The 213,983-nt window shown below is 52.4% G+C and overlaps 17 protein-coding genes and 1 long non-coding RNA gene across 40 annotated transcripts; 10 read left to right on the top strand and 8 right to left on the bottom strand.

Annotated features, from left to right (window-relative positions):
- Nucleotides 1–11,658: 11,658 nt before the first annotated feature.
- On the top strand, nt 11,659–14,159 carry TMEM218 (transmembrane protein 218). Its single transcript, XM_085081836.1, has 3 exons — nt 11,659–11,796; nt 11,910–12,012; nt 13,627–14,159. The coding sequence occupies exons 1-3, from the start codon at nt 11,693–11,695 to the stop codon at nt 13,759–13,761; spliced, it is 342 nt and encodes a 113-aa protein (XP_084937962.1). The 5' UTR covers nt 11,659–11,692; the 3' UTR covers nt 13,762–14,159.
- Nucleotides 14,160–19,443: 5,284 nt separating this feature from the next.
- SLC37A2 (solute carrier family 37 member 2) lies at nt 19,444–29,090 on the bottom strand. 4 transcript variants are annotated; one of them, XM_085081709.1, is made up of 20 exons: nt 28,966–29,090; nt 26,910–26,991; nt 26,713–26,800; nt 26,269–26,347; nt 25,942–26,077; nt 25,455–25,531; nt 25,194–25,360; nt 24,778–24,815; nt 24,390–24,569; nt 24,153–24,243; nt 24,008–24,070; nt 23,436–23,521; nt 22,560–22,608; nt 22,201–22,274; nt 21,627–21,705; nt 21,447–21,544; nt 21,070–21,134; nt 20,744–20,792; nt 20,143–20,175; nt 19,444–19,696 (listed from the first exon to the last, which is right to left on the bottom strand). In XM_085081709.1, the coding sequence occupies exons 1-18, from the start codon at nt 29,022–29,024 to the stop codon at nt 20,750–20,752; spliced, it is 1,554 nt and encodes a 517-aa protein (XP_084937835.1). In that variant the 5' UTR covers nt 29,025–29,090; the 3' UTR covers nt 19,444–19,696; nt 20,143–20,175; nt 20,744–20,749. The 4 variants fall into 4 exon arrangements, with proteins under 4 accessions (XP_084937835.1, XP_084937837.1, XP_084937836.1 ...); XM_085081711.1 differs by lacking the exon at nt 20,744–20,792; XM_085081710.1 differs by lacking the exons at nt 20,143–20,175; nt 20,744–20,792.
- Nucleotides 29,091–30,451: 1,361 nt separating this feature from the next.
- CCDC15 (coiled-coil domain containing 15) lies at nt 30,452–44,594 on the bottom strand. Of its 5 annotated transcripts, none has more exons than XM_085081582.1 (12): nt 44,501–44,594; nt 43,768–43,965; nt 41,993–42,142; nt 41,021–41,185; nt 40,145–40,216; nt 36,805–36,966; nt 35,629–35,748; nt 34,295–34,345; nt 33,867–33,970; nt 31,726–31,896; nt 31,506–31,654; nt 30,452–30,819 (listed from the first exon to the last, which is right to left on the bottom strand). In XM_085081582.1, exons 2-12 carry the CDS (start codon nt 43,939–43,941, stop codon nt 30,713–30,715), a joined length of 1,425 nt encoding a protein of 474 aa, XP_084937708.1. In that variant the 5' UTR covers nt 43,942–43,965; nt 44,501–44,594; the 3' UTR covers nt 30,452–30,712. The 5 variants fall into 5 exon arrangements, with proteins under 5 accessions (XP_084937708.1, XP_084937709.1, XP_084937707.1 ...); XM_085081583.1 differs by having other exon boundaries at nt 44,497–44,516; XM_085081581.1 differs by lacking the exon at nt 44,501–44,594 and adding an exon at nt 44,412–44,488.
- A 1,170-nt stretch (nt 44,595–45,764) lies between these two features.
- HEPACAM (hepatic and glial cell adhesion molecule) lies at nt 45,765–51,359 on the top strand. Its single transcript, XM_085082044.1, has 7 exons — nt 45,765–46,229; nt 48,465–48,806; nt 49,025–49,306; nt 49,414–49,507; nt 49,880–49,953; nt 50,028–50,098; nt 50,191–51,359. Exons 1-7 carry the CDS (start codon nt 46,145–46,147, stop codon nt 50,476–50,478), a joined length of 1,236 nt encoding a protein of 411 aa, XP_084938170.1. The 5' UTR covers nt 45,765–46,144; the 3' UTR covers nt 50,479–51,359.
- Nucleotides 51,360–52,417: 1,058 nt separating this feature from the next.
- On the top strand, nt 52,418–60,521 carry ROBO4 (roundabout guidance receptor 4). Of its 7 annotated transcripts, XM_085082040.1 has the most exons (20): nt 52,418–52,542; nt 52,662–52,706; nt 52,795–53,073; nt 53,151–53,289; nt 53,364–53,491; nt 54,227–54,339; nt 54,434–54,653; nt 54,742–54,863; nt 55,394–55,565; nt 55,645–55,795; nt 55,878–56,047; nt 56,525–56,701; nt 56,784–57,066; nt 57,151–57,735; nt 57,823–57,975; nt 58,063–58,215; nt 58,303–58,422; nt 58,503–58,846; nt 58,961–59,098; nt 59,194–60,521. In XM_085082040.1, the coding sequence occupies exons 1-20, from the start codon at nt 52,479–52,481 to the stop codon at nt 59,337–59,339; spliced, it is 3,702 nt and encodes a 1,233-aa protein (XP_084938166.1). In that variant the 5' UTR covers nt 52,418–52,478; the 3' UTR covers nt 59,340–60,521. The 7 variants fall into 7 exon arrangements, with proteins under 7 accessions (XP_084938166.1, XP_084938167.1, XP_084938165.1 ...); XM_085082041.1 differs by having other exon boundaries at nt 55,878–56,008; nt 57,826–57,975; nt 58,063–58,422; XM_085082039.1 differs by having other exon boundaries at nt 55,878–56,008; nt 58,066–58,422.
- Nucleotides 59,316–72,475, bottom strand: ROBO3 (roundabout guidance receptor 3). Its single transcript, XM_085082043.1, has 27 exons — nt 72,074–72,475; nt 69,586–69,912; nt 68,680–68,837; nt 67,960–68,080; nt 67,747–67,885; nt 67,149–67,276; nt 66,945–67,069; nt 66,521–66,692; nt 66,219–66,430; nt 65,904–65,985; nt 65,651–65,819; nt 65,398–65,564; nt 64,923–65,047; nt 64,623–64,842; nt 64,430–64,542; nt 64,143–64,314; nt 63,836–64,021; nt 63,733–63,756; nt 63,630–63,663; nt 63,447–63,550; nt 63,160–63,369; nt 62,927–63,071; nt 62,691–62,858; nt 61,208–61,314; nt 61,049–61,126; nt 60,870–60,977; nt 59,316–60,789 (listed from the first exon to the last, which is right to left on the bottom strand). Exons 1-27 carry the CDS (start codon nt 72,219–72,221, stop codon nt 60,575–60,577), a joined length of 3,957 nt encoding a protein of 1,318 aa, XP_084938169.1. The 5' UTR covers nt 72,222–72,475; the 3' UTR covers nt 59,316–60,574.
- Nucleotides 72,476–80,084: 7,609 nt separating this feature from the next.
- On the top strand, nt 80,085–103,300 carry MSANTD2 (Myb/SANT DNA binding domain containing 2). The gene is made up of 4 exons (XM_085081590.1): nt 80,085–80,575; nt 92,493–92,751; nt 94,441–94,501; nt 101,225–103,300. Exons 1-4 carry the CDS (start codon nt 80,096–80,098, stop codon nt 102,075–102,077), a joined length of 1,653 nt encoding a protein of 550 aa, XP_084937716.1. The 5' UTR covers nt 80,085–80,095; the 3' UTR covers nt 102,078–103,300.
- Nucleotides 103,301–104,319: 1,019 nt separating this feature from the next.
- On the top strand, nt 104,320–113,223 carry LOC146427450 (endothelial cell-selective adhesion molecule-like). Of its 2 annotated transcripts, none has more exons than XM_085081596.1 (7): nt 104,320–104,466; nt 109,765–109,919; nt 111,203–111,419; nt 111,496–111,651; nt 111,797–111,919; nt 112,010–112,148; nt 112,495–113,223. In XM_085081596.1, the coding sequence occupies exons 1-7, from the start codon at nt 104,421–104,423 to the stop codon at nt 112,844–112,846; spliced, it is 1,188 nt and encodes a 395-aa protein (XP_084937722.1). In that variant the 5' UTR covers nt 104,320–104,420; the 3' UTR covers nt 112,847–113,223. The 2 variants fall into 2 exon arrangements, with proteins under 2 accessions (XP_084937722.1, XP_084937723.1); XM_085081597.1 differs by lacking the exon at nt 104,320–104,466 and adding an exon at nt 106,513–107,614.
- A 700-nt stretch (nt 113,224–113,923) lies between these two features.
- LOC146427449 (neurogranin) lies at nt 113,924–123,003 on the bottom strand. 3 transcript variants are annotated; one of them, XM_085081601.1, is made up of 4 exons: nt 122,705–123,003; nt 122,230–122,300; nt 116,088–116,294; nt 113,924–114,129 (listed from the first exon to the last, which is right to left on the bottom strand). In XM_085081601.1, exons 1-3 carry the CDS (start codon nt 122,856–122,858, stop codon nt 116,088–116,090), a joined length of 432 nt encoding a protein of 143 aa, XP_084937727.1. In that variant the 5' UTR covers nt 122,859–123,003; the 3' UTR covers nt 113,924–114,129. The 3 variants fall into 3 exon arrangements, with proteins under 3 accessions (XP_084937727.1, XP_084937728.1, XP_084937729.1); XM_085081602.1 differs by lacking the exons at nt 122,230–122,300; nt 122,705–123,003 and adding an exon at nt 118,623–118,806; XM_085081603.1 differs by lacking the exons at nt 113,924–114,129; nt 116,088–116,294 and adding an exon at nt 120,310–121,108 and having other exon boundaries at nt 122,705–122,879.
- A 62-nt stretch (nt 123,004–123,065) lies between these two features.
- SIAE (sialic acid acetylesterase) lies at nt 123,066–130,345 on the top strand. 2 transcript variants are annotated; one of them, XM_085081592.1, is made up of 10 exons: nt 123,066–123,434; nt 124,937–125,101; nt 126,146–126,309; nt 126,393–126,531; nt 126,617–126,800; nt 127,090–127,199; nt 127,283–127,416; nt 127,638–127,792; nt 127,872–128,067; nt 130,215–130,345. In XM_085081592.1, the coding sequence occupies exons 1-10, from the start codon at nt 123,377–123,379 to the stop codon at nt 130,233–130,235; spliced, it is 1,326 nt and encodes a 441-aa protein (XP_084937718.1). In that variant the 5' UTR covers nt 123,066–123,376; the 3' UTR covers nt 130,236–130,345. The 2 variants fall into 2 exon arrangements, with proteins under 2 accessions (XP_084937718.1, XP_084937717.1); XM_085081591.1 differs by lacking the exon at nt 130,215–130,345 and adding an exon at nt 128,143–128,902 and having other exon boundaries at nt 123,239–123,434.
- On the bottom strand, nt 129,037–133,393 carry PANX3 (pannexin 3). The gene is made up of 6 exons (XM_085081593.1): nt 133,226–133,393; nt 132,011–132,305; nt 131,191–131,333; nt 130,876–131,090; nt 130,077–130,741; nt 129,037–129,269 (listed from the first exon to the last, which is right to left on the bottom strand). The coding sequence occupies exons 1-6, from the start codon at nt 133,391–133,393 to the stop codon at nt 129,208–129,210; spliced, it is 1,548 nt and encodes a 515-aa protein (XP_084937719.1). The 3' UTR covers nt 129,037–129,207.
- Nucleotides 133,383–136,519, bottom strand: RPUSD4 (RNA pseudouridine synthase D4). The gene is made up of 7 exons (XM_085081599.1): nt 136,361–136,519; nt 135,189–135,354; nt 134,779–134,980; nt 134,466–134,559; nt 134,222–134,372; nt 133,858–133,955; nt 133,383–133,718 (listed from the first exon to the last, which is right to left on the bottom strand). Exons 1-7 carry the CDS (start codon nt 136,517–136,519, stop codon nt 133,533–133,535), a joined length of 1,056 nt encoding a protein of 351 aa, XP_084937725.1. The 3' UTR covers nt 133,383–133,532.
- HYLS1 (HYLS1 centriolar and ciliogenesis associated) lies at nt 136,290–142,032 on the top strand. Its single transcript, XM_085081600.1, has 2 exons — nt 136,290–136,727; nt 141,070–142,032. Exons 1-2 carry the CDS (start codon nt 136,596–136,598, stop codon nt 141,841–141,843), a joined length of 906 nt encoding a protein of 301 aa, XP_084937726.1. The 5' UTR covers nt 136,290–136,595; the 3' UTR covers nt 141,844–142,032.
- On the bottom strand, nt 136,856–143,238 carry PUS3 (pseudouridine synthase 3). Of its 2 annotated transcripts, none has more exons than XM_085081594.1 (5): nt 143,196–143,238; nt 139,740–140,171; nt 138,109–138,659; nt 137,622–137,812; nt 136,856–137,262 (listed from the first exon to the last, which is right to left on the bottom strand). In XM_085081594.1, exons 2-5 carry the CDS (start codon nt 140,124–140,126, stop codon nt 136,973–136,975), a joined length of 1,419 nt encoding a protein of 472 aa, XP_084937720.1. In that variant the 5' UTR covers nt 140,127–140,171; nt 143,196–143,238; the 3' UTR covers nt 136,856–136,972. The 2 variants fall into 2 exon arrangements, with proteins under 2 accessions (XP_084937720.1, XP_084937721.1); XM_085081595.1 differs by lacking the exon at nt 143,196–143,238 and adding an exon at nt 143,078–143,148.
- A 10-nt stretch (nt 143,239–143,248) lies between these two features.
- Nucleotides 143,249–148,953, top strand: DDX25 (DEAD-box helicase 25). Of its 3 annotated transcripts, XR_014856360.1 has the most exons (11): nt 143,249–143,516; nt 143,927–144,062; nt 144,144–144,236; nt 144,350–144,452; nt 145,067–145,181; nt 145,536–145,713; nt 146,344–146,581; nt 146,802–146,964; nt 147,093–147,281; nt 147,837–148,139; nt 148,468–148,953. XR_014856360.1 is itself a non-coding variant. In XM_085081587.1 (10 exons), the coding sequence occupies exons 1-10, from the start codon at nt 143,279–143,281 to the stop codon at nt 147,674–147,676; spliced, it is 1,575 nt and encodes a 524-aa protein (XP_084937713.1). In that variant the 5' UTR covers nt 143,249–143,278; the 3' UTR covers nt 147,677–147,826. The 3 variants fall into 3 exon arrangements, 2 of the variants coding, with proteins under 2 accessions (XP_084937713.1, XP_084937714.1); XM_085081587.1 differs by lacking the exons at nt 147,837–148,139; nt 148,468–148,953 and adding an exon at nt 147,555–147,826; XM_085081588.1 differs by lacking the exon at nt 147,837–148,139 and having other exon boundaries at nt 143,250–143,516.
- An 841-nt stretch (nt 148,954–149,794) lies between these two features.
- Nucleotides 149,795–155,371, top strand: VSIG10L2 (V-set and immunoglobulin domain containing 10 like 2). Its single transcript, XM_085081924.1, has 12 exons — nt 149,795–149,955; nt 150,032–150,385; nt 151,118–151,402; nt 151,897–152,172; nt 152,321–152,602; nt 152,885–153,145; nt 153,234–153,527; nt 153,618–153,920; nt 154,121–154,243; nt 154,327–154,351; nt 154,424–154,593; nt 154,699–155,371. The coding sequence occupies exons 1-12, from the start codon at nt 149,880–149,882 to the stop codon at nt 154,761–154,763; spliced, it is 2,514 nt and encodes an 837-aa protein (XP_084938050.1). The 5' UTR covers nt 149,795–149,879; the 3' UTR covers nt 154,764–155,371.
- Nucleotides 155,372–157,245: 1,874 nt separating this feature from the next.
- CDON (cell adhesion associated, oncogene regulated) lies at nt 157,246–210,957 on the bottom strand. 3 transcript variants are annotated; one of them, XM_085081920.1, is made up of 20 exons: nt 210,754–210,957; nt 191,683–191,819; nt 189,379–189,651; nt 187,700–187,846; nt 187,261–187,404; nt 186,226–186,507; nt 185,132–185,401; nt 183,894–184,238; nt 179,379–179,671; nt 177,402–177,576; nt 175,094–175,222; nt 173,575–173,781; nt 172,768–172,949; nt 171,533–171,638; nt 168,212–168,334; nt 166,573–166,800; nt 165,246–165,520; nt 162,816–162,895; nt 158,136–158,392; nt 157,246–157,593 (listed from the first exon to the last, which is right to left on the bottom strand). In XM_085081920.1, the coding sequence occupies exons 2-20, from the start codon at nt 191,756–191,758 to the stop codon at nt 157,427–157,429; spliced, it is 3,759 nt and encodes a 1,252-aa protein (XP_084938046.1). In that variant the 5' UTR covers nt 191,759–191,819; nt 210,754–210,957; the 3' UTR covers nt 157,246–157,426. The 3 variants fall into 3 exon arrangements, with proteins under 3 accessions (XP_084938046.1, XP_084938047.1, XP_084938048.1); XM_085081921.1 differs by lacking the exon at nt 210,754–210,957 and adding an exon at nt 201,150–201,317; XM_085081922.1 differs by lacking the exon at nt 210,754–210,957 and adding an exon at nt 193,789–193,808.
- LOC146427441 (uncharacterized) lies at nt 204,474–208,179 on the top strand. Its single transcript, XR_014856413.1, has 3 exons — nt 204,474–204,634; nt 205,690–205,743; nt 207,784–208,179. It is a non-coding gene; the product is annotated as an uncharacterized LOC146427441 (long non-coding RNA).
- Nucleotides 210,958–213,983: the final 3,026 nt, after the last annotated feature.

Here is a 213,983-nt window from a genome sequence, read left to right as displayed (position 1 = left end):
TTGGGCTCCCCTGACCCCAACCCCGGGCTCCCTCCATCAACACACCCATCTACCCCCCAGCACAGCCTTGATATTTAGGGTAACCCATGAAATCCCACCCCAAACCCTTCCTGTGGTACTATCCCCTAGCAAAACCCTCTTATTTTGGAAGTATCTATTAATTATTGTTAATTTGGGGGAGGGGGCTTCTGGCCGAGCTCCCCCTACCCAAATTTTGGTCCACTTGAGACATCCACTGCCCTTCCCTCTCCCATAGATCTGAGGATGAGGTTTTCCTGGAATCACTTTCATTGGGAACAATGGGTCCTATAGCCAAAATTTCCCACATTTTATTGCAAAAGCCACAGGGATGGATTTTTCTGGATCAGTCTGGCCACAGTTTTTTCTCCCAATTTTCCAACCCCTTCCCTAATGAAAAATGCCATCAGGAATGGATTTAATGAGAAATGCTGAATTTCTGCCCATTTTCTAAGGATATTCATGGGGGATGGAGTCACTAATAGCAGCCCCAAAATTCCTTTGGAATAGATTAAGGTTAATAGGTTAAGGAATAGGATGAAATTGGCTCTGAAGTGTTACAGGGGGATGATGAGCCAATGGCACTGAACAGGAGGTAAGGGATGGGCATAGGGTCAGGGATACAATGGGAAAGGTGGAAAAACAAACTTCAATTTAAGGCTGGGAACTCGAAACACTTTAATTTTTCATCTTCAGTTTTCCAGGACAAATGGCCACTTGCAAATCAACATTCCTAAATCCCTCCTTCTGGCTTATCCCAAAAATAAGTCCTAACAGAAAATATTTGCTCCAACATTTGCCCTTCCTACTTGGGAGAAGTCTCTACCATCCACGGATGTCCTTTGGGTTGGCCAATGAGGAACGACAGAAAACAGATTGATCCCACTTGGAATCCATCAATAAAATAACAGAGAGATGCTGTGGGTGGTTGGGATGCACCCACCCCTCCAAAAAAAAAAAGAAATGACTGCACAGCATCACTGGGAAAACCAGCAGGAACTCAGAGCATCCCCCCAGTCCTTCGGAGATGTTGGAATGATTTATAGGAATTTCTTGCCTTGTAAATCAGCCGACGGGACGTTTTCCCCTCCCTTATTACTATTCCACAGAAGCGAGCAGAGATGAGGAGCCATAAAGCTGTCGCCGGTTGTTTCAACCAGCTGGGGATGCCAGACAGAAAATATTTCGGGTTTTGCAGAAGCTGGAGGATTGGAAAGGAAGAGAGCAGGGGAGGCAGATGGAAACCCCATCAGGATGATATCAAAGGACCACTGGATCATCCGCATTTGGCATCTCATCTTTCTCGCATCTCATCTTGGGAAAAAAAGGGGATGTAAAAGAGCAGGCACATGTGGGGCATATTTTAGGCCACATCTTTGCCAAAAATATCCAAGTGCTCCAAATTTTAGGATTCTCATGGTGCAGGGATAGTTCTTCTGAAGCCAGCAGCAGCAAGCTCCTCACACTCACTCCTCAAGCATCCCAAGTTCATTCCTCAAGCATCCCACATTCGCTCCTGGAGCATCCCTCATTTATCTTCCCCAATTTCTGTTACCACTCGCCAAAGCAATTCCTCCACTGGTTTTGGAATCTCACATTTAAACTCCAGGAAAAGTACCCAGGCCCAGATTTTTCCTTCACAAAGGCAAGAGCTGCTTCTTCCCCAGAGAGTTTTTTCCAGAGGTTAATTATCATCCCTGGTTAAAAAAGTAACAGTGCCTGATTTCCCACTTGGATTGGCCACTTCATCATCCAGCCATGGGAGCTTGTTGGAATATTTTCTGTGAGAAATTAAAATTCTCCTGCACTCAATCTCGTAGTTCTTCTCCCCAGAAAAAAAGCATCTTTCTGCTGCAACAGGTCATTACTGAATTTTTTTTTTTTTCCAGATCTCATCCCACAAGCCCTGAGCCTCCAGATCTCCAGGACCAGGAGTGTTCAGCAGCATCCTTACTGAGAATGATTTGGGTACCAACTCACCTCTTCCCACCCTGGACCACCCTATGGTGACTGCAGCAGGGAAAACCCCAAACCCCAAAACCAGGAAATCCTCCTTCAGATTCCTTATCCCACCCCATCCCAATCCAGACTGCTGGAAAACCTCCCTGAAATTAAACCACCTCCACTTAAAATTCCCCAGGATTCTGGGGGTCGTGCCATTTCCATGCCCCAGACTGGAGGAAGGTTTTTTTGCCCACGTGAAGTCAGGGTTGTAAATATATAATTGCCACAAACTCATTAGCACTTATTCCAGAGGACGTGGATGGGTCCTTTCCAAAAGAGACAAGTACTCAGAGCAGGTTTGATAAAATATTAAACATTTGGCAAGAGCAGCGACATATCTAACCAGCAATATTTACATTTTTACATAACAGGCTTCAGGAGAAAACAAATTACATAAAATATAGAGGTTTAGTCTCCGTCATTTGACTGCTCCTCCATCAATAATTCAATTCTCTTTCCAAGATTGCATTATTGCTCGTGTCGGATTTCTCTAAGAAAACTGTGACGGGATTCTCTGCAAGACGCATAAGAGCAAAACTGAGTAAATTATTCAGTGAGAGATGTTAAAAACAAGGCAGGGTTGGGGATGTGGCCTTGCTGCTGAGCCTGGTGAAGCACTGCAGCAGGTCAGAGGGATATGGTGTCCCTTCCAAACTGCTTACAGGAGGGTGTCCAACCCCCTCAGGAGTTAAGAGATGCTAAAAAGGAATCTCTAAAGATAATTTAGGACTTGTTTCAGGTCGGGTGTTTCTCCAACCAGTGGTACCAACCAGCCCTTCGTCCCTCTGGTTCAGGCACAACTCTTGGATCTGGTGATGATACAGAAAACAAATCACTCATTAAAATTTGGATTTTTAGGAGATATTTCAGACCTGGATATTTTCCTGCACCTTTCCAAACCCTCTCCAGTAATGAGTTTCAAGAAGTTAGAAGAAAATTCAGCATCAACCAACGCAGCCTTAAAAGCACCACGGGGACAGTTGTCTGTACAAACCCAACAATGCTTGTAGCAAATGTGGGATGAAATTAAAGGATTCCCCAGATTTTAACTTTTTAGCTCACGGAAAATTTCTCTACAACTTGATTTCCCTCTGGTTTTGGTGCTCCACATGCTCACAGGACAACTCCTCTTTTTACCTGTGCACATGATTTTCGGGAATAAAAAGAGAGTCAACCCCAAAAGATTTACAACACTGAGACAACAATGTTATTTTTGAAGCCACCGTGCATTTTAAATAATCTCAGACACACATATGAGCATGTAACACTATGCCAATTTCACAAGAGCTGATAGATAAATACATGGGAGAATATAATTAAAGGGTTTATCGATAATCCATAGGGACAAGGAGGATATATTAAGACTAAGTGGTCAATGCCAGGATGATTCTATATTCCCAGAAGTTTTTCCATGCAAGATTAAATAAGATTAGGTTTATTTCTTGTGTGAAATTGATGGATTGATGATAAAGAAAGCCAAAGCCGAAATAAAGGATTTTTCCCTGTTGATGCCTCCACCAAGCAGCTGGGATTGTGTGGGAAAACATCTAAAAAAATGGGATTTCTCCCCTCCCTACACAAGCTGAGCAGGGGTTAATGATGGCTTGTTGAGCCAGGCAAGCATTTTGGGGTCCTTCCAGAGGGCAAATGCTGGATAAATGGCAGGTTATATGTATTTTGATTAGAAAATCCCTGCTGCCAACTTACTCCTCTTAAATGTTTAATTTCAAGGCATAATAAGTCTGCGGCTGGTTTTTGCTGCTCCTTCAGGCTCTCCTGTGCAAAGTTACTGAAAGCATCTGACTGACTGATCCTTTCCCAAGCATTTCCAGGGATAAATTAAAAAAATTAAAAAAAAAAAAGAGAAAGCTCTGGATGTTTAAAGTGACTTACCTCCAGCACTTGGACAAGCTTTGGAGTCTATTTTCCAGAAGCAATATCAGCAGATTGAGACAGGAATAGGCTGGAGGGACACCCATGGGGGAAACAAAAATTATAAATAATTGTAAAGCCACGCCTTGTATAAATACTGTAAAAACAAAAGCAGTGCTGGTTAAGGGGCTGAGCCTCCCTCCAGTTTATCCCCTCAGATATCTGCAGTGGTTGGGTACCAGACAGTCAGCAAACACAACATGGAGATGCTGAATCCTCCCCTTTTTTAAATTTTGACTCCACCTGAGATGTTTCCTCACCTTGGCTGGGCTTCAGCATGCATTCCCCATCCTCTGTGCAGCTCAGCCCATGGTGGGAGCTCAACCTTCACCTGCACATCTCTGCACCCAGCTATGCCAGTGCCAGCCTGGCTGCCGAGGAGCCAGCCAAGGGAGAAGCAGAGAGATGGTCACAACTCTTTAAAGATGCAAATTGAGAAGCAGCCATCATAACAAGAGAGCTCTGCTAATTCTCTTACGAGTATGCAGATTTCAGCGCTGACTTTTCCGAGGCTTATTTGTTTTACTTAGCAATAAATTTAATACCAGCTCCCTGAAGCAAAGAGACAGATGGACTATAAACTTTGAATTTTGAGTAGTTTTACTTTCTTAGGTTCGTGTCATCTTTGATGTCTTCTGAAATTACATCCTGGAAAGTTTGCAGGGATTGAATTCTGCCTTTTTTACAGCCCTCAAAGCCATTTGATTAGCCGCCTTTTAATTTTTTTTTTTTTTTGTACAGGTTACCTGAAGGATCTTAAATACCGTCTGAGTGATTCATACCCTTGGCTGCCAGAGCTGTCTCAGGGAGTTGCTGGTGGACCTGAGAAAACCAAAGCACTACATAATATCTTCTCTGCAGGCAGAGGAAAGGAAAATAACTTTTATGCATCCTTTGGGATGGAAATCTCCTGAGATCTGAGACCAAAACCCCTGGGTTGAAATAAAATGGTGCCCTTGCAGAGCACAGGGCAACTGGTGGGGTTTGGGAAGGACCACAAAGTTATAAGGCAGCAGGAAGGATTCATATTTTTTCTTTTTTTTTTTTCTTTTATTTTGCCATTAATTTTGCCAGCAATTAAAAAATCAGGTTGAATATTAGGAGAAACACCTGAGGGGGTGGTGCAGGCCAGGGAAGCCCCTGAATGCAGGGTGTTCTCCATCCTTCAGCTGTCCACAGGCAGTAGGATGAAGCCATGAGCTGATTGATGGTTGGATACACAAGAACATCCTTTTTACCAACAACCCTGAGGTGTGTGAAAATCCAAAATTTAATTTGGAGATACAAAATACAAATCCCACGTGCTCAGGAGTCAGGGAGAGGTGAGTTTAAGGGTAACACTGTGACTTTTGAAGTAAACTCCCAGGAGCCACACAGTGCTTTGACTCAGCAGATTTAGGCCCAACCGGTTCCCATCATGATTAATTTCCCCACTGTCACACACAAGTAGGGAAGGAAATTAATTTTCAAAAAACCCAAACAAACAACAACAACAAAACCAAAAACAACTGCATCATTCCAAGCTGCTGCCCAGGGAACAGAGGGGAAAAAATCAATATATGTCAAATGAAAAAGGGCGAGAACAAAGGTGCTGCAAGGAGCCAAGAATAAAACCCAAATAAAAACTGCAAACAGGCTTGACTGCCAAAAAACCCACCTGCCTGAAAATCCTGGGGATCTCAGCAATTAATTTGGGCCATTCCAGTCACCCAACATCCCACCATGGGCAGACATTGCCATTGCTCAGCCCTTTCCAGTAAGGAGACATTACTGACAGCTCAATTGCGATGGAATTACGACAGATGAACATCTTATGGGCACATTAAAGCCTAATGAGTGGCCGCTGATTAATGCCATTATGGAGAATACCAAGAGAACTAATGATGATGAGTCATTTAAAGTGAAGCACTGTGGGTTTCATTCTCAATGGCTCCTTGGTTTCCCACCTGAGAGCTCCTGGGTTGGAAGGAAGAGGAGGTTGACACAGGTAAAGGTGTAAAATTTCCAAGTGATGATGCAAGGAGGACCCATAGAGATACTTGTTTAAAGGTCAGATTGGTGGGAAATAGCATTTTTTGGGGAAATGTATGAGAAATAGAAGTTTCTTGGAAAAACATTTGACTGTGGGCTTTAGAGACTTTGGGAATGCGATTATGAAAGCACATTTTAATTTTTACCATTTCCCCAGACCTTGTTCTTGTCTTTCTTTTTTCCCCTCAATCTCCTTATACTCATTTTCCATGGATTCTTTACCTCTTTCCTTTAGCTTTGCCTCTTCTCCATCCCTTGCAGCACTTATGGAGGTCTCCACAGCCAAATTTAAGTCTCTCAGGTAGTTTCTCTCCTCCTTCCTCTCCTTGGTTGGAGCACATTTTGCCACAATAACAACTCATGTTGACTCTATGGGGACACATCATCCCATGTGGGCATGATGACATTAAAACATCCCCAGGAGACAACTGTAGGAACTTTCTTTTTGTAGGGTTTTTAGGGAAATCACTGCAGTTGCTTGAACTTTGGAGAGCCAAGTATCAAAAACCTTATTTGCACCGATCTGTAAATTTACCAGAATGAACTAAAGTTGCACTTACTATAACAAGTCACCACAACCAAAAAAGTACCAACTTCCTCCCACTTGGGAGTGATATGAACCAATAGAGGAACCATAAGATGTGATGTCAGAGACACTCTATCTTCCTCTCTGTCTTCCTCCATCCACCTTCTCCAAGTGATTTTCAGTTCAGGTCAGTCTTGTCCCACAGTAGGAAATGTTTTCTCTCCTCCTACCAACCAGGGCCTTTGGGGGCTTTTAGAGGCATTTCCATTTGCTGGGATGGGATTTTTTTTTTTCCATTTAAAAAGTGACTTTATATTCCATTTTATTATTTTTTGAATGTTGCAGGATTTATTCCGTTTGAAGTCTTACATCCTCATTTCCTGTCAGGATGATTAAAATTGATTTCCGCCACCAGCTAGAAAAAGATAATCTGAAGTGAGAGAGAGAGCTCTATCCCCACTGGAGCCATTACTAACCCTCTCCTATTATTTTAACTTTCTTTTTTTGGGGGGGGATGTCTCTTTGCAAAAGGACAACTCAGTGCTTCTCAGCCATTATGTGTCCTCCAAGTAAGTTAGGAAGAACTATTTCACCTCCTATTTTCCCATCGCAGAAAGTGGACTGAGTGATTTAAATAGCTCTTGTTTACCACTGCCACCCTCCTGGCAGTATTTTTAGAGAAGTAATTGGATCCTCTTGACGCCTTCGCTTTGCTTTCTGGAGCTCCACATCCTCTGAGCCCACACCTGCACCTGTCCCAGTTTGTATCTGGGGAAGCTGAAGCAGGATGGGTTTTGCCCCAGCGTTAATTTGGGTGGTTTCCTGTGCACTCAGAGACTTTGCAGAAGGAGGAGGGAGGGATTTGGGCTGGAAAACCATTGGCAAGCTGTAAAACATCTGGCTGGCAAAGAAAACAAGGGAAAAATGGGTGCAGAGGGCAAGTGGCACTCAGTCGTTCCAACCTTTATCCATCTCTTAAATCAACTAAACCTGGAATATTCTGAATAAAAAATCAATTTAAATTTTTTTGTTTTGGTAAATCAATTCAGTATATTTTTATAATTGATTAAATAAATTTTAAAATTAACAAAATCAACCAAATGCTGGCTATCCTGAATAATCTCCAAAATATGCCAAAAATATCCCTAAAATATAAATAACATCTTTGCAGGCTGAAGGATCTTGGGGCCTCATGACCACACTGGTTGGCAGCAAACCCCCATATGCAAATTTATGCAAATGAGGGGGACTGGCATTTCCTATAGCACCAAGGATGAAAATTATATGTTTCTAGTGACGCTCTTTCCCCCAACCACCATCTCCAGACTCCCAACCCTCGAAGAATCCCCCAAAAAAGGGGTCCCCAGCTAGGTCCCCACCATCCAACAGATCCCCATCACGAGGCTTAAACACCCTCACAAGACAGTAATTTAACGCCATTCCCAGCTTAAGCTCCATATCTACCGGGCGTGAAATTAGTTCCAGCAAGCTGCAAATTTGCCACTAATAAAAATATTTAGCAATTCGCTAGTCTTTAAATCGGGAGCAGAATATTTTCTTTCTTGCATCAACGCCTGTTTCTTTTTAATTCTAATACTGGAGCACCGGGGAGCTCCAGCCGTAAAAGTGGAAGTCTTACGGCTGCGCGAACAGTTTTAAATCAGTTCTCTCAGCACTTCCAACTCTGCTACCAGGGGTTTGATCGTTTATTCTCGTTTGATGCTGGACCATGTTGGTTGTTTCGGCCACCAGGATGAGCTGGACAGGATGGATTTGGATTTTTAACCCAAAAGAGATCATCTTGACCCAAACCCACCCTGTTTTCCTTGAGCAAAAAAGAGCTTTGATCCATATGATCCTATCTTGAAGGCCTTGAAGGAAGAAGGTGACCTCTCCATCCTCCTGTGCCAAGCATTTAATTAGCCTCAGCACTAATTGCATCTCTCTGCCAAGACCATTTCGTCCAATGCCAGCCTCAGGATCTTTGTCATGCCTTTGCCAAGAAATGCCACAATTCCCTGATCTCTTCCTTGGGAAAAAATCTCTGCAGTGATGAAGCATCCTTCAAATCATTCCTTGGCAGGACAGCATCTCCCATCCATTGGAGAACACTGAACTTTTTGTGCCCAAATAAATCCTTTGAATGGGGTTTTCTGGCCATGAGCATCCAACAGCATCTGTATGACTCCACTTCTCCTTATTTAAAGCAGGTTATTGCTTGAGAGCCTTGCCAGGAAAGGCTTTATGATACCTATATTATGGATATCAAACCCAGTGGAGCTGGAATTAATCATTACCACTCCATTTGGAATCATTTCGATGTGTCCTGTCCCCAGCTCAAGGGTTTGGATGCAAATGCCACATGGTGCAAATCAAAAATCTTGGGAAAACCTGAATCTGTGACACCAGCAAACGTCCCTACATCAACAGTTATCCTCGAAAAAACCACCACAAATATGAACCTTCTCCCAGAGTCATGCAAACAACACAAAATTCCTCAATATTTGCTGCTCTCCCATGTTTTTAAATTCACCTTTTATACCCAACATTGCCTCTCTCCCACTTTCTGTTAACTTCTTTTTTGTTGCAATGCAACTCTGGCACAAGCAGTTAACGGGACCAAATCCCAGCAGGCAAGAGCTGGAAGGAGAAGTCATTTTAGGGCAGCAATAAATGATTCTTTGGCAATAAAATCAGATCTTTGCATTCTGCTGATGAGCTGACAGAGCAGTCTGTAAGGCAAATCCCCAGCAAGGCACTTCTGATGCTAGGAGGAGGCTGAGATGCAGAAGAGGATGTGAGATGATGAGATGATGATGAGATTTTTTGCAGATGAGTTGAAGAAATCTCTAGTGAAGGCTGGGATTGGAAATATCACACCAATGAGGTTGGTTTTCCCAGGTATCTTCTTCCTGTTCCAGTTAACTATGGATCCACAGCTAACTGTGGATTTACCATTTGCCTTCATTGTGCTCAAAGAAACCTGGAGCCTTGCTGTGATACCATGTGTTCTGTGCAAATAAATATTATAGGGACATATATTATTAAATATCAAATACATTAAATATTAAAGGGATAAATATATAAGTGATTTGGAGGGTGTTGGGCTGCTGAGTATCGTTTTAACTCCAAACCTTGTGCTTGAATTCCCATCAGCCTTACTGTGATGGTGGGATGGAAACCAACAAGCAGCATGGCTCAAACCTTGCCTTTGGATGTGCTTGCTGGGGTGTATATTGCATTTATTCTTCAGCTTCTGGCCAAATATCTGGGATGTGGCATGGGCCACCAGCAGGATCAATAGCTGGATGATTCAGCTCTCTGCTGCAATCTCTTGAAATGGTTTAACTTTGCTGTTGCTGGCATCAAGAAACCACCAGGCAGCACCAAGAGGTGGAGATAAGAAATAAAGGAAGAAATATGGGAAGGGGTTAAAGAGGCCATTGGAAAAGCTGTGGATAAGAGGAACAAGAGAAAAACAAGTCAAGAAAAAGCCCTATTGGCTGATGAACAAAATTTAGCACTTCTAGATGAAAAGCCAAAGGAGGCAAGAGGAATGGCAGAAGAAAGCTCCAGCTGAAAACAGGGTTATGAAGAAGAAATTTGGGGTTTTGGAAATTATTGGGTTTCAAAAATGCAAAGAAATGGGAAAATAAAGAAAAGCAAAGGGAAATTCCCAAACAACAGGAGCAAATTTGTAATTTCTGCTTGCCAGCAGGAGCAGGAAGCACAGGGAATAACACAAGAGAAGGATTGGGCAAAGCAGGGCAGAGATGGACATCAACGAGGCAGGGATTGCAGAGGGGAAAAACCCAGCCTGGTGGGATAAACGACACGAGGCAGAGCAGGAAGGAGTTTGCTATCAAACATACGCTTTTAATATGTTGGCAGCAGGCTGCTGCTCGGTGCCAAGTCAAGGCAGGTGTCAGAGACAGTCTGTGTTCTGCTCACTGAAGCAGTTGTGTCACGCTGGCGACTCTGATTTCATCGCAGGGAAAGGCAGGTTGATGCTGCACTGAATAATTAACCGCTGGTTTATTCCTCCCCTTGAGAGAAGTGACAGAAAACACCACCCAGGTGACATTTTATGCAGCCAAAGTATTGCAGAATTCAAGCAGTTGAGAGGGAAAGTATCAATGTTTAGTTTTTTTCAGGTTAGCTGGTGGTTGAGCCTGCAGTGCCTGGGGTTGGAACAAGATTGCCTTTAAAGTCCTTTCCAACCCAAACCATCATGGGATTTTGGGATTCTATGATAAAGTCACTCATCAAACCACACTGGCCTGGGTCTGATGGGCAAGATGTGACGGTGAAGAGACAGGATTTATAAAAAGGCTGAGATATTTATTTTAAATGGAAAGTCATCGTGTCTTGGTGTTAAAAGATGCTTATGGCATTGGCAAACCTGTGTAGTTTGGCTTGGCTGCCCCAGCCCCCAGCATGGCTGCTCCAAAACCCTGCCGTAGTCCCGTGTCAGCGTTACTGTATTAACCAAATCTGCCTGATTTTGGCCCTCAATACCTTTGAGAGCGTGGACAGCTCGATTTTAGGGTTTTGTGGGGAAAGCGAGTTCAGAGGCGCTCCCTGCAGCGGGGTGGGCAGGAGCTGGCTGGCGCGGCTAACGGGGGATACTGAAGCACCCATGTGTCTGCACCGGGAGCAGGGAGGGGAGGGAAACTCCCGTTCCACCGGGAGCAGCTGCGAGCTCTGGGACGGGGAGCGGCTGAAGCGGGATCCTGGGGATTCAGTGACCCCAGGAGGGTCAGGATTCAATAGGGAGCGGCTCAGCAGGGCCGGGTTTAAACAGGACTGGGGCTGAGATCGCGATCGGGATAGAGATGGGATCGGGATCGGGATAGATGGGATAGGGATAGGGATAGGGATAGGGATAGGGATAGGGATAGGGACAGGGACAGGGACAGGGACAGGGACAGGGACAGGGACAGGGATAGGGATAGGGATCGGGACAGCGCACGCGGCCCCGCCTCCGGCTGCGCGCGAAAAGCCCCGCCCCTCCCTTCAGCCAATGGGAAGCGCCGAGCGAGCGTAAGGCGGGGAAGGAAAAGCGGCAGCCCCGCCCCGATCTCCGCCCCTCAGCCAATAGGCAGCCCGAGGCGCGCTGGGGGCGGCGCTGATTGGCCGGGGCGGCGCGGTTGCTAGGCAGAAGCGGCGGCGCGGGGCGGCATGGCGGGCGCGCTGGGCGTGGGGCCGGGAGTGCTGGTGCTGCTGCTGCTCTGGGCCATGGCGCTGCTGGCAGTGCTGGCGCTGAGCCGCGCCGGCCGCGCCCGGTGAGCCGCGGGGACAGGGCGGGACGGGACCGGTGAGCCGCGGGGAGCGGGGATGCGCGGGGGGCCGGGCGCGCCGGTGCTGAGCTCTCCTCTCCTCCCCGCTCTCGCCGCAGGGTCGCCGCGGTGCCGGTGGTGCTCGGAGCCGCCGCGCTCACGGCCGCGCTGCTGCTGTTCCCCCGGGAGGGCGAGACTCCGGCCCCGCCCGGCGCTGAGGAGGTGAGCCCGGGCGGGAGGGGCTGTGCGGCGGGCGTGCCCCGGGATGGCCCCGGGATGGCCCGGCAGAGGCCCCGGGATGGCCCGGGAGAGGCCCCAGCTCCTGCCCCGAAGCCCCGGGGATGTGCCTTTACCTTGGGAATGGCCCCAGCTGGTCTGTGACCAGGGATGGTCCCCAAGGGCTGGGCTGAAGCCCTGGGAATGGTTCTTTACCCGCAAGGATGCCCCGAGGCCCCGGGCATGGGTTTTTACCTGGGAGATAGCCCCAGCAGCATCCCGAGGCGCAGGGGATTGCCCTGTGCTGCCTTTTTGCTCTGCTGCGGCTCCTCCTCCAGCCCAGCCTCCCGCTGGCTCAGCCTGTGTCGCTGTGTAGCCGTACCTATTAATTTCTCTGACTAAATCGCTGATTTACACACTGTTCCACCTGACCCGGGGGGTTTGGCTCTCCTCCTCACATCCCCAGGGGCTCTTTGCAGGGATTGCACTCCTGCTTTGGTCCCTCCCAGCTCCAGCAGCCTCTGCTCCCTCTCTGCCATTCCCTTCCCTTATCGTTTTCCTTCCAATTCTGCATTTCCTTTCACCTTTCCCGCAGCTCTGTTTCCTGTTTAAAGCTCAATGACAGCTCTTTAGCTCTCTTGTAGGTTATTGCCATGCTCAAGCATGAAGCCATCTGCATTGTCAGGCACAGGGATCTCCCCCAGTTTTTGGATCAGGCTGGCTGAGCTGCCACCTCGAGCTCTCCCAGAGCTCTTTGGGCTTTGAATACACAAAGTTTTGTGGCCTTTAAGGTGCCATTTCCTCTGTTCTATTATTAAGGCACGTTAATTATTGCTCTTCTGGTTCTTGTTCTGTGTAAATCCCTGTTAAAAGACACTTGTAAAGTTCTTTTCTTCTCTCCATGTCACAAGTGACCTGCTTGTGGGAAGGTTAGGAGTGAGATGAAGGGCAGCCCAGCTCCTGTTTGTTGCCTGGAAGGCAAATGGAATTGGAAAGCTTATTTTTTCACAGATCTTCAATTGGACTGGACCTGCCCTGCCTATCAATAATACATGACCTGGGCTTTCTGCACCAAAACTCTGCTAATTGGCTAATTAAAAAGTGAAACGTGCAGAAGGAGCCAGTGCTGTGCTCACCAGAGACTCTCTGCAGCAGCACCAGGGCTGAGCTAATGCGATGGATAAAGCTGAGCTGGGCTGAGCAGAGCTCTGGGGGTCTTGGCAGCAGAGAGGGGATTTGGTAAACAGCCTCCTCGCCCTGGGCTTCTCTTTGTGTCTTGCCTAGCTACCACAGCTTTTTTTTTTAATTTTTTTTTCCTCACTATCTCCCTTCTAAAAGGGAATCAGGGCTGGAGGTTTGTGACTGGAGAGAGCTGCTTCAGGGCTTGACTCATGTCTCTTCCCTGCACTCAGTACTGAGCTGCTCCACATTAACATTCCCAGTAGCTTTTTGCAGGGATTTTTGTACTCATTTGTCACACACTGTGCATCCCACAGAGAGTGCCCGTACTGGGGATGAAAAGCAAGGAGAGAAATCTGGGGGAGCCCCAGAGGTTCTCTTTTTCCTGGAGCAGACTGGGACTGTGACATGCTGGGATCTTTGTGTTTCTGTTCCCTGCAGATTGTGGACACCTTCCTCATTGGCCGCTTCATCCTCCTGGCTGTGATGAGCCTGGTCTTCCTTGGGTGCCTTTTCCTGTTCCTGATTTACCACCTCATGGAGCCTGTGTATGCCAAGCCACTCCCCAGCAGGTAGAGACAGCAATCTCTGCGAGGAGGAAATCCTGATTTCATGGGAATAAACCAGGAGGAGAGACCAGGAGACTGTTCTGGAGGTGACCACGATGTTTTTTCTGAGCTCAGAAAGAGCCAGTGAAGCAAGTTGCTTGCATCCAGCACTGCATCTTCTTAAAAAGCAAAGTTTGGTCTGAGCATGAGCCTCTTCCTCCTCAGGAGTTCAAACCTCTGCACCTGCAAAGGTGTGCAAACCTCTGAATCCTGTTGTTGTTTACAGCAGAGCTGCGATCCAGACACTTGGTGCTGCTCCTAATTCAGGGAGTCTAACTGAACCAAGGTGGTTTGTTATTGTTACCCACACGAGATGATTTTTTACTGCTTCTTTTTCACTGTGGTTTAATAAAACTCTTTGAGAAATCCCTGACTCAGGCTTTATTCATTCTACAGGAGTGTCACTTTTGGCCACCCTGTGGTGCCAGTGCCTCTGAGAAGTGCCTTTTTCTGGGGCAGACATGGGGCTTTGAGAAAAAAACAAACAACCAGACATCAGTGTGTGATTGTGGATTGTTTGGGATGATCCCTTGGACTGGAAATCAGGGGCTTTGGAGTGGGGAGTGAATAATGTGCAAAATAATGCCAAAACAGCAAATGGAGAGCTGCCTTCTCCAGGAGTGAGGGAAAAGATGTGAATCACTTCCCAGTGCTGCACAGTCCTGCCAGCCATGGAAAACTGATACCTGAGTGTTCCCTGCCTGGGAAGGACCCCGAGGTGTCACCCTGGATGCCACCAAGGCTCACAGTTGCTGCTACCCTAAAACTTCAAACCATTGCTCAGCTCTAGCACAGATCCTGCTGCAGCTGCTGGTCAACTCCAACACCTTCCCTGTCCCTCTTTTCCCCTTGGGGGAGAAACTACAGGTTTTGCAGGAGCAGCAATGGGGGTGAATCCCATTTTTCTCTGTGTTTTTCAAGGGAAGCCAGGGGAACATCCTGCAGAAGCAGAGCTGAGCCATCAGCCTGTGCTGAGCTGAGCCTGGCACAGGCTGTCTGCACAGCCATGGCTGCTCTGTGCCCTCAGGGGCAGCAGCTCGTTCTCTTGCCTGAAATCTCAAAAGGCTTTTAAATTGCAGGAGAAAAGCATTTTGATGGCCTGGAGCATGCTGTTACTGTTTCAGAGCAGGGAGGAAGCCTTTACCCTCCCTACTGCACTGCAGAGAGGTTCCCACAGGTGCCCAGGTCATTGGGTGAGGTGGATTCTGTTATGGCTCATGTTTTTAGCCCCACAGGGATGGAGCTGCTCAGCCTTGCACGGTTGAGCAGGCAGCAAGTATTGCAGTGAGGTCAAAGCCAGTGAGACAGCAATGGCCAGGCTCAATACAGCTAAAAACTTGAGGGCAGAATCTTAGATTTTTAATTTTTTTCCCATTTTAGAGATTTTTTTTTTGTTCATTTTGAACTGAAGACAGTAAATTAAAGAACCAACTGGCTTCTTCCAGCCCTGTCCTGACAGCTGTCAGTCACCAAGCAGGGCTTTCAGGACATGAAAGATTGATAAGGCAGAGCCAGCAGGCACGGAGGTGATGCTTCCCGGCAGAAAATGCCCCAGCACCCCAGAGCACTGACTCAGTCAGCTAAAAAATGTAAGCACATTCCCAAAAAAAGAGCAGAGAAGAGGCATCTCTGCTTTCCAAACCACAGAAACTCTCAATCCCTTCCTGTCCCACTGCCTATGTCCAAGGGAGCTGAACGATCGTGTTGAGGAACATGCTGAGCATTTATGCAACACAAGCACATTGGGGTCTCTTGGTGATTCTGATGTTATGCCTGAAACAAAATTCATATTTAATTCATCATCTTAATAACATTTATGAACACGGAGTTGGGCTGGCAGCTCCAGCTCTGTGCCTGCAGTGTCGTTCTCCCCGTGTTTGGGGGATGATTTGGGGAGCCTCAGTGAGGCCATGGCAGTGTTTTGCCAGGGATTCAGTCCAACAGATGGGAGGGAAGCCACAGCAAAAGCAGCTGGGGTGCTAAAAACCCAACCCTAAAAGCAAAAATATGAGACTTCTCCCCATTTTGCATTGTAATGAAATCCAAATAGGGGCTTCTTCTGTCCCCTTAAACTGTTTGTGGCTAAAATGAGTCAAAGGCTGCTAGTGCAGGAGTTATTTTGGGGAGAGGAGAAAGTCATGCTGCAAGAGAGACAGGGTATCTCCTGCTCTAGGAGGCCATTTCAGCATTTTCCAATAAATCCCATTAACTGGGGAAAGAGCCTCATGTGCTCTCCCCCCCATCAAGACATTCTGAGTTTCATCCTCATCCTTCACAACCCTTGGCAGTGAGGAACAACCAGCTGGATGAACTCAACCCCAGCTCTCTATTTATTTATTCTGGACAATCCTGCTCCTCCCCACACAGGGGCTTTCCAAAGAGTTCCTGTTTATTTTTGGAAAAGGAAAGACCACGTCAAGGAATTGGTATGAGCCAGAGCTGCTTCCCAACCAGCCCCAAATGGTGATTTTTTTGCTTCCATCCCAGACCTTCAGCTCCTGGAGGATAACCTCTTGCTAGCACATCTGTCCCTGTCTAGCAGCCTAATCTGTGGTGTTCTTTAAGGGCACACAGGATGTCCACGATGGTATGGCAAAGACACTTTATTGCAAAAATCCAGGGTTCTTAAGCTGTTAGCTTGTTATGAGTTTCCATACTTGTGAGGCACAACAAATGTGCTTAACCAACCACCACAGACCATGATAGGAACAGTATCAGGTGTAACCAACCACAGCCCCACTGTGGGCACTTATTGATTCTAATAATTGTTTTACAACTTTGTAACTTGTTTTTCACCTCTAGTTTAGCTGAGTCATTCCCAGGATGCTTTTCTTGTTAGCCAAAGTAACAGAAGTGAGCAAGGATTTTACAAGGGAGACACAACCCTCGCTTTGCAAGGCCTCTCTGCTCTGCAACACTAATCCTTTCTTTTGGAATTAATGTGCCACAGGAGGGCAGATTAGTCTTAAACCCCAACCTCTGAGTGGCTGGTGAGGGTGTAGGGACCTGGGAAGATGTGATAGCCAAGGAGCCCCAAATGACCCAGCCCTGCTCTCCCAGGATGAGAGAACCACATCTGCCATGTCCAGAGGTGCAAACACCATGCAGGCAAAAAATGGGGCTGAATCTGAGCGAAAGAAACCTGATGTGCTAAAAGATACTGTGTGACAGGAGGAGTGGCTGCTTTCAGGTCAGGGCAAACCAGCCCTTTTTCCCCCTAAATTCGCTGCTAGGAGTGAGCAGGGATGCTCTGGCACCAGGATGGCAGTGCCAGGCTCAGCCCTGAGGGCAGCTGCTCCCTCCTGCCTGAGGCTGGGCAGGGAGCAGAGCCAAGGCAGAGATGTGAGTGTCTGCAGGGGAAACTCGGAAACTCCTCTCCTTGATTTAAGGGCCTTGAATGACGGCAATTCCTCATGTCTCACACTGCTCTCTGCCGGCACTTAATTACCCTCGCTGGAAAAACTGCCCTCAGATTTCCACCTTGACTTTGCTGACTTCAGCTTCCCTGCTGCTGCATCCTGATTTGCCTTTGGCTGCTAATTAAAAAGCCCTTCAGCCTTTGCCAGCTGCTCCTTGCATAGGTAATTACAGACCGTGCCCCAACCACCTCTGCACCTCCCCAGCAGAGCAGCAGAATTCCTCCAAAAGCTGGGCAGCCTCTTCCCAATCTGCCTCCTGAATGGGATTGCTGAATGGTGAATGGATTGCTGCCCTGGGGCACTTGTGGGGTCACTTATAGAAAAACCCAAGTGCTGCATTTACCAAACCTAAAGAGCCAACTTCAGGTGGGAAAAGAGGAAAAGCAGTGAACCCTTATCCAGCAGGGGAGGAACAAGCCAAGTTGCCTTCCAGACTCCTCCCAGAGGAGCTCAGCTCCATTTAAACAGTTTTTTGGCTAAGGCAAACCCAGGGGATCCCCTGTCTGCCTTCCTGCTCACCCCTCAATTCCAAACTCGGTGAGATCTGGAGTTTTCTTTGGCATTTGGCTTTTTTTATTTTAAGTTTAAGATTGCCCTGGGCTGTGTGCCCTTTCTCCTCACTCCTGGCAGCACAGCCAAGGCTGTTCAGACTTTCCAAACATGAGTGGGACACGGCCCAGGCCTAAATTTGTCCCGGGAAAATGGTGAGCAGCTGAAAGAACAGGCAGGAGCAGGGGGAAGGCAAAAAAAAAAAAAAAAAAGGGTAAAGAAAAATCCCCAGAGCAACTTGCTGTTGCAGTAAGGCCTCACATGTGCCACAATTTATGGGATTTTTTGCTTGAAAATGTATTTCAAGGCTCCCCTCCACAAGAGAATGGTCATTAGCAATGTGAAACTCCATCACACCTGCACTGAAAGGGCCATGCTCAGCCCAGCATGTGGCATCTCGGCTGGCAGCGAAGGTCCCTGTGCCCTCAGAGGCCACAAGTGCCACCAGCCAGTGGCCTGGGGACACTGCAGAGTCAGCCCTTCGGCTCTGCTGAGGACAGATCCTGTCATGACATCTCTCCCTATGGCTCCATCAGGGTTTAGCCCAGCGGAATTGACTTTTTCCTGGGAAAAAGCAGTTGCGGATTTTGTTTTTCTCTGACTTCTCCATCATTTTTCCTGCTTTTTTTCCCAGCTAACTAGCAAATTTCCAAGGCCCATGGAACATCACTGGTCAGAGGGGAGGGGATTGAAGGCCATCACTGTTTGGCCACCTCAAACCTGCAGCTGCCACTCTCCAAGCTGCCTGTTCCCCTCTGCTGCTCCACCACCGTCAGAGGTTTACAGGGAGCTGATCCAACTGGCTAGCAAGTTTCCTCCTTTTTCTCCCCCCATTTTTTTCCCCTTTGCTGATGAAATCAGCACTTAATAAAATCACATCAGGCCCAGATGTTTTCTCCTCGGGTCAAGATCCAAGGAGGTGAAGTCAATTAGAGTTCCAATTTATCCCAGCCATACACACAGCCCCTGGCACCAGGGGAGAGAGCCAGAGCTTGCCCTGGCGCAATCCTGGGATGGTGAGCAGACTGGAAACATCCCATGGCTCCCAAACACCCTGTGCACACTGACTCTGTGCACATCAAAGCTGGGAACCCTCCCCAGAGCACACAGCTGGCTGCACAGCTGGCCCTGGCTTCAGTCAGGTGACACTGGGGGTCTCTGAGCCCCATCCCTGCCTGGGGAGCCTGCAGGGCTGGCAGCCAGCAGCACCTTGACCTCCTGGGGCCTCTCCTAATTAGGAAGTGTCTAACGAAGATCATCAGCTGCCCGCACTGGACTGAGCAGCCACAGAGTGTGAACAGCTCACCGTGGTGGGGGGGTTGATGCATGTTCTTCTTTTCGAGATAAATTGTATGATTTTGGAATATTAATAACCAGGAAGAACATCAGGTTTGGTCTTTCTTTGCAATGGGATGAGTCAAGGAGCAAACCCAGCTTAATTCGGGCTGAGCCCAAGGAGGTTCTGTGTGTAGAATAAGCAGCATTTTGGGGGTGAGGCAGTACCTAAAGTGATTTGACATCATCCTCCTGATCCAGATCCGGGAATCCCAAGCATCTGGTTGGGGCAGGCTCACCAACAGAGACTGCACGTGGAGAAAAGCAAGAAGAGAGGTGTGATCACTGCCCCCAAGTACACACAGACTTGGCTGAGCCCTGTCAGGACACGGCATGGAGTGACCACACAGGTTTTGCACATTTTTATTAATAAAACGGCCGATGGTGAAGGATGGACCCAGAAAGCCGTTTGGCTTTCCCTTTGACTGCTCCTCGCCCTGCCTCTGCTGGAAGCAATCCTGTGGTGGCAGTGAGCCCACGGGGCTGTGCCCGAGGCTGGGCTGTGGCTCTGCCGAGATGCCCGTGCTCCCGGTGTGCCCAGCCTGTGTCCTCCCTCTGGGCTTGGGCAGCTCGCAGGGACACTGTCAAATCTCCTTATACCTGTGGGGAGAGAAAAGAGCAGCTGAGCTTGGAGAGCAGCATTCTGCATCATCAATGGTGGACACTGCGATGCTGCCAGAAAGGTGGAAAACATCTCTGCCTCTGGGAAAGCCCAGCCCCATCTGCACCACGAGGAGGAGAAGCAGGCATGAGGAGGAGATCCAGCCACTGTTTTGTCTCCGGCCAAAGCTGAAATGTCCCCAAAAATCGTACAGCAATTGTGCCTCTTGTCTGCAAGCTGCTCCCCAAAGCCCTCAAGACATTGCAGTGTTTCCACAAACTGAGCCAGCTGCTTCCCCCAGCAGAAACCAGCCGGAATTTGGCACAAACAGGGATGCTCTCAACCCCTCCAGGACAGTCCTCACCCTAACCAGCCCCGGCAGGAGAGAGCAGAGCCTCACAGCCCTCCACCAGCGGCCGGAGAAGGAGATTTGGGCCTCACTTACCACAGCACGAGGCCCAGACTATTGGTCTTTCACCTGCAAACACAAGACATAAGGGACGAAATGTTTGCAGGGTTTGGGGTCTGGCAGCCCCACTGCTGGGACTGGCTGTGGTCCCTTCCTCTAGATGTCCCATGGGGATGTTGGTGGCAATCAGAGCCAGGCCAGTGCTGATTTGGAGATTATTTATACACTCACTGCAGTGATTCAGCTTTAGATTTGATTAGCGAGCCCTGGCTGTGTGTAATCAAGCTCAGTAGCACAGGTGGGCAAAGCCTATAAATTCAGTTGTTTCAAGTGCATTAATCAATCCCAATCGATTGGGCATCTGGGTCAACACCTCCTAAGCCAGGAGGAGACAAGGATGCACTGCCCAGCCACATCCCCTCTCCCCATCTCTTCACCCCAACCCCACCACCCACACACACACACTCCTCCCTGGCCATTGTAATTTGATCTTTTGATTCCCAAATCTTGGTCTCTGGCCCTAAGTGATTGGGGGAGTAGCTATATCTAGGCTGAGGCTGCAAAGTGAAATTCAGAATCAGAACGAATCAAGCTTGTGTTTGCATTTAATCCTCAGGGCTCAAGTGGAGGTACTTACACCGAGCTACTTCCCATCCATCACTGACTCTGTTAGCTGCACACTAGAGCTACAAAGACACAAGGATGGTGTGTTTAGCACCCCAAGCGGTTTTTTGAGGTGCAGATGGCTAAAATCCCCTAAGTGCTGCCTTGGCTCAAGGTGGAATCATCTCTGTGGCCACAGCAGCAAGACATCAGGCAGATGGCCTTGCCAAGCCCACTGTGATGCCCACATGGAGATGCAGCAGTGACAGCAAGGGATAGCAAACATCTTTCTTGAGTGACAATGACACCATGTGTTGGCATTGTGGGGCCACAGGCTGCCCCGGGGTGGTGACTACTTACCCTCTCTGCCTCGCCATGGGGCCACACCAGCCACGGGCCTCCTTGACCACCACACGAGCAAGGAGCTGCAAGAGGAAGGGTGGAGGATCACTGTAAGGCTGGTGGCCCTGCAGCCTCCAGCCTTGGAATGAGTATTTCCATCACCAGAAGATCAGTTCTATGGCTCTTCTGAGCAAAGATCATATGAATGAAATCTGTGCGAGGAGGTTGTTGGGAAAAGCCAAGTGAAAGCAGAGGTTTGGAGCTGATTTGCAGTTTGCCCTGTGCCTGGATGTCTTCTGAGAACCATCTGTGTCCCCCACCAGTGAGCAGGCAGCTAAAAGGGAGTCCACAAAACCCCAGGGTAGAGAAAGGAGTCCTACCAAGGAGAGACCTACCAGACAAGCCAGGACGTCAGCTGCTATCAACATGTAAAAGACGTTATTCCAGCCCGTGGGGGAGATGAGCCCAGCTAGCAGTGGCCCCAGAGCAGCACCTGTGAGGGGACATGAGCCCCATGAGCCCCTGTTCACATATGAGAGGGGACAGGGACACCCAGCAACCCCAGCCATACACACCGACAGATCCTGTGCCGTCAATGATGGCAGTGACAGTCGAAAGGGCTTTGGCATTTCCTTTGAGAGATTCATGGGTTCCCTGTAAGGATGGAGGAATAAAACATGAGGAGCAAAAGCAGCTTTGGGGTGCATAGCCAGCAATTCCCAGAGTGAAGCTGATGTCCCAGGCAGCAATTTCCATGTGTCAGACCCAGCCATGGACAGGAAGAGCAAACTCAAATGCTGCCTGCATCCAAACCACGGCAAAACCTGGATTGCCAACAGCAGGCAGAAACTCCCAGGTGATTTGCCACCAAATATTTCCACTCTGCTTGTGCCCAGAGGGAGATGCAGCAAAGCTGAAACACAGTCATGTGGCCAAGGTGAAAAAGCAACAGGAAAAAACCCTGCAGTTAAGGGAGAGTGTGGAGAGCAGCACCGGGTGTGACAGCTCTGCCCTTATCCACTGGGCTTCGGAGACATTGGAAAACAAAGGTAAAATGCAAAAATCCCAGCAAAACATGCCTCTGGGAAAGAGGGAACAGCCTCTGGGTGTGCAAGGGCAGCGTGGTGGGGTCTGAGGTGCACCTCTTACCAAGTCTGCTGACACCGCTGTTGTGATGAGCGCGTAGGGCCCATTGACCAGAGCACCACAGATGATCAGCATCGCTGCAAGGTACCCGGGAAGAGATCAAATCTTTAGGTGCAGGGAGCAGCAGGACATTGGATCCATCATCCCCAGCCCATGTGCAGACATTGCTGTCCCACTCATCCATCTCCTGTGCATCTCCATTTTGCCATGGAGATCCCACCCAGCAGGCAGTGAACACTCATCCAAGCCCACCCTCCCCAAATTCAGCCTGGCTCATGAGGAAGAATAAAGGCAGGTGAACCCAGAGTGTCTTCCATCACCACTTCAGTGACAGGAGCTGGCTGCACTATGGCGCTCCTTACCTATGGATATGCCAATGCCATTCTGACCCACATGGTTATAAAGGAACAGCTGGAAAAGAGACACAAGGTGAACCAGTTATGGCTATTCCAGCTGTTTTACCAAGCACTTTCCTTTCAGCAGTACCCTGGGGATGGGATGGAGCATGTGGGGACCTCAATTATTGCTGGTGCCAAGCGCCAGCTGGGATGGGAGGCTGAGTGCACCCCTGACCTCTGCATCCCACCGGCTGCCTGCCAGATGAAATACCTGGCAGCTGGCAAACAGAGGTGCTGCCACAATTAATGGCCAGCAAGGCTCCACAGCCTCCCCCCAGCTGCAGCCAGATGCTAATTTGCCCCAATGGTGCCATCAGGGCCATGGATGTGACGTGACCCCTTTGCTTCCCAGCATGATGCAGCTCCTTCACGAGAGGCTCCCATCCCAGAGCCAGCCAGGATTGGATTACAGCTAATTAGCCATGTTGTGGAAGCAAAGCCAAATGAGCTCCTTGCAGGTGCTTGGGAAGGACGTCCAGGCCAAGCTCCAGCAGAGCATGAGGCTGTTGGCATGGGGGCTTTTGGGATGAAAACCAAAGAGACAAAAGCTGGACTGGCTCGGTGGGACCCCCAAGGCTTTGAGCAGAGTTATGGGAGGATGGAAAAAAAAGCTACAGGGTTTTTTAGTTGTCAAGGTCTCTGCAATCCCCTTCCAGCCCCTAGAGCTGGACATCCTTCCCAGGAACATCTGGGCACATGAATCAATCCCAGCTCCCATCCCAGCCGAGCACATGACCAGCTTATCCCGGGTGCTTGGGAAGAGGAAGGCAGCTGTGACTCAAAGGAGCCGGAGGAGAGGAAACCCTCGTGACAGGGTTTGGAGCCCTTGTGACAGCTCACCATCGGGGCAGCGAGCACCAGCATCACGCAGCACGTGGTGGCTCTGCCGCCCGTGTAGTCAGAGATGAGGCCAGCGAAGATCCCCCCTACAAGGAAGAGTCACAGGTGTCAGCCACACCACCCCAAAGGCAGAGCTGTGCCCTGGCTTAGCCCAAAATCCCACATGATGCTCTTTCATCCCACCATCTTCTGTCCCAAGGTTAAATATAATAATATCAGAGTGAAGAGCTTTGATTGATCCCTTCTACTTTCTCCCTGCAGATGGTTTCTCAGCACTTCCATGCAGCTCTGGTCTCTTCCATGCTTGCAAAGTGTATTATTTATCTAAGGAAAAGGAGTGCCTGAGCAAGCGAGACCTGAGGAAAGAGGCTGTCATGGTCACCAAAACAAATGGATGCCAAAATATAATTGAGGAGTATTTGCTGCCTGTTGAGCGCTGTGAACACTGAATTAACCTCTCCAGGGAAAGAGATGGTGTTGCCTGTGGTGAGGACCAGCCAAGGCTGGTCAAGGCCAGGATTGTCCCTAAATCATCCCTGATCCACCCCCTCCACCCCGATACACTGACGAACCTAAAATACCCCCGACATCAAAGAGGGTCGACAGGTCCCCAGCTTCCTTGGCACCAAAATGAGCTGCAAGGGAGAGGTGAGGAGAAAGGTGAGGAGATGCTTCCCTTGCAAGGCTCACTCCCACCTCACTGTCCCCAAAACTCACCAACGTTGACAATGTAGAGGGGCAGCCAGTAGAGGAAGGTGTAGCTCACCAGCTTGGCAAAGAGCAGGCACAGGGAGAACTCCACCACACCCTGGGATGAGAGAAGGAGATATCAGAGGAGTCTCTTTCTCCCAGCCTCCTCTGGATGGTGAGTTTTTCCCATTTTCTGCCCTGGTGACACCCTGTTGATGGTCTGAGCTGCTCTGGCTTTGCTCTTTCCTCCATCCCACCACTCACAGGTATCCGAAGTGCCCCAAGGAAGCTGATGGCTTCAGGCTCCTCAGCTGGCTCTTTGGGGCTGCTGGAGTGATCCACACTGCTCTGGCCTGAGAGGCTGAGTGGGCCCTCGTTGGAGGTGACTGCTTCAGGATCCTTCTCACTGGTGGTCACTCCTCCAGGATCGTCATCAGCGGCCATCTAAAGGCAGGCCAAAAGCAGGAGATGTGACTCTCATGGCTGGAAGAGGCTGAAACATTGGATCTGCTGGTGTGGCATGACCCAGAAGATGCTCACAGTGGAAGAGCAAAAACCATCCCCTGAGACAAGTGCACATTGCTCTAATTCCTGCCATGACAACCTGATGACCCAGCCCAGGACCAGCCCGTTGGGAATCGATGTGACTCACGTGATGCTGAGGTGGACTGCAGTCAACGTCCTCAGGATCTGCAGGGAGAAAGAATACCCTGTGAGAGCCTGGACCAGCACCACTTCACCTGCTCTCCCTCCTGAATCTCACAGGGGCTGAGAACCCCCAGATCTGGGCTGCATCTCTGGGTACCCTCTTCCCCTGTAAAATCCTAAAGGACTTCCCAGATACTTCCTACAAAGACAGGCTCAGAGGAGCACCTGGTACAGGGGATGAGCCTGCTTGGATGACCCCAAAGGATGCTGAGCATCCCTGTGGCATTCAGATCCACATGCCTGCCAGCCACAGGTTGCAAGTAAGTATTAGGGATTGCCAAAAATGCTTGGAGATGGGCAAGGTGGAAAACTGTATGTATTACACTGGTTGTCTGCTGTGCCCCAGACCTCAACACTCACACTCCACGAGGAAGAAGAAGCAGATGATTCCCACAGCAGCAATGATGATGCCAGGAACAACGAAGGACAAACCCCAGGCAGAGGAAACCCAGGCACCGGCTATGAGTGACCCTAAGATGTTGCCAACGGAGGTGTGCGAGTTCCAGATGCCCATGATCAAACCTCTCCTGGTGGGGACACAGCCGGGTCAGTGTCACTGGGATGCCCACCAGGGTCAGCAGGGACCAGGACTGGCATGGGACACGTAGAAAAAAGACTTACTTTCCCTTCCCAAACCAGTTTCCAACGCATGCCACAACAGCAGGCCAGCCGGTCGTCTGCACCAGCCCATTGCAGACCTGGCAAGAGATGGGGAGCATCACTCAGCAACCACTGACTACAGCCACGGAGCCCCTGCACTGCTTTGGGCAACTGGGCTCAAAAATAGCCACCCCTATCCCAAAGCTGTCAAGAAAACATTTTATTTGTTTGGTATTTTCCCTACTGTGGCAATCCCAGAGCTGTCTGCATCGTTCCCGTGGCTAAACCGGGAGTGGCTGGTGTTGCCAAACAAGCTGCCCGCACTGCTCGGAGCCAGGCACACCCGGCGGTTTCGACGCCCACGCCACGCACAGCCAGGTTTTGCGGGGAGTGGAAATGCTCAGCGCTGCCCTGCTCAGAAACTGGGCCACCCCAGTCCCTCAAGGCCACTGAAAAACTGGGATGAGGCCACAGTGACAAAGCCTGGGCAGCCTCCAGCACAACACACCTGCACAACGATGAAGTACCAGAGGACGTGGATGTTCCAGAAGTAGCCGAGGCCAAAGAGGGAGGTGAAGAGCCCACTCAGCACCATTCCCCCCGACAGGTAGTAGCGCAGGGGGAGGCGCTCCCCAAAAATGCCACTACGGAGAGAGGGAAGAGCAAAACACAAGCTGTCACGGGTGATGCCACCAATAGGCGTTGTCACAGAGCCAGTACCCGAATCCTGAGAGGATCCCTGGCTGCTTTCCTGTTAGCATGACCCCATCCCAATGGAAACCAGTTCCCAGCAGACTGGTGCAAACTGGCGTGTGGAGGGAAAGGCCCTGGGTACCTGATAAACATCCCGATGGCGTAGGCCACCAGGAAGGCATTATCCAGCGCCCCAAAAAGCTCCTTGTAGTTGTCCCCATCTGGAAAACAAATATTAGGGCCACCTCAGCCTGGCCCCCATCTTGTGTCCCCTTCCCATGGCTGCTGGCTCGGTCTTGTCCTCCATTCTCAAAAGCCTCATCACCACAGGGGTTTCTGGGAGCATGGCTGGGTGCCATCAGCACTGGGACCTGGTCCTGTCCTGTCCTGGATTTCATCACCCACTGCTGCCCTTTGGCCCGGGGGCATGGGACAGAAGCTCACTACTTAATTACCTCCGGGTACTTAATGAGCATTAATTTGGCCTCCTGCCAAACCCCGGCCATGACCTTGCTTAGGGAGCAGGGGGAGCCCAGCTTGGCTGCCACAAGCCTGTGTTTCAGCGTGCCTCGGGGTTCAGCCTTACCAAAGGGGGCCCAGCTGCACCATGTGCTGCTGTTGGAGTCATTGTGGGGGTTCGGGCCCAAGGCTGAGCAGTTGGGGTGCAGCTGGCTCTGCAGGGAGAGAGAGAAGGGGTGAAATCGAGGTGCTGTCAGCTCCCCCCTCCCCATGTCCCCTCTCCAGGCTCCCTGTCCCCACAGTTGTGGTGAGGCTGGAGCTCACCTTGACGATGCTGATGGGTTTTCGGGAGAGGTGGTAGCTGGTGTAGGAGAGGAAGGTCAGCACCAGTGTCAGCCCCCGATAGCTGTGGGAGGAAGCAAGTGGAGAGGTCAGGGTTTGTGGCACAGGGATGGGTGGCCTCAGCACCCAGTGGGACTCTTCTACTGGACTGGTGACCTGAACCAGCTCAGCTGAGCTGGTCAGGAAATGAATAGTCCCCCCAAAAAAAGGCCCAGGATGCGGCTTAAAAAGATCAGCTGAGTTTTGTGGTGAGCATCAAGCAGAGTTTCCACCTCCTGGAGCAGTTACATGGCACCGAAACACAGGGTGAGCAAGTGCCTTCCTGGTATCACGAGTGGAAACTGTGCTGATTCATCATCACTCCCAGGGTTAATTAAAGATAAGCTGGAAAAACAAAGCAGGGGGGCAGGATGCCCTAGGCAATACCAGCTCCCCTTCCTCCACCAAACAGCCACTTCATCATTTTTGCTTGGATGAAATGCAGAGAATTGGGGTAACAGGAGTCTGGGCTCAGGAAATGGGGATGCTGCTCCAATCAGAGCTGATAGACAAAGCCTGGAGAATCCCCAGCAGGATCTAGCACTCTCTGGAGCAATATGAGCATCTCTGAGTGAACTATCCTGCCTTCAGGAAGGGTTTTATGGCAGCACAGAGGATGCAAGTTGTCTGGAACAGCTACAGCACACAGACATGTCACGGGGTTGCTCCAAGCTCAGAAAAAAAAGCCTTTTGTGGTTTGGGCCCATCCTGCTCCTCCTTGCAGTTTCACTTCTCCCTGGAGCTGCAGCAATGACAGTACCCTGCAAATCCAGGTTAGCTCCCTGGGTTGGGGTGCCAGCTCCAGGGCTGCAACGTGGCTGACAAACTGCTGCTTCCTTCCCACCCCAAAAATAAATAAACCACCCCAAATCACTGCTAGTGACTGTGGAGCTGATCCAAGTGGAGCACAGAGGCCACGGTAGGAAGGGGAAGGGAAACTTCACGTGCAGTGTTTGGCTGGGCCAGACACTTGGGTGTTGTTTTTTTTCTTTTTACCCCACGTGTTCTGGCAGGGAAAAATCCAGCTGATGAAAAAGCAGGGAGAGTGTTTGGCAATAGATGTCAAAAAAATCCAAATATTAATTGAAATTAAATGGACAGCGGGCCCATCACCTCATCAAAAGAGAAGGCAGCCGGCAAGGTCTCTGCACTGGCCACATCTCACTGAACATTGAGTGTGAGGGCCTGACACCTCTGGACACTGGTGGGTGCTGCTGCCCATCTTGGGGTTCCACCACCCCTGTCCTGGGCAGTGTCCAAAGCCCTGGGCTGCAGCCAGTGTGGGCTGATCCCATCTCACAGGGGGTCCAGAGCCTGAGAGCAATGCTGGGCCCTGGGTGAGACACCCCCAATCCAGTGCAGGTCCCCAGCCCAGGTCTCGTCCCCACCCTGGTGCCACAAAAAGTGATCTGCCAATCCAAATCTGCTCCCTGTCCCAGCGTCAGTCCCCAGACAAGCTATCTCCAGTCTGGCGTTGGTCCCAGTGCTGGTCCCCATGCTGGTGCCAGTCTGCTGGTCCAGGGTCAGTCTCCATCCCAGTGCCAGTCCCTGTGCCCGGGCCAGGCTCTTTCCCTGTTCCACTTCCAGTGGTCCCCTGTCCCCCCTCCTCCGTAACGCAGGGCTGATCTCTGTGCCGGGTCTGTCCCCATCCTGGTGTCATCTCCTGCGCCCAGGGCCACTCTCTGTTCCAGTGCTGATGCACAGAGTGAGCCTTGTCCCAGAGACGGTCCCTAGCCCGGTGCCGGTACCCTGCCCCGTGTCAGTCCCTATCCCGGTGCCATCTCAAGTCCCGGTGGCAGTCCCTTTGTCCTGAGCCGGTCCCAATTCCACGCTGCCGGTCCCTATGTCCAGGACCAGTCCCAGTCCCTTTGTCTTGTGCCGCTCCCGATCCCGGCGCCAGTCCCTATGGCCAGAGCCCGTCCCGATCCCGGTCCCTATGTCCCGTGCCGGTCCCGATCCCGGTTCCGTCCCCCCCATCCCGCTCCCCGATCCCGCTCACCGGCTTTCCCGGGGGAGGGCGCGGAGCAGGCGAACCCCGGGGGCGAGCGCTGCCCTCATGGCGGGCGGCAGCGGCGGCACTCGGGCACCCCCGGCTCCTTTTCACCGCCCCCGGGGCCACCGCTCCCGCCCCGCCGGCCCCGGTCCCGCCCCGGCCCTGCCCGGACACAGCCCCGGCTCGCCCGACCCCGAGGGGCGAACCAGGCTGTCCTCGCTACCCCCAAAACAAAAATCCACTTCAAATCCGGCTGGAATTAAAGAACAGCTGCGCTGGGAGAGGGGCAAAGCCCTGAAGGAACCGACCAGCCCCGGGTCATATCGCCCCGGGGCTCTGTGAGCTTCCCAACATGCTGTTTTTTTCAGCAGAAAAAGCTGCATTTAACTTTCCCACTTCCTTTCCCAGCGACCCCCGAACAGGCTTTGCTGTCCTAATGTTGACTGAGCTACCCCAGCCATGCTTTGGGGTTATTTCCAGGGATTTGGGGAATCCTCCAACCCCCCCATCTTCAAAGTATCCCATTTATCCTGCTAGGGGCAGATCAAGGATGAGGAGCAACAACAGCTTTATTTGATCATCACTCCTTCCTTTAACTAAGCCCCAAATCAGCCCACAGCCCTTTGGGGAGCCCTCCAGAGAGGTAGGAACAGGGGTACAGGGGTCCCCAGGTCCTGAGCACGGCCTTGGGGACCTGCCAAGGAACTGCCTGTCCTCAGCTGCCCGAGAGTTGAAATCAGTTACAAAAAACCCAGTTGCAGCTTTAGCCCTTTGCTTCCCTGCCCTCTCACAGGGCAGATCCTGCCCTTTCCAAACCCACTCCAGGACCCTGAATTAGGGCTGCAGCACCTTCCCCTGACGCAAGCAGCTGTTAATAAACAGCATCAGCCACCATGGATCCCTCAGTGAATGATTCCCCACGGGGAACAGAGGAACAGTCCCTGGCTCTGTGCCTCTGTGCCACCTCTGGACTGGGGTCGTGGGTTTGCTTTGTGCCTAGTGGTTCTGGGAACAGGGAAAAGAAATGATCCGGCACGCTCGGCCACCCATCCTTCCTGTCGTGGTTAATATTGGAGAGGGCGGCCAGCAAGGAGAAAATATTAATGACAGGGTATGGAGTAACCTCCTCCCAGGACCACGTTACCACGCCACAAGCAGCTTGGGGAAAACCCATCTGGCTCCAGTCACCCCTGCGAAGGGCTGCAGATTTTTTCACTAGGAAAATGCTACTTTCCAGAGCAAAGTAGAGGCTGTGGGGGCATCAGTCAGGTATAAAGCTGTGTGGGTGTTAGTGGAAGAGAGGTCCTCACATAGAAAAGGAAGGAACAGGAAGGAACCTGGCTCTGGAAGGTGATCCAAGTGGCAGGGGCTGGCAGAAGCCCTCGGAAAAGGGAGAGAAGGGAGCAGGGAAAGGTTAGAAATCCTCCCCTAAGAGAAACTGACCCCTGGCACCTCGTTTCTCCTTCTTTCACACTTCAGATGAGATAAACAATCCTTGAAAACGGTTTATTCCACTGGAGTCAAACGCTGGAATGCAAGTGCCTGCCATAAACCAACCCCACAGAGCAATCGTCTCCTTCACCCCGACCATCGCCCCGGCCAGCTGCACACCTGGAGCACAGTGGGAGAGGCACAGCACAAACTGGAGAGCAAAGGTGACACCTTCGTGGCAGCTGGCGTGGAGGGACAGTCAGGACACGGCACAGCCCCGCTGCCTACCCACAGCAGTCGCTGGGATACGGAGCTGCCTTGGTCACAGACGCTTCCCGGAGCGAGTGCAGAGAGCAGCCAAGTCCTGGAGTGGCCGTGTGGCCGCATGGGCATAGGAGGAGATCACCGAGTGCAGCACCTGGCTGTAGGCTGAGCGGGACAGGGACACAGAAACAGTGTCAGGGCACCAGAGTTGCACTTATGGCCCAGAACTGGGCTTGGCTCTAGCCTTTCACCGCAGAGCAGAGAGACAACAATTGGGGTTTAAGGTAAATCGACGTGCCTGCAGTTTTCCACACACCTGTTTGCACACTTTGCACACTCCTGAATACAAAGCACTACACAAGCTGAAGATTATTTTATGAACCCCAATTTCTCTATCTTCCCTCCCATACGACTTCCATTTGCCCATGTACTTTCCCAACCTGTGCTCAAGGTCAGAGCACTCCATCACTTAAGAAAGGTCCTTTCCTCACCGTTGTGCATCCTCCCAGCAGAAGATTCAGCATTTAAGGCAAAGGGCTCTGTGCCCCTAACAAGATGCTTTGCAGCATTTTCCTCATTGTTGTGTCCCTAGCCACACGTGACCATGTCAGAGCTGCACTGTTTAACACATTGTAGGAGCTGGTGCTTTGCTGAGGATGCACTACCCTCCCTAAGGGACAGACATTGGGTCAAGCAGCAAAGCCCCTACTTGCCCTCTCCAGAGCATATTTGGAGCAGCATCTCTGCACAGCAGCCCAGGAGCATGGAAACACCTATCCTGGATGGATTTCTCCCTGTATAATCAGGGATCCAGGCTCAGACGCCTCCTCTCTGGAAGCAGGAGCTCCTACCTTTGTGGTTTTTGTAGAAGATGCAGTTATTGGCGCAGGTATCTGGGTGAGAATCCCAGAAATCGGATCCGCAGGAACACAGTGGGGGCAAATCGATGTTACAGGCTTTGATCTTCTCCCTCATCTGGGCTCTCAGAGCATCAACATACCTGCAAGGGATCAAACATTCACCTCTGCCAGTGACAGCCAGCTGTGCACAAGGAGCATGGACTGGCTGTACCTCATGTGCTCCTTATCCCTCTGCTGTCTGTCCTTCACCCTCCTCTCCTCCAGCTGAAGATGGGCCAGAGCTTCCCAGGTTCCCTCTCCTGGGGAGGAATCTCGATCTTCAGTCATGTCTCTCATCTTCTGCTCCTCTGCCCGGCGCTGATTCTCCTTCTCCCTCTTAATCCTGCAGGAACACACATGCTTAGAGAAGGAGCTTCCCCATCCCAGCCTCCATTCCCAGCTGGTCCTGTGCCCTCTCACAGGAATCTGGGTGATTCTGCTGCTTTCAAAGGCAAAAGTATCTCTGCACTAATCACAGCATTGAATATAAATAAATATAAATAAATATAAATTAATATATAAAAATAAATATATTTGCTTTAAACATAAAATGGTCAAAAATGCTTCCTGACCCTCCATTCTTCCCCCCATATGGCAACACCAGCCTGTGAATGCTCTCCTGCCCTCAAATGCTTCCTCCCTGCCTGTTTTCTCACCATCATGGACTTCCTCTTCCAGTTCTTTCGTGCACCACATCCACACGTGCTCCTGCCACACACAGCTCCCCAGAGCTGTGCTTCTGTCCTTAAACCAAGCACATAGGCTGGGCTCTTTAACACCCACCAGAAGGACTAACACCTCAGCTTCCTGGCTTCCTCACTTGCCATTGCCTGATTATGAGGCAGCTTGGATCCTTCCATAAGCAGCTTCCAGGACAGGGAAGCCTAACAGGGCTGGCTACAGCAGACACACCCCAAGGATCCCCCCTTTACTTCAAAACAGGCTTTAAGATGCACTTTTAACCACGTTTTCCTCTATTTCCTCAATCTCCCTTGCACCTACACAGCCCTCCAGCCCTTCAGTGGGACCTGAGTTGTGTAATTCCCACCAAACACAACACACGTTCCCTGACACGCAGCAATTGCGAAGCACAAAGACTTCACACCAAAGTATCTGACATTTTATTCCCCAAGGCAACAATGTGTCCCAGGCCACTCCTTGCCAGGAGGTATTAAAAACAAAATCAAGGCTGGGAAGAAGCCAAGGGAAGGCAGTGCCATCAGACAAGACATTTTGGATCTTACTTCATGCAGGGGGTCAAATCTTTACATCCAGAAGGAAAGTGCTGAAGTCAAACTTCTCTGGTTGCGTTATAAACTCAGAAATGGTTTTAAATTAAATATAGAACTTTAAATACAGCACCATAAATCTGCTCCAGAAACTGAGGCCAAGGCCAACTCGGGGCTTTACACCCCGTAATTACAAACCCAGCTCTTCTCTGCACACACTTCATGGGAAAAATACTAATAAAAAGGTATCACACTACCTAGGAAGTCCCTGGGGCTTTGCCAGCATTCACAGGGTAGGACAAGCTCTCTGAAGCTCCCAAGTGCCATTGGAATGTCAGGGATGTGGCTGGAGGAGCACTACTTTAGACTGACAGTTATTCCCCCCAAAAAAGGCCCATGAAAATCCTGCCCTGTGGTGCCTGTCCCACTCCCACAAACCCTGATCACAGAAGAGCCAGAATGGACAGAGTTAGGTCAGTTCATTCAAAGGAAAGCCAGGGAAGAAACAAAAATTAGAGGACTTTCCTATTTTGCTGTGAATTTGCAGAGTTCCTCCTTAATGAACCCCTCCAAATGAGAAGCTGAGAAACCCCCACCACAAGTGACACTTTTACACAGAAACCGAATGTTCAACTCTGGGACCAATGCCTTGAAATCATTTTATTACATTGTATAATTTTTTATGGCTGTGAGGGTGAAGGGTCTGTTACTAAAAATGTCACAGCTTAACCACAATGACGTGACCTCACCCCAAAGTTTCTAAACACAGGTTTGGGTTCCCAGAGTCACAGTTTGGGAAGCTGCATCTCTCCAGCAACTGGGAAGCTGCAACCTCCCCAGCCTCATGTTTTGGCTCCCAGCTCCTAAACAAGCTGCACAGGGACTTGAAAATGAGATAGAGAAGTGCTAAAGGACTCAACACAGCCCAAGGGTCACTCTTGGGGGGTTGGTTGTGTGAATCCCACCCCAGAGGGGTTCCAGAGCAGTGCCTGGCTTACACCAGACAACCTCACAAGACTTTTCCAACCTTCCAAAGGACCCTGTCCTGATGGAGGAGGTGACTCCACCACCTGCACAGACTCACTGGGCAACTCTCTGCTGTCTCTCTCGCTGCCGCTGCTGTTCCCTCACTCGGTCTCTCTCCATGGCCATAAAGAGGCGCCGGCACCGCAGGAATTCGCTCTGCCGCTTCGGAGAAGAAGAGAAGGACATTTGGGAAGGATGTCTGGGGTAAATATTGAGCGATATCAGTGCTCAGCTTAATTTCTGGAGGGTGGAACCTCACTCTTTCCCCAAGAGACCCTCAGACATCTGCAAGTGCACATGACCCAGGATGGGGAACTGGAGAGATGGTGCTGAGGTAGGAAAGAGCAAGTCACCTCGAAGCATTGAAGAGCTTTGTACCAGTATCCCTCCACTGAAGCTTCCTATGGATAGAAGCTCTGCCACCTAGCAGATTTGTAAACTCTCACTTTGCTGAGTGCAAGAGAACCAATTCGGACTTCAACCCACTTGAATTTGGAGACTGGTGTTCCCCTGTAGCTCACTGGAATCTTGTATCTCCTGCAAAGGTTGAACATACAACACCCAGCTGGATTCTCTACATGCAGGAGAACCACAGAGGTAGCAAAACCACTGCTGAGACAAACCCAGGAGCCCTGCAGGGAACAACTCCCTTATGGATAGTGAGGGTTTAGTGTCTGGGCTTTGGCTGATCCCACTGATGCATCAAGGGCAGGGAAACCTCCTGGCTAAAGCTCACATCAAAAGCCCTCCTGCCATGGGGTACAGAGATAGTTTGAGCTCCATGACTCCCAAAAGTTTAAGGAATAGATTTCTCCTCATGAATGCCAAAACCTTTAGGCTGAGTTGGTCAACCTCATCTAGTGGAGAGAGCCCAGCACAGCTGGAGATAAAGGAGGAGGAGGAGAGATCATCAGGCTGCCAATGAAGAAAACTGGATGGAAAAAACCCAGGCAGAGGAGAGTGCTGCAAAACCAGTTATCTTGGATGGATCAGAGCCAAGGAGATAAAAAGCAAGGGGAGGGGGAATGGCAGAGTTAGGAGGAGCAGCCTGAGAAGCCCCAGCTGTTGTCACACTGGCGAGAAACCACAGCCATATTTGGGATCAGCTGGTTGGAAAACACTTGTAAGGAACAAAAAACATGCAAATTGTTCAGTTTTACGCTACAAGCTGCAAGAAAGGTGACAGAAGGAGAGGGAAATGTTCCTCTTCATGGCAGGAGGAAGCAGGAAAATAAAAGTCACTGGCTTTAGGCATCCAAGACAAACATCATTACTCTAACACCCAAATCAGCATGAGCCAAACTGCCCAGGATGCAGGCTGTAAGCTCTCTGTGAAATCATCCACTCGGCCTCAGTCTGCAGGCTGGGCTTGAGACTATCCCCAAAATCAGAGAAACCTTTTTATTCCAGGCTTGTGTCTAAACAAGATAAAGATGGCTTTGTTCTTTCTTTCTTCTCTTTTTTTTTCCTTTTTTAAGCATTTTTGGCAGCTCCTTGGGCTCCCTGCAACTAGAGCAAGCATCCCTCAGTTTTGCCAGGCAGAAAGAATGGAGCCTGTTTCTCCTCCAAACTTTTGGGGTAATTCAGATTCCAGATTTGGCAGGAGGAGTACAAACAGTTGCACTTAGTCACAACAGATCTTAAAAAACAACCTGGTAGCTTTGCCCAAGACCTGAGACACCATCAAAGCTGACAAACTAAACCAAGTAGGGAATTCATATATCAAAGCTCCTCTGAGGCTTCTTATCTAAGCCAGCAGCATTCCCGACACCCAATCCCTTTCAAACAAAACCACGAGGGCTTGGCTCCCCTGGACAAACCTGCTTCCTGGTTTCCTCTTGGTCAACACCAGCCCAGAGTATGAGGGGAGGTTGGTATTCAGTGTGTGGCCTCCCAGGAGGCTCAGGCAGGCTCGAGTCTTTTGCCAACCCATCACAGACCTGAGAGACAACAGAAAGGAGCAGCATCAGCATCACCACAGTTAAGTTTCTCATCTTCCCCCAGCAAAATGCTCTTCACTGGAGGCAAATCCTCTGTGTGATCCCTACAGACCTCAATGAGATGACCCACCTGTGAAATGGGCTTTATCTGGGGTACAGGCTGGCCATGAACAGGAGAGATGTGCCACATCTTGACACAGGCGTCTGAGCACCAAAGCTTTATCAAAACACCTCTAAAGATATCCTCAGATGTGTTCTGGTTTAGTTTACATATGGATGCACATCTCCCCATCTCAAACTCCTATTATGAACTCCATGAAGTGTGAAACAAAATAACTAAGGGGAATTCCACAGCCAACATCTCCCAAAACCTCAATGCAAACATCAGCATAAACTTCCGCTGTCTCCCTGCTCGCTATTTGCCCAGCCAGTATTTCTGCTCCAGGCTGGGCTCATCCCCAGCCAAGGCTGGGTACACACTGCCACAGCCACAAAGCCTTTGCCAACCACCTCAGGTAATCGGGACAAACCATTTTCACCCCCCAGATGCTCAAAAAAAGCTGCCTGAAAACAAAAGAGGAACGATAAGTACATCAACATCTCCTAGGGCAGCGCCTGCCACCCCCAGGCACCGGGATTGCCACAGCCACCTCCTTCATCTGATACAAAGCTTTTTTTTTTTTCCCCCCCTTTTCTAGGAGGTTTCTGACTGATTTGATCTCTTCCACCCTTGCGGCGTGGTCTGAGCATGGCTCTGGGTATGATGTGACTGCACTGCCCTTGGTTTCAGCTTTCGTCTGGGCTGCTGCCAACCAGCACCACAAACAGGCAGGAATCAAACTCCTTCGAGGCCACAGTGGTACATGAAAGCAGGGAATGGCAGTGCTGATCTCACTGAGCTCCAATATTGCTCCCGAGCCCACTTTGAGGGCTGGAGGCTTAACAGTTAAGCAGCCCTGAGGGAACAACTGCTCTACTCCAAGAGCAGCCTCTTCCAGACACCAAAATAAATCCAATGATCCAAACCTCTTAAGACCAACTTTGTGCGAGTCTTACTTTTTTAAATTCAATTTTGATGCAGACATCACCATCCTGCCCAGTGCCTTTTGCAGCTGTGCCCTGCTCCAGCAGCTCAGCAGGCAGATCGTGGTGTCCTGCCAGCAGCAGCTCCTCTCTCCTGTCCATGGGCACCGTGGCTGCCAGGCAAAGCTCTGGTTTCTGGAGAAGGGAGGACATGGGTGTAAACAGGGAATTGAAATCTGGCTGCTTTGGTGCCAAAGGAAAACTGAACACCCTCGGAGCAGCTTTAAGACGAGGGTGTGTGTGCTGTCACTTGTGATCTGGCAGCGCCATGTGTTCAGCAGCACCATGGGGCACCAGGGCCGGGAAACAGGAATGTGGCAGGATGACTGGGACTGCACTCTCCCCAACTGCAGAAGCAGTGGGACAGACGTGTGTGGGGTGAAGGCAAGGCAAGGCAAAAACCTCTCCAGGCACTATTTCACAGTGGCAAGGAGCTGGGATCTCTGAGTGACACCCGAGTACAGAGCATCCTCCTTCAGATGGGAAGTGGGCAGGCGCCCCAGTGGCAATCCACAATATTTTGAGAGGCAGCAGATTGTTTCCTACAAACTAAAGAATCAAAATGCCAGAAGCAAGCTTGGAGCCAGGATAAATTTTATCCCTTGCTTTTTTTTTTTTTTTCCTTCAGCATGGCAGGAAGGGAAGAGCAGGACTGCTGATAGGGAAAGGATGGACCAGTAGGAGAACAGGTTATGCCAAGAATTCCTTGATCTGCTGGTGTTTGGGAAGGACAGAGAATAGCCTGGAGTCAGTTTGAACATGGAATTATTGGCTAGGCACAGGAATTACTCCATCAACCCCATTATGACAGAAACATGACAGAATAGCTGCTTCAGTGAGGACAAGGGGAAGGGTTACTGCTTTGGAAGGTTGCTCTGGAGCACTGAAGGTACAAAAACAGGAAACTGTGGAGAAAACCCACCAACTTTGCAGAATGAGACATTGGGGAAAAGAATTAGGGTGCTGCCATGGTGGGGAGCTACAGCAGGCCACCAAACCCTGAAGGCAAAGACTCGGTGAGCAGGATGACCATGGAACACTGGACAGGTCATTTCCAGGCAATTACCATTTCAGTATCTGCTTGGGAAAACAGGGAATTAACTCTCTGGATGCTTTTGACCTGAAAAGAAATCTTGTGGGGAGAGAAAGAGCAACAATTTTAGGAACATGGATTATTGATCACAGGGAATGCAACACCTTACAGGGAAAAAGGAAGAAGAAAAATGCGGAAAACAGAACTGAAGGAGAAAAAGACATTTCAGCCAAAGGCTTGCTTTGAGCTAGCAGCAGCAGGGAGAAAAATGCTGGGACTATTATTGGGAAGAAAAAGTCAGATTATTCCTAGAAGCTGAGGTTTTCAAGGAGGAAGGACCTGCCCTGGGCTGCTGCCGGGGTGCAAACAGCTCCCTGAAATCTGTGGGGGTCCAGATTATCAGAAAACGGTGCAAGGAGTGTCTCTATTTAAAGGAGAGAGAAAGGAAAAACCAAATAGAAGATTTTAGCCTCAGGAGTTTAAGTGTGACTTTTGAAAAAACAAGAGGAAATCACCTTGCAAACTGCCTGTAAGCCACGAGAAAACAAGATAAGCAGCAACCAGCATAAATGTGTCAAAAGCAAGTCAGGTCAGGCTGAGCTGAATGTCTCCTGCAATAGAAGCAAGAGGCCTCAGGCAAAGAGCAGCAGAAGACTCTGGGGTTCAGCTGAGCTCGTGACATGGCCTAATTCAACACTGGGGTAAAGCAAAACCTGTTAGATGGAAGTCTGACATGGGATGCACAAAAGTGATTAAAAACATGGCCCAGATTTGGTCTCAGGAGCTCACTGCACAGAAATAGGGTAAGAACTAGGTGGGCTCTGCTCCTTGATTTCATTATCATGGAGGAAGAAAGAAGCATCTTGATTAAGCCACTGACCCCACTTGCATTGTAGAGATATTGGGTGAAAAACCCTTGGGTTTAAACCACAGAAATGGGCTGGAATACACAGCACAAGGAAATCCAGGGAGGGCAAAAGCAGAGGCAGAACTACCAAGGGGGTTAAATCCATGGCTACATCTGTGGCAGCCTTTTGCACCTCAAGAGAAGGGAGCATGCTGCTGTCCTGCCACGCTGGGAACATGCCAAACCTTCATACAGGGAGAGACATTCAGATTAGTATTAGAGCTTTTTTCTCCTCATATATCATGGAATAATAAAACAGAGCAATGCAATAAATCAATATATTCCTCCCAGAATAAATCATCCAGGGAAGCTGTTAAGTCTCCTTATGTAGATTAACTGTAGCTGCAGAGCGGCTGGGGTGGGAGGATGGGCCCAAACCCCTCCCAGTGTTTCTCACTGCTGTGGATGACTTGCCCAGGACTCCCACAGATCTCCTGTAACCCTCTGGCTCACCTGGGCAGTGGCTCTATTATTTATGTGAGGTCATGAATCAACCCATCTCACTGAATGCTCAAGCCAGACGGATGTTTGCTGTTGGAAGCAGGTAATGAGGTTTTTGAGCCCATGATTATTGTGTTGTTTGCAGAGATGACTTCCTTCATCAGAAATCTAAGAGTACACAGAAGAGGAAGAGCCAGACCAGCCCTTCTATAAAGGGTATTTTCTAGATAATCAGCCAAGATCTACTTCACCTTTGGTGAACCTGAGAAAAGAGAAGGGAATGAAGATTTACAGGATGGGCAGGAAACTGGCTTCAGAGGCAATAAGACAAAACACCAGGCTGGGTTGCTGCTCCAAAGTATGTCAGTTTAAGAAAGGCCTTGGCACAGAGACTGTGATAATAGCTATGACACAGAGGTGTTCTTGAGAACTGGAGGGGCAAAGGCAGGATGAAATCCAGCAGCATAAAAGGTGGGACTGACCTCCTTCCATGCACTGCTTCGAGGAAAGCAGCTGCATGCCAACTGTTCTCCAGCAGAAGCCAGCCCCAGGTGAGGAAAACCCTCCAGATCTTTGCCACCCACACGAAACAAGGGATTGATGTAATGGAAAGAGCTGTTGAGGTTTGGAGAAATAAAGGCACCTGAAGGGAGGGTTGGTCGTTGCATTCCTCCCAGATACCCAGATCACAATCTCAACCTTTAAAAGTTTTTTTTTGCATTCTTGAGTTCATCTCAGAGATGTTTTCACACACTTTATTCTGCTGCCTTCTCTGAAACGGCTTACCACAGGGTGGGTCAAGGAAAACACAATTTATTTCATTCCTGCTGGAGAAACTTCCCAAATTATTAGCTTTGGATTTGCTAATTAGAGCCAAACCTTCAACAGTTTGCAGGGTGATTTCTCTGCCCCCCCAGGCAGCCCTTGCTCACCTCCCTCCTCCAGGGGGACCTGGTCCTGCGGGACGCCAGCCTGTGCCGCACCTGCTTCACAGCTTTGCTGAGCTGCAGCCAGAGGGAAGGCAAAGAAAAGAAAAGACAGGACAAGTTCAGCTGCACGGAGAGATCTCCCAGTCAGTCTGCCACAGCCAAGGAGCACGATCAAGGCAGCACAACCCAACACACCAGTTGTGTCTTTCAGAGTCAGAGAGTCTTTCAGAGGTGCCCCAAGGTACTGAAATCCTGATCCAGGCAACTCATCTGCTCCCAAAATATGTTGCTGAGATGCCAGAACCCCAATTTTCCTGCTTGGTATCCAGCCAGAAGTGATTTTCCACCCCAAGTTATTTTAAGCAGGACACATCCCATGGTGCTTCAACTGGAATAAATCCAGCTCCTAGGTGAGCATACAGGCTTTCTAAAGCACCAAATGCACCATAAACATCACTATTTAAAAAAAATTTAAAGAAAAAAAAAAGCTTAAACAGTCCTGAAGGCGTGTTTTCCCAGATTTTGAGCTGCACGAGACAAGCTGCAATGAGCTGGCACCACCTAGTGCCACATCTGCGCCAGGACACGGCTGGGAAAACACTGTGTCTGCGAGCAGCCAGACCAGTTCAGCCACAGCATCCTCACCGAGCCACCCAGCTGCGTGCTCCGAGGAGCGCAGGGGAAGAGCACAACGCTCAGGGTGGCAACGCGAGCTAACATTTCATTCAATACCTAAACCCAAATATTAGATATGTGCTGTGAAAGAAAAAAAGAAATATTGCCTGCTCTCCATTTCAGACACTGAAGATCCAAAATGCCAAAGCAGTGATGGAAACATAGGAGGGGCAGCGATGGAAACGCAGGAGGGGCAGCACTCACCTCAGCATTTTGCTGCTGGAATGGCTCACCATGCTTCTCTTCCAGCCGGGCTGGGCCGGAGGCAGCACCAGGCCCACAGATTACATGAGTGGGGACACTCTGGAGCAGGCATGTGTTCTTCCAGGGGGTCGAGTAGTGCACAGCAACACAGCTCTCCCTCTCTACCTGCCAGGAAAAAGCCATGTGGGATCTCCACCCGTGACCCGGCAAGATGTCAACTGTGGGGACATTTTACCACCCTTGAGTGAAATTTCTTGGGATGGAGGTTTTGGCTCTCCACACTGAGAGTACAAAGAACTGTGAGGCTCTTTGGAGCTGAGGGCATTTGCAGGCTTCCCGCTTGGAGCTGGCAGAGTTACATGAGGACATCCCAGTCAGCCATGGAAACAGCCCAAACACCCCAAGGGTGGCCAAAGCTGGTGACATCTCAGTGCATTCTCTTTTCTGCCACAGTCAGATCCTGGCAAGTCTCCCCAGCACTTGTTTGAGAGTAGAAAGGATTAAATATATTTACAGGGTAATCCAAAACAAGCCCATGGGGGAAAAGGGAATGTGGAGACAGAGGGAAAGTATTGCTTGAAAACCACTTGGCAGCTCTGGAAAAGGGATCAGAAAAGAGACAGCAGAAAAACTGCTTTGCTTCAAATGTAGCCAGGAGACATCCACATCATTCCCAACTCCTGCCTGGCTGTTTTTTAACTCCAAGCAATTCTGCAGAGAGCACCAGGACTCTGTTCTGCTGTTGCCTGAGGGAACCAGCAACCTTTCCCTGGGGAGGCTTCAAGCACCTCCAGCACCAGCCAAAGTGTCATGCTGACCCAGCCTGCCTGAGCATTGTTTGCCACCACAGGGTTTCAAACATCAGATTTTCTCATTTTTTCTCATTAACACCTTGACTTCAGCTCCAGTGTTTGGATTTTTCCCAATTTATGTTGGGTTTGGAAGAGTTTCTCCCAACAGAGCCCCACTTACTGCTTCATAGCACTTCTGCAGCTCCTGCCTCCGGCGCATCCTGACCTGCCGGTTCACCCGCTGCTTCACCTCGCCCTGGAATCTCCTCAGGCTGGCTGCCTTCTTCCTCTGCTGCTCCTCCAGCTCCTGCTCCACCTGGAATGCCGAAGCCTGGGAGAGGTGCAAGAAGATTTCACCAGGGTTTTGCTACATAGTAGCATCAGAGCAGTTTGTATCCCTGTATCCCCTTTTCCCCCACCTGGAGTGACCAGGCAGACAAGCAGCACCCAGAGCAAGCTTCATGTTTTGTTTCAAAATCTGCAGAATAACAGCTTGCACAATATCTGCTGGGTTATTATGGGCTGGATTGAGTCTGACTAGAGAGAGGGAGCATGCACACCTCCGCCTTTGCCTCTTCGCAACACACAGGGAAGGGAAGAGAAAGGAGACTCATGGAGCAGCTCCTGGCTGCTGGTCCCACGAAAAGATGCTCAAATACCCAAAGCCTGGATCCATAAGGAACAGGCCAGCCCCTCATCCTGATAACACTCTGCAAGGCTGGAAGTGCATCAGGGAAGCAGTTCACAGAGCACAGCACTGCTCCGGAAACTCTTTACCATTTGAAGTGAAAGATTAAGAGCAAATTACCTGAAAAACCCAAAAATTTGATTTTATTCTCCTCGCAATTCTGCCAAGCAACTCTGCACCACCACCATGGCTTCAATTATAACAGCACTGCTCTCCTGGCTGCCTCCACAGCAAGAGAAACCAGAGACTGAAGGGATGGAGGAAAGGGGTGAAGCAGAAGATGAACTTGGAACAGCAGGGTCAGCAGAGCCCAACAAAACTCCAAGATGGGAAGAAATAGACACTGTTACAGATGAAACCAAGGCAGTGCTCCAGGGAACAGCCCAGGGCCAGATCACCCAATACCCAGCCCAGCAGCAACTCTGATGCCCGAGGTATTACTATGTATTAATTAAGTGTATTAAATAAGCTCAGATAACCCTGGGCAGCTTCATTCACCCCTGAATCCTCACATGGGGGGGTCTCAGGAGCATCCAGGTCCCCTGAAGCTGTCAGGAAAAGTTCAGCTTCCCCAGAAGTTTCATATTGCCAAGATGGAAGTTCTGTGGAATATGGAGATGATTGATTTCCATATATTATCTCAACCTTTCAGGATTTAAATTACAATATAGAAATAAATCATCTCAGAAGGGCAGGAGCTTCAGTAATGTTCAGACATTAATTACAGGGGACTGAACTCATCATCCAATACTAAATGCACTTTTAGTCCTCTTAGAATAACCCTCAAAGCAGAAATCCCTGAGATAAGCATCCATGAAGATTTCCTTAAGTGTTTCTAATGAGGTACAGTGAAAATTGGCTCAAGACCCTGAAACAATGTAATTTTTTTTTTTAAATCAGCAACACAGAATAAAATCTCGACTCCCTGACATCCTTTAGGGATGAGTGGGAAAGCAAGGAGCAGCACTGGTTGGGTTCCCCACCTGACTGTTTAAAATTGATGCATTTCTCCTCAAAAAACACAGCTTATTGGAGGGGGATCAACTTGGAGAGATGGTGTGGGCTTGTGGGCAAAGGGGAGGCCAGACTGCATGGACATCACAGTGGCTAAATCACATGAAAACAAATTATTATTTTTAGGAGCCATGTTCCTGTCTGCCTTCAGGCTGGGAAAAAGCTCACTTTAGGCTCTGATCCCCTCTGGGGGTTTTACCGGCACGCTGAGGGGTTAGAAATGCCCCAGCAGCTGGTGCCCTCGGTGCACTCACAAAGGCGGGGCTTTGCTCCGGCTGCCCCATCGCACTCTCCACCCAAACAACCACGGGGATCGTGCTGTCGTTCCTCTCGGCCACCATCCGCCAGCTGCACCGCGTGGGTCTCGCCTGGTGCCTCCTCGGGGGCTGCCCAGCGCCCCAGCACTGCTCCTTCGAGGAGGGCATCATCCCGGCACTGCCGTGGGCGCGGGCCTGGGGACGGGGAGCAGAGGTGAGGGTGTCTCCCGGGCACTGCAACCTGCACCCTGCCCCATCCCCTGCTCCCCTCAGCCACGGGGCAGCCCAGCGCCCTCCCAGCTCGCCAGCCCACCCACAGCTCCCCACACTGCCTGGGGACCCCCAGCCCTTGGTGGCTAAGTGCCACCTACACCCCTGTGCCTCCCCATCACTGCCCCTCTCTCCCCAGTTATCCAACTCCCCAATTATCCAACCCCACCTTCAGCTCCCCCCTCCCCAGAGGGCTTCCAGCCCTTCGTGGTCAAATCTCCCTGTACTCCCCACTCTACTGGTCCCCCCAAGCCCTCCGCACACCTCCTGTGCCCCACATCCCCATCCTGGGCACCCCTCACACCCGACCCTGCACGGCCTCGGGCCCATCCTCCCGTCTCCCCCCACAGCCGCCTCCGCAGGCCGAGCACCTTCATCCCCGTAACCCCCTCTGGGCCCTTCTCGCGCCCCGCCCGCCCGAGCTCCCCAAGCCCCTCCGGGCCCCTCAGGCTGCACCAACCGCCGCTTCCGCCTCCGCCGCCGCTTTGAATCCCGGCGCGGCTTCCGCCGGCACGGACACACCCCCGTGAGGCCATCCTGGCACCGCCCCAGGCCCCGCCCCAGGCCCCGCCCCGCCCTGTGCGCTATAGCCAACCACAGCCCGCCCTAAGCCCCGCCCTGGGCTCTGTAGCCAACCACAGCCCACCCCAAACCCCGCCCCGTGCTCTATAACCAACCACAGCCCGCCTCAAGCCCCGCCCCTTGTATATAGTCAACCACAGCCCGCCCCCAAGCCCCGCCCGGTGCGCTATAGCCAACCACAGCCCGCCCCAGACCCCGCCCCGTCCCCCATAGCCAACCACAGCCCGCCCCAAACCCCGCCCCGTGCTCTATAACCAACCACAGCCCGCCTCAAGCCCCGCCCGGTGCGCTATAGCCAACCACAGCCCGCCTCAAGCCCCGCCCCTTCTATATACCCACCCACAGCCCGCCCCAGACCCCGCCCCGTCCCCTATAGCCAACCACAGCCGGCCCCTGGCCCTGCCCAGTCCGGCCCCTCACGGTTCTGAGGTTGGCGGTTCGAGTCCCGCCCCCGGTGCAAAGGGAGGTGTTGGCCCGCTGTCTGCGTCAGAGCATCCCCGAAACTGCCCTGTGAGCATCCCTGGAACACCCCGCATAGAGCATCCCCTGCAAGGCGCTCCCAAATATCCTTATAGCGTCCCCCACAGCATCCCTGTCCCCTCCGAGTATCCCCTTACACCTCCACACAGCATCCCCCCAAAGGCTCCTCAAAGCATCTCTATAGAGTGACCCCAAAGCATCGTCTGACCCCTTAATGTCTCAAAACACCCTCAAAGCCTCTTTCTGTAGCATCCCCCGAATGCCTGCAGCATCTCTCCACGGTGTGCTCCCCAAACCCCTCTCCTCCCCATCTCCCCACACCGTGTCTCCCCAAAGCATCTCCTCCTTCGGGCACAGGGCGCTCGAAGGCACCGACCCCTTTTGGGGCCGGGGATGCTGCGGGGTGGGCGGTGTCTGCCCGGGGCGAGGAGCTTGGCAGGTCTGGGCGGTGGGAATGGCTCCGGGCACGCTGCCTCACATCCCGCTGCCCTATTCAGCCATGCCGGGGAACCAGCGCTAATTGGCAGAGAGTTGGAATGAAGCCTGGATGCCATCGGGCTTCGTTCTAGAGCCTGGGAAGAGGGAAGAAATAAGGGGGGTGGGGGGAGATCTTTGGGGTGGGGGGTCAGCTTTGCAAAATACCCCTCAAAAAGAAAACCCCAGTTTAATGGGATGTCCAGAGCCCGAAATCCCATTGGGTTGACCACTGAGCGGATGGCAAACTTTAGTTGGGCTCGATGGGGTGATGCCCCCGACCCCAAGTGTGTCCCCGGGGCTGGGAAAACATGGAACTGGGGGTCCGTAAGCGGGGAAAAACTGCAAATCCGAGTGTTTTTTCCTCAAAGAAATGTCAGCTCGAGGCCGCTGGGGAGGCGAAAGCCGCCAGGACACAGGGCTCTATTGAGAAACGAAAGAACAAAAAAAAAAAAAAAAAAAAAAAGGGAAAAAAATAAATTAGCCGGGCGAAACGCCAAGCCGGGAGCTCCGAGGGACGTGCCCAGAGTGGGGAAGCGGAGCGATTCGGGGGGCGAGCCTGCCCGAGATGTGGGGAGCGCCGGCCGCCCCGCGGGGCCACCCCGCTCCCCCCTGCCTGCTGCCGCTGACCTGGCTGCTGGCGCTGCACGCAGGTAGGGACTTTTCCCACTTTTTTCCGCGGTTTTCCCATTTTTCCCTGGGTCTCGGGGCTATCCGGATGGAGGGTGAGGGCCGGGGGGGTGATGAGGGTGGTGATACCCTATGGGGGGGTTGGAGGGAGGGCTGTTGTGCTGTCGAGCGTACCCTCTGCTTGGGAGTTGGGGAAAAGGGGGTAAATTTGGAACAAAAACTGGGGAAAACACTTTTTTTGGAGCCAAGCAGGTCCTGATGTGGGGGAGGATTTGGCACCGCCCCCACCCTGAGCTTCTCCCCGGTTTTTTTCTTCCCTAAACCCCCTTTTTTCCGAGTTTTTTAACATCTCCAAATCTTTTCTCTTACCCCTCCTCCAGCTTTCCTTAAATACTCATTTTTCACCCCATTTCTAGGCTTGCCTCATCCCACTGCAACCCTGTTTTTCTCCATCATTTATTCCGTAAATTCTCACATTTTGGAGTTCAATGAGTCCCTAACCACCTCATCCCAGGTCTGGCAACACAGAAAATAACCTGCAACAATTTTGTTCCATTTTACCAAAGTTTGCACCCCAAAGCGGCCCTGGGGAGGCCCCATTTCCCTTCAGATGAGGAGGATGGACGCAAAACAAAACCAGCTGGGTTCTTTGCTGGCTTGGATTTAGACCCTAAAAACCAGCCAGGGTTGCAGCCAAGGCACCCCAAAAATGTTGCAGGGCTTTTTATTAAAAAAAAATAGGGATTTATGCCACAAGTTATTGTGAAAATGAGGATTTTGGGTGGGTTTTTTCAACAAAAGCCATTGAAAATGGCTGGGAGATCTCCATCCCCAAGCCAAGGATGCTGCAGGAAAAGGGAACATTCCCTGATTTATTAACGACGTCCCAAATTTTTTACCCAGGGCAGAGAAAAAACTAGGAATCGTGTTAAAAAAAGGGAAGAAACAGTTAAAGAGCAGTGATCTGACGATGCACGGGGAGGGGGCAAGGATGTATTGAAGGCCACATCCCCATCCCATGCCTTGGTCTCCCCGGTGGGGAGTCCCCTAAATTTGGCGAGTCGGGGCATGCTTGTGGGGCCGAGCGCGGCGCTGCCGGGCAGGACGGACGGACGGACGCTGCATACCAATAGGTCCCATGACTTTTCGGGCTTGTTTAAGGCCTTTCTTGCTCCTGCTTCACTCTGCCCAGCTGGTTTTCCCACTCTCCCCTCCTCTTCAATATGGGGTTTGTTCGCTGTCGGATGACGGTATCCGTATGGGGGGCTCACGGATGGGACCTCTGGGGTGTCAAGAGGGGGATGCTGAGGTATTTTGGGGAGAGAGAATGTTTTGGGGAGTCCCCTCCCCCCAAAAAATCATGTTTTTACACTTTTTCCCTGCCTTTTTTGGCTTAAAACCAGTGATGAGGAGCGATGCACGTGCACCGACTCCCGTGATGCAGTTTTGCATCTGAGGGGGCTTTGTCTGGACAGGAGCATCCAATGGGGGATGGGGGTGGGATACAAAATCCTTCCCCCACCATTTTTGGGGGAATTAAGGTATTTTTGCCAAGTGTTGCATTGATCTTAGCACTGGTGTCTCTCGCCCCCCAGGCAGCTTTTGCAGGGCAATGATGAATCTTTGCCAAGGGTTGCCTTGACCTGCCTCCCACCCCCTGCATTTTTGGAAGTGATGTGTGCATTTTTGCAAATGGTTGCATCGACCTGGCTGCAGGAACACTGCCCCTGCATTTTTGGGGGTGATAGATGAATTTCTGCAAAGGCTTGCATCGACGCAGCTGCAGCTCCTGCCCAAGCCCTGCACATTTTGGGGTGCAGCACATGCTTTTTTGCAGAGCATTGCATTAACCCAGCTACAAGAGGTCTCCCACCCACACTCCCTCCTTGCATTTTTGGGGTGATGCATGCATTTTTGCAAAGGGTTGGTTACACTGACCTGACTGCAGGAGCACTCCCACCCCCAAAGCAGCTTTGGGGGGTGATAATGCATCTTTTCAGCAATCATGCATCTTTGCATTGACTCACCTCCCATGCCCAAAGCAATTTTGGGGGTGATTCTTTGATTTTTACAACGTGTTGCATTGATCTGGGTGCAGTAGGCCTCCTACTCATCAAGCATATTTGGGGTCACGCGTTCATCTTTGCAAAGGTTATGGAACCAAGCTGGGCTCTCTGTGGGTGCTCAGCACAGCTCCAGGTTGGGGTTTCCCTGTTTTTCTCCATGCTCGGCACCCCACTGTCTCTCCCCACCCCAAGGTCTGCTGGCAGGGGTGAACATCACCAGCCCCACGCCGCTAGTCCGTGGCACAGCGGGCAAAGCAGCACTGCTGTCAGTGCGCTACGCCAGCACCAGCGCCGACAAGCCGGTGGTCAAGTGGCAGTTGAAGAGGGACAAACCTGTCACCGTCGTCCAGTCCATCGGCACCGAGATCATCGGCAACCTACGGCCTGACTACCGCGACCGCATCCGGGTGCTGGAGAACGGCTCGCTGCTCATCAGCCCCTTGCAGCTGGCTGATGAAGGAGCTTACGAGGTGGAGGTGTCCATCACCGATGACACTTTCACCGGCGAGAAGACCATCAACCTCACCGTGGACAGTAAGGGCAAGAGGGACATCCAGTGGAGGCTGGGTTATCCATGGGATGTCTTCCTTGACCACTTTTTGGGAGGGCTTTCCCCAACTGGGAGGTGGTTTTGGGGGTTTCAATCACCCTATGCAGCCAAGCTGGTGGGCTGTGATGTCTCTCGTCCTGTCCCCTGGGCCCATCTGTACCTGGAGACATGGCTTCACCATGGTTCCCTTACTTGCCCACAGTTCCAATCTCAAAGCCACAAGTGCTGGTGGCCTCCTCAACGGTGCTGGAGCTCAGTGAGTTCTTCACCCTCAACTGCTCACATGAGAATGGCACCAAACCCACCTACACCTGGCTGAAGGACGGGCGGCCGCTGAGCAACGACTCCCGCCTGCTCCTCTCCCCTGACCAGAAGATCCTCACCATCACCCGTGTTCTCATGGCTGATGATGATGTCTACAGTTGCCTGGTGGAAAACCCCATCAGCCATGGCCGCAGTGTCCCTGTGAAGCTCACTGTTTACCGTAAGCCACTCCTTCTCCCCTCCTGCACTCCCAGGGTTGGACATCCCTTGCAGATGCTTTCAGCTAAAATTTTTGGGGGGTTGTCCCCCCTCATTCCTCTCCTCCAGGCCGGAGCTCTCTCTACATCATCCTGTCTACGGGTGGCATCTTCCTTCTTGTCACTCTGGTGACAGTTTGTGCCTGCTGGAAACCCTCCAAGAAGTACGGGTGGGGATAACATGGGAGACAAAGGGAGTTGTCCCATCTTGTCCCATCCTGTCTTGTCCCATTCCGTTTTGTCCCATTTCATCTCTTCCCATCCTATCTTGTTGTGTCCCATACCATCCTATCTCATCTTGACACATCCTACCCCATACCATGCCATGCCATCCCGCCTTGATCCATCTCTCCTGTCCTATTCTATTCTATTCTATTCTAATCATGTAATCTCATTCCATCCCATCTTGTCCCATCCCGTCCCCTCCCATCCCACCTCCCCGTCCCTGTAGTACTGTGCCCTGGATGAGCCACAGGCAGTGCCCCTATTACCTCTAATACGATGCCAGTGCTGCCCCATCCCCTATCCCTTTCCAGGGAGAAGCGACAAGCAGAGACACAACCAGCCTCTGACTATGCTGAGCAGGACGAGGAGCGCCTGAAGCACGAGGGTGAGTGCTGGCCTCAGCGTGGCGGTGGTGGGCTGGGGGAGCACCAGTGCTGAGCAGCACTTTATTCCATGCAGCCGAAGGCATCCCGCGGAGCGGCGAGCACGAGCGCAAGAACCCAGTGGCCTTGTACATCCTAAAAGATAAGGTGAGAGCCAGCAGCACCGGTAGCACACCAGCAGCATCCCAGCACAGCGTCTCACACATGTCCCACGTTTTTCTACTTTCGGCTTTTGGCAGGACTCGCCGGAGGCGGAGGAGGATTCGCTCCCTGAGCCCCGCGGCACAGTCGAACCAGGTTACACCAGCTCGCCAGTACCAGCAGCCGGTCGCTCGCCAGGACCAGTGGGGCGTTCGACTCGTCGTTACCATCGCTCGCCAGCTCGCTCACCCGCCTCGACGCGGACCCACAGGTCACCACCGGGCTCGCCGGCGCGTTCCCGCGGCGCTCCGAGGCTGCTGCGGACTGCCGGCGTGCACGTCATTCGGGAGCAGGAGGAGGCCAACGCCGTGGAGATCAGTGCCTGAGCAAGGGGGACTGTGCGCGCTTTGGTGGCGGCGTGCAAGCGAGCAGGGACACCAGCACGGCCACACTTCCGCCACCGAGCAAGCGGGGACACCGGCACAGCCCTGCCCCCACCACTGGGCATCATCCGCTCGGCGTAAAGTCACTAATTTCCTATTGATCCCACCCAGAGCTCCCCTCTTCCGTCCCCCATCTTCCTGGGGCATCGCTTTAATGGCTTTCTCGCCGGGACGAGTGTGCAGGGAGCGTGCAGGAAGCACACGCGTGTGCACAGAGAACACGCAAGCAGTGCACGGAGAGAGTGTGCCAGAGGGCGTGCAGGGAGCGTGAAGGGAGGGCGTGCAAGCACTGCACAGGGAAGGCATGCATGGAGCGTGCAGCGGGGCACATGGAGTGTGCACACAGGGTGCGTGGGGCAGGCACAGGGTGTGCAGCAAGTGTGCACACAGTGTGCGAAGAGAGGGTGCACAGAGCACGCAAGAGAACATGTGGAGCCCATGGGGAGAACACACACAGAGCGTGCAGCTGAGACTGCACAGAGTGTGCACAGAGCGTGTGCAGAGTGTGCAGTGTCCTCTGAACCTGGATGGTCTTTGTGAGCATGCCAGCACCGGGTGTGCTGCAAGCCTGCACAGAGTGTGCAGAGGAGTGTCTGTGCAGAGTGTGCACGGAGCATGCGGAGCGAGTGTGCACACAGGATTTGCATGGGACATGCATGCAGCATGTGGCGAGTGTGCAAAGAGTGTGAGCAGAGAGGGTGTGTGCAGTGCTTGCACGAAGCACACACTGAGCCTGTGTGGTGTGTGTGGAAAGACTGGCACAAAGCGAGTAGCTGTGTGTGCTCAGAGTGAACCTGCAGTGTTGGCACACTGTTGGCACACTGTTGGCACAGTGTTGGCACACTGTTGGCATGGAGCCTGCAGTGAGTGTGCAAAGAATGCGTGTGCAGGGCTTGCACAGAGTGTGTGTGGTGCATGTGGAAAGAACATGAGCAAAGCAGCTGAGCACGCTCAGAGTGTGCACACACACACACACACAGGGAGCACACACGCTGCATGCCCAGCGGCCATACATGCACACGCGTGTGCAAGAGCACTGTGCCCACCTGCCGTGGCACACCCCACGTGCGTGGAGCAGGACACGTGCTGGCACACAAGCTCGCCCAAGGGCACACATGCATCAGGCGGTCTAAACAGGGGGCTCCCTCTGGCCCCCCAGCTCCCCAGCTGCAATGTCCCCTAAATGTGGGCTGGAAGCCCTGGCCCAAGCGTTGCCCCTTCGCCACGGTAGGATTTTCTGTGAAAATCCCCCGGTTTTGGGGCGCACGACGCTGTCTCTCCCCCAGGCCTTTCATGGGAAATAGGTTTAGGATGAAAAGCAGAGAGCGGCCGGCCAAGTGAGCCGGGCCCTGGGGCACCCAGGGTGGGTGCCGGGGCACCCCGGAGTGCTCGGGGTGCACTACTAACCAATAAACTAAACGTACTACCCATCTGGTGGTGGCACCCTTGGGTGTCTTTGTGGGACAGGGGCCTCCCAGGGTGGGGGGGACACGTGAGAGGGGACTGACAGCTAAGACCACGCAAACCTGATGCACTTGGCTGGCACTCAAACTGGAACTTGAAGTGCTTGGGGGACCTTGGACTGTTCCCTCTGGTACCTACTGATGGTGTCCTCAGCTGAGAGCCCATTTCTTCTTAATTTGTCTTCCTCTGAACATGGCGAAGGAAGAGGGGAACTTATTCTGACTAATTAAATTCATTAACTGCTGGTGTCCCCCACTCCACTGTCTCCAGGTGCCACCAATGCCGCTGTGGCTGGGCACTCCCACTGCCACAGGATGACTGAGCTGTTTGTGCTCACTGTCACCTTCCCCCCCCTTCGGCATTTCCCGGCCCCCGCATCCGGCTATTGTACCCCCCCATCCGGAGCCGGATCCAGCCCCGGTGCTGGCAGGGAGGAACCGGGATTTCGGGAGGAAACGGGAAGGCTGGCCTGGGCCAGCATGGCGGGCGGCTGGGAGACAGCACTGGGCCTGGGGCTCTGCCTCGCCGCCCTGCACCGCGGAGGTGAGTGCAGCCCACGGGGGCCAAAATCCACTTAACTCTGACCCTGCCCCACCCCGGAACTGAGACCATGCCCAGCTGGGGTACCCATTGGCATCCCCCTGCTCCTTGTCACCCCACAGGCTGCCGCCTCCCCAGCGTGGCCACAGCACCCCAAACTCCAGCTGGTAAGGACACCTGGTGGGAGGTGATGCAGGTGGGGAGAGAAAAGAAAATCCTGTTCCCCCCACCCACAATGTGCCCTCCCCACCACAGTGCTGCGGGACAATTTCCGCCTGCAGCCAGGTGATTTGGTGACCACAGCGGGGCAAGTATTGGAGCTGGATTGTGTCCCCCCCTTGGGGTACCCCGAACCCTACGTTACCTGGAAGAAGGACGGGGTGACCTTAGACTTGGTAGGCGGCAGGTACGTTGTCACCAAAGGGAAGTTGCAGGTGGCATCGGCACAACGGAGCGACTCCGGTCTCTACATTTGTGTGGCAGCCAATGCGGCGGGCAAGAGGGAGAGCCGGGGCGCCCGCGTCTCTGTCCTGGGTAAGCCAAGGGTCTCCCACGGGTGGTGGGTATGTCACACCCAACCATGGTGCCATGTCCTTTATGTCCCCCTGCAGAGAAGCCAGCCATCGTGCGGCACCCGAGCGACGCCGTGGCGGTGGCTGGCAGCACCGTGGAGCTGGGTTGCAGCACCCGAGGTGACCCAGCGCCACAGGTGCAGTGGCACAAGGAGCGTGGAGACCTGCCCTGGGGCAGGTAGGTGGTGGCAGGGGGGAGGTGTCTCATCCCTGGCGTGGGGATGAGGCTGATGGAGAGCTGGTGACCCACAGGCACGAAGTGGACCGGGAACACACTTTGCGCCTCTACGCCGTGACGTCCGCCGATGCCGGCGCATACGTGTGTACAGCACAGAGCCAGCTGGGCACCGCCGCTGCCACCACCTTCCTCCATGTGGAGGGTCAGTCACAGGACCATCACAGGCACCCAGGGCCATCTCGGGGTTCACGCAAGGGGATCCATCTACCAGGGTCCATCTGATGGGGGTCATCCAAGGGGGCATCTAAGGGGAGTCTGTCCATGGTCCATCCCAGGGTATCCATCATCCTTCAAATAAAGGTCCATCCAGCAGATGGACCAGTCATTTAAGGGGATCCATCAAAGGGGGCACTTCCAAAGGTAGGTCCATCTAACAGGATTTGTCCAAGGGTTCCATCCAAGCAGGTCCATGTAAGGCGATCCATGTAAGGAAATGCAAGGAGGTGGGAGTCCATGCAAGGGGATTCATACAAGACTGCCCATCTAAATGGGATCCGACCAACCTGGTTCCTCCAGTAGGATCCATTTAAGGGGGTCTGTGCAAGGTGGAAATACATTAAAAGGGGTTGGAACAAGAGATATCCATCCAAAGGGTCCATCTAAGAGGGACATATCGCAGTGATGTATCATGGAGCCCCACCCCATGTCCCCAGGGGCAGCACATAAAAGGGGGCCCATCCAAGAGGGGTCCATATGAGAGGTGTCCATCCAAGACAGACACATCAAAGGGTGTCTGTCCAAAAGAGTCCATTTGAATAGGTTCATCCAGGTAGACAACAAGATCTCCATGTACAGGTATCTGAGGTGGGTGTCTGGGCAGGTGCCAGGGGACCTTGGTCCTGCCTGATGCTGCCATTAGCCTTCTTCTGCCTCACAGACCGGCTGGCAACGGGCCAGCAGGACACTGCACCGCGGGACCTGCTGGCTGTGCGGCTGCACCTGGACAATGGCACTGCTCTGCCCACCGCTGCTGTCCAGCTCCGCTGGCAGGTTGGTGTGATGCTCAGCTGTCCCCAATGGAGGGGTGGGATGGGACACATCTCCACATCCCACCTTAACTTGGAATGCTTCCCGTCCCCTTCAGATGCTGATGCCGGTGCCAGTGCCTGTGGGGTACATGGTGCTGTACCGCAGCCTGTTCCCAGTCACCACCTCCTGGGTCCAGCATGATGCAGGCAGGGAGCTCAGTGCCATCATCCCTGCGCTCCGCCGGGGCTACAAGTACGAGTTCAAGGTCCGACCCTACACTGGAGGGAGCCAGGGCTCGGACAGCAACACCAGGCACCTCTGGATACCTGAGGAAGGTGCGTTGTGTGTCCCCAGGGATGGCTGGGTGGAGGATGGGGAGGTTGTTTGGGGGTCCCGGGGGTCTCAGCATCCCTGTCCCGGCAGTGCCTAGTGCGGCGCCCCAGCGTGTCACCGTGAGCCAGGCTGAGACAGGGAACGGCACCGTGGTTGTGAGCTGGGAGCCACCTCCTCCTGAAGCCCACAATGGCGTCATCAGGGGCTACCAGGTTTGGGTAATGGGGTGAGGGGACAGGGCTGGGGTCTTCCGGCCAAGGAGGGTCCATCCAAGGGGATCCATCCAAAAAGGGAGTGTATCAAAGGTGGGGGTCTATCCAAGGGGGGAACCATCCAAGGAGTCTATCCAGGAGGGATTTCTACATGGGGGTTCATCCAAAAGGGCCAGCCAAGGTCAAGATCCACCCCAGAGCACCCAAGGGAGGTCATCCAAAGGAGTCCAGCCTAGGGGATTCATTCAAGGGGGTCCATCCAAAGGGGAATCCATCAACAGAGGTCCATCCAAGGGGTGTTCACCCAGGGAGGCCCATCCTAGGGGCATGCAAGAGAGCCCATCCAAAGGTGTCCTTCCAAGGGGAGTCCATCAAGGGCATTCATCTAAGGGGACCCATCCAAGTGAATCTGTCCAAGGGGGATCCATCAGTGGGAGTCTATCAAGGGATGTTCATCTGAAGGGGTCCATCCACAGGGGGTCCATCAAAGGGGGACCATCAGGGCTAATCATCCTCTTGGTGCCTGCCAGGTCTGGTCAATGGGTGAGGGCTGGCAGCGCCACACCAACAGGACAGTGGACGGAGCCACTCGCCACCTGGAAACTCTCCTCCCACACCCTGGGGCCGAATTCTGTGTCCAAGTGGCAGCTTTCAACAGCGCAGGGCTGGGGGTTCCCAGCAATGCCACCTGCAGTGTCCTGGGTAGGTCATGGAGGGCAAGATGGGGTGTGGGTGGGGATCAAGGTGACGACATGAAGTGACACTTATGGCACCCTTGTAGGGCTGACAGCAGCGAGCAGCAGGGTTGTCCAGGCACTGCGGCAGCCTGCTGTCATCGCAGCTGCTGGCTCCATGCTCTGGTTGGCCTTACTCGCCCTCCTCCTCCTCCTCTGCCAACGCCGTGCCAGCCAAGATGCTGCAGCTCGCCACAGGTGAGAGGCCGTGGGGTGGGGGACACGGCAGATCCCTGGTGTGGTGGGGATTGAAGCACTGACAGCACCTCTTGCCCTGCAGGCTGGTGGCTGGTGACTCGCCATGGCTTGGTGGTCCCTGGAAACCCAGCTGTGCCCCCCGAAACCTCAGCAGCAGCAGCAGCCTCAGCAGCCGACTCCTGGGCAGTGACGGCAGGGACCCCCATCCCTCCAGTGAGCCCCACCCTCTGCCATGGGACCCCCATCCCTCCAGTGAGCCCCACCCACTGCCAGGGGACCCCCATCTCTCCAGTGAGCCCCACCTACTGCCAGGGGACCTCCACCCCTCCCATGAACTCTAGGGTTGGGACCCCCACCTAGTGCCTTGGAGCCCCCACTCTCTGCCATGGACCCCCCAGAGGGTGTTCTGGGCCCCCCACCAGCACTATGGGACCCCCATCCATCCCATGTGATGCCATTGGATCCCCACCCAGTTCCATGGGACCCTGACCTGCTGCAACAGCACCTCCAGTCCAGGCCTAGGACCCTCACAGAGTGCTATGGGACCAGCAAAGTGTACCCAAGACCCCCACCCTATGCCTGGGACCTCCAGTGCTCTGGGACCCCCACCTTGGTGCCCCCATTGCCTGTCTGCAGGCAGCAAGGACTTGAGGACACACAGAGCCAAGGACAGAGGGGACAGGGGACACATGGCCCCATGGGTGCCCTGACCTCTCTTTACTCTTCCAGCCCTGTCCTTGGAGCCGGCCAGCCTTGGCCCCCCCACGCCCCCCAACCACTGCAGCCTCCGTGGGGGACACCCACCGCCCCTCAGGGACATGGGGTGCTGCGGTGGGGGACACCCCGGGGTGCACACCTCTCCCAGCACCCCAAACCCAGCACCCTGGGAGCGCATTCGCAAGAGAGGTGGGTGTTAAGGACACATGGGGGGACACGGGGGACACCAGGGTAATGGCCAATGGCTCTGTGTCCCCCATTCCCCACGCAGAGCTGCATCAAGTGCACAGCACCCCAGTGCTCATAGCTGGCGCCAGCCACGTCCCTGTCACTGGAAGCAGAGGCGAGTGGGGCACAGATTTTGGGCTGGCAGCCAGGCAGCCTCAGACGAGGGGACATGAGGGTGACGCCATGATGGACAGCAGGGACCTGCAGCTACCAGTCTTCAGCTCTCCAAAACCGCGTCGGGGCAGCATTTCACTGGCCTCTGGTGTAAGCAGGTCACCGGTGACACCCCCAAGGCCACCCCATGCCTGGCACCCACCAGTGACACGGTGAGTCTGAGTGTCCCCATCTGGATGGGTGCCCTGCAACCCAGCCCTTTGCTGCAAAACCCAACATGTCCCTTGCACCTGCAGGTCCCCAGCCTCTGCGTGCCTCAGGGACACATCTCTGGTCACCAGGCATCCCAAGGACATGTCCCCAGTCACTGGGATGCCCAGGGACATGTCCCCAGTCATGCGATGCCCCAGGGACACATCCCCAGGCACTGAGAGCCCCAGGGGTGTGTCACTGGCTACCAGGAACCCTAGGGACATGTCCCTGGTGACTGAGCACCCCAAGGACATGTTCCTGGCCAGTAGGCATCCTAAGGATGTGTCCTCAGTCCCCGGTACCCCTAGGGACATGTCACCAGCCACCAGGCACCACAAGGACCCATCACCAGCAACCAAGCACCGGAGGGACACAGTCTCACCCACCAGGCACCCTGAGGACACTTCCATGGTCACCAGGTGCCCCAGAGATCCATTACCAGTGACCAAGTGCCAGAGGGACATGTCAGTGTCCACCAGGCACCCCAAGGACATGTCTCCAGCCAGCAGGCACCCAGAGGACACATCCCCAGGCCTGAGGCTCCCCCAGGAGATGTCCCCAGGAACAAGGCTCCCTAAGGAGATGTCCCCAGCCACTAGGCACTGCAGGGACAAGTTCCTGGCCTCCAGGTATGCCAAGGACATGTCCCCAACCAACAAGCACCCCAGGGAGCCATCGCTGGTGGCCACACACCCAAGGCACATTTTCCTGTGCAGCAGGTACCCTGAAAACCTGTCACCAACATTGAGGTATCCCAATGACACATTGCCAGCCACTGGGCACCCCAGGGACACATCTCCAGCCACCAGGCACCCTGAGGAGATGTCACCAGTCTCTGAGCACCACAGAGACAAGTTCTTGGGCACCAGGTACTCCATGGACATGTATCAGGCCACCAGGAACCCCAGGGACCCCTCACTGGTGGCCATGCCCACAAGTGACATATCCTTGTGCAGCAGGTACCCTGAAAACATGTCACCAGCAATAAGGCATCCCAAGGACACATCTCCAGCCACCAGGCACCCCAGGGACACATCCCCTGTCACCAGGCATCCCAGAGAGGTGTCCCCAGCCACTGATCACAAGGAGGACATGTTCTTGGGCACCAGGTACCCCAAGGACATGTCCCCAGCCACCAACCAAACCAAGATGTCACTGGAGACCAGGCACCCAAGGGACGTATTTCTGGCTACCAGGTACCCCAAGGACACATCTCCGGCCACTGGACGCCTCTCACCAGCATTCAGTGACGGGGTCCTCACACAACAGCAGGTGGCTGAGGTCCTGGAGATGGACCAGGACACTCCCTGCTGCAGGTACTCCCCATCCCCCTGGGACACTCCCGTGATGGCAGCATCCTCTGGTGCCAGCGGTGTCCCCACTGTGTCCCCCACAGACCCCTGGCACCACCCACACCACGGTCCTTCTCACCACTGCACACCTACGGCTATATCTATGGGCCACCAGCCTCTGAGCTAGGGGAGGAGGAGGAGGAGGAGGAAGAAGAGGAGGAGGAAGAAGAGGAGGAGGAGGAGCGCACAGCAACGAGGGGCTCGCCGGGAGGGTCACTGCTGAATGGCTGGGGGTCTGTCTCAGAGGACAACTTTGCCAGTGCCCGCTGCAGCTTGGTGAGCTCCTGCGATGGCTCCTTCCTCCTGGACGCCAGCTTTGCCCGGGCACTGGCCGTGGCTGTCGATGGCCTCTGCTGCAGCCTTGAGGACACTGATGGGACCTATGGGGGTGAGTGAAGCATCCCTGGACCCCCTCTGACTCTGAGCATTGTCACCTCCTCGAGGAAGGTGGCTCATCGTGACACCATGGTGATGGCACCATCTCTTGCCTTCTCTCCTGCAGGTCCCTCGCCACCACCATCACCCTTGGAGCATGTCTTCCCACCCGGGGTCCCCACCAGTAGCTGGGACTGGTGGACAGCGCTGGAGGGCACACAAAGAATCGGGACAGAGGTGGCTGTGAACAGGAGCTCACAGAACGGTGTGTAGTGCCCCAATGCCAGGGTGGTGGCACTGGGGGTGGTGAGGACTGCCATCTGTTTCAGGGTATTGGAAAATGTTTCCTTTTCTTTCCAGGTGGCCAGGGGTCAGGGACTGGCAGCCCCTGGGCCAGGGAAGGTGGTGAGCTGGGGGCAGGAGGGACAGGAGCATGGCAGTCCCCAGGGCACAGGACACAGCAAGGCCAGAATCCCCTTGGCTCAGCTAAAATCCAGCTTTATTAGGCAGTTCCCAAACAGGGGCTCTTTACTAGGAAAAGAGTGGGTGGGTGTCCCTCCTTATTCAGCATTCTTGTCCTTCCCAAGTGTCTTCCTTCTTCCATCCCTCTTCAGTGTCCCCATCCCTTCCCAAATTCCTCATTCCTCCCCAACATCATCATCCTCCCCAAGAGTCTGCATCTCCTCTGTCTTTGTCCTTCCGCAGAGCACTCCTCCTTCCCCAGCATCCTCACCCCCCTAACTATCCTTGTCCAGCCCAAGCACTGTCGTCCACCCCAAATGTCCTTGTCTTTCCCTAGGGTTGTTGACCCCCTGACCATCCCCATCCCTTCCAACTGTCCTTGTGCTTTCTGATAGTTCATGTCCTTCTTCAGCATCCTTGTCCCACCCTGACCATCCTTGTCTCTCCCAAGTGTTCTCATCCTTCCCGAGCCACCTGAGTGGCCTTGTGCTCCCTCCAAGTCTCCTTGTCCCTCCTAACCATCCTCATTCCCAGGGTTCTCAGCCCTCCAGAGTGTCCTCATCCTTCATCAATTGTTTTGTCCCCCATGCCAAGTGTCCTTGTCCTTCTCCACTGTCCTCATCCCCCTGCAACCATCCTCCTTGTCCCTTACTACTGTCCTTGTCCTTCCTAAGCAATCTTGTTTTTCCCAAATGTCCTCTTCCCCCCAGCAATCCTCAACCCCTGGAAATCCTTGTCCTTTCTCCATGTCCTCTTCCCTCCAGGCATCTTTGTCCTGCAGCCTTCCTTTTCCCTCACTAGCACCCTCATCCATCTGCAGTGTCCTTGTCCCTCCTGTAATCTTGTCACCCCAACTGTCCCCATCCCTTTCAAACACCTCATCTCTCCCAGACATCCTTGTCCTTTTCCAGCATCCTTGTTCCTACCAACTGTCCTTGTCTCGAGTATCCTTGCCCCACTTAGGCATCCTCCTCATCCCTCTCCAGCATCCTCATCCCTCCTCAGCATTCTCATCTCTCCCAACTGTTTCTGCCTCCAGGGCCCTTGTCCTTCCCTGAACATCTTCCTTGTCCCCCCCCAGGGTCCTCTGTCCTCCTCCCTCGTGACTGCCCTTGCCCCACCCCAAGAGTCCCTGTCCCCCCTCAGGCTGATGCCCACTGGCCGCGAGCTCTGTGCGACCCTATTTCCATCGAGCCACTCAGAAATTAAAGAACATCCCTCCATGACCCCTGTGTTCCCATCCCCGTGTCCCCAACTCTGTCACCGACTCGCCCTCCCTTTATCGCTTCTCCTGCGACGGGCAGGGAAACGGAGCCCCCGGGCGGCGGCAGTGGCCTGTCCCTTCGCCGCGGTCCCCCGGCGTCCGGCTGCGCCCCGAGCCGTGCCCGCGGGAGCTGGTGGAGCCGCGGGACGAGACGCTGCCTGTGGTGGAGCAGCTGCCGGACACCTGCCCGCGGGGCAGGCAGGAGGGTCTGCTGTAGGGCATGACCTCATCTGCAGCGGAGGGGACAAGGTTGGGGGTCTCCAGTGACACCCCCAACCCCTTTGTCGCACGGTCGGTGGCTCTGGCTTACCGCCGCGGGGCGGGCGATGGGTGACCCTGCGCTCAGCCCCGCTGGGCTCCAGCTCCGGAGAGGGGCCGGGGGTCTCGCCTGGCGGTGGCACCGGCGGCGGCGGCAGCTCTGCGGCAGAGAGGGAGGAGAGTGCTGAGCTCCCCTGAGCCCCCTGAGCTCCCTTTTTTCCTCCCACTCACCTCCCGTCTGCTTTTCCCGGCGGTAGCGGCTGCATTTGGGCTTCAGGCGACTTTTGGAGGTCACCGCGCGGGGTTTCCCTGGGTGGGGGGATGGCAGCGTCAGCCGCCGCAATACCCAGTGAGGCCCCCACCCACCCAAACTGCCCCCTCAGGGCTCACCTGTGCCAGGAGGGCAGCGGGCTCGGGGTGGGTGGCACTCGCTGGCATCCGGGGTCACCGAGGGACTGGGTGCCTGTGGGGGGGTGCTGACGCCGTGGGGGGGTCTCCTGGCAAAGAGGGGGTGCAGTGAAACCAAAGGGTGCAGGGAGAGGGGCTCGGTGGCCACCACAGTGCTGGCACAAGCCCTCTACAGCTGTGCCAGAGCCAGGAGAAGCTATGTGGTGTTGTCACAGCTGGATGGCAGTGGTGTAGGTGGGCTGAAGCATCACAGCTGGATAGAAGTGCCACAGCTGGATCACAGCCACACAGCTGGATCACAGCCACACAGCTGGGCAGGCAAAGGGGAGCCGGATGAGAGCAGTGGCACAGCTAGGGTGGAGGACCAGCGCCTGGCAAGGTTGTGATAGCATGGCTTGCCTGCAGTGGCACATCTGGAGCACAACTGGATAGCGGCTGCTCAGCTGCATCACAACCACACAGCTGGATCACAACCACACAGCGGGATCACAGCACAGCTGGATCACCACACATCTGGATTGCAAGCACACTGGTGGATTGCAGCTGCACAGCTAAATTGTGACACAGCTAGATCATAGAATAACTGAAACACAACCATGCAGCTCAGTTGCAGCTGCACAGCTGGATCATAGCACAGCTGTATTGCAACCAGACAGATGGATTGCAGGTGCACAGCTGGTGTGCAGTGACATGCCAGCATTGTGATGGCACAGATGGATCACAGCAGAGCTGGGTCACAGCGGCACAGCTGGATGATGGTGATGGCCCACCGGGCTCATGATGATGCAGCTGTATTGCAATGCCCCAGTCAGCCCACAATGTCATGGATGTGTCATGACAGCATGGCCAAAGCACAGCTGGAGAGCAGGGGTAGATGGGGACATCATGTATGGATCACAAAGAGACACCTAGACCATGGTAGGACATCCAGACTACATTGGGGCATCCGGACCCCAATGACCAGACCATGATGGCACAGCAGAACTAGATCATGACCTGGCTGGATTGTGATGGGACACCTAGACTGTGGTGGGACATCCAGACCCTGATCCAGAGTCCAGTGGCAAGGCCAGACTATGGTGGAACAGCAGAACTGTATCATGAAACATGACTGGCTGTGACATGCAGACCTCAATGGGACACCTGGACCCAGATGACACATCTGGACCTCATTGGCATAGCTGGGCCATGACAGCACAGCAGAGCCAAATGGTGACAAAATGGCTGGGTTGTGATGGAACATCTGGACCATTGTGGTGCATCTTGACCCCAGCAGGACATCTGGACCCCAATGAGACACCTGGACCCTAAAGACACGCTTGGACCATGATGGCATGGCAGGGCTGGGTAGTGACAACATGGCTGAATCTCCATGGAACACCCAGGCCGTGGTGGGACATCTGGACCCCGATGGGACATCCAGACCCCAATGGCACAGCCACAGCAAGCAAGGCCCATCTCCTACCGGGGCAGGCGGGAGCTATCGAAGTCGCGGAGGCGAGGGATGTCCTCCGTGGTGCGAGGTGAGGGTGTCAGCGTGGCGGTGGAACGGCAGCCAGAGGAGGTGGTGGGTGAGGATGCAGCAGTGGCACAGGGGGTGTCCTCACCAGGGTACCACACCTCCATCCCCAACCTGCAGGGTGAGCACCACTGGGTAGGTGCTGGGGGCAGCATGCCCAGCCCCAAGGGCCCCACACTCACCCTCCAGCTGCCTCTTCCTCTTCCTCCTCCTTCTCCTCCTCCTGGGCACACTGGCTGAGCTCACTGGCTGAGGGTGGTGGGGGCAGCAGCTCTGCCCAGCTCACTGCCGGTGGTTTCACTGCTTGCCCCAGCTTTGCTTTGGCCCCTGTGCCAAGGAGGGATGCTGGGGGGGCTGTGGGAGGGCACCACACCTCGAGCACCCATGTGTGCCCTCACCCATCCCACCACCCTACCGTGCTCAGCCCGGCCGCGGGGCACCTGGGAGGCTGCAGCATCCATTGGCTGGGAACTGCCCCCAGGATAGGAGGTGCCATACTGTGAGAAGGGACGGGGGAAGGTGCAGAGCTCCTCACTGTCAACCTCGATGGTGCTGTAAACTGGCCCCTCGCCAGCCCCTGCTCCAAACTGCTCCGTCTGGGCGATGTAACGGGTGATGCCAGCATCTGCAGAGGGTGACCAGCAGATCAGGGCTGATCGTGATCCCCTAAGTCAGAGCCACCCAGCCATGCTGACCCCTCACCGTTGTAGTATCTCTCAGTGGTCCCCAAGCAACCGGCAGCACTGGCTGTGCCACCACCACGCCACGCATCCACCAGCCACGGGTAACCACTGCCGGCAGCTGCCCTGCAAGGGGATGGGGTGAAGGAATGCTGGTGGTCAGCCCAGGGGCTCCGAGGGAGGGCAGGGGATACCGGGGGGTTACCTGGGGCTGCTGCGCACTGGAGCTGGGAAGCTGACTGTGGAAAGAGATGGAAGTGAGGGCAGCGAGAGGCCATACCGGGACCCCGCAGCACCTATGGGCTTACCGGTGGGCGTGTAGGCAAAGGATGCTGTAAAGAGAGGGACGGTGGGTGACGGATGGGTGACGGGTGAGGGGTGAGGGGTCCCAGGGGTAGCACCCCCCTGTACCGGTGAAGTGGCTGAGCTCCTTCTTCCGCCGGCGGCGGCTGTAGAGCCAAGCAGCGAAGGCAGCGAGAACGACCCAGCAAGCACCACCAACACCGGCAATGAAGGCTGGCTGCCTGGCTACCTCCGCGAAATGCTCAGTTAAGCTACTCCCACCTGCTGGCCCTGCGTCTCTCTCCACCAGGGGGGCTGCAAGTGACACGGGAAAGAGGGACACACCGGCAGGGTGCCGAGGAGCCCTCCCCAGCACCACAGTCGGTGACCCCATCATGCCCACCCGTGGGTGTGGTTGTGACAATGAGGGACTCACCAATGTGGATGGGGACAGGGGCGCTGCGGGCACCCACACCAGCGCTGGTGGCAGCGGCAACTTCGGCACGGTAAGGGACCCCGGGGACTAGTCCCCGCAGCACTGTCGCCAGCACCGTCCCCTCCACGCTCTGGTTGATGTGGAAGCGGCTCTCGTTGCCCAAGCACCAAATCTGGTGGGGGGCAGAGGGAAAAGATGGGGACATAAGGACCCATAAGGACACCATGACACGGCGTCATGAGTGGACAGAGGGGACGGGCCACACCCCTACTGCTGCCCACCCTTACCCGGTAATCACGAATGACACCATTCTGCTCTGCCGGCGGTGGTGGCTGCCACGAGATGCGGACACTGGTACCATTCCCAGCCACGCTGACAGCTCGTGGAGGGGCACTGGGGGCTGCCAGTGGGGGACACACAGTGTATCACCTCCAGCTTGTCCCCAGGGATCCCCTCCATCCCCTCCATCCCCACACTCACCCGCTTCAGGGGTGCGCAGAGCCTGCACAGCGCTGTCGGGACCGTGGAGGTGATGAAAATAGGGTCGGACCTTGACCTCATAGTCCTGGCCCCGGCGCAGCTCGGTGAGCAGGGCTCCCCGCTCCCCTGGTGCCCACACCATCCGCGCCTCCTCCCAGCGCCCGCCGCGCCGCCGGTACAGCACCCGGTAGCCCTGAAGGAAGGGCGCTTGGCGCTCCACCTGAGGGCCAAAGGGAAGGGTGGGATGAGGGGATGCTCAGCGCTGGGAGCCCTGTGCCAGTAGTGAGGCTCAGCACTCACCGTCCAGGAGAGGTGGACATTGCCCAGGGGCAGCACCACAGGTTCCTGCAGGTGCACAGCCATCTGTGCCAGCTCCTGCTGCACCTGCTCTGGATCCAGCCCTTGCTGCAGGGGATTGGTGTCTGCTGGAAACATGAGAGGGTGGAGGGTCCATGGATATCTCCACCGGTGTCACCAAGTGAAGAAGCCATGATGACACCCCATTCCCCTGGGGGGTCCATGGGAAACTCTATTGCCATCACTGGGCAAGGATGAACCCAAAAACTTTGGGTGCACAAGCACCTCTATTGGTGTCACCACGTGGAGATGGACCCAAGGGTGGTGGGTTCCTGGACACCTCCATTGGTGTCACCACGTGGAGATGGACCCAAGGGTGGGGAGTTCATGGACACCTCCATTGGTGTCACCATGTGGAGATGGACCCAAGGGTGGGGAGTTCATGGACACCTCCACCAATGTCGCCGCTGGCTCTCACCTCGGGTGCGCACAGGCTCCGAGATGCCGCTGGGGTCACTGAGCCCATAGGCATTGACTGCCCGCACCAAGAACAAGTAGACAGTGTCGGGGACGAGGCCACTCACTGTGTGGGTCTCACTCTCCACATCGGCTGCCACTGTCTGCCACGAGCCACCCGCCGCCTGGCTGCCGGGGGACAGGGGTGACTCGTGACAGGGTGGTATCGGGCCACCACATCATCCCTGCAGCCAGAGAAGAGGCTTGTGTGATACCTGAAAGCCTCCACTATGTAAGAGGTGACATCGGTGGCACCGCTGTCCTCGTTCCCTTTCCAGCTCAGGGTGACACTGCTTTTGGTAACGTTGGTGACCACAGGGGTGGAGGGTGGCCCAGGGAGGAGACCGGGTGCAGGGGAAGGCAGGGAGAGGTCGGATTCATCACCTGCAGGGAGATGCATGGAGGTCTGGGGTGGCTTTGCTCCCGGTGCCACGGAGTCCCCGCTGCAGTGACATCTCCATGACCCACCTTGTACCTCCAGGGAACTGCCCCAGCGTGTCTCGCCCGCCGGGCTGGTGGCCACACACTCGTAGAGCCCGGAGTCTCTCACCTGCAGGGGGAAGAGCTCCTGCCCCATCACCCTGAGCACCCATCACCTTGGCACCCACCACCCTGAGCACCCACCACCCTTTGTGCCCACCACCCTGAGCCCCCGCACTGCTTGTACTCACCACCATGAGCATCCATCTCCCTTTGCTCCACTCCTCACACCCACTGCCCCCCTCCCTCCCTCCCTCCCTCCCTGCAGTACCCCCAGGGGTGCCCCTGCCGGGGCCGGCTCACCCGGAGGCCGGTGATCTGCAGGGTGCCGTTCTCCAGCAGGCTGGCACGGGGCTGGACACCTACCAGGGCACTGCCATCCTTCAGCCAGCCCACCCTGCCCAGGGGGTCGTGGGCCCCCACTCCGCAAGGCAGCCGCACTGTGGCCCCCACCGGCAGCACTGTCCGGTTAGTGGGAAGCAGGCTGATCACCGGTGGGTGGAGTTCAGTGGGTGCTACAGGGAGAAAATTGGGAATTGCTGGGCGGTGGGGTGGGTGTCACCCATGCACCAAATATGCCAGTTCTCCACTGGCAATGGACTTACCCCCTGTCACCTCCAGGCCTGCCCTGGCCAGGACACTGCCAGCCACACTGATGGCCTGGCACAGGTAGTGGCCAGCATCACCGGGCTGGACATTGATGATGGTCAAAGCACCACTGGGGCTCACCGAATAACGGCCAGAAGGGATTGGGGGCTGGCCTGGGAACAGTAGGGTCTGGGGAGAGAGTGGGATTAGGGGGGGGATGAGAGAGGGAGAGGATGGGATAGGATGGGGACAGTGTTAGGGGTGGGAATGGGAATGAGACTGGGGACAGCAATGCAGATGGGGATGGGGATGAGGATGGGGATGGGGATGGGGATGGGGATGGGGATGGAACGGGGACATGGACAGTGTGGGGGGACTGGAGTAAGGATGGGGCCATGATTGGGTCTGCGGTCAAGGACGAGGACAGGGAAGGAGACAAACCTGACTCCCCTCCTTCTGCCAAAACACAGCGGGTGGTGGGTTGCCCTTGCTCTGGCACTGGAATGTCACGCTTTGGCCAGAGGTGACAGCTTGGTCGTGGGGCCCGGTGACAAGCTGGGGGGGCACTGCAGCAGTGTGGGGAGAGACAAGGGCTTGTCTGGGCACTCCACCAGCACCCAAGGGTGCTCCCCAGGGCCCTCTTACCGTGCACTGTGAGGGTCCCTGACGCCTCCGACCTGCCCACGCTGTTATCAGCCACACAGGTGTAGGTGCCCTCATCCTCCACCTGCAGCCGGCTGATCCGCAGGGTGTTGTCTGGCAGCACCTCCCACCTGGGGGGACCCCGCCTGGCTGTGGCACCAGCAGAACTCCAGGGCACCAGGAGGGCGTGAGATGCCATGCAGTTGGGATGGAGTGAGGATGCAGGATGTGATGATGTGGAATGTGGGATGTGATGGGTACGATGGAAATCTGGGATGCAAGGAAAATGGGAGAAGCAATGGGGATGTGAAACATGGTGGAGGTGTGGAATGTGATGGGGATGTGGATGCAACAGGTGTGTGGGATGTGGCGAGGATGGGATTGGGATTTGTGATGCGATAAGATTGTGGAATGCAATAGGGATGCAGGACGTGCTGAGGATGGAGGATGCACCAGGATTATGGGATGCAATTACTTGACACCACAAGGATGCCAGGTGCTCCAAGCACACCAGGCTGGCACAAACTGATGCCACCCGACTGCACCACAGAACCCCAGCTGGCCTTGGTGCCCCTCAGACACCCCCTCACCCCCTACTCACCTTCCCAGTGGCATTTCACCCTCCTCCTTGCGCCAGCGTGCCGCTGGCTGGGGATCCCCCACTGCCTCGCAGGAAAACTCCACTGTCCCCTCCACCAGCACCACCTGGTTGTGGGGCCTCTTGCCAAACGCTGGACGCTCTGCAGAGTGGCCATCAGTCCCACCAAGGTAGCACTCACCTCCCTGACACCCCAAAAATTAAATCCCCACGCACCAAAGACGACCAGCTCAGCTGGCTCGCTGTCCCTCTCTCCTACCACGTTGGTGGCCACGCAGACATAGACACCAGCATCGCTCTTGAGAGTACTGGCCACCATCAGCTTCCCACCACGGATCTGCAGGAAGTACAGCTCGTCCCACATCCCTATCTCATCCTGCTTCCCCAACACATCCCAGATCCCCAACATATCCCACATCTGCATCGCATCCCATGTCCCCAGTGCATCCTACACCCCATTGATTCCCATATCCCCATTGCGTACACCCACACATCACATCTCCCATCCACATCAAATTCTGCATCCCCATTGCACCTCATATCCCCACTGCATCCCAAATCCTTGTTGCATCGCTCATCCTGGCTGCATTCTGCACCCCCATCACCTCCTGTATCCTCATGGCATCTCCCATTCCCATTGCACCCACACTCTCATCACATCCCATGTTTCCATTGCATCCCAAATCTCTGATGCATCCCATATCCCTGTCCCACCCTACATCCCCATCTCATCCTGCATCCACCACATCACACATCCAACTCCCTGCTGCATCCCACATCCCCACCGCATCCCCATCACATTCCAGATCCCCACTGCATCCTCACCGCACCCACAGCAGCATCACATCCCACATCCCCACTGCATCCTGCATCCCTGCAATATTCCCCACCTCCACTGCATCACCCTCCCCCCAGTTCTGGCCCCGCACTCCTCACCGTCAGGCGCTCGTCCTTGTCGCTGACCCGGACTCCGTTCTTCTTCCAAGAGACGCTGGGCTCGGGATGGCCGCGGGGAGGGACACACTCCAGCACGGCTGGCTCTCCCGCCGCCACCACCACGTCCCCAGGAGGCTGCCGGAAATCGTCCCGCAGCACTGGGGACACACACCGGCCTCAGCTCCCCAGCCCTGCAGCCCCGGGGGCATCATCTGCTTTGGCTTGAATTGGCTTTAACAGATTTTCATTTATCTTCATTGATTTTACCCGGTTTTCAAATCTTTTCGTTTGTTCTCATTTATTTTCATGTATTTCCAATTATATTCACCTATTTTAATTTCTTTTACCATGCTTTCGTTTATATTCACTCCTTTCCATTAATTTTCACTTATTTTCATTTATTTCCAATTATTTTCATTTTTTTCATTATTTTAATTTCTCTTCACTAATTTGCACTTTTTAAACTTTTTCGTTCATTTTCACTTTCGGTTATTTTCACTTTATTTAATTTCTCTTTTTCCCATGTTTTAATATCTTCTCTGTTATTTCCATTCATTTTTACTTACTTCCTTCCTCTTATTTTCATTTGCTTTTACTTATTTTATTCTTTCATTATTTTTCACTTAGTTTCATTAGTTTTCACTTACTTTCCTTTGTTTTCACTTAGTTTCATTTGCTTTCACTTAGTTTCATTTATTTCCAATATTTCTCATTTCTTTGAATTTATTTTCTTCTCTTTTCACTTAATTTGTTTCCAGCTATTTGCCCTTATTTTCCCCTCTTTTCCCTCGGCAGCATCAGCCCAGGGATGTGAGAACGCCTTGTCCCACAGCCCCTGCAGCAGGTTGGATTCAGGGGTGATAGCAGAACCCCAAATTCCATCCCCCAAATCCCCGCAGGACTCACCAGCCACCTCCAGGGAAGCATTCCGGCTAGTTGCCTCCCCCAGGTAATTCCTGGCCACGCACACATAGACCCCCTCGTCGGGCTTTCCCCGCCGGCCGTGCAGGATTCGGAGGAAGAAGAGGGAGCCGCCCGGGAGGAGGGTGCGGTGGGAGCGCGGATCGTCCCGGTCCGTCTCCACCCGCTCGCCGTCCTTGTACCACTCCACCGCCGGCGCCGGGCGCCCCTCGGCCTTGCAGCTCAGCGTGGCCGGTTCGCCCTTGGACACCAGCAGGTCCGTGGGGTGCTCCACGATGCGGGGAGCCGTGTCCTCCAGCTGAGTGTGGGATCCTGCGGGAAAGACAGGGAGCGGGGTCTGCGGGGCTGAGCAGCCTTGGCTTGTGCGGCTCCAGACCTGCTCTGCTTGGGAGGCAGGAGGTGAGGGAAGCGCGGCCAGGTGTGAGCCCAGAGCACCCCACTGTCCCCCATCCGGGGTGGGTGCTGATGGGGAGAGAGCAGGATCGGAACGGTGTCAGGCGAGGCGAGTGGGACAAAGCAGCTTCTCTCCCAATAATGGCTTTTCCACCCAGTTTCGAACTGGGCATCCCTGAGGAAATGGGGCTGGGGGCTAAATTCTCCCCAAAAAGGGATTTTTTTCCATCACCAGCAAGTGCTGAGTTTGTGTAGCAGAGCTGGTCATTCTGAGCTGCAGGAAACTCTTAATTTTAAGTTTTAAAAAAGCCCCATATTTGGGCTGTTCTGGAAAAATCCCCCTGCTGGGACATGGCAATTAATGGATGGTCATAAATGCCAGCATAATTAATGCTCATTAATGCTGGGGCCGGCTGGGCTGAACACGCACAGGCACTCGCAGGTATCTGTGCACATGCAGGTGCACACGTGCATTATACACACGTGTGATGTTACAAGCTGTGTTACAACACAGGTGTGTGTGCACACATGCATTGCACACATATGTGTGTGTACACGTGTGGGCAGTCACGCGGGGGTGTGCACACACATACACCTGCAGGCACACACATGTGCTTGCACTTATACACACACATGCACACATGTCCATTCAGTGCATGCCCTGACATGCACAGCTGCATTCACATGTGTGTGTATTCATGCATGGTGTGCACACATGCGTGCATTCAGGTGGGGGTGTCCTTGCACATGCACATGTGTGTTCAGGCGTGCAGAGGTGCAGGCACACAGATATTCACACAGGGGTGTGCATGCACACACAGACTGCACATGCACAGCAGCACACACAGCGACATGCACATCCATGCACACAAGCACATGCAGGCACACACATACACACACATGCACACACATGCACACGTGCCCACATGTGTCCCCCACTTGCACACGCCCTTCTGTTTCCCCCCATCCTGGGGCAGGATGCGGGCATCAGGGGGCTGCAATTTGGGGTGCCCACGGGGTTGCCATGGGGATGAGATGTGGCTGCCATGGGGACGGAAGCAATGCTGCAGGGTACTGGGTACCCCCGGGGGGCACAGCAGGGACCGAAGGGGCCGCAGCTGGGTCCAGCGACTAATTGGGACAAGCAGGGGGTCAGAGCAGACCCCTTCCTGTGCTCGGCTGGCTGTGCAGGGGCAGGGGGTCCCATGGGCTATGGGAACACCCCCTCCCCTCACCAGCCACCCAGGGCCAGCTGGAGGGGGACGCTCAGACCAAAACAGAGGGGAGAAGCTCAAAATAGAGTCAAAATTCAGGCAGACACCCTCACTCGTCCTCCACCCCTGCTCCGTCCCAGCTAGGGGACATGAGGCTGGTTTAGGGACATGGGGAAGATTAGGGCACAGGGAGCTGGTTGAAGGACACTGAAATGGTTTAGGAATGTGGAGATAGTTTGGGAACACGGAGCTAGTTCCAGTTTGCAGTCTGGGGATTGGCCTGGGGACATGGGATTGCTTTGGAGACATGGAGTCTCCCCTAGTTGTGTCTCCGAGCTGGTTTGGGCACACAGGGAGAGTTTTGGAACACTGGGTTCCCTCTGGTTTGGGGTCTGGGGGGTGGTCTGAGGACATGGGGACAATTTGAGGATGCCATGTCTGCCCCAGCTCATGGTCTGACAGTTGATATAGGAACACGGGACAGTTTGGGAACAGGGGGCTGCCTGTGGTTCAGAATTTGGGACTGGTTTGGGAACACCGGGACAGTCCTGACTTGGGGACAGTGGGCTGGTCTCGGTTTGGGGTCGTGGAGATCATGTAGGGACACCGCATCACTCCTGGGAGTTGGTCTGGGGACAGGGAGCTGGTCCCAAATGGGGACACAGGGCTGGTGTGGGGACACTGGGTCAGTTCTGGAGTTGGGACGTGGGGCAGACCCCGGTTTGGGGACACAGGGACAGGCTGGGAATGCAGCGCTGGCGGGGTCTCATCTGGGGCTGGGGGGCTGCGGGCTACTTCCAGCACCCCGGCTGGACCAGGAGCAGGAACCCCGGGAGAGTGGGACAGAAAGACCGGGAACCACGTACCGTTACCGGGGGTGAGATCGGGCAGGTGGAGCGCGGCGATGGAGCGATTGATGCCGAGCAGGAGCGAGGAGGAGTTAGAGCCTTCGGCTCCCAGCGAGTCGGCGAACAGGTTCATCTGCAGCAGCGTCTTCAGCAGGTACCGCAGCATCCTGCCCCGGCTCGGCTCTGCTTGGCTCTGGTCGGCTCTGCACGACACGCCCCGGCACGGCTAAGACTGGCTCAGCTCAGCCCAGCTCAGCCCCGTCCGGCTCGGCTTAGTTCGGCTCTGCTCGGCTGGGCTCGGCTCAGCTCAGCCCAGTCCGGTTCAGTTCAGCTCAGTTGGGCTCTGCTGGGCTGGGTTCGGCTCAGTTCAACCCAGTCCGGCTCAGTTCAGCCCAGTCCGGCTCGGTTCAGCCCAGTCCGACTCAGCTCCGCTCGGCTCGGCTCAGCTCAGCCTGCGGCACCGCCCCCCGGGTGGGGGACGGGCCGGGGCGGTGCTGGGGCGGGGTGATGGGGGTGTCCCTGTGTCCCCTCCCCGTCCCCGAGAAGCGGGATGGGGACGAAGGCGGGGGTGTCCCGTACGGGGTAGGGGCTTCGTGGTGGAGGGGAACTGGGATGGCTTTTGAGGGGACAGAGGAAAAGGAGGGTCCTGGAGAGAGGAGAAGGAAGAGTCGCAGCAGCTCCCTGGGTTCACCCCAAATTACGTGACACCCCCTGGGGCTGCTGTCACCCCCACCCGGTACCCCACTTGAGTGACCCCTGAAAGGCAGCATCACCCCGAACCCCACGGGAAAACGCGGCTGCTCCAGTGAGTGACACACCCCAACACCGAGGTGTGCTGGCAGGGCTAGGGACACTTTGGGGGTGCTGGGACCACCAGTGGCCTTGAATTGGCAGCGGCGGGGGGGAGGGAAACACGAAGGAATCAGCACATGGTGCCGTTGAATCCGTAAGTAGCAATTGGCCACTTAATTAATGTGTTAGGACTGATGTGGAAAGCAATGAGTCTCCTCCAGCGAGCCCCCTGTAGGGGCGGGGGGGAGTTCGGGGGGTCGTTAGGGAGGTTCGTTATACGGGGGGCTGTTGGAGAGGCTTGTTATGGGATTTTGTTATGGCGGCACTTGGAATAGGGGAAATGTGGGGGAAATGGGAATTCGGGAGTGTGGGGAACATGGAGGGGGTTCAGGGAAAAATAGGAGGAGAAGGGGCGATGGGGGAGAAGCAGGGGGCATACATCTGGATGTGCACATCTGGGATATTGGGAGGGAGAAGGAGCGCCACATCTGCATGCACAGCAGCAGATGAAACGTGCCCACACCTTTGCACATCTGGGTCCCCGAGAGCGCTCACATCTGGAGGACTTTGGGCACAGCTGGGGAGGGGGGAGGCTTTTCCATGTACATCTGGGGCACCGAGGATCTCCAGGATGTTCACATCTGGCAGGGTTGGGGAGGTCTGGGGGATGCAGCTGCATTCAAACAGCTGGACAGGTCCCTGGGGTCACAGCTGGGCACACAGCCGAAGGCACAGGGATGCTCAAGCACATCTGGAGAGCCAGGTGGTTTCCATTTGTGCACATCTGGAGGCACAAGTAGGAAGTAGGTGGGTGCACATCTGGAGAACTTGCCCAGGTTTGCTTTTCCACACCCAGAGCTGCGCTGAGGCTGCAGGCAGGTGCACATCTGGACTCCTCAGCCTCACCAGCATCCTCTGGGCTCTCCATAGCCCATCGAATCTGCCAGGTGTCTGGTGGGCAATACATTATTCATCTGTCCCTTGGAGCCAGGCATGGAGAAAGTAAATAAATATTAATTTAGTAGGAGCACAAAGCTTTTCCGCTTCTCCTGCTGGCAATGTGCAACACAGGGATTTCTTAGAGGGATCAAAACCAAAAAAATTATCCATGGAATAACAGATTTATCCACCGATTACCTGAATAATTCTCTGGGATGGGAATTGATAGCAATGCTGGAATATTTAAAGTTGCTATGTTTCCCCTGCTTCTCCTTTTGGGTGCCTTTGAAAACCTGACCTGAGGAATGGGACATCTTCAACGTGGAACTACAAGATGGAAAATGATGTTAATCCCTGGAAAGCCTTTGGGCTGCTTTGCTTGGAGTTCTTGGAAAATGGGAGAATTTTTAATGGGAATCCTGGAGGTTTTGGGAGCCTCAGGGATTAAAGCACCTCTGTATTAATCCCACTATGAGTCCTGAGGCTGCAGCGATGTGCTCCCGGGGGTGACACACGCGCATCCACCACCTCCTCTGAGAGAGCTTGTGATGGGGAATGAGACAAAGGAGCTGCCTCATCCCGATGGATAATCCCCCTCAGATTCATCCCCGTTAATCAGCTGGGCAAACAGCGAGTGCGGGGGCATCGCCTCCTTGTTAGCAGATTTATTCTCACCGCCGCGGCATTTAATTGCTGCTTGATTTGGCGATTAGCGGCTGTTTGCCCAGGCTTTGCCCAAATCACCCCCCTCAAAGTTTTTGAGGGGGGGAGGCTTCCTCCGTACTTTGTTATCCTCATTATTCTGCCTTATTTTTGCTGTTTCCTTATTCCTCCCGGTTTTTCCCAGCCCTCCTTGGGCAGCATCGGGTGGGGAAACTGAGGCACGAAAACCACGGCCATAATGAGGAGCGACAAGATATTTGTCTGGGCAAATGAGCGGCTGGGTCCCCCCTCCCCGCTGCCAGGGGGGAATCCCTGGCAGCCCCGTTATTAACATTCCCCCCGGGAGCCCCCCACCCCAAGCCAGGCGCTTGGCCGGAAAACGCGGCTTTTTGAATATTTATAGAGGTTGTGGCAGCGCATGGGGTGGGGAGGAGGGAAAGGGGAGCACGGGGGCTGCTGGAGGGAGTGAAGAAAAGCAATGTTGATGACTGGGGGTAGTGGGGAGGGAGGGGATGGAGCTGGAATCCTTTAGGGATGACACCAGGATGGTGTAGGGAATGGCACTGTGCTCCTTTAGGGAATGATACTGGTATGGTGTAGCTGATGACACTGGGATGCGTTAAGGGATGACATTGGGATGCTGTCAGGAATTGTTCTGGGATACTATAGGGGATGATGCTGGCATGCTTGAAAGGACAGTGCTGGGATGCTTTAAGGAATGATGCTAGGATGTTTTAGGGGAACATAGCGGATGTCCTACGGGATGAAAGTAGGATCCTTTAGGAGATGATGATGGATACTTCAGGGAGTGACAATACTGGGATTCTTCGAGGGATAACAGCGCGATGCTTTAAGGAAAGATGCTGAGATGTTTTAGGGGAGCATATGGGAATGACTCTGGGATGTTTAGGGAATGATCCTGTGATGATTTAGAGGATGATGCTTGGGTGCTTTAACGAATAATGCTAGGATGTTTTAGGGCATGGAGCTGGAGTGTTTTGGGGAGCATACTGTGAGGGTGTAGGGAATGATACTGGGATGATGTAGGGAATGACACTGGGGTGTGGGGAATGATGCTGGGATGCTGTATGGGATGATGCCAGGATGCACTCAGGGATAATGCTGTTTTAGGGGAGCACCCTGGGATGCTTTAGCAGATGATGCTGACATGCTTTAAGGAACGATACTGGGATTTTTTCAGAGAACGTACTGGAATGCTCTAGGGGATGATGGTGGGATGAAGTAAGGAGAGATGCTGGCATATTTAGGGGACTTTGTGGGGACGTTAGGGTGTGATGCTGGGATGCTGTAGGGGGGCAAACTAGCGTGCTTCGGAAAATATCACTGGGATGCTTTAGGGGATGAGTCTGGGATGCACGGAGGGATGCCAGGATATATTAGGGGACGATAGTGAGACGCTGTATTGTAGTACACTGAGATGCTGCAAGGAATAATGCTGGAATGTTGTAGGGAATGGCGCTGGGATGCTTTAGGGGAATGATCCTGGGAAGCTTTAGGGAAGCACTTTGGAATGCTTTAGAGGACAGTGAGATGCTTTAGAGGACAATGCCAGGGTGTGTGGAGGAATAACGTTGGGATGTTTCAGAGCAGCATGCTGGCATGATCTAGGGGATGACACAGGGATGCTGTAGGGGTTGATGCCAGGATGGTGCTAGAATTTTTTAGGGGATGATGTTGGGATGCTCTAGGAGAGCTTAGTGAGATGCTTTAGGGGATAACGCTGAGAAGATTTAAGGAAGCACACTGAAGTGCTTTAGGGGGTGATGCCAAGGTGTGCTAAAGGATAAAGCTGGGATGTTCCAGGAAAGCACGCTGGCATGCTTTAGGGGATGCTGCTGGGATGCTTTCAGTGAGCAGATTGAGATGCTTTAGGGGATGACCCACGGAGCCTCTGTGGAACGGTGTGGGGATGCCTCAGAGGACGGGTGTCAGGCTGTCTGTCCTCCACACCTGGCAGGCGCAGGAGGCTGGTGGGTCGAGATCTCCTCGCGGGCATCCCAGCCCGCCTCATTACCAGCATCTTTGGGAAGCCGGAGCCCATGTGTTCTCGAGACGAGCGGCTTGGGGTATATTAACATCCCATTTCCACCTCTTTAATATAGAGTTTGTCGAGATCATTTATCAGCCGAGCCTCCCTTCAGGGCCAGGGGAAGCCGGGCAGAGCTCGGCAGCTGGGTCATGGCGAGAGGCGAGGGATGCTCGTCCCCGAAGGAAGCCGACGCCGGGTTTAACAGGTAGTGGCTCATGTGCGAATCGCTAGTTTGGGACCGCCACATCATTGGGAAAGGCTCTATCAAAGCTGGGCTTAATTGGGTGGAAGGCTTGTTTGCATGGCCGCTAATGGGGGATCAGAGGGCCGGGGACCCAGCGCTGACGGCCTCACAAAGGCAAGCAATTACTTGCTTGTCTGCATTATGTATTAACCCATCTGGGGTCGGGATATTGGCTATGAAAGGGAGACAAAGAGGGAGGCGTGCCGGTTGCCCCCGCGCCGAATTAGCCCGCCTGGGTCCCCTTTGTGCAGCGGGCAGGGCAGCTGGATCGGGATGCAGGCGCTCAGGATGCTGATGGGTACCGGCGCGCGGCAGCAGGGCGCTGACTCGCTCGGCATCCCCGCGTCCTTCCAAATATGGCATTGAGTGTCTTTTCTCTCCTTTCATCAGTTTCCTGCCCGCGGCCACATCTCGGGATAATTACAGCTTTGGCTTTAATTAGCCACCGTCGCCACTAATAAGTTTATACTTCTTTTCAGCAGCGTATTTTGGCGGCAGGAGGTTAATTACAAGCAGGTCAGTAAATTGCAGAACACACTGCTCTGGGTCTAATGACTCGTCCGCTCGGCTTTTTGGCGGACTTTTAATTATCACTGTTGAATTGGAAGGTTGGCTGGAAGGAGGCAGCGAGGGAGTGCTGGGGATCAGAGGGTGTTTCCCCACTGCTTCCCCAAGCTGCTTGTCCTGCACATCCCCAGAAGCTGAGAATGGTCACAACTCATTGCATGGGTGAGTCCTGACTGAGAACGGCCACAGTTCATTTCGCGGGTGACCCCCGGCTGAAGAACGGCCACAACTCATTGCACAGGTGAGTCTCGGCTGAAGAACAGCCACAACTCATTGCACAGGTGAGTCTCGGCTGAAAACAGACACGATTCGTTGCATGGATAAGCCTCGTCTGCGAACAGCCACAAGTCGTTGCAGAGGTGAGTCTCAGCTGAGAAGGGCCACAACTCGTTGCAGGGATGATCCTGGCTGAGAACATCCACAGTTCATTTCCCAGGTGAGCCCAGCTGAGAACACCCACAACTCATGGCATGGGGATATCCTGACTGAGACCTGCCCCAACTCATCGCACGGGTGAGGCTGGGCTGAGCGCTGTCCCAGGGCTGGGCTGAGCGCTGTCCCAGGGCTGAGCGCGGCCCTGCTCTTCCCAGGGATGGCTGCGAGGTGCTGTGGGTGACATGGGCTTGGGGGGCCCCCCATGCTCCCTGCCCGCCCCTCGCCCCCCACCCCCTGTCATTAGCGAGCGGTCAAATGGCGCTGCCGGGACTCGAGGCTGCATCGCAATCAGCTGCTCTCGGCCGTAATGAGTGTTCAGGCCCTAATTAACCGCCACCCTCATTTGCATCCGGCCCGCCTCCCCCTACCTTCCCCGAGCCTCTAATTGTGGTCTGGCCTGCTCCGGGGGGCTTGGGAATGGGGGGTCTGCAGCTGCGGGGACGCGGGCAGCTGGTATGGCAATCTGAGGACACACCAGCAGTGGGGACAGCCCTCTGGAAACCCTGCTTTGGGGACACACGGCATGGCTGGCAGTGGGTGCAGCCCGCTGGGGACACACAGCAGGGCTGGCTGTGGAGACATCCCTTTGGGGACATGCCACAGGAGTGGCAGTGGAGACACATCAGTGGTGGCAACCCGTTGAGGACACTCCAGGGAAGTGGCTGCATACCTTTGGGGACATGGTGACAGCAGAGACAACCCCTTGGGGCCACACCAGCAATGGGGACATCCTTTCTGGGACATGGTGGTGGCAGACACATCATTTCGGGGACATGATGTGGGGCTGACATTGGGGACATCTTTTTGGAGACATGCTGGCAGTGAGAACATCCCTCTGGGAACACACCAGCTGGGGGTGTGCCCGTTTGAGGGCATGTCACAGTGGTGACAGTGGGTGGACACGTTGGCAGGAGGGACAACACCTTGGCGATGTGGTGGCACCAGGGACATCCCTTTGAGGACATGCCGAGGGCAGATGCATCCCTCTGGGGACATGCCACAGGACTGACACTGGGACATCCTTTTGGGGGCACGCTGGCTCAGCACACCCTCAGGGATGTGGTGGCAGCAGGGACATCCCTTTGGGGACACACCAGCGGTGGGGACATCCCTTTGAGAGCATGCTGGCATTGGGGACATCTCTTGTGGGCACTCCCTGGGGACAGCAGCCGGTGACAAAGAGCCGGTCGGGGTGGGGGGTGCAGTGTGGGGTTAATGCTCCCCCACCCCCCATCATCCGCAGGCTCGCGCCGCCGCTAGATCCTAATCCCGCTAATTAGAGGAGTATAATTACACTGCTGATCGCTTCGCGCCGTGCTGCGGGCAGGGACGGCAGGGACAGCGACAGACAGAGGCAGGGGGATGTCCCCTTCCATCCTTCCCACCCCCCCCCACCATTTGTTTAACCAACACGGCCCTAATTAAAGCGTTTAATTAAGCAGCCCGGGCGGGGGTCCCACAAGACCTCTCTAGCCACCCGCTTGGATGGGGGGAGCTGTTGAGGGGTCTGGGGAGGTGGAATCTCCCCGCTGCTCGTTAGTGTTGGTTTAACGAAGAGTTGGGGCGCAGCTGGGGTGTCCCCCACCCCCCGCGAGCTGCGCCCTGCCTCATCAATCACGGCAGCCGTTAATTGGGGTCCCGGGGCTCCGGAGGCACCGGGGACAGCAAGCGACGGGAAAAGCGGGGTCCCTGCCTTCCCGAGCTCAGCCCCAGCTCCCGGGGAATGCTCAATAAGGACGTGCAAAGCCAGACTTCAGGGGTGCTCAGCGCCAGGGACAGGGGTGCTGGAAGTCAGCTCCAGTACCGTACCATTCCAGATGGGAACGCTCAGCCCCAGGCTGGGGTGCCGCGCCTCCCGTTTGGGGTGTTCGGGCCCACGTTTGGGGGGCTCAGCCCAGGGCAAAGCCCGGGGATGGGAGGGCAGGGAGGAGCGCTGCCCCCGGAGCTCTGTGCGGACCGTGCTCGGGTGGGGACAGCGCCCACCAGGGAGACACGCCCACCAGGGCCACGCCCACAGCCACACCCATTGCTATGGACACGCCCAGCTCATAACCACGCCCACTGCGCGCCCCACCCTGAGCGCCAGGCCACGCCTCCTGTCAGCCACGCCCCTGGTCACGCCCCTCCCGGCGGAGCCACGCCCCCGGTAGAGTCACGCCCCCCGATAGAGCCACGCCCCCAGCCCGTCCCCACACTCGCCCCATTCCATGGCCTCAGCCTCTCTAGCCACGCCCACACGCCATGGCCCCGCCCCTAGCCACACCCCCGCTCTGCGCCCCGCCCCCGCGCTGCCGGAAGTTCCACCCCGGAGCGGCGCGTCACTTCCGCCCGCTCGGTGCGCACCCCCATCATGGCGGCGCCCTGCGGCTCCTCGCAGCTCCCGCCGGCCGAGCCGCCGCTCCGCGTCCCCAAGATGGAGGTGCTGTCGCCGGGCTCGCCGGGCGCGCTCAGCGACGGCAACCCCAGCCTGTCCGACCCCTCCACGCCCAGCGGCGCCTCCCCGCTAGGTGCGGGGCCGGCGGCCGGCGGGGCCGCGCTGGGCGCCCGCGGCGGGGCCTCGCCCTCCGTCTCCTTCTCGCCCGGCGGCGCCGCCGCCGCTGCCGCGGCCGCCGCCTGCCGCGGGATGTCCTGGACGCCGGCGGAGACCAACGCGCTGATCGCCGTGTGGGGCAACGAGCGGCTGGTGGAGGCGCGGTACCAGCAGCTGGAGGGTGCGGGCACCGTGTTCGGCAGCAAGGCGCCCGGGCCCGCCATGTACGAGCGCGTCTCCCGCGCCCTGGCCGAGCTGGGCTACGAGCGCACCCCGTCCCAGTGCCGGGAGCGCATCAAGGTACCCCGGGCGGGCGGCGGCGCGGCCCGGGGCGGGAGGGAGGGCCGAGGGTCCCCGTGCTCGGCCGCCCGCCTGCGGCTGGGTGAGCTCCGGGGGTGCGCTGTGGTCAGTCCCCCGGAGAGGTGTTCTCCGGAGCATTCTTTGGTTCTGGTGTGGGGCACCGTGTGCCAGGAGTTCAGTCCCTTCAGCATCTGTCCTGAGCGTCCTTTGGCGCTTGCTGTGGGCATCCTCCCGGCTCAGCCTGTGCCAAACCCCTGGGTTTGGGGGCACCGTGTCCCCAGGGCTTGGCCTTTCGGGGTCTCCATGCTGCGGTTTTCTGGAGCACTCTTTGGTGCGGTTGTCGCCAGGACTGAGCCCAGCCCTTGCCCTGGCTGCAGTGTATTCGTCCCATTCCCTGGCTCAGCAGCCTGGCTCCCTGTGGGTCCGTTGGCCTCTCCTGGGTGCCATGTCCTCTGGGTTCCTCTTTGCACCCGTAGCCTCCAGCAGCACCTTTGGGACACGGGCACTGTGTCCCATGGGTTCAGTTCCTCTGGTGTGGGTGAGCTGTGGCAGCATCCTGTGGCTCTGAGTGGGCAGGGACACAGCATCCCAGTTGTTTGTGTCCTCTCACGGGGACAGCCCCAGCAGGATCCTTGCCCTGGGTTTTTGGGGCACCACATCCCTTGGGTTTTCTCCTTTGGCCCCAGACGCTGTGGGCATCATGGTTGGCTCTGTCCCCTCACATGTACTCCAGCGTTCTCTGTCCATGAGGGGCTGGCACTGGCACTCCTGGGGCCCCCTTGGGAAAATGGGGCTCCCAATTTCCCCAGAAACAAGGGGTGGCTCTGGTTGCTCTTGCACTCCTGGCTCTGTCCTTTGCTGTTGAGTTGTTTTGTAGATTGCTTCCATGGCTCAACAGGAAGGTGCTGCAGCTTCACAGACCTCTTGAGTAATTGATAATCAACTCTATGGGCTGTATTTTTCAGAGGGGTCTTTCCATTTCCATCGTTCCCTGGGAAAAAAGGGCTGGGTTTGGTGCCCAGTTTGGGAGCAGTTGCTCCTTGTGTCCTGCTTTTGCAGAGAGGAGATATTTGGATGGTGTGGAAATCGCTGTGGGGTTTGAGTATATAAATGTGGATGATGTTTGGGAGGGTGAATTCCATGCTCTGATCTCTCTCTGGCACTGATTTCCCCTTTGCTGACCCACTGGGCTCCTGCAGCCACTTCAAGTGCTGTTGGATTGAAAAATGAACGTGTTGTTATTGCTGGAGCTCAGTGAGCTGGTTGTTTCTCCTTTTCTCTTCCCTTAAATACACCTGTGCTAGCCCAGCTGGGCTGGGGCTGTCCAGGTGTGTACACCTGGGCTGCCTTTGATTTGCAAAATACATGGAATAAGGGATGCTGCAGCATCAGGAATGCCTGTGAGTGAGAGATTTCAACTTCGATCCCTGTCGATTAGAACAGCCTGTCCCCGAAATAGATACTCAAAACAAACCCACTTTCTATAGAAGTTTTGGGTTCTCAATGTATTTTCCCCATGTCTGTGTATTTGCTGCTCAGGGATCTTTTTCTCATGAACACATCCAAGTATTCTTGGAGAGGAACATTGCTGCAGTGTGAACTTTATTGGAGTCCCTCGTTTTCCTGGTAGTTTTCAAGGTGCTTGTTGCTTGAATCAGCTCTTCTGCAAAGCTGTGTGCTTTGCCAGAGGCAGATGCATGATGGAAGAGCTCCTTGAGGTGGTTTGGCTTTGGGTTTTGGGGTGTGAAAGGAGTCAATGCAGTGACTCTTCAGGCCCCCAGACCCAGCTTTGGCTGCAGCTCTGGGCAATACTGGCAGGCTGTGAGGAGTCATCTCGCTGTTGGAACAGCCCAGAACTGTTTGTTTGGGTTTCAGCAGTGCTGTTGGATGGACCTGATTGCAGGAGCATTTTGGTGACTCCCAGCACTTTGAGCTCCTTGCAGCTGAGGACTGTCGCACTTTCCCTTCAGGAGTGAGGCTTGAACATGTCTTTGCCACTGAAATGTTCAAGCTTGGAAGAAACCACTCCTCAAGCAGCAGTAAAAGAGCTCAAGGCTAATATTTATCACAAAGGGTAGCTCCTGACAGACTTGTTAGATGTTTCTAGATTGGAGTACATCTGGGTGGGCTCTCCTTCAACACTGCAATGCCTAGTTGGAAGGGAGTTATCCATGTTTCATCCATTTGCAGTCCTGTGCACAGGTTGGTCCCTCCCCAGGCTGTCTGCAGGAGAGGAATGGCCAGTTGAAAGCCCTTGTGTCTGGTACCCTACACACGAGCTTTTGCATACCCTGGATCCCCACAGTGAGGGTCTTCCTCAACACAGTCATCTGGAGGGGCAAAAAATGTGGCTTTTCTGAAGCATTTGGGCTCTCAGTGGGTTTTTGCCTGGAACTGCTGGGAAATGAGTGCTTGTTGAAAGCTGGAAGTCCTCCTGGGTGCCAGGAATTTACCTTGTTACAGGGATAGTTGTGGTAGGTGTTGCCAACCCTAAAATTCCAGTTTTTGTAGGATTCCAGGCAGGATTGGCTGCTTGACTCTTTGATGCTCCACCACAAACAAAAGTCACTTCTGGATGTGGAGGGGTCATGCATGGATCCCTCTGAGAGACAGAGCAGGAGGGTTGTCGTGTGCTGTGGGAACAAGAGGAGGACATGGACACTTCATAATCCTCCACACTGAAAACAGAACTGGGGAGATGGTAATGAAGGAGCACATGGCTGCATTGTTCTATTTATTACCCAGAATGTTCTGTGCTTCCATGATTTTGGAGGATACTTAATGCCCATCAGGAGACAGTAACATGAGGCTTTACTGCTGGATAATAAATGGCGCTTCAAGCATTCCAGGTTCAATTGGTTTTATAAATGCATTTTAGATAAGGACACAGTACTGCTTTCCTTTGGAACACCTGCCTTCCCTGGACACAGCCAAATCTTGAGTCTCAACAGCCAGTTGAGCTGGAAAGGGGCAAGTCAGCTTGTAAGCAGAGGGTTTTGCAGTTGTGTGGCATGGATGCATTCTCTCTTAATTCAAACAGGGTGCGCAGAAAGGTCCCACTGCAGATCTTTGCCCATCTCTCACCATCTGCATGTGCTTTTCTGCACATCAGCAGCTGGAATGAAGCTGCTGTCAGGTTGGAGCTGCTCTGGAAGGGTCTGTTTCAAATTTAGGGATTCACATGTAACCGTTCCAGCAGCTTTTCCTTTGGAAAGAGACCTTGAGTCCGACTTGGTGGCTCTGAGGTAGGCGGCTTGGGGAGTTTCACAGCTGGGAGCTACAGGAAGAATGGAACATCTTGATTTCTTCGTGTTGCATTCCCAGAAAAACTCCTGTGCACCGTAGTGTCCTCATCCTGAGAAGTCATGTTGTATCCTTAATCCTTGCTTGTTCAGTGACACTCTCTGTCCTTCTCATCCAGCCCTTTCCTATTCCCTATGTTTTTGAGCAAGGTTTTAGCCTGGTTTGTCTATCCTGAAACTCATCACCTTCCCACAGCTGCATATGGAGAGCTTTTTAGCTTTCAGGTTTGACCTTAGGGACAGGGTTTTAAGGCAGGTGATGGATTATGTGGCCAAACCCTTTCCAGCCTTGCTGGGATCCTATGCCCTGCACCAGGCAATGCTGTTTTCACCAGGCAGCAGGAGGCTTGCTGGGTATACAAGCATGGGAAAATGAGCCCTTGCCTTATGCTGTGAAGCTTTTGTGTGAAGGCCATACAGTTGGAGATCACATTCCATAGGGTGCAAGGAGCATATTCCATAGGTAGGCTGGAACATCTTCATTTCATCCTCTTCCAGCCTTCCCAGGTGGCTGCAGTGACAGGAGATGCTCTGGGAAAACACAGGTGAACTCAGGTGTTGCAGTTGGAGCTGTGCGAGTCAAGGGGCATTTTCAGGCAATAAAGGCTTGTTTTGTTTTAAAGGAATGTTTTTGAAATAATGGGCTCCAATTGTTTCTTCAATACCAGATTTTAGGGGGGGGTTTTAAACCCATGGGAAAATTTCTGCTTCTGTTGCTTTCATCTGCATGGAAGGTGGAATCAAAGACTCATCCTGCTGATGGCACATTGCTCAGCTGGGCTGAGAATGTTTCAGGGCTGGAAATCCTCTGGCTGTGGGTGCAGCTGGAGAGCCTTTCCCCAGCACAGACAAATCCCTTCTTAGAAGTTGCTGTTAAAACTAATTTGGGGGCATTTTTAATATTTCATTTCTTCAGCTACTGCAGAAGTGTGAGTTCTGCTTTTACTTTGCCTTTCCCAGAGTCAATGCCAACCCATTGATTCAAAGAGAAGCAGCTCCAACATCTTAACTCCTGACTGCAGGAATTCCCGAGTATCACTGCCAATCCAGTTCTGCTGTTGTTTTTTTCTGTTCCTAGCGACCACCTCCTCTCCCCAGATGGATTACTGGAGCTTTTGGCTGTGTTGTGGTTATCCACAAAAGTAATTTATTTTTCAAAGGCAAAATAAATACCTTGAAGATGCTGGTTCAGTGTTTGGAAAGAACATAGGCAAAAAGAGTAGATGGGAGTGCCACAAACCCACATGAAATGGGAAGGGATGGAAAATTACACCTATCAGCTGTTGGTATTTCTTGCTTTAAGCAACACTAACGTAATGATGGCAGGGTTTGTTTGTAAGGGAACTGTGGTTTTAGCTGCTTTGTGATGTAAACAATCTGTTTGTAAATCTTGCATGGAGTTGTTTTTCAAGGCAGGAAAAGCTGCTCCAACAAAGCTGTCTGGGGAGCAATGCTTGCTGTGATCTAGTGTGACCTGCTGGACGTTACAGGATTTCAACCAGAATTCCATCCTTGGGTCCAATACCATGGAGTGGAGTGGCTGTATTTGTAATTCAGAGATCTCAAAGGATGGAGCATTGGTGCATTTCATAGCAACCAGCCAACCATCCACCTTCAAAGCAACTTTGCCTTTGATTTGAGCTGACAAGAAAGATGGAGAGGGACTTCTTACAAGGGCCTGGAGTGGCAGAGTAAGTGGGAATGTCTTCCCAGTGACAGGGCAGGGCTAGCTTGGATATTAGGAAATGTTCTTCACTGTGAGGGTGTTGAAGCCCTCTCACAGGTTGCCCAGAGAAGCTGTGGCTGCCCCATCCCTGGAAGTGTCCAAGGTCAGCTGGACAGGGCTTGGAGCAGGCTGGAATAGTGGAAGGTGTCCCTGTGCATGGCAGGAGGGTTGGAACGCGATGATCTTTAAGGTCGCTTCCAACCCAATTCCATGATTCTGGGTTTCTATTTCTTTTGAATGTGATTTATCTTTATCTTGAGTTTATCTCAGTCCCAGTTCCCCATCCCAGTAACTCCCTGGGCTGTGATGTGTGCAGGTGTTCAAGTTACCTCTCATTCTTCCCTTGGCTTAAATAGATTCAGATGTGCTGGGTTTTCCAGGCTGGGCTGGTTTTTGCCATTCCTTGAATCCTTCCCAGCAGCCCAGCTTCTCACTGGAGAATCTCATGTGCACTAGTAGGTGGGAGCATCTTTCTGCTTACATTCATAGCTGGGAAAAATAAGTTCTTCCGTGACAAAAGCAGATTTATTAGTTTCAATCCTTTGTGGGGCTGCGGCAGAGGAGCATTTCTGGGACATGAGTGTCATGTGGAATGAACCCTCTTGCATTTGCTCTCAGCCAGGGTATTTGCAGAGCACTGTTGTGCCAAAAGAATCTGGCTTGACTTGCACATGCATGACAAGTGTCTTTACAATCCAGTGGCTTCTGCAGCCATGTTGTGTGTCTATGATATCTGATCTGATCATTCTGGTGTCCCTGGGCCATCATCCACTGCTCGTTCCATGGGTGCAGAACGATTCCCAGAGGGAGCTGAGAGTGAGCTGGTAGGTTGTCTTGTTGAGACAGAAACAGTCGATGGTCAGGAACTCGTTGCAGGAGGACAGAGTTGCTAAACTTGAGCATTAAATGTCATTTAGGGAGATTTGTGAACATTAAATCCCAGATTGGGCACACAAAATTTTTTCCTGTAGTACTCTCTGACTATGGAGGACTTGGGAAGATATTAAAAATCCTCCTGATTCTTGCACTCTGCTTCAAGTGCTGTCACAGATTCCTGGTTACCTCCCTCTTGCTGAGTGTATAAATTTGGGGGCCAAGCAGACAATGCTTTCTGGACTGCTGTTGGGGTTCTGAGCTAAGCAAAACCACCACACTGCTGTGTTACCAAACCTTTAGTGGTGAAAACTGAGGTTCAAGCCACTTTTGGTATTTCAATTCCTGCTTTTCCCATGGATTTAGAGATTGATCTCCCCGGTAATGTTTCCTTGGCACAGCTGAAGTGGTGTGGACCTTCCTCTAGAAACCACAGAATCACACAGTGCTGGGACAGTGTTGGATGTCAAGTTTTGTAGTGTTCTGAACTAAGCAAGCCATGTCCCTTGTGGTGCTGCCCATGTTGATGCTTTCTGCTGCTTCACTGAAGCTCATTTTGGAGAGGACTGTTTTCCCTCCCACCTATGGAATGGAAGCTGCTCTTCCACTGCTGGATAGGCTTGTGGTCTCACTCCATTCAAGAGTGAGGTCCAGCAGGGATTTGAGTCTGTGATCTCTTGAGGCTTGCACAGACGTGACTTCTTGAGTACATCTTGGACCTCTTTTCATCCAGGCTGATGCAGTTTGGATTTTCCTTAAAAGTCTGGTTTTGTGAGTGGTGTAATGATGTTTGTCCTGATCACAGTAGATGCAAGACACTTCAAGTTTGATTATTGGAATGAGCTTGTTTCTGCAGGCAAGATAACCTTCTCAGGTGTGGCCTTCAGTGCTCCAAAGTAAGAAACGTTTGAACAGCTCGTGCCAGGAGCAGGTTGAACCTTACTCAGGCATCTCATCCATTCAGGCTGGATATCAGAAGGTTCTTCCCCCAGAGGGTAGTTGGGTACTGACACAGGCTCTGCAGGGAATGGTCATGGCCCTGACCCAGCCAGAGCTCCAGGAGCATTTGGGCAACACCCTCAGACACAGGGTGGGATTGTTAAAGTGTCTGTGCAGAGCAGGAGTTGGACTGGATGATCCTTGTAGGTCTCTTCCAACTTGGGATATTCTGTGATTCTATGATCTCTGCAAGCTGAGCTCTGTCTGGAGGACCATCAACCCCATCTAAACTCTACAAAGTCATTGACTTGGTGGGTCTGGAGGAAGGTTTTACTTCTCTGCCTTCTCAAGCTCTAACAAGTTCCTAGTCTTTTCATCCAGTGCTGGTTCAAGAAAACCAGCAGCTCAGAGCGTCAAGAAGTAGAGGTGCCTAGCCGCCAGCCTTTCTGTGGGCTGTGCTGGAGTCTCCTCTCTGGGGTCTGGCTCAATTAGCAACAAATCCCTGAGAAGGGTCTGAGTATTCTCAGCATTCTGATAGCAGCAGCCAGTGGAGCATCTTCCCAGGTAGCTGTTTTGAGCCTGCAGCACTGTGGGGTCTGTTGTCGCAGCACCACATGTCACTGGTTTCCTTACCCTGGTGGTACACAGCCAGTTAAACCCCAGCTTTGTTCCCTCTAGGCTGATGGCAAAGTGCTCTCTCATGGGGACTGACCTCTGCAATTGGCTGTGGCACTTCTGTAAATAATTCCTGTCCAGGCAAGAGCTATTATATTTAATTGTGATTTAGAAGTTGGCAGCGGTGACTGTGAGGTTATGTTCAGTTCCAGCTCTCACTAACAAAAACCTGTGTCTGCCCTGCCTCGACTGACATCCCTACCTGTGTCTGCCAGGGTGCTTTGTTTCTTCATTGTCCAGAGAGAGCTCTGGTGGTTCTTATCTCAATCAAGACAATCAGCTTGTCTCTATTTACCTCCCCACCCTTCTCCCCTCAGGGCATTCCCATCACTTTTCTTCTGTGCTGGAGCCAAACCCCTCAGGAAATCCTTTTGTGTTCAGGTATGTTGGGATACAGCTAAGGCCCTGCTCTTTGGTGTAGAGAGTAATTCACTGTGACAACTGGTGTGTCCCCAGTGCAGTGCTCGGGCAGATGTGCAGCCAGCTGTGGGGCTGGAGCCTTTGCAGGCTGGGCTGCATCAGCTGCTGGGACCCACACTGAGCTCTCAGGGGCCTGTGTGAGTGCAGGGCTCTCGTGTTCTGCAGAGGGGCATTCTGATTTGGTTCCTCATGCTGGAGACACGTTGATGTCATCAGCTGCCTTCCTGCAGTGGTGTGTGGCTCTCCCAAGAGTTTGAGGTGCTGCTCTTCTTTTGTTTTGGATAAACTACAGAAATGGGGCTTGTTGAGGCAATACACTGTGTAACTCTCGTGTTCTCCTGCCTTGCCTTTTAGCTTTTAACCTAAAAGTTTGTGAGCTGGTGCTATTGCACAGATTTGTTTCCTTCTGCTCTCAGGAACCTGAGAATGGATTCAAGACCTTTCACTGTCCCCTACAACCACTCCAGGCTTCAAAAGCTGTTTCTTTTGTCCCAGTGTAGTTTCATCTTGTGTTGCCTGTAGGTATCCTGGCGTGATGAAGGAGGGTGCTGTTTGACACTGCTGTTCTTAATTCAAGATATAAAGCTGAGTGCTCCCCTCCATTAACTAAAAGAGTGTCTTTGAAGCTGAGTGTTGTGCTAAGTGGTGCTCTGGGATGTCAGGACCCCTTTAGGCTGCTAGCAATTAATCAGCTTAAATAGATGAATGTGGACACAGCCATAGGCCACCAAACTGCTCTGCAGAGCCCGTAGCTTCTCCCTGAGTAAGAGCATGTCTCAGAGCAGGGATCTGGAATTCCCTGTGTTGAACCACCTCAGGTTATATATAAAAAGCTTGCTGTGGTCTGGTTCTCCCTCATCTTATTTTTTTGCTGGAAGGAGGACCATGTCTACAGCCTTCCTAAAGTTGTTCCCTAAGGTTTTTCTCATCCTCATCCTGCAGTTCCTGCAGAGCTCCAGGTTCTTCGGTGGCTTCACTTGTAGAGATGAGGACTCATGAGTTAGAAATGGTGAGAAAATCCACATTGAGCTTTGTGACTGTCTCCTCCTTTGGTTTTCCTAATTATAAATTAAGCGGGGATAATATGTGTTCGTGTTGCAGGCAGTGTTGCAGAGCAATAAGCAAAAGCCTCGGTCTCTTCCAGTCTGAGCAGTCACTGGGCAGTGATCAGGTCTGTTTTCAGTTCCTTGTCCTAAATTTCCTGCTTTCTGTATGTGTATCAATATGTGTATGTGCACTTTAGGAACCACGGAGCAGGAGTTGAGCTGGACACCGGGAGGAGTAGAGGAGGTGCGTAAGAAAAAAGCAGATCTTAGATCTTGGAGATCAGAATCACCTGGTGAGAGAAAGGTTAAGGATTATAAAATGTCCAGGTTTGCTGAGGTCAGAGCAATTATTTAGGTCTTGCCAGGCTCTTTGAAGAAGAGATGCCTGTGGGCTTTCATGAAACGGGGCTGACTCATGGTACTTGGAGGGAGCATCACAAAAAGTTGCAGGGACTGCACATTGGAGACACTGGGTAGAGCCTCCAAGAAAGAAGAGCTAGCAGGAATCTTAGTTCTCCAGCACACAAGACTAAGGAGCCACCAGCTTCTTGCCCACAGGCCTTTTGGTGCTTTGGAAAGCCCTCAATTTGATATTATCTCCCTCAAATTTAAGGTTAACTGGTTCCAGATGTGGAGGTAGCACAGCCAGGTGAGCGGGGATAATATGTGTTCGTGTTGCAGGCAGTACCCCTAAAAGTATCTTGACGTTTAAGAATAATGAGCTCTATTAATGAACACTGTTGCTCATTTATTTTCATCCACCTTCCTGTGTTGCTCCCTTTAGTTTTTCTGCTAGTCTGCATTGACTTGCTACTAAATTATAGTAAAATAAACTGGATTGCATCCTGACTGAAATAATTAATTACTACAAGGCTACAACCCAGTGTGGGATCCTCCATGACCCCTTTGGTGGGGAGAGGTGTTTGAAGCACATGCTGAAAATAGAGTGTGAAAATAAAGTGGTTGTGGGTGTCGGGCATTCCCAGAGGCCTTGGCCAAGAGTAGGGATGCTTTGGAAACAGTTTGTTTCACTTGAAGGCTGCTAATAAATTCAGCTGGAGGCTCTAAATCCAGGTTTAGCTTTGATGGATAAGCTGGGGCAGATACAAGAACTGGGATTTGGGAAATATATTTTTTAAAAATCTAACTTGGGTGGATTTTAGAAAGAGTTTGGGAGTGAAAAGACTTTGCCCTTATCATTCAGTGAGATTTGAGCTAAAAGGAGAGAAATTGCGCTGAGAAAACTGAATTCTGACCACCAAATCTGTACCCCAGCTGAGGGAACCCTCTTTGCACCAGCGAATACCAACAGGTCTCTAGGCTGGGTTTTGGTTCTAGGTTGCCATAGCAGGTTGTTTTCCACCCTGCTCACAGACAGAAACTTAAAATGTGCTGATGTCCATGTTTATCTTGAGGTAGTTGTGGCAAAAGTGGGAAGGGTTCCACCTTAAGCTGTGGAATAACTGGTGCCTGTTGCTGCCTCTGTGTTTATATGGGTTATTTTTTTATTTTGTGTTATATTCGTGTGTTTTTGTTTAAAACAGCGGGGTAATACTGACTTGCTGCTTAGCGGTTTTGCTTCTGCCCCCAGGGCTCTGAATCTCAGGAGGAAACTGGTTAGAAATGTATCCCTTTGCTGCTGATGCTGTTAAACCAGTGTGTGAGGAGCATTAGGTAGGTTCCAGCTGTCTGGAGTTTTAAAAGTTCCTTTCTTTGGGGGGAAAAAACAGGTAATTTTTGTAATGATATGTCCATTACAGTCCTCCTGCAGAAAGCAAGGTAACAGGATTCGCTCTTCCCAAATCAATGCCTCTCTTGCCTTCCAGAGGCAGCTTTGCCATTCAAATTAGAACCTCAGCAATCTGATAAATTAAATTTTTTAAAATTAATGTTTTCTAGCACTTTACCAGTCTGAAAAAAAAAGTAAAGTCCAGCAAACCTGGGGTGCATCATCTTTCAAAATTAGAGCAGTGGTAGAATTAAAACCACACTGAGGGTTGTGTAGAAAGCTTTAGTTTTTTTACCCCCAAACAGTTGTCTTTTGCTCCAGATTAGGGGGAAAACATGGATTGAGCTGTAGGCTTTTAGAGCAGCAATGAAGTGGCTTAGCCATTGGTGTGGGATGTCAAAGGGATCACCAAAAGTGGGTGAGGCTTTGGCACCTGTGGGGGAGGTTTTGCCCCAGCTCTGTGTGAGAGGCTGCTCAGACCAAGCCACCTCAGTGCTGTTACTTACTTGATGCTTGATGTCAAAGTCTGGGAACTGGGAGTATTATTGATTTGACCTCTTTTAAATTTCAGCAGCTTCACAAGAGACAGAGTGAGTTAGTAAGGAATGCAAAAATATGTAAGTAATATATATTTTCCTAGCTGAATAGCTTAGGCATATCCATTTTGTACCTTGTGTCTTCTTACCAGAGTAAGGAAGGTTGGACTGTCTTTGCTTTGGGGGAAAACTTTCTCTTTTCCTTTCTCTCTCCTCCCTGCTTCCCCCTCTCCAAGCTGTGGGCACAACATCAGCTCTGCTTTCTCCTTCTCGTAGTAGGTGTGCATTTTCCTGGCTGATTGGTGTCTCTGACTGGGGGGCTCTTGGTATTTTTATTTTATTTTTTTCCCTGTATCCATAGCAGATCCAGGAATTATTAATTATTTTTAAGTGGGAAAGAGAATAAATCACCTAAGTTAAATCTGAGGACTCTGTAGGTGCTACACAACTTGTCCTGTGTCATAGATGTTAACGCTAAGCGAGAATGTTGGATATATATGATGCTTCCTGGTGGGTGTAGATTAATTTGCGAGCATTGCTCATGAGTGTGGGGCAAATATGACCAGCACAAATAACTCCCAAAACCCTAAACTCTGTGTGTGTGACTGTGTGTGAGTGCCTGTGTGCTCATCCAGCCCCACACCCCCGACTGACCTGCTTTTCTCTCTCAGACCCTCCGCAGGTGCTACAGCCGCGTGAAGGAGCACGGCGTGGGGAAGAGGAAAAGCAGCTACACGTTTGAACAGCTGGAGCAGGTGTTTGGGCAGGGAGGATGGGATTCCCAGCCCTGCCAGCCCGTCCTCATCAACAGCAGTGGCTTGTACCAGGAGCTGGAGTCGGACGGCAGCACCATGGAGGAATACTCTCAGGAGGACTGGGGAAACCACAGTCAGGATCTTCACTGCTACCAGACCGGCGAGCAGGAATTGGGTAAGAAATCCCATCTTGGCACTTCTCCATCCTTGGATTTGACCTGTGCTCGTAGCTGTCTCACACATACATATCTCAGTACCAACTTCCATCACCCGGACAGAATGTGCTCACAATGCTAAACACATCCTTGGGGAGAAGAAGGACAGAAATTCCTCAATTAATCAAAAGCAAACCATGGCTCTTGAAGTACTTTAGGATCAGGACTGGAGTTTGAAGAGCTCGGCAGGAGGAGAGCAGGGTTGTGTGGCCAGAAACAGTGGAGGTGACACCTTCACTGTCTCTCCTACCACTCTGTTTTGCTTTCCCTCATGGGGTCTGAGAGATTTTCCTCTTTCAGCGGTACCTGGGTGTTACCATTCAAACACCATTTGCTGAAATCGTGAACAAGACTTCAACCTGCTGCTGGCAACACTGACAACTGTAAAAAATGTTGCTCTTTGTATATACTGTGATATATTGGTATTAAACATATCCATATGTTTATATCCAGAGATGTGGCCTTTCTTAAATGTAAAAACAGCAAGCAAGCTCACACTTGAGGTTTGAGACCTAAACCAAACACCTCCACATGCTTTTCTTGCCTGAATTACTGCTGTCTCTGCCTAAAAGTCAATATTTTAATTAATTTGGAGGTTTAATTGTTGCTTGTGGCTTTTTGAAATTTGTTAAGTGGATCAAGGTATCACATTTTTGATAGCAAACACATTTCAGTTTCAGCAGTTCTGGGAAGAAGTGGGTTTCTTCAGGCATGTTTCTCTCAAGTTCTTCTGCTAAGGGTGTGTGTTCCTCCCTTGCCTGGGCAGGGCTTTTTCACAGCAGAAGCTTTAAGTTGATCAGATCCAATGAAGACACAGGTGAAGAAGGTGAATGGGATAAAGGCTTTTTTCCCCCCATTTGTAGGATGAAGGAGGGAGAGGAGGTGCAGTTGGGTATCTGTACACATCTGTGTTTGGGGGACTGGTGAGTCAGGATGCTTTGAAAGAGCCTTAGATCGCAGTTTAATGTTAAAATTTGCAAGTTGGCTGTTAACCGCGTTCCAGTTCCTCAGACTTCTTCCCTGGGGGATTTAAAAGTCAGAAATATGTGGGAGAGAAACAGTGGGGAGAAGAAAACGTTACAAAACGTATGTAAATGATGGCTAATTCTGTCTGGTATGGCTCGTTCTGGTGAGTCAAGCTGGGATCTCCTGGTTTGTCACCAGTTTCGGGGACGTTTGCGTGCGCTTGGGCTGACGATGCCCTTCACGCTCAGAAGTTGTGAGCAAAGCACTTGGCACACAACCTCTGAATTGAACACAGATGCAGCTCTGCTGCTGCTTCCTCCTGAAATGTGCCATTGGAAGCAGAATTGCTTTTTCTTATTTTTTTTTTTTCTCTTGAAACAATGTAGTTAGCGATTCAGGCGATGTGTGGTTTAATAGCAGGGATTGGAGCCTTGTCCGTGAAAGGTTTTGCACTTGCAGAGAGATTGAGATCTTAGCTGACCACATCTCTTCCAAGTTAAAGAAAAACCCAGTCAATTACAGAGGGTGTGGGAGCTGGAGCTGTCTCGTGCAGAGCTCCAGCAGACTGCCTGGCTTAGGAAGCAATTCAGATTTAATTTTTATTTAATTTCAGCCTCTTAAAAAAAAAAAGCCCAAAGAACATCATTTAAAATATAATTATGTGTTGGAATTTTACCTTTCAGATGAAATGCCTACCACGAAAAGAACATTAAAGATAAAACAGGAATCTTCAGAAGACACGCAGTAAGTAATTTATGAATGTTTTACCCTGGAATGTATTTCCCTGGGGATGTTGTGCAGGAGGGGAGGATATTTGAAACTTCTGTTTATAATTATAAATACATTGTGCAAGACTATTCATACAGTTGAATCTGCTTTATGCATTATTCCCATTACCTCAGAACAGCTGAAAAGCTTCACAACTCTGTTTCTCCTTGGCTTTGCCATTCAGCAAGCGAAATGAGACTTACTACGTGGATGTAAGGACTTAAACCATGGATAAAATCCACAAGAAAAGCTCCTTTCCTTGGTGGGAAGGCATGCCAAAGCTTGGAAGTTTCTTATTTTAATTTTTATAACTCTCCAGACCTTACTTGTAACCTTTTGGCCGGGTTTAATCTAACAAACACTGGAGCCTTTTGAATGCTTTGAGCATGCGAATCTCCCTTGCCTTTCCAACAATAACACAGAGCATTCCCAAAAATGAAAGAAATTGTGCTGTATTTACACCATCCAGGGCTGCTTTCTGCCAGCCTTTAGGGGGGGTTGTGGATCTGTCTGCAGTGGAATTTTGCCACAGCATCCAGACCCTTCGGGGTGATTCCACACAGGAGCTCCCACACCAGTGGGTTGTAGTGTCCTGGGGTTTTCCATGGTGGAAAATGAGCTGCTGTAGGGTAGGAGGTCACCAGCACTGGGAACAGCATCAGAACATCCCTGATGAGTCATATAACAGAGGCTTTGTACTGTAACTCAATGAAAAAAAGGCCTCTAAAAATTTTAATAAGTAAAAATAGAAATAATTTTAAAATAAAATAACTTAGGAAAAATAAAAATAAAAATAATTATGAAATAAAAATATTTAACAAGAAGCTTCCATGGCAGTGGTGTAGCTTTGTCAGACTTCTCACTTCAGGTGAATTTGGCTATTCACATAGCCAAATATCTCTTTTCTTCACATGGAGTAAATTCAGTTTAACAACTCAGGGAGAACCTGGAGAAAAATAACTTTTTTCAGTATAAACATTCTTACTGCCTCTTTGAACAGTTTCTTGGTGCTGTTCTGGGGTAATTTTACCTTTAAGGAGTTGCAAGGCAAATAATCCTGAATTTTCTGAGGTGGAGACTTGGACCACCTGAATCCTCTCTTCTGAGTTTTGATGTGCACATGAACAGCTGAATTAGATTTTGGTAAATGAGACCTTTCAGAGTTTTATGTTCATTTTTTACCCCCAAATTCCCTCTAAAATGCACTGGAGTCTCTGAACTCTGGGGCATTCTTTGAAGTGTGCCAGCGATAAACTCATCCTACGTGCAGAGTGGAAGCACAGATCATTTTCCAACACACAGATTTGCTGAAAGCTGCTTTTCCCCTTGTCTCTGAGGAGAAGGAACTCAGAAACTCTGACTCAGTAGGTTAAAAACAGTCAGAAGAAGCATGGCTGATACAAAGATAAGCTGGGTATTTATTTATTATCTTGAAAAAAAATTTAATCTAAAAGCCACAGTAGATAAATAGTTGCCAAACTCTTTCACCTCTTTGCACAGCATTTAAAAATGCAGATAGCCTAGTTCAAAGTCGGGTTCATCTGCCTTCTTGGTCAAGATTTTCAGCAGAAATTATCTCCAGAAATTGTTCAAATTCTGGTGCAACTTGGGGTGTGCTTCTGGACATAGAGACCCAGAATTCTAGTATGGTTTGAGTTGGAAGGGACTTTAAAAGCTCATCTCATTCCCTGCCCTGCCATGGGCAGGGACACCTTCCACTATCCCATGTTGCTCTAAGGCCTGTCCAGCCTGGACTTGGGCACTTCCAGGGATCCAGGGACAGCCACAGCTTCCCTGGGCACCTGGTGCCAGGGCCTGCCCACCCTCCCAGGGTGTGGAGGGCCCTGGCACTTCCTAATATCCCATCTATCCCTACCCTCTGGCAGTGGGAAGCCATTCCCCCTTATCCTGTCCCTCCAACCCTTGTCTGCAGTCCCTCTCCATCTCTCCGGAGCCCCTTTGGGCACTGGCAGAGGCTCTAAGCTCTCCCCAGAGCCTTTTCTTCTCCAGATGAACACCCCCAGCTCTCCCAGCCTGGATCCAGAGCAGAGGAGCTCCAGCCCTTGGAGCATCTCCATGGCCTCCTCTGGACTCTCTCCAGCAGCTCCAGGTCCTTCCTGTGCTGGGAGCCTCAAGCTGGAGGCAGCTGTGCAGGTGGGATCTCCCCTGAGCAGGGCAGAGGGGCAGAATCCTCCCCTCCCCTGCTGCCCAGGCTGGGGGATCAGCCCAGCACAGGGAGGGTTCTGGGCCAGGGCATGTCCAGCTCTCACCCAGCAGCACCCCAAGGGCTTCTCCCAGGGCTGCTCTCCATCCCTTCATCCCCTTCATGGATTGATCCTGGGGGTTGCCCTGACCACGTGCAGCACCTGTCTTTGAGAGTAGGTTGAACCTCATGAGGTTCCTCAAGGCCACTGCTTGAGCTTCTCCAAGTCCTTCTAGATTCCATTCCATCCAGAAATCGGGGTGTGGCAGTGCTGGTCTCTAAGCAGGTGGATATACCACAACACGTGGATCTTCAAAGCACTATACAAACACCAGCTGGTGCCTCACCCTGCAGAGCCACAGCAATGCTGGAGTAATACTTGTGCTATTTAGTTGTTCTCATAACAACTAAAGGCAGATTTTTGCTATTAGCTCATGTAGCCAAGTGCTAGGGGAAGAGGAATGGATATGAGCAAAGGAGAAAGCAAGGGATAGGGAATGTCTGGACCAGGTTCCCCAAGTACCAATTAATAAATGTGGTTGGGTGAAGGAGGGCTGGGTGAGGATAAGGTGTAACAGAGCCCCAGAACACTGAAAGGGCTGGGGAGAAGTGAGTTATAAATCTGGGTGGAAAAAAGGCCAATTGCTAATGGTCCTGCAGGGATTTAGTGGACATCCTGTGGACAGCTTTTAGTTACAGCATGTGTGTGACCTGTTTGGGTGTCAGAGGGCAGATATCCCATCTCCTCTGAACTTCCCAGCAATGTGAGACAGCACAGCTGCCCCCCACTGAGGCAGCATGTCTCCAAGTGACATGGAGAGAGCCATGGGCTCCTCTGGTAGGGCATGGTAAAGGTGCTCCAAAGGCCAGAGCTCCTCTGCTCTGGAGCCAGGCTGGGAGAGCTGGGGCTGTTCACCTGGAGAAGAAAAGGTTCCAGGGAGACCTTAGAGCCTCCTCCAGTGCCTAAAGGGGCTTCAGGAGAGATGGAGAGGAACTGGGTACAAGGGATGGAGGGACAGGACACAGGGAATGGCTTCCCACTGCCAAAGGGCAGTGATAGATGGGATATTACAAAGTGCCAGGGCTTTCCACACCCTGTGAGGATGGGGAGGCCCTGGCACAGGGTGCCCAGAGAAGCTGTGGCTGCCCCTGGATCCCCAGAAGTGTCCAAGGCCAGGTTGGACAGGGCTTGGAGCAACGTGGGATAGTGGAAGGTATCCCTGCCCATGGCAGGGGTGGGAATGAAATGAGCTTTTAAGGTCCCTTCCAGGCCAAAATATCCTGTGACATACAAGGACTTCCCACCTTTATTTTTGACAATATAAGAAGCAAAGGGCAATAGATAACCTGTGTCCATATCTTGTCCTTCATCAGCATCCTCCTTCCCCATGTTGGCTCTGCTGCTGCCTGCCCTTGGCTGCTGTCTCCAAATAAAATGTTATAAAAATTGAAATACTACCTAGAGACTTTGAGAAGTGATTTGGTTCACTGTCGGTGTTGGGAGGATGAACTAGAGAAAGCTTGTGAATCTTCACTGAAAGCAGCTGTTCTCTGGGCCCTTTGAAGTCTGCTTGGTTTGGAAACAGCGCCTTAGAACAAATTTGCGCCTACTCTTGTCTCAAGTCTTTCCTCATTTGAATTGCAAAAGCTTCCAAGGAGGAAGAAATGCAGATCCCAGACTCCAGCAGGGAGGTGATGGTTTGAGTATGGAGGAAAATCCAGCTCTAGGGCACCTTCTGCAGCTGAAAAGTGAGATTGTCCTGAGACACATGACAGGTTAAACCCCCTGCTCAGCTCCCATTTTCCTCTTGAGAAATGAGTCATATTAACAATATAAGTAAAGCAAATACATAAGTGTATATTTCATAAATCATTTTATATAGTTAAATGAATGAAAATTAAATTTGAAATTTATAAACAATTAAATAATACAGATTTTTTCTGCTTATGATACCTCTGCTTGGCCAAGTCCTGGGTAGAGTCTGGGAAGGCAAAGCTCAGCCAAGTCATTGTGTCCTGCCACAGGCAAGAAGATGCTAAACCTGAAAAGCAAAACTCCTTAAAATTGTCTTTCCCTATTTTCCTCTGTGCTGGAAGTGGTGGGTTCCCTGTGGAAAGCCCTTCTCTGTCTGCTGCCGAAGCTCTCCTCTCATGCAATGATTCCCATTCCCTGCAGGAGCAGTCGGAGTGACTAATGCAGCCAAGCTTCGGCTCTGGATTGCGCCGAGCTAAACCAAGCACAGTATTTATAGTGCAGTTAATAAAGGTGGGGGCTTTGCTTTCAGTTCCTCACTCTGTTCCTCAGCTGTTGAATGAAAACCTGCCCACGCCATGCTCTCCTGTCTTTCCTTGGGAAGGGAATAACCGGAGCTCAGCTGCCGTCAGGAGTCGAGCATGTGTGGCAGTGCTGAGCCACCGTGCTGTGCTACAACACTGCCCTGTCCCCTTGTCTGTCCTACCCCCTTGTGCCTGGAAGGTAAACTTGCACTTCCAAAAGCCTCAGAACAACATTTTCCAAGCATGGCAAAGCATCAGGGAAGCTTTGAATCGGTATTGCCACAGTGTTTACGTGTCAGTAGAAATGGATTTGGGGTAAACATGCATTCTTCTTGCCCTGGAATTCTCTCTGTTGCTGCTGGACAGTGGAACTGACTCCTCAGGAATGACTTGCAGTAAGAAACAGGACTTTGGTGCTGATGGAACTAGTGTTTTTAAGAACCCCTGGCACACATAGGGCTCTGCTTGTCCAGCCAGTCCCTCCTCGGCACTCTAGAAACTCAGTTACACTCCAGTCGTGGTAGAAATGCACTTCCCAAAATGTTTTTTAAGGGCTTTTCAGGGAACTTCTGGCATGGCTGGTGCTGCAAGACAGGTGAGATAGATGAGGTGGTGATGGATGTGGTCCCACAGTCGCTGTGAGGAGGGAGCTCTCCCAACCTGGATGCTCAGAAACCCTTGGGGGGGTTTGGACACCGCAGGTGAGATTTGCAGGTGGTGTGCACCAACCATCACACATCAAACCAGAGCTCTGTGTCCTGAGCCCAGTGCCCTCAGCCTGCTCCAGAGGTGCTCCATCACCTGCAGGACAGCCAGCAGCTGGAGAACCTTCCCAGAATCATGTGCGTTGTAGTTAGACCTGTAAAGGGAGCTTTTTTGGGATGAAAGGCTCTGAGATGGGGCCTCTCCAGCACCACAGGAAGGCTCTGCAGCTCCCAGTCCAGTTTTCTTTGAACCCCTAGATACGTTATGATGAAAAAAGGACCTGCTCCCCACAGGGATTTATTGGGCAGGAATGCATCTGTTGGAGGCAGCCTTGGCTGTGAGGTGTCACACCAGCTCTGACTTGGAGGTCTTTGTGTGTCCCTCACCAGTCTGATGCTGAGCTCCATGGGGAAGCTGTTAGGAAAGGCTGGTTTTACAGAGTTTAAGTGATCCTGAGGAACCTGCAGGAGGAGGGAAGTTTGCATGTGCCCTGCAGAAGAAAAAGTGTCACCTGGTACAACATGTCCTCCCAGTGGGGTGTGGAAGGAGAAAAAATCCTCTTGGAAGTGCAGTGACCTTCACAGTTCAGCTTTCCAGATGTGACACAGTGGATAAAAGGAAGGAGAGCTGCATGGAAAGACCTTTTACATCCCATTTGTTGGACCAAGAGAGATTTCTTTGTTAGCAAACGAGTTGCACTATCTTCCTACAGCTTTGATTATAGGACAATAACTTCCCAAATTAGGAGTTCTTCCTACCAGCTAATTACACCCTAACAGTCTCATTTATCCTGGAGGAAGCTGTTCCAGCTCACTGCAGGTGCACGCGGATGCTCTCGCCTGATGTAAACCCTTCTCTGAAACCTCGCTGCTGGGAGTGAAAACAATTCTCTGGGAGCGTGGGGATTTCTTTATTGGCTATCCAGAGGGATTCCTGCTGTCCATTCTGCAGCATCCAGGATGTGTCTGGGAGCATCTTCTGCTCCAGGGGGTTGGGCACTTGAGCTGTGTTTCTACCCCAGCGCTGGGACAGAGCCCGTCAGTGTGACTTCATACACTCATTGGGGTTTTTACAATTACAGTCTTGTTTGCTGGTATTAATTTTGGGATAACAGTGAGGCCAGAAGTGTTGTGAGTGGTAGTTGTGAGTTCAGGATGCAGCACGTGGACCACATGCCGATGGAAGGCCAGGGTTGTAAAGGATGACCCAGTAGTTATTTGTGTATTTATATGTGTATTTATTTAGCAGTGCTGGATACGTGCTTCCTTAGAGTTGCTTTGATATCAGGAGGAGTTTGGGTTGGGTTTGTTTGGTTTTGCCAAGATTAATTTAAAAAAGTCCTCATCAGGGGATTGTTATAACCCATAAACTGCCCCTGCAATGTATATAATAGTAAGAAAAATCAGCCAAGAAAACTGATTTGGATTAACTTTTTCTGAAGGTTGGTGCATTCGCTGGGCAAGTTTTTCAGCTGTGATGCCTTTATCCTTCTCTCCCTGTTTCTTAATTTCCAGGAAGCGCGACGTCATGCAGAACATTATGCAAATCTTGGAGTCGGTCCAGTTGAAGTGGGAGCTGTTTCAGAGCTGGACGGACTTCTCCAGGCTCCACCTTTCTAACAAACTGGCCATTTTCGGCATCGGGTACAACACCCGCTGGAAGGAGGATATCCGTTACCACTACGCAGAGATCAGCTCCCAGGTGCCCCTCGGCAAGCGGCTCCGAGAATATTTCAACTCGGAAAAACCGGAGGGCAGGGTGATCATGACCCGAGTACAGAAAATGAACTGGAAAAACGTTTATTACAAATTTCTGGAGATCACCATCAGCGAAGCCAGATGCTTGGAGCTGCACATGGAGATCGACTGGATTCCCATCGCTCACTCCAAACCCACCGGAGGGAACGTGGTGCAGTATTTATTACCAGGAGGGATCCCAAAAAGCCCTGGTCTGTACGCTATTGGATATGAGGAGTGCCACGAGAAGCTCCCCTCGCCGCTGGCCGAGCACCGGGCACCCGACCCCAGCAATGAGACTCCAGGGGAGCTCGAGGTCCCCTCGCCACAGGCCTCCCTTCGGGTGGATATGGAATCTGCCCGGATTATCTACTGTTACCTTGGCATCGCCGAGGTTCGGACTCTCCAGCAGTGCCTGTTTTTACACTTCCAGGCAAACACCAAAACCTTCAGCAAAGATTGGGTCGGGATCAATGCCTTTTTATCTCAGAACTGCGTCGTAGAGCCCGGTGTCTCACCCAAATCCATCTACATCAAATTTGTGGAAGTGGAGAGGGATTTTCTGTCTGCCGGCTCTTTGGTAGAGTGCCTGGAAAAAGCCATCGGGTACCCCTTAAAATTTAACAACTGAGTCTCGTCCTTCATAAGGATCAGGGCTTTCCGCCCCATTTTCCATCTCACTCGGATCCTGTCCGTTCACATCCGGGCACGTTGGACTTTGCCGCCTGGAAGCGCGTTTGGGGTGCGCAGAGGCTCGCGGGGCGCTTCCCCCACGCCGCGCCCGGCTCTGGCCGGACCGGCCGGTTCCCCAGCGGAGCGGCGTGGCGAGGAGCGGCGCCCGGCCACTGAGACGACTGTCGGTACATTCCACATGGGACAAGCTCGTATACACGGTGTTTTCATACAGAAACTGAGGGTTTGGTCTTTCCTTTATTCCACGGTGTCTCATTTGGATGCATCCGTCTCTAAGTGTTACTATGGATCTGACTCAATAAGCAATAGATAACGGCGAGGGAAACCCCGACTCCCGGCCCGGGGACTGTTTTTCAAAGCCACCCTTAGATATCTTGTATATAATTTAGAACTTCACTTTTTTCACCATTGAGTGTTCTCCTCTCTCCAAACAGTGTTGCCTGCAAAGACTTTGGGTTCCGTGACGTATTCCACATCCTTAGTAGCGTTGCCATATCTGCTTTTATTTTATTTTATTTTTTTAACATTAAAATAATTCCTGGCCTTTTTATTTTTACTTTATTTTTTCTTTTTAATTTCCCCCTATTTTTCTCTTTTTTGGTCTTTTTTTATAATTATTTTTCTCTTATTTCTTTCATTTTTCTTTTATTTTTCTTTATTCCTCTTTTTTTTATCTTATTTTTAATCTTTCCTTTTCTGTTTTTTTAATTTATCATTTTCTTTCCGTTTTTTCCTTTTCCTCCTTTTAATTTTATTTTTCTTATTATTTTTATTTTCACTTTTTACCCTTTTTATTGTCTATTCTTTTTTCTCCTTTAGTTTTCTTTTTCTTTTCTTTTTTTTTTTTTTTTTCTTAAATCTACTTCCAAAACTCTCTGTGAGAATAACCTGGCAGCTGGGAAAACCGATGATTGTTTTTACTTGTTTTCTTGTCGACCCATTGCTTATGGATACAATCAAAGCTGTGAGAAGGGGAAGGTGGGGAGGGGGAGGGAGGGGGAGGGGGGTGGGGGAGGACAAAAGCATTTATGCCTTTGCAGCGTGTTCTGGTCCACCCGGAGCCACCAGGGCTGGTGGGTTTTATTTCCTGGAGCTCATCCATCGGTGACGTTGTGACATACGATGAATGTGTCTGTCCCAATAAAATCAGACAAACACGTACAGGCTTTACACACATCCTTCTCCTTCTCTGCGGGAATTTGGGGAGGGGCTCAGCTTTTCCCCGTGGATATTCCCATCAGGGATTCGTTCCTGGAGTTGCTTGCTTTTTTTGTGTGGGGTGAGCACCGCCAGAGTCAGTTGCATTCCCTGCAGAAGCGCTCAGAGTCCTTGGAGAAGTGAGGATCACTGCCCATCTGGGAGTTGGCATCGCCTTTGGATGTAGTTGAGCCTGAGATGGAGTGAGGAAGGGGAGGAGGTCACCTGTGGGTCACCAACCCACCCTCCCCCGACTCCCTTTGAAATAGAGGGAATGGCCCCAAAGCAAGGTGAGTTGCCCCTAAGAGCTGCTGCCAAGCTGGAGGTATCAGATATAGCAGAGGGTGAGAGTGCTGTCAGGGAGAGGTGGAATCCTGGTGGGATCAAGCCAGGTCGATCCCCCAAAGCCTCCTTGCTCCCGGGATCCTGCAATCCTGGCGGCCAGGCTGGATTTACGGGGGGTGGCGAGGGCGAGAAGGGATTAATTCTGCCCCCACCGCCGCCTCCTCCTCCTCCACCAGTGTCTAATCTCTGCTGGGGCTTCGAGGTCTGACCCTGCTCTCGATCCAGGACCGGGATAACCCTGGCTGAGCCGGAGAGGATCCACCCGGGGCTCCTGAAAACCAGGTAGTCAGAATTGTCCCTTTTTGGAGATTATGTTCATTTTTCAGGATCGATGCGTTTCTCTGAAGGGCGGTGGTGGGATGAGGGTGAGGGATGCAGGACGGGATGTTCCCCCCTGCTAGCGTGGGAGAGATGAGGATGGGGAGGGTTTGGGGGTCCCTGTGCCGCCCCGGAGAGGGTGACATTTGCCATTGGATGTGCCACGCTGAGCCCTTCCTTAACCCTAATATAAGTAATAATAACCCATATAATTAATTAATAATCGCACGCTGCGAAGGGGAGGCTGGAGAGGGGCTGGACCCCGGGGGGGAGGGTTGGCCTGGACCCCGGGGGGAGGGTCACGGCCGGGGATGGGACACCCACTCGGGGTGTGGTGGGATCGGCACCGCCCCCACCTGCGGGGCTCCTCCCCCGCTGCCCCCCGGCCCCCCCGGCACCTGCTGCGGCGGCGGCTCCGGCCATGGGCGCGCTGCGACCGGCGGCGCTGGCGCTGGCGGCGCTGCTGGGTGAGCCCCGTGGGACCCGGGGGGACAGGGGGGACAGCGCGGACACCGGCGGGGGGCACCGGGCGGGACCCGGCGGTACCGGGAGGGCACCCGGCGGGACGCGGGAGAAGCGGGGGACACCAGGCGGGACGCGGGAGAGATTTCGGGGTGCGCCCGGCGGGACCCGGCGGTGGTGGCGGCTGCGCCCGGCAAGACGCGGGGGGATCGGGGGAGCTGCTCCGGGCGCGGGGAAGCTCGGCGGGTATGGGGCAGGACGCGGTGGTACTGGGGGACACCCGGCAGGACTCGGGAAAAGCGGGATGCACCGGGCAGGACGAGGGAGAGCTTTCGGGAGGGCATCGGGCAGGAGCCGGAGATACCGAGGGGCTCACCGGACAGGGTGTGGGAGCGGCCGGAGGCACCCGGCGAGACACAGGAGAGCCTGGCACCACCAGGCAGCACCCTGGGAAGCTTTAGGGTGGCACCGGCAGGGAGCTGGGGGTACTGAGGGCGGGGATGGCAGCCCTAACCTGTCCCTGTGTCCCCTGTCCCCAACCCCAGCAGGCAGGTTGGCAGGTGGGGACAGCCAGTCCACCCCCCTCCCCTTTTAGGAGCAGAGAAAACCTGAGTCCCCCTGGGAAAAGCTGTTTGTACCTTGGAGCTGCCAAACGGCTGCTTCTAGCACCCCAAACCCAAAGCACCCCCATATGGGGACATGCCAGGGGCTGGGATGTGTGAGTGCCCATAATCCACCTTCCTGCGTGGCATTGGGCAGGGAAAAAATCCATTTGTTTTCCCTTGTTTACTGGCGCTCTGCAGCCATCCCAGCTGGTTTGGAGGTCTCAACCTTTCTCTATCCATGGGTTTTTCCCTTCTTCGCCCCCCTAATTTCCCTCCTTATTTGAGTTTTTTTGGAACTGCCACAGTTGCTCCAAAAGGAAACATCTTTTGGCGTTCCCAGCGAAGGAGAGGCCTTTGGAAAAAGGAAATGGCCCCAAAAACAATGGCAGCGGCGTTTCCTTCCAGCAGAACACTGGGTGGGGGTCCTGGAGCCGCCACTTGTCCCTCCTTGGAGGTTTTCTTCCCTGATAAAAGTTAACTAGAGGATGTTGGTATGAGACGCGGGGGTCACTTAGTCCTTAAATCCCACCAGGGCACTCCTTAGCCGCATCCCGATGGCATTTTTTGCATGGAGTCGTGATGGATTCCCAAAAGAAAAGTCATGCTTGAGCCCTGGGATGTGACATCAGGGACACTCACAGCCCAAAAATGCAGCACTTTTGAACTCCAAATGTGTGTTTTTCCTTTAATTTTGCTTTCAAGCAATCCTTCCTCGTCCTGTGGAATCCTCATGGGATCATGATGGAGAAAAGCAAAATGAGGGATTTGGCACCCCTGTCCTCTTCCCAGTCCCTATCCCATCCCATTCCCAATCCCAACCCCAACCCCTTCCTCAATCCCATTCCAATCTCATTCCCAGCCCATCCCATCCCCGTCCCATCCCATCTCCGCCTCTCTCTCCCAGACCAGGGGTGAAGCACGTTTCCATCTATAGCAAAGTCACATATGATTATTGCATTATTTAATTTTTTTTCCCCAAATTTGGTCTCTCTGGAGGATACGGCACTTTCTGCCCCCCCCGCCCCCGGGGTCGTGAGAAATGCCTCTGTGGATTTTCCCAAGGGACACTGCTCCACAGCCCGGCATCTCCTATCTGCCCGTTTATAAATAGTCGAAGTTAAGGGAAGAAAAGGAAAAAAATCCCCAAAAATCATTTTAAAAAAGGCGACTGGCTGCGTTGCAGTGCCGAGATGCTCCTTGACCTTTTTCCAAGCTTTTTTAAGGGTCCCTTTTCCGGCCAGATTCCCGCTGTGTATTTTAAATCTCAAGCTTGGTCTTTTGGGATTTAATTTGGGTCTGGGTTTCACATGACTCCAGCGCCTTAATCCTATCAACCGGGGTCATCAAACCCCAACCGCCTCCGGGATTTAATTCCCCGTTCAGTTAATGGTTTAGAGACCTGGGGAGGGGGCTGGAGGGGGAATTTGCTTTTTTGGGGGTTCAGGCAGTGCCAGAGCCAGGAAACAGCTTTTTTGGGGTGAAATGATCCAATTTTAGATGAGAATGGGGCGTTTGATATCGGCACAGGGATTAATGTTGAGATTGCAGGGATTTAAAGGTGATTTTTTTGTATAAGGAAAAAATTCAAAGGGAAATTTAAAGCAGGTTTTTTATTTGTCATGGGAAAATTTAAGATATTTTGAAGTGTTGAATTGAAAGATATTTATTCCATAGGGAAAAAATTATAGATTTTTGTTTTTGAAAGGTAAATTTAAGTTGATTCTGTTTCTCCATATGTAAAAAAAAAATCCCAGCAGATGGGCTGGGGCAGAGGGACAACAGCCGGGCAGGTGTTTAGCTCAGGGCAGCTGGATAAAAATCCAGGTTTTGAGCCCAAAGAGCAGGCGGGAGGTGCCGAGGGCCCCAAGCCCCCCCGGACGTGTATGAGCACCGCGAGCGGCTTAATTTTTTCGATCTGGTTAAAGCATTAGAGGATTTGGAGCGGCGAGGTGGCCAAAGCCAGGGCTGTGCCAGAGGGTTCGGTGCTGTGCCTGCAGCTCCAGAGCTCCACCAGCTTTTTCTGGGCTCACATCAGCCTGGGAGGAGGAATTGGGGTGAATTCTGCAGGAAAAATGGGGTTTGGGGGAGCGAGGAGCCTTCAGATCTGGATCCATCTCCCTCTCCCCGATGCGCTGGAGGGGAGGTGGTGGAGCTGGGATCTCCTGCTGCCACAGGAGTTCAGGGATGACAGAGCAAAGCTGCAGCCCCAGAGCACAACGAACGTGGTCAGCATTAGGTTTCAGAGCTAACACACCCCGAGGAGAGCACAGGGAGGGAGCTTTGCAGCTTTGAGGCACTCGGGGCTGTTTTAATGCCTCGGTGCGACAGGAAACCTCTGGCTGCTGCCAGAGCATCTTTGTCCTCTCTGGAGCCTGGATTTCCCAGGAATCCCCAGCACCCATTTGGCTGAGCACCTTTTTTGTGCCCAAAAATTCATGCTGATGGAGGAGGTGGGTGAAAAACCTGGATTTTCCCAGCTGTTGGGGATGCACAGAGGTCTAGGAGCTGTGAAATCATTTACTGATGCCACCTGCATCATTAATGAACGGTATTATTAACGATTTTTTTTATAATTATCACTATCATAATTTTAGTTATTGTCACTCTTTTATTGCCGTTATTCTCATTATAATCACTATTATAATTGTTATTGTAATTATTATAACTATTATAGTTGTTTTTATTAAATTACAATTATAATTATTCTACAAGGTCTATTACCTATTATCTCTAGTATTTCTAATAGAAATTACAATATAATTATTGAATATAGTCTGTTTTCTTCTAGATTATCACAATTTAACACAATTTTATAATAATGGAGGAGCTGGGCTGAAAACACCTGGATTTTCCCAGCTGTTGGGAATGCAGGGAGGGTTAGGGGCTGTGCCATCTACATAATTAATGAACCATACCATTTTGATCACAATTATTAATATTATTATCAGTATTATGACTGTTATAATTATTGTATTTTAATCATTGTTATAATTATTATAATAACTATTTCCATTATTATTATCATTATTAATAGCACTTTTATAATTATTCCCACTTTTATAATTATTCTCACTTTGATCATTACTCTCATTATTCTGAGCACCATTATCAGTATCACATCCCCACTACTATCCCTATTCTTACAAAAATATACCTATATTTATAACTATTATAAATTATATGTTCTCGATGATCTATTTCATTCTGGAAATTCCAGTTTAATGAGTCGCCACCCCATATTTCTTTCTGCGCTCTCTAAATTTAATACAATTATCTGTATAATTACATAAAAACTACATTATAATTACCATTATTTTTCCATACTGGCTATTTGATCTGATACCACAGCTTTATATAATTAATAAATAATATTATCAATTGTTTGGGATCTGCAGGCGCCTCCAGCATTCCCCCCCCTCTCCAGGATTTAAAGGTTTATGTTCTTAGCCTGGGTGAGCTATTTTTATGCATCCTCACCAGACCGGGCCTGATTTCTCCCAGTTTTTCACCAGAGAAAGGAAATTTAATTATTTTTTTTAATTCCTGAGAAGACTTATCAGCCGGAGCAGAGTTTCCTGCCTGGAGCTGGAAGGCTCCGTCCGGAAATGGCACCAATGCCTTGCCAGGAAGGGGGATGAACGGATGCAGGAGGAGACTAAAAATACCCCCCAGCGCCTTGTTTTCCTCTTCCCACCCTGGAAAAATCCAATTACAACTTCTGAGCTCTTAGGAAAAAGTGCGAGGCCATCGAAAGCTCCCGAAATCCTTCAAACCCGGGGGGTTTTCCCCCTAAATTGGGGATTTGGGATGAGGGGGTAGCATCATCGTTTCCCCCCTGCATCCCCACCCGAAGCATCCCTGGGGCGCTGGCAGGAGCAGGGCCAGCTGGGGACATGGATCGATGGGCGGGATGCAGGGATGCAGGGATGCAGGGATGGAGCCGCCGGGATGCAGGGCCTCGGTGATGTTCCCCCGGGAAAAACAAACCAGCCCCAGCACACACCCAGCCTGGCCTGAGCCGATTAATTTTCTGGCTGAGCCTTACGGGCAAAGCCAGGGAATGATCTTCCCCCAGGAGCTGAGCATCCCTTTCTGGTTTGTGGTACCCATTCTTACCCCATCACCTCCTCCCAGGGGGGCTTGGGGGATGCTGGGATGTAGGGGACATGGTGATGGGGGTTTGGGATGGGATATTTGGGGCTGAATGAGATGGGGCAGCAGAAGAGGCCACTGATGGATTATCCCAATTTAGTGCTGGCAGCGAGAAGCAGGGGATGCTGGGATGCTGGGGAAGGCTTGTGGGGTGCATATGGGGAACCCCTCCAGATAAATCCCATGGGATCTGGTGCAGCATCATGGGGGGCTGGGAGTACCCCAGTGCTGAGCTAAGGGGGTGTCTGCCTGCTGGAGGTGGCTGGGAAGGGGGACTTGGTCCTTAGGCTTTCCCCAGCCGGGTGTGGGGCGGAAGCAGGGATGGGAGGGAACAGCAATGTCCTGCATCCTCCAGAGCAGACGGAAAGACTTCCTGTGGCAGGGAAGGAGGCACAATGTTCTCCTGGCCCAGCTTCCTAGAGATAACCCGGGATTATTGTTTTTTGTCTTGGGAATGGGGTTTTTTCTCACAGTCAGTGAGGTTTTGTGGAGAACTGGCACCTGGAGTTGAGTCACATCCTGGTTTCTTCCCTCTCTCACGGGCAGGTGTCTCCTCGGCCGTGCTGGAGGTGCATGTGGGAACAGACTCAGTGTACTCTGTGGAGGGGCAGCAGGCAGTGCTGCCTGCCTGGTACACCAGCCACTCCAAGAAGAATCCCTATGTCACCTGGATGCTGAAAAAGAATGATGTTCCCTTCCAGGTGAGAAGAGGGCAGGGGCTGCAGGACAGGAGATGGAGGGGGACAAGCTGGGAGGTGACCATGGAGGGGGTGCTGGTGGTGCCCATGGAGGGGGAAAGATTATGTTGCTCACCGTGGGGTAGTGGTCACAGTGCCCATGGTGGAAGGATACCCATGATAGGGAGGTGCCCATGATGGAGGGAAGCTCATGGTGCCCACCATGGGATGCTCATGATGGGATGAGGTTCATGGTGCCCATGTGGGGAAGATGCCCACAACGGGTAAGTGCCCATGATGAGGGGAACCTCATGGTGGCCCACAATGGATAAGTGTCCATGGTAAGGACATGGCTCCCTTGATGAGGAGATGCCCACAGTGGGGAGCTGTTCATGGGGGGGACATGCCCATGGGGATGTGTGGTTCCCACAGTGGGGACATGTGGTGCCCTGGTGGAGAGTTACCCCATGATGGGGTGAAGCTCATGGCGCCCACTGTGGGGAGGTGACCACCATGGGGGAGATGCTCATGGTGCCCATGATGGGGACATAGCCATGGTGCCTGCACTGAGGAGCTGCTTGTAGCACCCATGGATGGGGTGGTGTCCATGATGGGGGGAAGCTCGTGGTGCCCACCATGGGGGGTGTCCTTGGTGGGGGTGCTCATAGTGACGTGTAGATGGCCACAATGAGGTCATGCCCACAGTGCCTGCAGCAGGGAGGTGCTTGTGGTGCCCACAGCAGGGAGAGACACAGGATGGGGAGAGATCCAAAATGGGGAGATGCTCATACAGGGAGGTGCTTGTGGTGTCCATGGTGAGAAATGCTTACAGTGCATTTCTGTAATAATAATAATAATAATAATAATTACAGTGCATTACAGGGGAGATGATTGTGGTCCTCATGATCTGGGGGTACCCCACAGTGGGGAGGTTCATTGTGTCCATGGGGGAGATGCCCACACTGGGGGCATGCCTGCAATAGGGAGGTGCTTGTCGTGCTCACAATGGGGAGATGCCCATGATGAGTAGATGTCCTTGGAAGGTGCTCATGGCACCCACAATGGGAAAATGCCCTCCCTGATGGGGAGATGGGGTGGTGGGACAGTTGCTCATGGTGCCCATGCCAGGGGTACTTGTGCCTGTGGTGGGGAGTTGCCTGCAGTTCCCATGTCCAGGATGTTCAGAGCAGGTGAGGCTGGAGGGCGCTTATGCAGCAACCGCTGCTCTACAAAATTTGGGGTTTGGGAGGCTTTTCTCTCCAGCACAGCATCCAGAAGTGAAAGCATGTGTTATTTTCCTTGTGCAGATCCTGGCATTCGTGGACGGGGTGGTGAAGGTGGGGGAGACGGACCTGAAGCCCCGCATGGGGTTTCTGTACCCCATCCTCACCCACAACATCTCGCTGTTCATCAACGCCACCCGGGAGCACGACTCGGGTCAGTACATGTGCACCGTCAACGTGGCGGATGATGACACCGTCAGGTCGAACAACAACGTGGGCATCATCAACCTCACCGTCCTGGGTAAGGCTCTGCCAGTCACCCCAGCTCCCCTGAACCTCCCCGCGGTGCCCCTCAGGACTAACATCAGTGCCCACAGTGCCGCCAGCCACCCCCACCTGCCAGCTGCACGGCAGTGCCGTCGTGGGGGCCAACGTGACCTTGAGCTGCTCCTCCAAGAAGGGGAAGCCCTCGCCCATATACCAGTGGCAGCGCGAGCCCCCCACCCTGCAGGTCTTCTTTCCTCCTGCCCAGGGTAAGCTGGCACCAGTGTGGGGCTGGGGAGTGGGGTGGATTCAGCTGGGAGAATCCTTGGCTTCATCCCCTTACCCACTTCCTGCACGAGGAGGTGGAGGGTGCAGGGGTGGCTGTGAGGCAGCACCCAAATTTCTCGCCTGCAGACCGGGCCAGGGGCACCCTCAAGCTGACCAACCTCTCCCTGGAAATGTCGGGGGTCTACGTCTGCAGGGCTGAAAACCAAGCAGGTTCTAAGAACTGCAGCATCGTCCTGGAGGTACACTCAAGTGAGTACGTGTCCACAGGGTCGGGGAGGAGGGACACCGTCCCCATGAGCTCCCTGCAGGAATAAGGGAATCTCTGTCTCTCTCTGTCAGCGAGCACCAAAGCAGTCATTGCCGGCGCCGTGCTGGGCTCCCTGGGTGCCCTTGCCACCATCATCTTCTTTGCCCAGAAGGTTGTCGGCTACAGGAGGAAAAAACGTGACAGCCAGGAGGAGGGAGCCAACGAGATCAAGTGAGGAGCTCTTCCTGTGGAGGGGGTTCAAATAATCAGGTTTCAGGGTTATTGGGTGAGGAGGGTGTTTCCACCTCTGGCCTGTCATTTCTCAGGTTCAGAGTTAATAGTGGGGAAGAGTTTTTGATCCCTGGCCAGTCACCACTAGGCTCCAGAGGTAACAATCGGGAGTCATGAGGTTTCAGAGTTAATGAGGGCATTTTCCACCTGTTTTCCCCTTTCCCTTTTGTCCCTCTGTTTGAGGGTCCAGGAGGTCTGCACACCCTTGTTGCTCAAGGACGGTGCACTGGGGCAGGGAATGGAAGGGTTCCCAGAGCTGATCTCTGATGCTCTCCCCTCTTGGCAGGGAGGATGCCCTGGCACCCAAAACCCCGTCGTGGGCAAGGAGCCCAGCTTCAGACACCATGTCCAAAACCAGCACGCTGTCCTCCATCGCCGGCACCCGGGAGAAAGCCTACGGAGCCAGACCCCCATCCGACACCACCTCCATCCTCACCGCCACCGGCAGCTACCGGGGACCCCCGCCCCGGGCAGGAGGGCGGCCCCCCAACCTCTCACCCCCCGCCGTTAACGGGACCTCCCGGCGCCGCCAGGACCCAGCTGCCCCCCTGGGGTCATTGCCCCCCTCCAGCCTGGCACGGGCAGGTGCTGTCCCTGTCATGGTGCCGGCACAGAGCCGAGCTGGCTCCTTGGTGTGAGCACCTCCCCCCAGAAAACAGGGGTGCCCATAGCCAGCCCACCCCACTCCCCGTTTTCTGGGGTGGTTTTGTCCCTTTTTGGGTTTCGTTTCCTTTTTAACAGATGCCTCGAGCAGCTGGACTCATCGTGGGCGCGTTTAATGGATGCAGGGGCTCTCTGGGTTTGGGGGGACCGAGTCTCCCCATAAATATCACCCCCCAACCAGCCCCAGCCCTGCCTGAGGGGGAGTCCCCTTATTATTATTTTTTTCTATATCTATATATCAGGTGAAATGAGGGATTTTTCATAAAAGAGCATTAAAAGTGGGAGGTGGGGTGACGGGGACACACACTTTTTTTAGGGGTTTTCTGATTAAAAGCTGCTGCACTGCCCAGCACCAGCGCTTTGGGTGAGTTTGTGCAGATTTTGAGGGGGGAGGGATGTCCCACGACCTTCTGGGTGATGTCACTGGGTGGGATGATGTCACAGTGCACCGGCCAAGGTCCTCAGGGTGAGGTGACATCATGATGCACGTGTTGTCACACCCCATGACTGTGATGTCACACCGTGTGTCAGGCGGTATGATGTCACAACGAGTGTGTGACATCACAGCATCTGGCTGATGCCTGTATGATGCCATACAGACATGTCATGTGTCCATCAGGGTGTCATGTGTGCCTATGTGATGTCACACCATCACACAGCAGCGGTGACATGACACATGCCTGTATGATGTCACACCCACAATCATGCCTAGTAGTGACATCACACACAGTGGTATGATGTCACTCCCGCCATCACACACACCTGTATGATGTCACAGCAGCCGTCACATGTCCAGTAGTGACATCACCACCTGTCTCATGGCGGGAGCACCTCACAAGTCATCTCCCACCCACGAGTGATGTCACACCACACCCTGTGCACCAGCATGATGTCACGCCAGCTGTCACACGCTTGGCAGTGATGTCACACGTGCCTGTACAATGTCACGTGGGACATCACTGCTGGGCACCACCTGCCCCACACCCCTCCCACCTCTGCCCCGCTGTGACCTCACCACTCTGCCGGTGACATCAAAAGGCACCAAGGACAGGTCGGGGCTCTGGCAGGGGTGTTTATTGGGGCGGGGGCTCTCTGGGGAGGTGGGGGGCAGCCAGGGACAGGGGCAGGGCCTGGCTGTGGGGGGGCCCCGGGGGATGCATGCGGGGGGCAGGGGGTGAAGCGGGAGCTCCTGGGCCTCGGCGGGCGGCGGCGGGGCTGGGTCAGTGGCGAGGGGGTTCCGGGGAGCAGCTGGTGGCCCCTGCAAGCAAGGAGAGAGTGAGTGGTCAGCCTGGGCCTGGACCTGCCTGTAACCTGTACCCTGTGCCCTGTGCCCTGTACCCTGTGCACTGTACCCTGTGCCCTGCCTGTACCCTGTACCCTGAGCCTTGCCTGCACCCTGAGCCCTGCCTGCACCTTCAGTCTTCATGCACCCTGTGCCCTGCCTGCACCCTGTGCCGTCTGCTCCCTGTGCCCTGCACCTGCCCACTGCCTGCCCACTGCCTGCACCCTGCCTGCACCCTGCTCATGCGCTGCTCCTGCAGCCTGCACCCTCTCCCTGCCCTCCCCCTGCCCACACCCTGCCTGTGCCCTACTTGCAGCCCGCCCACAGCCTGCCTGCACCCTGGTCCTGCCTCCACTGCTGCCCACACTCTGCCCTCACCCAGCTCAGGAACATGCAACCCCCTAGGCAGAAGGAGGAGAACCTGGCTGCTCTGCTGCCAACCTGCTCAGCCCCCCGAACGAGGCATTCTGAAGGAACCTCCAGGCCCTAAGAAGCTCCACAGCACCTGCACTTGGCAGCTGCCTCCCCACTGCAGCCCTATGACATCCTCACTGCAGCCCCAGTGCATCCTCACTGCAGCCCCATTGAATCCCCACTGCTTCCCTACTGCATCTCCAGTTCGTTCCAATTGCATCCTCACTGAATCTCCATTGCTTCCCCACTGCATCCCCAGTTCATCCTGACCACATCCCCACTGCATCCCCTTTGCATCTCCACTGCATCCTCACTGTGTTTCCACATTGTCCCCACTGGATCTTCACTAAATCCCCAACTGCATCCTCAGTTCATTCTCATCCTAGCCCCACTGAATTCCCTCTCCATCATCAGTGCATCCCCACTGCATTTTCACTGAATCTTCACTGCATTCTCACTGCATCCCCATTGCTTCCCCACTGCATCTCAGTTCTGTTCCCAGTGCATTCTCACTTCATCCCCATTGCTTCCCCACTACATCTCAGTTCTGTTCCCAGTGCATCCTCACTTCATCCCCACTGTGTCCCAGCTGAGTTCCAGTTCCATCCCCACTACACCCTCAGTTCATTCCCACTGCAGCCTTGTTGAATCCCCGCTGCATCCTCACTGCATCCTTCCCTTCATCCCCTCCGCATTCCCACTGCATCTCCAGCTCATCCCCGCTGTATCTTCACTAAATCCCCACTGCATTCCCACTCCATCCTCACTGCATCCCAGTTCCGTCCCAGCTGCATCCCAGTTCCATCCCAGCCGCATCTCCAGCAGCCCCGCCACACTCACGTGGCTGAGCAGGCAGCACGCCCTCCCCGCCGCTAACCCCAGAGCAGCCTTGCCGGTAGCCGAGGCCATCCCGCGCTCCCGGCACCGGCGGGGCACAGGGCACGGCCCGGGCACGGCGCAGCCACCACCCCGGGCTCCAATGCCACGCGGCCTCGGCACCGTGGGCGCTTTTTAAATTTACCTTTTCCTGCCAGGAGACTGTGACACAGGCTTTTAAAAATAGCATGTGCTGAGGCGAGGCGCTCGGGGTGGTGTTGCTAAGGGAGAGATTCAATCCAAATCTAGGGCTGCGCCTTCCCATCCTACTTCCCATCCTTCCCAACTACTACGGCGCGCACCCAAAATTAGGGCAAGGAAGGGGCTGCCTGCCTGTGTGCTTCCATCTCCTGGGAGGAAAAACCCCTTCTCCATCCCAAATCAGTGTGGGGCACGATGCTCCATCCCAAATCTGCGCAGAGAAGAATGGTCCATCCCAAATCTCTGCAGGGAAGGGTGCTCCATCCCAAATCAGCTTGGGGAAGGATCCTCCATCCCAAGTCTCTGCAGGGAGGGATGCTCCATCTCAAATCAGCTTGGGGAAGGATGCTCCATCCCAAACCAACACAGCAAAGGATGCTCAGAGCAGCATCCTCATAGAAGTGACCCAATTCTGGGGGGAAGAAGCGGGATTTGGGATGTACCTAGTCGCCGTTGCGGAGGTCGCCGCCGCGGGTGCTGTTGGCGCACTCGGCGTCCTTGGTTTTCCGATCAATCTCACCCCCTTTGATCTTCTTGCGGGTCATATGGCCACGGAAACTAGCCTGGATCTTGGCAGCTGCCGCGTTGGCATCAGGGTCGTCCAAAGGGATGTCCAGGATGTCCTCATCCAGCTTTGTGCAGGCTCCCTCCTGGTGGTGGCAACGGCAGGGTTACAGCTGGTAGGACCTCAAACAGGGCATCTCCCTCCCCAAATGAATCCGTTCACGAAGGTCCTAAATTAGCCCCTGTTCTAAAAATTAGCGGGGAGAGGTGCTAAAAATTAGGCTTGCTTGTTAAAAATTAGGGTCCTTTGCTAATATTGAGGAATTTTGCTAAAAATCAGGGTCCCTTGCAGGTGTCTTGGCGAAGTTGCAACCAAAGCTGCAGGTAGGAGAAGATGCTTCACCTCCTGCTCATGCCTAAATTCCACCCTGGGCTGCAGGAAGCCAGATTCCAGCCAGGGTTATCATGCAGGGAGAGGAGATTCCATGGGAGCAGAGGATGGGTTCTGAGGGGTATTTTTGGTACTGGGCTGGAGGCCGCACTGCACAAATTGAGTTGGTCATGCCTCAGTTTCCCCTTCCCTTGCAGCCTGTTGCATCCTCCTGCATCCCTCCACGGGGCTTTGGTTGAAAACACCAGGAAATTCAGGAAAGGAGTGATGCCGGAAGGGAGGAAAAGCCCCGCCAAGGACAAATCACTGCAGTCCATTCCCCTCCCGCCACATCCCACCAGAGCAGTTGGACTCAACACCAAATTCAACAGCGAAAAAAGCATGGAAAAATGAAATGAGGTGGAAATGAGCTGGCACTGGATGATCCAGTGCCAGCAGCTGTGGGGGTGAAGTCTTCATGATGCCCTACCAGCACTTGCAAGGACTTAAAGGAGTTTTTGGGGGCTTATTTGGAAGCTGTAGGTTTGGGGGGGGAGGAAGCTCATCCCATTGGAGTGTGCCATGGCTCCACGAAGTTGCTCGAGTTGTTTTACCATTGTGAAAGGTGAGGACGGGTCCAAGGTGGCAATGATATGTCCAAGGTGGAAATGATATGTCCAAGGTGGAAATTTTATAGCCAGGGCTCGAAATCCTATAGCCAGGGGAGAAATCCTATAGCCAGGGGAAGGAAATCCTATATCTAGGAAAGAAAGCCTATATTCAGGAGAGAAATCCTATATGTGCAAAGGTGGGGGGAAACAATCCATATTCAGGAGAGAAATCCTATATACAGTGTGAAAAACCTATATCCAGGGGAGAAATAGTATATCTGGTGGAAGGAATCCTATAGTCAGGGGAGAAAACCCATACATGGAGGGGCATATCCTATATCCAGGTGAGAAATTCTATATCCAAGAGAGAAATCCTATATTAAGAGAGAGGAAATCCTATATCCAGGGGAGAAATACCATATACAGGTGGAGGAAATCTCTATATGCGGGGGCATTTCCTACATCCAGGGGAGAAATCCTATATTCAGGGAAGAAATTCTACATACAGGTGGCAGAAACCTATATCCAAGTTGAGAAATCCTGTATATAGGTGGGAAAAACATATATTCAAGAGAAAAAATCCTGTATCAAGGGGAGACATCCTATATTCACGGGAGAAAACCCATATACGGGGGCCATATCCTATATCGACAGGAGAAATCCTATATGCAGCGGAAAAACACCATATCCATGGGGTGAGAACCTCTATGCAGGAGATGAAAACTTGTATCTAGGGAAGAAATCCTATATTCAGAAATCCTACATATGAGGGGAAAAGTCCTATACACAGGGGGAAAAATCCTATATCCAGGGATGATAAATCCTATATCCAGGGTGGGCTTTGCCTCTCTGGAGGTGCCCAGGAGGAGAGATGGGGGCTTTTCCCTGTGCTGCTGTCTTAGCAGGAGGGGGAAAACAGGGGAAAAAGTGGGGAAAGGGGGGAAAAAATCATATAGGGGAAAAAAAAGGAGGAAAGGGGCAGGAAAAGTCAGGGGATCAGGGAGAAAGGGGAAAAGAATGCGCTTTTCTGCCCAAGCCGGCTGGTGGCCAGGAGGGAGGGGAGCTCAGCCTCGGCTGAGGAGAGAGGGGTGCAACCCCAGTTAAGCCCTTTATCCATAAGCAACCCCCGATCCCACCTGTAGAGCAGTTGTGGGGTCGGGGGAAGAAAAAGCCAAATAAAAGCAGAATTCGAGGACAGGGGGGTTTTCCTCAGCGGGCTGTGGGGCGCAGCATGCTGGCCGCGCTGTGGCCCCGGTGGGATGGATGCTGAAGTGGTGCGAAGCGGGAGTGGGGGTTTGGGGGGCTCGGGGGGCTCCTGGGGGGCTGCAGCAGCGCCGGGGAGGCTGGCGGAGTTGGCTGAGCTCTTGGGTGCAGCACCCATCGCGCCCCCCGCCCCCACCACCCCGAACCCCCCGGCCGCCCCCAGACCACGGCAGGAACAATGGATGGAAGGCAGGAGCGGAGCTGGGGGGATCGGGGGAAGGGGGACCTACATTGCAGCAGTCCATGGCGGAGGGCGGGTGGGCGGCCAGCGGCGGGCGAGGGGCTCCGGCAGGATCTCGCTTCCCCGGCAGCTCTCCCGGCGCAGGTGGCAAGTTGAGCGGAGCCGCTTGCCTACGTAATGCGCTTTCCTCCGGGCGAGCCTATCAGCCCGACACCCCTGCCAGGCTTTTGGGGGGGAAGGGGGGGTGCCTTATTTTTTTTTCCTCCCTTTCTCCTCTTTTTTTTTTTTTTCTTTAATTTTTTTTTTCCCTCCTCCAATTTTATTTCGCAGCCTCCAACTCCCTCCTAACACTTAAAGGAGCCGGCAGCTCTCCTTGGAGTTTCGTGGAACACAACATCACATGCAGAGGATGTGAGCCAAGATGTGATGAGGCTTGCCCTCAGCGTGGGGGGTTTTTTGGGGGGCAAAGCTATAGCAAATGGGGGCAATGGGTTCAGTTTTGCGGGGTACACAACCCACGGTGATGCTGGAGGCAGGTTTTGCCCCCCGGGTTGGTTTGCATGGGGGAAAAAAACCTTTTTGACCTACTTAGGACTTGGTCCTGAAGGAGGGTGAGGAAGAAGATGGCAAGGATGAAGATGGTGAGGAAGAGTGGGCATGGTGGAACACTGCGTCCCATCGAGCACCCGCAGAAGCCCGGGGGTGATGTGCCCAAGTGCAGGCTCCAAGCAGAGGAGTGGGCTCCACTTCTGGGGTCTGGGGGTCCCTTCCCCACTCACAGGAACATCGGACCCCCCACATTTGGGGTGGTCTCCAAGCAGACCTGCAGTTCCAGCCACTTTCACAGCCCTTGGTGCTCCCTGCAGACCCTGCTGCCACCCCCGGACCATGCTGAGCTGCTGGGACTGGCAGGGTGAGCCGGGGCACCCCAGGAAAGAGGAGGGACCCCCAGGGCAATGCGGGGGGCTGCAGCCCACGGCCCCCCCATCGCCTGCCTCGCTCGCCTCTAATCCGGGTTTGGGAGTTGCTAAGCAACTGCACAAGTCGCCCGTGGGCTCAGCGCCGATGCTGCTCCAGCCAGCCCCCAAAACACAGCGTGGCCCCCCCAAGACGGGCACTGGCACCCCCCGACCCACCTGCACAGCCAGGCCCCACTGGCTCTCCCTGGCCAAGTTTGCTCACAGGGGTCGTCCTGCTTGGGGGCCTGGTGGCACCAACCTTCCTCTTTGCTACCATCATCATCATCATCATCATCATTGTGCCTGTTAGCATCCCTGTCCCACTGACATCACTGTTTCTGGCACTGGAACTGGCACTGTCCCCACTGCTGCCAGCGGCCCTGTCCCTATCCCTGACCTCATCCCCATCACCTCCACTGTCCCTCCGTCCTTGTCCCCATCTCTATCACTATCCCTGTCATGATCCCCATCCCATTTCTTGTGCCCGTGCTCTTCAGATACCAATCCCTGCCCCCATTCCCAGCTTCAACCCCATCATCTCTGTCCCTCTGCCTGTCCTGATCCCCATCATCACCCCTGTCCCTATCCTTGGCCCTGTCCCTTTCCATATCACCATCCTTGTTCCCATTCCCATCCCATCCCCACCTCTTTCTCCAAGGCCACTCCAGCTGGGTGCAGGTGGTGGCACCTCTTGCCCCCTGCCACCCCAGCTCCCCAGAACACCCACACATCCCACTCCTCGTCCCGCTCCACCCCATCCCAGGCACATCCCACCACTGCCACCTCCCTCAACTGCTTCACCCACACTTGGAGGTTGATGGGGGTCACAGCCCCAGCAGCAGCCAGGAACTCAAATTCCCCTTTGGGAAATGCTCCCAAGCATCTCTGAAATTCCCCTCCCAGTCATTGGCACCCAGCTCTCCCCACTGGAGCCACTTTTCCACTGTCACTTCTTCCCACCAGCATGGCAGGGTGGCAGGGGATTGGAATAGCTCTGCTCCAGAAAACCCTGCTCCAGCTTCCAGGAGAAGCCTTTGCAGCTCTGCTAGGATTTTTTTGTGGGAAGAGATCCTTTTTTCCTGGTTTTTTGACCCTCCAGATCCATCACTGCCTGCTCCAATGAGAGACGACCGGGTGTTTTGGGCAAGTTAAGTGGGAAGGGTTTTTGGGGTGATTCATCCATCGCGGGTCTGGGAAGTTAGCCCCAAAATTAGGATTAGTCCCTCAATTAGTCCCCAAAATCTGCTCCATCCGTGGCACCCTGGTCCTGGCAGAGCCGCCGAGCGCCGCCGTCTCCCGCAGGCTGTGGCTGCGGAGGAGGGATGTGAAATGCCAGAACATTTCTAATCATTAATGGCGGGTTTTGAGCCTGATCCAGGTTCTGCATTTTTCCTTCCCAGACCCCTTCATCTGGATGATGCTTTTCCAGGTGCTCCAGCACCTCCAAAATTTGATTTCCAAGGAAATAACTTCCAAGATTTCGGAAGGGGAGAACAGGCACTGCAGCTGGCAAAACCTGCTGGGAACATCCCGCCATCATGGTTTGAGATGGTAGCACCGAGGTGTTAAAAAATCCCTTAAAACAGGAAAAAATCCTTAAAAGAAAAGGGAATTGGATGCTGGAATGATGCCCTGGGCGGGCAGTGTTGCCGGCTGCTGAAGCAGGAGCCGGCAGCCGGTGAGGCGGTGCTGGAGGGGGGGTCAAGGCGTAGCTGGTTGGCATCAGCCCCGGCACGGGGTCCCCGCCAGCTTTTTTTTCCCATCCCTCCTTCCTGTTTTTCCCAGGGGAGCCGCTGTCATGCCCCGTGCCGTGGGCGAGTACCACATATGGTGAGGGAAAACAGGAAAGAGGGGGGAAAAACGGGGTGAGCATGGATGGGGGGTTCAGTCCCCTCCAGAAATAGAGCAGGTGGCTTCGAAGCAAACCCCGTCACTTTTTTGGGGGGATTTTGAAACCACTCTGGGTGGGAAAATATGCATTTCACAGGTAGGAATAGGACTGGGTGGCCCTGGTATGCGCCCCAAGATTCCACAGAGGTATCTCAGCTTATGGAGGGGAGGAGGAGAGGAGCAATGTCACATCATTCCTTCACGCTGGGATGTTATGAAGTTTCTTCCAACCTCCAGGGATGCAGGGGCCTAAATATAGAGGCTAAAAATATCATCCCGTGCTCAGCTCAGCCCCAAACCCAGGATTTTTCGGGGAGAAATCTCAGGTGATCAGCGCTAATAATAATAATAATAATCGTGGGGACCTCGTTAATAAAATTCCTCATTAAAACAGCACCGCAGGGGCGGGATGGGAGCACAGCACCTACCCAGGGGAAAAGGGCAGGAGCCAGGGGAGGACCGAGGGGGTTTTTTTGGGTTTGGGGTTGGATGGTGGGAAATGGGAGATTTGGGGCGAGTGCCGAGGTTGGGTCTCTGGAGAGGTGTCCCAGTTCATGAAGGTTATGGGGACATGCTCCCCCTCGGCTCCTCTCGGCACATTTTGGGGTGGAATCACAGTGTCCCGGAGCTGTGCGTGCTGCCTGCTCCCCCTGGCGCTGCCTGCTCCCCCTACTTGTCCTTGACCTCCTTCAGCAATTGGAGGAAAGAAGGAAATTGAGATGGTATGGCTCAAGGGTGGGAGCAGGGAGCCAGTGCAGCTCTTGGCACCTCACATTCTCTGGAGGTGCGGACTGGAGGGCAGCCTACCTTGGAACGAGGCCAGGTGCGACGGTCATCCTCCAGCAGGGCTCCCCACGCCACCGGGTCACGGCCACCAGCTGGGGAAGGAGGAGGCTTGATGCCACATGCAATGGGCACCTGGGCTGACTTGGTGCCACAGGTGATGGGCTTGAGGGACAGGCACAACATCCTGGGGGACAGGCACAACATCCTGGGGGACGGGCACAGTAGAAGGCCTGATGGCCGTAGGTGACAGACATTTGGGACAGGCACAAGGCCATGGGCAATGGCACAAGGGGCAGGTGTGATGCCCTGGGTGATGAGCACACAGGAGAGGCCTGATGCTGTAGATGGTGGCACCTGGGGCAGCACTGACGGCCTGGGCAATGGGCATGTGGGGCAGGCCTGATGCCCTGGTGATGGGCAGACGGAGCAGGGCAGGCAATGCAGCCTGGGGCGGGGGATGGCAGTGTGGGGGTGGGTGCTGGGCAAGGCCACTCACCCTGTCTCTGCTCCAGCAGCTTTTGGAAGTACTGAGCTGCAAAGGCCACAATGTCGGTGGGCTGCTCCCGCAGCACCTCACGCGCCAGCCCTTCCAGCAGGTTCCGGAAGCCGGCGGGCACCCTCATATTGGTGTTGGCGGCGGCGATGGACATGGCCGCCTCTAACCGGACCGCCTACAGCGGTACAGCCCGGGATTAACCACAGCCCACAGTCTCCGGTGTCACCGGGCAGCGCGGGGACTCGAACTCGCGAACTAACGTCTGCGGGGGGGCAGCGCCGCCGCTAGGGGGCGACGCGCTCCCGGCCCGCCGCGCACGCGCGCGGCCTCCTCTGTGTGCGCGCGCGCGGTCCCGGCCTGAGGGGGAGCGGGCCCGGAGGAGCCCCGGTTCGCTCCTCAGCTGTCCCCCGGCTCTCCCCGCAGCCCCGCAGCCCTCGGCCCCGCGCTCCCGGCTGCTCCCCTCGGCCTCCCCGTCACACCCGGCCCGGGCCGCACCGGCACCACCTCCGGCCGCGGTGCGGACGCCGTCGCTTGGCAACCGCCCCCCCACCGGCGGACTCGCACAGGCCGCACCCCCGGTAGGGCCGCCCGTGGGGCGGGGCGGGGCAGGGCCGGGAGTACCGGTGGGTACCGGCGGTCCCGGCCCCCTCACAGCCCCCTGTCCCCCCCAGGATGGCGGCGTGGGCGCTGCTGGCGCTGCTGGCTCTGGCTCTGGCTCCAGCGGCGGCAGGTAAAGGGCTGGGGGAATGCGGTCAAGCTCCGAGCCTCCAGCCCCGCGGGCACTCTCTGAAGCCAGGCCCGGGAGCGGGGCTCCCCCGAGACACACTTCGGGGCACCTTGGCATCACAGCAGCCCGGCTTCGATGCGCATGGAATTCCCTAAGCCCCCCCAAAGCCCTGCTTTGGTGCCCTTTGCGCACCCCGATGTGCATTGGCGCTTCCCCAGCCCTGCTTTTTCAGGTACCCCTCTTGGCACCCCCCGTAACCCGCCCCCCAGCCCTGCTTTGATGCCCTTTGAACCCCTAGACCCTCTTTGATGGCTTTGGCACCACTCTGAGCGCCACTTTGGGGCCCTTGGTGCCCTCCCAGCCTCACTCTGATGCCTTTGGCATCCCCCTTAGCCCAGTTTTGATGTCCTTGTCACCCACCACCCCTCTTTCACACCCTTTGTATCCCCAAGCTCTGCTTCAAAGCGCTGTGCACTCCCAGAGCCCCAGTCTGATACCCTCTGCACCCCCTGAGTCCCATTTTAACACTTGTGGCATCCCTGCAAGCCCCACTTCAATGCCCTTGGCATCCCGAGTCCCACTTTGACACCCTTCACACCCCCAGCCCCTCCCCAACGCCCTTGGCCCAGCAGTGATGCCGTGGGATGATGCTTTACGTAAGGTGGGAGCCGCATGCAGCTCCTCGGTGGTGTCTCGTGGGCTCTCCTCCCTTCCCTCCTCCCTTCTTCTTCCCTTCCCTCCTCCCAGCTGCTTTTTATAGCCTCCACTCTTCCCTGGCGTCTCAGTTTTAATTTTTTTTTTTCTCCTCCGACTTGTTTTTTATATAACTCCCGGAGACTTGTGGTATGAGGCAGTGGGACCAGCGATGCAGCTGACTCCTGAGGGGCCAAGGACGTCGTTCCTTTCCTTCCTTAAACCCAGCCTAGAATGAGCTGTGGAGGAGATAAGGCTCCCTGAGCTCCGATTTGGTCACTGGGGATCTCTGCCCAGATCACCCCTCAAAAGTTGCCCCTGACCTCCTTTTCAAACATGATTTTCTTTTCACACTGCAAAAATGGGGCTTCTGGGGGTGCCAGAGCTGAGTCTTTTGCTTCCATCCGCACTGAAGGTGCCTTTGCCAATGCTGCACACCCGATGTTTCCCATCCCACCTCTTGACATACTCTTTTCCCAGGGAAAAGATACTTCAGAACATTTATTAACAAGGCTGGGCTGGGAGAGGCACTCCCATGCTGTTATTAGAGGAATTTTTACCAAAATCTGTATTCAAATCTGTGTAACACAAGATGTAACATGCCCCCTGTGCTTTGGGAGGTGAATTCCCTCTTGCAGATTTTTAATCCTGCCTCTTCCTCAGCTCTGTGGTGATTTTAACCACCTTAAGGCTGACCAGGAAGCTGTAAATTAAGTGGGATCTCAAATAATTTGTGTTTAAGAGGGTGTCAGAGGCCCTGCTGAGGGTATTTTCCTCTCAGAGCTGATGTTTGTGCTGTTTGCTGATTCCAGGGGGAATGCTTGGCTTTGCCTCCTACTATGGTGACCACATGGTGCTGCAGAAGAAGCCATCAGGGGCTGTGGTGTGGGGCCATGGGCAGCCGAGGGCCATGGTCACTGTGACGCTCTCAGGGGATGGTGGCCTCATCATCATGAAGAAAAGAGCACAAGTGAAAGGTCAGTCCCAGACCTTTCCTAGAAACTGGGGCCAAAGGTTTTGGTGGCCAAAGAACTTGTCCGAGCCCAAATCAGAGCTGATGGTAGGGTGAGACAGGGTTTGTCACCACCACTGGGTTTGTCACACTGCTGCCTTGGGGCTGCAGAGGTGATGGTGACATCTCCAGCTCGTGCTCTCCTGGAGGCCAGGGGTGGTTCAGCCATTCCCCTCCCCACCAGCGCCAGCCTTTGCTCACTTTGGTTCCCAACAGCAGATCCCGTGGGCATCCAGCAGGAGCCGAGCTACTGCTGGAGTGGGTGGCACCACACAGGCTTCAGCTGAGGGATGAGGCTGTGGAGGGGAGAGAGGGAATTTAGCTTCTCTCCTTGTCCACACCATCTCTGAGGAATCTCCAGAGCACTCCTGGCTTCTTTTTCGATCTGTGCCCCCTTGAAGGAGCCTGTGGGATCTCTAAGCCCTGAAGGATGTTGCCTGTGCAAGCAGAGCCCTCCTGGGGGCTGGGAGGGCTCAGGGGCACCTCAAATCCCAGCTACTTCCTGCGAAGAGTTGGTGGGGAGCTCATCACCTTTGGGGGGTTGAAAGTGTTGCCCAAGGGCACCTCTACAAGCTGAAGAGCCTGGAGGTGTCTTGTGGGAGCGCAGCGATCCTGGAGATCTGCAGGATCCAGCCAGAAAATCCACGCTAAGCTCCAGCAGAATATCTTTACGCTTCGATTCGGCACCTCTAAAATTAGTCGGAGACATCTCAGTGTCACACACACCAAGCTGCTCCTGTAATCCCAGTTCCTCCCAGCAGCTTCTGCTCTGACACACATTTGTTTTCCAGATTTTCTTTTTTAACCCCTAAATTCCTGCAGGAGAAAGGTCCCTCTGATGGCTGAGAGCTTCTGAAATCCATTTCCCCAACCTGTCTCTGTGGTGGGGAAGGTTTTCCCAGTTGCCTGTCCTTCCCCACTGGTTGTTGGCTGCTCATCCAACGTCCTGGCAAAGGTCTTGAGGTCTTCATAAGGGTGGTGGAAGATAAGCACCATCCTCTTCCTCCAGGACCTTCTGGGACATGGACAACTGTCCTGGACCCAATGGATGGGGGTGGTCCCTACGCACTGACAGCTGAGCAGGGCTTGGAGAACGTGACACTGCGGGACATCTACTTTGGAGATGTGTGGCTTTGCAGCGGGCAGAGCAACATGGCAATGACGGTCCTGCAGGTAAGGCCCCACAGCTCAGATGAGGCAGGATCAGGTAGGGATCAGGCAGGGAAGTGCCTTGCATGCTCCTGCCTCTTCCTCAGGTGGCCAATGCCAGCCAGGAGCTTGCCGCTGCCACTCGCTATCCCCATGTTCGTATCTTTGCTGCGGCACCTACCCACTCTGATGTTGAGCTGGAGGACCTGCAGCGGATCGACTTGCCATGGTCCATTCCAACAGCTGGTGAGTGCAGTGTGCCTCCAAGAGAGAGCTTGGAAATGGCTTTTTCCCCATTTTTGCCCTTTGCAGCCTGCTGTTTCTTGAGCAGAAAACCTGGGCCATGGGAATTTCACCTACTTCTCGGCCGTGTGCTGGCTGTTGGGGCGCTCCCTGTATGAGGCTCTGGGGTCCCCCATCGGGCTGGTGGAGGTGGCCTGGGGGGGGACCCCCATCGAGGCCTGGTCCTCCCGCCGGGCTCTGCAGGCGTGTGGCCTCCTGGAGGACGTGGGGAGGTGAGAAAAGGTGCTCTGGAAATACCTCCTGCCCTGTATCACGCTGCTTTTGGGGAGTATTCTCATCCCTTCCCACCCCACCTCCTCTCCTGGAGCCTTACTGCCTCCTCTATGCATCATTATGGCCCCTCGGGTTAAAATCCTATCCCATGCCAAGGGCATAAGGCACATCTGGGTGGGTTGAGGGGGAAGGGAGGGACCCCAGAGCTCCCTTTGTCATGGTGCTTGCTGTAAACCTGAAGCCCTCCTTGTGCTTTGCACCCCCTTTAAGCATAGCTTTGTCTTCCAGCACCTCCCCACATCAGCATTTCTCTGGCCCACAAAAGCCCTCTGTGCTCTGGAACGCCATGATCCACCCACTGCTCAACATGACCCTGCGGGGTGTTGCTTGGTACCAGGGTAAGCCCCATTTCTATTTGCTGGGGTAAAGCAGCCCCTATTGTCCCACTGAGCTCTCACCAGCCCCTCTTTTTGGTGGACAGGTGAGGCCAATGCCTTCCTGCACACAGACCAGTACAACTGCACCTTCCCTGCGCTCATTGCTGACTGGCGCCAGGCTTTCCACGCTGGATCAGCAGGACAGACAGAGCCGCTTCTTCCCTTCGGCTTCGTGCAGGTGTGGGGGGTGAGAGGCAGGACCTCCACCGTCCTGTGGGGATGCCCAGGGAGGCTTTATCCACCCTTTCCCACACTGGAGGCCACTTCCAAGCTGGCAGCAGGGAGAGGATGGTGTAAACACATGGACGTATCCTGCCAAATGCTGAAAATCCCAGGCAGGGACCACAGTAGCCAGTTTTGGGAGCTGAGCCACTCCCCCATTTCCCCTGTGCCTCGCAGCTGTCCACCTATCGCCATCAGAGTGCAGATGACAGCTTTGCCCGGCTCCGCTGGCACCAAACAGCCGACCTGGGGGTTGTTCCCAATGCCAGGATGCCCAGCACTTTCATGGCTGTAGCCATGGATCTGGGCGATGAGCACTCTCCCTATGGCAGGTGAGGTCCTGGGCTGGGATGAGGGCGTAGGGATGGAGTTTTTGGGAACCAACCCCATCTTCCTCCTCTTCCTTGGCAGTATCCATCCCCGGGACAAGCAGAATGTGGCACACCGGCTGCTGCTGGGTGCCAGGGCTGTGGCGTACGGGGACAAGGACGTCGTGTTCCAGGGACCATATCCCACCCGGGCTATCCTGGAGGTAACCAGCGGGCTGATGAATGTCACCTACAGCCAGGAGCTCATCTGCCGTCAGAGGGACGCACAGGCATTTGAGGTGAGGGCTGGGAAATCCTCCCCAAAGAGCTGGGAATGGGAAGACAACACTGATGGGGGTTTCTCCCCTCCCCAGGTGTGCTGCTCCAGTCAGGCATCCCCGTGCCGGTGGCTGCCGGCACCAGTGGTGGCAGTGGGGTCCCGTATGGTGACACTGGCCCTGAGTGGCTGCGGGACACTGGTGCTGGGCCTGCGCTATGCCTGGGCCGAGTGGCCCTGTGAGTACCAGGCCTGCCCCCTCTACAACCCCCAGGGGCTGCCTGCACCCCCCTTCCTGTTGGACACCCTCCCTGCAGGGAAGGCTGCTGGAGGGAGGGAGCTGCTGCTCTTCCCCAGTTCCAGGTTCCCCCTAAATTAGGGAGATGAGTGAGCTCAGGCCTCTGGCAAAGCAGTCATGGCTTCTGGCACTGTCCCTTCCTGAGCCAGGGAAGCAAAGGCTTGATTACTACTTTACTAATTAAACAACTTTCAGCTCCTCTTTGGACTCAAGCCAAGGCTGTTCGGGATGGGGAGAGGGGAAAAGCCAATTTACAATTAAATATATGAAAAATTATGTAAGGAGAAGCAGCAGGACACACCACTGGGAGCTGAACCCCTCACTGCTGCTCCCTTGCCTGTGGAGCTGGTCGTGGCCTTCCAGACACCCCATTTCTCTGGGCACAGACTGCTGATCCCCAGGGCAGGGTGCTCACAGGATCCAGGATGGAGGGTGGAGAGGGGGAGAGAGGAGCTCTGCCAAAAACGCTAAGGCTGGGCTGGGACAGGGAGCTGTGGAGGGCCACGAGTGCCTTCCACCTCCCTCTCTTAATAAACAGTTAATAAACCACCTCATTTTATTCCTGGATCCTTTCTTTTCTTCAGAGAAGCATCCCTAATCCTCCATTCCCCACCCCTTCCCATAACAGCAGGGAAATTTGTGTGGAAGAGGCACAGCATGGCACCCAGCACTTAGAATAAGAGACCTGAGAGGTTCTGCACAAAACACGGATTGTTTAACCCTTTTTGCTGGACAAATGTACATAAGAAGGTCAAGGGCAGGTGCAGGAAGAGCAGGTGGGCTCAGCCCAGCTGCTGAAGTACAGCTGTGTCAGAAAAGTGGATCCTGGGATCACAGGATCCCTGCCTGCTCCCTGCTTCTGGGTCAGGCAGAGCCGAGCGAGTCCCGTGAGGCTTTTCCCATCGTTTCCACTCCAGGCTTTGGTTCTAGACAAGGGGGGAAGAGCAGGCAGTTAATTAGCTGGGCAATGGCAGACTAGGATCTGGGCTTTTTCCAGCACCATGCAACTGGCCCAGGAGCCAGCTGTGCTGGCCCTGGGTTGCCATGGTAACAAGGATGCGGAATCCAGCTCAGTCTGTGGATTCTTTTAAACCACAGCTCAGACTGTGTGTTCAGGGCCAGGAATGAAGCCCAGGCCTCTCGGCTCCTGCCTGTGGGGCCAGGCTGTCTCGCAGAGCCTGGAAACCGCTTGCCATGGGTACCAGGGGTCCCTGTGAGACCCCAAAGGAGGTATCCAGCTCCCCAAAACCCAAAGCACATGGGACAGGGAGCAGTGCAGGCCCTGGGAACCCTGTCTTGGAACCCATCTCCATCTCTGCACATAGCTCCACTGTGCCCATGCGAATGGGAGAAGGGGGCAGGCATGGCATTCTTGGCACCAGCCCCCCAGGATCTAAAATTCTTAACCCCCCTCCCAGCAGGATGAGTTGCCAAAAACAGGGACCCTCCCAGCCCCGCAGTTTGCCCAGAACTTGGATTTAAGTGGCAATCTCTTGGCTTGCTGTTCCTATAGCAACCCCTGCCCACGCCTTGGATCGCAGTAGCATCACATTCTGGATGCCAGAACCCCTTTCTGGAGTTGTCAGCCCTCACAGTGACCCCCAACTATGCCCCAAACACCTTAAGGTCTTGGCAAAGGATTTAGGGTGGTCCAGCCACATTTCCAGGGTGGGATCTGGTAGTGTGGGAACCAAGAGAAGAGGGAAGAAGTTGTCTCTACCCAAAAAGCCTACCTAGGGCCGCACCATTGGAGAGGGCTGTAGTGTGTTCAGCCTCGGGGGTGCAAGCTTGGTGTTTGGGCTTGGTAGTCTCCAGCCCAGCCAGCAGTGTCATGAAATCAATGACAGTGTCGATGTCCTCCTTGTTGGCAGTGGCTTCCTTCAGAGCACTGACGGCATTGAGGCGGCTGAAGGAGGTCAGCTCGGAGATGTTGGCGCGAAGGAAGAGAAGGATAACGTTGAGGTCATTGAGGGGGCAGGTGAGCATCCTGCGACTGAGCAGGTCAAAGGCAGGCAGCATCTCATAGACAGAGAGCAGCCCCTTGTCCCACTGGCAGAGCTGCAGGGCATTGTAGATGACAACAGGGATGAGGAGGACATAGACGCTGCCAACTGAAAGGCTGATGATCTGGAACACGGAGAAGAAGACCAGCTTGCAGGGGATGAGAGGGGGGATGTGTGGCTCTGCTTGGAGCAGCCCCGTTTTGATGGAGCAGCTGAACTCATCTTGGAAAAAGATGTTAAGGTGGAGAAAGACCAGGTAGAGGCAGGTGGCAGCCAGGAACAGGAGCAGCAGCAGGTTCCGCAGGATGTAGATGGACACCAGGGCATGGGCGTGCTGCTTGCAGGTCAGGTACCGCTCCAGCAAGGGGAACTCAAAATATCTCTCCCGGCGGGCCCTGGGGGTGGAGGGACACAGGGGGAGTAAGAGCCACCCACCAAACCACACCATTTCACCCAAGTCCATCCTGGATGCAGCCACAATGCCACATGGAGGGACTCCAAGGGCCACGGTGACCTGGCCTGGCCTCACCTCTCGTACTCCTCCCAGAATCGCTCCGGCTCGGCACTGGCCTGCTGGACCTTCTTCATGTGCTGCACCAGGCGCACAGAGCGGTTGTAGGATTTATCCAGCTCGTCGATGATGAAGAGGAGGTCAGAGTGCAGGGCAGGGGCAGCGGCGTAACGCCACAGCAGGTAGGGCAGGTACATCAGCACCGCCACCACCAGCAGCGAGTAGGGGAAAACCTGCACAAAGAAGACGAAGGGTCATTGAGGATGTGGAGTTGCCCTTGCTGTGGACATCCAGGCGGGATGCAGGGGCAGCCAGATGTGACTTTGACCCTACCTTGAGAGCCCAGAGGGACTTGGTGACAGCACGTCCCTCAGCGTCAAAGCCATGGTGGATGAGGGAGTCCCAGCAAGCCGTGTCAGTGTAGGCGGACTGCTTCCCCGTGAAGTTGGTGGGAGAGAAGCAGCTGATTTGGGAGCCTGGGGTGAGGAGGAGGAGAGCAAACCTCAGCCCTGGAGGGTGGAGGAACACTCCACAGCCACGAGCCAATGCCTTACAGGAGGGTAATTACATCTCAGGCATTGCTTTGAATTAAAAAAAGCCTGTTTCATGGTCATTTTGGAGCTGCTGTGTTTCTAGCAAGGACTTTTCCATCTCTTCCCAAACATAAACCGTTTGTGTGTAGTGGTGTGTACACAGTGCAGGGAATTAGAGACCAGCCAGAAACTGGAGTAAAACCAAATCCTCGGGGACAGCAGCTGGATGTTGGCCGAGGCTAGATTTAGCCTGAGGTCACAATGCACTATAAATGCATCTCTCTGTGCTGCCAGCACCCTCCTCCTCCTCCTCTTCCTCCATGGAAACAAGAAGCCCATGGCACCCAAAGGTGCTGGGCACAAGCAGCTGAGGCTGGGCATTGATTCAGTGCTGCTCCTGGGGTTAGCACAGCAGTTCCCAGGCTCTCCTAGTGAATTATGATCCATTAAAACAATCAATAAACACCCACGAGGCAGAACAGCTCCTAAAACAGGACTTCCAGGCTGTTCTGCTTTGGATCACGACATCATCAAGGATACAAGGGGTTTGCCACAACAACCAGACCACCACTGATGACTGCCCATGACCCCAAGAACACATTGGAAATGCTGCAACTCACCAGTAGAGAACTCCCGGGCGAAAGCCAGCGAGACGAGGCAGAGGGGCAGCCCCACGGTGACAAACTTCAGCAGGCGATCACTCGGCAGCTCCAGCCGCAGACCCCTGGCTCGGGAACTGCTGGGATCCGGGAGCAGAGCATCCGAGAGCATGTACTCGGCAGCCGTGTGTGAAAGGGACATTTTGAAGCGAGGAAGAGGAGACACTGGCAAGGGCCACCTGAGGTGTGACTGAGGAGCAACTTTGCTGGGCTGAGGAGTCCCTGCAGAGAGCCTGCTGAGCGCTGTGTCCGGCAGCTGTGAACAACAGCTCAGACAGGGAGTTAAATCACCTCGTAATTACAGGGGAAGCCTTTTCACAAATAGAAATAGAAAAACCCACCCCAGCAGCCACAGCAGTGAGCTGGGAAGACAGCAGGCTGGGAAGGCAGCTTTCCCCCGACAGCATTCCTACAGGGCAGCGTTCCTGCCTGGCCACAGCTGCTCCTGGCTCCCCGTGGTTTTATGTCCCTCTCTCATCAGCCAACAGATTTCTGGCGCTGCGGCCCAAGGGCATGGGAGTCCCCAGCTATTTTCAGCAGGGAGCCAGGGGACTGGGCCTTCCCCCCCAGCAAGAAGCCCCAGTCAGGTACATGGTGGCCCCATGGGGTACAAAAAGCCCTTTCCAGCATCCAAACCAGCTGGAGGGGCCAGAGAACATCCCGCTACCCAACCCCAAGCTCCTGGGACAGGTCAGAAGGCACAAAATGAGACAATTTTGAGGCAGAACATCAGCTGCAATTCCCCAGATCATCAATCCCTCCACTTGCCTCCCTCTCAGGGCATAGGGGCAGGAATGTGGCTCTAAGGAAAGCTCCCAAGGGCAAGGGATTCCAATAAGGGGTTCTAGAAAAAAGGGATGGGGTACCTGAAGGGCCAGTAGATCAGAAGAGTTTCTCCCAGCAGCATGATGCTGAGAAACCCACACCAATGCTGCTGGCAGCACGGAGCTGGGCAGTCCCAGAGCTGCTCAATCCAGCCAAGGAACTCCCCATGCAGTCTCTCAGTACAGCAATAAAAACCCAGACCCACTGCCAAATTGCACTTTCGAAGGATTTTCCGATGAAGGGACTCTCCAAATCTGAGCTAAACATTTCTGGAAAGATGAGTAACAGCTCCAAAATCTGGGATGGGCTGCAACCAGGTCTGCTCAAGCCTACACAGGGACTGATGCCCACCTGGTCAGAGCACAGAGACACACAACCCCTTCCCTCGAGGGAACTGGAGCTTTTATTGCTCGGAGACAAGTTCAAAAAACGGATCAGGCAAAGCCCAACTTCCATCCAGTCTTGTTTGTCTAGAGGCTCTTCAGTGTGTCCAGCTGCTTTCCTGGGCCAGAAGTACATGTAGGCACCCACTCTGAATCCAGCAACATCAGCACCAGCACAGAGCAGGCTTCACCCCACCACCAGCTCCAAGGTGGACACAGCTGCTGCCACGTGCTGGAGAAGCAGAGATACATGGCACCATTCCAGTCCTGCCTTGTCAGTCCTTAGGGATGTCCAGCTCTAGCTTCCTCAGGGTTTTTTGGAAGAAGAGGGGTGGCTTGCAGACAAAGTCTAAGGGCTGGCCCAGGGGCAGGCAGAGTCGGTGGGCATGCAGGTGCAGGGGCAGGTGCCGAGCCTTGCTCTGTTCCAGCTTCAGCCTCCTCAGGGTGAGCTCAGGAAGCTTCTGCAGCAGGGACAGAAAATGTTCCCTTCAAAACTGCAGCTTTTCAGCTGGGACTTGAAATCCCCAGCCCACGAGGAGCTGGGGAACACAAGGGGCTGTATCCAGCTCCAGCTGCTCCCCAGTGCAAGACTTGCCTTACCTGGGGCGCCAGTTTGCTCCAGTGCGAGTATTTGTGATCCCCCAGGATGGGACACCCCAAGCCATAGGCCAGGTGAACCCGGATCTGGTGCTTCACCCCTAAGGAGAAAAGGGGAAGAAGAGAAAGGTGACATCCAGCTGTGCCAGGCCTTGGCACTCAGCGCTGGACAATGCCATGCCGAAATCGCTGGCAGCCAGCAAAGAGCTTGGCAGCAAAGCATCACCCCAGCAGGGTTTATTCCCAGAGCTTTGTCCCAAAAAAGATTCCAGTCTCTTGTCTAATGACAAGCTCCCTCTTCCAGAGCTGCTGCTGACTGCACAGAGAGCAGTTGCAGCCCCAGCATACCCAGGCAGGCCTCACTCACCGGTGATGGGCTGGAGCTCCAGCAGCGAGCAGGCAGAGGCACTGGCCAGCCGGCGGTACCGAGTCACTGCACTCTCAGCATTCCGGTTCTTGCGGATTTTCATCACCTTCCCATCCTCTGGACACAGGCGGTAGTTGGGAGCCAGAGTCATCTGAAGGGTGGTGAGTTGGGTGAATTGGGGGAGGCAGGAGGGGATGCTTGGATTGCCTGGCCAGAATGGCAGCCAAAGGAACACAGGACTCACCTTGTAGTGGGACTGGTGGCTCTGCACCTCCTTTTCCACAATGGGGATCTCCACAATGCCCTCAACAGGGTCTGGGTCCCCCAGGACAATTGCCCTGGAAAGGGAAAGCAGAGGTCTGCAGGGTGTCGCTCTCACAGGACAAGAACCCTCCCTTCAGCCCCTCTCCCATGAACCCATTCCATAAAATGGTGCTGAAGAGGGGAAGATAAGCAACACCCCCGGCTTCCACAAAGCCCCCACAGCCCAGGGATTATCCCCTCACACTTTTCTTAAACCCTCTTCACAGCCTCTTCTTCACTCAGACCTTTCCTACCAGTAGATCTTTTCCACCTGACGGGTTTTGAAGAGCAGACGGATCTTGTCTGCTGCCTCCTTGCTCCGCGCCAGCACCATCACCCCCGTGGTCTCCTTGTCCAAGCGGTGGCAGAGGTGGAGGGGGTCAGCTTTCATGTTGTCCAGCATCTTGGCCAAGATGGGCAGCACATCAGCGATGCAGTTCTTGATACCAGGGCCACCTGTGTGACCCAGGGCAGCAAGGAGTCTCACCTCTTGTACTCCCCATGCACCCTAAATCACCCCAAATTGTGAGGGGAAGGCCAAGATCTGACAGTGACCAAGCCCCTGGAATCCTCCCTGGGAAGGGAAACCCCAGCACAGGAAGGGCAGAGACAGAGGATCCCTGTCAGCACCACAGACCCATTTCCATTCCCCACTTGCCCTCACCATGCACAGGGAGCCCATATGGTTTGTCTATCACCACAATCTCCTCGTTCTGATATACAGTTCTCTGCTTGAGGATCTTGGCCAGGACGTTGGGGTGAACCTGCTGCAGCTGCTGGCTCAGTGCAGTGAGTTCCCGGAGCCATCGCTGTGTCGGGTCCTTGGGGATCTGAGGAGAGAGAGACACCAGTGGTGAAGAATAACAGCTCCTGACCTTCACACAAACCTGCAGTGTGACCTGCAGCAACTTGCTTGCCTTCCATGTGCTCCTGCTCCATGACTGAAGGATGGCATGGAACCCAGAGGGATTGGGATAAGCTTATTCAGTGGCCATGGGGAATCTCATGAGGCTCGACAAGGCCAAGGGCAGTTGCTGCACCTGGGTCAGGGCAACCCCCAGGATCAATCCATGAAGGGGATGAAGGGATGGAGAGCAGCCCTGGGAGAAGCCCTTGGGGTGCTGCTGGGTGAGAGCTGGATATGTCCTGGCCCAGAACCCTCCCTGTGCTGGGCTGATCCCCCAGCCTGGGCAGCAGGGGAGGGGAGGATTCTGCCGCTCTGCCCTGCTCAGGGGAGATCCCACCTGCAGAGCTGCCTCCAGCTCGGGGCTCCCAGCCCAGGAAGAACCTGGAGCTGCTGGAGAGAGTCCAGAGGAGGCCATGGAGATGCTCCAAGGGCTGGAGCTCCTCTGCTCTGGATCCAGGCTGGGAGAGCTGGGGGTGTTCATCTGGAGAAGAAAAGGCTCTGGGGAGAGCTTAGAGCCCCTTCCAGTGCCTAAAGGGGCTCCAGGAGAGCTGGAGAGGGACTTTTTACAAGGGCTTGGACTGACAGGATAAGGGGGAATGGCTTCACACCGACAGAAGACAGATGGGATATTTGGGAACAAATTGTTCCCTGTGAGGGTGTGAGGCCCTGGCACAGGTTGCCCAGAGAAGCTGTGGCTGCCCCTGGATCCCTGGAAGTGTCCAAGGCCAGGTTGGACACGGCTTGGAGCAATCTGGCCTGCTGGAAGGTGTCGCTGCCCATGGCAGAGGGTGGCACTGAATGTTCTTTCTCATCCCGTCCCACACGACCCCTCTCACCCGCGAGCCCTACTCCCCGTGACGGCCAGCGGGGTGCACGCCGGGAGTTGTAGTCCAGAGCCTCCCGAGCCCAGAGGCCCGCACTCCGCTCACCTCTCGTTCTTTCCCCTCGCTCCTCCGCAGCCGCTCCGCCAGTTCCTCCGCCCGCAGAGCCGCCGTTGCCCGCCCGCTCCCGCAGACGCCACGCACCGCCCGGGCCAGCCCCGCGCCGCTCCGCCAACACCGCCTCGCCGCGCCGCCGCCCGCCGCCATCTTCTGCCTCCTTCTCCGCGTCCTTCTGCCGGCCAATGGCGGCGCCGCGGGTGCGGCACGGCGGAGCGCCTGTCCAATGGGAAGGCGTAGCCAGCTGAGCGACAGCAGCGCTGGCCAATGGCGGCGCGCGGGGGTGTTTAAACCGCGGCGGCGGTTGCGGCTCACAACGGAGCGGAGGGAGCGGCGCGGCGGGCCGGAGGTGCCGGAGGTACCGGGGAGCGGGAGGGGTGGCGGGTCCCAGCCCACTGCAGCCTCGGCAATCCCCCCGTGCTGCCTCACTGCGCGCTGAGGGCGCTCAGCCCCCTCCCATTCCCCCCAAGCCAGAATACAACACCGTTACACAAGGTCTCTTGAGATTTATAAAAAATAGCACTGAAAAAATGCATTTTTTTCAATAACAGTAATAAAAAAATAAGGGCGAAGCGTCAGCTGCCCCCGTGCCGAGGTGCCCCGTCACTCGGTGTCCATACAGACCCTCTTGGGCAGCTGCTCGGGGGCTCCACTGCTGCCCCGCTTGCCCTCGGGGGGCTCCCCGGCGCAATCCCCCGGCAGCCCCGCGCCCTGGGGCGGCTCGATGCGGCCCCTCCGCACGAAGTGCTCGATCCGCGCCTCCAGCCCCTCGCACCTGGGCCGGGCCAGCAGCGGCTTGTAGGTGCGGGCTTGGACCCCTTCCACGAAGCCGCTGATCTGGCTGCAGAGTGGGGGCTGCAGCTCTCCCCAGGGCACAGGGCTGCTTTCTGGACCTGTGACATCATGGGAAAAAAACATTTAATTACCTCTTCCTTTCATTTTTTTTTTTAACCAGTTAACCCTCTGTAATTCCCAGAATGGTTGTGTTGGAAGGATAAAGCTGGATAAAGCTTATCCAGTTCCACCCCCTGCTATCCACCCCCTACACCTTCCACTATCCCAGGTCACTCCAAGCCCTGTCCAGCCTGGCTTTCAAAAATTCCAGGGATCCAGGGGCAGCCACAGCTTCTTGGGGCAACCTGTGCCAGGGCCTCCCCACCCTCACAGGGAAGAACTCCTTCCCAATATCCCATCTAACCCTACCCTCTGTCAGCATGCATTCCAAGGTACTCACCCCACAAACTTACCCTACCTTTTCTGGTGGCCACGGGAGCAGCATCCAGCCCTGCCAGCATGTCCCGGAGCACATGGGTTTTGACAGCGTGGCTGGCCCAGAGCTGCTGCAAGTGTGTCACATTGAAGCCCTGCACCTCTGGGTCGTAGAGCCACTGCAGGTCTGGGAACTCGCAGTCATACAGGACCAGGGGGAACTCAACTGCCATGCTGGGGACAAGGACAGGAAGGACCACAAAAAGGGTCATGAACAATGCATCTGCCAAAACCAGCCCTGACCTTCACCAAACCTTTCCCAGTAAAGGGTGACTTAATTTTCACCAAATACCAAGGACTACAGCTATCAAAGCTTTGCCCAAGAGCAAGAAAACAGAGATCCTAGTGGATATATTGCAGTGAGGCCACTGGCAGCCTGTTTCCATGTGAGACTGCTTTGCATGCTGGCAGGGATGTGGCTTGCCAGCGGCTCTGAAGAGCAGCTCTGGCGTTTCCAGACCAATCCCTACCTGTACTGCGGTTTCCGGGGGTTCTTCTCCACGTTCAGCAGCTCGTCAATGATGTCCGGGCTCTCCATGCCCTGGCCAATGAGGAAGAGCACAGCCATCATGCAGCGGACTTGGTGGTACAGGAATGCCTGTCCCGTCACCTCAAACTGGCACAGCCGGAAGGGATCCTGTGGCCCGGCTTCTCCTCCTCTGTCCACCCATGTCACTCTGGCACTGAGGATCGTCCTCTGGAAGTTGAGCACCCCGTTGGCCACATCCATCTTGCAGAGGTTGCGGAAGTCATGGGTGCCCACGTAGCGCTGGGCTGCAGTGTCCATGAGTGCCAAGTCCAGCTGGGCACAGGGGAAGAAGTAGCGGTAGGTCCGGCTCAGGCAGCTGAAGCGGGCGCTGAACTCTGGCTCCACAGGGGCCCAGGCCAGCACACGGATGTCGGGTGGCAGCACCCTGTTCAGGATGTGGGTGTAGCGGAGCTCCTCCTGCTGCCCCTCACCCACGTGGCCATTGAGCTGCTGCCCCTCCGGCAGGCTGGAGCGGAGATCCAGGGAGATCACCTGCAGAAATGAGGAAAGCCAGGATTAGAGCATGGATGGATGAGTGCAGCAGCATGTGGAGCCAAGTCTTCCTACACCTCTGGGAAACGAATCCAGGATCTCCTACAGAAGAAGGTGGCTTCAATCAGGCAGTTCTGCCATGGCGGAACTGTGAGTGCCTCTGAGGACCCGAGCAGATGCCATGGATTCCATTAATAAAAGAGGGAAAGTCACAGGCTGCCTACATAGCACGGTCTCGGAATGGCTTCAGCTTTAGTCACTGGGTTATAATGTGCTTTTTTTTCCAAAGCTGGAGGTGATGACTTGAAGGCAGTAACAGCCTGGCTGGCCGTGAAGCGTGGTGTGGGAACAAGTTCATTCCAACTGTGGGTGCCGTGTGCTGAAGTGGCAGAAGAGAAGGCACCAAATGCCCTGATTTCATGTGGCTCATCATGTGAAGGAGAGCAGAGTATTTTGAGGCTAAACCTATGCCAGCTTTGCTTTCTGTGCTGAGAGGGAAGGAAGGAGACCCAGCCCTATGGTGAAGCCACCAAGGTTGTGCTCTCCACTATGTCTCAGCCAGCCGGATGGCTCCATGCCCACCGAGCAGGCCAGCTTGCTCCCCTCCCTCCAGCTCCCACTCCCACGCTCCCTTCTGCTGGCTGCAACTCCCCTCAGACCCTTCTGTGCAGGAATTCAGCTGCCTGATGCTGTAGGAAGTGAGCCAGTTCCTGGGGATTTGGGGTTTTTATAGGGTTGGCATGATAAATCAGCTGAGAGGGCCCTGCCAAGGGCAGAGCATCACCCCTTTTTGGGCAGCCCTGAGCTATTGGGGAATTGCAGCCTAAAACACATTTTATCCTTCTAAAACAGGGCCCTGGAAAAGAACTTCAACTAATATGGGGAGAAAATGTTGCTAAAAAGGCTTCAGTGGTCTGAAATCATCATTCCACATGCAGGAAGCCATTGTTAGGTTCACTTCCTGGGTTAAGAGCTGATGGCTTTTAAAAAACAAATCCAAGCTATGCTATGGGAGAGTAATTCCATCATTTCTCCATCCCACCCAGGAAAACCCCCAGGAGCTCCCACGGAGATACTGACCTGCCCGAAGGCACTGACACCCTTGTCTGTGCGCCCGCAGCGGTGGTAGTTGGACGTCTGCCTGTCATCCACCAGCCGTGTCTTCTTCAGGGCTTCAAAGAGCTTCTCCTCGATGGTGTTGGGGGTGTTCTCCTGGCTGGCAAAGCCCTGGTAGCCCCAGCCCAGGTAGGCAATGCGCAGTGCCACGTGTCTGCGGCTGTGGGCACCAAAATCAAAGGGCCGTTGTTGGCGTTTCCTGGCTTTCCCAGGGGCTGGAGGAGCCTCTTTCCTCCTGGCACCCTCCTTATCCTCCCGGAGCTTCTCCTGCAGCCGCTTCACCTCCACTTCCAGCTCCTGCACCCTCCTCAGGAGCTGCTCATGGTCAGGAGTCGTGCTCTCCTCAGCCATTACCACTACCTTGGAGTGTCAGTTTGTTGCTTGGATCCTTGGTGTCTGCAGGGAAAGAAAAAAATGGTGGATTTGCATTTTTATGTGGTTTTTATTAGATCTCTAGGCTTGTTCTGCAAAATAACTGTTACCAACAGTCAGTATTTATTGTCTGAGCCCCTTGGTGTTCCTGGGGGAGCACAGGCAGGGCCACTGGGGCTTAGCTTGGGCAGCTTCATCTCACTCAAGTCTCTTTTTTTGTACTCTTCACTCACTCCTCTTCCCCCAGCTGATGGGATCTGCTCTGTCAGCAGCAGCACGTTCCGTCACGGAGCCCTTGGCATTTCACACCTGCATCCCCGCTGCAGACAGCGTGCTGACGGCTGCCACTCATCCCGCCCTACCATCTGCTCCCACTGTTCCCAGCAGCACCAGCAACACTTAGAGCTTTTCAAATCCCCCTAGAGAGATCCTAAACCCATGCTGAGAGTGGAAACCATGTGTGTGTCCCTTTTTTGTCATAGGGCTGGCTGGAGGTTTACTGTCACCAGACTCACAAATGAGCATCTGAACACACTGCCCAAGCCCTTCCCTCCTCTGAAGAAGAACACCCTCTTGGATGTCCCTTGATTAAATCATGACTAAATATTGTGGGTTTAGAAGCAGAGGTAAAGGGAAAAACCATTAATCTCTCGCCCCATGCATGGAACTGCCCTGTGTCCATCAGGACATCATTTATCACATATCACATATGTAGTTTTCTAGCAGGAACTTAGGGGTTGTGTTTGTGTTACTGTAGGGAAGAGCCTTCTGCTGGCAGCAGGAGGTTTAGCAGCGTACTGAGGACACCCCCAACCTAAATCAACACCCCTGAACCCAAAAACTTAACTCTCAGAGCCCTTTTGACATCTTTAGCCAGCTTGAATGTGCTGCAATAAATTAACCCTGGTTTCTTTTTCTGCAGAATCCACCCAGTTTGGTGGGAATCATGGAGGCGCTAGGAGCAGAGGGTGAGGAGCAGCTGGCAGCTGAGATGAGCCAGCTGAGCACCTGGCGGGAAGACAGTGAGTGGCTGTCACATTCCCATGATGATCCCTGTGCTGAGGCATCCGTCTTTGCTGGCTCAGATCAGAGGGGAACCAGGAAGTTGGTGATGAAGAGGAAGGTGCTGAGGCACAGACCCGATGGAAGGGTGGAGGTCTCTGATGAGACACCTAACACCAGTTCAGATAACAGTGCTGAGCTATGGAGCCTGCGGCATTCCAGGACTTTTATGGATGACACCATCTCCGAAGGGGAGCTAGAGACCACCAGTGGCACCTTGGAGAAGTATCTGCACTTTGATGATGATCAGTGGCTCCGTGCGGATAGCCCCTGCTCTCTCCTTGGGGATTTTGGGAGTGAGAGCCTGTTCCAGTACTCCGTTCCAGGAAGATCACCCACATCCTACATTGTTCCACCGGGTGATAAAGTGAAGAGAACCGACCGAGTGGCCAAATTTAGGAAATACAAAAAAGAATGGGAGAGATTCTGCTTTCCCGGGGAGGATACACATGACACCTTGCGTTTGGCCATACGAAAGCAGATGCAACGGCCAGGGCTGCCGTGCCAGAAGCAGAAGCGCCTCGTCCCAAACAACTACGTGGCGCCCACGATGAAGTCGCGTGAGGACCTGCGCTGGGCTGTGCGCCGGGACCTGGCCCGCTACCTCATACCCCGCCGGTACACCTCCTCCTAGAACCCCAGCGCTGCTGCCTCACGCCCCGCTGGAACACCTCCTCCTAGAGCCCCAGCCCTGCTGCTTTCTCTTCCTCAGCATCCTCCATAGTCTGGAAAATCCCCTTGGTATGCTTCAAGTTTTGGTGTGGAGGAGGTTTTCTTTGTGACATCTCAGCAATATCTTTTTAATAAAGCATCTGCAAAGGTATCTTACTGTTCTGTGGGTTTGTTAGAAACGCTGCAGGCAACATCCATCATTCCAGCCTTATCCCTGCATCACCTAAGTCTGCTCCCTTTGCCTTATTTCACCTAATCTTTAAAATAAAGGAGGATTAGAATGGAAGGAAGGTATTATTAGCATTAGTAGTAGTGTTATTACTATTATTAGCATTAATTTTTTCCCAGATACCGGAATGGACTGAAAAGGCAGCAGGAAAGGGTCCCCAAAAGCTCTGAGAGATGGCTGGAAAAGGGAGTGGAATGATGGGAAGCATGTGACAGCTGCAGCCTGGAGTTCTGTGTCCAGCTTCCCCTGAACATCCTCTGAAGGTGATCCCACATGGGGGACACACAAGCTTGGGGACCCTGCTGTCACCCCACGATGCAGCGGTTCTGCCATATCAGTGGACCTCCCAGGGTGGTGGTCCCTGGCTCTCCAGTACCCTGTGGATCCCCATCCATCTGTGAAGGGGTCTTTGCCCTCCTGAACCCTTGAAACCCTCCCCAAACCCTATGGGGAACAGCACACGCATCCTACAGCTTCCCTGCTCCTTCAGGACCCAAGGGCTCCTTCAGTTCCCTCTCAAACCCTGGGGGGGTCCCTGTCTGCAGCAGGAGATCCTCCCTGCCCTACAGGGTCTCTGTCATCCAACTCCCTAGGGACCCCCCTATCCTATGGGGCTGTTTCTATTCCCCAGAGACCCACAAAACCTTATAGGGACCAGTGCTGGCACTATATGGAATTCGTCTGTGCAACTGGGGACCTTCACTGCGCTGTGGGGTCCCTGTCTCCCCAACACCCCAGGGACCCCCCAAACCCTATGGGATCCCTGTATCTCCATCACCCTGGGGACACCTCCTCCCCTCCTGTCCCGGCACTCAGCATCCTGCGGGGGAGGGACACAGCCCCCAAACCCTACGGGGTCCCTGCCTGCAGCAGCGGCCTCTCCCTCCTCCATGATCCCTGTCCCCAACTCCCCAGGATTCCCAACATCCCATGGGAGCCTATCCCCAGAAACCCCGCAAAACCTTACGGGGACGAGTGTTGGCACCCTATGGAGTCCTGTGTGCAGCAGAGCCCCTCCCCACCCTATGGTGCCCGTGCCCAGCAGCACACGGCCGCCCGGCTCCCCGCGGCTCCCCCGGCCGTACCCGCTCCCGCTGCTCCCGCCGTGGCCGCTGCCGGATGTTCCCGCCCCATCCGGCGCTGCCGGCACTGTGGGACGGAGGCTGCCATGGCCGGGGCGGAGCGCGGGCTGCGCGGTCTCCGCGGGCTCGGCGCGGCGGGCACCGACACGGGCACCGGGGCGGGCTGCCCCTGGCACGGGGCCGCGGTGCCGGGCTCGGCCTCCCGCTGGGCCGCGCTGCGCTGCCCCAAGCAGCCCGGCCGGGGCGCTGCCCGCGGGCTCGGCCTGTTCCCCGCGGCCCCCGCGCCCCCCGCGCCCCGCGCCGAGGCGGACGATGAGGAGAGAGGTGGGTCCGGGAGGCCCCCGGGGATCCCGGTGTCAGCCGAGCATGGGCCGACCGCCGGGGGTCCCGAGGGAGGCAGGGCCGCTAGCCCCGGGGCTGCGGTGGAGGGGGTGGAGTGGGAAGAGGATTCTCGTTACATTTATTGTAAACTAAAACACAAGAAGTTCCACCTCAGCATGTGGGAGAACTTGACATGGAGAGTGGCACGGCGTTGGGACAGGCTGCCCAGGGAGGTCCTGGAGTCTCCCGCTCTAGAGACATTCCAGACCTACAGGAGCACATTCCTGTGTCACCCACTCCAGCTGACCCTGCCCTGGCCGGGGGTTTGGGCTGGGGGATTTCCGGAGATCCCGTCCAACCCTAATGATTCAGTGATTCCGTTTGTTTATTTACGGAGTTGCTGCCTTTCCCAGTGTCGCTGGCGGAGATCTCGCTGATGAACAAGCTGATCCACACATCCCTGGTGGAGTCCAAGCAGCATGTGGAGATCCTGCAGCGAGACCCCAGCTCCCCACTCTTTTCCATCAAGACCTTCGAGGAGCTGCCCCTGTGAGTTACCACACCCCCCCAGCAGGTGCCAGCGCCACCAGCCTCCTTCACATGGGGTCTTGGGATGTTTTGTTTCCACAGGAAGAAGGAGCTGTTGCAGGGGGTTTATATGATGGGCTTCAACAGACCATCCAAAATCCAGGAGCAGGCTCTGCCACTCATGCTGGCTTACCCGTGAGTATTAACATGGCACGGCTGAGCCCCGGCTTCTCACAGCATCCTGGCACTGTGGTGCCAAGCAGTAACCCCCGACCCCTGTGAGCCACTAAGCTGCTTTTGCTTTGCAGGCCCCAAAATCTGATTGCCCAGAGCCAGTCAGGGACAGGGAAAACAGCAGCTTTTGTCTTGGCCATGTTGAGCAGAGCCAATGCCAGCGAGAAATACCCGCAGGTAATGCAGGATAGGGAGAGTTGATGCAGGAGGGGTTGGCCCAAGCACCGAGGATGCTGCCCAGGGCAGAGCTCTGGGTTTTGTCCCTGTTCCTGACTTTACCTACTGGAGTGGGATGATAAACCACCAGGGCCCAACACAGTGGCAGGTAGGACCAAAAGCACGGTGCCCACCTCACAGAGGTGCTTTGACTTGCCAGTGTGGATCAATCCAGGCTTCAGTTATCCTGGAATTGAAGTTTTGAGGAGCAGCTGCAGACTCAGCTGGTTTCTGGTCAGATACTCCCAGTCCCCTCTCTGGGTGCAGAACCAGCATTGCTGGCAGTTTCCAACCATGTGAAATCTCCTCTTGTGTGTATGGACAGGGTGACTGAAGTAGGGCACAGGAATGAGCTGTGCCACGCTTCCAAGAGAGGAATTTCCTCCTCAAAAATAGCAGCAGCAGCTTCTTTCTGCCCACTTGGCTGGAGCTGGGAACACAGCCCAGCTCCTGAACCTCCAGCTGTGCCGCACTGCCCCATCCCCTGCGCCTCAGTGCTGTGTGCTCCTCCTGCTGTCCCTGCCCAGTGTGCCCCATCCCAGGCCTGACAGCTCCTTCCTCTGCTCTCCTGCCAGTGCCTCTGCCTGGCTCCCACCTACGAGCTGGCTCTGCAGATCGGGCAGGTGGTCCGGACCATCGGGAAATTCTGCACTGACATCAAGGTGAACTACGCTGTCCGGGGAAACCGAGGTGAGTCCAGCCTGTACTGAGGTGAGTACCAACACTGCTCCAGAAATGGGGAGCACTGGGATCCCCTCCGAGAGCCTGGAGCTACCAGGGACTGCCCAGACCTTCATGAAGGGCACTAAGATAGTGTCTGTCCCCCTCTCCTGCTGAGGAGGCTTTTCCACCATCACTGACTGTTTCCAGACTCACTTTTCCCATGTGGGGCTGGTTCCTACCCCCCAAGGTTGTAGGGAAGTGTCACGATGACCCCTCCAAGGTATCACTGGGCAGCCAGAGTTTGAGCAAGCCAAGGGAAAACACAGAGCACCGGAGAGCTCCATGCTTGGAGGGTGCCAGATGACTTTTCCTCCCTTGCAGTTCTGAAGGGTACAGTGCTGGAGGAGCAGATCATCATTGGAACGCCAGGCACCACGCTGGACTGGTGCTTCAAACAACGCATCCTGGACCTGACAAAGATCTCCTTATTCGTGCTGGATGAGGCTGACATCATGATCGACACACAGGGCCTCTCCTGTCAGAGCATCCGCATCCACAGGTGAGTATTCCTGAGAGCTGGTGTCCTGCTTCTCTGTTTTCCCCTCTGTTCTTTGGCTTTAAAGGAATCTGTCACCAAAGAGCTGTGAAAGAGAGTGTCCCCATGGTGCCAAGGAGGCTTGTCCAGAGGTCCATCTTTCTGTAACACTGAGTCTGCTGGACACACAGGAAGACTGCACCTCGCTTACATTTCCTTTCAGCTATTACGGGCCTCGTATTGAATCACAGAATCATAGAATGGCATCAGTTGGAAGGAACCTTAAAGCCCATCTTGTGGGCAGGGAGACCTTCCACTAGGCCAGGTTGCTCATAGCTACATCCAGCTTGGCCTTGGACACTTCCGGGATGGGGCAGCCACAACTCCTCTGGGCAACCTGTTCCAGGGCCTCATCATCCTCACAGGGAAGAACTTCCTCCTAATATCTAAACATACTTTCTTTCAGTGTGAAGCCATTCTCCCCTTTACCTGTCACTCCAGACTCTTGTAAAAAGTCCTTCTCCATTTTTTTCTGTCAGCCCTCTTGGCTTCCCTTGCCGATGAAGGCAACACAGAATCAGCTTATGTTAGGGCTTCTGTCCTTCTGGGCAGCAGCCTCTCTCCAGGGCTGACAGAGCCTTTTCCCCATCCCAGGGCTCTTCCCAAGAGCTGCCAAATGCTGCTGTTCTCAGCCACTTTCAAGGAGCCTGTGCGTGCCTTTGCGGAGAGGATCATCCCCGACCCCATTGTCATCAAGCTGCGTGAGGAGGAGCTCACCCTGGGCAACATCAGGCAGTACTTCATGGTGTGCCAGAGCTCAGATGAGCAGTACAGGGCCCTGTGCAACCTCTATGGCAGCTTCACCATCGGTCAGGTCATGATATTCTGCCAGGTAAGGCTCCTGCCTGGGAGAGCCCTGCACTGCCCCTCTCCCATTTGGAACAGCAGGAATGGATCATTTTACAGTGTGGGCACAGTGGGCTCTTCCCAAGACCCCCAAAACAAAGGAGCAGACCCCAGGGGAGTGTTGAAAACTGCCATGAGCTCCCTCAAAAGGAACAGGGGACTGTGGAGGGGGAATTGTTGGCCTCATCCTCTCTCTGCATGTCCAGACCCGGAAGCTTGCAGACTGGCTGTCGGGGAAGATGAGCCGGGATGGGCACCAAGTGGCCATTCTGACGGCAGAGCTGACCGTGGTGCAGCGGGCCAGCGTCATCCAGCGCTTCCGTGAGGGCAAGGAGAAGGTCCTCATTGCCACCAACGTCTGTGCCAGAGGTATCCTGGGAAACCCAGCGCCCCTCTGATGGCCTGAAATGCACCGGGCCTGCTGTTATTCCATGTGGGCTTCCTAGCAGATCCTGTGGGACAAGGTATCTCAAAAGGATCCTTTCCCCCTCTTCCAGGGATTGATGTGCAGCAGGTCACCACCGTGGTGAACTTTGGCCTCCCCATGGATCAGGATGGCGAGCCGGATTTTGAGACTTACCTGCACCGCATCGGGAGGGCAGGACGCTTCGGGCACCGCGGCATCGCCTTCAGCGTGGTGGAGAGGGAGACCGTGCAGCTTGTGCACAAGATAGAGGAGTTTTTCCGTGAGTATCCACATGGATCCACTGCTCCAGGAGGTGGGGTGGGGATCCCCCTCCAGCTCATTTCCTATTTGCAAATGGACCTTGTCGGGCTGCTCCTCTCCCCAGGGCTCATCCCACTGGGAACAGGTGACAGATGCAGCTTTTAGGGTGGTTTTTGCTCCCCAGCAGGCAAAGCTTTTCCCAAGAAACAGCCCTGGAGGTTGTTTGCAAATTGCAAGGGACGTTACCAGTACCCAGGATGCCTCAGCACCTTCTTTTTTTTCCCCCCTTCAGGCATTTTTTCTACCTATCCTTGCAAGCCCTTGTCCCAGGGGACCTGGTGCCCTGGCTCAGCTCAGCCCTGGCTGTGGGAGGGGAGATGGCAGCTGTGGACATATTTCCTGAGTGGAAATTGATTATTACTTGTCAACATCCAGAGGATTTTCATGGGATTTGCCAGATGCCATGGCTGCACTGATGGCTTTTTGAATCCCAGGGCCTGTTTTCCCTGTAATTTTTAGACTAAAGAAGGTTGTAGACACCTTCTGATGGGCAGGAAATGGTGTCCCTTCTCAGCTCCAGCCTCAGAGCTGCTCAGCCCTCTTGGTTCCTTTCAATGCCCACTTGTCCTTGGAACCTGGAGTGAGACTGAGGAAGACATCAGGCAGAGTGGACACGAGCTACATAGTCCAGGAAAGATTGTTGCCATGCAGTAGAAGCAATGAGCAGCTGGAACAACTAGCATGTGGATGAGTCCAACCACAGCCATGGCCAGAAGGAGCCAGTGTGAAGACGAACTCCCAGGGATCTGACTTGTGCTTTTCACGCTGTGTTGCAATTCAAGGATATGAACCTTCCCTGTCCTGTGTGGCTGTGGAGGTGGGAATGGGGAGTGGGAGCACATCCAGAAGCCAAGCTCAGCCTGTGGCTACTGCTGCTGCCAAGCAGCCTGTTGCTGCTTCTGCTTGCTGCCGTTCCTTGGCTGCTGCCCTGATCCAGTTCCCCTCCTGGTTTCTCCCAGCTGATTTCCCTGCTGATCCCGTTCCCCTTGCACTTCCTCCTAGTTGATTTCCCTGCAGAGGGAAATGCTGCGGTGAGCACTTTGGGAGCTTCTCAGCTGGCATGGGGCACTCAGGTGGTGGGCACACCAGCTCAGGGGGATGAGCTCTGCACTGACCTCCCCACAATTGCTCTTTCCTTCCCACAGAGACCACAATCAAGGAGGTGGATCCATACGACATTGATGAGCTGGAGAGGCTTGCAGCTCTGTGAGGAGCAGGGATTCGTTCTCCCAAATCCAAGTTCTGGTTCTAAACAGGAGGAAAAGTTAGAGGGGAAAACTTCCTGGTTCTCTTGTATCCTCCTGAAGCTGTTGAGTTTTGTTGTGTTGCCTGAGGAGAGGCTGGAGCAAGCCTCGTCTCGCTAGATGGCAGCAGGAATCCACTGCTGCCATCCCAAATCCCGGGGCGAAACTCAAGTGTTCAGGGTCCCAGCAGTGCAGGAGAGAGGTTGGACCCCTGGCAGTCTGAAATCCAGGTGTTCAGGATCCCAGCAGTGGGGGAGAGAGGTTGGACCCCAGGGGCCTGAAATCCCGAGTGTTCAGGTTCCTGGCAGTGTGAGGACAGAAGTTGGACTCCAGAGACCAAGCTGTGTTTGTGCCTTTGTTAATCGTTAATAAAGGAATTGTTTGTAATCACCAGAGTGGCTCCTTCTTCACCAAAATCCTCTGAAATGTATCAACCCTCACAGGAGGGGTTTGATTAGGTCACTGTTGTCAATGGTGTCATTTGCTGGGTTGGCTACTGCCCCCTTCTCATCCAAATTTCTTCCCAAAGCCAAGCTAAACATGCACAAAAAGTGACAAAAACGTGATGAGACCACAGCCAGAGGTGTGTGGCAGTGGGAGCAGGACCTGGTGGTAGCAGGAGGGGGCCTGGCCTTGGTTCTGCCTCTCCTTGCTGCCAGCTTTAACCCTTTGGGGCATTTCAAACCCCAAAACCTCTTTGTGGGGAGTCTCACATTTGGTATTAACAGTGTGATTTTGGTAACGAGTTCTAATTAAAGTATCAATGAGGGAGGTGGGAGATGGCAAATAGTTTTCCAGACTTTGCTGGGTGTTTCCTGATCCCCCCACCATGTGCACCCCCAAATCCCCCCTGGCTTGCTCCAGCCCCCTGGCATTGCGTTACGGCAAGGCTGCCCCTATGAATGTTTGATGGGCTGGGGCGTGGCAGACAGTGGGAGATGAAATATCAAACCTTGCTCTTTGCCCGGCTTCCCCAGCTCCCAAGCCCCCAGCTTTGATCACGGGGGAGTGGCAGTGTATTTCCCCCTCCTTCAGCCAAAAAAATTTGTGTGGGGGGAAGGGAACACTCAGAATTAAATTCCCACGTGGGGAAATGCAAGGATGCTGCCATTCCCAAAGCAATTGCGCTCGTCCTCAGCCCTGAGATTGCAGGAGCCCAGGAGGCAGTGGCGTCGGGTTCCCCCTGTGCCGGCAGGTTGATAAATAATTAACAGTTAATCAGGGCTGGGCTTAATTACCTGGAGGTAACCAGAGAGGAGGTCGTGCCGGAGAGCGCAGCCCTGCTTCAGCGTGCCGGTGCTGGACATGGCGCCATGGAGCGTGGCTGGGCACTGCCGCCGCCTTGGAGGGGGCCCTGGATCCTGTGCCTGCTGCCGGCGCTGGCAGGGGGTGAGCACTGACCCCTCCCCACATTTCCCGGGTGGGGGGCGAGCAGGGGCCTGACAGACACGCCGTCCTGGGGCAGGGCAGCCGCTGGTGCCCGGCGAGGCGGCCTACGAGGAATGGCGGGCGACGGGCGTGCGAGGCCGGGCCGTGGAGCTGAGCTGTGGGCCGGCGGCCGCAGCCCCGCCAGCCGTGGTGTTCTGGAGCTTCACGCCGCAGGGCGAGGGGCTGCCACGGGCCGTGGCCGTGGGTTCAGGCAGGGAGGTGGCCATGGCCCCTGGCACGGGGATGCTGGGCCGGGTGACGCTGCGCAACGGGACGCTGGAGCTGCGGGAGCTGCGTGTGGCCGCCCAGGGCCGCTTCCTGTGCCAGGGGCTCTTCCCGGAGCGTGGCCGGCTCCGTGTGGGCTATGCTGCCGTCCTCCTGCGCGTCCTGGGTAAGTCCCTGGCCGTGGCCAACCTGAGGGGCCCTGCTGGCCAGCAGCAGCCAGCATCACACTCCCCTGGATTGCAGTCAGGCAGCCCCTTGCCCAGTAGCCAACCAAGCCATCCACTAGCCAACAAAATACTCCCCTAGCCCACAAAGGGCTCCACAAATCAATAAAGTGTAGTGAAAGCCAGAGTAGTGCCCCACTAGCCAATGCAGAGTCCCACTAGCCAACATGGTGGTTCTGTAGCAACTGTAGCACCCCATTCACCAACAAAGCCCCCCACTAGTTAGTGGCGTACCCTACTTTCCAGTGTAGCCTGCCACTAGTCAGCAAAGCATCCTGCTAGCCAGTATGGCATCCCAGCAGCCATGGTAGCTCAACATAGCACTCCCCTACCAACCCAGAGCCCCACCAGCCAGCACAGCACACAATTAGCCAGTAAATCTCCTTCACCTCCAACTAGTGTAGCCCCCTACTAGCCAACATAGCAGTCCTCATTTCCTTGCCCTGGTCACTCGAGCATCTCACCACCCCAAACTGGTCCCAGTAGCCACCCCAGCTAGTAGCCATGACCACAGCCAGGATCTCCCCCCCTGCTAGCCCACAGGTGTCCTCGCTAGCCATTCTACTAGCTGGTATAGCACTTCACTAGCCAAGCAATCATCTGGGCTGGGGGAGATGGGTGGGCCCTGGGGCACTCTGCTGCCTGTGGGGGCTGCTCACACTCGGTGCCCCCAGTGCCCATCTCCAAGCCCTTCGTGCGGCCAACGGCGGCGGCGGCAGCGGAGGGGGCAGCGGTGGCCCTGACGTGCACTGTGCGGGAGGGGACGGAGCCACTGAGCTACTCCTGGCAGCACCAGGAGCCCCGGGGGGGTCCCTCAGTGACCCCCGTGGGGCTGGGGGGCTCCAGGGCAGAGCTGCAGCTGACACCTGCCAACCGCAGCCACACGGGCTGGTACGTCTGCACCGTGAGCAACGAGGTCAACATCAACACCAGCGACCCCATCTACCTGGACATCGTCTGTGAGTGCCCTGGGTGCTGCCCACCATGGGGGTCCCTCAGCTGCCAGCTCGGGGGGCATCTTTGGGGCTGGTGACATCCATGGCATGTCTGTGGCCACCACAATGTCTCCATGGTCTGTCTGTGGCCAGTAAGCACCCTGCCACCATGGTACATCCATAGCTATCATGGTACATCCATGGACATCATGTATCCTGCCACCGTGATGCCTCCGTGGCCACCACTATGTCTCTATGGCCACCATGGTATGGCTTGTTGTTGCTTTGACCTATTCATGGCCACCATACACCCCACCAGCATAATGCCTCTATAGCCACCATGGCCACCATGATGCATCCATGGCCACTGTGCATCATGGTGTGCTCACAGCCCCCATGGTGAACCCTATCTAAGGGGGTTTTGCTGCCCTGCTCCCCACCAGTGGGAAGAAGCCCCAGGATGGGCTCTGTCCCCTCTGTGGGGATGTCCCTGTCTAAAGGGCCTGATATCCCCGCAGATGGCCCTGATGAGCCAGCCATCCGTGTGGAGCCCTTCTCCCCCGAGCAGGGGGGCTTCTCGGCGGGCGAGCGGGAGGACGTGGTGCTGAGCTGCCTGGCTCCTTCCAACCCCCCGAGCCGCTACGTGTGGCTGCACAACGGTTCCCAGGTGCACATCGGCCAGACCTATGTCATCACTGCCATCGCCCGTGCCCAGGCGGGCACATACACCTGCCTGGCCGAGAACAGCCACCTCCAGACTCGCACCCAGGCCACCATCATCCTCACTGTCTACTGTAAGTAACCCTGTGGGAGGGCCAGTGTGTCCCCACGGGGTGAGATGGACCAGCGCAGCTCCCTGGTGAGGATGTGGATGTGAGGGGCAATTTGAGGGGGGCCTGGGGGAAACACACACTCTCCCCCAGTGCTGATGATCTCCTGCAGATCCACCAGCCGGGAGCCCCAGCTGCTCTGCCGTGGCCTCCAGCGACCAGCAGGATGTGGCCCTGAGGTGCCGCTGGCCGGGGGGCTTCCCCCTGGCCCGGCTGCGCTGGGTGGGTCCCCAGGAGGAGGAGGAGGAGGAGGAGGAAGAAGGGGTGATGGGGACCAGTTTTTCCATGGCCACCAGGATCCAGTCAGGGGCAGCCACCAGGAACGGCAGCTCCTTCTCCTGCCTGGCCTCCCACCCTGCGCTGCCACAGGGGGCTGCATGTGGGACCACCCTGTGTGAGTGACAATGGGCCCATCTGCTCCCCAACCCCTTTCTGACCCCCTGGTGTCACAGCAGAGCTGCAATGACCCCATGCCATGGCCACACCATGGGATGGGCACTCCAGGGTGCTGCTGCCTTTCCTGGGACCTCAAGCACTTCCAGCTTACTCCAAAATGGGGGACCCCATGGCACAGCCTGGGTGCCAAACGCCCCAAGCCCTAGGGAGGTGTCTCTTTCCTAGGGGTGCTTCGGCACAGTGTGACAGTGCCCCGCCCTGACACCGCTCCATCCCACAGGGGTCCCGTCCGGCAGCCCCACCTGCGCGGCGGCGGCCACCAAGGGTGACGAGTACGTGATGCTGCGGTGCCGGTGGGAGGGGGGCACTCCGCTCGTCACCCTGCGCTGGCGGGACAGCACGGGTCGGGCCTTGGGCGACCCCTCACCCTCCACCGCCGTCCTGGTGCTGAGCACCGACGGCAGCCTGGGGGGTCGGGAGTTCGTCTGCGTGGCCACCCACCCGCTGCGGGCCGCCGGCGCCGAGTGCCGCCTGCGGCTGGGTAAGCTGGACCCGTCCCCAGTGCCCCCACCGTGCCACCGTGAGACGGCACGTCCCTGCCGGTACTGTCCCCGCTTCTCGCCGAGTAGAGGTCCCCGAGCTGGAGGCGGAGAGTGAGGTGGCGGTGCTGGAGGGCGGCGAGGCTCAGCTCGCGTGCCGGCAGCGTGGCAGCAGTGCCAGTCTCGGTGCCACCGTGGCTTGGTACGACCCCAAGGAGCGGGAGGTGACGCCGGGGCTGGCCAAGTACCTGCTGGAGCAGGAAGAAGAGTGGGTCAACCTCACCGTGCGGGATGCCGAGTGGCCGGGGGACAGCGGGATCTACCGCTGCACCGCCACCAATGCCGTGGGCACTGCCAGCCTCCCCGTCCGCCTCCGCGTGGACCGTGAGTCCTGGGAGGGGCAAGGGTGGGCTGGGGACATCAAGGCTGGGCCGGGGGCATCCAGCCCCGCTGCCGGGTGCCATCTCGCCGCAGGGTACCCGGCCCCGCCCAACGTCACCATCAGTAAGCTGCGGTACACACGGGCGCGCACCGAGGTGCGGCTGGAGTGGCGCACGCAGGGCGCCGGCAACCTCACCGGCTTCGTGGTGCAGCGGCGCCAAACCAAGAAGCCCCTCCGGGAGACAGCCAGCCCCTGGGAAACAGCCGCCGGCGACATCGAGCCGCACTCCCGGGACCGGCGCCTGGGGGGGCTGGACCCCGCGGTGCTCTATGCTTTCCGCGTCCTGGCCGTCAACCACCGCACGGCCGGGCACCCCTCCGAGGTGCAGACGCCAGGTGAAGTGGGCAGGGGCTGCTGCTCCGTGGGGGCACAGCTGGGGTTGAGTGGAGAAGGGCAGCGTTTCCATCCTGGTGGAGCTGAGGAGCCGAGTGTGAGCAGCCGTCAGTAGGTTTCAGGCACAGGCTCGCACCTTCCCAGGCCTTTCTGGGCTCTGCCCGTCCCTGCTGCCTGCCATATTCCCTCTGCTCTCTTCCAGCCGAGCCTCCCTTCGAAGCCTACCCGGCGGTGACGGGGGCGGCGGTGGCAGGGATGCTGGTGGCCACCGCAGCATCGCTCCTGGCCGTGCACTGCATCGCCCGCCACCGGGAGACCCTCCCACGTGAGTGCCAAGGGTAGGGGGGCTCACCGGGGGCCACAGCTCGATCGCTGACCCCTGACCATCACACCCATCTGTCTCCCCAGGGCTGCACGGTCTGCTCTTCCGCACGTGAGTGCCCAAATCCCTCTGCCCCGCTGCTCCTGCCCCCGAGCACCAGCGAGACCCCGCATGTCCCCGCAGGGCTGGTCCTGGTGCCCAGCAGCCGATGGGCACGGCGGAGGATGATGAAGCAGCCGCAGGCGGGGAGGAGGAAGCAGCGGCAGCACAGGGAGACTCGTCTGCCCCCAGCACGGCCGCAGGTGCTGAAGCAGCAGCAGCTCAGGGAGATTCATCTGCCCCCAGCACAGCAGGTACCACGCCCTGGGGCGAGCTGAGGGCTGAGCCACTTGCCCCGCTGACCCAGCACCCACCTGGTGGCACTGGGGCTCCCCTATCCCTTACAGAGCCCCTCTCAGCAGCACCAGGCACCACGGATGACCCACCAGTCAATGTCACCATCTCCGTGACAGCGACACCGTGACCACTCCGGCTTCTCCTCTTTATTTCCCTTTCCTGCTCTCTTCCACACCACGGGACGGCAGCACCCACCTGTGCTGCATCAGGCTGGGAGGCAGCTGGCTCCAAATGCAGCACCCGGCGAAAGCCCCTCCAGCTCAGCCTCGGGCCTGCAGTTACTGCTGGAGTTAAAATAAATATTTAGGCTACAATAAATAGTTTCTCACCGATGGCAGAAAAAAGCACAAGGGCTGAAGTGCCGCTCTCAGCCCCAGGGCTGGCATCAGCTGAGGACGCTGCTTTGGGACTGTGCTGAGTTTTCTGTGATGCAAAAACAGCCACAAAGCTTTGTTGTGGGAAGGGGCCTCATCTTCACCCCAAACTCCTCATTTTCAGGCCAAACTGCAAGAGGTTAAAAATAGTGATAGGAGGTGGTTTTTCCCTGCATTGGTGCAAGCATGAAGGGAAGCAGAGTCCAAGGAAAGTGTCAGGCAGTTCCCAGTTTTCCTGAGTTTTCGTCTTCTGGTGTGTGTGGAAACAAGAGCACCTTGGGCCACTTTCTCCTGCATTTGGTTGATGATAACCCATTGGGAAGCGTCAAGTGACATCAACCAACCTTGATCAGTGCCCACAGAGTATCAACCCCCACACCAGCCATAAAGCAGCATCACTCCCTTTATCAAACCACCCCCAGAAACACAAAACCTACCCAAAGCCCCTGAAAAACAGCGTAATTTCCAAACACATAACATTCCAAAGGGATATTACAGCTTCTCTGGAAAACAGCATCTTTATCTGACACACCCACAATACAGGGCAGATTTAAGCAGGGTGGCTTAAAACTGTGGTTAAATTTCAGTGTTAGGGGAAAATGAAGCAGCCAGAGGTAAATCCCAACCACTCGCCTGCCAACCTCTGTTGGAAAAGGGGAAAGCCTTGCAGCAGGTCCTGTGAAGGGAAAATCCAGGCTGTGAGGACAAAAGAAACAAAAAGGGAGGAGGGAGATCTGTGGTGTCTCTGGGGTATGTGGCGGCCAAAGCCCATGGGTGTGAAGTCCATGTTGTGCAGAGACCTTTGGAATAAAGCAGCTCTTGCAGGGAGGATGCACAACCCTGAAAAAAAAAGGCAAAAAAAGAAATATAACCACAAATAATGCAATGAAGGGTAAGAGAAAGCTTTAGGGAGAGCTCATTGTGGCCTTTAAGTACCTGAAGGGGGCTTATAAAAAGGAGGGAGAAGGACTTACACCAAACAGAGAGTGACAGGACAAGGGGGAATTGCTTCCCACTGCCAGAGGGCAGGGACAGATGGAATATTGGGAAGAAATTCTTCCCTGGAATGGTGGTGAGGCCCAGGCAGAGAGTGCCCAGAGAAGCTGTGGCTGCCCCTGGTCTAGTGGAAGGTGTCCCTGCCCATAGCAGTGGGCTGGAACTGGATGAGCTTTAAGGACTCTCCCACATCAAACTGTTATGGCATTCTATGAAACATAACAAACCCCATCACAACCCTTGAACAGCCCATGGAGCTGCTGCTACCAAAGCAGATCTCAAGCGTTTCTTCCCCACACAGACATCAGTCCCCAAACCCAGTGACTAGTGAAGCTGCACCAGCAGCCCTGAGCTCCCCAGGGGTTTGGAGCAGCTGCAGCCACGCTGGCACTGCTCCCTCCCTCCCCAGACTGGTCAGGAACACACTGCTCCGGGCTGCACACGTGTCACCTCGGGGTGGCCATAACTGTAAGTTATGTGCTTCATTTCTGGGGCTTTGCACTGTGACACGTGTGGGGGGAGGGAATGCTTTGCAAGCACTGGTTTGGTTTATTTACTGGGATTAAATTTGGAAAGGAAAAATTAAAACACCCACCCAAGCCCTGCAGTTAAGTTTGCAGCACCTCCATCATGCTGTGTCTGGGACGGGAGGGCTCCTGACAGCTCTGCCTAGGGCTGGTGGGAGCTGCTTCGCCATGACTGGTTTAATTTTGGAGCTATCCGACCTGTTGGTAATCCCTCAGACCAAGAGGTGAACTGGATTTTGTCTTCTGCGAGTGGAACAGTGAGACAGGCTGGATTTCCACCTGTGCTTCTGTAGATTAGAGGGGTTATTGAGCACCCAAAGACACAGTCACTGACTCGAGTTCTGCTTCAAGCTGCACAGACTCAATCGAGGCTCATTTTTCTTATTAATCTTCTTATTTCCTCATCGGGATCTTTCCAGATCCTCAGATCCTCAGATCCAAACCAAAAGAGGCCAGGAGGTGTTCATGGAAAGGAGGGTTCGAGTACCATGTCGCAGAGCTGCCAGGGAGGTGGGAGCCATTGGTCATTTCAGACCTGCTTAAATCCCTCTCTCAGACTCCTCAGAAGCACTTCTCCCACTGGTAAATTGCCACGGAAACACACTCAACATTTCCCATCCTCATTCTTTATATTATTACAATTCTTTTTTATACACATAACCAGGCTAGTTTCGCGGTGTGTGGGGGAAGAAAAAAAACAACAAAAAAGGGATTTCAAGGCATAAATAATATAAAAAGGCAACCATTTTGAAACCAAGATACATTCATATGACACTACTACAAAAAATAAATAGTGACTCTCTCTGTTATAATTAACATCCCCCCGTCACTCCCTCTCAGCGATGCTGCGGTGCAGTTCCTGGCGTTAAGTGGGGACAACTCAGGTGACTTCCTCAGGTTTCCCGCAGCTGGAGCTGACGAAGGTCCCCAGAACCATTTAGGGTGACTCCGGATGAACTCCATCCTGGTTTTTCCTTACAGTCCTTGGAAACAGGCTGCAGAATGAGGGGACTCCAACTCAAGATGTGGTTCGATGTTTCTGAGTGCACGCAGCTGCCGCCTGCAAAGCAAGAGCAGGGCGGGTGGTTGTGTTGGGTTTTGCAGGAGATTCTCTCTGCCAGATCAACAGACCCATACGCCCAAAAACCTCTTAATTCCAGTGGGTGATGCTCTTTGGGCTCAGGCTCATTCCCACACCAGGAATAGGCTCTACCCCAACACAGCACCCTGACTGAACAGCTCACACTGAGGACAGCCCAGCTCCCTCCCTGTGCCTGTGCCTCCAGGGTGGCTCTGGAATGCCTATGTGTCAGCGGTGTTGGGGCCAATGGGTGTGCTGTGAGTGCAGCATCCATCACTCACAGCCTCCTCCTCACGAGCCCTTTTTAGAGGCATCAATCAAGGGCATGACAGGGCCAGGCACTGAGCAGCCCTGCTCTCGCTTTCCACAATGGGAAAGGCGGGACGCTGCACCTTCCTCAAAGCCTGCTCTTACGAGGGTTTAATTACTACCTTCTCTGCAATAAATTAAGCTCCCTGCAGGTGTCCTACAGAATGTTCCCAGCTTCACAGCCAGGTGCTATCCTCTGCAGCATGCCTCACCGTCCGTGCAATCCCCGGAGAGCCGGCTGATGCCTTCCCGGCAGCAGGGATGCTGAGCCAGGGGCTGCTCTGCGCTCTCCCTGCCGTTCTCCTCCAGCCGAGAGCTGCACTCGGGGGTGGCCGAGGCCAGGCACATGGCCACCATCACATGGGGGCTCAAGGGTTTCATCTCCACACCGTCCTGCTGGAAAGGGGCTCCGAGGGGCACCACGGGCAGCGTGCTGCTGCCGAAAGTGCCGTTGGTTTTGGTGAAACACCTGTGGGACAGACAGAGGCCAAAGTTACTCAGAATACTCAGTTCTTCCCCCTCTTTTCTTGAGAAAACGCGACTTTTAAGTGCTTTACCACGTCAGCAATCAGAGCATTTGTCAAATCAATTTTAAATACTCTCGTGGAGCAATTCTGACATTAAGAAAAGGACTGGGTGGTTTTTTTTCTCCCAGCAGACAGCTGAAAACATTCAAAACACGCTCAGTTCCTTCCCCCATCGATTGAGACCCAATGACCTGACTTGCGAGTCCATTTCTCCATCAAAGCAACTCCATAAAACATGTTTTCACTGCCAAGATAAAGAGCTCAAATTTGAAACCCAAGCAGCAAACTTAAGTACCTTGGAAAATAAATACTAAGTGTTATTGGAGTGAATGCAAATTAGAAAAATAGATGCAATGGAATAAATTTTAAGTTATTTTCTTCTGTGCATCTTTCTACCCTGTAAATCAGACTGTGGCCTCATAATATGTGTGTAAAGCTGTGGAATATAAGCTAAAGTGCTGAATCAATTGTTACAGCTGAGGTATTTAAGCTTTAAACAAAAAGGAGCAGGACTTTGACACACATTGCGGCACGAGGGAAAACACCTCCGTGTTTGCAGCCCCATGAACACTGTGGCCTCAGGGAACATTCATATAAACAATTCCTACATGACAAAGCCATTAACTACCCCAAAAGTAAAAGGTTCACTTGTACAGCCACCACAAACTTTGAGAAATAACACCCCAAATTGCTCCTTGTTTTACATTGAAGGACAGAGATGGATCGCAGATAAAGGAAATAAGGATGGGGAGTGTTCACACCCTCCAGTGACAGCCCAAAATGCTCCTGTGACAGATGAAGAGGCTTCAGGTCTTTATGTGCTGGTGCAGTTCCAACTCTGAGCATCCTTCTTCTCTTTTTTTCCTAGCAGATGTAAATCCACCCCTCACCTGCTCTGCTACAGGGGTCAGCCCAATGCATTTATCCCTGGGGTTGCTTAAGGCTGGCATTTGGAAATACAAAAACTGATCCCTGGGACCTGCCTCAAAACTGAGCAGAGTGGATGAAACATTGCTGGAAAAGAAGGAAAGATGGACTTGGCCACCAGCAGTGCCAGGGCAGCAGCCAGCAGAGCTGACCTCGACAGCAGCCCAGCACTGAGCTCAGAAGGCTTTAAAACCAGGACATGTTAAGCTTGGCAGTCTCAGTAAGGTCCTGCCCAAGTCCCAGAAACCACTTTTAAGCCATTAGAAAGGTCATGGCAATGCTGAAAACCATCACACTGGAGGGACTTATCCTACAGCCCTGCCTAGATCCTCAGTTCATACCTGAAACCTGATCAAAACCTGGGATTTCATATTGCCAGAACTGAAAGAGCAACAAAACATCCAACAACAACACAAATCAACTTGTCAGAGGAGGAACTGTAGTGAGTTTCCCTTCCAGCAGATGCTTCACCTGAGAAGCCAAAACAGGGGACAAATGAGTTCCCTCTGGAGCTGCTCCCCTCCCAAAAGCTGTGAGGATGGAGCAGCACCAACCTCCAACCTTCGCTCTCCTACTTTGTCCTTCCGCTCCTGTAACTGCCTCCAAAATCATTATTCCAAGTACCAAAATACCACAGAAGCCACTGGAGAATCCACATGAAACACATCTGGTCCTCAAACAAATCCATTTATTAGTTTGCCTTTCTCTCCGCAGAGGTTTTGACTGCAGTCACTTATTATTTAGAAAAAAGGCTCAGAGAAACCCATCTAAATGTTTGGGTTTGCATGTTTCTGGGGGTTTCTTCTTAAAGATACAGAGGTCAGTGTAGTTCTCTGTATTATTGTAAGGGCTTGAAGGATGTTTCAACACAGCAGTTCAGCCTTTTAAGCTTCAATAACCACATTTTGATGGAAACTAGCCATGGGGATATCCAGAGCGGAGTGTGCAGGAAGAGTGAGGTAAAATCCCTGCTGCAGAAAACACATTTTCTACCAATTCTCAGCACTGAAACCCTACCAAATTACAATCTAAAAAAAAAAAAAACGTAATTTAGATGAAAAAGCTGGGAAAAAACCCCTGATGCTCCTACATTTAGATTGTGCATTTCAGATTTCTGATTAAAATACAGTGAATTTGCAAAGGAGAGAGATCTGTGAAAGTGTAAATTCCTCTGCAAACATCAGGTATCTTGATAGCTTTAGCACAAAGGCACAAGAGAAGAAAAAAGATCAATTCTCAATCCTGTCAACCACAGGCTTTGTCCACAATAGCAAAGTTGGTCTCCAGGTTTCAGCAGCTTTTCCCTCTGGCAAGACTCCACGAGCAGTTATGAGGGATAAAGTGCTAATTTAAACAGAAGACCCAGGGATTTCAGCACTGGAATAATAAAACCAGCTCCGAGATGACTATTGCTGAGAACAGCTATGAAATAATGCTGAGCCTTTAGGATTCATTTGCACGTGGTCACAATTCACATAACTGCTAAATTCACCCCAAATCAGCAACAGCTCCAGGCGTTTGGGGGAAATGGATCAGTGAGGAATTCGTGGCATCAAGACCACAATCCCAATCTGGAGAGCTCAGAGGTGTGTCCACCTGAAGCTCCCTTGCCCTGCTGCCACGGAGAGTGCAGAGGGACCTGCCTGATTTCAGCACACGAGGTGCAGTGGTTCCAGGGTGGGACAAGGAAGAGTTCCCTTGCCACCAATGGAGACCAAGAGGAGGGGACAGCCCTCACCTGTGCTACGAGCTTGAACAAAATGGGGAAAACACTCCAGCCCCAAATTCCCACTTGCCAAAACCTACTGACCTGACTGCATTCACCCACAGACCTTCTTCCTCCTCCTCTTCCTTCTCCTCTTCCTCCTCCTGGCCCTGGCCATACAGCCAGCTCCCTGGTGTAATGCTGAGGCACGTTCTGGTCCTCTCCATTCCCCTCTCCCATGTCCTCTGTCCATTCCCCCAGCGCCAGGACAGGACTGGAGCACTGCTGGCTGCACAGCTCTCCTGCCAAACCGAGGTTAATGATCCCCTCCGGGGTAAAGCAGCTGTAAGGGACAACTTGTTTCTCTACCAAGCAGTCAAATATAGAATGGGGCTGTGAAAACTCAAAGTTCAGGCCCTGCTGATGACCCATCTGGGAGGAGCAGTGCAGTTGCAGAGGACAGGACTCTTTCCCTCGCTTTCTTAGGAAAAAAAGGAGCAAATACGAAATTAAATGTGTTTAAAACTGGAACGCAAGCTCTTAATTACAGCGTAACACAAATGGCACATTCCAAATTACTGAGAGTCTCAGACATCCTGGTGAGAGCTGCTGCACAACCTGCTTGTAAGCACAGCATTGCTCTGTGAGGGAACCTACTGGGCTTTTCTCAGACCTGCCAGGGACACTGGTCTAGGCAAGGAGTCCCCAGCTCCACCTGCGAGCAGCAGCTTGTCAACATTACACTGTGCTGCACATTTTTACAGAAAGAGGAAGGACTCAAAGCCTATTATAAGTGATACTTTAAAATGTAAAACCATGAAAATAAAGTGAATGTGTTTTCTGCCTTCAACAGCAGCTTTATTTTTCAACAGGGGTTGGACTTGATGATGCTTGTGGGCCCAACTCAGAATACTCAGTGGTTCTGTGATTAATTTCAATTCAGCTTCTCCAGGTGCACACCTAAAGGCAGCTGAAGATTTTAACAATACAGAAAAATCAAAGTATGATTGAAAAAAAACCCCAGAACTTACCAGTCAGAGCAGCCCAGCTTGTCTGACTTTCAGCACTATTTATAATCATTAAAATAACCAGAGATTTAATCAGAAGCCTAGGAGGATATTAATTCCAAAGGTGAAACACTTAACAATTTTTATTTCATTTCCGACCCCAGCTACAACGCAGAAGGCAGATTTTCTCTTATTCTACACAAGAACTCTTTTTCCCATGAAAAAAATATATCCCACCCAGACAATGGCTGGTCAAACTCCTCCTGAAGGCCTCAGGAACTTCAAATCCCATGTTTTACAAAGAATGGCATTGTGAAGGCAAAGGGGCGAGTTGGTCAGTGCTCTTAAGGGAATGTCAGGAAGTGTAAAATACAGAAGACCAATTAAATCCGATTTGACAAGCTCCATATGGAATGATTCTGTTATCTCAAAACTGAAGAGAACACAGGAAATAAGGATTTTTTTAAAATCCAGTGCCCAACCTGCCTCACTTCCTAGAGAGCATCAGAGGAGTATGCTGAGCAAAGTGAGCTCTGGGGGTTTAACAACTTGTTTTATTCTATCCTATGGACAATCCTCCACTGCTCCCCAGGCCATCCATGGAGCTCCTCCAGGAGCCAGCCAGGACTGCAGCTCTCAGCTTTTGTCAGCCCCAGCTCCAGCACAGCACACAGAGCCAGGGCTGTTCTCTGGGCAGGTTCTGCCTTCCTGCAGGTTGTTTCTCACCTGTTGTTGTTCCGACAATTCCGGCAGCTGATGCACTCCGAGGGGTCAGCCTGCGGCACTGCCGTGTACATCCCACCACCCTGCAGCAGGAAGGATTAATAACAAATCATTAGAAATCAAATTGCTATCCAGACACCCAGGAGAGGTGCTGAGGAGGCATCTCAGCTCTTTGACTCAGTTTCCCAACTCTGACCATGTTATCGATGCCCTGCTCGGGCTGTTCATGGCACAACAACACTGAGCGATTGTCCAAAGGCCAGGGGAGGGCTTTGCCAGGGTGTGTGTCAGGGAAAAGTAAATAACTGCAGCTTAGACAAGTATGTGGTCATTTCCCTGGTCTGTTTTCAGCTTAATATGCTGAGGTTTAATTTAATAAACACACTGTAAATATATTTATTTTTAACGCTGATGACAGACACTAAAGCGAATTGCTGTTCATTAGCACACAAGGCTTGTTTAGGGAGACAGAGGATTAAATTTGGAGGGCTGATGTCACATACAAACCCATCCCACTTTCCTGTAATTACTCTGATTAGATCAGTTTACTTCACTACGCTGATTTTTGAACCGTTTCATATTTGCACAGATGGGGTAATTCCTCAGCCAGCAATGACTCCGGGTGCGAGGGATTTTGTGTTGTTGGTTTTGGCTAACAGGGCCATTACAAGCCAGTTGAAATGCCCAGATTAACACATACCTCATTGTTAGGGACCAGGCAGACAGTGATGCGGGAGCCACTCGAAGGGGGCTGCAGAGCCAGGCTTCCGCACTGGGCTCCAGGAGGGAGCCAGGCTGGGAATGCTCACCTGGCTTTTGGCAGTTCAAGTGGCAGGGAACTTCTAGCAATCCCTATTTTTGCAAAAACATAGCTTATCCTGAAGCTTTTGAGGCATAGGGAGCACTGAGGAAATGCCTGATTAGTCTTGATTGCCATCCTGGCCAGTTTCTCCCTTCCTCATTTAGCCCAATCACTGGAACAATAAAGAGCGACCTGAGGAGGATCAGAACATCCTGTTTCTCTGCCTGGCCTCGCCCACATGCCAGTCCCAGCCCTTCTCCATGGGCAGAGATTGTGTGACAACGTGTGACTCAAACTTTCTACAACACTGAGTGGGGAAAGAAAAACTCAACTCCGTCACCAGTTCCCAGGAAGCCAGAGGTGTTGGGTGGATACCTCATGGCACGGAGGAGCTCCAGGCATCAAGACCTGTGTAATCACACATGTTTTTCCTTCTTTTCCCCCCCAAAAAATAAAAATAGGAGGGACAAAACATCAATGCAAACCCCCAAGCTTTCTTATGGGCAAGCTTTTCAGCACTGCAAATGTTCCCTCCCCAGGGGCTTGGAGACTTTTGGGGAGTTTCACCCACTGGGAGGTTGGACAGGTCAAAAAAACCCAGTTTGGGCCTTGGTTGCTCTTGAAAACAACCAAAAATGGGCACTTCTTGCTACACAGGCAGGCCAGGGACAGAATGGGGTGAAGAACTGACTGGTCTGGGCTCAAACTGGAGGGAACTGAAGTGGCAACTACTGTGCAAGTGCTAATTTGTTGTTCAATAAAATGAAGTGCTTGTGCTCAATTACAAACACAAACAATAGACCCATTTTTTTTCTCCAGAAACAGCATGGGTTATTCAGACTTTTGAACTTTTTCTTTCAGTTTTCCTGGGCAATGTTCACAGTTTTGAGTAAGTTTAGTAAGTTTGAATGCAAGCCATCTGTTTCCATAGACAATAATGAAATCATTATTCTCTCTTGGAAACGGGACACGTTTCAGCAAATGAAGTATTTTTCCACAGCATACAAAGGCTGGATCGCAGAGTGAAATTAGTTTTTAATTTTATTTTCAATTTCAAAACAAAAACCGAGCCTGTCTCAACAGTCACAAACAGGGGACTGAGAAGAAAAAAAAAAAAAGCAGCGTTATTGCACTGCTGCAGTTCAAGATGTATGGGGCACTTCATTCCACAGAACCTCCTGCGCCATTCGTGCTTTGCCATAATTAATAGCATTGCTCAGAGTTACAGATCTGAAACAGGTGGGGGAAAAACGGGTGATCCATAAAGCTGCAGAATAAGCAGCTATAATTAAATGTATTTAACTTGGAGATTGAGAAATACCATATGTACAAGTAAAGTATCTCAGCCCAGCACTGAGGCATTCTCAGAGCTTACATGCTGTTAGGAGGAGGGTAGAGGCAGATTTCCCAGAGTAAGTGGAATTCTTGCTGTCATCTGATATTCTCAAATGAAAACCATGATGTTTGTATCACAAATATCAGCCCAGTTGCTTCCTCTGGGATAAGGAATTCAGTGGAACTGGCTGTTATCAATGGATGAGCATTCCCCCACCCAAATTAAGTCTGCTTCCACAGCCCCTGAATAAACCCCAAGGCCTGGGCTGAGCCTCCCACCCGGTGTAGGACCTTACATTGACAAGGTGATGGGGATGTTCGTAGTCCACGTGTGTTCTGGACAGGGAGTTGGTGTGCCCTGGGTACAGTCCTGCTCCTCCTCCACTCATGATCCCATTAACACCGTTGGACACTTTGTGATGGACATGGGGACAGCCATTGCTGAGGCCATTGCTGAGGAAGTTCCCGTGGATGCTGCCATTGACCCGGCTCGTCCCGGGTAAGGTTGTGTACTCAATCATCTGCCCGTTGAGATCTGCCCCTTGGTAGAGGTAGCCAGGAGGGTCATATTCTGCAAAACACATTATCACTGAAAGCACTTTTACTGCTAAATGGGGAAGCTAAACAAGCATCCCTAAAAAATGAAGGAACTAATTTTTCTTTCTCTAACTTTTGTGAACCAACTCTGATATCCAAGTGCTTAGCATACTAATGTAGACAAGGAAAACAGTCACATCCTGGAGAGCAGACCAGAACTGTTGGTCTGGAAGGACTTGGCTGATGTCAGTCACTGAAAGAGCATCCTAAAAACAGGCCATTTGTATCACCAACAGCCCCTCTGCTATATCTGCTGTAAGCTGCTTCCACAAGATCTCCCTGGGCTGCAGCTGAAGACTCTATCTTATCTTGCAAGAAGTTGTGTTTCGTTTCTCTCTGTAGGAGAGTAAGGGCATTTAAAAATAACCACAGGCTGTGGCAGTTAGAAAGCTGATTTATGCACAAGGAGCAGAAAAGGGCAGTGCAGAGATTCTGCTGGCTCTGGGCTGTTGGTGGATGCAGAGCACCTTGCAAAGCTCCTGCTCCAGGCTCCTGCTTGCTAATGAACAGGTTTTCCTTATTAACACCTCTCTGGAAGACTTGGCCATTGAATGCCATCTCATTGTGCAGGGACTAAGAGGTAACAGGGGACTTGTCCTGGAGCTGCAAGTTCTCTTTCTTTCCAAATGCACTTGAGAAAGGGAGAGATCCAGGGTTTAACTCTCCACATTTTAGCAAGTGCTTATGATTACACACATTCTGCCTCTGCAATCATCAGAGACCTATGTAGGGGCTTAAAGTGAAACATAAACTGCAGAAACTTTGCCCAGGCCTTTCCCACACCATTCTCAGGGTGAAACTGCAGCACAATCCTCCAGAGACACAGCAGGACAGGGAGCATCAACGTGAAGAAATGGAGACATTGCTGCTCTTAAAAAACTGAAGGTGTGCACCCAAGACACACCTGGAAGTACAAGCCTCTACAGAAATGCTAGTTGGCTCATAACAGGAAACTGCTTCCCACCCATAAAATGCAGCATGGACATTCCCAATTTTCCCCATGAAAGGGCACCAAGCCCCACTCACTCTGCATGGCGTTCTGCTGTCGGTTCTTCCAGAGGCACATGGCGATGAAGACGATGAGGATGAGGACCATGACGCCCAGGACACAGCCCACAATCAGGTACAGCATGTCACTGCTGCGCACAGGGCCGCTGGCAGGCCCAGCCCCGCTGCCCCCAGCCCTCTCAGGGGGGTTTGGTGGTGTGCTCAGGTCCTTCACTGGATATTCGGATGCTCCCGGCGTGCGTTTCACTGGATGAGTAGAGACAAGTAGGTGTACAACCACTAAATGCATTTTCTAAATGTGTTTTTTCATGATGAAATGAAAATAATTACTGCCGAGCCTGAGTCCCAGTGCCTCGCAAAGAAAGCTTCCAAGTCAATGTGAAATCCTACAATGAGAATGCCAACTCCTATTGGGTAATAACTGTTTGCCTTGGAAAATGGTGATTATCCTGCCTGCTCACCCACTCTTTGAGGTCACTGGAACTTTAACGAGCCGCTCGAGGTACCCATGGCAGCAACTGCTCTAACTCCCAACTTGAAAGAGCACAAATCTTTCCACTTCTGAGGTCAGGAAAAACCACAACACGCATTTCTCTTGCCCAGACTCTGCCAGATGACCTACTCTTATCTGATGTGAACCCTGCTAACCCCCTTTCCAAACCACACAGTTGAAGATAGACTGAGAGATGAACAGAAAATCACTGAAAGTGAGATGCTAGTTTAACCCAGTAATTGAATTTACATTTGTTTCCAGTACACCACAGTTTAGATTTATTTCATTTAACACTTAAAACCTAAAAGAGGTGCCTAGCTTAGGAGTGAAGCTGGTCAGAGAGACACAAGCATCTCCATGCAGGTATGTTGGATAAGCTGGATCACCCTTAAAGGCCTGAGGGAGATAAATTTTAAGGAAGAGGCAGTGTGAATGACAGATTACATCTTGCCCATTTTAATATTAGAGAAGAAAGTCATATTCCTTGCAGGAGGGAGACCAACTGTGTGCACAGCCTTGAAGCCCTGCAGCTCCTACTCCTTCCTTCAAAGGTTTCACTACTCACTTCACTGGATTTTGATGCTTCCGCTCCCAGAGGGCTTTTTTTTTTTTTTAACATTTTTTCATAGCATTGCATTTGAAGTTTACTGTCTGCATTTTCCCTTTACAGCCTTACTTGGTTTTAGAGATTAAAGGAGACAGGAATTCTTCGCAAAATAAATGTGACTGCCATATCTGACACTTCCCGAGAACAGTACAAACTTTGTGCCAGAGGCATGCAGGATTAGAGATGGAGGCAGCCAACACAGCCATCAATTGCTGTGGTCTGCACTTATACAACGTGTCACAGAGCCCTGAAGACATAAAACAGACGTACAAATCAATTCTGTCATCTTCAGGCTCATGGTTGTCTCCTAAGGAGAGGCAGCAGCACTATCTCTGAGGGCAGGCAAAGCTGCAGAGCTCTGCTGAGAGCCTCAGGAGTGCAACGGATCACTTTCCATATGTTCAAAACAATCCCAGCTTCGGGAGACAAAACAATCCTCCGAAACATTCCAGAAAATTATGGTCATCCTCGCAGCTGACTTTTGTGCTGCACAAAGAATTCCCCCAGTGGATCTTTCACGTCCCAAAGGCCACCTTGGCTCAGCCCCACAGCCTCACCTTTGGTCTCACAGATCATCACATTGCTGTACTCGCTCTCCCCACCCTCGTTATAACACTGCATCTTGATGTCGTAAGAAGTTTCAGGCTGCAGGTGATTTATCAGGTGCCACTGCTTTGTACCTGTGGGGGGACAAAATATAAATCGACCTCAGTTCAGTTACTCACATGAGGCAGAATTACTGATGAGGGCATTGCAGGGTCCTTCTCTACCAAATGCAGGGGCACTGCAGCTTGTCTTGGTAGCACAAAAATCTTTACTAACAGTTTATGGACCTAGCTGAAACCATGGTCCATGAGTGGCATCCCTGCTCATGGCAGAGGGTTGAACTAGATTATCTTTAAGGTCCCTTCCAATCCAAATTATTCCAAGATTCTCTAAGACTTGTGTTATCTTGTGAAGTTCATTATTAGAAAGACCTTTTGATGAATGGAAGTGAGGGTTTATTCAGTATTTTCAATTGATTTTTTTAAGAAAGTCTTTCTCTACAAAAGCCAGAACTCACTAAACTCAAACCCCAGACATCCAAGTGTCCACACATGTGCATTTAAATTCAACAGCAGCCCTGTGCACCCTAAACATGCATTTGCCAAAGGGTTGCATGGGTTTAGGGTGGATTTTGCTGACTATTCACTGGGCAAATAACAAGGCAAACTGGCACAGAGGGCTTGGGACAAGGGAAAAACTTGGCTGTGAGCAGATCCTCTCACAGCCTGCACCCTTCAAGGTGCGAGGTGCGACTGCAGCTGCTGGTGTCACACAGGAAGGACACATCTGGGTCGCTCAGTTTGGCCGAAACAGCAAATAATCGAACGTGCATTTTATGAACCATCCTGGGAATGCGGCGAGGCTGTCCCGGTGCTGCTGCCCCTGCCGAGCCCGAGCCCGAGCCCGAGCCAAGCAATCTCCTCTAATAGGATGGTTTTGTCATCTCTGGCCCCTGGCCAGCATTTCATTTAGACACCCTCCTGAAGTACTGAGCACTTCAGGATAAATCACTCCCAGTTTTTACTTTCACGGGCTTGTGACAAATTTTACTAAACAGCGACCCTTTTTTTTTTTTTTTAGGGAGTTTAATTAACTGTTTGAGTGCTCTTAATCCCTCTTGGAAAATACCACCTTGAACTGTTTCCACTGTTTCTAAGGAACTGTCTACCACCTACTGATTTAAGCATTAATAAAAAGGCTCGTGCGTCCTCGGCGGGCAGGGCTGTCACTGTGACGCTGCTCAAACTCCTTTGGGACCCCAGCCCAGGTCCAGACCCTCTGCTGGGGCTGGAGGTACCCAGGAGGTACCTCTGGATGAGGCTCCACATCAGCAGCCCTCGCCTGCTGCACGTCCCAGGGAGGGTGGACAAGCCCTGGCTGAAGCTGGAATCGCCTTTCCCTAAATCGCACGTTTTCCCAAGATTCAGCCTCGCTTTTCCCGGCGCCCCCACACCCAAGCATTCCTTTCGGTAATTACTACACCAGGTTTTAGGTTTCCGCTTCAAACCATTAGTGCAACTGGAATCAGCACAGGCACTTTAACTGTCCTCTTCGTGCACCATTAGCGAGGGAAAACATTTAAACAACTGACATCAGACTGCATTTACATTTAAAATTCAATCTCCAGGTTCCTCGAAACAGAGAAATTCAGACCAGAAACAGAGAAATTCAGACCATCGCTGCAGCACAGGGGTGATTTTTTTGGTTTTGCTTCAAGCGGCTGAAAGATACCAAGGAGCCTTCAGAGTCAAGCTCTTTGCCTGTTTTCCCTTCAAATAAAATCTGATTTTGCCTGTAGCGGCATTTATAAGGAAAAAAAAGGTTTCTGCAGAGTTTTGAATGTCTCGAAAGACAAGACTTAACAGGAAGCGGTGAGGAAAGCCTGCGGCAAGCACTTAGCTAGCACAGGCATCACAACACTTTTTCCACAACTCACGCAGTCATTTCAAGATAAAATTCCCTGTCAAAAAACAGACAGATTAATTCAAAGGTAACAGGGGGAAAAAAGTGAAGAACAAGTGATTTATGGCAAAAATACCTTAAGTCACATGTTCCTCTACATATTTCACATCAAGTGCTTCCAATCACAACTTAATTGAAAATAGTTCTCTCTCCTTTTTTTTTTTTCCTCCTGAAAAGCTAATTTAGGGGAGCACAGTAAAGAACAGTTGAAGTTTAAATCTTTCCACCAAGTGATTTCTGTTGCAGGCTCTGGCAGAGCGGAGCAGCTGCTAATGGTTTCAGACTGCCACAAAGAGTTCAATACACACACGCTCGGAAAAAAAACCCGAAACAAGCTAATTTCACAGCACAGTGGAGCCCACTTAAACAACTAACTGCTCAGTGTATAAGATTTATAAACACACAAGTTCTGTCTAGCAAAGGCTAAAATACATTTGCAGATGAAGGTGCAGCCTGCACAAGGTTCTTTAAAGCCTCTGAGCTCAAACTCTGGATCTTTAATAGCTTTATAGTGTGCAAAAGCTTATGTCATGCATCAAAGTACTATGTGCAGTATTGTCTGGCAGGGGAAAATTTTCAAAATAAAGGCCCATTCCTCTTGTAACTGAAATAAATGAGGGGGAAAAAAATAATTAACGTCATCGGGCCAGAATGAGATCACTGCGTTTGCTCAGCCCGAGCAATAAGGACATTAAATAAAATATTTTTAAAGGGTTTTCCACTTCTGGACTAATATAGACATTATCTAATAACTTCTTCCAGGAAAATGATGATCTAATATGCACAGGGGAAAAAAATAACTTGATTAAAAGGCAAAATGAAGCACAAACATACCTGCATTTGCAGAGTGCTACAGCACTTGAGGCTAAAAGCAACTTCCTTATAGCAGGAGAAGTGATTAGGCAAGGTAAGAGGATAGAAGTGCAATTACACACCAGGTACTGCCAGCTTAGAAAGTCCATGCTGGGGTAAATAATTTTAAAAGCCTGCTAGTTGTTAGTACAGTCTGTAACCCAGATGTTTTTATCCTGGGTTAAACCTCATTTACACTGCTTTCTCTTTATACAAGTTGAAGCTACACCAGTTTAAATAGACCTTCATTAAGGATTTGCAGCTGTATAACAAGCCACACTTAAACCCAGTATTTAGTTCTCAAGCTTCCATGTCAAAGAGGCTTCAGGAGGAAGAAAGCAGCTCACGTGTGGGCAAAACCTGACATTAGATAGTTGAGATAGCTCCTTCTGGGAGATATATTGTAAAGGCTTTGCTTGGGAAAAGCAGTTTAGATTTCATATAAACACAGCCAACATGGCTACACGGTGTCCCACCCCATGGAGCAGAGCTCCAAGCATGCATGCCCAGCCCCATACCATCCACGATATCTCTCTTGTAGTCGCTGTCGTTGTCGCTGTCCGTGGGTCGGTAATAGATATAAAATCCTTGGATGGGCGTGTTGTTGTTGCTTGATGTAATGTACTGCAAGAGAATTTTAAAAGACTGCATGAGAGAAGAAAGATTTTAACTGAGTGCTGCTGAGTTGCCATCACTGAGGAGCTTGTCCTCTGGAAATATGAATATTTTTTAAAAGGTTGTGTAAGTAAAGGTGACTTGGAGTAGCCAGAGTGTGGGATGGGGACAAGAGACTGAGCTAGAGCCAATACTTTCCTCCCACATCACTTCCCAAACCCTCAATTGGGGTTTGACCATGCACTGCCTGAAAATCTGCATGATTAATGGAAATGGAAAAGTTAAAACCATAAAACTCTTCAGAAAGAGTTAAGGTCACTCTAAAAATCAGCTCAAGAATCTTTTACTTTAAGTTATGCAGCCTCCTGAGGAACTAGAGGTTATTTTAAGTTTATTATCCTTAACATCTCTTAAGGCTGAGCTAGCAGAGCAAACTAACACTGGGAACTCTACACATTAAATCCTCCAAAGTATACCAGGGGGTTAGATTTCAAAACAAGAGCAAGGAATTTCTGTGGGTTTCAATAAGGACTTTAAAGTACTTGTTTACAATAGACGAGGTAACAGGGGAAAGGAAAACGTTTCTCTAACATGAAACCTCCAGTGGACGTGAGGGAAGACAGCGGGTTGAAAACACACTCCCAGCCACCCCAGCCTGGATTGACAAAAGCAGCAGGAATTGCAGGAAACAGAGCCAACTCACAACTCATGGCACGAACAGGGCTTGGGACAGAGTTAAGCCCACTGGTGCCTCTGATATGTCTGTGCCAGAGCAGGTGGACTGGGGAGGCTGCAGCCCCTCGCTGGAGCGGCCGGTTGGGCACATCTGGCGTAACCCGAGGAGGGGAGTGTGGGGTCCCTGGGGAGCTGGAAGGGGAGCGGGGTGGAGGGAGGCTGGGAGATGGTGCAAAAGGCAACAGACAACTGACAGAGCTGCCTCAGAGCGGGAAAAAGGGTCTGGAAATGGGGGCAAAGGGCTCAAAAGGCACACGTCCCATTAACTCCTCCAGTTCTACCGCACGGACATGAAGTGTCTCAGCCCTGTGTGAGGAACACGATCATCTCCAGCTCAATCCTCAACCTTCACACAGCCCCAGCAGCACAAACCGCGAGGAGCACAGGAGGCTGTGACACCCACCGTCCACTTGAGCATGATCTGCGTGTCGCTGATGGCCTCGGTGTAGGCGATGTGTGGCCCCGCGATGGGCCGGCTGGAGAAGCGGCTGGTGAAGCCGGCCACCTGGTAGGGCCGGGATGCGGCGCTGCGCGGGCTCTCCCCGTAGTTGTTCACCGCGATCACTCGGAACCTGTACATTTCTCCTTTTAAGGGAAGGAGGGAAAGGGAGAAGCTGTTGGAGCAAAACAAGTGCCGCGAAGAGGATTCAAGGAGAGACTAAACAGATTAGGAAGAGCTTTTCGCACAACATGCAGTTAGAAAAGGCAGAGTCCTTTCCACAGACTGATGGGGAGATATAAACAGCTTCTAGAAGTCACTCAAGGGAAATCCAAAGGCTATTGTACACACAGATGGAGATGCCTCCATTAGCTCAGGAAGTCCCTAAACTGGTGGGCACTGAGAAGATACTTCACAGGATCCCTAACACCATCCACTCCCTCTTCTCTTGTGCTCTTTGCCTGAGTTTTCAGGGCTGGACATTGGAAGAAGTCAGGACAGACATTTTTCCATTAATGCATTTTTTCTAGATTCTGAGTGCTCACTAGAAGGACAATTAAGTTAAAAATAGCAGTGATGCACAACGCTCCTCTCCACACGAACAAGTATTAAATTATGGTGGGGTTTTTTCCACTTGGAAAGCCAGAAATCAACTTGAATCCACGTAACGAGCTCCTAGGCCATACATAAAACCCAAACCTAACTGAGCAGAAATGGGATAATCCAAGCAGAAGTCAGAGAGCTGCAGCAATGAAAGATAATTTCTAATACCTGGCTCCAAGTTCCGAACTTCCACAGACAGCTTGGAGGGAGAGATGTTGTCGGCTGCGACAAGCCAGTCGCTGTTGCGACCCAGGCGTTTGTACTCCACTTTGAAGGCAGTGATGGGGGAGCCCCCATTTGCACGGGGGATCCACGTGACGTACACGGATGATTCCGATGCTGTGGATATCGTGGGTCGGTCAGGAGCTTCTGGAACTGAAATGGGAAATTCGGTTACAAGAGGATTAGAGTCAGCTGAAACTTAATTTTCGGTAACAACAGATTAGACTCGTTGCTGATGATTATGTGGGATTTCACATATTTGCAAGGAGAATCTTAAATCCCCCTGAAATCACCACTGCCCTTACTCTGCTGGAAAGGATGGATGGCGAGCAGACAACAGAGGATTTTATTATCTTATCAATATATTAAAAAATTATACGGTATTGCACTACTCCAACCATCTCTACATGGAAACAGACACACACACTGAGCAAACAGGATAAACATGGTTATTACTTTCAAGCCCCCAAAATTACCCCAGACCCAACAAAACTTCAACCCATCTGCAGTAATGAGCGCTAGAGAAATGAGAAAAGAGAACAAAGCATGCACCAGGATATACTTACGGAACTCACTGACGTTACAGGCAGCAGTGGGACAGAGAGAAGGGAAAGAGGGGTGTTAGTAAATCTGGTTGTAAGAGCTGTGAGGCTTTACTAAACCAGCCTGGATCCATGAACACGGAGCTGGCACTGAGGAGTGGAGCAAGGAGAAGCAGGCTGGCAGCTCTGGGGCATGAAGCAGCTGAGCATTTGCAGCCAAGCACAAGGAAGGTTCTTGTGTGGCTCCTCTCACATTCAGTGCTGCCACAAGCATGCAGTGCTCAGCTCCTCGCCTGTGTTATTAAACCTCTCCACTCACCTTTGGCTTTACCCCAAATTTTAGATACTTTTGAGATGTTAGCCCCTGAGTAAATCTACCTGAACCAGGCCAAGGAGTTCAAAGGCTGGGGGAGGTGGTGTGTGAGAAAAAGGACTATAAACGTGCTCTTTTCATGGGAAACCAGGCCAAACGTCACACCTACTGGGAAGCACTTCTACCTCCTCACCATCACAGAAATAAGCCCATCCCTGGGAAGCCACAGGAAAGCATTCAGAACAGATATCATCCACTTTGAGAACTTAAACCTCTGACAAAGCCATTTCCCATTTCCCCTCTTCCTCTGGCTCTTTCTCAGTGGAAGGAAAGAGAAAACCAGAGTATTTAGCAAAAGGAAACCGCAGAATTAAAAATAAGCAGAAAGAACATGACTTGTAAGTGAAAATGCTCTTTGTTTTTTGAGAGCCACACATGCAGGCAGCAGCATCCTTGGAAATATCCTATGTAACAGAGCAGTCTCAGAATAAACAGGAAATAGAGGAGGCAATACAAGCACCTGGAGCAGTAGTAAAAACAGGTTAGCTCAGATGCAGCTCTTTACAACACAACTTCTAGCACCTAAACCACAAACCATCCACACTCCTACCTCCACTGTGGCGAGACAGGTCCGGAAGGATGACACCGAAATTATTTGTGCCTTCATGAACAATGGGATGCTTAGGGATTCCTACGGGTGGAGCTGGAGCCTGCGTGTTTTTCGAGGACGATGTTCTTTCTGAGGAGATTTGACAGACAGTTATCAGTGCAGAGCCCGGATAAGGAAATGCTGTTTGTCAGTGCTCAGTATACACTCATTCTACAAGGTCACTGGCCATGGTGCCACCCTGGCTCCAAATCCCAAGCTGTACAGTCAGGATAGCAATCAGGGAGTTTCTCTGGGAGAGTAAGAGAGATTTCCCACACCAGCCCAGGGACTGTGCATGGTGAGTGACTGTCCATCTGCAGGACTAACATCACCAGTGCCTAGTGGTGATGCCACCAGCTCCTGCCTGTGCTGCCGAGCCCTCTCACCACAACATCACCAGATGGGGAAAACTACACACTGAAATCCATGTCTAGAGAAGGAGTAAAAATGCTTTGGAAGCAGCTGGAGCCAGTGCACCAGGCTGAGAGGGATTCTGACCTGTGGCACTAGGAATGGCAGGGCAGTATGGAGCAGGGTAGGGGTGGCAGCACTGACTCCTCTGAGTTTGCCTGGGATTGAGCACAAGACAGTGAACAGGAAGCATCATCTGGGTTTAATATGATGGGCTGGGACAGGTGGGTTTGCTGGTGTGAAGTTTTCTTGGTCCCCCAGTAAGTTGGGAGGGTTAGTAGTAGGAGGAACATGAGTATGAACACTAGGATGTCTTTTATGGAAAAGTATGGGTGGAATGGGATTTTGCCACAGTTGGATACAACAGCCTGGGGGTTGTTTGAGCCTGACTCGTGGAGGAAGGTGGGGTAGGGCTTGTGATGAGAAAGGGAGGAAGTTTAGGGCAAAAAATCAGGTAAGTGTGGGGTTTTCTACAGAGAATCCTCCTCAGGCTCGTTCTCCAAGGGTCTCTGCAAGGAAGGGGATGGCTGAGAAAGGCTGGGAATGAGTGTAGCCCCTCAGAATGGTGTTTTGCCTCGTGGTAGGACACAGCCTATGAAGGGGGAGCAGCAGAAGGACTTCTGTGTTAGAAGTTTCTTTGTGTAAGTAGGAGCCATAGCAGAATCCTCATCCAGCATGCTGATAGATGAAGAATGAGGCTCCCTTTGGAGCAGGTTAGGGATCAATCAGCCATACTGAACATTTCTGCATGTCTGGGAGAGGGCAGTGCAGGCTGGGCTGTGTCTGCTGGGCTGTGTAGGGCGAGCAGTAGGTCAGTCAGGACCTGGCAGGGATCCAAAGTTTCATCAGATGTTTTGGGGGGTGGGTAGGTCACAATTAGGGAGTTGTTGATTTTTTGTAGCAGAAGGGAGATTTTCAGACATTGGGGTCCATCAGTTTTGGATCTGTTTGTTGACAGAATGATGACAAAGATGGATAGGGAGAAGGATCTACGTTTCACAAATTTCATGAATACATTATGTTCTTAAAATTTTAAGCTATCCTGTCCTTCACAGAATCCCAGAAGGGTGTGGGTTGGAAGAGACCTTTAAACTCATCTCATCCCACCCTTCTGCCATTGGCAGGGAAACCTTCCACTATCCCAGGCTGCTCCAAGCCCTGTCCAACCTGGCCTGGAACATTTCCAGAAATGGGGCAGCAACAGCTTCTCTCGGCAACTTGTGCCAGGGCCTCCCCACCCTCACAGGGAGGAATTTATTCCAAATGTCCCATCTAACCCTGCCCTCTGTCACTTAAAAGCCATTCTTGGATAGTAGTATGAAAAATATCTACTTGTTTGTGTGCTAAAGAGCACAGGCACCAGTGTCCAAGCTTGAAAGAAAAAAATGCTCTGATTAGGAATGTTGTGCTTGTTGCTGTCTGCACACAACTATCAGCACAGCTGGCTTGTGGTCAGCAGAGATTGTCACTGAGGTGTCTGCAAAGCAAACCAGGAGCAGCTTTGTTGATACATGAAAACTCAATGGTGCAGAGTTTCTTCTGTGATTCCCTGAAAAACCCCAACAAGGACAGGCTGCTCCCAGACTTTGCTCCTTAAAGCAAGAGGAACCTCACAGTGTAAATCTAAACAATCACCCCAAAAATAATATCATCAAGCTTTTAATAGCTTCTCCTCACCAACAGCCTCACGCTCAGGGAAGTTTGCCCTACGGCAACTTCAGCTATTAGAGGCTGTTCTTTAGCAAATAAAATTGCAGAATATTTCACATCTGGCTCAGCAGATGTCATTAAATGACTGATGTCATTAAATAAATGTCTCAGGCAGGCCGGGACACAGGGCACATTGTGCTGCACCTACCCTTGCTGGTGCGGAAGGTCAGCATGGCCGGCTGGCCCTCGCCGGCGGCGCTCCTGGCCACCATCAGCACCTCGTAGAGGCTGGAGGGCTCCAGCTCGGTGAGGCGCAGCTCGTTCTCGCTGCCGGGCACCCTCACCGTGTGCCAGCTGCCTGCTGCACTCACACCGTCCTCCAGCTGTGCACAGGGGAGAAACAGAGTCACAACTGGGCAATCCTCACACCCCGCATTGCTCACACACACAGCACCCAGAGCACCTCTGCCCCTTGTTAAAACTCTTTCTGTTTTCCTGCATTTACCTGTGGTTTGTCTCCAGGTGCTTCTGCTACAAACCACCAGCTTTGCAGCCACTTTCACAGCACTCCTTGGATAAACTTATTTTCCCTCTCCATGCACATATACACGGTTGGTTTTGACCATTTATTTTTTTCATTTTCACTCGTGGCTAAAACTACGAGAGCCCAAATGATTTTCAAGCCTTCAGTCAGCCTTCAGCTGTGTGTTACTAAAGGGCTGAACCCAATAACCCAACGAAAAGGAGATTTTCCCTGTACTAGCCCAGCTTTCCCTGTACTTCAGCATTTTAAAGTATTTATTGGCTAAAATGGGCAACAAAAAGCATGTCTTGGTTACTCCTTAATACTGGGGAAGAAGTCAGCAGGGAGACCAAAGATTTGAGTTTATCAATGCATGTTTCCTTTTCTTTTAAAACAAAAATGAGAACACCATTTAATTTAACAGTGAAACCACCAGCTCCATTAAAAAAAGAGAGAGATTCTGGGTAGTCCCTTAATGCTTGACCTTTGCAGGAAAACATTACCCCAAATCCCAAAGGAAAAGACAAAGATTCCATCAAAAATAAACTACTAAACAATATAAGACTTTAATAAAACATTGGAGGCAGATCTAAATGCTGGATTATCAAAGGTTATGCCAGAGGTCTTTGTTCAACTATTTTCTTCTACAGCAACCACTCCAAGGCTTTTATTTCCCCAACCTTTTTCCCCTTTATTACAAGAGGGAAATCAATAAAATAATTTAATGACACAAAGAGAGCACCACCCTAAAAGCCAGGATAAATTCCCTGCTGAGAAATGCATGAGTGAGCACATTTAATGTGGAAAGGATTGGTGTGAGAGAAGGGAGAGCATCAAAAAGGTCAAAAAAGCATTCAGAGCTTCCAGGGCTTACATGAACACGAACCAACTGCCTTTGGATGAGAAATTATCACCAACAAACTCTGGCACTTGGTTTTCAGGAACCAACAGGTCAAAAATCTAAGCATTCCCCCCAGGCTAAGACAAGATCAGGATGTAGAGGATTAAAAAGCTTATGAAAAATAAATCAAACGGCTTTGCCACGTGGAAAACTGGTTTGCTTGGAAGAACAGATGCAGGCATTGCTTGATTCTGATTTTAGAATCACAGAATCTCCTGAGCTGAAAGTGGCCTACAAGGATCACCAAGTCCAGCTCCTGGCTCTGCACAGGACACCCCAGGAATCCCATGTGATGTTAAGCAAAAGAGCTGGGTGTTGACACACCATTCTTAATGCCATAGTACATACTGCTCAGCCAATTTTAGTTCACCTTCATATTTGATAACTTCAGTTCATTTGAGTCCCTTTGGAACGCAGAGCAGCAAACTTGGTTACCTACTAAGGTAAAACAACTTCCCTTCTGCTCTCACACACAGATTCAAGCTTGCTCACATAAATGCATTTTTAACCCCACTGATGATGAACACAACATGCCCTGGAGCCCCATTCCCCATAATGACACTGTGAAGGACAGAAAAACCTGAGTAAATCTTAAAACTAGACAGAAGAGTGTATTTATGACAACATCAGCCACCCCTCCAACAAGCTGTGTGGGCACAGGAACCTTGTGCTTCAACTACACACTGTGTTCTCTCTGAGCCCACGTGCTGGTTGAGAAACCCACAGAAAGGCGCTGTCCCACGGGGGAGCAGGGATGGTACCTTGCGATATTTGACAAAGTAGGCGTTGATGGGCAGGCCCCCAGCGCGGCCTGGCCGCCACACCAGGCTGTAGGTGTCTGGCTTGGGTGTCTGCGGGGGGCTCAGGATGATGGGCGCCTCGGGCGGAGCAGCTGCTCCCGACGCTTTCTCCATCGCGGCCACATCCAGAGGCGACTTTGTTGCAGGCGAGCTTGGAAACACCATTTCTGCCCCGAGGTCGCCACCGCTCTCATCGCCCTGGGCAAGCTCCAGAGGAGCTGTTTCTCCTGCTCTCGTGCCAGCTGCTGGAGGAACTGCAAAGGGAGGGTCTGGTTACATCCCCACGATGACGTACGTTCGCCCCGCGCCGAGGGGACGCTAAATCATTCCAGGGTGACATTTCCAAACAAGCCCTGCTGCAAAACGCCAGGCCTAGAGGTGCCCACACAGATCTGAGCCTGGTGCCAAGCTGTGGCCTGCATGTTTTTTCAGGGCACAGCAGTGGGGTTTGGTTTGTTTTATTTGGTTTGGTGTTTTTTTCATGGTAGCAAAGAGAGAAAACCTGAAACTCAAAGTCTACAGGCACGGTTTGACTGTATCTCCACTAAATTAAGTCATGGTAATGCATGTTAAAAGAAATAAATAAGTATATAGCTAAATTTGTGAGACAGAGTAATTTGTACGCGGTTGTACAAGGAACTTTTCATGGCCTGCACTGGCATGCACACAAGAGGACATTCTCCTACCCCAGTTTCTGAGGTTTTAGCTGTAATTTGGAGAAGCTTTGGAAGCTGCACAACTCAACTACTTCATTTGAAAATTTATGCTGAGAATAAACTCAGTTTACAGGAAGATCTACATGCAATTTAATACCGACGCATTTCTAGAAATCCTTCTCCAGTCTCCTCCATCCTATTTACTTTTGGTGGTATGAAAAAAAGAATCTCTATAATATCAGTAGTCTAAAAGAGACCACAAGACAAAAAAAAAAAAAGCCCTGTTCGGCTGATGCAGGGCTCATCAGAATTCCAGGCAGGAAAAGGATAGCAGGTTGGACATCTGAGATTATCCAGGACAAGAAAACGTCAGTGCTTAAAGCAAGAAGGTTTGGGAAGCAGCACAAGGCTGCACACGGCAGCAGCAGGACAGCCAGATGTTCGGAGCCCTGTCCGTCCTTTCAGATTTGTGTAGGTTTATGTTACGTGCCGGGGTCTGGAAGGGGAAGGGAATGAAGGGAACTTGGTTTACAAAACAAACAAATTCCTTGGTAATGTAAAGCCTAGGCAGTGTTAGCCTGGCTGACTCAGATTCCTCCAAACCTCCATTAAAATACCAGCAGCAAGTGTGGCTGCTATTTTTGGCCACTTTTTAAAAAGCTGGGAAGGAAAGTTCTCTTTTCAAATTGAAGACACGCTCTCGGCAAGCATTCCTTGTTTGTTTCTTCTCATTTATTTAGCAATGCCACAAAATTCAGAGACAGGGAGAAGGGAACAACGTGGGGAGGATGTCCCCAAAGCCAGATGGTCTTAAAATGTCAGACACTCCCAGAACAATCCCCGAGAGAAAGGGTATCTCCGCTGTCAGGGGAGCAGCGGGAAGGGCTCGATATTGGAAACAAATGGGAGGAGGTGGAAGGCCCTCAGCACCGTGGTGGACCCTGAGGATGTGGGTGGGCACGGTTTGGTTTGACGCCTGCTGGCACTGGGGACACGGACTCTGGGAGTGGAGAATGAGTTGTGGTTTCAGCTGGTGACAGCAGACCCACAGCCAGCGCTGTGTTTATTGCTGCGGGAGGGGAGTCGTCAACAACTGCTGGGTTGTTTGTATTTTTGCTTTGGAAAACAAACCCCGGGTAACAATTGCCATTAAGTAATTCAGATCTAAGCTCTTTCTGCAAAGTTTCTGGTATAATTACTACCCATATAACCCAGCACATCAGCCTTCTCTCTGCTGCTGTGTCATTATGCAACTTTTTTTGGCTGCTGCTCTCAGTGCCACCCCTTTCCCCTTAGCCATGGGGATTTTAATTCCTCAGCTTCCCAACCCCACTGGGAACACCAGCAGCACTGAGCTGGGGCAGACCAAAGGCTGCATGAGCCCAAAATCCTGACTCCACCGGCACCTGGAGAAGGACTAAATGTCCCAAATTTGGGTATTAAAAGAATGTATTCATAGAATCCCAGAATGATTTGGGTTGGAAGGGACCTTAAAGGCTGTCCAGTTCCGCTCCAAGGCAGGGACACCTTCCACTACCCCAGGTTGCTCCAAGTCCCATCCAGCCTGGCCTTGGACACTTCCAGGGATCCAGGGGCAGCCACAGCTTCTCTGGGCACCCTGTGCCAGGGCCTCCCCACCCTCACAGGGAACAGTTTCTTCCCAATATCCCATCTATCCCTGCCCTCTGGCATTGGGAAGCCATTCCCCCTTGTCCTGTGCCTCCATCCCCTGTCCAAAGTCCCTCTCCAGCTCTCCTGGAGCCCCTTTAGGCACTGGAAAGGGCTTGAAGATCTCCCTAGATCCTCCTCTTCTCCAGGATGAACCACCCCAACCCTCCCAGGCTGGCTGCAGAGCTGTTACTCACACTCTCTGTAATACCCAGAGATATTACAGATATTAATATACTCTGTAATATCCACTGCTCGCTGTTGTTTCTCCCTTCAGCTGCCTCATTTTCAAGGTGCAGAGCCCTGACCTTTTCAGCCTCTCCTCCTGCAGAAACCTCTTCCCCATCTGCTGTGTTTCACAGCACCTTTTCTTGTTCTCCTCCTACCTCCCTGCCTGGGGTACAGCCCCAGGTAGAGCCCATCCTGCTGCTGTGTCCTGGCTGTGCTGGAAGCTCCAGCTTTTGTCCCTGCTGTGCAAACAGATCACATTCCCAGGCGTTTCTTCCCTGTTTCTTTAACAGCCAGAGGATCCTCCCTGTTCACAAGCTCTCCCAATACCTCAGCACAGGCTGGGAAAGCCCTCTGAAAACCTGAATGCAGCACATCACTGAGGTCACCACACCTGGCAAGTGTTCCAAATCACCTCAGGACTTCTCAGAGCTTCTCTAAGGTTTCTGTAGGAGCAACTTTAGCCTGTTTGCCCCTGAAACAACCACCTGCCTAGACTAAATGCTCCTTCTTGTGGTTTTCACTCCCTCTCCTTCTACTCAGACTGCCTGGAGTGTATTTTTCTCCTTCATTTCCATTAGACGAAGTTATTTTTGAGATTTAACCTTGAGTTCGGTCGCTCTGGGAAGCTCCTGCCATACAGGCCAACCCCACAACTGTCTGAAAAAGACTCAAAAGAAGGGAGGGCCATGGGTATGGGATCCCGAGGCATCATTTTACATTTTGGTGGTTTCTCACTATGATGGCAACTGAAGTTGTCCTGCCCGCTGTAAGACCATGCAATGAATCACAGCCTGGAATAGATCCAGCAGAAGGAAAAAAATATATATATACATTTTTCAGCCAAATGAACTCTCTTATTGTGTGCTAGAACAAGGAAAATTGTGGGACCAGGTACTGAGGCTGAGAGGTCCTTAAGCTGATCCTGCTACCAAAGCAATGCACTGGAATCCCAGCTGAAGTCATTCAGGTGCTTCAGAAGTGTTACCTGGCAGGAATTCTTCACTAAACAGCTGAGTGTCTGAGCACGTCTTTGGCATGGCTGGGAGCTGTTCTAAACCCCTAACAGCTCCCAGCAAGTCCTCAGGGACTTTTTATATCAAAACCAAATGCCTTAACCACCCTCTGCACCATAATCAGCAGCCAGTACAACGTATTAGAAACCGATAAAAGTTAATAAACAAAGCATTAAAATTGAACTCACTGCCATAAAATTCTGAGGCAAAGCAGTGGGATTTTTCTCTTTAACACAGGCTGAATTCTGGGATGATATTTAGTTTCGTGTTTCCACTCAGCAAGGTCCAAAAATAACTGATTTATAAAACTACATGATGGGATCACTTTCTTGAGGTTTCTTCTTTCTTTTTTTCCCCTAAGTGAACCTTTAAGCATCTTTTCATGTTATTTACAGGAGTTTTAAACTCTAACCAAAGAACTTTAAATATGGGGCCACATATTAAATCCCACTGACCTGAAACCTCCCTGGCATTCAGCTAAATTAACTAAGGCAAGGTGCTGAAAGAGCTGAGAAATTTAAGTCACTTCACGTAACTAAAAATCTTTATCTCAGTTCTTTTGAAGGGAACTTGGGGGAGCTCAAACCTGTTATTAATGTCCAGTGTAAGGAAAGGCTCTCTCCCATCTTGCCTTTAGTTCAAGTACTGTCTTTTCCTAGTAGCAATTTCAAGAAATAAATAAAAAATACCACCCTTGGATAATTTTTACCACAAATAAGATGCCTAGTCCATGCAATGCACACAGCATTTCTTCCTTTGCCTAAGGTGGGAGGGAGGAACTGGTCCATGAAGACAACTAAGACTTCTCTGTTTCATTTCCCTGAGACTCCACCCTACCCACCTGCCACTCTTTTCTTATTCTGAGGCATTTTTCACCTAAACCAGGGCGGTTTGGGGCTTCAACTCACCGACAGTCAGGAAGGCTGTGGCCAGGGCAGAGCCGTGCTCGTTGCTGGCCTCGCAGCGGAACTGCCCAGCGCACTCTGCAGTCACATTGCTCAGGTGCAGGGAGCCCCAGCCTGCCTGGGGCACGGAGGGACAGGAGGGCTCTGTCAGGTGCAGCCCTGCCAGGGGAGGCTGCTGTGCTTTGGGATGGAGCACCTGGGTGGGGTGGCTGATCAGGCCTCTGCTGTCGTACCAGCGGATCAGGGGTGCGGGCAGGCCAGTGGCATTGCAGGACAGGGTGACATCCCCGCCAGCCACCACAGTGGTGTTCACTGGGGAGGAGACGATGACAGGGACAGAGCCTTTGCCTGGGGGGAAATACAACCAGGGAATTCATTCAGCTAAGGAATATGATGCTTAATGCCAGAACAAGTCAATACAATTAAAAAAATAATTTTAACAATTATTTCTTCTCTACACAGCATCTCCAGACTCCCTGTCCAGACTGAAGAGATCAGCACAGCCTCCTCCTTAGAGAAGGCTGATAAAAACCTACACTCAAACCACACTTTAAATTCTCTAAATGGCAAAGACTTGACTGTCAGCAAGGAACACAGTGTAGGCAAGACTGGCTTAGTCCACTCCACACATGAAGAGGTCACGAAATCTCTGCTCAGCCAGGCTCTGCACAGCTCACACCAACCATAACTGGTCCAGAGAAGGTTTGAAGTTTCAGCTACGCATGACAGGGAGTGAACAGGGACAGCAACAGTCTTACCAACATCCTTGTGCCAGCAGAAATCAACTTCTCTGGGTATTAGAAGGTATCTTAGACTGAAAAGTGATCAGAAAGACTACTGGTACCTGATCCTGCCAATTGGATACAGGGGAAGTGTGCATTAACCCCAAACCTGATGATTGTTGTGTAAACTTGATTATGGAACAGGCTTAACTACTCAGCAGCCAATACTGCTAAGAGTACCAGTTCATCCAGCACAACAGGATCCTGATTCTATTTAAGAATAAATCGCATCAAATCCAATCGTAAGCTGATTTGATTGCAGCAGATAATCTAGGTTTTAAGTATCAAGTAGCCACAGAAATCCCTACATCTCTTAAAATCCAGCTGAAAGCACCTTCTTTGTAAGATGAGTGGTCAGAAACAAATTAATACTTAATCCAGAGGAAAAAAGCCAAAACAGAAGAAAGCTTAAAGTACAAATGTTCAGTGTGAATTCTTGAGGGCTGCAAGTGCTCCTACCTGGCTGGACTCGGAGTCTCCCCGTGGACTGCACAAAGCCAATTCCATTGTTTGCCACACACTGGTACAAGCCAGAGTCCTCCAGGGTGACCCCACAGATCCGCAGGTGGTTTCCCACGGGGAAATGTCGTGGGGAGAGATGGAGAGGAGCTGCATTGTGGAGCCAGGTGAGGGTTGGAGCAGGACTGCCATGAACATCACACCAGAAATGAACGCTCGCTCCAGTAGCCACAGTTTCATCCTGCAGCCCCCTGGAGAGTGAGGCAGGTTCTGGAAAGGGAAATGATTTTACATGAATGACTTAGACTAAGTCCTGGAAAAACTGCTGTGAAACATTACACAGGCTTATCACATCTAAAGGCTGATCAAGTACCACAGTCTGCACAGCTCGGAGCTGGTTTTCCCACACATGGGCCTACTTGAATGGTTTCTCCTTTTTATTCCAACAGCCACGTGTTTGCATTAATCTTGTAAATAAAACACTTCTATTTTATAAATAATTCATTAGTGACATCCCCCCAGAAAAGGTGTGTTGTGTGTCAACACCCTGTTTTCTGAATAACTCCAGCATACACCTTTTAAAGCCCAAACAAAAACAGTCATAAATGCAAAAAAACTCAAAACCAGGAAAATCTGTACAACAGAAAGGGGAGAGGAGGAACAACTAGAAGCCAAACAAAAGAGGCCAAATACATGATTATGTTTCTTTTGCTTTTGTTTATGTTCTCATCCAAACATGTCACCTCCCCTTGCCAGTTTTTTTTCTCACATACAACCTCAAAAGAAGCAAATCTGGTTCCTGGCACATTACTGACACTGGCACTCTGTAGGAAAATAAATGGATCAGTTCCTCCCTTGGAGTTTGTTATCCCTCACTTTTCATTATTTCAGACTGCAAATGGTTTGAGTAGATAAATAATTACAGATTTTAACTTGGGATGGGCTATGGTCATTCGAAACAAATCTGTATTCTTTATTTTAATATGCTTAAGGCTGAGAAAGAATGTGAGGCTGTTTGGAAGCAGATGCCAAAACTAGCACATATATGAAGGGAACATTTGTTGCCTGGATGTGAGAATGTCCTTCCTTCTTACCAAGTACAGCAAGCGAATAGTTAACATATTTCACTGCTCCAGAGTCACTTCCCACCAGGCAGGAGTAATTTCCAGCATCCGATGCCTCGAGCCGGTCTGTCACCAGGTGAGAGTGCAGCAGCCTCCAGCTGCCTCTCCTCAGCGCATCCCGGCCATCCTTAACCCAGTGGACAGGAGCTGACCCACTGACCACACACTCCAGGGTCAGGGCGCTGTGCAGGGGCACTGCCAGGCTCTGCGGAGCCAGCGGGTGAAGGATGTGGGAGCCACCTGAAGAAGGGCCTGGAGGGAAGGAGATACATTGTAGAATTGAATCACAGAATGGTTTGGGCTTCTGGTCACCTTCCACTAGACCAGGTCGTTCCAAACCCTGTCCAACCTGGCCTTGAACACTTCCAGGGATGGGGCAGCCACAGCTTCCATGGGGAGAGAGCCTCACAGGGTCTCACAACCCTCACAAGGAAGAATTTCTTCCCAATATCTAATCCACACCTACTCTCTATCAGTGTGAAGCCATTCCCCCTGGTCCTGTCACTCCAGTCCCACTCTCTCCATTTTCCTTGTAGGCTCCCTTCAGGTACTGGAAGGCCACAACTAGGTCACCTCTAAGCCTTCTATTTTACAGGCTGAACAATCCCAATTTTCTCAGCCTTTCCTTGCAGGAGGAACCAACCAAGCTTTTAAACCACACCTTCCCTTCCCATTCCCTGTCCTCCTCCATATCTTTCAAACACTGCACTTGGGACTGAGCACAATGTTGTAACACTCTCTTTCAGAAGCCCTGCTCCAAAACAGATTTGGGGACAGAAGTATTAGCAGTATTCCCTTTGCAAGGGTGACTTCCTGGGATTTGAAAAGCAGTCATGCTGCTCCTCCACAGTGAGGGGAAATAAGAACTGAATGTGCAAAGAATGCAGGAGAGATCTTACATAATATGATAGAGGAGGCACTGATATGCCCTTGCTAAAAACCTCAGGGATGTTATTTATTCTGCTTGAGCTGCATTAATTCTGGAAAGCTGAACTGAATACTCACGTGTGACTGTGAGCTTCCGTGCAGTGAGTTCTACTCTGAGGTCGTGAGTAACTGGGTTGTATGCTGCACACTTGTAAGATCCTCTGTCTTCTAAAGATACATTCAAAATTTGCAGGTTTCCAGATGGAAGAATTAGGTAGTTGTCTAAACAAGTGGGGAAGGCAAAAAGAGGAATAAATTTAATTTAGTTTCAAAAGAAGTCTTCCTTTTTTGTAATATTTTAAAACTAATTTGTCAGCTATACCTATTTATTCTAAATATAGGATGACAAAGAAATCAGCATGCAAAGGAGATTAATTTCCAAGGGTAGGTTTAGATAAAGTGATTTGCACAGGAAGTTCTGCAAGTTTAGGGAGGATTTTTTCCTTTAGGTGCAAAATAAAAACTCCAGGTAAGCTTTTGCTGGATATTTATATTGCACAAAACACCTCACCCTCACCTGTTGATTGTTCCAGCCATTTCCCCCGCACTTGGAAGCGAACCTGTGCTTTGGGGTGACTTTCTGGCACCTTGCAGCCGATGAGAGCTGTGCCTCCTTCCTCTGCTGCAACAGCAGCCGTCACCGAAGCATCAAAGTCAGCTAAACCTGGAGAGAGTTAGGAACAGGGTAAGAGCAGCCACGGCTTGGGAGAGGGGAAGGGCAGTAAACTCAGTATTTGTGCTCAGAATACAGCTGGTTTCATGCTGATTACATTCTCTGGTGCAGCTTTTGGACATTCACATTGACAGGCCTGGTCTATCCTGCAGCCCATTACAGCACAAACCCTCCTTATCCACCTCCTTACTACAAAAAGCACCAGCTTTTACATGGGAATAGTGAGGAGAAAAAATAATTCCTACACCCCCTCAACTGCTCCTAGAAAAGCCAGCAAAGACACTGGAAAGGCTGCAGGACTCTTCACAGGCTGTGCAGGCGCTACAGGAGACAATTCACACTAACAGCAGGAAGACTGTCCATAAAAACATGGAATTGTCTTTCTGTGATGATAATGAACACAGCAGTGCTGCGAGGCAGGCAGAGAGCTCCCAGCACCTTCCCGTGTGCTGCCAAAACTTCCAAGGGAGGAGGGAAGTGTGAAAGCTGCTCTTCTACTCCCTCCACGTTCAAACATCTTTGAGGTTGTGAAGTTTTCCTATGTTGGCCACCCTTAGAGCTCTCTTGAGAGGGACTGGCCATGGGTCAGTACTTTACCAAAACACTTATAAGAGATTTTCCTCCCGAGGGGATTTTGGACATGCCCCATAGATGAGGTACCCTTGCAGAGAAATCACTCAAACCCTGCTTGACAAAGACCTGATTCAGACAGTCCCGAGATCCCAAGCAGACAAATTATGCTCATGCAGGAATATTGTACTCCTATTCTCAGCGCCACATCGTCTTTTTCATGTGGAAAACATTGCTCTTCCTCTTCTGAAGTCCCTTGAGGTCAAATAATTTACACATCAAGCATCAAGGCAAAGACTGATCAGAAGAACCAGTGCAACTAAGAGAAGGGAAACTGTCCCTAAAGGAGAGAAAACTGTCCTGACCTGAAGAACAGCTACACTGGTTTGATCAAATCAAATGAAAATCTGCAGCTCCCCCCCTTATTTCCCAGGCAACAATTCCCACTGCTTTCTCCTCAACTCTCAAGCATGCTTCTACAATGGCATGGCAGCTCAGCTGGTATTTCAACATCCTTTGCAAAGGGAAGCATTTGGGAATGTTGTATTTCCAGGCCAATTCATGGAAATGAATGTTATTTCACTGAATAATATTTGTGTTTGCTAAAAGAGACTCTTGAGGTCCTTCAACCTGAAATGAGGCTGACACCAACACTAAATCCATCAGGTAAGGTTTGGTCTAGCTGAGGCTTTAAAAGCCTCCAAGGATGGTCATCCACAAGCTTTCTGGGGAATCTGTTCCAGGGCTGCATCACCTGACACGCCTCAGATGACATAATTTTAAAAAGGCAAGAAGTGTATAATCCATCATATTCTATGTACTGGCTGAGGAAAAAAACACCCCAGAACATTTTGACCTAAGTGTTTTCTAGAAGTCAAAGAACAAACCATACAAGCCAGCTGAGGTCTACAGAACTGGCAAGGGGCAAAGAACAGGAATGCAAATGAACTTACTGCCCATGGACACCGAGGCAGGCCGGCTCAGCACGGCGCCCACGCTGCTGCTCGCCACACACTGATAGTGGCCACACGTCACCGGGCTCAGGGACACGATTGTCAAAGATCCTGACTGGATTTCCACTTCTCCCACCCTGCTGGCCAGAGGCTTCCCATTAAACAGCCAAGAAAGGTGAGCTGTGGAGGGCTGGGCAGAGCAGTGGAGCTGGACGGGCTCACCAGACTTCTGGACAGTAGATGAGGGCTCGGAAATAAAACGGGGAGTTAAATCTAGAAGGAAAAATATAGATATTGAGTTAGAGACCAGCATTTTGCATGGACACAGGTGGTAAGGTTAATGATGTGCTGACTGGTATGAAAGGCTCACCATATAAAAGGTCTCTAAACTCCAAGTTGCAAGTGATACTCAAGCAGGTGTTGCCTTTTCCTTGGCAAGAGGAACTCAGGAGAGATTCCTGCTTGCTCTCAAACACCAGGAAAACGTCAAGATTCAAACCCCATGAAGGGGGCAACAATAATTAAATGGGGCTAGGTGCAGTGTACAGGAAGGAGGAGGTACCTCCCCAAGTGTGCACAAGGCAGAGGCATCACGCTTGCCAGGGCCAGCAAAAACTGCAATCCCACTGGATTTATCCAGAGGAAAACAGCACCCGTCACCTGAAGAGATGGAGCACAGGAACATGCAGCTGTAGCTGATCTGTCCCATATGAAGCAGGCCTGGACGTGACTTGTAAAATGCTAGAAATGGCAGGAGCCTGCCAGGTATTTACACAGAACCGTCTCCGAGTCTGCAGAACTAATTAAAAATAGCCGGATAAAAAAAGCTGGACGAACAGCAAAGGCTCTTGCTAATTCCAAATACATGGACTTCATCAGGACAAGGATGATGAATTGGGCATCCATTATCTTTACCGAGTAAAGATGAACAGAAACAGGAAGAGCTGCTAATAAATAAAAGGTTCAATTCCACAGAACTTGGTTATGAGAATCCATTTATTTGCCAAAAGAAAATTCCTGCTTGTTGGAAGAGATTTTTTCCTATCCTGGCCAATGAAACACTGGGAAGTATTTCCATTTGTTTTCTATTGAATTCTCCACTAAAGATTTTGCATGAAGGAAGCAAGCAAAAGGCAATTAACACCAGTAACACTTAATTGGTTAGTAACACAAATTAGGAGAGAAAACTAAATTTAAAATAGACACATTGGCAGGGAAAAACAACTTCTAGTTTGTAAAGGATCTAAGGAATTCCAGATAGTACGGGTCAAGATGATATTAAATGACATCCAAGTCAGAGACAGTTTTCTTATAGGTGGGGCCCTGGATTCATGCTTTTCTTCTCAAGTCAGTCCATCCCAGCTCTGGTTATGAGTTTCAGATGAGAAACTGCACATTTTTAACTGAACCATAAACTATCTGCATAAACATAAAATAAAACTGGAAATTAAAGTGTGGCTTCACTTAACAAAAAAAGATGAAATCCATAAAAATGGTATCCAAGCATTTCGCAGGACTCCAGATGTCCATTTTTAGCTTTTAATTAGAAAACTGTTTTTCCTATTAGTTCAGTTTGAATTTCCAGGGATAAGAGGGAAGCACTGACCTTTCGGTTTTCTCCCCACCAATTGCTATGAAATCATACTGCTACTTTCATCTTCGCCCCTGCCCTCACTTCTGACACCAACACTTTGTGCTTCGCGTAAAAGGCAAAATTGGTAGCAGTGACCCTGCAGCTGGAATTTATCTCCTATGACTGCTTGAAAAATAAAATTTATCCCATTTGCTTATAACGATTGGCTATGAAGTGCTAAAAGTAGTAAAAGCTTCTTTTTTGTGTGGTTACGTTAAGACAAGCTGACTACACAGAGCAGATGTGTCAATTAAAACCATCCCTCTTCTTTTTTTAACACCAGAGCTGTTCCAACTGCAGCCACGCATCAGCTTTCGCATTTCAAAGGGCTGATTCCCCTCTCCCCCTGCAAATCCAAACCCCTCCCGACCCCTGGGAACACAGGATGCACTGTATGAAGCAGAATCAGCGTCCAGCTGAATCCATGGAGATCCCAAGGAACAAACCCACATAACCCAGAGTCTTCCATGTTCTGGCGCTTGTCTCAAGCCAAGTTTTCACAAGCAAAGTCATATACTGAGTGTAAGGCTACGTTTCAGTGCTCCATGCTTCCTTCAAATCAAATTATTGACAATATCCATTAAAGTTGAAATGCACACCCAAGCGCTGCTTGTTCCAAAGTTTGGGCTAAACCCCAAAACCTCCAAGTCCCCCAGCTTGGGTGACCTTACCTGTGCTGGTGGCAGTGACAAGGCTGGTGGCAGCAATGAGGAGCAGTGCCTGGAAGCGCCTGGGGGCTGGATGCATAGCGCCAGATTATCCAAATTGAAAGCCCAAAGCTCCAGATTAAGACGAGGCACGGAAACAGCTACAAAACAAACAGACACATGTCTACTGTGAGTTTCAGGAGTTCGTCTTTTAACTCTCTTACAACAAAGTGTTTGGGGTTTAAAGAAGGAAAAAAAAAAGCACAACCAGGAAACAGCCAATATTCTTTGCAATATAGAAACCATCTGTAAAAGTGAGTTAGAGCTGAACTTCACTGTGGTTCCAAGTACTATTCTTATAATGTAAGAGTTTTTCCACAGCTGGGGCATGAGGCATCCGCATTGAACCGCTCTGCCTTGATAAATTAGACTCTGTTCCACCCAGAGGAGCTGGAGTCCAAAGTAAACAGCTTATCTATTGGAGATAATATTGTTTGCAAACAATAATCATTTGACCATCTATCATCAGGCCGCACTTGTTTTACAAGTTTCTATGAATCTCCTGCTGCAATGCTGCTACTGCTCACAGTTGCTCTAAACCTGGTCACTGAGACCTGTCACCTGCTGGCTCCTTCTGCTGTGCTTTACAGGCAAACCCTAGCAATGAAAAAAGTGCCAATATTACTCTTCTTCTCATTTATGTTCTCAAACAAATGGTGCTTTCTCCTACATCCTTTTGGGACATCCATTATATCCACTTTTATCTTCATGGCTGGATCACATACAACCATTCAGCTACGGAAGATCTCACTTTCATCATCAAAAACAAAAACTACATCATTAAACCAGCTAAACACAAACTAAATATGATCCCAGAGGTCTTTTCCAACCGAAATGACTCTACAATAAACTGTTAAACCAGCAAAATACAAACTAAATCACAGAACCAGTAACCAAGCTTGCACGAGGTGAGTCCCAGGAATGGTGCTTCTGACACTCTGAGTCTCAATCAAACACTCATTTCTCCAAGAAAACAATAAATCTGCAGCTATCATTCACTTAAATGTCCTACTGGCCTTGCGTAATGCTATGATGGATAAGATCTGAGTTCATTTAGCACAGTTACTTCATTTATCAGCCCAGCCATACAATTCCGCTGCTGATAACACTCAAAATACACTTTAAACATCTCATCTATCAGCTGCATATATAAACACATATCCAACACACACACAACAACCAGGAGTTTTACTTGAGCACAGAAACAAGTGCAGCAACACACATGCTTGGTAGGAGTAAGTCCTAATTTACTGAGTGTTCATGGAGACATTTGCTTTCCAAGAAGCTGGATCCAGATATCAACAGCAAAATTATTCCTGCGGTTTATTTAAAAATAACCATATTTTATCATCACAGCAGCATGGTAACATATATATGCAAATTAAGCATCAGGAAAAGCCTCCAATTGTAATTAAAGAATCGCTCTGGATTTTATGGAGCTGTTTGCTCACTGCCACTTCTGCCTGCAAACTGCACTCCAGGTTACACTGACAGCCTGAGAGGGCAGCAAGAAATGTCGTCGGGTTCTGCTCACAATTCTGGGCAGTTTTATCTGATCCGGCAAATTTATTTCAGCTGCTGGGAAGAGCCGGCAATCCTGTGGCCCAGGCTGGTTCCCAAGGCGAGCCAGGGCTGTTCTGGGAAGCCACAGATGGCAGAAGAGCCCAGCTGTGCCGAAGGGGTTGGTTTATTTGAATTCTCCCTCGGTTCAAGGGCAGGAGCGCCGCTCCACCAGCGCGCGCAGAGGACAAAGTAAACACCCAGAGAACTTGTTAACATCAAACACTTTGCTGAAGAGGGCTGGGGGCAATGTTGCTTTTTGCCAAATCTTCCCTCCACTATTTATTTATCAAAAGCAATGAAACGTATATTCTGGGTCAACTTTAACCCCAGCACATGGAGCTACTGGGTTATTTTGCAGCTGTCTTTTTAAACAAGGCCAGCTCATTATCTTTAACTAAACTTTATCTTTGGAGATCTACTTTATCCAGGCTCTGATTTCCCTCTGTTTATCTTTCTCCTTACATGTTCCTCACTGCCAGTGTCAACAGCTACTCCTCTTTGACCTACCAGTTTGGCTTTTGCAGGCTTGTGGAGTGGTAAGATCAACTGCAAAGCAGTGAGTACACACAGCGAGCCACAAAGACCAAAGTTCTTTGACTGGGGGGAAAAAGGAAAAATATTGGCTTTAACTGGAGTAGGATTGTTCAGCATCAACATTCGGGCATCTGAATGAAGTTTCTCCAACATCTGCTCCTGCAGGGATTGCAGAAACATCTTACTCACTGGTAGATCTGGGAACACAGGGGAAGATAAGACCCAGCAACACAACGCAAACCAAAAATGCTTCTTTTTTTTCTGCAGATGGTGAAGACACTCCAGAAGCCCCTTGCTAAATACAGAGAAGAGGGCAATGACCACAGCTCATAGTTTTGGTGTCTTTAGAAATCCTGTGGAGCAACTTTGGCTCTTTAATGTTATATTAAAAAAGCCCTAAGGATGGAAAAACACAACCTTTCCCTTTTGTCATCTTTTCAATAACCCTGAGCGCCCATTTTGACAGCAAGTACCAGTGGCTGGGGATCTGCTGGGATCAGAAAGATGAGCACCTTGATTAGATGTGGCTCCACTTTAGTGTCCTAGACTCTGAGATAAGCTCTGCCCAGAACAACTCTGCCCACTGTTCACTGTTGCTCGATTGGGAGGATGAATATCCATCACTTGTGGATCAAATAGTCAGTTATTTTGAAGTAAGAGGTGTCACTGTCTGAGCATTTTAATCTGAATGAGGAGTTATTAATATAAATAATAGTCAAGGCTGAATAGAGACAGACATGGTTTTCGTGGATCAGGAAAATGTACTTTTCACTTTCACCTGCCATTTCTCCAGCCCAGCAGAAAGGCACAGCATGGCAAAGGCCACATTGCTCCTACTTCCACCCAGACATCTTCACCTAAAGTCATCCTCCAGTTATCTTCATGCAGCACTTGACCTCTTTGTCAGCTGTAAAGTAGCTTATTGCCCATGGATCAAGGGAACAAGGAAGATAACGGATTTGTGTCAGGGGGAGAGGTCATCCCAACCATTCCAATGGATGTCTGCTCCTCAGAAGCATGCTGCACACACAGGGGCACCCAGAAATGTGTGCCTGGTGCTTCTGGATGGAATTAGTAAAATGAAGTATTTCTGCACATGACATAAATCTAGCTGTGCACCCTGTTTGTCACAGACCCTTTGTGAAACGAATCCCTCAGCACAGAGCTGCAGGGACAGCCACCCAGCAGCTCCCAGTTCCAGCTCCACGACCTCCAGAATGCTGTGCACAGGCAAGAAAATAAACCATCAGCACTAACGCCTAGCAGAGGGGAAGGGCCAGTTTAACTTTCCTTTAGGAGCACCAGTGGTTTCCCAGCACAGGAGCAGGGCTGTCCCCAGGGCCAGCCTGGCACACAGGGCAGCTGGCACACTGTCACACAGCTGTCACAGCCTGCAGACCTCAGCTGGATGGACATGAGCCATGCCAGAGCAGGGAGTAACCTGTGGGCTCACTGAAGCACCTTACTGAGCTGAGATGGGAAGACACAGGCACCAAACCAGCTGGGATTTCTGCAGCCCTGGCAGCAACCTTTTGTCTCTTACCAAAGCTTCACATTTGTCACTGTTTCTCCAGAAATCAGTGGTCTTCAGTGTAGAGCTCCACAGGTCTGGTCCTGACACCCTAACTTAACCCTCACCTCCAAATGAATTCGCTGCTACCCATGTTTGCCCCCAAATGAAGTTTCACACTCTAAAAGATGACAAAACACTGTTTTCCATGCATTCCCATGGTGCTGAGCTCCGGTGTCCTTCCAAACACAGCTGAGATCCTGCCCCACTTATTTACTGGACCGTGAATTTCTCCTCTCCACCCTTGCAGCTGAGGGCAGAGTCACTATGAAAAGAGCATTATCTCATCCCCATTTTGGTTTAGCTCCCTGAATCATCTTCCTGCCATCTCAGACCAGCTGGCAGGACAACACCAGGACCTCCCTTCCCAATTCACCACCCCACCTCGATCTGTTTCTGCACTCCCACTCCATCACTCCCTGCTCCAACATTCTTCCAACCTTTGGAGAGCTGTTCCATGAGAACAGCTAAACGAGGAAGGGTTTCTGCACTACCCAAACTACACCTATAAACGCTGGAGTAGAGCAGAAGGAGGAGGAGGAGGAAGGAAACAGCACACTCAGGAACAGAGGGAGTTATTCAGGTTGCCCACTCCACCTCCAGGAGCTGACGGCCTTTGCTAAGAAGCCCAAGGAAAAAGTGACTGAGAGCTGCTGCCTCAGGGGTGGCACTGCCCACCAGCTGCATCGTGACAGCCCTCTGGAGTATACCAGCTTTGGATATACAGATTTCCCATTTTTTCCTAAACAGCAGCAACTCAAAAATTGATTCACCCCACCTCACTTAATAATACCATTCATTATTTAACACCCAAGTTGGTTTTTTCACTTGGTCATTTGCTAGTATTACCAAGAAAAATTTCATTTTAACTTGCCATCAGTGCAACAAAACCAGCAAATTTTCAAACCGCCTAAATTTAGAGCAAATGAACCCCCTTGAATTAACTAAAATACTCTGGCTTCAGCGTGAGCAAGCTGAGTTAGATCATTAAATCTCACACCAAGACACCTTAAAAAAAAAAAAAAGAAAGAAAAAAAGGAGGTATTGAAGCCTGTGGCATTCCAAGAGAAAGCAATCAGACATTCCTGCCGCTCGGCTCCTCAGTGATCTCCAGAGCCTTTGATCACTGACTGTCTTCATGCTGTCCTCCTGGGGTCTGGCAAAATGAGTGTAACAGCTGGCACATAGACTTCATTAGCTTTCTGGGCTGGGAGGAGTGGGCTCCAGCCTGCCTGGGGCTTCACAGACTCAACGTCCCTGGTTTCTCCCAGTGCTTTCGGGGCTGGGGACACCTTGGTAGTGCCAGCAGTGCCCTCAGCACTCAGAGCAGCACTCAGAGCTGCTCCCAAAGCCACCAGTGCCACACGGGATGCCTAATGGAATGATGGATGGATTCCTAATGGATGGAGGGATTCCCAATGCCAACCCGCAGGGCTGAGAGTGCCAAAAGGCAACGGAGCCGGCCGAAGCCTCATTTTTATGAATGCTTAATGACCACTCAATCATTAACATCAACCTTTAAAAAGCAAATGCAGCACCTACAGTGTTCATTACCCTCCCCCTCCCCCCCTTTCAGGGTCTCAATCGAGTCAGTCAAGCGTGCAAACCGATCCTGTCGCCAGCAAAAGCATTTCCTTTCACTGTGGTCAGCCAAAAGCAGGGGAAAAAAATGGAAGTGACTTGGAGTTATGGCACCAAAAAGGCCAGACAAGCAAGGAAATAATCAACTCCACATGAGCCACTTCGAGCCCATCACAATGAAAAGGGCCTACGACTAACCCCAGGAAAGGTCAGCGGGACTATGGGGGTCAGAAGCTGAAAAAGGCAATAGCGAGCAGCTGCCAGCTGCAATAAGAATCAATGTGTTCCTAATTACACTCCGAAGAGAGGGCTCGAGCGCCGGGAAACGCCAGGCTGTAATCACAGCTTGGGCAGAAAGCATTCAAGTGCTCCCGTTTTACTCTTCTCCACCTCGAGCACTGGAACTGCAGCTTGTGTTACTAAGTCACAGGAAGCCGAGCGCTGGAGATAAGGAGCCAGGCAGCTACAGAAGGGGATTTTGTAAAAAACACCATAATTAGGCGTTTGTGTTGGAATTATGGCATCACCAAAGAGAGGATTTCGTGAGTGTAAGCAATAAAATTACGTTCTTCAAAGGGATTTTGCATGTGCTTTTAGGAAACGCACGGAACTCTGCCGAACAGTCCCATACGCCTGGGATTTTCTCAATCCTTCCCCCCCAAGAAAAACATCTGAAAGGGAAAACCCCAGAAAAAATCAGTTTGCTGACAGTGACCCTATAAACCAAGCATGAGAGACACAAACAGGTCAGAACACAATGAAATGGACGCCAAGGAATCCACAGAAACACTGAGTGGAGAGGCAGTTAAAAATTACAAGAAAAAGCCTCCTTTGATGTTCTGTTCATATTTATTTATTACATTTTAAACAAATGAAAGTGCACCTTCCAGATCCTTATCAGAAGGATAAGGATCTCCTGGATAAAGAAGAGAAATTGCAGTTGCTCAAACTTTGCAATCCTCAGCTTGGATTTCATAAATGCCTCCACATTTCTGCCCATACCTATGCCTGGCACCCAAAACTATCAGTGCTAAGCCACATCTGAGTGTTTCCCATGCAGATTCCCACCTAAGGATTCACTTGGCATTTTTAGTTCTTTCTAGATAATGTTTATTTTTATAAGCAGCCTTGCATGGAGCTTTTTTCTTGCTCCACACCCTTTAAACCCTCCATGAATCAGTGATGAATCCAAAGAGCAATTTTGGGGACTAAAGCCCCTTACCAATTGTGCAGCAATGCCTAATGGCACTTCACTTTTCACAGAATGGCTTGGATTGGAAGGGACCTTAAAGACCTGAAAGTTGGTATTTTTGTCAAAATACAGAGCAAGTGTTTGCTCGGGTGGCAGATGGCACGAAAAACAAACAATGTCAGACAGTGACTGAGTCCCAGAGAGGAGAGGGGATCCCACAGTGTGGTGGCCTTCCTGAATAATCAGGCAAATGTGTTTCCCACAAAGCTATAAAACACCCTAAATAATGTCACTAATTTACTCAAACTGTTCTAGGTAAAGTCCAGTGGCACAGGACAAAGGTGACACAAGAAGAGGTTAAGCAACTGAGGAAAAACCAGCAATATTAGCCCAAACCATGGCCAAGAGGCCGTGTGCCTCAAAGATGGAGAAGGAGATCTTTTTTATTGGATTTTTCTATTTTGCTCTCAGGCCTGGAAAGTCTCATGGCTGGTATCAGCTGTTGGACTCGGATCAAAGTTTAGCCTTCCATTAATCTTTTGAGTTCTATGTGAGGCTGATAGAGAATTTTTTTTTTTTTTTAGAAGACAGTTAAGATTACTCAGATACTTAATTTGCACTCCAATATTTCAAAAACACCTTGACTTTAGAACCTTGGTCTTGGCGTACATATGGTCTTGATAGAAGAACGCATGCTTTGGCATGGACTGGAGGAATGGGATTTGGGAGCCAAGGGGAGGAAATTTAACAGTTTGTGTACTGTGCCTCGACACACACAGAGAAAAACACTCCAGAGTCACGATTCTGCTCCTGAGACACAGCTAGGGTTCCCATCCTGCCATTCCAGCGCCGGTCATAGCAAGACAGGCATCAGGAGAAAAATAAATAAATCACCTCAGAAGCCACACTTTCTTCTCCGCAAACAGGCATAACAATTAGTTTAATTTTATTATTAACTTCAGCAAAAGAGCTGAGACAGTCCCCCTGCTGCCACACTAATGAAGTGGGAATGGCTCCTGCCTCCTCTGGCCTCGGGGGAAGCAGAGAACAGAGCATTAGCCTGATATACAGTTCTGCTGGGCTGCAATTATGCTTAAATGCCTAAATCAGGGCTTTCAGCCCCCAAGGGATCTGAGGGTATCATTAGTTTAACAGTTCCATCACAGTAGGCCAAATACATACAAAATTCTCACCCTTTGCTCTTCAAGGCCCCCCAGACCTCCCCTGTCTTGATCTCTCCTGCTTACGCACAACTTTGCCTCCTATTTCCATTTTCTTCCCCACATTTAGCTCAACACCTGTGCCGTTCCATGGAAGGGACACCTGTGACAGCTCTGCTGCCTTCAGCCACGTCCCCAAGGGTCCTGGGCCAACATCCCCTCCCTGCTCCTTCCTCAGGGCTGGCCTCAGCCTCGCAGAGAGGCGCCTGCTTCACTTCTCCAGCTCTGGTTTTCAGCAAGAATGAGATTTCGCAACCAGTTTTTCAGCCAATTTAAAGATGGGCTGCTGCCGAGGAGGGCAGCAACACCTTCCTTCAGGACCTGGCTTGCATTCTCCTATCTGCACCAGGGATCCTGCGGCCAGCGAGTGAGTCAGATCTGCTGGCAGATCCAGCTGGAAACGCAGCCAGAGAGAAAACGAGGTTCAGTTTTCACCTGGATCAGGGAGCAGCTTCAGCTCCCCATGCAGTCCTGGAGTGCTGGCCCAAAGGAGGGGCTGGGAATGGACATCCAAGAACAGGAACTTAGCACTTGAACAGCGTGAGGCCTCAGATCAACTCATGAAGCACCACCCCTGTATGTTTAATAAACCCTGGACTGCAAGAATGTGTGCAAAAATGAAGAAAAATATACAAAACCAAACGCCGAGTGAGACATGCCCATTTTCTCAAGGGAGCTAGGGAACTCACCATCCTAATTATCCCAGCTACAGGTGCACACACCACAGCAAGCTGGAGTACTGCCTCGGGGGGTGTATTTTTCCCTCCAAAAAGTTTTCATTTTGCATGTTAAAGAAACATCACCCGTGATTATAATTTCTCTATGGTTTCTAAAACCAGAATCCAGCATGAATAAAAAATAAAAAGGACTAGAACCACAGGCTTGTTCTGGTCATCAAGAAAACCTGTCAGACTCTCAGACAAAGGTGCTTGTGTCCACACAGGCTGCCTAAAGGTTCACTTCCAGCAGCACTCTCACACCTGGGCAGTTTAGCCGCGAGAGAACATTGATGGAAAGAATTGGAACCATGGCTGAGCTCTGTCAGAGGACAGCGAGCTCATTCCCGAGGCAATTCCAGATGAACACTGACACCTCGTCCTTTGGTAGCCTCCAGCAAGCAACAGCTCTAAAAATCACAGACAAATGGGTTCTTTTAGCTGCGCTAGCCCGAGTCCAACTCGGTGTGTTGTAACTTGCAGGGATCCATGCTATCCGTGAGCCCTTAAAGGGAAGCACAGCCATTAAATCCACACCTGCAGCCAGAATTTATAGCAACCTCATCTACTGCTGTCTTACATCATAGGCAATTAGGAGCCTGTGAACTCATGGCTGCAGGATATGGGAGGCGCACTGGAACAGGAGAGCCAAGCCTGTGTTACAGCACAGTCGTTAGTCACCTTAGAATTCACTGTGCCTGCAGACGGCTGGAATTGTGCACGATTCAGAGCAACAGACCCATTTGGACTCTGTTTTCTAAACAAATGTGCTGCCCTGCACTCCAAATCACTGCTTCCCCTCCTGTTACGGCTGTCCACATGCTGTCACAGGCAATGCCAACACTCCCTTCCACTGGACCCAGGCTCCAGGCAGAACAATGCTTATTAAAAAGCAAACCAGCTAACCAGGGACAGCTGAGGGAGAGAGCAGGAAAGACCCTGGCCTTTCCTCCCCCGATTAAAACAAGCCTTCGCACAATCCATCCTCCAGCCTTACAGTAATTCAGTTTTACTGCTCTCCTCCCCTCCCTTCCCCCATGCTCAAAAGACCAAACCTGGTTTCAAAATTGAAGTCCGAGCTCTCCGGCAAACAAACGCTTCTGCACTTCTTCACCTCGAGGAAAGGAATCCTGACACAACTGACAATATTGCTTAGCAAAACGAGCCCCTTTGCCTCAGGCCCAGATAAAAGCAGCAGCTAGGCAGAAAAATAAATGAAAAAATGGTGTTGGTCAGGCCAGGTTTGCTACAACAAACCAACCTGGCTCCCAGGCAAGGAGAGGGGTGGTGGAACATGGGGGAAAGAGAGGGAGGCTTTGGGTTGGCTTTGCTCAGTGGTGTTGTGCAACTGAGCACCGGCGTAGCTTCCCGCCTCCTTCCTCATGCCAGCACAGCCGAAGGAGAGCCTTGATCCAAGGGAGGGAGGCAGCAGTGATCATGAAGCTCTAGCCTGAGGGTTTGGCTCCTCCAGCCCTCCTGCTTCACCCACTGCAGCCAAGCTCTGGGTCGCCGCTGGCTCAGCCCTGCCAGCACAGGGACCCCTGCCCAGGGCTGGGGGCACTCGGGGCAGCACTGTCACAGTGGCACAGGGTGTGAGTCAGAGCCCAAACCTCCTCCTGAGAACCAGGGCCATGGCAGCTGCTCCCAGCAGAACCAGTTCAAACACGAGCAACTGATAGGAAGGGAGTTAAGTTTCATCACAGGGACCAGGGAGAAGGTTCCGCCAGGTTCACCTGACTGTGCCCTGTTCTCACTCGCACAGACACATCCCGCTTTGCCGAACGGCATTTCTGCTCGGACATCCAACGGCAGACTGGCAATTCCTGGAGACACCTTCCCAAAGGGAGATGCATGCTGCAGCCACAGCTTCACCACGCAGGAAGAAAGTTCCAGACTCCTCATAGCACATCAACTCCCCCAGGAGACTTTAATGCCGAGCTCAGCAACACGGGGGCCCCGCAAAGATAACCGGCTGCCGGGATTGATTCCATCCCACGTTAGCATCCATCAGATAGCATGAAAAACAAGATTAAGCAGCACCACGGCATTAGTCTTCATTTAAACTTGGCAAAGAAAGCAAATGTTTCTTTTTTGTTGGCTTCTCTCTGCGTGTTTTTTAAAGCAGTCCCAGGCTCAGCCAGAGAAAGGTGCCTGGACTGTTTAATGTTGGGGGATTAGAAGGGACAACACTTGTACACTCGCCAGAGCCCAGATAAGCAGCGAGTGCTCGGGTTAAGCAGGCGAGCATCTGCCTCCTGCAATATATACATTGCCCCAGTGAAAATAAACAGCTTCACACCTTTGGCTCAGAGAAGGACTTGAGCTTCTTCTGCATCCTCAACCTGCAGCCTCTCCACTGCAGGACGAAGGGTCAGAAGGGTGAAGGTTACTCGCAGTTCCCTTATTCCGAGTATAAGGCTGGGAGTTTTGTCTCCTCTCGCACTGGGTAGAGCCTTTGCTGCTGCACATCAGATCTGGTGTTGCTTCCTTGTGCTCACTGTGCCCAGAGCTGTTTCAGACAAACTCTGAACAAGTACACTTTCTATGTGTGCTGGTTATGTTCAAGCCATGACAAATGCACGAATTAGGAAAAATGCTAACTTGGAAACTGGACCCTTTTTTAAGTGCTCAGCCACAAAGTCCCTAATCTAGAAAACCACACCTCAATTTAACACTGCCACCCCAGGCACTGGAGATCACAGGGCTGAAGACTAAAGCCACACCACTGCAATACCCACAGCCTACAGTCTGCTCCTAACTCCTCTCTGGTCCATCCTGACACACAATTTGGAAGTGCAGTCTGCACCCCAAAACCATGCCTCAGTCTGAATAGCTGAATTTAAAATTATATCATTAAGCTCAAAATTTCAACATACTTAGAGAGTTTTGATAATAACATTTTTGATTACATCCGTTGCCAGCTTCCTTCTACACCCTGACAGAGATTTAAAGTATACATTCCTATTTCATTCTGCAACAGAGATTAGTGGCAGGAACAGAAAACATCTTCTGTTCCAAAAAACCCTCGGGGTTTTCCTCCTTCTCTTGCATTTTATTAGAGGAGTCTCAAATCTCCACCGAGCTGTGATACACTGTCACTGCAAAGCATTTAAGGCAACAAGTATCTGAGCTCTACACTGAAACACACCTTTGGAAAAAGCTCCTGAAAAACAAAGATTTCCAAAGCTATCCCAAAGGTGAAAGAGCTCCTCAGCAGTAACAGCCCTCAGCAAGCTTTATGAAAATTTGAGCCTACGCTCGAGCGTATGGCACACAGAGCCCTAATTCAAGAACTTTTGTGAACTCTTATCGTGGGGAAGGGGGGGAAACAAAGGAAAACCACATGCTATTGTTTATTTTGACTCCGCAATACATTTAATCTACATGGAGTTGGAACATTACACAGCAAAACTCCTCAGCTCCCAGAAATTATGTACAGGCAACAGCAGCAAAGCCCATTCTCCAAAGGGAAAATGCCATTTTAAGTGTGTTAACTTCACCCCACTCAGCACAGAAACTCTCCAAAATGCAGCTGAAATTTGCCACCAATGCTTCCAACCCCACACCCCAAGAGCATGGGATCAAGGCAAGGCTACTGGGACTCATGACACAAGGAAAGCCAAAGCTGGAGACTTTCACCAACCTGACCTCGAGCTATTGCAGCTTTTCTCAGCAGGACTGTGACAGCCTGGGGGGGTCCCAGAGCAGAAAGAGGAGCCCCAGGCATGTCACACCCTCACACCTCACATCCTCTTTGAGCCTATCAACAGGAGCAGACCTTGATGCATTCCGAGAAGCTAAAGCAACAAGACAGAGCTTTATGAGCTGCCAAAGAATTATTCCAGTGTATCCACAGGGATGATAACAGATTTTGCTGCATGGATTCCATTGCTGTAGCAGCACAACTCCCTTGTATCTACTAGCTGCACAGCCCTGTATCCTACTGGAGATGTGCTAACAAGGACTGCCCATGTGTCACTGGCGGCCCTTGGTGTCCAGCTCCAGGACATCCCTAAGCAGCTCCAGAGGCCGTGGCTCTGCTGATGAGTTAACACCACAGATCTGCCCTGGCACAACTGAAAAACCATCTTCCTAAATATCATATTGCTGTTCTAAGCCACCCAATGCCATCCCCTCTGTGCCCAGTGAGTTCAGTCCCCCAGCCCCAATATTCCAGCTCCTTTACACAACTTCTGGACCCAGAGTTGTGCAAAGAGCTGTACCTCATGTTGGGGCACAGTCCTGGCTGCTGAGAGACCAGAGCTGAGCGAGCTCAGCCCAGGCAGGTGCCAGCATCAACACGATGGTGAGGAGAGAGTGCAGACAGGTGATGTCATGGCCAGAGCAGACAGGTGACATCACAGCCCCAGCAGCCCACAGGCACCTTCTTCTCTCCATCCCAGGCTCAGCAGGGCTGTGGTTTATCTTCTCTGCACCTGGGAGCAGAGGGCTTTGGCACAGCCCCATCCTCACCCTGCGCTGGGCTGGGGGTTGGTGCAGACACAGGTTGCTGTGAGGTTTCAACAGGCTGAATGAAACGGTGAAGAAAGATGCTTTTCACAGGGGGAGGGGAGGGGAGGCACACACGTACTGAACAAATCATCTGTTTGGAGCGCTGGCTCCTACTTGTTCTCAGTTATATTATTCACTCAAGGGTGGATTAATCCATCACTGCAAAGGAATCTCCTGATCTCAGAGATAAAGGCAACAAGTCATGCACTGACTGTCTGTGGATCCTCCTGGAAATGGCCAGCCTTTCTCATGGCCTTATTTGGGCCGATCTATTAGCTCTCAACTAACAAGCAAAAAAAAAAAAAAAAAAGAACAATATTAAAAACTGAGAAGATACCACCTGAACACAGTAACTTTAAGTGGATTGATCTGGAAACAGGCAGGGGATTTCAACTCTAAACAATCATTGTTTGTTTCAGAAGGGGCCACATGAACTGTCCCCTTCCCTTGGTGTTGTTCCCCAGGAGAAGAACAACCACCTGGGTCATGGCTGAGCACTTAAAAAGGGTCCACCTTTCAAACTGGCATGGAAAAAAAGATTAATTTCTTGCACGATTCTTTAGAGTGAGGCCTTTTACCCAGACTAATGGTTTCTTTTACTCACTGGGGACTGGGAAATGAAACCCCCTGGTGTCATTGTCCTGCAGGAGCATCTCCAGCTAGAGCAGGCTGCACTTGGACACAAGGTGCCTACACAAAACACAATGGCAATTTCAGGAGGTTGGACATCTCCAGCATGTCTGTCCTCCTGCGCTTCAGCAGATGCCATGGAGCAACTACAGAGACATTCAGGATCTGTCTGCTCTTCACCTAAGAATCAGGGGAGCTGAGAAGATCCCCCCACAGCTCCCCTCTGCTGGAGCTGGCAGCCCACAATGCTGGGGGCTCACCAGCATACAGAAGGTGAGCTGGCAGGGAATACTTCACAGGCAACACAACCCTCAAACACCTTTGAAGAGATAAAACACCCTCAAACCCCTCCAAAAATGCAAATTTGTGGTGCTAAGCCTCTTTGCCAAGACTGTTTCAATGAAGGGTTGCTCATGGCTTGAGCATTTGAGTCCTTGTCTTGGCATTTGATAGGTTCACTACAAGGAAAACCACGGGCTACAAGGCAGAACCACCATAGACTGCGAGGTAGGAAACATTAAACTTCTCTTTGAATTAAACAAATAAGACTCAACCACTCGGTTCACTATCAGATTCAATGGTTGGAGTCTGCGGGGAAAGCTAAACAGCAGAACCCAGGGTATAAATCAAAGGTGTGATGAGAGAGACAGGTGAGGCCAAGGGTGTGGTTTCACCTCTCAGCTCTGCTGCATGGAGCAGCGGCTGATGCCAAAGGAATGGTTTCCTTCTCCTTCCTTGGCATGCTCAGCTCCCCACCCCAGCTCCCTCCTGCTGCCAAGCTGATGCCAATCCCCAGCCAAGCTGGTCGTGCTCACTCCAGGCTTTAGGGAATGATTGTATCCTTTCCCCGTGCCATTTCTGTGAGCTGGACTGGTTCAACTGGGTATTTCCAGAGGCAGGAGATGGAGAGGGCTGGCCAGAAGCTCTCTTTCTCTGCAAGGCACCCACCCTTGGCTCAGAGCAGAGCGACTGCATCAGGAGACAGCAAAGCCAATTTAGAAGGCACTAAAAGCTGCCAAAAGGGGCCATGCCCCCACCAGCCCCTCCAGGGCCTTCCTAGTCATCCAAGTGGAAGATTTAACAACTTTAACTGCAGGGCAAGATCCAGGAAAGTTTGGGGCTTGGGTACTTTTTTTTTTTTGAAGGGTTAGCTGGAGTCACTCCCCTGCGGCTGCTCCACCGCTGGATTCCCGCAGCAGGGAAGAGGCAGGAATGTACCTGCCACCTCCTGCAGCAGCGAGTCCTCCGTGGAGCTGTAATGTGAAACTGCGCCCAAGGAGCTGGGGAGGGGGAAAAAGGGGGGAAAAAAGCAAAAAAAAAAAATAGAGTCCCACCTGGCTAGAAGAGCTCCGAGATATCTCACAGGTATGGAAAATAGGAAAACAACCCACCTTACATGATTGTTTTCCCTCCTGTTGAAAGACAGCAGATATTTCTCACACAGAAAGAATGAGTAGGGGTTTAATGGAAAAGGCAGGTGGTCTGGATGCACAAGGCTCAATCCCTCACAGGGCTGAACAAGCATTTCCCCTAAAGTGATCACTGTCACCGGAGAATTATCATCCCCACCAGAAAGGGAGAAGTGAGCTGGGGAAAGTAAGTGGAAAACTCTGACACACACAGCCCTGGAAGCTGTACTGAGCCATCTACCAAGGAAATTACTGGAAGAACACTCAACTTAAAAGAAGTGAATACATATATATACACACACACACACACAAAGGAAACTATCTAGTCTAGAAATTCTTGGGCCAGGGTAGTTGGAGACCTCCAGCCAGCCAAAGTAATACAGCAAAGAGGCTTTTGCTGGCTTTGCCAAAGACAAACATTATCCCAGAGCAAATGATGCAGGATAAGGGGACACACAATAGCAGGGTTTGCTCAGGGAGGCCTCCAGGAGAGCAGAAAGGGAGTAGGAAAGGGAAAACACCTGGAGAACTGACCAACTATTGGCCCATCTGTTAACAAAATACGTCAAAATAGCAAAAATAGTGGACAGAGAACACAGTTTGGTGCTCGCGTACCAGCTTTAATTCAGGATTGCCAGGCAAGCTGCAAACTCCCATTTAAGGAGGATATTTGACCAGTTCCACTTGATACAAGGTTTTTAGCTCAGTCTCACCCCAGCTGCAGACAGCAACTGGCTCTGAAGCTCCCCAGCTCACTGAAACACTGAAAACCAGAGAACTGACAGCAAACCACTGCAGGGAGGAGGAAGAGGCAGAACTCAGCTCAAGGGAGCCACTCACTAGTCAGCAGCTCATAAGCAAATCAGGAGACAAAAACCTGACTCTGCATTAAAAGGCCAAGTTTACAGTATCAATTAATTTATACAAATGAGATGCTGCCTAACAAAAGATGTTCGGCAGGTTTCTGAGCTGCCAATTAAAGTGATTCCATAGAAAACATTACCTGAGATACCCAATCCCAGCAGGTTTGTGGGTGAGGACACACTCAGTCTCAGGGCTTCTGGTATTAACCAAAGGTTTCAAAGCTTCGTGGAAGCTCACCAACAGGTTCACCACATTTCCATGTTGCTCTGCACAGGATTGTGTGCCAAGACCACAGCACTGCAATGAAACCCCTCAAGAGTCACATCTGTGGACATGGGAGCAAGGAAGATGCAGAATAGGAGGTTTTCCACCACAGGCTAAAAGGCCTGGCAGAAAGAGAAGAGGTAAAGGAACTTTTGGAGAAGGTGTGAAGAGTGGGTTTAGTGGGTGATATGGGAAATCCAAGTGAAGCTCAATGCCTTTTTACACACAGAACCAGAAACAGCTCACATGACCTGCGAGTAACCTCTTCAATATCGCCCATTCTGCAGATCCATGTGCACATACAAACACTCAGAGACCAGCCCCTGAGCCACAGCTCCTCACACCCAGCCCTGCAAACAACCCGAAATCCCAGCAGCTGGTTCTGCACACACCCAGCCACACCAACACCACCGCCAACCATATGGGAGAAGGCGCTGCTGACTGTACCATCGCATCAGAAAACAGCTTGAATCCCAAAATTATTTGATCATCACATGCTTCCCAGTTACTTTTTTAGCACTGAGACTTTGTTGGTCTTGCACTTCATGGCAGTGCCTTATTTGAGCACCCACCAATGCCCTGGTCATGGTATGCCCAAGGCCTCATTAGGCAGAGGGGGATTTATGAAATGCTGCACCCTGGTGTGGCTGTGCATTCACAATCCATTGCTTTGCTTCCCCATTTCCACATCTGCAGAAGCAGTCTTTAAACGAGCCAGGGTATTTTTAAGCTCTGACAGTTAAAATCCTCAAGTGACATCACCTGAAGTCAGTGCACAGCTGCCTTATTCCTCTGGCACACCAGCAAGCCAAAGTAAGCAGGAGCCTCATTTATGGGCTTACAGCACACCTTGAGATAATGAAAGCACTGGTGGGACTTGCCCTGCATAGCCAAGCCTCTCCTCGCACAGCTTTTTTCCCCCCTCCTCAGTTTTGGGGTAAAACCCAAAAGTTTTAGCACCAGAGCAGCCCAGTGATCCAGCAGAGGGGTCACACAGCAGGGCCAGCCCAAACCCCACTGCCACTAGCCCGGGAGTTTGGTGGCAAAGAACACAGAGCTGGTATCCCACCAGAGAAAAAAGATAAAAAAATCACCCAGACTGCAGGGAAGATAGCAAAAACCAACCCCCCGAGCTACTTCCCGCGGTGTACCCGCGCTTGCCCGCCCACACTTCACCTTGCTCACACGGGCACGGCTGTTTACGAGCACTCGGAGCAGCTTAAGGGTGTAAATCGCATTAATCCAGGCGACAAAGCCACTGCGCTCATCCTCGGGTGAGTTACTAATCCCTCCACACCACAGCCGTTCCCATCTCACTTCCTACCCCTTGAGGAGGAAAAAAAAAATACCTTTTAACACTGTAGGTAGCTCAGTGGATGCCACCTTCTATCTGAGTGCAGCTTTCAATAGCTTTGAGCAACAGTCCTGAGTCTCCCCACAAGCCTGTGGATTTTCTGGGATGCAGACCAAGCCAGTCAGAGGCTTCCCTCTTCTTACGGAAAGGGGAATACAGGTCAAAAATATTTATTTCTTTTTAATCACTCCATTACCGAGTACTCCCCACAAGACAGGCTGGCAGCTGCTCTTGAAAAAGCAGGGTTTGGTTTCAATGTGTTTGACTCACACTCTCGACACCTATTTTAATTCGGTGGAACAAAAGCGTTCTGGCTGTAATTGAGGCAAATAATATCAAGTTTAACAGAAAAGCATTAAGAAATTGTGCTGGGAAACGTTCAGGGCAAATTTTTGGAATACAGAAGGAGCTGGCTGTCGCCCTCAGCAACTGCTACCACAAAAGCACTTTTTCTCCTTAAAGCAGCCACGGGCAGGCTGCACATCCCATAAATCGCATCTGTCAAAACACCCGAGTCGTGGGAGATGAGGAGAAAAGCAAACGGGCTCCACGCAGCTCGGCTGGCAGCGCCAGCACCCCAGGATTACCTGCTTTGTTCAAGGAAAACGCCGGGCCACGAAGGATAAAACCCCAGAGGACCGAAGCTTCCACGCTGCCGGTAACCTCGGTGACCGTGGCTGGTGTTTGGGTTGGTAAATTGTATTTCTAGTGCATGTGTGAAAGATACAGCTCACTGAGTAAACAGCCCTTCAGAGCTGACAGCTTTACAGCCGCAGGCTCGGCGCGACTACTCCTTCCCAGAGGCAGCAAAGCAGTTGGGGAAAGCAGTAAAATAATAATTAAAAAGAAAAAGCTACATAAAGCCATCACATTTACCCTTTCACCAGCCCTTTACACAGCTACGAGGCGGGGGCAAAATAAACATTGCCTGTTTTCTGCCCGACAGTGTGTCACGGCTGAGAAACACGTCCCTTTTGGTTTAAAAAACATCAGTATTGGAAGCATGGGATAGACGACTGGAAAGTTCTTCCATTATAGTCAGGAACTATATAATTTATATTTTTTTTTCTGGCAAAGAGACAGACAAAGCAAGGGAAAGTAATTTAAAATTCAAGAATCGCGTGGCTTCAAGAACGCAGGCAGCCTAATGCAATAATAATAATAATAATAAACAGAGATAAGATGTCAGGATGCTTTACAGCCAGCGTCCTCAGGCATCACACACCACCTCCTGCCTCAGGCACTGACTTTCCACCGCTCTAATTGCAGAGAAAAGTGACCTTACAGGTTAAAAACACTGAGATTAACCATTTTAAGGCGGTTAAGAGGCTGGACGCGACCCCAAACCCATCCCCTACGGCACCTCCTCCGAGCAGAGCAGCGTTCAGATGACAAATAGAGCGGAGCGGAGGAGCGTTCCCAGCGAAGCTACCCCGTAAATCAGCGCCAGGCAGCTCGGAGGGCTCGTCCCGCTCCCGGCGCGTCGCACCGGCTCCCCGAGGCACGGAGCGCGGCGGAGCCCCGCGGGTGACTGGAGCCACCACCTGCGGCCACCCCGCGCGCGCCCGCCCGCCCCTCCCGCGCGCCGCCCGCGCCCCCTCCGCGCGCGGGAAGAGCGCGCGTTACCTCTCCGCCGCGCCCCCTCCCTGGTCCCGGTCCTGGTGCCGGTGCCGCTCGGCGGCGGCTCGCCAGGACATTCCAGGCTGGGGCGGGCGTCCCGGCGGGCGGGAGCCTCCATCCAGCGCCGCCCGGCCGCTCGGCGCCGCTTATCTCCCCCCGCGCCGCGCTCCCCGCCCCGCTCCCACCGGCGCCCCGTGTCGGGGGAGGTGCCGCCGCCCCGCCCCGCCCCGCGGAGCGAACCAACGCCGGCCGGGGGGAGCAAGGGTGCCCCGCGGGCGGAGCCACCGCCCGGGGAGGGGGGGGGAGCGGGCTGTGGTGAGCGCGGCCGGAGCGGGCGGCGAGCGGGGCGCTGCGGGCCCTTTAAGGGCGGCGGGAGGGGTGGGGGCGATGCACGTGCGCGCGGGGAGCCGCGGGGTCCTTGCGCCGCCGGGCAGAGCACGGCCGGGAGAGCGCGCTCCCGAACCGCCGGCACCCGCGGGAGCGCGTCCCCGAACCGCCGGCACCCGCGGGAGCGCGCCCCCGAACCGCCGGGACCCGCCGGACCGGGCATCCTTGTGAGCGGGGACCCTCCGGCACCGCGCACCGACCCGCCGGGACCCGCCGGGACCGAGCATCCCCGTGAGCGGGGGCCCGCGGCACCGCGCCCCCGAACAGCAGGTGCACCGGGGCACCCACGGACCGGGAAGGCGGGCACCGAGCCGCACCGCCGGCGTGCCCCCGTGTGAGCGGGCAGCAGCAGCCGCGCACCCACTCACCTGCGCTTGAGCAGCCGTGGATCCGCATGGCCACCGAGCCGCACGGCCCTGCACCGCGCACATGGTACCGGCACCGCGCACTGCGCTCATGCACCCGCACCACCTCACCATCTCTCAGCCCTTTTCCTCCGTGTGACAGTCACACACACAGCCGGGCTCCCTTGTCAGCCGTGCCCCGTCGCAGCGCACCTGAGCACCGCACCGCGGGGTCCCCGTGTCGCCTCCCGGGAGCCTCCCCTGTCTCTGCAGGTGCGGAGCTCATCCCGTGCCCAGCCCGCTCGTTGCCACGCCGGACAGCACACGCTTCCCACTCCGGCTCTCCTGCAAGCAGTTGTATGCTCAGAGTGTCCCTGGAGTGGCTCTGGCTTTTTCCAGAGGGCTCAGAAATGCCCCAAATGTGCTCCGTGCGTCATCTTCCTCCAGATAACACCACCAAGAACCCCATATTCGGGCTAAAAATAGCAAAAAGGGGCCTTATCGAGGGCTCATCCTGTACCCAAACCATTGACCCCTTCCGAAAGATCCCAAATACACCCAAAATATACTCAACGTGCCTTGTTTGGTTTTTTTTTTTTGCAATTTGCTGTATTTTGGTCACATCCATACGTGGTAGCTGGAAAGGGATTTATCCCACGGAGGGTTTCACCTGGAAAGGCTTCAGCAACTCATGAAGCAGGCTGCAAAGAAACACGGTTGCTCTGTTTAAAAATACAGAAAGAAAAAAAAAAAAGTTAAACCCCCCCCCCCAAAAAACTAGACTTGAAATAAAATCTCCTGGGTTTTGGACAAACCTGCGAGACCAAAACATTGCACTACCCTGTGTTTACCCGCCCTAATTTTATCCCTTGGGAGGTTTCCTGTAGGACGTCATTATTTCCACAAGTGTGAAAGGGGAAAAAAAGAAAGAAAATGAAGAGTAGGAAAAATCTTCAGAAGAGTGAAAACACCATAATCTGAAGAAAACACCCCAATATAAAACAAAATCAAGATTTTACAGCTGAGGAGTTAAGTTTCTTGATTTATGGCAGCCAGTGGAAGACAGCTTCAGGATTGTTCTCAGCACAGAAGAGATGGCCAAGTCTGGTTTTTTGGGATAAAAATACTCAAAATGAGGATCATAATGAAGGTGTTTTGCAGACCAGAGGTGGTGCCAAATTGTGATTTTCTCCCTGTACAATTTTTGGGGTGATGTTTTCTCCTCCTTGAGCACATTTGCATGAGAATATCCGCTTGGGCAGGGGAATTGCTGCTTAATTAGCGAACAGCAATCACTTTAATTAGCATGTCTCCATGCTCCCTGCTATTTTGCATAGATTCAAATGAGATGCTCATTAGGGAGCAGGCGCCCGGACAAGCTACGCCCTTTAGCCGTGCACTAACCCAATTAACTTCAGCCAAACCGTGCCGGGCCCTGTGCCAGGAGGGATGGGGCAGAAGGAAGGTGCAGAACTGCTCCCTTCAACCTGCTCACTTCCTCCAAACCTGTGAGGTTTCCTTCCTTGGAAGGGTTTTTTCCTTCAAGGTTTTCCACCTTGCAAGATGTCCTTCCTTGTCTAAGGTTTTTCTGCTTGTAAAATTATCCTCCTTGCAAGGTTTTCCCTACATCCAGAGTTTTTCCTCCATGCAAGGTTTTCCTCCTTGTGAGGTTTCCTTCCTTGAAACAATTTCCTCCTTCAAGTATTTTCCTCCTTGCAAGATTTCCTTCCTCACTTAAGGCTTTCCTCATTGCAAGGCTTTATTTCCTTGCAAGATTTTCCTTCTTTGTGGTATTTTCCTCCACCCAAAGTTTATCCTCCATGTAAAGTTTTCCTCCTTGCAAGGTTTTCTTCCTTGGAAGTTTCCTTCCTTTCAAGGCTTTACCTCCTAGCAAGTTTTCCTCCCTTGTGAACTTGCCTTACTCACAAGGTTTTCCTCCATGCAAGGTTTCCCCTCCTCATAAGGTTTGCTTCCTTGCAAGTTTTTCCTCCTTTTCCTTGCTCTCTTGCTGCTGGGATTTGGGAGCAGAAATGGAGGGCGACACCCCCAAAAAGCCACCCTCCCTCCTTGGGGACCCTCAAGCCCTCTCCGTGCCCCTTCCCCAAACACTCTGGGACCATCGCTCCTGGCAGGAGCACGAGGGAATTCGAGGCTCCCCTTTGTTTTTCCTCCCAGCCAGCGTGGTCCCAGCGAGGTTGGGTTTTATTTTATTTTATTTCTCCTGCCCCGTAATCCCATCGTCTTGTCACGGTTCCCCGGGAAGCGGGGCTGCTCCGAACAAAGCCCCCGGAGCATCCCGGGCTCCCGGAGGGGGTTTTGCAGCTGCGCCTCGGAGCGTGACCGATCGGGAATGAGCCTTCGCAGCGCGTCTAATGCCGTTTGGACAGGGAGCCTTTCATCCGCTCGTGGGAGTGAGGCCCCGGCATTGAGCCGCCAGCTCCCTGCGCTCCGGTTTTGGCGCTGCTGTCCCCGCGGGAGCCGATCGGCACCGCCGCAGAGGTTTTG

The sequence above is a fragment of the Lichenostomus cassidix genome, chromosome 24, assembly GCF_008360975.1.
Source record: "Lichenostomus cassidix isolate B80296 chromosome 24, HeHo_3.0, whole genome shotgun sequence".
NCBI classification, from domain to species: domain Eukaryota; kingdom Metazoa; phylum Chordata; class Aves; order Passeriformes; family Meliphagidae; genus Lichenostomus; species Lichenostomus cassidix.
This window is presented reverse-complemented; position numbering and strand designations above follow the sequence as displayed.

Excerpts from the sequence above, each read along its gene's own strand:
- TMEM218 (XM_085081836.1), top strand. The coding sequence starts at position 11,693 with ATGGCGGGCGCGCTGGGCGTGGGGCCGGGAGTGCTGGTGCTGCTGCTG. Across the intron at positions 11,797-11,909 it reads AGCCGCGCCGGCCGCGCCCG|GGTCGCCGCGGTGCCGGTGG; the intron begins GTGAGCCGCGGG and ends CTCTCGCCGCAG. Across the intron at positions 12,013-13,626 it reads CCCCGCCCGGCGCTGAGGAG|ATTGTGGACACCTTCCTCAT; the intron begins GTGAGCCCGGGC and ends TGTTCCCTGCAG.
- SLC37A2 (XM_085081709.1), bottom strand. The coding sequence starts at position 29,024 with ATGAGGGCAGCGCTCGCCCCCGGGGTTCGCCTGCTCCGCGCCCTCCCC. Across the intron at positions 26,801-26,909 it reads AACCCATCAGCATCGTCAAG|AGCCAGCTGCACCCCAACTG; the intron begins GTGAGCTCCAGC and ends CTCTCCCTGCAG. Across the intron at positions 24,570-24,777 it reads GCAGTCCACCTCAGCATCAC|ATGGCCGCTGATGACGATCC; the intron begins GTGAGTCACATC and ends GCCTGCCTTTAG.
- CCDC15 (XM_085081581.1), bottom strand. Across the intron at positions 36,967-40,144 it reads GGTCCCCCTGGAGGAGGGAG|AAACCAGAGCTTTGCCTGGC; the intron begins GTGAGCAAGGGC and ends TCCCTTCTCCAG. Across the intron at positions 31,897-33,866 it reads AGACAGCAGAGAGTTGCCCA|GATTAAGAGGGAGAAGGAGA; the intron begins GTGAGTCTGTGC and ends GTGTTCCTGCAG.
- HEPACAM (XM_085082044.1), top strand. The coding sequence starts at position 46,145 with ATGTGGGGAGCGCCGGCCGCCCCGCGGGGCCACCCCGCTCCCCCCTGC. Across the intron at positions 46,230-48,464 it reads GCTGCTGGCGCTGCACGCAG|GTCTGCTGGCAGGGGTGAAC; the intron begins GTAGGGACTTTT and ends CCCCACCCCAAG. Across the intron at positions 49,954-50,027 it reads GGAGCGCCTGAAGCACGAGG|CCGAAGGCATCCCGCGGAGC; the intron begins GTGAGTGCTGGC and ends TATTCCATGCAG.
- ROBO4 (XM_085082035.1), top strand. The coding sequence starts at position 52,479 with ATGGCGGGCGGCTGGGAGACAGCACTGGGCCTGGGGCTCTGCCTCGCC. Across the intron at positions 54,864-55,393 it reads GCGTCATCAGGGGCTACCAG|GTCTGGTCAATGGGTGAGGG; the intron begins GTTTGGGTAATG and ends GGTGCCTGCCAG. Across the intron at positions 56,702-56,783 it reads GGAGCGCATTCGCAAGAGAG|AGCTGCATCAAGTGCACAGC; the intron begins GTGGGTGTTAAG and ends TTCCCCACGCAG.
- ROBO3 (XM_085082043.1), bottom strand. The coding sequence starts at position 72,221 with ATGCTGCGGTACCTGCTGAAGACGCTGCTGCAGATGAACCTGTTCGCC. Across the intron at positions 69,913-72,073 it reads CGATCTCACCCCCGGTAACG|GATCCCACACTCAGCTGGAG; the intron begins GTACGTGGTTCC and ends TCTTTCCCGCAG. Across the intron at positions 65,048-65,397 it reads GGAGCCTGTGCGCACCCGAG|CAGACACCAATCCCCTGCAG; the intron begins GTGAGAGCCAGC and ends TCATGTTTCCAG.
- MSANTD2 (XM_085081590.1), top strand. The coding sequence starts at position 80,096 with ATGGCGGCGCCCTGCGGCTCCTCGCAGCTCCCGCCGGCCGAGCCGCCG. Across the intron at positions 92,752-94,440 it reads GACCGGCGAGCAGGAATTGG|ATGAAATGCCTACCACGAAA; the intron begins GTAAGAAATCCC and ends TTTACCTTTCAG. Across the intron at positions 94,502-101,224 it reads GAATCTTCAGAAGACACGCA|GAAGCGCGACGTCATGCAGA; the intron begins GTAAGTAATTTA and ends CTTAATTTCCAG.
- LOC146427450 (XM_085081596.1), top strand. The coding sequence starts at position 104,421 with ATGGGCGCGCTGCGACCGGCGGCGCTGGCGCTGGCGGCGCTGCTGG. Across the intron at positions 104,467-109,764 it reads GGCGCTGGCGGCGCTGCTGG|GTGTCTCCTCGGCCGTGCTG; the intron begins GTGAGCCCCGTG and ends TCTCACGGGCAG. Across the intron at positions 112,149-112,494 it reads GAGGGAGCCAACGAGATCAA|GGAGGATGCCCTGGCACCCA; the intron begins GTGAGGAGCTCT and ends CCCTCTTGGCAG.
- LOC146427449 (XM_085081603.1), bottom strand. The coding sequence starts at position 122,858 with ATGTCCATCGCCGCCGCCAACACCAATATGAGGGTGCCCGCCGGCTTC. Across the intron at positions 122,301-122,704 it reads GCTGCTGGAGCAGAGACAGG|CTGGTGGCCGTGACCCGGTG; the intron begins GTGAGTGGCCTT and ends CTCCTTCCCCAG. Across the intron at positions 121,109-122,229 it reads GCACCTGGCCTCGTTCCAAG|GGATTTTTTAACACCTCGGT; the intron begins GTAGGCTGCCCT and ends TCCTGTTTTAAG.
- SIAE (XM_085081591.1), top strand. The coding sequence starts at position 123,377 with ATGGCGGCGTGGGCGCTGCTGGCGCTGCTGGCTCTGGCTCTGGCTCCA. Across the intron at positions 123,435-124,936 it reads TCTGGCTCCAGCGGCGGCAG|GGGGAATGCTTGGCTTTGCC; the intron begins GTAAAGGGCTGG and ends TGCTGATTCCAG. Across the intron at positions 127,417-127,637 it reads TTCCCTTCGGCTTCGTGCAG|CTGTCCACCTATCGCCATCA; the intron begins GTGTGGGGGGTG and ends TGTGCCTCGCAG.
- PANX3 (XM_085081593.1), bottom strand. The coding sequence starts at position 133,393 with ATGTACTTCTGGCCCAGGAAAGCAGCTGGACACACTGAAGAGCCTCTA. Across the intron at positions 132,306-133,225 it reads TGTCTCTGTGCTCTGACCAG|CTGCCGGACACAGCGCTCAG; the intron begins GTGGGCATCAGT and ends TGTTGTTCACAG. Across the intron at positions 131,334-132,010 it reads CGCCCGGGAGTTCTCTACTG|GCTCCCAAATCAGCTGCTTC; the intron begins GTGAGTTGCAGC and ends TCCTCACCCCAG.
- RPUSD4 (XM_085081599.1), bottom strand. The coding sequence starts at position 136,519 with ATGGCGGCGGGCGGCGGCGCGGCGAGGCGGTGTTGGCGGAGCGGCGCG. Across the intron at positions 135,355-136,360 it reads GCGAGGGGAAAGAACGAGAG|ATCCCCAAGGACCCGACACA; the intron begins GTGAGCGGAGTG and ends CTCTCTCCTCAG. Across the intron at positions 133,956-134,221 it reads GGAGCTCCAGCCCATCACCG|GGGTGAAGCACCAGATCCGG; the intron begins GTGAGTGAGGCC and ends TTTTCTCCTTAG.
- HYLS1 (XM_085081600.1), top strand. The coding sequence starts at position 136,596 with ATGGGAAGGCGTAGCCAGCTGAGCGACAGCAGCGCTGGCCAATGGCGG. Across the intron at positions 136,728-141,069 it reads GCGGGCCGGAGGTGCCGGAG|AATCCACCCAGTTTGGTGGG; the intron begins GTACCGGGGAGC and ends CTTTTTCTGCAG.
- PUS3 (XM_085081594.1), bottom strand. The coding sequence starts at position 140,126 with ATGGCTGAGGAGAGCACGACTCCTGACCATGAGCAGCTCCTGAGGAGG. Across the intron at positions 138,660-139,739 it reads GTGTCAGTGCCTTCGGGCAG|GTGATCTCCCTGGATCTCCG; the intron begins GTCAGTATCTCC and ends TCATTTCTGCAG. Across the intron at positions 137,263-137,621 it reads TCCCGTGGCCACCAGAAAAG|GTCCAGAAAGCAGCCCTGTG; the intron begins GTAGGGTAAGTT and ends ATGATGTCACAG.
- DDX25 (XM_085081587.1), top strand. The coding sequence starts at position 143,279 with ATGGCCGGGGCGGAGCGCGGGCTGCGCGGTCTCCGCGGGCTCGGCGCG. Across the intron at positions 144,063-144,143 it reads ACCTTCGAGGAGCTGCCCCT|GAAGAAGGAGCTGTTGCAGG; the intron begins GTGAGTTACCAC and ends TTGTTTCCACAG. Across the intron at positions 144,237-144,349 it reads CCACTCATGCTGGCTTACCC|GCCCCAAAATCTGATTGCCC; the intron begins GTGAGTATTAAC and ends TTTGCTTTGCAG.
- VSIG10L2 (XM_085081924.1), top strand. The coding sequence starts at position 149,880 with ATGGAGCGTGGCTGGGCACTGCCGCCGCCTTGGAGGGGGCCCTGGATC. Across the intron at positions 149,956-150,031 it reads GCTGCCGGCGCTGGCAGGGG|GGCAGCCGCTGGTGCCCGGC; the intron begins GTGAGCACTGAC and ends GTCCTGGGGCAG. Across the intron at positions 150,386-151,117 it reads CGTCCTCCTGCGCGTCCTGG|TGCCCATCTCCAAGCCCTTC; the intron begins GTAAGTCCCTGG and ends CGGTGCCCCCAG.
- CDON (XM_085081920.1), bottom strand. The coding sequence starts at position 191,758 with ATGCATCCAGCCCCCAGGCGCTTCCAGGCACTGCTCCTCATTGCTGCC. Across the intron at positions 186,508-187,260 it reads ACGGAAGCTCACAGTCACAC|GCCCTTCTTCAGGTGGCTCC; the intron begins GTGAGTATTCAG and ends CCTTCCCTCCAG. Across the intron at positions 184,239-185,131 it reads GAGACTCCGAGTCCAGCCAG|GCAAAGGCTCTGTCCCTGTC; the intron begins GTAGGAGCACTT and ends ATTTCCCCCCAG.